Source organism: Phoenix dactylifera, chromosome 6 (genome assembly GCF_051530095.1).
Source record: "Phoenix dactylifera cultivar Ajwa chromosome 6, Ajwa_hap1_PhDact_Kaust_v1.1, whole genome shotgun sequence".
Lineage (NCBI taxonomy): Eukaryota > Viridiplantae > Streptophyta > Magnoliopsida > Arecales > Arecaceae > Phoenix > Phoenix dactylifera.
In genome coordinates this window covers 22,995,701-23,284,058 of record NC_143195.1, presented here as the reverse complement: position 1 = coordinate 23,284,058, position 288,358 = coordinate 22,995,701, and the positions used below count along the sequence as shown (strand labels likewise).

Genomic DNA, 288,358 nt, shown 5'->3' with positions numbered 1-288,358 from the left:
GGTGAGTATACATCTAATGAGTTTGAGAATTACTGCTCAGAGCATGGTATTAGATATGAGAAGACAGTTTCTGGTACCCTACAGTATAATGGTGTTGCAAAGAGGATGAATCGCATCATTATAGAAAAGGTTAGATATATGTTGAGGATGGCTAAATTGCCTAAGTCATTTTGGGGTGAAGCTGTACTTACTGCATGCTACTTAATCATCCGGTCCTCATCAATTTCTTTAGGTTTTGATAATCCTGAAAAAGTATGGACAGGGAAGGATATTTTCTACTCTCATTAGAAGGTATTTGGGTGCAAGGCATTTGCACATATGCCTAAGGAACAGCGGGCAAAGCTTGATGACAAGGCCATTTCCTGCATATTTGTTGGCTATGGAGATGCGGAATTTGGCTACATACTATGAGATCCAAAGAAGAAGAAGATCATCAGAAGTAGAGATGTGGTTTTTCATGAAGACTAGACCTTGGCAAACTTTGAAAAAGTAGAGAAGCCTAGTCAAGCAGTTGAAGGTGTTCCTGACCTTACATCATCTGTTTGCCTCCAGAAAGTGCCATTGATGGAGAAGAGATGCAAGTAGAAGATCAAGGTGATGAGCCAGTTGTTGATGAGGACGATTTGTTTGAGCAGGGAGAGCAGTCTACTCTGCTAGAGAGAGTTGAGCATGAGGAGCAGCCTACGGCGATAGAGTCTCAGGTTAGGAGGTCTACCAGGGAGCATCGTCCATTAACTAGATACTCTGAATCAGAGTTTGTTTTGCTTACTGAAGAGGGGGAGCCAGAGAGATTTCAGAAAGTGCAGACTCACAAGGACAAGCAGAGCTGGGTAAAAGCTATGCAGCAAAAGATGAGTTCTCTACAGAAGAATGACACTTATGAGTTTGTAAAGCTTTCTAAAGGTAAAAGAACTCCAGAAAACAAATGAGTGTTCAAGCTAAAGATGGATGGTGAAAAGCTAGTAAAGTACATAGCTCGATTGGTGATAAAAGGCTTCAAGCAGAAGAAAGATATTGACTTTGATGAGATATTCTCTCCAGTTGTCAAGATGCGTTACATTCGAGTTGTTCTAGATTTGGCAGCTAGTTTGGATCTTGAGCTTGAGCAGTTTGATCTGAAGATTGCTTTTCTCCATGGTGATTTAGAGGAAGAGATCTACATGGTTTAGCCAGAAGGATTTGAAGTAAAGGAAAATAAACACATGGTTTGTAGGTTGAAGAAGAGTCTGTATGGGTTAAAGTAGACTCCAAGGTAATGGTATAAGAAGTTTGATTACTTCTATAAGAAGTTTGATTCATTCATGGTGGGTCATGGCTATACCAAGACAAAGGCAAATCATTGTGCATATGTCAGAAAATTCTCTGATAGTAAATTCATTATTCATCTATTATATGTAGATACCATGCTGATAGTAGGACAAGATGTTCAACTGATTTGCAGTTTGAAGGTAGAGTTGTCCAAGTCCTTTGACATGAAAGACCTTGGTGCAGCACAACAAATTTTGGGTATGCAGATTTTTTCGTGATAGGAAAGTCAAGAAGCTGTGGTTATCACAGGAGAAGTATATTGAGCCAGTACCTAAAAGGTTTAACATGAAGCCGGCTAAACCCGTCAGTACACTTCTTGGTGGTCACTTCAGACTGAGTAAGAAGACTTATCCTTTTTTTTAAGAAAGAGAAAGATAGCATGGCAGTAATTCCTTACTCCTCTGCAGTCAGAAGTTTGAAGTATGCTATGGTTTGCACATGCCCAGACATTGCTCATGTTGTTGGAGTTGTTAGCAGGTTTCTAGTTAATCCTGGCAAAGATCACTGGCAAGCAGTGAAGTGAATCTTCAGATACTTGAGAGGTAGCTCCAAGATGTGCTTGACTTTTAGGGGCTCAAAACCAATTTTGGAGGGCTATACAAATGTAGATATGGCAGGTGACCTTGATGGAAGGAAATCAACTTCAGGATATTTGTTTACTTTTGCAGAGAGAGCCGTATCTTGACAGTCGAAATTGCAGAAGTGTGTTACCTTATCTACCACTGAGGCTGAGTATATTGCAGCTACTAAAACAGGAAAAGAGATGCTTTGGATTAGATAGTTTCTCCAAGATTTGGGTTTGAAGCAGCATAAGTATATAGTTCATTGTGATAGTCAAAGTGCATTAGACTTGAGTAAGAATGCTACATATCATGTACGCATGAAGCATATAGATGTGAGATTTCATTAGCTACGCCAGGCAGTTGCAGAACAATTAGTACTACAACAGAAGATTCACACTGATAAGAATCCAACTGACATCATGATGAAAGTTGTGACCATAGAGAAGCTGAAACTTTATGCCGGAATGGCCGGCATGGATTTTAACTAGCAAGTTATAGTACAGTTTCTTTCCTTTGTGGGCTGGAGGGGGAGATTGTAAGTGGGTCCAGCCCACTTAGGGAGGCCCAATCGCCCACTAGGGCTTTGCCTCTTTTGTTTTTCCTTGCAGAATCGCAAGAGGTGAGTGTGGCACAAAAGGAGGCGCGTGAACATCAAGAGGGGTGGCGCACATCAAAAGAAAACTGAGAAAAACAAAGTAAAAAGGGGAGAATGACGGAACAGCAAGGGGAGCGCGTGAGTGCTTGAGCCCGCAGAACTCCAGGCGAAGAGCACAACTCACGGCAGCACGACAGACAAGAAAAAAAGGGGAAAGGTGCATGAACCAGGAGGTGAGCGCGCACGGCAACGGAAGAAAATTAGGTTTTTTTTCTTTATCCTTTTTGGGTGTGGTTTTTCACACGGAGATTTAACAAATTGGATTTCTATCTAAAAGTTATATTGGATGCTATAGGGAGTTGTAGTATTCATTGTTAAAAATCTCATTACATTCTTGGGTTCATCACATTGTAGTGATTTGGGTGAGATCATTGTTACTCTTAGGAAGGTGATATTAGAGTTTTTCTAATTTGTTGTGAACTTAAGTTTTGAGCATAAACTTGAGTATTGTAAACTCTATATTATAGTGGATTGATCGGATAGTTTTTTTCTCTCTACACTGGAGGGTTTTCCATGTAAATTTGGTGTGCTCTTTTTTTGCTCTTCAAATATTTGATATATTGCCTATGATAATATTGCTTCTAGTTAGTTTTGGTTTTGGCTTAGTTTATTCCGGAATATCACTGTTTTGGCTCCAATAAAAATTAATACATCAGTGGGTTGTTGGAGAAAAACTCCCACCAAAATGAGAGAGATAGGAGCTCTAGTTTGCAACAGAAAGAGAAAAGAATAAGAGAATGGAGCTTTGTTCGAGAGACAATAGAGGAGAAAAAAATAAGAGAGAGAGAGAGAGAGAGAGAGAGAGAGAGAGAGAGCTTATCTGGTTTGCAAAAATCGATGCTTTAAACGTGTTGTCTCCTTGTTGGGGTTTGAACTGGCTTCTATGTGTATTATGTGGTCTATCTTCCTATTTGCCTAGCTGGAACACAAAAATGCAATGCGCTTGATGGTAATAAGCACCATTGGAGGTCTGCAGCTTGTGCCTTTTTTGTATGGTTTAAGTTCTTGTAGGTAACTTGCAATGTTTATGATGGAGAGGGTTACCTTTACGTGTGGATCAGTTAGGCTAATATAGATTATGGTTCCATGTAATGAAATGCTAATTTTATATTTTTGAGTAGTAAAATATCTTGTTCAATCTCTTTCCCGCAATGTATATCATTGAGCATGGAGTATAATATGATAATAAGCTAAACACAGGCACAAGATGAAAAATTGAACTCTCGTATAGCCAATTATTGGAGCACAACTACTACTAAAAACTATGATTCTCATTCATTTCTACGAGAAAATTATGGTACACAAGAAATTTGATAGTTCAGTATCAACTTTTACAGTTCGATACTAATCTTTATACAATAGAGCTGATCACGGGCTTGACCTTAGGCGCCTGAACTTTATTCATTTTTAATCGGGCTTTGGACCAGGCCTATTTAAAATTCAATATTATCTATGCCCAAGCCCGGCTCATGATCAGCTCTAATCAATAAATAACATCTGCCCATATCAACAAATAAATATCCAAAATAACTACATTGCCGTTAACAAGGAACTTTTTCCACAGTACAAAAGAGTATATCCCAAAATTCAAAAAAAAAAAAACTCTCAGCACTCATATATTCTCCGACATTGCTGCATTAGTGACAGACTGGAAGCTTTTGGAATTTGTCACTGACTTTCCTCTATGAACATTTGCTTGCAATGCGGTGCATTCAGTTGGCACTGGATATGCTGCCATTGACTCTTTATGGCTTTACTGTGTTCTTGGGATTATTGTAGGTTGAGCTAGAGTTGATGTAAATAGACTTGGTGCTAGGTATGATGCCACTATATTAGGTATAGTAGATAGTGTAGCTTTGTTTGACTGTGATATTTGATATTGGCTAGAACCCGGAAATGAAAAATGACAATAATTAAATTTACAAATATGCAGACATAAAATCACATATGAAAGATAAAAGAAAGGAACATTAATAGTGGCATGTGTCCATCTGATATTTCATCCATAGGTATCCATCAGGTATCCATCCGACAGTGATTGTTGATGAGATCCCTCCAATATATGATGAATTCCATCCGTAGGTAATCTTTTTTATAACCTTCATTTAAAAAATTCAGTGTGTAAATTGAACTTATAAATGATATTCAACTAAGAAATAAAAAATCCTATTTGATTATCTTCATTTATAAACTGCTATAGGTGCATTTCCGCTTATTTATCCACTTGGTTGACTACTTGCTGGTGGACATAAGCTACTTCCACAAGTCCTTTTACCCTTCAATTCAAGAAATAAGTCATGTGTCAACATATATAAACATTGGACTTAAGAAAGACCCTCATATAAAAAATAGTGTTAAAAATATGAATTACTTTCACAGTTGGATTATTTCCTCCTGAGCCACTTGGTTGATTAGCTGATGGTGGTTCTAAGTTCCTACCACCGCCTCTTCTGCATGCCCTCTTGTTATGCCCTTCTCCACTATATTGTCCACAACATAGCTTGAAGCTCCTTTTGAGTTTAGTTGGCTTTTGTGGCTCATCTGGCTCCTTCCTCCTTGCTAGTTCGCGCCGGCGAGGCATCTTCTTAGGAATCTCGGGAGGTTGTATTTCCCCTAGGCCATACTAGTCTTTAGCCACAGCTAAGGCCCATTAATCGGTTTAACAATTGGAGGCGACTTCTTGAAGTAGTCATGGATCCCATTCAAGTCCCACTTCCTATAAGTTGAAGTGTGCTCTCTCAAATCAACTGCAAAACTATCCAGGTTATCTAGATAGCTTATCCCTACTTTGGGACCCCCTGAGGACCTAGGCTAACACCCGGCAGATTGGTCCTTAATCTTCTCCAACTTTTTTTGGAATTTGGGGCACATTTATCCTTTGAATCTCATTATCTTGCTCCTCTTGTTCATGATCCTATTTATTATTTTTTATAAGCTCTAACATTGTTAAAATGGACTTCTCCCTTGCATCCAAAATAAACCTGCTGAAGGCTTCACAAAGATTGTTTAGTAACATGTCGCACTTGGGATATGTGCTAGAGCGTGATCTTGACCTATGGAAAAGTGATTTGTCTTGAAGTGTCTTATAAACATTCTCAAACAGCTTCTTGGGTTTGCCCATCTTCTTCTCGAAGTCCTCTGCATATGTTCCCTAGCATAGTTGTCACGCCCTAAACCAGAAGCGCAACAGACGCCGCACACCTATATAGCAGATGCCATACACTTATATGGCGGGCCATATAGGCGTACAAGGCTACACATTATATCAAAACAAATTCTTAAAATTTATTTAATTAATAATTTATTCAAATCATTCTAATAATAGTTTCAATGTAACATGTGCTAACATAAATCAAATATTCTAACTAGTCTAACTAAAATGCTAATAACTGAAAGAATCTTCAGAAAATCTAGTGCACTCCCCAAGTTCCGAGCGATCATGCATCTATGCCTCTGGATCTAAAAAATAGAGAAATATAATAATAAGCTACACTAGACCAGTAAGCAACATAACAACCCAAAGTGGGGTCAAAGAATGTCATATATTTAACCAAAATACAAAATTATAACTGAAAAATATATCATCAATAATACATTTTTTTTTGAAATTTATTATCATTTTCATAAACTAATACTAGAATCCCAACATTAATAGGCTATGGACACGTAACCCAGTGGTATAGGTCTCACAAAGTGCAAAAAACTACTATTATTAATCACTGGTGGCAATAGTGTCCAAATACCACTATTCTAATCACCGGTGCTTTAGAAGTTAAAGTATGGATGTCTCACAAAGAATCTATGTTGAGTATCTGGGAATAGCTCTTCAAGTGTTGGCACCAATCCCTAGCATATGCTACATAAACATTAGATGATAAGTAAACATAGCTAATGATAAGAGACAAATTAAAAAAAAGAAAGTTAATAAATAGTACACTCTGTTGATCAGAAATCCAAGTCCAATGATATTGATTTTCCGTTGTCAAGTTTTTTGCCAATAGCTTCAAAAACCGAGTCCAAGTTTCACAGATGCATTAATGCTTCATTTCAGAAGTTGTATCCTCAATCGAGATGCCGATATGATTTCCATCACCCGAATTAAGATACAGCTCGGCCTCGAAAGTAGGGGCAATGATGGAGGAAATATTGGACATCTCAATCTTGAATCAGACCCATCTCTTTGTGTCACGCCCCGAGCCCGAGGCGTGGCAGACGCCGCACGCCCGTGCGGCGGGCCGCCCAGGCGTGCAAGGCAGCTGATCATATCAAAGCAATCACATATGTTTAAAGATGACATAATTATTCAAAAAGCAGTCTTACAAAATTTCAGAATAGCATATTTGCCAACATAATTCAAATGTCCAAACTAATCTAACTAAAATGCCAATAACTGAAGAAATCATCAGGAATCTACGCGCTCCCCAATTCCGTGCGATCAAGCCTCTGGATCTGAAAAACAGAAAAAATAAAATAATGAGCTACACTAGCCCAGTAAGCAACAAAATATCCCAAAGTGGGGTCAGAGCATATCAGATCAAAATACAGGATAGTAACTGGAATAATTCATAAATAACATTGTTTTACTGTTCTCAAAACTTATTATCATTTTTCCAAAAACTCTGATATCATAATCTCAACACAAACAGGCTACGGCCACGTACCCCAGTGGCATGGGTTGCACAAAGTGCCAAATCCACTATTATTATCCACCGATGGCAGCCGGTGTTGCACAAAAGTGCCAAATCCACTATATTTACCCACCGATGGCAGCCGGTGTTGCACAATAGTGCCAAATCCACTATATTTATCCATCGATGGCAGCCGGTGTCCAGAAACCACTATTCTAATCACCGGTGGCGCGGTGTCGAAACCGGTTCCTCATAGATTACAAGTCGACAGGTCCAACGTATAATCCCCATTGGCGGGGCCAGAACAGAACAGAACAGATCATAGCCATGCTGAGAATGCATATATATATATATAAACAGATTTCATAAATTGCCCAGTCATAATTTATGGATTTCAGAGCATAATTTTCAAATAAAATTTAACATGCTAGACCCATTTTACTAAATACAAAACATATGTCGAAACTTAATCAGTTTATCAAACAATTTGGAAATCACACTTGAAGTATTAAGTTACTTACATCTTCTCGCTTAATCCCTACTTCAGATAGGCGGATCAGGTTCACCTGTTTAAATTTAATTAATTTCTTTGTTAATTTCAGAGCTAAGCAAAAGTCCAAAAATAATACTACTGGGCACGGCCCAACAGGGCCCAGAGTTGGTCCATAATGAACATGGCCCGATAGGGCCCACATCAGATACGGCCCAATGGGCCCACATAGACTCGGCCCAATAGGGCCCTCCCAAGGTTGGCCTCTAATTTGTTCATTTATGCAATAAAAATTCGTTTCAGGGACCAATGTCTAATTACATAGCACAGTTCTGTAATAAAACTTGGGTAAAAGGACCAAACAAATATAGTTGAGGGACTTTATGTAATAAATCTTTCCTACAGGGATCAAATACAAATTACAGAATACCTTTTTGTGAAATAATATACTGCCAAGGGCTGAACTGAAAAATTCCATTTATTAGCCAAATGGGTTCGGATTTTGGGTTCCGGGTTTCGGGTTCCGGGTTCGGGTTCGGGTTCGGGTTCGGGTTCCGGGTTCGGATCTGAACTGGGCCCAAGTTGGGCCCACAAAGGTACTGCCCAACTGGGCCCAACCGGACTGGACTGGGCCCAAGTTGGGCCTGCAGTGGACTGGGCCCAACGGCCCATCAAAGTGCTCACGGCCCACAATGGGCCTTCTTCCTTCCCGATCTCCCCATGGACAGGGGAGATGGGAAAACGAGGGAGGAAGGAGGGCAGCAGGGTGGCCGGCCTAGGTGGCCGGACGGTGGCCCGGCCGGCGGCTCGCGGGGGACGCGGCTGTCGGTAGGGCGGTCGTGGCCGGCGGCAGATTGCTGCGGCGACCGGCGTCGAGGAAGAACCGAGAAGGATCTCGGTTTGGGGCAAAAACAGGGGAAAATATCACGTTATTTGGCAAAAGACGAAGGCAAGGAGAAGGAGGCTCACCGGCGGTCGACGGAGGTGGCAGATTCCGGCAGCAGGTGGCTCGGTCCGGCAGCTAGCAGCGGCGACGGCAGCGGTGCTTTCCGGAGAGGAAGGAGAGCTCAAAACAGAGGAGGCTCAAGTGGTGATGGTGGTTGGCCGAGGCGGCTCGCCGGCCACTTGGGAAGCGGGAGTAGAGGAAGGAGAGGGAGAGGAGAGGGAGGAGAGGAAGAAGAGGGAGCTCGGCGGTGATCTGGAGGAGGGGGCGGAAAGGCTTTATAGCCCTAGGGCAACGGCTCTCCGCCGCGTGAATCGCGGCGGTCGAGCGAAATCCGTGGCCGGATTGGCCGCGGATTAGCTAGAGGGGGGGGGGGGGGGGGTGCCGCGGATGCCCACGACGCCCTCGCCCCGATCGCCCCCGGAGGGGCCGGAGAGGATCGCGTTCGCGATCCTTTATTCCGGCTCTTCCCCAAAAAGAACGGGGCTGAAGTCGGCTGGGGCTGCCGACTTCAGCCCGTATCTCACACTTTGATCTCGGGATAAACCGAGGTGAACAACTTCGGCAAAATTCGAGGAGCCAATCTAAATGTGTCAGTAAAGACCGGCAGTTATGGCAACACTGATGTCATCGCATAATTAGCGTACTCACTATCATCTGTCGCTCACGTGGAATGTTTTCCACGTTGTAAATATACAACCAACCATTACCTAGCCATTAACATACATCATGTCAAATTAGGTAGCCATACGATTGACTACTCTATATAAAGAGGACGTCGAGGGGCCCTCAAGTAAGCTCATTTATTCAGAGATTCAGAGAACTATAAAGATTTATTCCTTCGATATTATTGTTTTGCTATTCTAACTTAAGTACCGAAAGGTCATTCATTTGAAATCTTTCAGCAGAGGGCTTATTGCAGGTCGCTTTAGGAGGAAATCAATTTTTTCGTACCTCGGCCGAACAGTTCAGTTCGGCTCAAACCAACTTTAGGGGCATTCAACTTGCGCTCCGGCTTCGACTTGGAATTCTGCGGCAACAGATGCTATCCCGAGGTCTGCAAGCAATCTATCTCCGCTTTTGGCTTTCCAAGAGCAAACTCCCTGATCGCACCCAAAAACACATGTAACTGGCTTTGTCACTAATAAATTACATACCGACCTTGTCGTTTCCACTATGGAGCTGTATGCCCCAACGGCACGCCAGCAACAAATGGAACTGCTCAGGGACCGATCTAAATATAAATTTAAAAAGGCTGCAACCTTCGTAACGGAGGTGACCAAGAACTGGCCTCGTCGGATCCGCCTCAAATCCCATTCCCAAAGGCGTCACAAAAGTTCAAAGGAGTCTCCTTCTTAGCAAACTCCTCTCCGTTGAATCTCTTCTCATTGGAGCCTATTAATAGCTCTCACCTTCCCCTTCCCACACCACACATCACAACAGCAACCTGAAGCCCTCGCTGCTCCATCTATCGAAGATTTTGCACCAATGGCTTCCTTTTATAGCTCAAGCACCCTGGTGTGCCTGACTCTTGTTCTTCTCTTCGGTGTTCAGTTCACCCTCGGTACGTTCAGTGAAAGCACAACATATATTACATCCCATCCATCTTTTTGACCTTTCTAAATGGACATGGTTTGATGGCCATTGCAGGAGGCATCACATGCGAGAGCCTGGCAAGAAACACCTGTGCCTTTGCCGTGTCGTCGTCCGGCATGCGTTGCGTGCTCGAGAACCGGGTGCGGAGGGGAGGGCAGGAGGAGTTCTCCTGCCGCACATCCGACATCGAGGCTGAGAACCTCAAGGACTGGGTGGAGACCGACGAGTGCATCAAAGCCTGTGGACTCACCCGGAGCACCGTGGGGATCTCATCGGACTCTCTGTTAGATCCTCGTTTTGCTCAGAAGCTGTGCTCACCTCCATGCTACCAGGAGTGCCCCAACATTGTTGATCTATACTTTAACCTCGCAGCTGGCACTACAAAAAAATATTAATTTGCCGACTCTTCCCCGCCGACGCTATCAAAAAGCGTCGGCGAATTTCGAGCGGGGGTCGAAACTCGACGACGCTTTTTGATAGGGTCGGGTGAAATTTAGAGACGACGACGCTTTAAAGCGTCGTCGGAGGCCAAAAGGGGCCCAACTTCCCCGATCCCTCCTTCACCCAGCGGGTCCCCCGATCTTAGAGACGACGACGCTTTAAAGCGTCGTCGGAGGCCAAAAGGGGCCCAACTCTTCCGATCCCTCCTTCTTCACCCAGCCGCTCCCCCGATCCCTCCTTTTTCTGGCGCTCCATCCGCCCACCCCACCATCCGCCGACGTTCTTCTTTTAATCCCACACCGGAGACCCCACCCGTTCTCCCCTTTTCTTTATCTACTGCACCTTTGGGCTTCTCCGTTCTTCTTTCTGCTACTCTTTGGCGTGGGGTGTTGGGAGAGAGAGGATGGGGATCGATCTGAACACGATCGAGGAGGAGGAGGAGGCGGCGGCGGGCCTGATAAGTGCTGATTAATCTATAATTTAATATTCTTTTTCCAGCACTTATCAATGTTCTTAAACGGATAACTACTTGTTTTACCATGAAATTGAATAAACAATAAAATAAATTTAAAGTAAGAGGTAAATAATACTTTTCTTAAAACAGACTCTGAATTTGTCTCTCTTCTGGTTTAGATCTTTCATAAAAACATATAAGGAGGAGATTGTGTTGACCCGAATTATTAACCTGATGGAGTTGCAATCAAGCTAAAGGTATAATTCAATGGGCTTTGGTCCTGGTTAGATTGAAAGTTATAATTATATAAAAAAATATTTGATTAATCCTTTTATTAAGTCACGGTTTGATCTGGTTGAGTTCAATCTGAAGCGGTGTAGTAAGAATTAAATGTCATTGGGCTCGAGAACAAATTCAAGCAAATCAACAATCATGACCCACCTCAAACCCAAAGTCAATTCCCAACCAATGCCTTGCGTGCCTTCATATAAAATTTATAATTTTAAAACAAAAAAAAAATAATAATAATAAATAATAAAATAATAAAATAAATAAAAATAATTTCGGGAAGAATTACTGGGAAACACTGTTCATATAAACAGTATCCCGTGAAAACACTGTTCATATGAACAGTGTTTTTACAAATATATATATTTATGTATATATATAAATCAAATAATAAATAAATTAATAAAGAATATCCACTGTTTATCTTCTTCTTCTTCCCGATATCCCACTGTTTATCTTCTTTCCCCTCCCCGTTACCTATCCTTTTCAGCTTCCTCCCGCTGCCAAACCTTCCCGTGATCCCGCCTCGCTCACAACAACCCGATCCCCCATCATCCGCGTGCCAAATCCAAGAGGGAGATTAGCCGGGCACCTTCCGCATCCAGCCATGGCGTCGTCTTCATTCCCGGATGCTCCGCCGGCGATCACTCCTCCGCTGCAATCAACGAGCCGCTCCAACCGTCGGGAATCAAATGCTCCGCATCAGCCCGTTCCAGCACGAGTTCCACGGGGTGCAGCCAGCGACCGGATTCCCCGCCTCTCCTTCCGATCGTAACGCTTCCAACTCATCATTCGCACAGACACCTACAACATCTTTCCGTCCGGATTCATCCCTAGCACCAAGCCGTGACCGGCTCCCAACCGCCGGAAACCCAGCTCGGCATTCATCTACAGCTCAGTCCTTGGCTTCTCCGAGATCCAGATACTCCGAATCAGCACCTCCCGTCGATCCAGCGGCCGGCTTCATTTCCGGCCATTACAATCAAACGCTCCATGGATCCCTCCCAAGATCCAGCCACGCCATTGACACCATTCATCCACTATAAAAGGAGGCCATCGTTCGGTGGCAAAGGGGGGCTGGGTTGAGAAGAAAGAAACAGGGGAGAGGCTCTGTTTCGGTGAAGAAGAAGAAGCCACCAGCCGAGAGAAAGAAATAAAAAAAAAAGGAAAAGAGAGAGGGGAGGAAAGAGAAGAGTTGGTGATATTTTGGGAAGAATGAGAGGTGCTCAATTTCATTTGAAGATGGGAGGTCATCCGGAAGCCATGCTCGGCTAAACATCTAATCTAGGGCTGGATGAAGCCCTAGCAATGTATCAGGGCATTGTAGTTCTTATTTTTTTTATTATTTTGGAGCTTGTTTAAATTCTTATCTTCAATGAAATATCTTTTTATGATGTTTAAACTTTGAGCATGCCATTTACTATTCATGTTTGCTAAAGTAGTCTAAGATGATACATGCCTAGGAAGATGAGGTGTGCTGCATCCTAGATTAGCATACTTAGGTAGACACTTCATGCTATACCAAAGATGGATTTTCCTAACACTCTTTATGTTTTTATTTTAAAAGGCTTGTAGCCAAAATTGCATGCCTCTCCAAAAGATAAAAATCAAGAACACAATCCTTGATGCAATGCTATGTGGTGGATTCCAAATCCTAGATCTATTTACTTTGATAAATTCCAATCCGTACTCATAGTTTAATTTAGTTAAATCAAGTTAGCAAATTCTTCTTTTTGAGTTATTTTTAAAAGAAAAATAACCTATTCTTCAATCCCTGTGGACCGACACCCGTAATCACTATCCTACAGGATACGTGCTATTGCGTGGTTTATTTTTGAAATTGAAAAGAACCGATCAATTTTTGGCGCCGTTGCCGGGGATTGCTAGAATAGTTATTTTTCTTAAAAAAAAATTATTTAAAAATTAAAAAAAAATTCTTTAAAAAAATTTCTATTATTGTTACTTTTCTTATCTTCTTTTTCTCCCTTACTAATTTTTATTTATATTATTTGATCAGGAATCGAGGAAAAAAATCTGGGATGATCAAAAGGAGAACTGCCGGAAAAGAAATGCTGTAGAGGTTTGCAAAAAAAAAATTAAATTGCTGGGGAAATTCCCTTTGGTAACCTCTAAACCTTTCTTATTTAAATTAATTATTAGCTTGAAATTTTGTGGTGATTGTTTGATTTCAATTTCATCAAAATTGTGAATGCATGCCTGATACACATACACAAATCAATTTGCACATAGTAAGGGCAATCACCCCAACAAGATAAGAGCCAGATTTCATCACCGGACTCTTGCCCAACTTAGGTGAACTCAATCTCACATAGTGTCATCTTTAATTAAAATCAATTAGACGTTGGCCCCTAGGGACATTCGAGCTCAATAGGACGAAGATCACCGAAAGTTGCACCAATTTCGCTCTGTGGCTTAGTTGATGTCTAGGCAAGCTTTGTTCCTATAAGGGAGACAGTTCATCTGTTCGAGGCAAGTAGGTTTTAAGTGGGACCTTTGCGAACGCATCGTGACCCCTCCACTTACCTGGGAGCTTACCTGGTCAACTCGGTTCATTAGACCGGATTGGAGGCTTAGGTGTCCTCTTCAAACCAGTTAGGAGCTGTCTAGTGATTTTAGGACAAAGACTAGGATTGATATGCTTTTCTCTTTTATTGCATGCTTGATTGATCGAGTACTAGTGTATGCACGGTAGTCGTTCTAGAGTACAAAACCTATTACCTTTTGACCCTGAAATAGAACGAACCCTTAGGAACATTCGAGCTAAGATCAAAATATTAGGATCATCCCCACCTCTTAAGATGGCTGAAGAACAACCCAAACTCCTGAGGGAATACTTTACTCCCACCATTTACACTTCCCCATCTTGCATTCGATTACCTGAAGTAGCAGCTGTACAATATGAAATAAAGTCTAGTGTGATCCAAATGCTCCCATCTTTTTATGGGCTCACCAATGAAGACCCATACAAACATTTAGATGAATTTCTTGAGATTTGCACCACTGTCAAGATTCAAAACTTCACTGATGATGCCCTGAAACTTAGATTATTCCCCTTCTCCCTTAAAGATAGAGCTAATCAATGGCTGAATTCTTTAGAGGCTAACTCAATTCGTTCTTGGGATCAAATGCAACAAGAATTTCTTAAGAAATACTTTCCTATAGGAAGAACAAACCAGTTTAGACGTGTCATTACAAGCTTCTCCCAAACCGAGGGAGAAGAATTTCATGAAACTTGGGCGAAATTTTGGGACCTAATCCGTAAATGCCCTCATCATCAAATACCTAAGTGGCAGCTAGTGCAATGTTTCTATGACGGTTTGACGGAACGAAACCGTCAGATGATCGATGCTGCATGCGGGGGGACTTTCATGCTTCGAAATGAGCAAGAAGCATGGCAACTATTTGAAAATCTTAATGAAAACTCCCTCCACCATGCTTCATGTTCTCGTCAAGCACCCCCGAATTTTCAAAGAAAAGGGGCCATTTGTGAAATAAGTCATTCTATGGACCTGTCTAGCAAGGTAGATGCATTGTCCCATAAGATTGACCAACTAATGATAGGAGGACATGTCGTTAGCTCTTCCCAAGCACAAGTATGTGCTATCTGTTCTAGCCCATCGCATCCTATTCATGAGTGCCCCTCAGCACCCCAATTTCCCGAACTCGTGCAAGAACACATCAATGCTGCCCAAACACAGCCCAGACCGGGTAATGATCCATTTTTCAATACATATAATCCGGGATGGTGGAATCATCCAAATTTTTCTTGGAGGCAGCAAGCTTCTAATACCTCCCAACCCTTCTCCCAAAATTTTCAAAACCCTCAGAATTTTCATCTCTACCGTCCCTCAACTCAATTTCAGCATCCTCCTCCTCCAACCCAAAGAAATACAGCCTTTGAGGAGAAGGTGTTGACTGCCCTTCAAGGTTTGGAGGCAAACACACAACTATTGCACTCTCACACACAATCAATTGCTAAGCTAGAATCCCAAATGGGTCAACTAGCTAATGCATTAAACAAGCGAGAGGAAGGTAAGCTTCCAAGTCAACCAATGAGTAATCCTAGGGGACAATACGTGGCTCAAGAAACTCGACTAAATCATGAGCAAGCCAATGCTTTGACTACCCTAAGGAGTGGACGTATAATAGATAATAAGGTTGGGGAGGGTAACAATAAGGAAGGTGAAGAAGAGGAACAGACCATATCACATGAAAATCCAAAACCTTCTTCAACTAGTTCACCATCTGCTACAACCCACATTCCAAAGGCTCCATTCCCTGAAGCACTTAATGCACCCTCTCCATTTGGCAAAAAGGAAACTTCACTAGAAGAGATGATGGAGGTCTTCAAACAAGTTAAAATCAACCTCCCACTCCTTGATGCCATCAAACAAGTTCCCTCCTATGCCAAATTTCTCAAAGACCTTTGCACCCAAAAGCGGAAATCTAGGACACATGTGCCTAAAAAGGTCCTACTTACTGAACAGGTAAATTCAATTCTCCAACACAACACCCCTCCAAAATTTAAAGATCCTGGCGCTCCCACTATTTCCTGTGTCATAGGAGATAACTCCATTGATCGAGCACTTTTAGATCTAGGGGCAAGTGTGAATCTTCTACCCTATTCAGTCTATGAAAAATTTGGGTTAGGTGAATTAAAACCTACCTCGGTGTCCTTACAATTGGCTGATCGATCTGTGAAGATACCACGGGGGATGATTGAAGATGTTCTTGTCAAGGTAGACAAATTCTATTTTTCAGTAGATTTTATCGTCCTTGACATGGAACATGTGCCCAACCTAAAAAACAAATTCCTGTGATTCTTGGTCGTCCCTTTTTAGCGACAGCCAATGCATGCATCAACTGTAGAACTGGGGCAATGGATATATCATTTGGGAACATGAAAATTAAATTGAATGTGTTTCATGCCGCTGACCAACATGTGAGGGAAGACGAGTGTTGCCTAATTGACGAAATGGATGATCTTGTAGAGGAAGCCCTTCCCTATATCTTAGCCGATGACCCCTTAGAGGCATGTCTGGCCCATTTTGACATTGACAACTTTGATATAGACAAGGCCATAGAAGAAGTTAACATCTTACTTGACAATCAATCTCCTGTGAGTTCCCTTCCTTGGAAGAGCCGACCTGAACCTCTTCCTCCCATTGCTAGCGCGCCACTTTGTCCTTCCATTGATTCACCACCTAAACTTGAGTTAAAGCCACTTCCAACAAATCTTAAGTATGCCTTTCTAGGACCAGAAGATAGCCTCCCTGTAATTATCGCAGCCAACTTATCTACTGAACAGGAGGGTAAACTTTTGAGGGTGTTAGAAGAAAATAAACATGCCATAGGATGGTCTGTAGCCGATTTGAAAGGGGTTGACCCCTCTGTTTGCATGCATCGAATTCATCTCGAAAATGATGCAAAGCCCACCCGAGAAATGCAAAGAAGACTCAATCCTAACATGAAGGAGGTAGTCAAGAAAGAAGTGGTGAAGTTATTAGATGCCGGAATCATTTATCCAATTTCTGATAGTAAGTGGGTGAGTCCGACACAAGTGGTACCCAAGAAATCAGGTATCACTGTGGTTGAAAATACGGAAGGAGAATTGATACAAACACGCACAACCACGGGTTGGCGCGTGTGCATTGACTATAGGAAACTTAATTCAATGACTAGGAAGGACCATTTTCCTCTACCTTTCATAGATCAAATTTTGGAACGGTTGGCTGGTCAAGGTTTCTACTGTTTCTTAGATGGTTATTCTGGATATAATCAAGTACCTGTTTATCCGGACGATCAAGAGAAAACCACCTTTACTTGCCCATTTGGGACATTTGCATATAGGAGGATGCCTTTTGGACTATGTAATGCACCCGCAACTTTTCAACGATGCATGATGGCCATCTTTTCAGATATGGTGGAAAACTTTCTAGAAGTGTTCATTGATGATTTCTCAGTTTTTGGCCTATCTTTTGATGATTGTCTAGACAATTTGACCTTAGTTTTGAAAAGATGTAAGGAGACCAACCTAGTACTAAGTTGGGAAAAGAGCCATTTTATGGTTCAAGAAGGCATAGTTTTAGGACACGTCGTGTCCAAGAGGGGCATTGAAGTAGATAAAGCCAAAGTCGATCTTATTTCCAATCTTCCTCCACCAAAAACTGTGAAACAAATTCGATCATTCCTTGGCCATGCTGGTTTCTACCGTCGCTTTATTCAGGATTTCAGTAAGATTTCCAAACCCTTGTGCAATCTTCTTGCCAAGGACACTCCCTTTGTCTTTGATAAAACATGCGAGGAGGCATTTGAAAATCTTCGCTCGAAATTGACCACTGCACCTATCATACGACCCCCTAATTGGACCTTTCCATTTGAACTAATGTGTGATGCATCCGACTATGCTATTGGGGCAGTCTTAGGGCAATGGCTAGATAAAGTACCTCATGTCATTTACTATGCTAGTAAAGCACTCTCAGATGCACAATTAAACTACATCACCACTGAGAAAGAATTGCTAGCGGTAGTATTCGCACTAGACAAGTTTCGATCTTACTTATTAGGATCCAAGGTTACCATATTCACTGATCATGCTGCCCTTCGACACCTTCTTGCAAAGAAGGATACCAAACCCCGTCTGATTCGATGGATTCTTTTACTACAAGAATTTGACCTAGAAATTCGTGACAAGAAAGGAACTGCAAATGTCGTAGCGGACCACTTATCTAGGATTCTTCTTGAGCCCTCTTGTAAAAATACCTCACCCTTACACGATTCTTTTCCAGATGAATAATTATTTGAGGTACAAAGAATAAAAACGCCATGGTTTGCAAACATAGTGAATTACCTTGCCATAGGACGAATTCCTGATGATTGGTCAACTCAAGATAAGAACCGATTCTTTTCACAAGTAAAGTTCTATTATTGGGATGATCCTGATTTATTCAAGTATTGTCCCGATCAAGTCATCCGTCGATGTGTCCCTGAATGTGAATTTCAAAGTATTCTTTCATTCTGCCATTCACAAGCTTGTGGGGGACATTTTGGGGGTAGAAAAACTGCAGCAAAAGTTTTACAAAGTGGATTTTATTGGCCCACACTTTTCAAAGATGCCCATAACTTTTGCCAAACTTGTGAACGGTGCCAACGGATGGGTACCATCTCCCGTAGAGATATGATGCCTCTCAATCCTATTTTAATTGTAGAAATATTTGATGTCTGGGGTATTGACTTTATGGGCCCTTTCCCACAATCCTTTGGTTTCGAATATATTCTTGTAGGGGTTGATTATGTTTTAAAATGGGTAGAAGCTGTCGCCACTAAAACTAATGACCACAAGGTTGTGATTAAATTTTTACATGAAAACATCTTTTGTCGTTTTGGCACACCCCGAGCCATCATCAGTGATGGGGGATCTCATTTTTGCAACCGGTCTTTCGAGGCTTTGGCTCGCAAATATAACATCACCCACAAAGTTGCTACCCCATATCATCCCCAAACGAGTGGACAAGTCGAGGTGTCCAATAGGGAGTTAAAACACATCTTAGAGAAAACGGTACGTCCCGATAGGAAAGATTGGTCTCAAAGGATAAATGATGCACTCTGGGCCTATCGTACTGCCTACAAAACTCCTATTGGCATGTCTCCCTACCGATTAGTTTTTGGAAAAGCTTGTCACTTACCGGTAGAACTTGAACATAGAGCTTTCTGGGCTATCAAAAAGTTTAACTTAGATATGGCAGTAGCTGGTCCTCACCGAAAACTCCAACTAAGTGAACTTGAAGAATTGCGCAATGAGGCTTATGAAAATGCTAAAATTTATAAAGCAAGGACTAAGACTTTTCATGATAAAAATATTAACCGTAAGTCCTTTGAACCTGGTCAAAAGGTTTGGCTATTCAATTCAAAGTTGCGACTCTTCCCGGATAAACTTCACTCTAGGTGGGATGGACCATTCGTAGTGAAAAAGGTTTCTCCTTATGGTGCAGTAGAGATTCAACACCTCAATGGTGGACATGTTTTAAAAGTCAATGGTCAAAGGTTAAAACCTTATGTAGACTGTGTTGCCGACGGGCAATTGATCGAATCCCTTAATTTAACGAACCCTGTTTATCAAAATAATTAAGGACCCACTGTGTCTGGCTGAAGACAATAAACTTAGCGCTTGTTGGGAGGCAACCCAATTCTCTTAGATTATTTCTTAACATTGAGGACAATGTTAGGTTTAGGTTTGGGGGTATTCATCTTGATTTTCATCAAAAAAAAAAGTTAAAAAAAATAAAAAAAAATCATTTTTTTTAAAAAAAATAAAAAATTAAAAATATTTTTTTTAAAAAAATGTGTTTATTTTCATAAAATAATAATAAAAAAAATTATTAAAAAAAAGTTTTGTTAAAAAAAAAAACCTAATTTATATACATTTATGCGAGAATGATAAACACACAAGGTATATAAAATCTAAAAGCCCAATGACTAGTGGGAAGTAATACAAATTTAAGTTCTTTTTATTAAAGTCTCTCTTAGGGAGTTGTAAGCTAATTAATACTTTGGAATTTTACTACACACTGGCCGACCCTTCTAAGGTCTAGGCTCGACATTATGTTGATAGTATAGTAGCAACCTTGGACCCTGATGAATCATACTTATCTAATCCAATAAAAAAAAAATCAATAAAAATGGATTTAGTCAGGAACATCGAAAAGGGCTACCTATTGTCAAAGGTCAAGTGGGCTTGTGATGAGGACTCCGAGCATAAGTCCGTAGGGGAGTCTTGATGCCCGACACCTTATGCCAACTGGTGTGAGAGTTGTCGACTGATTGCTCGTTACACGGAGAAATCACCACAAGATTAAAAGTGCACAATTTATATATCTTTCTGAAAAAAAAGGGAAAAAAAATGGTGTATTGACCGAAAAGACAATAGCGTGAAAGCCGTCGTTGTAAAAATTCGAGTAAACTGGAATATTACAGATAAAGCCCGTGAGGTACTAAAGTAAACATCCACAACTCTCGAAATCCTGCAGATAAGATGATTTTGAATCAGTGAGTAGGTTCCTTCGACCAATTCTTGGAAACTACTGGTATTAGCAATATTTTGGAGATCCGAACTCTTAGCTTGGGTACGGTCCAGATTTTACCGAGCACTCCAGTATAAATAAGTCTTACAACTTCCTAAAAGGAAACTTAATGACTTTAACTTAGATTGCATACTAACCTAGAATTTGGGCTGACTTAGTAAATAAAACCGTGTGTGCTTTGAAATTCTTATCATTTATGTATCTTAGATAATAATAATAATAATAAAAGAGAGTTTTTGAAAATCTTAGCTAGTATGCATTTGGAATTCGATTTTTACTTCATAGATCAATCGATCTAATAAAAAAATAAATAATAAAAAAAATAATAAAAAATAAAAATAATAATAATAATAAATAATAATAAAAAAATAATTTATTGAAGTTTGTGAGTATCTTCACTGTAAACTCTCACGAGACTATAACTCGTCCACTAGGGTAACCTAGGGGTTTAAAGCCATGTTGCATATGGTAAATGCAATCGCGATGCCTGCGAAAGTGAGTTAGAGTTGTTCTTTTCTAATTTTATTTTGCTCGAAGACTAGCAAAACATAGGTTTGGGGGTGTGATAAGTGCTGATTAATCTATAATTTAATATTCTTTTTCCAGCACTTATCAATGTTCTTAAACGGATAACTACTTGTTTTACCATGAAATTGAATAAACAATGAAATAAATTTAAAGTAAGAGGTAAATAATACTTTTCTTAAAACAGACTCTGAATTTGTCTCTCTTCTGGTTGAGATCTTTCATAAAAACATATAAGGAGGAGATTGTGTTGACCCGAATTATTAACCTGATGGAGTTGCAATCAAGCTAAGGGTATAATTCAATGGGCTTTGGTCCTGGTTAGATTGAAAGTTATAATTATATGAAAAAATATTTGATTAATCCTTTTATTAAGTCACGGTCTGATCTGGTTGAGTTCAATCTGAAGCGGTGTAGTAAGAATTAAATGTCATTGGGCTCGAGAACAAATTCAAGCAAATCAACAATCATGACCCACCTCAAACCCAAAGTCAATTTCCAACCAATGCCTTGCGTGCCTTCATATAAAATTTATAATTTTAAAACAAAAAAATAATAATAATAAATAATAAAATAATAAAATAAATAAAAATAATTTCGGGAAGAATTACTGGGAAACACTGTTCATATAAACAGTATCCCGTGAAAACACTGTTCATATGAACAGTGTTTTTACAAATATATATATATATATATTTATGTATATATATAAATCAAATAATAAATAAGTTAATAAAGAATATCCACTGTTTATCTTCTTCTTCTTCCCGATATCCCACTGTTTATCTTCTTTCCCCTCCCCGTTACCTATCCTTTTCAGCTTCCTCCCGCTGCCAAACCTTCCCGTGATCCCGCCTCGCTCACAACAACCCGATCCCCCATCATCCGCGTGCCAAATCCAAGAGGGAGATCAGCCGGGCACCTTCCGCATCCAGCCATGGCGTCGTCTTCATTCCCGGATGCTCCGCCGGCGATCACTCCTCCGCTGCAATCAACAAGCCGCTCCAACCGTCGAGAATCAAATGCTCCGCATCAGCCCGTTCCAGCACGAGTTCCACGGGGTGCAGCCAGCGACCGGATTCCCCGCCTCTCCTTTCGATCGTAACGCTTCCAACTCATCATTCGCACAGACACCTACAACATCTTTCCGTCCGGATTCGTCCCTAGCACCAAGCCGTGATTGGCTCCCAACCGCCGGAAACCCAGCTCGGCATTCATCTACAGCTCAGTCCTTGGCTTCTCCGAGATCCAGATACTCCGAATCAGCACCTCCCGTCGATCCAGCGGCCGGCTTCATTTCCGGCCATTACAATCAAACGCTCCATGGATCCCTCCCAAGATCCAGCCACGCCATTGACACCATTCATCCACTATAAAAGGAGGCCATCGTTCGGTGGCAAAGGGGGGTTGGGTTGAGAAGAAAGAAACAGGGGAGAGGCTCTGTTTCGGTGAAGAAGAAGAAGCCACCAGCCGAGAGAAAGAAATAAAAAAAAAAAGGAAAAGAGAGAGGGGAGGAAAGAGAAGAGTTGGTGATATTTTGGGAAGAATGAGAGGTGCTCAATTTCATTTGAAGATGGGAGGTCATCCGGAAGCCATGCTCGGCTAAACATCTAATCTAGGGCTGGATGAAGCCCTAGCAATGTATCAGGGCATTGTAGTTCTTATTTTCTTTATTATTTTGGAGCTTGTTTAAATTCTTATCTTCAATGAAATATCTTTTTATGATGTTTAAACTTTGAGCATGCCATTTACTATTCATGTTTGCTAAAATAGTCTAAGATGATCCATGCCTAGGAAGATGAGGTGTGCTGCATCCTAGATTAGCATACTTAGGTAGACACTTCATGCTATACCAAAGATGGATTTTCCTAACACTCTTTATGTTTTTATTTTAAAAGGCTTGTAGCCAAAATTGCATGCCTCTCCAAAAGATAAAAATCAAGAACACAATCCTTGATGCAATGCTATGTGGTGGATTCCAAACCCTAGATCTATTTACTTTGATAAATTCCAATCCGTACTCATTGTTTAATTTAGTTAAATCAAGTTAGCAAATTCTTCTTTTTGAGTTATTTTTAAAAGAAAAATAACCTATTCTTCAATCTCTGTGGACCGACACCCGTAATCACTATCCTACAGGATACGTGCTATTGCGTCGTTTATTTTTGAAATTGAAAAGAACCGATCAGGGCCCGCGTCGCCGAGCACAACCCCGACCTCCGCCACTCCGCCTTCAAGCCCACCTCGCCTGCCGCCAAGGCGGTCGTCGACCAGCTCCTCCGGATCGCCTGGGCTTCGAAGCAAGGGCACTTGGTGCAGGACTCCAGGGTGGACTCCTCCTTGCCGGAGGCCAGAGGTCGGATGGAGCTCTACCAGTCAAGAGGATCTCGATGATCGACGACATTGAGATCATCCTCCTCCTCCATCAGCTCTCCTTCCAGGCCGGCAAGCCCCTGGTTCCCCTTTTTCTTTTTTAATTTTTTTTTTGAAAAACAGGTTGCTAACACCGACGCTTATAAGCGTCGGCGTTGAGTACTTTCGCGACGCTTTCATTAGCGTCGGGAAAGTCCTGTTTTTGCCGACGCTTTCTCTTAGCGTCGGCAAAAACCGGACCCACGCCCACCTGCCCGAAGTCTGACCCACGCTTTGTGGTGCGTGGGCTGGAAATCCGCCGACGCTTAAAAGCGTCGGTAGAGACCAAAAAAACCGTCGGGAGATATCCTTTCTTATGTAGTGTGGTGAAGGTAAGAACTACATCTTGGCTACGCACATGTAAGTGATCTTTGATATCGAATTGAGATATTATCTTCGTTGATGCTGTTTTGCAGGTATGTTCCTTCCAAAGTTATGTCAGGCATAATCGAATGCTCGCCGAGGCATGGAAGAGATCAAGAGCTCCAGTGCAGCAGCGGCAGGGCCTGCATCAGGGTCGGCAGCGGTGGCCTGTGCCCCAGGGCAGTCTGAGATGGGTTTCGTTTCCGGCGCAGCCATGGCGCCTCTCTGATGTGCTCGATATGAGAGCAATTGGATTGTTTCTCATGTATTCTGTGGCCACAAGCCAGTGCAAGGAAGGTTGCTATGAGAGTATGAAAGCATGTATTTGAACGACCATGTTGCATGGCAACTGATATGTAATACCTGTTACAACGTTGGTAACAATAGTAATATTTGGTTATTTACTGTTCCATTTCAGGATGCTGAATTCTGATGGCTTATTCCTTGCCCTCAAGGAATCATGGTGGCAAATTCTTTCCATCCGATTAAATTGCAAGGTAATTGAAGAGAAGATCACATAGGGAATAACCTCACATGCTATTAAATTATCTTAATACTACAAGAAAATCTGGCATTGCCGACGCTTTTTATTGCCTATACCAATGCTTATATGCATCGTTAGTTTTATTACCGACATTTTATAAAGCATCGCAAAAATGTGGGTGTTGGAAAATCCGATTTGGTCCACCCATGATGGTTCAACCAAACCGGTAACCAAAAAACATGATCTCATGTCCAAAAGAAATGTCTTTCCATAGACATCTCTCCAACCCTGAAACTGTCTATTGACAGTTATGCATAAGGCTTCATTTAAAAGGTGTGGGTAGTTAATGAGATTCTCAGCAAGAGACTTGGGCATTTAGGTTGTGGAAAACAGTAGATTTTTATTGGTAAAATCCATTCCTCGATCAGTGAATCGAATTAAAGAGAAAAATCTGTAAGCATTACAAGAATAATGGTCATTAGCGACGCATTTTTTGGCCTTTAACGACGCTTTTAAGCGTCGCTAAAAAACATCCCGACGCTTTCCAAAGCGTCGGCAAAGCGTCGCCTATGCTACAGTGGAGAAAATATTTTCCGACGCGTCGAAAAGCGTCGGAAAACATTAGCAACGCTTTACCGACGCGTTTTAGCGTCGGCAATTGCAAACTTAGCGACGCTTTAAAGCGTCGCTAATTGCAATTTACCGACGCTTTAAAGCGTCGGTAAATCGAACATTTACCGACGCTTTAAAGCATTGTTAATTCAAACCTACTGACGCTTTAAAGCGTCGTTAATTGATTTCTGGTCGAAATTTTAACGACGCTTTAAAGCGTCGTTAGAATATTAATTTTTTTAAAAAAAATTTGAAAAATTTTTAAACCCTGTTTACAATATCAAAGCCACACACACTAAGCGAGATATACACAAAATCAAACATATTTATCTAAACATTCATATTGTCAAATTACATTCATACTATCAATTTACGTTTACAATGTACTTCAAAAAGCATAAAAAAATACATATAAACTCCAAAATAAATGCTTCAGGGGTCGCTAGCATCACCATCTCTACGTGCAGATGAAGTATCAGGAACCTGTAATAAAAAAACTTAAGCAGTTAAGAATACGAAAATTATTAAGCTCTTTAAGAAAAATATGATACTTATGCAAAATGTTCAAGTAGATGTAGTAATTTACCTAAGGAGGGACAAACTGATGCAACAAAGATGTAATCTGATTAATCTGAGCCCTCAAAGATTGCATCTCTGTCTGGTGGCTCTGCTTCAACTCTTTTATCTCTGCCTTCAGATCATTAACCTCTGCAGTACTACTACTCTGTCTAACATCTTGAGTATATCTACCCACTGCAGACAACTGAGTGGGGGTAACTCCAACGCCATAACCCCTCACTCGACCATAACGCTTCGAGCCCATCAATTCGGTAAACACCTGAGCTTCGACACCTCTGGTGTTGCCGATTGAAGATGACTCTCCGATACGCTCTGAAATAAGGGATGTAGCTCTGTCCTATATCTCTCAAAAACAATCAAATTAATTTTTGAAAAATTAAAATATATAAAAAATCATTGCAGAAATTATTAATAAGTACATACAACTATATCTCTCGACTCCTCTCGGACAAAGTTGCCATCTCGATGGATGTGAGTCATCTTATAGAACTCCACCTCACCAGGTTTCCTCCCATGGTCTTCCATCTACAACAAAAAGTATATTGGAAGAGTTTTATCTTATAGAACTATATCATGATACATGCTATATGATACAAGAGTTTCAAAAAGTTTCAAAAAAAACTTACGAATTCAGCTCTGAGCCTCGCATAACTCTTCGAGCCTGAAGTGTGAGGAATTGTCTGAGATGCTCGTGCGGCTCGACCAATGTCAGAATATGTCTACCACGAAAAAGTAAACATTGTAATATATTAAATATATTAAACATTATATAAGGTATTGAGAGAGAATACACAACCTGTCCTCTCTCGGAAAACCAATAGTGAACAAGCTCCCTCCACTGATGATGGTATACATCAGGAGGACAAACACGAGCAACCTCCTCCTCTGTCATACCCTCGCGCTTCCGGTCGGCCTTCAACTTCGACTTATATTCTTTCCATTTGCGGTTGAGGAACTTTAGTACCCAATCATGGCTCTCTGGAGGGAGTACAAACTTTTTCTACACCAAAATAAAGAATGTTATAATAATATTAAATCGAAAAATTAAATTTATAATAGTAAGCAAATTAACATACAGTAGCTATCAAATTAACAATATTAAATTCAATTCTTTACCTGTACAAATTTAAGAAGCTCAACTTTATAAGAAGTGTAATAACCCCAAAAATTTTTTTTTATATATAAAAAGGGATAGAATAGTTCTTTAAAATTGATATAAGGGGTAAAATTGGAAGGAATCAAAAGATAATGGCATAGTTGTAGATATGTTGAAGTGTTAGGGGCAAAATGGGAATTTAATAATATTAAACAAAGGTGAATAGTGCTTTGATGTGATTTAAATGGGGTGGTTGGTGGCTCACGGGAATGAAGCAGAGAGAAGAAAGGGAGGGGTTCTCAGGCGATAGAGAGGAAGAAAAAGAAGAAGAGGAAAGGAAAGGAAGAAAGGAAGAGGAAGAAGAAGAAGAAGAAGAAAAAGAAAGGGAAAGGAATTTCGGGTGCACTTCCAGCTGAAGGGAAAAATGTAGATTTCCTTCTCCTCTACGCAAGGACCTCGATTTCCAAAAAGAAAAAGGTAAATATCCATCCCTATCTAGTCTTTTGATGACATTAGGCTATACAAAGGGTGGATATAGTCTAGAGGGGTCGGATAAGGGTTGTAGAGGCGGTTAAAAGAGGAAGAATCGGATTTTGACAAATTTTTCCGGCACTACGGAAAAACTGTGTCGAAATTCCAACTTTGGCGAATTATTTAGGGGGTCAAACAACCTCCGATAGCAATGCATGTTACCTCTTTGGAATTCCCTATGAGTGTAGAATGTTAGGTAAAAATTTCATCAAATTTGGAGTCTGGAAAGTGGATCAAACCTGGGATGAAGTAACTGGCCGTCGGTCCGGATTACTGTTCATCCGGGTGGAAAATAAGGGATTTCATGCTATAATAGAGTATTAAGCCTAGATCAAGCTAAAAGGGACCTTGTACTCATGCAAGGGAATCCCTGGTATACATAAATGATGAGTTAATTAATTGAAAAAGAAAAAAAGAAAGAAAAGAAAAGATTTAGGGAACGGGAGAGTTGAATCAATTAAAGTTTCCTATATTATAATTGGCACGTAGATTATAGCCCTTGATACAGGACTAAATGTATTGTAAATGCATGTCACAGTTGGGCAAGAAGCTAGGGAACAAGAGGAAGAAGTTCTCCACTGCCAGCTGTAGATTTTTGGAGGCGTATCAGGGCTGTGCCAGATTGACAGGTGAGTGGGAGTCATGTACTTTGCACCATGAGCATCCTTAATTCATTTTCATGAATGTCGCCAAGTGTGAATTGATTCCACTTGAGCTTATTGATTGATATTGTAGTAGATTCCTCTATAATCTTGATTCTCCATGCTTGATTATTCTGTACATGCATTTGAGGGAACATTGAGAGGAATTACGAGGGGTTGATGAGTAATCAAATTGATTCCGAATTGTGAAATGATTTCTTTTGTAAATTGATTTTATTTCCTCTATTTTAAAGACTTGTGAGTCGTAGCTTGATTATACTCTTTTATGAGTAATTAAATTGGTTCCAAATTGTGAAATAACTTCTTTTGTAAATTGATTTCATTTCCTCCATTTCAAAGATTTGTAGAGCCTTTTTAGTGGTATATTAAGTTGTATTGCACTTCCTTGACCCTCACTCCTAACCCTGATGTTAGTTTATGATTGGGTCATGATCGAGTGAGTGGTAATCTTGATTATACTCCTTTTTAGTAGAGTATTGGGAGGGTGCATTATGACATTTATGCATGGCTTGGCAGTATCTGCAGGACACCTACAGTCGATGGGGTTGAACATCGGCTTTTGTGCACATAGTAGCCTTCTGGGTGGGCGGAGCCCAGTCCCTTCCTAAGGGGGACACGGTCCTAGGCGTAGGATCGGCCGGTCCTACGACTTATATTCTGCTTGCCGCCGGGCATAGTAAGACCCCGCGAGGTGCAGTATGGCTTTCCGCGGATGTAGAATTCCCGCGAGGTACCGTTTAGTATATAGATGTGAGATGGATTTCTGTTCTGGATACTAGCCGGCATTTACATGATTAGTGTGGTGTCTTATCCTGCATATGCATGTGACAGTAGGGAGTTGTTGCTGGTTCGCCTGGGGCGTAAAACCCACCTTCCGACAGCTGTCTAGCATTTCCATTATCGATATGGTGTATTATCCTGCATATGCATGTGACAGTAAGGAGTTGTTGCTGGTTCGCCTGGGGCGTAAAACCCACCTCCCGACAGCTGTCTAGTGATGATTTCAGCATATTGACACCTGATTTGTATGTTCCAGCATTATGATCTGTTGAGCATATTCATGAGTAGCATATATGTTTACTTGATTATTCCATATATGCTTCAGATGAGTTGATATTGATTGTGGTGATATTGATGATTTACTCTATATTCTCTATGTTGAGTTCATGTTCATGTTGTTATTGATCTTGAGATTTCATCTCGAGCCATGATTATATTCTGTCTCATGTGCATAGTACTCTCTACTCCACTCACTGAGTATTCATATACTCACTCCCCAGTTTGGTGTTTTTGATTGCAGGGCAGGTATTGTATAGAGAGGAGCAGGGTTAGAGATTGTCTGCTTGCTGTGCCGCTCCATAGTATAGTATAGTATAATCTAGATAGAGGTTTATACCTTTTGGTGTATTATAAACCTTCTGTTGTATATAGTGTATAGTTATAGTCATAGATCCTGTTGTGGATATGGGTTTGACCATGGATGGATTGGAGAGCAGGTATATATATATGTGCAGATCAGTTGTATGCCTGTGATGATACATGTGTTGTCCAGGTTATATTGTGACAGATTATGTGATTGCTGCTCTGACAGGTAGTGTGTTGTATGTATTGAGATAATCCTGACAGGTCACTATAGGAAAGGTGATCATTTTGTGCATGCATCATGCCAAAATTTTCAGAATTTAATAATGATTGATAGGTAATAGGGTTCTACGTGGTGGCTGGTGGCCTTATGCCTACCCGCACCCTAGGACCGTCGCGACGGCCCGCCGGGAACGGGGCGGGGGTCGTGACAAAGCTTGGTATCAGAGCAAAGATTAAGAAGAGTCTTGTCAGAGTAATAGGATGAGTCAGGATTAAGTATAGGATTATACTATGGAGCATAGGATTTTTCTATATGTTAATTTATGAGTCATTTACAATTCAGTAAAATATATTATGACTCAGTTTGTAACGACTGCCCTCTCTTTTTAACTCTTTTAGAGACATATAAAGAATACTTCCAAGGAGAATGGAGCCAGATATAGCATTGGATGCGGGTTCCGCACATGTCGAGCCCCAAAGAGAAAAATCTCCTCCTGCTGATAGACGGAGGGTTGATGATCAAGGAGAGGTAGGAAGTAGAGATGCATTAATGGAACAGTTACTGACGGAGAATCAGGCTCTGAGGGAGCAGATTGCTCGGGGGAAATCTCCTGCCCCGTCAGTAGTATCCATCCCACCTCCTGTAGTTGTGCCAAGAAGTTTGGCAGGCGGGCTCTAGATGATGAGGGGATTACTGTACAGGAATTTCTGAGGCTCAGAACCCCAGAGTTTAAGGGGGAAGAAGGTGAAGATCCTCAGAGATTCCTGGAGGAGACTGAAAAGATGATACGGAGACTGCCCTGTTCTGATGCAAGGGCAATAGAACTTGTTGGGCTCACAATGAAAGAAGATGCCTGGGGCTGGTACCAGAGGCACGTGGAGGACAGATTGTACAGTAGGAATCCTCCAACCTGGGAAGAGTTCAGGCAAGCAGTGATGGATGAGTTTTTGTCTCCGGCTGAGAGGCAGAATCGGGCTCTTCAGTTTGAGAGGCTGAAGCAGATGCCCGAAATGAGCGTATCTGAGTACGCTCGTGAGTTCACTAGATTGGGGAAGTATGCTCCTTACATCATCCCCACTGAAGCTGCCAGGATAGAAAGATTCAGGCGGGGTCTGATTTCTCCGCTTTATAATGCAGTACTGGCAGTAGAGGTCCCCACCTTGTCTAGGCTGATTGATAAAGCAAAACAGTGGGAGATCAGAAACAAAGAGGAAAGGGCTGAAAGAGAACAGAGGAAAATGAGTAAGGGGAAAGGGCAAAGCAGCCGAGGTAGATCTGAGGGAGCAAGTCTCCCGGAGGGCCCGACGGAGCAGTCTGTACGCTCAGCTCCACCTGCCCCACGTAAGAGGAAGTGGAGGAGAAGAGGTCAGTCACAGGATGCTTCTCTACCATTAGCACCTCGTCCTCCGGTCACTATGGCCAGAACTGAATCCAAGTTCCAATCATGGCCAGTGTGTGGCATATGTGGGAAGCAGCACCCTGGCAGATGCAGAATGGGTCAGGGAGTGTGCTACAGATGTGGACAGTCGGATCATTTTGTCAGAGAATGCCCGCAGGGTGCCACCCAGCAGTTTATGCCTTTAACATCCTACCCTTCTATGCAGATAGACAGGCCTAGTAGTAGGGGGCCTGTAGGCAGAGGCAGAGGTCAGACACCAGCGTCACAGCAGAGTGTTGGACCATCTCAGCTGTTAGCTCCAGCAGGCAGAGGGCAAGGAAGGGTGTTCACGGTAAATCCACAGGAGGCACAGGCATCAAATGCAGCTGTGACAGGTATGCTCCTCATTGATAAGATTAAAGCTAGAGTGTTATTTGATTCTGGAGCTACCCATTCATTTGTGTCCCCTTATTTTGCTAAAAAGTTAGCTAAGGATAAGATATTGATGCATATTCCCTTAGTTATTAGCACACCTGTAGGGGATAGTATAGAAGTGAGATATGTGTATCCTACCTGTGTGGTAGAGGTAGAAGGTAAGACACTCCCAGTCGATTTGATTGAGTTGGCAGTGTTAGACTTTGATGTCATACTGGGCATGGATTGGTTATCAGACAATCGTGCCACCATTAACTGCCAAGAAAAGAGTGTTATCTTCAGACCTTTAGATAAGGAAAAATTTACATATCAAGGGGACAGGAATGAGATCCCAATGAATTTGGTGTCTGCAGTAAAAGCAAAGAGGCTGTTGAGAAAGGGGTGTCAAAGCTATCTAGCTTATGTGATGGACACCCAGGTAGAGTCTGTGGATCTGCAGCAGATTCCAGTTGTTAGGGAGTATCCTGATGTATTTCCAGGGGAATTACCAGGATTGCCACTTGATAAAGAAATTGAGTTCAGTATTGAACTTCTTCCTGGTACAAACCCTATATCGATTGCTCCCTATCGTATGGCACCTACAGAGCTGAGGGAGTTGAAGGTGCAGTTGCAGGATCTGCTAGACAAGGGGTTTGTTAGGCCCAGTACATCACCATGGGGTGCCCCAGTTCTGTTTGTGAAGAAGAAGGATGGGTCGCTGAGATTATGTATAGATTATAGACAGCTGAATAAAGTGACCATCAAAAATAGATACCCACTCCCCAGGATAGATGACCTGTTTGATCAATTACAAGGGGCTGAGTACTTCTCGAAGATTGATCTGCAGTCTGGGTATCATCAGTTAAAAATCAGAAAGGAAGATATATTGAAGACTGCATTCAGAACGAGATATGGGCACTATGAGTTTCTAGTGCTTCCATTTGGGCTGACAAATGCCCCAGCAGCATTCATGGATTTGATGAATAGGGTCTTTAAACCCTATCTTGACAGATTTGTGATAGTCTTTATAGATGATATCCTCATATATTCTAAGAGTCAGGCTGATCATGAAGAGCATTTGAGGATAGCACTACAAACCTTGAGAGAACATGAACTGTATGCCAAACTTACTAAATGTGAGTTCTGGCTACAAGAAGTTGGATTCTTGGGACACATAATATGTAAGGAAGGAATCAGGGTGGATCCCAAGAAGATTGAGGCAGTTATGGATTGGCCGAGACCAACAAATGTAACAGAAATCAGGAGTTTTCTGGGTCTGGCTGGGTACTATAGGAAGTTTGTAAAGGACTTTTCAAAAATAGCTACCCCATTAACAAAGCTGACTCGGAAGCAGGTTAAGTTCACTTGGACAGATTCTTGTGAACAGAGCTTCCAGAAGCTGAAAGATTGTCTCACATCAGCTCCAGTTTTGACTCTACCCACAGATACAGGCGGGTTTGTAGTCTACTGTGATGCTTCTAAAGTGGGATTGGGATGTGTGTTGATGCAGAATGGCAAGGTGATTGCATATGCATCCAGACAGCTAAGAAAGCATGAAGTAAACTATCCCACTCATGACTTGGAAATGGCTGCTGTCATATTTGCATTAAAGATATGGAGGCATTATTTATATGGTGAGAAATGTGAAATATATACTGATCATAAAAGCCTCCAGTACATTCAGCAGCAAAGAGATTTGAATCTCAGACAGAGGAGATGGATAGAGCTGTTGAAGGATTATGACTGCCAAATCCTGTATCATCCGGGCAAGGCTAATGTAGTAGCAGATGCATTAAGCCGGAAGTCAATGGGCAGTTTATCTCACATCTCCATCCAGAGGAGAGAGATAGTCAGAGATCTGGCAGATTTATTTGCTCAGGGACTATCTTTTGAGTTATTAGAGGTTCGTCCTTTGATTGCATAGTTTCAGGTGAAACCGAGGTTGATAGATGAAATCAAAGTTTCACAGGATTTAGATCCAATCCTTGTGAAACTGAAAGGAGAAGTGCAATCAGGACAGTCAGAAAGGTTTCAGATTGTAGATGGAATGTTGAGGTGTGGCAGTAGGCTATGTGTGCCAAATGTGGAAAATCTGAGACAGAGGATTATGCAAGAAGCACACAACACTCCCTATAGCATTCATCCTGGTTCCACCAAAATGTATCATGATATCAAAGGCATATATTGGTGGAACGGATTAAAAAGGGATGTAGCCAAATATGTGGCTTCTTGTTTGACTTGTCAACAAGTGAAATTTGAACATCAGAAGCCAACAGGGCTTTTGCAAGAGTTACCTTTGCCCGAGTGGAAATGGGAAAGGATAACTATGGATTTTGTGGTCGGGCTGCCCAGAACACAAAAAGGATATGATTCCATCTGGGTGATTGTGGATAGATTGACAAAATCAGCCCATTTTCTACCGGTGAAAACCACATATTCAGTAGCTCAGTATGCTGAAATATATGTGAATAAAATAGTATCCCTGCTTGGAGTGCCAGTTTCTATTATATCAGATAGAGGTTCATAGTTTATCTCTAGATTTTGGCAGAAACTCCATGAGGCATTAGGAACTCAGCTTGATTTCAGTACAGCATTTCACCCTCAAACAGATGGGCAATCGGAGAGGACCATTCAGACCCTCGAGGATATGCTTAGAATGTGTGTACTGGATTTCAGAGGTAGCTGGGACAGATACTTACCTTTAGTGGAGTTTGCATATAATAACAGTTATCACTCCACTATTGGTATGGCACCTTATGAGGCACTTTATGGGAGGAAATGTAGATCTCCCTTGTGCTGGTCTGAGATTGGAGAGAAGCACCTAGAAGGACCAGATTTGATCAGAGAGACATCAGAAAAAGTGCCAATGATACAGGAAAGGTTGAGGACAGTGTTCAGTAGGCAGAAAAGCTACTCAGATGTCAGAAGGAGAGATGTGCAGTTTGGCACGGGGGATCACGTGTTCCTAAAGATCTCTCCTATGAAAGGGGTAATGAGGTTTGGAAAGAGGGGCAAGCTTAGTCCCAGATACATTGGCCCCTTTGAAATATTAGATAAAGTTGGCAATGTATCTTACAGATTAGCACTGCCTCCAAACCTCAGCCATGTGCATCCAGTATTCCACATATCTATGCTCCGGAAGTATGTGCCGGATCCATCTCATGTGCTATCAGTGCAGGAAGTTACACTAGAAGAAGATCTTTCTTATGAAGAACTTCCTGTCGCTATTCTTGATACTCAGATCAGAAAGCTGAGAAATAAGGAAATATGTATGGTAAAGGTCCAATGGCACCGGCACAATGTTGAAGAATGCACTTGGGAGTCGGAGCAAAGTATGAAGAGCAAATACCCTCACCTCTTTGAGTAATCAGGTAATTTACTCTTTTAAATTCGAGGACGAATTTTATATAAGGAGGGGAGGATGTAATAACCCCAAAAATTTTTTTTTATATATAAAAAGGGATAGAATAGTCCTTTAAAATTGATATAAGGGGTAAAATTGGAAGGAATCCAAAGATAATGGCATAGTTGTAGATATGTTGAAGTATTAGGGGCAAAATAGGAATTTAATAATATTAAACAAAGGTGAATAGTGCTTTGATGTGATTTAAATAGGGTGGTTGGTGGCTCACGGGAATGAAGCAGAGAGAAGAAAGGGAGGGGTTCTCAGGCGATAGAGAGGAAGAAAAAGAAGAAGAGGAAAGGAAAGGAAGAAAAGAAGAGGAAGAAGAAGAAGAAAAAGAAAGGGAAAGGAATCCCGGGTGCACTTTCAGCTGAAGGGAAAAATGTAGATCTCCTTCTCCTCTACGCAAGGACCTCGATTTCCAAAAAGAAAAAGGTAAATATCCGTCCCTATCTAGTCTTTTGATGACATTAGGCTATACAAAGGGTGGATATAGTCTAGAGGGGTCGGATAAGGGTTGTAGAGGCGGTTAAAAGAGGAAGAATCAGATTTTGACAAATTTTTCCGGCACTACGGAAAAACTGTATCGAAGTTCCAACTTCGGCGAATTATTTAGGAGGTCAAACGACCTCCGATAGCAATGCATGTTACCTCTTTGGAATTCTCTATGAGTGTAGAATGTTAGATAAAAATTTCATCAAATTTGGATTCTGGAAAGTGGATCAAACCCGGGATGAAGTAACCGGCTGTCGGTCCGGATTACTGTTCATCCAGGTGGAAAATAAGGGATTTCATGCTATAATAGAGTATTAAGCCTAGATCAAGCTAAAAGGAACCTTGTACTCATGCAAGGGAATCCCTGGTATACATAAATGATGAGTTAATTAATAGAAAAATAAAAAAAAAAGAAAAGAAAAGATTTAGGGAACGGGAGAGTTGAATCAATTAAAGTTCCCTATATTATAATTGACACGTAGATTATAGCCCTTGATACAAGACTAAATGTATTGTAAATGCATGTCACAGTTAGGCAAGAAGCTAGGGAACAAGAGGAAGAAGTTCCCCACTGCCAGCTGTAGATTTTTGGAGGCGTATCAGGGCTGTGCCAGATTGACAGGTGAGTGGGAGTCATGTACTTTGCACCATGAGCATCCTTAATTCATTTTCATGAATGTCGCCAAGTGTGAATTGATTCCACTTGAGCATATTGATTGATATTGTAGTAGATTCCTCTATAATCTTGATTCTCCATGCTTGATTATTCTGTACATGCATTTGAGGGAACATTGAGAGGAATTACGAGGGGTTGATGAGTAATCAAATTGATTCCGAATTGTGAAATGATTTCTTTTGTAAATTGATTTCATTTCCTCTATTTTAAAGATTGTGAGTCGTAGCTTGATTATACTCTTTTATGAGTAATTAAATTGGTTCCAAATTATGAAATAACTTCTTTTGTAAATTGATTTCATTTCCTCCATTTCAAAGATTTGTAGAGCCTTTTTAGTGGTATATTGAGTTGTATTGCACTTTCTTGACCCTCACTCCTAACCCTGATGTTAGTTTATGATTGGGTCATGATCGAGTGAGTGGTAATCTTGATTATACTCCTTTTTAGTAGAGTATTGGGAGGGTGCATTATGGCATTTATGCATGGCTTGGCAGTATCTGCAGGACACCTATAGTCGATGGGGTTGAACATCGGCCTTTGTGCACATAGTAGCCTTCTAGGTGGGCGGAGCCCAGTCCCTTCCTAGGGGGGACACGGCCCTAGGCGTAGGATCGGCCGGTCCTACGACTTATATTCTGCTTGCCGCCGGGCATAGTAAGACCCCGTGAGGTGCAGTATGGCTTTCCGCGGATGTAGAATTCCCGCGAGGTGCCGTTTAGTATGTAGATGTGAGATGGATTTCTGTTCTGGATACTAGCCGGCATTTACATGATTAGTGTGGTGTCTTATCCTGCATATGCATGTGACAGTAGGGAGTTGTTGCTGGTTCGCCTGGGGCGTAAAACCCACCTTCCGACAGCTGTCTAGCATTTCCATTATCGATATGGTGTACTATCCTGCATATGCATGTGACAGTAAGGAGTTGTTGCTGGTTCGCCTGGGGCGTAAAATCCACCTCGCGACAGCTGTCTAGTGATGATTTCAGCATATTGACACATGATTTGTATGTTCCAGCATTATGATCTGTTGAGCATATTCATGAGTAGCATATATGTTTACTTGATTATTCCATATATGCTTCAGATGAGTTGATATTGATTGTGGTGATATTGATGATTTACTCTATATTCTCTATGTTGAGTTCATGTTCATGTTGTTATTGATCTTGAGATTTCATCTCGAGCCATGATTATATTCTGTCTCATGTGCATAGTACTCTCTACTCCACTCACTGAGTATTCATATACTCACTCCCCAGTTTGGTGTTTTTGATTGCAGGGCAGGCATTGTATAGAGAGGAGCAGGGTTAGAGATTGTCTGCTTGCTGTGCCGCTCCATAGTATAATATAGTATAATCTAGATAGAGGTTTATACCTTTTGGTGTATTATAAACCTTCTGTTGTATATAGTGTATAGTTATAGTCATAGATCCTGTTGTGGATATGGGTTTGACCATGGATGGATTGGAGAGTAGGTATATATATATATGTGCAGATCAGTTGTATGCCTGTGATGATACATGTGTTGTCCAGGTTATATTGTGACAGATTATGTGATTGCTGCTCTTACAGGTAGTGTGTTGTATGTATTGAGATAATCCTGACAGGTCACTATAGGAAAGGTGATCATTTTGTGCATGCATCATGCCAAAATTTTCAGAATTTAATAATGATTGATAGGTAATAGGGTTCTACGTGGTGGCTGGTGGCCTTATGCCTACCCGCACCCTAGGACCGTCGCGACGGCCCGCCGGGAACGGGGCGGGGGTCGTGACAAGAAGGAAGTATATCATTCCACTTATGATAGTTGAGCGGACACAACTGACCCCTACGCGCAACTGATCCTAAGAAACTTGATAAAAGGCTTCCAGCCCTCTTGATGGGCTGCCCTAGTTCGTTGCATTCGACGACCATCTTCTCATCCTCACGAAGCTGCCACACATCCCGTGCTCGAGAGGAACCCCGTGTCAACCTCACTCTCCCTTGTTCATCTATAAAAAATAATAATTAAAACATTGGAGGCAAATTAATTAAAATAATTAGATTGTAAATGAACTTAATATATGCACTTTAAATCAAATTACCTTGGATATGCAAGTCATCCATAACCTCCTGGCCTGGATGTTGCTGAGACTGGAACTCATGCTGAGACTCGGACTCGTGCTGCTGGGGCTGCTGGGATCGCATGGACTGAGCAGAAGAAGATCCCACCTGAGACTGCTGGAACTCCACATCTCTGAATCGTTTTCCTCGGTGCATTTTGTTACCAAGCAAGTACTTAAGCAATTGAAATCTGTTTAAAAATGCAAGAGTAACTAATGCAAGAGTAAAAAATGCAATTAATAAATAGGGCATTTTTTTCTTACTTCTGAATCAACAACAATAATTGTGAAATGTGATTGCGGATAACTTCACGGCTCTTTCTTACTGCAGATTCTTTGTACAAAAGAACAAGCTCATCTACCAATCTGAGCACAAGAATAACAAGTCAGCAGGAGCTTCTATTCAACAGAATCCACAACTAAATAATTAGCAGACTATCTAAATTATAAACGAGATTAAAATACAAAATATTTTCACCCAAGATTCAATCAAGAGTTCAAGATTTCCATCTTGTTTCCTGATGGGAAGGATGGGCTGCCAAAAAGGAACTAATACAGATAGAGACAATTAACACCAAGTAAATTCATCCAAACGTAATTATATACCATTCGCTTCTTCCATGATAGATAATATTAGATACATTTATATGTGCTTCTAAACTTGTGATAAACCTAATAAGCAGAATAAACTTTGGGAGAACAAAAGGAATGCTTATATACAATTAGATGGACACCGGCTGAATTTTTGAGCAATCTTAATTTTCATCTGAATAGAGTTGTACAAGACAAAATCATATCAACATGAACAGTTAAGCATACCTTTCAATATATGGTGATCTCCTGATCCATGTTAATTTAATAATTGTATGTAGCCGTTCAAGAACCTGCAAAATGATGGGATTGGTTCAAAATATTCAACCATCCAAATCCACCACTAAACTCCATATTGTTTACAAACACCAACAAGTACTGATCAATTTATATCCTTGTGCCGCAAAAATTGGAAAATAGAGGAGCAAGTACCTGTCTAGCACTGCACCATTGCTTGGGAACTAACAGTACATAATAAAAGGCAAATGATAACAAGAACACAGTACGTAATAAAAGGCAAATGATAACAAGAACACAGTACATAATAAAAGCCAAATGATAACAACAACTTATAACCCCAAACAATTGGTCAAGGCATGTCAGTTATGGTATGATCATACTCCAGGTCCAGCTGCCTAATGCTTAATGGTTTTCTGTTTGCCCCAAAATGCTCGCATGCAAAGCCTATGCCACTTTACTAGTATAGATAAAAGAAAGTTGTTTTAGTGCATGGTACCTCTATATGCTTATTTGAGAGCATCCATGTGAGTTTATGAACATAAATGCATGCATACATTATGGCATAACAAAGTATATAATGCCACTTTACTGGTATAGATAAAAGAAAATTGTTTTAACGCATGGCACCTCTATATGCTTATCTGAGAGCATCCATGTGAGTTATGAACATAAATGCATGCATACATTTTGGCGAAACAAAGTATACACCGTGTCATTTTTATTAGACAGACCAATTTATTGATATAATATATGCCAAACAGCAGATTAGTACTTTGTTGTTCTTTATAATCCACAAACATCAAGTTTCTAATATGTTTTTATCTGTAAATAAATTGAGCATATCTTAATTATGTATTTATGCGTCCACCACTCACAAAAACCACCATATACATGTAAATACAAACAAATAGACATATACATACACTTTGAGAGAAAGATTGGACATCGTCCAGTCCTACATAAATGCATACAAACATACTACATTCATACATATATTTGAAGAAGCCGATGATTAGTATTTTGAAGCACGTCATGACATCAGCAGAGCCATAGTGCAGCAGGGACCATGCACCAGTGTTACTACAATTAAATGATTCATATTCTAAAATGATCTGAGCATTAGAAATTTCCAAGTAGCATTACTTGAAAAATTAAGCATGGGTTTCAAAACATGGACCAAAAATTGTTTTGCTGAAGTCTGGCTGGTTTCTAATAAAGAAAACAGATGTGTGAGAGCAAAGTGTCATGAAGGAAATATATGGTACCAACTATTAACAAGGATGTGGTAATTCTTCTTGCACAGTGAATGGAATATCTAGTAATGTTTTCCACTAAAAAGGAAGAGTCATACAACAATTACCTCACCCTTCGTACGCATGCAGAGCACCGGAAAAGAATGACTTAGAAATAAAGCAAACTGGTACAATATGCAAAGAGAAATTCTGAATCAAGGTTTGACTCACTTTTTTTAGCGAGCTTTAAATAAAGTTCTGTCTAGCAACCTATTGCATGTGAAAATAACACTGGATCATTCATTACACATGACAACATAATATTCTTGTAATTATGAAAGGAGAGAATCCAAAATAACATATTGCAAAGCTAAGGGAATGATGATTACAATCAGTTTCTTCTTGCTCCACGAGATGCATGAGATGTTGCTTAATAGACTATTCCTAAGCCCCCTGGTAGCACTGAAGTATATTCCAAATATTTTACATTATTGGTTAAACAATTTGCAGTACCAAAAGTAGCAATAAAACAAATTCATACGCTACTAGTAGAAAAGTCAGTATCGGTAACATAGAAACAGACTAGAAAATTTTTCTTACCATTATGAAACTATACTCTTTCATTGTCTATCAGTCGGCATAATATTAAAAGACATACACTGAGTATAAGTCTCATTATCCTCCTCTTCCAACCCTTTTTCTATATCATACAAGTCCCTAGGTTTAGTCTTAATGACAACAGGCCAATCTTTATCTTTTGAGTCTTGTACAAAAAATACTTGTCGAGCTTGAGATGAAAAAATGAATGGGTCATCTTTCAATAGCACACCGGTATGCATCAACTTTGAAAAATTTACAAGTGTGAAACCATTTATGTCTTGTCTCAAACCTCTAGATGAGTTTATATCCACCCAATCACAACGAAATAGTACTACCTTAAAGTTTCCATAATAATCCAGCTCATAAATATCCTTCAGTGCACCGTAATAAGATTTTCCCTCCGCATCAACCATAACCCCACTGTTTTGGGTTTTTCTAAATTTCTCACGTTCTTTAGTATGAAATTTGAAACCATTTATAATTAACCCATCATATCTGTTGATAATATTATTCGGACCTCGAGCAATGACTATTAATTCATTGGAACAATTTTCCTCCATCATCGTGGGCACCTAAAAAATTATAGAAGCAATGATTAATTATTCAATGACAATGTATTAAAAAATTGTGAAAATACCTAATGTATTAAATGTCTAACCTGTTTGAATAGCCATTCAGGAAATAACTCAACCAACCATCTTTGCTCAATCCTTGGGGTAGGACGAATGTTATTGTTGATGCTTCGCTGAGTTACTAAAAATTCTCTGCACGATCAGAAACTCTTTAGCTAAGCATTTATATCTGATATGACAGATAAGAAGATTACAATCATACTAACCTGCGATACTCGGATATTATATCACTATGAAGTAACACATAGCGATGTGCTTGTGCTAATGATTTTTGGTCAAGAACAACACTTTTAACTGTCCCCAAAACTCTTCCCGCAGATGAGAACTTGTAAATTTCTGCATTCTCTACAATATCAAAATTTCTTGGAGGTCGATTGAGAGCAGTTTCAACACCTTCGAGATATCTCGAGCAAAATGTCAAACACTCCTCAGCAATATATCCTTCAGCAATCGAGCCCTCGGGATAGGCTCGATTGCGTACATAATCCTTTAAGCGCATCAGAAACCTTCAACGAGAAATTTTTAAGATTAATATCAACACCGATATGATTTATAAATATAGACATTAGAGTTTAGCAAAATCACCTCTCAATAGGATACATCCATCGGTATTGAACCGGTCCACCAAGTTTAGCTTCCGCCGCTAAGTGAATGAGTAGATGAACCATAATAGTAAAAAATCCAGGAGGAAAGATCTTTTCCATATGGCATAATGTAAGGGCAACATTAGACTCCAATTGATCAAGCACCCTAGGATCAAGAACTTTTGAACACAATGCTTTAAAAAATGATGACAACTGAGAAACAATTACAAGAACTTGTTTCGGCGTTGACGATCTTAAAGCCAATGGAAGTATATCTTGCATCAAAATATGACAATCGTGACTTTTAAGATTTGAAAGTCTTCGCTCTTTAAGATTTACGCACCGTGAAATATTCGATGCATACCCATCAGGAACCTTCATATTTTTCAGAACCATTAGAAAAAGATCCTTATTTTGAGTAGACATTGTGTAACATGCAGGAGGTATAAAAAATTTATCATTAGAAAGCTCTTTCGAATGAAGCTCTTGTCGTATGCCCATATCTTTCAAATCAAGACGCGCTTTCAAGTTGTCTTTGGTCTTTCCATCAAGATTTAACAATGTTCCAATCAAGTTATCACAAACATTCTTTTCTATGTGCATGACATCAAGATTATATCGAAGAAGATTATACTTCCAATAAGGTAAATCAAAAAAAATACTCCTTTTTTTCCATAACTGTTTCTGTGTAGAAGCAACCAATGTGTCATCATCATTTTTCTGTCCATATGCATTGTCATCATTCTCAAAAAAGTTAGCATCCTCTAAAATCTCTGATATTAACCCTTCATTTAATGAGCTACCAACATCCTCCCTTCCCCTCTTCTTTAAACATTTGGAGACCTTACCAGGTATGTAATTTGTGCCATGCATTTGTCTAAGAACTTCGGTACCAGTTGGTGGAATAGGGGTAGAACGCAACTCTGTGGTACTATCAAACAGATCATTCTGAAATCGAAATGGATGGTTTGGTTCTAACCATCGACGATGGCCCATATAACAGAACTTTCCTCCATTTTTTAACCAATATGAATGGGTTGAATCTCCACAAGAAGGACATGCAATACGCCCCTTAGTGCTCCAACCGGATAAATTAGCATATGCAGAAAAATCATTAATAGTCCATATAAGAGCTGCACGCAATTTGAATGTTTGACCAGTAAAAGCATCAAATGCATCAATACCCTCCCATAACTGTTTCAATTCCTCTATTAAAGGCTGCAAAAAAACATCAATATCATTACCTGGGCCCTTATCACCTGGAATAACCATTGACAAAATGAGTGAAGACTGTTTCATACACATCCATGGTGGTAAATTATATGGAACCAAAACAACCGGCCAAGTGCTGTATGTAGAACTCATAGTTCGAAAGGGATTAAACCCATCAGTAGCCAAACCCAGTCTGACACTGCGAGCATCAGAAGCAAATTCGTGATGCCTATCATCAAATGCTTTCCATGCTAAACTATCTGCTGGGTGTCGTAACATTCCATCTTTTGTACGGCCTTCGTCATGCCATCTCATAGAGGAAGCCGTCTTTGATGATGCATACATTCTTTTCAATCTAGGTATGAGAGAAAAATATCTCAACACTTTAGCCGGTCTTTTCTTAGTCTATGCAGCATCCACTTCATTCAAAAAATCATGCTCATCTTTAGATTTCTCCCATCGTGAAGATCCACATATTTGGCACGACTCTTCGTTAATATTTCCACCACGAAATAAAATACAGTCATTCGGACAACTGTGTATCTTCTCGTATCCAAAATCTAATTCTTTTACTAATTTTTTGGCTTTATAAGAAGATGATGGCAAAGTAACGCCTTCCGGAAATGCATCATTTAATAATTGGAGAAGCATAGTAAAAGACTTGCTAGACCACCCATTCAAATACTTCAAATGGAATAAATGCACAAGAAAAGAAATCTTTGTAAAATTCTTACAACCCGGATATAGTTCTTCATCACAAGATTTCAGCAAGTTATGATACCGAGCTGTGTCATCATCAGAGTGTATATGTTCTTCAACATGCATAAAATCAGTTGCTGTACGCTCATCACCTATTTCAGTTGCTTCTTGTCCTCCACTAATATCTGTTAAATTTCTAATACTATGTCCAAGAGCATCTCTGAGTAAGCCCCTTATATCATCTTCTCCTACAGATTTTTTTTCTATATTACTGGATGCAAAACTAGAGGTGTCTTCTATATACGAGGGTTAGTTACATGGAGATGACAATATCAACTCTCCATGAAATACCCATTCAGTATAACCTCTTGTAAAACCATTCCACACTAAATATTCTTCAACAGTTTTTGGAGCAAGAGAAGAAGCATTTACACATTTTCGACATGGACATAAAATCTTTCCATTCATATTAGATTTCTGAAAAGCAAATTTAACGAAATTCTGAACTCCATTCAAATATTCGTCACTGTATCTCGGCTTATTCATCCAACTTTTGTCCATTCTAAGAAAAAACAAGGTAAATGATACAGTCAAAAATATGCATGCGTACACTGACTCAAGCAAAATTAAGTTAAACAAATAGCACTTAATCAATTAATTCAATGATTGCATAGCCTACATTAACTGACATGGTCTGAAATCCCTTGCCAGAAGTAAATGAATGCTTCAATTGAAATCCCTTGCCAATTAAAAAAAACCCAAATATTTAACTTTTCCATCAAGCATCAATTACATACAGCAATTAAAAAAAACTTGATCACCAATATACATACAGCAAGCCCAAGACTATAGGATGTAATTATAATTAGTATCTATGAATAATACTTTCTGCACTTTGCTTTTATATTCATATTTAAGGACTCTACGATGACTTAATGATAATATATGACATGGAAAAAATAAACGTACTGATCCATATCTTCAAGCATTTCATTGTAGCATTTCCATATATGACATGGAAAAAATAAATGTACCGCTCACCTCATGTGAGCTTAATTACCTCCTTTAAGCTAAAAAACGTAGAATGGAGAAGGCTATATACGATCCAAAGAATGGCGATGTTTCACTTTATTCTCGCTAGATGGCACACATATTCCAGCTAATGTTGGATCATTTGATGTGTGTCAATTTATGTAAACCATAAACCAGGCAGTGAAAGGAGTATTTGAAGGCTCTGACCTCAATGCATCAGGACTGTTTTGAAGACTATGCCCAGAACATACGATTGTTGCAACTAATTCAAATGGAGGAAAGGTTAGGTGGATGGTTGTGCATGGAATGATAAATTGACAAATCGGTACAATATTTTATTTCTCCTTTTTCATAAAAAAAACAGGGTATTGGATCAAAACTAGTTTTTCTCAAAAATAAAAGCAGAAGCTGTATGATGGCTTTTGTGAATCAAAAGTATGTGAAGACAATCTTCTAGAATAGTGGGTTGTTTTATTTACCATCTCTCTCTCAACAGCACCCCCCATCCCCCCAACACACACACACATCAAATGATTAATGCAAATGAAAGGCTAGTTAATGTTACAAAGAACAAAAGTTCTTGACTTTTACATTAATATGTATGGTGTCAATGCCTTTTATGTACTCAACTATCAGCATGTTAATATTGGCAAGCAACAAACACACATGTTGCTGTATTATAGCTACATATATAATTTATTATGTTCTACATTTAAGAGCTATTCTAATTAGAATTATCACTGTTATAATAGATGGTTATATCAAGGATGACTAGAATTGCAGTTTGAGCCGAAGATTAATGCTAAAAATAACATCTAACAATAAGAACATTTTGGTAATTAGATGTAGGGGCTGGAAATTGATAGTCTACAGTGGTGATTCTTTCATTTGAAATTTGTTTGAAAGAAGTATAGCATAATGAATATATTCACAAGAGAATTTTAACTAGGTGATGTAGAGGTATTGTTCTGAATATTTTGTATCATTGTTGGAGGTCCTTGAGACTTGAAAAGTTTTACGAAGTTCATTGTGTACTGAAAAATAAGTATATCAATGCAAAAGCAGCAGGTCTAGATTACACACAGAGAAATGAACAATATGGTAGCAAACTCTAATAAGAGGAGCTTGTATTTGTGTCCAGCAACCAGAAGATGCTAATGGAAAACCGAGAAAGAGAAAAAGAGTGAAATTTAAATAAGAAGATTAACAAAGGATTTTTTTTTCTAATGGTAGGAGAAAAATTCCCAAACTCAACCTAGCTTGACAATCATTGTTAGAGGTCCTTGAGACTTGAAGAAAAGTTTTACAAAGTTAACTGTGTACTAAAAAATAAGTATATCAATGCAAAAGTAGCATTACTAGATTATACACATAGAGAAATGAACAGGATAGTGAGCTTATATTTGTCTCTAGCCCAAGCCAAACCTCAGACATCTGTAAGGAATTCCAAAATAGGTATTCCAAAATCTGTAAGCTAAAACTTGCAAAAAGATAAACTTGCTAATTTACAGGTCATATATGGAAATGCTAAATGCAAAACAAATGCATAATCTAATCGGACAAACTCAGTGAAATAAAAGTAAGAGAGCAAACGAAACCATATATTTCCAAGACTACCACCTCAAAACTTAGAAAATAAGCTAACAAAGCAAAGGAAACGCCAGAATCTGTACATTTACAGAGAATTCTAAAGCATAAACCTGAGATTAAAAAAAGGACAGAGGGAAACGAGTTCTCAAGTACCTGATAAGAGAGCAAGTCTTCCTTTGATAACTTTCCCAAATTTCTAAGCCAACGAAGAGATCTGAAGAGCAGTAGATCTAGATCGCATGCAATCGCTCCAATCCACTGAAATGAAAAATATTAATACAGTAATGAATGAACATTCCTAAAATAAGGAGACAGAAAGAGAAAGATATATAAATATCTCCAGGCAGAGCTCTCTTTTTCTGAAAGAGAAGAAGATAATCCTATGATCCTTGATCGAAGCAAGAGAAGAAGATAATCCTTGCCGGCTCCAAACTTCAAACGCCGTGTGAGTGCTCTGTGGCGGAGGAGGAGGAAGTCGTCCACGAAGAGGAGGCCAACGAAGAGGGGAGGAGGGGAAGGAGATGCGGCGGAGATCGGTGAAAAGGGCTGAGGACGGAAGGGGTCGGTCGCCGGAAGGGGACGGAAGGGCTGAGGATTTAGGGCTGTGGGCTGTGGGGGGAGGGGATCGATTAGGTTTTGTGGTGGGAGGAGTGAAGTCCGACGATGCTTATAAGCGTCATCGTATTTTTACATATGCCGACGCTTATAAGCGTCGGTAATGGTTTTTTTTCCGACCCTCTTTACAAGCGTCGGCGGTTACTGTCGGGGGAAAAAAAAATGCCGACGCTTTTATTTAGCGTCGGCAATATAGAGTCGCGATAGGCCTTTATTGTTGTAGTGAAGTGATCCGAAATCCTTGCTTATGTTAATGTGTTTATCTTTCATTGGTATCAGAGCATGTTTGTTCGATTTCTGAAATGTTTTGAAGTGAATATTACATGTTTTTAACATCTTAAATCCATTGCTCTCGCACTCACCACCTTGAATGGCCATTAATGGCGGTTTTGTTTACACATAGAGTTAGGCCGTGATTTTTTGCATGAAGATACTATATGATATGTAGATGATATCTGGAAAGTTCGGTGATGTTTAGTGCACTGGTTTGAGATATATAAATTCATAAAGATCAAAAACCCGGAATTTTGAACCTTGATAACTTTCTCCACAATTTGTTTTGGGAAACGAAATTTATATCAATGGAAAGCCCTTGAAACAACCTTTCTATCCATATATAATACACTCAATTTCGTTCACTATGGAGGGAGAAACAAGGCCCGAAAATTTCAAGCTTGTTTCTGCAAAATTTTTTTTTCATGTGAAGAAGACCTCCCCTTTTTCTCCCACGCGGCCACCTCATGAAAAAGGGAAGCCCAACTGTCCCAAACCCTTTTTTTCTCCCCTCCTCATCTTCTTCTTACTGTTTTTTTCATCCGAACATCTTGAAGAAGAGAAAGGAGGAGAGATGGGTTACGTTGGGAAGAATATAATATTTAAACAAAGAAGGTTGAGCTCTGTAGCCGGAATTTGTAATCCAAGTGGGAGCGCATTTGGGGGTTTGAACGCTTGGTCACGCCTCTGAGTCTGGGTTTGGTGGTGTAAGAGGCTGGCTCGCTCGCTCCAAGTTGAGTAGCGAGATGTGTAGCTTGAGCGAAGGTTTGGGCCGCGCATCTTCTGAAGCGGAGGGGACCGCGTGAGGCTGGTTTCACAGAGCAACGTACACCTCCCGCTCTCAACGGTGGAAGTTTAACGGGCAGGCCACCAATTTTCTGGAGAGAAAATTTCCAAACATGGTTTGGAGAAGTATATTGAGACGTAGTTTGTACCATTGAATTCAAAATAATAATAATTAATTTTCTAATTTTCTGTATTTTTTTTTAAAATATTTTTTCGAATATAAAATAATTTTTTTATTATTTTTATATTCGAAAATGAGTTAAAATTATAGAAAAATATTTTTTTGAGAAAAAAATAATAAATAAATAAATAAATTCTGAAATTTTTCCAATCATACCGTGATTGTATGTGTGACATTTGGAAATTTTGAAATTGAATGTTCCTGTATCCTTTAATTGTGTGTTATTATATTTCAGTGTTATGCCTAAGCATTTTTTCCATATTTGTTGTAGGAAATAATGCCACGAGTACCACTCTTAGTGAGGGTTCCGAGGGCAGCAAGGACTCCGGAACAAAGGGCGAGGCTTAGAGATTTGTTGCACACATTACGAGTTATAAGGATGGATCCTAATGATGACATGATTTTACATATACAAACTATTCATTATATGATGGAAGAAATCATTCATCTAGGACATGCGTTATGTCAACATCAACGGTACCAAGTATTGTATGATTCTCTATTTGGATCATGGCAACAAGTTCTAAGAGATATTTGGAATTCCTTAGTAGTGAGAGATTATGCTCAATTGGTGAGAGCATTTATAAAAGAGTATTTAATGCATGAGATTAGTGGAATTTTAGCAGTAGCTGGAGGTCATACCATTAGTAGAATAATGGTTCCTTGGATCGAACAAATAGTATCAACTATGATTCAAAAAGAAATTGAGGATACTATTCCAAGGAGGGTTCGGGTTCTTAGATGGCAAAATCACTAGTTGAAAATAGTCGATGCTAGAATGACTTATATTCTTTACTTGTGTATTAATTATTTAAATTTTTTTATGATAATAAATGTCTCCATGTTTATATAATTTTTAATGTTTTAGTATACATGTTTAAAGTGGGAGTTCTAAGACTTACTATATAATTTGTCTTAAGAACTAGAACTTTGTCTGCTAAGAATCAAAATTAATGTTTATAGTGAATTTTCAATTCCATGCCATTATGTGAATTAGCATTAATTTTATTTGTGTTTAGTGGCAAAGAAAAATATGTGTTGTGTTTGGCATTAATTGTGTGCATGTTTGTCTTTATGTAGAAATTTAGTTTTCTGCAATGGCTTCAGCATCTTAGAATATAGTAGTTGAACTTAATAAGGGTGAGAAATTGAATGGTGAAAATTATAAAATATGGCAAATGAAAATCCAATATGTATTGGAGGAACAAGAGGTGCTGGAAGCCTTAAACCATACCATGAATGAGCCTGAGGATGGAATAACGGTTCAACACATAAGGGATAAGGAGGCTTATATTGCCTGAAAAAAGAAGAACTCAATTGCTCGGATTACATTGCTGAGTAGCATGGAAAATGATATCATGCGAGAGTTCAGGCCTTTTGAGATGGCAAAGGAAATATGGGAAGCATTAAAAGAAAAGTTTGGTGGAACTTCTGTCACCAAACTTAGGCAGCTGACCATCAAGTTCGACACATATAAGAAACGCACTAATAATAATATGAAGCAGCATTTAAGGAAAATGTCGAACATGATAAGTGAACTGCGAGATGCTGGACATGTGCTAACTGATGAACAACAAGTTCAAGCTATAATTCGATCTTTGCCTCATAGTTGGGAGCACATGAAAGTTCACTTAACCCATAATAAAAGCATTAGAACTTTCACTAATGCTGGTCGTCATCTGGAATTGGAGGAATGTCTTGAGGCAAATAAAACCACTAATGAAGTGTATACGGCTAACACTAGTTCGCAAGGAGCTTCGGGCTTCAAGCGAAATCATTTTAGTGGTCATTTTAAGAAAGACAATGGTAATGGCAAGTCCTCTAAGAAGCTCAAGCATAGCCAGCCGGGCAAAAGAAAGCGTCCTTTTAAGAGGAACAAAGCAAAATTGAGATGTTACAACTGTGGCAAGAAGGGTCACTTTGCTCGTGAATGCTCCGAGGCAAAGAAGGTAAAAATCCTTAGCACAAATATAAATATGTCTTATGTTTCAAGTTCTGTGTTCTTAGCTGAATCTCATCTTTTGTGGACTGTAGACTCAGGGACCACAGACCATGTAGCAAGAGATCGAGACGCTTTCGTGGAATATCGTCGAATTCCACAAGGAGCAAGATGGATATATGTGGGAAATAATTCAAGAGTTGAAGTAAAGGGGATTGGCACCTGCAAATTAAATATGCGAGGTGGTCAACCCTTAATTCTACATGATGTATTATATGCTCCAGATATTCGGCGAAACTTAATTTCTGTTGTTATGTTACTTAAGTTTGGCTACATCTTAAATTTTCATGGTAATGGTGTAGACATATTGCTAGGGACAACTTATTATGGATCTGGTTATGTACTAAATGGTTTTATTATACTTGATACTGATTATAGTATGTGTAATGTAATAAGTACTGTTTTTTCCTTTGTTACATCTACTAGTAATCCAAACATGGATGAAAATATTTGGCATGCTAGGTTAGGTCACATTGGGCAACAACGAATGAATAGATTAGCCAAAGAGGGATTATTAGGCCCTGTTGAAAAGGTTAATCTAGCTATATGTGAATATTGCTTAGCAGGAAAAACAGCAAGAAAACCATTTGGTAAAGGAACTAGAGCCAATTTTCCATTGCAATTAATTCATTCTGACATTTGTGGGCCGATGAATGTAAGGGCAAGACATGGAGCTTCTTATTTCATCACATTTATTGACGATTATATACGTTTCAGTTATGTCTATTTGATATCTCATAAATCTGATGCATTAGATTGCTTTATAAGATATTTAAACTTTGTTGAAAATCAATTAGACCAGAAAATCAAAGTGTTAAGAACTGACCGTGGATGTGAGTATTTGTCTGATCAGTTCAAACAAATTTGTGATGAAAAAGAAATAGGTAGACAGTTAACTATTCCTAGTACTCCACAACAAAATGGTGTTGCGGAAAGAAGAAATAGAACCCTATTGGAAATAGTTAGGTCTATGATGGCACAAGCTAATTTGCCGATCACCTATTGGGGTGATGCATTATTAACAGCTGCATATGTACTTAACCTAGTGCCCTCAAAAATCAGTAACTTCCACCCCTTATGAATTATGGACCGGTCGCAAGCCTGACCTAAGTAATTTAAGACCTTGGGGATGCGTTGCATATATTCATGATTCTTCTCATAAATATGGAAAATTGGGTCCAAGGGGCAAAAAGAGTATTTTTATTCAATATTCTGAAAATTCCAAAGGATATGTGTTTGTTGGTAACACTGACAATGGAAGTATTACTGAGTTTGAATCTCGTAATGCCACATTTTTGGAAAATAATTTTCCAAATCAGGATGAAATAAATAAAGGTTTATCTTTATTTGAGATAGAAGACCATGATAATTTGTTTAATCAATCTCAATTGGTAAAAAATCTTGAAAATCCATCAACAACATCTGGTTCAAGTGGGAGAAATTCAAGAAATGATGAATTTATTTCACAACAATCTCAATTACGAAAAAGTAACCGTGGATTAGTTCCCCATCGACAATTTGAGATTGAAGCAGAAGCATTTCTTGTTACACCTCAAGAGGAAGGTGAACCGAGAAATATTGATGAAGCTCTTAAATATCCTACAAAAGAGCAATGGATGAAAGCAATGGAAGAAGAAATGGAGTCAATGAGATCAAACCAAGTTTGAAAATTGGTTGATCTTCCGAAAGGTCGGAAAGCAATTGGGAACAAATGGGTTCTCAAAATAAAGTGCAAGGCAGATGGCACAATAGAAAGATATAAAGCACGCCTTGTAGCAAAAGGCTATACACAACAAGAGGGGATTGACTATGACGAGACATTTTCTCCTGTTATGAGATTCACCTCAATTCGCATAATTTTAGCCATAGTAGCTAGTTTGGATCTTGAATTACATCAAATGGATGTAAAAATAGCTTTTCTCAATGGAGAATTGGAAGAAGAAATTTATATGGAACAACCTATCGATTTTATTAAAGAAGGCTAAGAGCACAAAGTGTGTAGACTTTTGAAGTCGATTTATGGCCTTAAACAATCTTCTAGACAGTGGAATATAAAATTTCATCAGGCTGTCATATCATATGATTTTGCCATGATTGATGAAGACCACTGTGTCTATATTAAAAGATCCAAAGACAAATTTGTGATTTTATCACTTTATGTGGATGATATACTAATGGCTGCTAATGATAAAGAATTCTTAGCATCAGTTAAGAATTGGTTGTTCACTAATTTTGAAATAAAGGACATGGAAGAAGCTAACTATATTCTTGGAGTTAAAATTGAAAGAGATCGTTCAAAAAAGTTATTATCTCTTTCACAGGAGCCTTATATAAAGAAAATTCTTGAACAGTTTCATATGCAAGATTGTAAACCCATTGATACTCCCATTGCAAAAGCTGAAGCGTTAAGCCAAAGAATGTGCCCGAAGACTCCACAAGAAGAAGAGCAAATGAAAAGAGTTCCCTATTCCAGTGCAGTTGGAAATCTTATGTATGCAATGATGTGTACAAGACCAGATATCTGCTTTGCAGTTGGTATGGTAAGTAGATATCAATCACACCCTAGCCATGACCATTGGAAAGCGGTCAAAAGGATATTAAGATATCTAAAAGGTATTGCGGATTATTCATTATGTTATCAAGGAAATGATTGGGGAGGTGATTTGGATGAAAGAAAATCAACCTCTGGTTATGTTTTCTTACTAAGTAATGGGGCAATTTCATGGAGTAGTAAGAAACAAACTTGTATAGCTTTGTCCACGATGGAAGCTGAATTTGTAGCTTCTTCAGCGGCAGTACAAGAAGCAATTTGGTTAAAGAGATTTCTTAATCATTTGGGGGTTATGAAAAATGCTGCATATCCAGTACTAGTACATTGTGATAGCCAAGCATCGATAGCTTATACAAAAGATCCCAAATATCACTCAAAGACTAAGCATATTGATACAAAGTATAACTTTGTGAGAGACATGGTTGCACAAAAGAAAGTGAACATACAGTACATATCTACGAATCAAATGATCGCAGATCCGTTTAATAAATCTATTCCTAGAGATGTATTTATGAGACATGTGAAATCTTTAGGTCTTTATAGACTTTGATGTACTTAATGGTTTGAATAATGAGATATTTTAATTTCTAATTTGGGATTCACATGTATGTATTTATATTAATGCTAAGTTCTTATTTATTTTTTTTAAGCACACACATATGCATATATATATGCGTTAATGCTTAGTGCATATGATTAGTTCATTTAAAGAAACGTATATTGGGCAGAAATTAGATTGGCCTTCTCACATGGGCAATCGCCTCTATAACTTGTGGTTGATAGAGATGAGACAATTTTAAGCATAACGTATTTATGAGCTCAAGCTTAAAATTAGTGTCGCCTTGATAGTAAATCAAGATGAGGTTACTATATAATATTTTGTGACCGAAGGTGAGTAAACCCACAAATCACCTTATCTGTTTTAAATACTAAATGTGAGTTCCGTAGTAATAATGAGAAAGAAAGTAGAGTGGTGAACTCAAGTTGGACACTAAGTGTGTCTGAACTATCATTTGTATGGTATTTCATATAATGAGAATCAACATACGCTCCATGGAAAAGGAGAAAAATACCATAACATGCGCTTCATACCACATGTGCGTAATTCGACCAATAAGGGTAACGAGAGAATTGATCTCTTCTCTCTCGTTGTGTGAGCCCTGAGGCTATAATTACCTCTGTTAGTATCCTTATTACTTTTACTGTTTCTTAAGATTTAGTTCAGTGTATGCTATCTTGGAATGTTACCTGCAATCATGCTTGATTCGATTTATTGGGACATATCTGGAAAAGCAACTAAACTATAATTAAGAGATTCGAGATAGAAAGGAAGATCATTTTGTGTCTCATTTCTTTGTTGTATTTACTGGTCGACCAATCATCTTAACTTCGTGTTAAAGCATGATTGTGAATACAAAACAGAAAACAAGTAATGTGATAAGTTAAAGTGAGATCATGAGGTATTTGAAATGTGACTTAATTGTTCTGGGGTACTGCATACTTACTCTACTGAACTACTATATATTCCTAATAGATGTATGATAGTGTGAGCTCGTTATCATTTCTTTATTGGTATGCTGGTCGCACGATCTACTTGCCTGTATGAAAGTCGCAGAGAAAAGACTTGTTCGTAATGGTTAAAACTCACACTGTTGAACCCATCATGTGTGAGTGGGAGATGTTGGAAAATCTGGTTTGGTCCACCCATGATGGTTCAACCAAACCGGTAACCAAAAGACATGATCTCATGTCCAAAAGAGATGTCTTTTCATAGACATCTCTCCAACCCTGAAACTGTCTATTGACAGTTATGCATAAGGCTTCATTTAAAAGGTGTGGGTAGTTAATGAGATTCTCAACAAGAGACTTGGGCATTTAGGTTGTGGAAAACAGTAGATTTTCATTGGTAAAATCCACTCCTCGATCAGTGAATCGAATTAAAGAGAAAAATCTGTAAGTGATCCGAAATCCTTGCTTATGTTAATGTGTTTATCTTTCAGTGGGCAATGTGAGCGTTGAAAAAAAATCTACTGACGCTGGTAGAAAGCGTCGGAAATTCAAGTATATTATTTTTTCAAGAATTGGGAGTCTATTTTAGGCTTCGGTCGATGAAGAAGCATAATCAAGCTCAGAAAATTCAAGTCCAAAAATATGCTTTCTATTATTTGAGTAGCATCACCAAACTCCATCAATGAGATGCTACAACAAAAGAACATATAATCTTATTTAGGTGCTACCATCCAGAAGCTAGGTAACAATTATTGTAAAGAAACAGGCAAGAAGGCTGTTGAAAAACAGGGGAAGCTTGAATGAAGAACTCAAGACTTTATTGATTAATTCTTTCTTACATGATACGTCCTATTTATAACATTATATTGATAGAGTAACCGACTAACTAACATGATAACAAATTAACTAAAAATAGGTAGAGACATTAAAGTAGTTAGTCACAGTTCTTGAAGTTCTTCATGGAGTGACTGAAGTATATCCAGAATGCAGGGAGTGAAGCAGAGTTGAGAGTGCTGTTCCTCAATACTCCCCCTCAAGATGGAGTGTATAGATTGTGTATACCCATCTTGCATAGTAGAGTATGAAACCGGTTTGTTCCGAGTGCTTTGGTCAACAAATCAGCAAGCTGTAAGTTTCCGGATACATGAAGGGTTCGGATGATGCCCAGTTGAAGCTTTTCTCTCACAATATGGCAATCAATCTCGATATGTTTTGTTCTCTCATGGAACACTGGATTGGCAGCAATGTGCAATGCTGCTTGATTATCACAGAATACTAATGCCGGTTTGGTATGTTGTACATCAAGATCCTTGAGGAGATGATTAACCATTGTAGTTCACAGCATGTGGAGGCCATGGAACGGTATTCTGCTTCAGCAGAAGATCGGAAAATGGTGTGTTGCTTCTTTGATTTCTACAAAATGAGAGATCGCCCAAGAAATATACAGAAACCGGTGACTGATCGACGCGTATCTAAGCAAGATGCCCAATCTGCGTCACAAAAAGCCTTTAAATGAAGCTCAGAATCTAATGGGAAAAATAAACCTTGCCTTGGTGTAGCCTTCAAGTATCTCAAGACTCGATATGCAGCATCCAAGTGCGGTTGTCGTGGTGATCCGAGAAACTGACTCAAAACCTGCACAGAGAAGTTCAAATCGAGCCTCGTTATAGTAAGATATAACAATCTTCCTACTAATCGCCTATAGACTGTGGGATCTTCAAGCAATGTTCCTTCAAGGCTGCTGAGTTTTAAGTTTTGGATCATAGGACTTCTCACTGGTTTGGAACCGAGATAACCAACATCTTGTAGAATTTCCAAGGCATACTTTCTTTGACACACTGAGATCCCTTTAGAGCTTCTTGCTATCTCAAGGCCAAGAAAGAACTTTAAGGTTCTTAGATCCTTGAGTTTGAATTGTGCATCAAGGTTTTTCTTGAGAGCATCTATATATAGAATGTCATTCCCTGCAATGATTATATCATCAACATATACAAGGATTGCAGTGTAAGAACTTTCATCCTTTCGTGTGAATAAAGAATAATCAACCTTCGACTGAATGAAGCCTTGGGAGATAATGAAAGAAGATAGCTTGGCGAACCACTGTCTTAAAGCTTGTTTCAGCCCGTACAGAGATTTATGTAGATGACAGACCATCTTCTTCCCCTTCTCCCCTTGAAGTTCATATCCTGGAGGCAAATTCATGTATACTTCTTCGATCAAATCTCCATGTAAGAATGCATTATTTACATCAAGTTGAGATAAATGCGAATTTCTAATTGCAGCAATTGCTAGTAATGTTTTGACCGTGACCATTTTAGCAACTGGGGAGAATGTGTCATGATGTTGCCCAGTAGATACAAGCCAAGAGGGGGGGTGAATTGGGTCTTTTAAAACTTTTATGCTACTTCTAAAACTTTTTGATTAACTATGCTAAGTTGTATAGATGCACAGTGAAAGTTAAACTTAGCAAGGGTTTGATGTATAGACTTCGACTTGATTAAATATGCTTGCAACTAAAGGATGTGCGGATAAGAATTAAGCAAGCAATTTATCTAAGTAAGTAAGTGTGTTAGTTAGACAATAACTAGAGGCATTACAAACACAAAGGACATATAGTGGTTCGGTGCACCCCAGCACCTACATCCACTCCCCAAGACCTCTTGGGAATTTCACTATAATCCTACCGATTACAGCCGGTTGTTTTACAAGCTCACAACCCAACTTGTTGTTTTACGAGCGCACAACGAACTCGGTCGGTTTTCCCAGGCTCACCGACTAGAACCTCCCCGATTGTTTTCTCGGGATCACAATCAAACCCTTACACGTTGGTTTTACCCTCGGCTCACCAACAAACCTATCACCGTTGGTTTTCCCTTTGGCTCACCAACAAACCTTAACACCGTTGGTTTTTCTTTGGCTCACCAACAAACCTTAACACCGTTGGTTTTTCTTTGGCTCACCAACAAACCTTAACCCCTTGATTCAATCCCTTGATTGAATCAAGTTACAAGATATTAAAACAAAGTATAAAACAAGACAAAGCTTCTTAAACAAGCAAATATGACAATATAAACAAATAGAGTAAAGAGAAGCCCTCAAACGAGTTTTGAAGATGGAGGAGCTCGACTTCTTCTTTACTTGACCCTCTTCTGATTTGGCACGAAGTAGAGGATCACCGCGGCAGCACACGGATGGAGAGGAAGCTTTGGGATACACTTGGAAGCTCTTCTTCTCTCTATTTCACTTTGAATGGCCCTTATTGTGCTTATGGGAGATTTTCCTTGGAATCTCTTCCCTAAATGTTTTCTCCCACTTCCCTTCCATCTCCCCTAGCTCTCTTCTTGTTTTTATAGCTTTAGATGGCGTGGAAACAAGAATATAGCCGTTAGAGACAAAAATAGAGCTGTTGGACACAGTCTGCACCTCCTGACAATATTACCGTTGGGATCGGAGTCGACTCGCGCGATCAGGAGTCGACTCGCCTGTTGCAGGAGTCGGCTCGTGCTTTACTGGAGACGACTCGGCCACTGTTCCAAATTTGAATTAAAGTGCATGCCTTGACTGGGAGTCGACTCGACTTAACCCGGAGTCGACTCGCCAACATCTGGAGCTGACTTGGCATTTTCGGAGTCGGCTCATCCCATGAATTCAGAGGACTTTCTTTCTGATTTTCTTCCTCGAGTCGACTCGGATTCTCTTGGAGTCGACTCGGCTCTCAGAGCCCGAAAACTGGACCTCTGTATTTTTGGCTTGTCTGGTCTTGGAGTCGACTCAAATTGTTTCGGAGTCGACTCGGCTCTCAGTTTTCGAAACACAGCCTTCTGCCATCTTGGTGTAGCGCTGCCTTGGAGTCGACTCGAGCTGTCTGGGAGTCGACTCGAATCTCAGAGACGAAAATACAGTCTTCTGTCTTTGGGGATGCGCTATCTTGGAGTCGACTCGGACTTTGTGGGAGTCGACTCGAATCTCAGTGTCCGAAAAACTACTCTCTGTCTTTTCGTCCTGTGACTCCTAGGAGTCGACTCATACTTCCCCGGAGTCGACTCGGTAAACATTGGAGTCGACTCGAATTCCTCAGGAGTCGACTCGAAGACTATTCTTTTGAATTTTTCCTTTGATTTTACTCCTCCAATTTGAATCCTTTGAACATTAAGCTTGGGCCAATAAATTGTAGCTTTCTTCCAACTTGAGAGCTTTGGAGGCCTTCTTGTGTTCTCCCAACTTGCTATGTTCCTTGCAAAATAAATATCTTTCTCCTTGCAACATAAGCATTAGTATCTATACTTCAAGGTTTTGTGATCATCAAAATCAATCTATGAATCAATCTTTGGGTCATCAATCTCCCCCTTTTTGATGATGACAAAACTTGGAGTATATGCAATATAAAAGATATTGTTTTCTAGAAGTAATACATAGCTAAGTTGCATGAAGTAGAAAACATATATATTTAAAAAACATACTTCATGATAATGCTTTAGATTTAATCAGCTTAACGCAATCAACATATTTCAATTTAAGCTGATTTGTATTCAATTCAAAGCATAAAGGCATTATGAGCATATACTTAGATATTTCTCCCCCTTTTTGACAACATCAAAAAGATAGTGAAACATTAAGCACAAAGATCAGAATGCTCATATATTTCTTTTCCTTATTGTACTCTGATTTGCAAGTCAAATTATTGCAAGGATATGAATCATATAACTCAAGGCAATAATATTAGAATCAGATTAATGAGCATAGATCAGAGCCAATTAAGATAATTTCAGAGCAGAACACATCGAATGTGATACCACAGATAGTTTTCTAAGCAAGTGTAGGTGGAATCTTTCTTAAGTTAATTCAAGAAGTACCACACGAATGGAAATCTAACCTCTCTTCAATAATAAGTATGAAAGCTTGTTCATTTAGGACCTTTTGCCCAATCTATTAAGTATTTTATCAACCATGAGAGCAAATTAATTAATTCTCTTAATGACTTCAAAGTTCTTTTATGATAATAGGAGCATTGGGGCACAAATATCAAAATATACATTCATGCAATTTTTGATACATCTTAGAGCTCTTTTAAAGACTTTCTTTTATTTCTTTAGAAAATAAGCACAATTTGATACATAAAATAATGAATTTGCACAAAATTGAAGTTCCAAAAAGCAAGCCAATTAGAGCTCATTAGTGAAGTTTAAAAAAAAATAGATTTTCTAAGAGATACTCAAGAAAATTTAACACATTATTCTCCTCCTTTTTCATTAAATTAGAGGCTCTTAAGATTTGCAATTTGGTTCAAGAGTGATGCATGAGATATACTAACCAAATAACACGCCTCAAGGTGTATCATAAAGATTTTCAGATTTAAATTTCAGATGATACATATTGGAGAGTATTAGAATCACTTTTCATTTAGTATTCTTTCTCTCTCCTTTAGTTATAGATTTATGCGATTAAGTTCCATAAGACCTCTCCTTCTGAAATTTTCTTTCTCCCCCTCAATTGATCATTCCATTTAAGAGTTTAGAATCATAAGATAATGTTCAATAAAATTGTCAATCTCAAAAATATATTTTCTATAAGTTTCAGCTTATTTTCATAAGACTCAAGGTTTGAGATAAGACAACCTTTATAGAACTCATCTCAAGGTAATTTAAAGCATGTCTTGCAATATAAGGAAGTTCATAAAAATCAATCCATAAGATTTAAGGTATACATCAAATTGAAGTAACTTTAGGATAAGATACTGAATATCTAAAGCTCCCCCTCAAAAGATGCATACTTCTTTAATCATTCTTTTCTTTTGTTGAATTTCAGATTTTAATGACAAACGTGAATAGAACTGAAATTCTATGATATCGAGAATGGAGAGTGATCAAGAATTATTCAAAATTTATAGCAATCACCCTTTTTAATCTATCAAGAACAAGTTATGCTTCCTCTTAATCTTTGAGAAAATGTACTGAAATATTAATCAGAAAATGATTCATTTGACGCTCAGTTTCTTTCAACAGCATTTACATTTTCTTTCTTTTAGAGTCATTTGAGTGAGGTGAAATATTTCCAGCTTTTAGATCATTCACTCTATATATATTCTGATGGAAATCTTTAAGAATGTAGGCGAGAAAAAAATATATAGATGATCATTGAGGTATATATATTTTTAGAACTCAATTTCTTAATCATAGTTTTTCAGCGATGTATACATGAAGCTCAATAAATTTTTAAATATTAAAATAAAGTCATATATTTTAAAAATATTTACTTGCAATCAAGATCATCGTAAGACACATCATTTGAATCAAAATTAGTATACTTTGAAGATAAGAAATGATATGTTTCGGATGCGTATTGGAGCAATCAAAATAAATTCTGTTTTTCTTATATTAACATTTTATTTAGTAATCATATGGAGTTTAAACTTTTATACAAAATCGGATTCTGAATTACATAGAATTTTTAATAGAAGCTTTCTAAGTCATAATATGAGATATGTATCTTTCACAATGTAGCTCATCTTAAATTGTTACGATTGAAAAATACATATTTCAATAACATTAAAGCACTTTCAGAATCTTTGTGTTTAATTTTGAGTTTCGATACAAAATAAAGGATATTTTAACAAGTATTAGGACATTATGTATCAAAGTTAGGCAAGTAGAAAGATAGATCAATATCAATTTATTTTCCCTAAATAGAGATGTTCTTCTCTTCTCCTTTCTACAATTTTATTTAGCTTTCAGATTTTAACAATGATTGTGAATGACAAATCTGAAATTTCTTTTCAATAAAACTAAATAAAAGATGTTATGTAGCAATTCAAACATTCAATCAAATTGTCCAAGTATGAAACATTACAAAATATTGAGAACCCATAAATCAAGACATCATACCATATGCAAAATATACCATGTGTTAAGTCATGCATTAAAATACTAAGAACAAGAATGTCAAGGATCAAAATCAATTCTTTTCAAATAAACCCCCCTATTTAAATATAATCTTGCAATGATTTCATCCTTAGAGTGTGTTTTCAAGTGATTAAAAATTTGACTTAATTCTACTTTCATTTACTTTGTTTTTCATTTATAACTTTCTTATGCTCTATACTCTATTTGCTCCCTATCCGGTGGAGTTGGAAAGGGGCACGAGGTACTACCACTAGCCTCCCTCTTGTGCCGTCCCTAATATGCCCTACACCGAATAGTTGGGTCAAATAGTGCCGGGTACTACCACTAGCCTCCCCATTGGCACCATCCCTATGATGAGCAATATAAAGGTTAAAATGTTTACTTCAAAACCTCCCTGTTTAAGTGTAATTAATTATGGATTTTATCCCTTCCAAAAGAATGCTCACACAAGTCTCACAAATGTGTCGAATATATTAAGTTTGTTTTGCTTTTCCTTAAGGTTGAAGTGTTTGCCTCTACTTGGATTTTACTTCTCTTGAATAATATCCATTTTCTTTTCTTTATCTCTCTCTCTTTTTGTTATTCTCAAGTAATTTTCATGAGAGAGCAGAATAGAGAATTAATCTTACGTATCATATATATGTATATCATGCAAACAACATTTTCATTATGCTCAAGGATTCATAACTTCTCATGAGTTATTTTACATCAACATTTTAAGCATGTACTTGTGTATTTCATGGTTATGACATAGGCAAAGATATATTTTAGTTTGGGCAAACCATGAAATAATTTCTAAAAGTATAAGTCAGTCAATACACATATAGACATGATATCAAAAATTAATAATTAAAGAATTTAATCATGCCATAATAAGATTTAAGTTACTGACTTTGCTCAACTAATTTGTGAGAAAGGTATCTAAATTACCTATTCATTATATGTTCTTCAAGCCAAACTAGATTTCTTATGTGTGAACTTTTGGCTGAAGAAGATCCTCTCTCTTGTTTGCATGTGAATGTTTAGTGTATCTTACATGAAGATATCCTTCAAGTTGAAATTTCTCATTTTTCTTTCTTGAAGGAAGGTCATTAGTTTCTTTAAGATACAAAGCATTCATCCAACATATATATTTTTTAACTAGATGACTCAATATAAGATATAACAATAGTTGCATGTTGAGTCACTTTACTCAAGAGATTGCCTAAATATAAGCAAGCACATATCATTTGAACTAAAGAGATAGATTCATTAACCAAGATAGTTCAAGTCAATTTAGTTTAGATTCTATTTGCTTAAGATAATTATCAATAAGATATGTTAACTATGTTTTAATCAATTTATCTTAAACATTTGTTTCTATCAAAATTCAGATTATGATTTATTTGTTATCAATAAAATATGATTAATTAAAGTTAGATTGAAGTCTTGCACAAGGTCACATAATGAGCATACAATCTGGTCTACTAGCTGTATGATAAAATAATTATTCTATCATGCTTCAATACAGCTTTAACACAATAGATCTACTTTGCTCATCCTTTTCAAATTCTACAAGATGGGGTCATAGATATACCTTCTTCATGCCAATCTTCTATAAGAGTTTTCTTGTGGACTAACGTTGGTCAATGAAGATCCCCTTTCCTGTTTGTCTTAATTTGGAGTTTGAGAGAAGATGTTAATTCATTCATCATATTTCAAACTCACTTTGCAATATAACTCTTCATTAGTAGAACCAAAAATGATGTCATCAATGCATACTTTGAGTAAATAAGATATCACAAATTCATCTTTTTGATGCATAGATTTATCACTATTACTTTCTATCAAAAAGGTTACTTAAGCTTTTATGTATCATGCTTTTGATGCTTGTTTGAAATCATATATTGCTTTATCATATTTGTAATGAGTGTTTTCAAATATGGTGGTTATTTAACATATATCTTCTTTAATAAAGTAAGCACATAGGAGTCCATTCTACACACTCATTTGATGGACTATAAAGCTCATAAAGCAAGCAAATGATGATGGTGATCTTTACTTCTAATCATGCAAAAATTTCATCAAGATCTATTTCATCTTTTCTTGATTTAGTCTTTTAGTAGTCATCAATTTTTCTTCATTAAGTGCATTTCTGAAAAACTCAATTTGGTTCTAAATTATTAACATATTTTTAGATTGTTATATGTAAAAGATTAACCATATACATATATAATTTGATCTTAGTATCTTGATAATAAATCATTAGTCTCATAAAGAATAAAATGACTTGATATTTCTGCAACTAAAATCTTTTCATTGAATATTCTATATGCATTGCTTGATGAATGATATTCAAGGATAGACATATCTCTATCAGATTTGGCATTATTTTCATAATACCATGTACGACTGAAAAATATGAAAGATATGCAATGGTTCATTTTTCATTTTTCAGAAGATCAAAATTTTCATCAAAAATAGAAATCATATGTATGACAAGCAGTGATGATAGTCTTTTAAAAATTATTTAAGTAGATGACTATCATACATAATTGTCTTTTTCATTTCTTCAAGAATTCTATTAATCCTATTTTGCTTATGGTGTCCTTGGTGCTGAAATCATTGGATTTAATATTATTTTCTGTATAACCTTTATCAGGATTTTGGTTTTCAACACTGTGCCATGATACTCTTTATCTTCACAGTTTGGAAACCTTTATCATTTGAACCACTTTTACAAGATTTAGTAAATACAGAAAAATACTTCAGTTTTATTTTTCAAGAATAAATCCAATGTAGGCTTTTGAAAAACTTGGAGATGGAAACAACATCTTTAGATTTAGAAATGATTTTTGTTTGTTTTCTTAGTTAGCATGCATAGCAAAACTTTGACCTTTAAGTAGATAATCTAAGTAAGCCTATGGCAAGGTCTTTTGAGATTAAGTACATACTAGCATGAGTTGATTTTATATGCCAAGGATGGTTTCTTGGTATTCATAGTGCATATATTCAAAAGCATACCAAGTACACATTATCATATCTATGATCAATAAACAATAATGCCATGGATAATAACTCTCAATCAAGCATATAGAGAATTCATAGAGTTATTCTTAATAAATTGACTAATCATTTAGCAACTTATCCAATAGTGAGTAAAGTATACTAAAAAAAATGAAGAGATTTGATTATATTTCCAAAAGTATTTTCTATATCACAAAATTGATCACTACTAGCAAATCATATCAAATACTAAAGCACAAATAATGATGAGATGCAAGAATTACTGATTTCATTATTATTTTTTTTGTTAATAACTTTTTAAGTTTCTTTATGTTCCATAGGTACCTTGGTACACCTATGTGTACATCCTCATTTTCTCATTTTGGGTACCCAAGCTTGCTTGAGTCCTTGAGAGTTAGGACATATGGTTCCTTTTGGAACCCATATCTGTTTAATAGTAATAACTTTACCATTTGATTTAATTATACTAGAACGATAGGTAAAGTTGTTATTCCCATCCTTTTCATTTTTGAAATAAGTTATCTTATTTAATGGTTTGCTTGGTAAATTGATAACCTTTTTCTCTAGAGATTTATGGCTAAGTGAAGGAGTCAAGCTAAATTTTGATTTATCAAAATCAGCATGTTGGCTTTCAAACATTAATCTTTCTGAACTTACAGTGAATTTGTTAATAAAACATCTTAATTGGTTAATTTCTTTACTTAAGTTTTGATTTTCTTTAATTAAGCTATGATTTTTCTGAATCAATTCTTCTGAAAATGACCTTAAGCTTTCATTTTCAGAATTTAGTTTCTTAAGATTTTTATTCTTTACAGTTAATTTTCTACATTCACTATACAACTCATGAAAAGCATTTAATAATTCATCATAAGAGAATTCTTCTTGAAAATCATTTGAGGTAAGAGTAGATTCAGATTTTACCTTGTCTTCTTGTGCCATAAAGCACAAGTCAGTTACCTCTTGTAGTTTCTTGGAGCTAATATCATCATTGTTGCTCCTAACCTTTATTTTTTGGCTTGACTCTTTCTTGGTCAAGGCTTTCTTCCTTTTTATCTCTTTCTTCCTTTCTTCTTGCTTCCTCTTTTTCTTTGTCTTTAGGAAGCTGATTTGCCTCGGAGTCGACTCGGACCTTATTGGAGTCGACTCGACTAACTTGGGAGTCGACTCTGAGCTACTTGGAGTCGACTCGACTGAGGGAGATTCATCACCCTTTTCTGCAGTCTCATTGTTAGTATATAATTGAAGCATATGAGAGCTAATCTGAGATTTATCATAAATATTTTCTAAAGTATCCCAGATCTCCTTAGCAGATAAGCATGCAGAAATTTCATTAAACTTTGTTTCTTGAATAGCACAATATAATATGTTCATAGCATTAGCATTTAATTGTGCTAAGTCCTTCTCATTAATATGAGAGAGTGTGTGAAGGTCATTTATTATGATTTTCCATAGATAATAGTTTTGTGATTGAATGAAAATGCGCATGCGTATTTTCCAATGTGGGTAGTTTATACCATTAAACAGTGGAGGTGTATCAATTGATTGTCCTTCTCCTAGAAAACTATCTATTTGAGTTGTCATGATCTTTGGCTCTAGTCGGTTAAGACTACAAATAATATTTGAGCACCTGCTCTGATACCACTTGTTGCCCAGTAGATACAACCCAAGAGAGGGGGTGAATTGGGTCTTTTAAAACTTTTATGCTACTTCTAAAACTTTTTGATTAACTATGCTAAGTTGTATAGATGCACAGTGAAAGTTAAACTTAGCAAGGGTTTGATGTATAGACTTCGACTTGATTAAATATGCTTGCAACTAAAGGATGTGCGGATAAGAATTAAGCAAGCAATTTATCTAAGTAAGTAAGTGTGTTAGTTAGACAATAACTAGAGGCATTACAAACACAAAGGACATATAGTGGTTCGGTGCACCCCAGCACCTACATCCACTCCCCAAGACCTCTTGGGAATTTCACTATAATCCTACCGATTACAGCCGGTTGTTTTATAAGCTCACAACCCAACTTGTTGTTTTACGAGCGCACAACGAACTCGGTCGGTTTTCCCAGGCTCACCGACTAGAACCTCCCCGATTGTTTTTCCGGGATCACAATCAAACCCTTACACGTTGGTTTTACCCTCGGCTCACCAACAAACCTATCACTGTTGGTTTTCCCTTTGGCTCACCAACAAACCTTAACACCGTTGGTTTTTCTTTGGCTCACCAACAAACCTTAACACCGTTGGTTTTTCTTTGGCTCACCAACAAACCTTAATCCCTTGATTCAATCCCTTGATTGAATCAAGTTACAAGATATTAAAACAAAGTATAAAACAAGACAAAGCTTCTTAAACAAGCAAATATGACAATATAAACAAATAGAGTAAAGAGAAGCCCTCAAACGAGTTTTGAAGATGGAGGAGCTCGACTTCTTCTTTACTTGACCCTCTTCTGATTTGGCACGAAGTAGAGGATCACCGCGGCAGCACACGGATGGAGAGGAAGCTTTGGGATACACTTGGAAGCTCTTCTTCTCTCTATTTCACTTTGAATGGCCCTTATTGTGCTTATGGGAGATTTCCCTTGAAATCTCTTCCCTAAATGTTTTCTCCCACTTCCCTTCCATCTCCCCTAGCTCTCTTCTTGTTTTTATAGCTTTAGATGGCGTGGAAACAAGAATATAGCCGTTAGAGACAAAAATAGAGCTGTTGGACACAGTCTGCACCTCCTGACAATATTACCATTGGGATCGGAGTCGACTCGCGCGATCAGGAGTCGACTCGCCTGTTGCAGGAGTCGGCTCGTGCTTTACTGGAGACGACTCGGCCACTGTTCCAAATTTGAATTAAAGTGCATACCTTGACTGGGAGTCGACTCGACTTAACCCGGAGTCGACTCGCCAACATCTGGAGCTGACTTGGCATTTTCGGAGTCGGCTCATCCCATGAATTCAGAGGACTTTCTTTCTGATTTTCTTCCTCGAGTCGACTCGGATTCTCTTGGAGTCGACTCAGCTCTCAGAGCCCGAAAACTGATCCTCTGTATTTTTGGCTTGTCTGGTCTTGGAGTCGACTCAAATTGTTCCGGAGTCGACTCGGCTCTCAGTTTTCGAAACACAGCCTTCTGCCATCTTGGTGTAGCGCTGCCTTGGAGTCGACTCGAGCTGTCTGGGAGTCGACTCGAATCTCAGAGACGAAAATACAGTCTTCTGTCTTTGGGGATGCGCTATCTTGGAGTCGACTCGGACTTTGTGGGAGTCGACTCGAATCTCAGTGTCCGAAAAACTACTCTCTGTCTTTTCGTCCTGTGACTCCTAGGAGTCGACTCATACTTCCCCGGAGTCGACTCGGTAAACATTGGAGTCGACTCGAATTCCTCAGGAGTCGACTCGAAGACTATTCTTTTGAATTTTTTCTTTGATTTTACTCCTCCAATTTGAATCCTTTGAACTTTAAGCTTGGGCCAATAAATTGTAGCTTTCTTCCAACTTGAGAGCTTTGGAGGCCTTCTTGTGTTCTCCCAACTTGCTATGTTCCTTGCAAAATAAATATCTTTCTCCTTGCAACATAAGCATTAGTATCTATACTTCAAGGTTTTGTGATCATCAAAATCAATCTATGAATCAATCTTTGGGTCATCACATGATAATCCAGACTGGCTTGTTGAGTGTAACCCTTTGCAACTAGCCTCGCTTTCTTCCTTTCCTCAGTTCCATCTGCCTTAAACTTTGTTTTGTAGACCCATTTGCAATCTACTGCTTTCTTCCCTTCAGGCAATGGAGTTATAGTCCAAGTGTGATTATCATGAAGTGCCTGTAGCTCGGCTTCATCGCATCACACCATGCAGAAGATTTGAAAGCTTCAAAATGGTTCTTCGGATCAGTTGCAGAAGAAATGGACAGGCTGAAAGCTCGATGTGATGAAGAAAATCTGTTGTAGTCCAGAAAGGCTGAAATATTATATGGTTGTCCTGACAGTACATGGGAGTCTTGTTTACTGTGGTTTGCAGATGCCAAACCACAGTGATAATCCTTCAAATATGCAGGAGGTTGTTTGACTCGAAGATATCGTCTAAGTTGTTGGGTAGATGAAAAAAGAGGTAATGGTGTTGTTTCTGAAATGAGGTCGGGATTGAGCGTATAGGACCTCCTAAGATGATGATTTTGAGAAGAAACAATTGGCAGCTTTGATATGAAAGGAGGTGAAGAAGGAGGAGTGAAATGGACTTGATTGTCAAGCGTGCCATTGGGCGTGCCATGGGTCGTGCTGGTTGAAGTAATGACTTCAGCATTGGGTACAGAAAAAGTGTCTTGTGGCTTAGTTCGATGTAACTGATCATAAGTGATGACAGATGGGGAAAATATTAAGTCACAGGATTCAGAAGTAGAGTCTAAGGCAGGAGTAATGAGATGAGAAGCATCATGTTGAAAAGGAAATATAAACTCATGGAATACAACATCCCTTGAAATGAAGACCTTTTTGGAGTGAGTATCATAAAGTTTGTAGCCTTTTATGCCATGAGGATAACCAATGAAGACACATTGTATGGCCCTTGGATCAAACTTGGACCTAAATGTTTTTAGGGTTGAGGCATAACATAAACATCCAAACACCCTTAAATGATCATAGGAGGGTTTTGAACCAAATAGGACCTCATAGGGTGATAGACCAGAGAGTTTTGGAGTCGGCAACCTATTGATGAGGTACACTGCGGTTAGGATGCATTCTCCCCAGAAATTCAAAGGCAGGTTTGCTTGAAACCTTAGTGCCCTTGCTACATTGAGAATATGTTGGTGTTTTCTCTCTACCACCCCATTCTGTTGAGGGGTGTCTACACAGCTGAGTTGATGAATAATTTCCTTTGAAGCATAGAAATCTTTCATACTGAATTCTCCACCATTATCTGATCTAAGTACCTTTATCTTAGCTGAAAATTGAGTCTCAATTAAAGTGTAAAAGGACTGAATAATGTCCTTAGTTTGGGACTTGAATTGCATGAGATAAACCCAAGTGCTTCTGCTATAGTCATCAACAATTGTAAGGAAGTATCTTGAACCATCTAGTGAAGCTGTGGAGAATGGACCCCATATATCACAGTGAATTAACTCAAAAACTGAACTTGAGACATGGGTACTGTGAGCAAAACTCAACCTTCTTTGTTTGGCAATCGGGCAAACTTCACAATGATTATTCAGACTAATGTCCATTTCAGATACAGATTTGTTTAAAAGACAAAGACGAGGGAAAGACAAATGGCCTAGTCTACGATGCCAAAGATCAAACTCATGAGCATTATCAGTTGATTTTGCAGAGGAACACAATGAGGAAGACAATGGAGGATTTATAATACCAGCTGCAGCCTGTGTGTTGTTTACTTGAAGATGATATAAACCATCTTCAAGCCTCCCCATTCCAATCGTCCTCCAGTTCAACAGGTCCTGTATGACACAATATTTTGGCAGGAATATCAAGCAACAGTTATAGGAGTTTATGAGCTTGCTGGCAGAAATAAGGTTGAAGGAAAAATTCGGAATGCAGAGAACATTTCTTAAGGTGAGCAACTTCGATATCTTTACTGTTCCCACATGTGTTGCATCTGTTCGTTCACCAGTAGGGAGTCTGACAGTGGTGTTTATTTTTTCCGTAATTATTGATAGGTAAGAAATGGAACACACCATATGATCTGTGGCTCCGGTGTCTATAATCCAAGGAACATGGGATTGATTTTGAGCAATAGCAGTCATTGGGCAAATAGTATTACCTGAAAAACTTGGAATGGATGGTGTTCGGGTCCTACTTGTTGCCGGTTGCAGATGTCCAACCTGATGCACCGGAGGGTCTGGGATTTCCTTTGTGATAGAGGTCATCCCATGAGATTGCAGTTGAGGCTGTAGAATCAAAAGAATCCTCTGGCACTGATCCGGAGTGATGGTTAGTTTAGAGTAATCACATGGAGAATCTGGAATTACAGCACAACTGGAAGCTTGATTTGCTGCAGAGACTTTGCCTTTTGTGAAATTAAAACTGGGTGGAAACCCATGAAGCTTGTAACATTTATCCTTTGTATGACCTGGTTTTCCACAATGACTGCAGATAGGTCTATCCTTCTTGCGATGTTGACCCATAGTGTTTTGTTTTTGAGGATGCTTTTGATTGAAAGATGAGTTGACCGACCTGTCATTTGAGTGGCTAACAAATGCAGCAGCTTCAGAATTCTGAATCATGGCAGCCTCACGTTGTCTTTCTTCTTGGAGTATAAGAGCAAATACTCTGTTAACTGGTGGCAGAGGGTCCATTAAGAGGATTTGTCCACGAACATTTGAGTAAGATTCATCCAATCCCATCAAGAACTGGATAACCTGTTCTTCGGATTGATATTCATTTTGCTATCTGGGTCTATAATTTGCTAATTCTTCCCAAAGTCCCTTCAAGCGGGTGAAGTAGAAGATCACACTTCCATGGTTCTGAGAAAGAGAGGAGATTGTCTTCTGCAACTGATAAATTCTTGGTCCATTACTTTGGCTAAACCTTTCTTTCAAGTCTAGCCAGATTTTCCTGGCTGTCTCCAAGTAGATTACACTAGTGCTCATCTCCTTTGGGATGGAATTCAAAATCCATGCAGAAACCACTATATTACACCTCCTCCAAGCTGCATGATGTGGGTGATTTTGTGGAGGTTGAGAGATGCTTCCATCGACAAACTCTTCTTTGTTCTTCACACTTAAAGCCATGATCATTGACCTGCTCCAAGTTGAGTAATTCTCCTCATTCAAGATCAAGGAGGTGAGTTGCAAACCTGTACTGTCACCGTAATGCAAATAGTACGGGCTTGCCGGATCCTCGATCACGCTCAAGGCTGGCGAAGGAACTGAACCAGCATCACTGCGAGTAGAAGTGGCCATGGAGGAATGATCTCAATGGCTCTGATACCATGTAAAGAAACAGGCAAGAAGGCTGTTGAAAAACAGGGGAAGCTTGAATGAAGAACTCAAGACTTTGTTGATTAATTCTTCCTTACATGATACGTCCTATTTATAACATTATATTGACAGAGTAACCGACTAACTAACATGATAACAGATTAACTAAAAACAGGTAGAGACGTTAAAGTAGTTAGTCACAGTTCTTGAAGTTCTTCATGGAGTGACTGAAGTATATCCAGAATGCAGGGAGTGAAGCAGAGTTGAGATTATTGTTCCTCAATAATTATAACCATAAAAGCTATGATCTTGTCTCACTTCATCTTTAACCGGTACCTTTAACCGGAAACAGACCATCCAGGATTTTCCATGCCCATCTATAGAGAGGAAGACATGGATACATACAAAGGATGAGGGAAGATGGTTGTCCAATGTGGCAAACAAGCGAGTGATTCACAATAGAAAGACAGAGACATGGCTATAGAGAAGGAAAACAAGAAGAGATGAGAGACAGTTGAAGAGAGGGCCTCTCACCTGCTAATATCCAAACAAACACACACATACACGGAGGGAGAAAGATAGAAGAGAAAGAAGCAAACATCATGATCTTCAGTCATCAATAAATAGAAGAACAAGAAAGAGCAAGAGGGAGAGAGAGATGGCAAGAGAGAGACAGAAGAGAAGCAGAGGAAAGAAGGGTGCGGTGCCTGTGAAATAGGAGAGCGCATGGGAGAGCGACGAAGATGGTGAAGCAGCTGGAGTGCGGTGGAAGGAAAGAGGCCAGCGGAAGACATACACCATGCAAAACAAGAGGAAAGAGAGAGAGAAAAAAATGAGGCAATAGTGGCATACCGGAGGAAAGTAAGATAGAAAAGGTAAGAGAGATAGTGGAGGGGCACTAGGGCATGGTTGTGCGCGCGTGAGGAGGAAATAGGGTAGGCGCTGCTCTCTTTTAACAAAGCGTGCCCCCTTTTGCTTCATGCTTATCCAACCTTACCCCTCATATGGGTCAGGCCTAGGATATCAAATCCTCCCCCATTTTAAAATTTCATCCTCGAAGTTTACATATCCAAACTTTCAAAACTTTGAGGGTACTTACTCTCATATTTTAATCGAAATAGTCTCTCTTTCAGAGCGATTGCTCTTCAAAACTTTATATAATAAATTGTGATATTAAAACTTAATTCTTTCTATCCATAATATATATCCGATTCTCTTGATCTCTTTACAAAGAAACACTAACATCCTAACTTCGGATTAAAATACTACAATTCTCTGCCCTTGACATTAATTGTTCTTGATTAATTGATCCATCATAATTGGCCCTAATTAATCCAGGTAGAAGAAAAATAATTCATGAACATAAATCACCCTCCAAATCATAAATCCTTTTTCCAAGATGCTTACTTTTCTATGACTCAACTCTTTTATAAACCATGTTACAAGCCTAAATCAATGGTTCTAACTTGTCTTTAATAACTCAATATGCTTTTATTGCGTAACTCTAATTCTAGTAAAAATTAAAACAAGCATCATAAATAATATTTAGATAAAATAACACAAAGTTATTAACAAGATAGCAAACAAAGACATCCCATAGACTAATTTCTATCCAATTCTCAACCTTTCCAATAAGTCTTAGGTTCCTTAGTTAAATGTAAATTATCATAATCCCTAATGATCTTACACCTATACTCTAATTCCACTTAATTTGTCACAATCTATCTAATGATCTTAAATCTAAGTTTTGATGCAATTATTTCTTTTCTTTTTCTTGCCAGCAAGACAAATTGAACTAACTTTTTTATCTTCCCTTTTCTTTTGCTACCTCCTCCCTTCTTTCATCATGTGCCTGACAGTCAACAAGGCCATGTGAACCATGCATCCTTCTCTCCTCCTTTCATTCTATTTTTATAAGAAATTTTATCTTATACTAAGTATACCATGCCAGCAGTGCACAATGTCAATCAAATTTCTCGTTCTTGTGGGCCCCATTCATCATGTGGTTCATCTTGGATTGTTGCTCCCCTCAACTCATCTTGGATTATTCCTGTGGTGCACCGCTGACATGGTGCACCTGGTGTAGGGTATAATTTCTTCTATTTTCACCCCCTCTCTTGCGTGGACACAATGTCCCCTATGATTTTTTCCTTGCATGAACGATCCCTCTCTCTCTCCACGATATCTCTCCCTCTTTCTTTTCAATTATCTACCTTGCATAGATGCTATATTTCCCTCCTGATCACCTTCTCTCTCAACTCCTCTCCCACACCAGCACCTCCCTCCTTCTCTTCCTTTCCTCCTTCCCCTGCATGACCCTAGACTTCCTTCCTTCTTCCTATTCTTTCTTTCCCGTGCTATATCTCTCTCGCTCTTTCTTTTTGTTGTGTATTAGCATCCTAGAGCACCAGCCTACAATGTGTCTAGACTCTCATCTTGTATAATTAGCTACCACTAATCTGTAGTACTCTCTCAATCTCTATATCTCTATCATTGTGCCATCTGTCTATTTACATACATGATTTAACCATTCTCTCTCTCTCTCTAATTAGTGGGGCAGGGTCCTCATTCTTCGAGGAGCATCCATCTTGCAGGTCTAATCCTATGCTCTAGGTAATCATTTTGACACACTATTTATTTTATAGAATAGATTATTGATCAATATTTAGATTAGGGATTCTTGCATGTTAGGGGATAGTTTAATTGATTAGGGATCTTAGCATGTAGTTTAAGGGATCATGTGCATACTAGGGTTAGGGCTCTATTGTCTAGAGGTAGAGTTTCTAGTATGCAAATCTATGGTTACCATTTCCATATTGGAAGAATCCTAGGTTATGGAGCTTTGAGAGGGTCTAGGAACCTAGTAGGACTTTTTCTATGTCTAAAAGTTAAAAAAAAAAAAAAAAGAAAGGTTGTGTTGTGGTTCAAATTAGGCCCAAGGGTGACCACGCCGGAGGAGTTGGGGGAGCCGCCGGTGATTGGAAGAAGAAGAAGGGGGCCACCTCCTGCACGACGGCTGAGGACCTGCACAAAGCCTCGCCGGTATTTTCGATGAGGGCCCTCCGATGATCAAGTTAGAGTAGGATAAATTTTTTCAGCCAAAAAGTTTCTTAAAAGTTACCTGACCGAACTATTTATAGTCCCGGTGGAGAGGCCCAGGTGGCAGAGGCACTGTCAGCCCTCATCATGAAGAGGCGTGGCTCTGAACCGAATGGCGTGCAGCTTAGACTGGTTGGTGGCATGTGGTCCTGTCCGTTCTCGAGAACGGTAAGGTATTGACAGACACGGCAGGATATGGCCGGAGTAGTTTTGGTGTCGTCCTTTAACTGTTGAGAGCCAGCTATCGAAGCATGGAACGGTGGTGTTGTAATGTACGGCCATGTAGAAAGGCGTAGGCATGCACATAGGTGCGATTGTTGGTGAGGCCGAGCCCGTTGAGAGGTCGCATCATGCGTTTGACGAGGTTGGCTAGACGGGTGCTGGGGGTAGCTCGGCTCTCCGGGTTCCGATGTGTGCTCGGTGGAGCTCCCTGAGCTTAAGGATCGGGGCGCACTACTGAAGTAGGCGCTCCGAGCTTGGTCAGGGCGGATCGGCGAATATTGAAGGCACCCCAAACTTAGTCGGGGGAGTCGGCGAATATATGAAGCCGATGAAGCTTTCGGCGGAGTTTGAAGCCCAGCTGGCTCTGGGCCAGACTGAGGATCCAACCGGACGGTGATTGAGGTGTACTACTGAAGTAGGCGCCTCGAGCTTGGTCAGGGCGGGTTGGCGAATATTGAAGGCACCCCGAACTTGGTCGGAGGAGTCGGCGAATATCTGAAGCTGATGAAGCTTTTGGCATAGTCCGAAGCCGAGCTGGTTCTAGGCCGGACTGAGGATTCAACCGGACGATGTTGGCTTTTATTGGGCCAAAACTGGGCAGCCTTTTAGCTGTGGGTTGGACGATCCATTTCGCCCCCCATCAGGTTGGGTTGTCCCATGGTAGGGATTTGCTTTAGGCCGATGTTTACTTTCAAAATTTTTGAAGGAAACTAACACTACAGGAAATGTGAATTTTGCCGACTATGTTTTTCCGACGCTAGGGGAAAGCGTTGGAAAAGTTTGGCTCAGCGCCAACCTTTGCCGACGCTTTGATCTAGCGTCGGTAAATCTGCAACAACAACGACGCTTTAGAGCGTCGTTACAACTTTGAGAAACAACGACGCTTTTAAGCATCGTTATAAAACATAAAACCCCAACCGTCGCCAGGCCCCCTCTCCTCATTTTCTATCAGTCGATGCCCTAGCTACGCGCCGTCGACCTCCTCTTCCTCCTCCTCTTTGTTTTTAATGCTCGCTCGGCCCCCTCTCCTCATACTCTCTCGGTTGAGCCCATCCCTAGCCCCGATCGGCGATCGAAGATTCGCTTCTCCGCCGCCGTCGACCTCGCCGCCGTCTGAGGTAAGCCTCCCCTTCTCCTTCTCTTTCTCCTCCTCCTCCTCCTCCTCCTCTTTGTTTTCTTCTTGTTTTTAACGCTCGCCCGGCCCCCTCTCCTCATCCTCTCTCGGTCGATGCCCTAGCTGCGTGCCAACATTTGACCTCCATCCCGAGACCTAGCTACTCCGCCGCCGTCGACCTCGCCGTCGTCTGAGGTAAGTGATCCTTTTCCTTCAAAAATTAATGACACTCGACAACATTTTCTTTCAACAAATTAGAAATTACCAACCTGCAATAACCCATTCATTTTTGTACATTTGGTGTCTGCAGCCAGTAACAGGCCTCCGCAAAGCTTTCCTGCATTATTTCATTTCTTATTCATTTTTATACGTCTCACAACTTTATGATAGCCTAATTTTGTATTGGTATGAACAAGAAAGATCCGGTTTCTTCTTATTTAAATTTCTGGTTGTTTCTTCTTTTCCTTTTAAGGGTTGCTTTTTTATGTCATGTGCAAGATGATTCTTCTTCTTGTTCATGAGTCCATTTGACATGCCACAAATCTGATGGCAGACTCTGTCTAATTTTTGGTTTTAAAGAATTTGTCTAGATCTTAAGATTAGGTCATGTCTATAGTATGGTTAGCTAGTTCCTTTGCTTCTTTTCTTTTTATGCATAGTTTCTTTTTCCTTGCGTGCTGTCTGTCTTCAGAGCACTGGTGGGCTTTAGAAAATGTTTGAAGTTAATAATATACCAATGGTGTAGCTCTGTCTTTAAAAGTTAGGAGGTGGAAGTATTGATCTCCAACTAGTTTCTGAAATTGTCTCTTTTTTTTGTGTGTGAGAACTGGTTTGAAGGGGCCTATGACTGTGTGTATAGCTGAAAAAGCTCCATTGCATGGATTTCTATAGGAGGGATTGAGAGGACCAGGGGATAATTGATGGTGCTGGATTTTTAATGATTAAGAAGGGGTTGGTGTAATGGTTGTGGATCTTGGAATGCATCATTGCATGTGCCTCCACATGCCTTCCAATTCTAGCAGTGGTGGCAGATTTTTGAAACTTGGGATCATGATGGAGAATAACACTTATTGTCAAGAATTCCAGCCACTTTCTGATTTTTTTTTTAATTTTTTCTTTTGTTTTCTTGAAGGGTGGAAACCTGGAACTGCCCTAAACTGTTGGCTTTGAGAAGGGGTGGTAGGGTACTATAGCTTTGACCCCAAACAAAAGCACAAACTTTTGACCCACAAACTGGTCTCTCTATTTAAACACAACTTAAAGCTGTAGGGCTTTATCTTAGCATGCTGTGGGATGGCTGAAACTGGTCTTTGCACTTTGTTCAGAAATGGTTTGATCTATGTTCCATTTTTCCAGCCAAAGTCTTTCATAAGCAAGAAAAGTCTCACTCCTTGTAGCCCCAGCTGAAGGAAACAAGTAGTGCCAATTCACTGGCAAAACAAGATTAGACGCTTTCTAACAAAAGCAATATGGTGCTTTGCCTAATCACAGATGCATTGATCAAAGATATTAATTACTATAATATTAATTATTATAATTTTTATAATATTGATATAATATATTAATGGTATATTAGTATACCCATTTTTCACTGAATTAAGAGATTCTTATTCATAAATTTCAACTTAAGATCATGCCTGTGATCTTAGATACCCAATCCCAAGGATGGATATTCCATCGCTAGATTGGGCGATAATTTGAAAAATAGAGATAATTTGAAATCACTGCCATGTGAGATCATCATAGTGTAATCAAACGAGGTGATCTCATCATATCCATCTATATTATTTTTAATCTTGGGATGTTTATCCCATACCAAACGCCCCCAAAAGGTAAAGTAGATGAAATTTTTGTAACTATAGGCATGTATTAACAATGGTGTTAAGAATATTTTTTCCAGTAATTAGTATTGCAGACTTTGACTCAAGTATCTTTTCCTTCTGGAGGCTGTCAAGCAAATGTGCAAACTGGTGCTCCACCTCCCTAGTTTGAAACAAGTGGAGAACATGAAAAAAGTCTCACATACAAAGGGTTACACATGGATAAGAAGTTAGGGAAGTCACGAAAATTGAATCCTAAATGTGTGGGAGCAGCATGGGCAGAAAAAAGAAGAATTGAACTTGAGATGGAGAAGCGAGGGGAAGTTGTTGCAAAAAGTTATGCCAATTGATTTATAGCAGTAGAACTGGAATGGTTGCTCCATGTGTTGGAATTTGTATCCTAAATGTCAATCGTCAGCATATTGATGATTGAATTTTGTAAATGAATTGACAAATTAATAAAGTGTTATTTGGCATTATTCATCATTTCATCTTCAAATGAACTCTTATATGATGAAGTCCTTAGGACTTATGTTATGATAAAGGAGGATTTATCTTTGAGTCCTTAAACTTGTTTGCGACGAAATGATATGTTGTTACTAGGACGACAACATTATCGAGATTAGGTCGTTGTGTGACATATACGTTGGTTGTCCTCTTAACCAAGGAGTGTGGAGACACTGGTATGCCACACAAGTGAAGTGTAGAAGTACATTTCACTAAACGTGACCAATTCCGGAACGCTCTACTGTCGAGAGATGTTCCGAGTGGATATGGGTATAAGTTTGGCCCTCTGACCTGAGACCGCAACCTGTGACTAGCAAGCAACTCACTGTACTTTGGTACCGGACTACCTGAATTTCTAATTCAGTGACGGAAGGTCACTGGGTGCAGTTAAGTACTTGCGTAGCCAGTTGTGAGTCAAGATGGAATTGACCCCTCCTGAAAATAGGAGATAATGTCTTGTGATTAATTTAGCAAAACCTTGGCCAGGATAATCCCAGTGAGGAGTCACGGGATATCTAAAGTTAATCACATAATGGATGTACTAATTATAGGGTTGACAGTGAGCTCTAAGTCATCCTGGCATTAGGAGTCAAAGGGATTGAATTATACAGTAACCATAGTTCAGGATTCCAGAATATTTGCTTCGCATATATTCGACCTATCCGGACGTCGGGTACCATTGCTAGATGGTCACATCGATTAGTGTAGAAAATTGTTCCTATACTACCGGCTTAGGTTCGAACCTATGAGGTCACACGCATAGAAGATTCCTGATTGATCAAGAAAGCTGATGAATGATTAAGAATCATTCAGGAATAATTTGGTCAATTTGATTGGCAAATTATCTTATAAAATAATTAAAGTAATTATTGAAAAATTAATTAGTAATTAAATTACTAATAAACTCAATTTGATTGAGTAATTGTGCTAAGGATGAGCCAAATTGAATTGGATTCAAGTTTGGGCTCAATCAGGGTTTTGACCTGATTGGATTAGGTCAGAACCAAAAAGGACTTAAGCTGATCAAATTAATTTTAAATTAATTTGTTCTTAATTGGGGATTGACCTAATTGAATTAGGTCCAACACAAAGTAATAATTCAATTTGATTGAGTTTGCATGAGCCAAAATTGAATTGGATTCAATTTGAGCTCAATCAGGGTCTGACCTGATTAGATTGGGTTCAACCAAATTGCTTTGTTTTAATTCGGGTTTGACCAAATTTGATTAGGTGCAACCCAAGGGGATTAGGCTCAGATGATGTGGCAATTATTGGTGACATGGAATTGGATTTCATGAATTTTAAATAAAACAAAATTATTGCATGGCACATGGACCCATTGCTTGACACATGGCGACATTGTTTGTTATTTGAATTTAAATTCAAACATTAAGCAATGTGTTAAATGATTTTAATCACTCAAACCATCAGCCAAGGTGGCGTCTGAGTTTTTGAATGGATTAAATTCGAATTTCAAGAGGTGATTTCGAAATTATGAAGTGTTTTACCTTGCCGCATGGATTTCAAATTCCTTCCCTCTTGCACATGTGTTTAAAATTTGAATTTAAATCAGATTTGGTTGAGATCTGATTTGGGTTGTTCCTATTCCTTTGCATGTGCCAACTAAAAGAGGTTTTCTGAAAATAAATTTCGAATTTTGAATGAAAATTCGGAGGCCATTAAAAGGGGTCAAACATGGGCACCAAAAACACATTCATTGCAGCCTTCTTCCTCACCCGCCTCCTCCTCCTCTTCTTCTCCATTTTAGATAGGGTTTTCAGGGTGAATATCTAGAAGATTCAAGATCAGATCTGAGTCCTCTACTTTCCTTACAAACCTCATCTCTATCTGCTTCAAGACGATTGATCAAGAGTTGATTGAATCCCGGCGGGCAGATTTCAGCTTTCAAGTGTTCTGCAGCTGCTAGCACTGTTGCGGAAGAAGATCCTTCAGGACTTCGCGTGTACTTCTCGTAGAGGCTATTCGTATGCATGGCTGCGAAGTCAAGAATCAGATTCATAACTTTCATCCATCATAAAAGATATTAATCTAGCATTAATCATTTATTATAGTGTCAAGGTCTAGGTCCAATTCTCCGAGGTTTTACCCTCTTTTGGAGCTCCTCACGGAGATATCTCCAGAATCCATTCGATGGATATTCGGAGATTAATTGGAATAGAGTTCTTAAGTTTCAGATCTGATAGTTAATCATGCATAAAAGTTTTAGCATAATTATTTAAACGATTCCGGCATAATCCTATATGTTCTTAAGGTGCTGATTTCTAGATTTGATCTTGTAAGCATGCATGAATTAAATTGTTTGATTCGGTTTTTCCGCTGCGTTTTAAAACTTAAAAAGAACTACGTATAGCTTGATCCCCCTTATGAAGGGGTACGTAGGCAACCCGATCAGGTTCAGCCATGGTTTTCAAAAAAAAAAAAAATTCAGCATGCTAAACACCGAAGAACCTAGGATTCACTTTCAGTGGTATCAGAGCCAGGTTATGTTTAAACTTTTATATTTTAATTCTTGCAATTAAATCTGAAATCATTAACATATTTAGATTAGATCTAAAGTGCTTTTTATGATTGATTTAATTGCTGATTATGCATGATTAAGTAGATCTGAAATTTTGGATGCATATGATGCATGTTTGTGTTAGGATTAGTAACATGAATAAATCTGAAATCATAATATTGTTTAGATTAGATCTAAATAAAGTTTATGATTTATATGATCTCTGATTTTAATGAACAAATCAGATCTGAAAATAAAAGTGAAAAAACAAATACATAAGATGTATGTTGTTTGTATTAATTCATGTTGTTATGTATATGTGATGCATGAACATAAAACATAATGACTTAAACATGAATTAAATCTGATTACATGTGATTAATTACAAAAACTCAGATCTAAAAATGTGTTTTAAGAACTGAAAGATTGTAATTAATATGTAATTAAAAAGAAATATGCAATGATCAAAACTTTCATAAGTCTAAACTTAATTGAGAATTAAGTATTATGAAATAGAATTGTAACTCAATTAATTGACATTGCATAATTCTTTGGGCATATGGGTTAGCTTGAATCAAGTTCTTAGGATTGGGTTAGACCTAAGGGTAGAATCAAATATGGTCTAATTAGAGTTAATTGATCAAATCTAATTAAGTAGTAACTAGATTAGGTCAAGGAAACTCTAGGTTAAATACAATAGTTGTAGATTGATCAATTCCATGTCTTTGATTAGACCAAGATGGAACTTGATTTAGGCTCAGAGGTGTAGCCCGAGTCATTTGAGTAATCAAATCGAAATTGATTAACCAGTCGGTGTCTAAGGTAAGTTTGGCAGTTTTGACCGGTGGTTTTTAATTGGGAGCTACTCGCACTGATTCGTCTTTGTCGAGTTAATGGCATATTCCTTCCACCGATCTCACTTACCTGGCCGACATGGTCAATCACATTTTGATTGGATCACTTAATGATTCGAGTTAGCCCATGCCTTAAGAAAAATCAGTATGACTGATTTAGGTGTCTCCTTAACCGGTTTGAGTCTAATCTGATTTGGTGAAGTCAGTGGGAGAAATTAGACTAACCGGATCTTCTCATCTATCCTAATTATGAAATCCTCTAAAATTATTAGGTCCTTAAAATGAAATGGTTATGGAGATAACTAGGTCATAGCCTCCCATTAAGTTGGGTGATAATGGGTCCAATGTTTTGATAATTATTGGAGGCGCCACACGCCTGGTACTTATCAAGCATTGGAATTGTCATTCAATATATGATGAGTTAAGTGTACCTTCAATAGGCGGTCAGGTGAGCCGAGCCACACTCGGGCTTGGTCGTCTATTAGTTGATTAGACTTAACCCTATCATTTAATGGTTGGATCTGACTAGGGTATTCGGTGGAGGCGCTACACGCCTGCCGGAAAACCTAGGGCAAAATCATCACTAGAAGTTGCTTGGTGAAGCAATTGGTTAAGAACCTACCAATAGGTGCATATGGGTTGGCCGAGCCACACTCGGGCCTATATGGGATCTATTGGGTTCTAGTGCCCACTAAAGAATTAGGAGTAATTTTTCGAATTAGAGGTAGAGGCTACCAATTTGTATAAAATAGTGGAAATATCTTTAGACTAAAGTCCAAGTCTACTGTGTTTAGTCAATTCATATACTAATAGCCAAATTTTCTTTTTATGCAGAAATGGCCACTAATTTATCACTTCGCTCATTGTTGGACAATGACAAGTTGACTGGTCCAAATTTCAATAATTGGCATAGGAAACTGAAAATAGTGCTAGAGCATGAGAGGATCCTTTATGTGATAACGGATCAAGCACCTGAGCAGCCCGCTGCTAATGCATCAAGATCGGCCAGAGACACTTATTAGAAGTGGCTCAGTGACCGGAACACTGTTCGATGCATCATGTTGGCAGCAATGAGTGATGAGTTTAGTAGGCATTTTGAGAATACGCAGCTGGAAAATATCATTCAAGTGTTGAATGAATCATTTGGGGTTCCTGACGACGTTGAGAGGCACAAAACTAGTTGTGCCATCTTCAGCGCCCGAATGAAAGATGGGACCTCGGTAACTGATCATGTACTGTACATGATTGAGTTGATCGAGCGTCTAAGCTCTCTTGGCTTTCCCCTTCATGATCAATTGGGGAAGGATGCCATACTAAACTCATTGCCTGGATCATACCGTCCTTTTCTCACTCATTTTCGTATGACGAAACCTGTAGTGAATTATCACCAATTGTTGGGGTTACTACAGACGTTTGAGAATGATCACCAACTTCTTAAGAAGACGGTGAATTTAGTGGGAGGTTCATCCAAGGGTCGCTCCTTTAAGAAAGGGAAAAAGAAAAATAAAATCTAAAAGAAACAGGTGCACCATGCTCAGCCTAGTCAGAAAAAGAATAAAAAGGCTGATCAGAGCAAGGCGGAGTGCTTCTTCTGCAAGAAGCAAGGACATTGGAAGAGGAACTATCCTCTTTACATTGCATCCCTCGATCCGAACCGGCCTAAGAAAAGTGGGCAATCAGTTGCCAATCAAGGTACTTATATGATAACACCTTGCAATTTTTCTATTTGTGATAATTCGACCTGGGTATTGGATACCGGTAGTCCTTTTAATATTTGCAATTCGTTGCAGGGGCTACAAGTCAGTAAGAGGTTTGAAGAAGGAGAAAGGTTCCTGAATGTTGGAGATGGAAGACCAGTTCCAGTTCTAGCTTTAGGAATTCTTAAACTTGAATTCAGCTCTCATGTAAATGTCCTTAGTGATTGTCACTATTGTCCAAGTTTTCTATTGAATATCATTTCTGTAGGCCTTTTGGCCAAAAATAGTTATGAAATATCAATAAAAAAGGATTATTGCAATGTCATTTGGAATGGAGTTGTTGTAATGAATGGAATTCTGAGTAATGGCATTTACATTTTGTCACAGCCTGTTCATGTAATGTATAAATCCAATAAGCGCCCTAGAATAGATAATGTCACGGATGTCTACCTTTGGCATCATAGGCTAGGTCATATTAACAAGAATAGGATGAACAGGTTAAGTAAAGAGGGAATCCTTGATGTTAATGATTGTGAATCATTGACAACCTGTGAATCATGTCTTCTTGGTAAAATGACCAAATTCACCATTTATCGAAAAAGGTAAACGAGCCAGTGATTTATTGACCCTTGTACATTCTGATGTATGTGGGCCAATGAGCACAGATGCTAGAGGTGGGTATTCATATTTCATTACGTTTACAGACGACCTTTCTAGGTATGGTTATGTCTATTTAATGAGACATAAATCTGAATCATTTGAAATGTTCAAATTATATCGTAATGAAGTAGAAAAATAAACTGGAAAGAGTATTAAAACTCTTCGATCAGATCGAGGAGGTGAATACCTCTCCAGTGAATTTTTGACATATCTAGGAGAAAATGGGATTCTCTCCCAATGGACTCCTCCTGGTACACCACAATATAATGGTGTGTCAGAAAGGAAAAATCGAACTCTGTTAGACATGGTTCGATCCATGATGGGGTTTGCTAATCTGCCTATATCCTTTTGGGGATATGCTCTTGAGTCAGCCTGCTATATTCTAAATAAGGTTCCAAGTAAGTCTGTAAATAAAACACCACATGAGATGTGGACTGGACGTAAGCCGATGCTCTCTCATCTTAGGATTTGGGGGTGTCCGGCGTACGTCAAACATTTGAAAACAGACAAACTTGAACCCAAGTCTGACAAATGTTTCTTTGTTGGTTACCCTAAAGAAACTAAAGGATATTACTTCTACTTTGCTGAAGAACAAAAGTTGTTCGTAAGCAATAGAGCAATTTTCTTAGAAAAGGAATTCCTTGGTGAAGGAACAAATAGCTCTAATGTTGAGCTTAGAGAAGTTCAACATGTAGAAGATCCGACACCATCTACTGAACCAGTTGAGTCGGATTTGATTAGATTAGATCCAGAACCCATATTAGATGCACCATTAAGGCGATCGGGTAGAGTACCACGTCAGCCGGACAGATACTACGATTTCTTGGTCCGGGATGGGGATCCTATCGAACTTGATGAAAACGATGAGGATCCGATCACATATATGGATGCAATGCAGAGGTATGACTCTGATAAATGGCTTGGAGCCATGCAATCCGAAATGGAATCCATGAAGGTCAATGATGTTTGGACATTAGTTGACCCACCCGAAGGAATTAAATCCATAGGGTGTAAGTGGATATTCAAAAGGAAACGAGGCGCAGACGGAAAGGTAGAGACCTATAAAGCCCGTTTGGTTGCCAAGGGTTATCGTCAACGTTATGGTATTGACTATGACGAGACGTTTTCTCCTGTGGCAATGCTCAAGTCCATTCGGATTGTGCTTGCGATAGCAGCACATTTAGACTATGAAATCTGGCAAATGGATGTAAAGACCGCATTTCTAAATGGAGATTTAGAAGAGAAAGTGTATATGATACAACCTGAAGGTTTTACATCTGCAGATGAGTCTAAAGTGTGCAAGCTTCAAAAATCCATTTATGGATTAAAGCAAGCTTCACGGAGTTGGAATATACGTTTTGATAAGGTAATCAAAACATATGGCTTCATTAAGAATGAAGAGGAACCTTGCATTTATAAATGGGCAAATGGTTCAGTTATTATATTCCTTATTTTGTATGTGGATGACATTCTTTTAATCGGGAATGACATTCCTGCATTACAAGGAATAAAGGTTTGGCTATCATCTCAATTTGCCATGAAGGATTTGGGAGAAGCATCTTACATCCTAGGGATGAAGATCTATAGAGATAGATCTAGAAGATTGCTTGGATTATCCCAATCCACATACATTGATACTATACTGAAGAGGTTCAGTATGATTAATTCCAAGAAAGGCTATCTACCGATGGGCCATGGAATTAACCTCTCTAAAAGAGATTGTCCGACAACCCCTCAAGAAAGAGAGAGTATGGATAGAATTCCATATGCTTCGGCAGTGGGATCTATAATGTATGCCATGACATGTACTAGACCAGATGTGGCATACTCACTAGGAGTAGTGAGCAGATACCAGTCTGATCCAGGTAGCAACCACTGGAAGGTTGTAAAAACCATCCTTAAGTATTTGAGAAATACTAAAGATCAGTGGCTTGTCTATGATGATTCTGACTTAAAACTTGAGGGATATACTGATTCAAGTTTTCAGTCAGATCAAGATGATAGCAAGAGCGTGTCAGGATATATCTTCACTCTTAAGGGTGGGGCCATCTGCTGGAAGAGTTCCAAGCAGCATACAGTGGCAGATTCTACATGTGAAGCAGAATATATCGCAGCATCTGATGCCGCCAAGGAAGCTGTATGGTTGCGGAAGTTCATCACCGAGCTTGGAGTGACACCCTCCATTGATGGTCCAGTGCCTGTATTTTGTGACAATACTGGGGCCATAGCTCAAGCAAGAGAACCCAAAGCACATCAGCGGACCAAGCATATTCTACGTCGCTACCACCTGGTTCGAGAGATCATCGATCGAGGTGATATTGATCTTCAGAAGATTGACACAAAAGAAAATCTGGCTGACCCATTTACCAAAGTCCTCAGCATCAAAGAGTTCGACGAACACAAGTCGAAGATGGGTATTAGATACTGTGCCGATTGGCATTAGGCTAAGTGGGAGTTGTTGGAATTTGTATCCTAAATGTCAATCGTCAGCATATTGATGATTGAATTTTGTAAATGAATTGACAAATTAATAAAGTGTTATTTGGCATTATTCATCATTTCATCTTCAAATGAACTCTTATATGATGAAGTCCTTAGGACTTATGTTATGATAAAGGAGGATTTATCTTTGAGTCCTTAAACTTGTTTGCGACGAAATGATATGTTGTTACTAGGACGACAACATTATCGAGATTAGGTCGTTGTGTGACATATACGTTGGTTGTCCTCTTAACCAAGGAGTGTGGAGACACTGGTATGCCACACAAGTGAAGTGTAGAAGTACATTTCATTAAACGTGACCAATTCCGAAACGCTCTACTATCGAGAGATGTTCCGAGTGGATATGGGTATAAGTTTGGCCCTCTGACCTGAGACCGCAACCTGTGACTAGCAAGCAACTCACTGTACTTTGGTACCGGACTACCTGAATTTCTAATTCAATGACGGAAGGTCACTGGGTGCAGTCAAGTACTTACGTAGTCAGTTGTGAGTCAAGATGGAATTGACCCCTCCTGAAAACAGGAGATAATGTCTTGTGATTAATTTAGCAAAACCTTGGCCAGGGTAATCCCAGTGAGGAGTCACGGGATATCTAAAGTTAATCACATAATGGATGTACTAATTATAGGGTTGACAGTGAGCTCTAAGTCATCCTGGCATTAGGAGTCAAAGGGATTGAATTATACAGTAACCATAGTTCAGGGTTCCAGAATATTTGCTTCGCATATATTCGACCTATCCGGACGTCGGGTACCATTGCTAGATGGTCACATCGATTAGTGTAGAAAATTGTTCCTATACTACTGGCTTAGGTTCGAACCTATGAGGTCACACGCATAGAAGATTCCTGATTGATCAAGAAAGCTGATGAATGATTAAGAATCATTCAGGGGTAATTTGGTCAATTTGATTGGCAAATTATCTTATAAAATAATTAAAGTAATTATTGAAAAATTAATTAGTAATTAAATTACTAATAAACTCAATTTGATTGAGTAATTGTGCTAAGGATGAGCCAAATTGAATTGGATTCAAGTTTGGGCTCAATCAGGGTTTTGACCTGATTGGATTAGGTCAGAACCAAAAAGGACTTAAGCTGATCAAATTAATTTTAAATTAATTTGTTCTTAATTGGGGATTGACCTAATTGAATTAGGTCCAACACAAAGTAATAATTCAATTTGATTGAGTTTGCATGAGCCAAAATTGAATTGGATTCAATTTGAGCTCAATCAGGGTCTGACCTGATTAGATTGGGTTCAACCAAATTGCTTTGTTTTAATTTGGGTTTGACCAAATTTGATTAGGTGCAACCCAAGGGGATTAGGCTAAGATGATGTGGCAATTATTGGTGACATGGAATTGGATTTCATGAATTTTAAATAAAACAAAATTATTGCATGGCACATGGACCCATTGCTTGACACATGGCGACATTGTTTGTTATTTGAATTTAAATTCAAACATAAAGCAATGTGTTAAATGATTTTAATCACTCAAACCATCAGCCAAGGTGGCGTCTGAGTTTTTGAATGGATTAAATTCGAATTTCAAGAGGTGATTTCGAAATTATGAAGTGTTTTACCTTGCCGCATGGATTTCAAATTCCTTCCCTCTTGCACATGTGTTTAAAATTTGAATTTAAATCAGATTTGGTTGAGATCTGATTTGGGTTGTTCCTATTCCTTTGCATGTGCCAACTAAAAGAGGTTTTCTGAAAATAAATTTCGAATTTTGAATGAAAATTCGGAGGCCATTAAAAGGGGTCAAACATGGGCACCAAAAACACATCCATTGCAGCCTTCTTCCTCACCCGCCTCCTCCTCCTCTTCTTCTCCATTTTAGATAGGGTTTTCAGGGTGAATATCTAGAAGATTCAAGATCAGATCTGAGTCCTCTACTTTTCTTACAAACCTCATCTCTATCTGCTTCAAGACGATTGATCAAGAGTTGATTGAATCCCGGCGGGCAGATTTCAGCTTTCAAGTGTTCTGCAGCTGCTAGCACTGTTGCGGAAGCAGATCCTTCAGGACTTCGCGTGTACTTCTCGTAGAGGCTATTCGTGTGCGTGGCTGCGAAGTCAAGAATTAGATTCATAACTTTCATCCATCATAAAAGGTTTTAATCTAGCATTAATCATTTATTATAGTGTCAAGGTCTAGGTCCAATTCTCCGAGGTTTTACCCTCTTTTGGAGCTCCTCACGGAGATATCTCCAGAATCCATTCGATGGATATTCGGAGATTAATTGGAATAGAGTTCTTAAGTTTCAGATTTGATAGTTAATCATGCATAAAAGTTTTAGCATAATTGTTTAAACGATTCCGGCATAATCCTATATGTTCTTAAGGTGCTGATTTCTAGATTTGATCTTGTAAGCATGCATGAATTAAATTGTTTGATTCGGTTTTTCCGCTGCGTTTTAAAACTTAAAAAGAACTACGTATGGCTTGATCCCCCTTATGAAGGGGTACGTAGGCAACCCGATCAGGTTCAGCCATGGTTTTCAAAAAAAAAAAAATTCAGCATGCTAAACACCGAAGAACCTAGGATTCACTTTCAGTGGTATCAGAGCCAGGTTATGTTTAAACTTTTATGTTTTAATTCTTGCAATTAAATCTGAAATCATTAACATGTTTAGATTAGATCTAAAGTGCTTTTTATGATTGATTTAATTGCTGATTATGCATGATTAAGTAGATCTGAAATTTTGGATGCATATGATGCATGTTTGTGTTAGGATTAGTAACATGAATAAATCTGAAATCATAATATTGTTTAGATTAGATCTAAATAAAGTTTATGATTCATATGATCTCTGATTTTAATGAACAAATCAGATCTGAAAATAAAAGTGAAAAAATAAATACATAAGATGTATTTGTTTGTATTAATTCATGCTGTTATGTATATGTGATGCATGAACATAAAACATAATGACTTAAACATGAATTAAATCTGATTACATGTGATTAATTACAAAAACTCAGATCTGAAAATGTGTTTTAAGAACTGAAAGATTGTAATTAATATGTAATTAAAAAGAAATATGCAATGATCAAAACTTTCATAAGTCTAAACTTAATTGAGAATTAAGTATTATGAAATAGAATTGTAACTCAATTAATTGACATTGCATAATTCTTTGGGCATATGGGTTAGCTTGAATCAAATTCTTAGGATTGGGTTAGACCTAAGGTTAGAATCAAATATGGTCTAATTAGAGTTAATTGATCAAATCTAATTAAGTAGTAACTAGATTAGGTCAAGGAAACTCTAGGTTAAATACAATAGTTGTAGATTGATCAATTCCATGTCTTTGATTAGACCAAGATGGAACTTGATTTAGGCTCAGAGGTGTAGCCCGAGTCATTTGAGTAATCAAATCGAAATTGATTAACCAGTCGGTGTCTAAGGTAAGTTTGGCAGTTTTGACCGGTGGTTTTTAATTGGGAGCTACTCGCACTGATTCCTCTTTGTCGAGTTAATGGCATATCCCTTCCACCGATCTCACTTACCTGGCCGACATGGTCAATCACATTTTGATTGGATCACTTAATGATTCGAGTTAGCCCATGCCTTAAGAAAAATCAGTATGACTGATTTAGGTGTCTCCTTAACCGGTTTGAGTCTAATCTGATTTGGTGAAGTCAGTGGGAGAAATTAGACTAACCGGATCTTCTCATCTATCCTAATTATGAAATCCTCTAAAATTATTAGGTCCTTAAAATGAAATGGTTATGGAGATAACTAGGTCATAGCCTCCCATTAAGTTGGGTGATAATGGGTCCAATGTTTTGATAATTATTGGAGGCGCCACACGCCTGGTACTTATCAAGCATTGGAATTGTCATTCAATATATGATGAGTTAAGTGTACCTTCAATAGGCGGTCAGGTGAGCCGAGCCACACTCGGGCTTGGTCGTCTATTAGTTGATTAGACTTAACCCTATCATTTAATGGTTGGATCTGACTAGGGTATTCGGTGGAGGCGCCACACGCCTGCCGGAAAACCTAGGGCAAAATCATCACTAGAAGTTGTTTGGTGAAGCAATTGGTTAAGAACCTACCAATAGGTGCATATGGGTTGGCCGAGCCACACTCGGGCCTATATGGGATCTATTGGGTTCTAGTGCCCACTAAAGAATTAGGAGTAATTTTTCGAATTAGAGGTAGAGGCTACCAATTTGTATAAAATAGTGGGAATATCTTTAGACTAAAGTCCAAGTCTACTGTGTTTAGTCAATTCATATACTAATAGCCAAATTTTCTTTTTATGCAGAAATGGCCACTAATTTATCACTTCGCTCATTGTTGGACAATGACAAGTTGACTGGTCCAAATTTCAATAATTGGCATAGGAAACTGAAAATAGTGCTAGAGCATGAGAGGATCCTTTATGTGATAACGGATCAAGCACCTGAGCAGCCCGCTGCTAATGCATCAAGATCGGCCAGAGACACTTATTAGAAGTGGCTCAGTGACCGGATCACTGTTCGATGCATCATGTTGGCAGCAATGAGTGATGAGTTTAGTAGGCATTTTGAGAATACGCAGCTGGAAGATATCATTCAAGTGTTGAATGAATCATTCGGGGTTCCTGACGACGTTGAGAGGCACAAAACTAGTTGTGCCATCTTCAGCGCCCGAATGAAAGATGGGACCTCGGTAACTGATCATGTACTGTACATGATTGAGTTGATCGAGCGTCTAAGCTCTCTTGGCTTTCCCCTTCATGATCAATTGGGAAAGGATGCCATACTAAACTCATTGCCTGGATCATACCGTCCTTTTCTCACTCATTTTCGTATGACGAAACCTGTAGTGAATTATCACCAATTGTTGGGGTTACTACAGACGTTTGAGAATGATCACCAACTTCTTAAGAAGACGGTGAATTTAGTGGGAGGTTCATCCAAGGGTCGCTCCTTTAAGAAAGGAAAAAAGAAAAATAAAATCTAAAAGAAACAGGTGCACCATGCTCAGCCTAGTCAGAAAAAGAATAAAAAGGCTCATCAGAGCAAGGCGGAGTGCTTCTTTTGCAAGAAGCAAGGACATTGGAAGAGGAACTATCCTCTTTACATTGCATCCCTCGATCCGAACCGGCCTAAGAAAAGTGGGCAATCAGTTGCCAATCAAGGTACTTATATGATAACACCTTGCAATTTTTCTATTTGTGATAATTCGACCTGGGTATTGGATACCGGTAGTCCTTTTAATATTTGCAATTCGTTGCAGGGGCTACAAGTCAGTAAGAGGTTTGAAGAAGGAGAAAGGTTCCTGAATGTTGGAGATGGAAGACCAGTTCCAGTTCTAGCTTTAGGAATTCTTAAACTTGAATTCAGCTCTCATGTAAATGTCCTTAGTGATTGTCACTATTGTCCAAGTTTTCTATTGAATATCATTTCTGTAGGCCTTTTGGCCAAAAATGGTTATGAAATATCAATAAAAAAAGATTATTGCAATGTCATTTGGAATGGTGTTGTTGTAATGAATGGAATTCTGAGTAATGGCATTTACATTTTGTCACAGCTTGTTCATGTAATGTATAAATCCAATAAGCGCCCTAGAATAGATAATGTCACGGATGTCTACCTTTGGCATCATAGGCTAGGTCATATTAACAAGAATAGGATGAACAGGTTAAGTAAAGAGGGAATCCTTGATGTTAATGATTGTGAATCATTGACAACCTGTGAATCATGTCTTCTTGGTAAAATGACCAAATTCACCTTTTACCGGAAAAGGTGAACGAGCCAGTGATTTATTGACCCTTGTACATTCTGATGTATGTGGGCCAATGAGCACAGATGCTAGAGGTGGGTATTCATATTTCATTACGTTTACAGATGACCTTTCTAGGTATGGTTATGTCTATTTAATGAGACATAAATCTGAATCATTTGAAATGTTCAAATTATATCGTAATGAAGTAGAAAAACAAACTGGAAAGAGTATTAAAACTCTTCGATCAGATCGAGGAGGTGAATACCTCTCCAGTGAATTTTTGACATATCTAGGAGAAAATGGGATTCTCTCCCAATAGACTCCTCCTGGTACACCACAATATAATGGTGTGTCAGAAAGGAGAAATCGAACTCTGTTAGACATGGTTCGATCCATGATGGGGTTTGCTAATCTATCCATATCCTTTTGGGGATATGCTCTTGAGTCAGCCTGCTATATTCTAAATAAGGTTCCAAGTAAGTCTGTAAATAAAACACCACATGAGATGTGGACTGGACGTAAGCCGATGCTCTCTCATCTTAGGATTTGGGGGTGTCCGGCGTACGTCAAACATTTGAAGACAGACAAACTTGAACCCAAGTCTGACAAATGTTTCTTTGTTGGTTACCCTAAAGAAACTAAAGGATATTACTTCTACTTTGCTGAAGAACAAAAGTTGTTCGTAAGCAATAGAGCAATTTTCTTAGAAAAGGAATTTCTTGGTGAAGGAACAAATAGCTCTAATGTTGAGCTTAGAGAAGTTCAACATGTAGAAGATCCGACACCATCTACTGAACCAGTTGAGTCGGATTTGATTAGATTAGATCCAGAATCCATATTAGATGCACCATTAAGGCGATCGGGTAGAGTACCACGTCAGCCGGACAGATACTACGGTTTCTTGGTCCGAGATGGGGATCCTATCGAACTTGATGAAAACGATGAGGATCCGATCACATATATGGATGCAATGCAGAGGTATGACTCTGATAAATGGCTTGGAGCCATGCAATCCGAAATGGAATCCATGAAGGTCAATGATGTTTGGACATTAGTTGACCCACCCGAAGGAATTAAATTCATAGGGTGTAAGTGGATATTCAAAAGGAAACGGGGCGCAGACAGAAAGGTAGAGACCTATAAAGCCCGTTTGTTTGCCAAGGGTTATCGTCAACGTTATGGTATTGACTATGACGAGACGTTTTCTCCTGTGGCAATGCTCAAGTCCATTCGGATTGTGCTTGCGATAGCAGCACATTTAGACTATGAAATCTGGCAAATGGATGTAAAGACCGCATTTCTAAATGGGGATTTAGAAGAGAAAGTGTATATGATACAACCTGAAGGTTTTACATCTGCAGATGAGTCTAAAGTGTGCAAGCTTCAAAAATCCATTTATGGATTAAAGCAAGCTTCACGGAGTTGGAATATACGTTTTGATAAGGTAATCAAAACATATGGCTTCATTAAGAATGAAGAGGAACCTTGCATTTATAAATGGGCAAATGGTTCAGTTATTATATTCCTTATTTTGTATGTGGATGACATTCTTTTAATCGGGAATGACATTCCTGCATTACAAGGAATAAAGGTTTGGCTATCATCTCAATTTGCCATGAAGGATTTGGAAGAAGCATCTTACATCCTAGGGATGAAGATCTATAGAGATAGATCTAGAAGATTGCTTGGATTATCCCAATCCACATACATTGATACTATACTGAAGAGGTTCAGTATGATTAATTCCAAGAAAGGCTATCTACCGATGGGCCATGGAATTAACCTCTCTAAAAGGGATTGTCCGACAACTCCTCAAGAAAGAGAGAGTATGGATAGAATTCCATATGCTTCGGCAGTGGGATCTATAATGTATGCCATGACATGTACTAGACCAGACGTGGCATACTCACTAGGAGTAGTGAGCAGATACCAGTCTGATCCAGGTAGCAACCACTAGAAGGTTGTAAAAACCATCCTTAAGTATTTGAGAAATACTAAAGATCAGTGGCTTGTCTATGGTGATTCTGACTTAAAACTTGAGGGATATACTGATTCAAGTTTTCAGTCAGATCAAGATGATAGCAAGAGCGTGTCAGGATATATCTTCACTCTTAAGGGTGGGGCCATCTGCTGGAAGAGTTCCAAGCAGCATACAGTGGCAGATTCTACATGTGAAGCAGAATATATCGCAGCATCTGATGCCGCCAAGGAAGCTGTATGGTTGCGGAAGTTCATCACCGAGCTTGGAGTGACACCCTCCATTGATGGTCCAGTGCCTGTATTTTGTGACAATACTGGGGCCATAGCTCAAGCAAGAGAACCCAAAGCACATCAGCGGACCAAGCATATTCTACGTCGCTACCACCTGGTTCGAGAGATCATCGATCGAGGTGATATTGATCTTCAGAAGATTGACACAAAAGAAAATCTGGCTGACCCATTTACCAAAGTCCTCGGCATCAAAGAGTTCGACGAACACAAGTCGAAGATGGGTATTAGATACTGTGCCGATTGGCATTAGGCTAAGTGGGAGTTGTTGGAATTTGTATCCTAAATGTCAATCGTCAGCATATTGATGATTGAATTTTGTAAATGAATTGACAAATTAATAAAGTGTTATTTGGCATTATTCATCATTTCATCTTCAAATGAACTCTTATATGATGAAGTCCTTAGGACTTATGTTATGATAAAGGAGGATTTATCTTTGAGTCCTTAAACTTGTTTGCGACGAAATGATATGTTGTTACTAGGACGACAACATTATCGAGATTAGGTCGTTGTGTGACATATACGTTGGTTGTCCTCTTAACCAAGGAGTGTGGAGACACTGGTATGCCACACAAGTGAAGTGTAGAAGTACATTTCACTAAACGTGACCAATTCCGGAATGCTCTACTGTCGAGAGATGTTCCGAGTGGATATGGGTATAAGTTTGGCCCTCTGACCTGAGACCGCAACCTGTGACTAGCAAGCAACTCACTGTACTTTGGTACCGGACTACCTGAATTTCTAATTCAGTGACGGAAGGTCACTGGGTGCAGTCAAGTACTTGCGTAGTCAGTTGTGAGTCAAGATGGAATTGACCCCTCCTGAAAACAGGAGATAATGTCTTGTGATTAATTTAGCAAAACCTTGGCCAGGATAATCCCAGTGAGGAGTCACGGGATATCTAAAGTTAATCACATAATGGATGTACTAATTATAGGGTTGACAGTGAGCTCTAAGTCATCCTGGCATTAGGAGTCAAAGGGATTGAATTATACAGTAACCATAGTTCAGGGTTCCAGAATATTTGCTTCGCATATATTCGACCTATCCGGACGTCGGGTACCATTGCTAGATGGTCACATCGATTAGTGTAGAAAATTGTTCCTCTACTACCGGCTTAGGTTCGAACCTATGAGGTCACACGCATAGAAGATTCCTGATTGATCAAGAAAGCTGATGAATGATTAAGAATCATTCAGGGGTAATTTGGTCAATTTGATTGGCAAATTATCTTATAAAATAATTAAAGTAATTATTGAAGGATTAATTAGTAATTAAATTACTAATAAACTCAATTTGATTGAGTAATTGTGCTAAGGATGAGCCAAATTGAATTGGATTCAAGTTTGGGCTCAATCAGGGTTTTGACCTGATTGGATTAGGTCAGAACCAAAAAGGACTTAAGCTGATCAAATTAATTTTAAATTAATTTGTTCTTAATTGGGGATTGACCTAATTGAATTAGGTCCAACACAAAGTAATAATTCAATTTGATTGAGTTTGCATGAGCCAAAATTGAATTGGATTCAATTTGAGCTCAATCAGGGTCTGACCTGATTAGATTGGGTTCAACCAAATTGCTTTGTTTTAATTCGGGTTTGACCAAATTTGATTAGGTGCAACCCAAGGGGATTAGGCTCAGATGATGTGGCAATTATTGGTGACATGGAATTGGATTTCATGAATTTTAAATAAACCAAAATTATTGCATGGCACATGGACCCATTGCTTGACACATGGCGACATTGTTTGTTATTTGAATTTAAATTCAAACATTAAGCAATGTGTTAAATGATTTTAATCACTCAAACCATCAGCCAAGGTGGCGTCTGAGTTTTTGAATGGATTAAATTCGAATTTTAAGAGGTGATTTCGAAATTATGAAGTGTTTTACCTTGCCGCATGGATTTCAAATTCCTTCCCTCTTGCACATGTGTTTAAAATTTGAATTTAAATCAGATTTGGTTGAGATCTGATTTGGGTTGTTCCTATTCCTTTGCATGTGCCAACTAAAAGAGGTTTTCTAAAAATAAATTTCAAATTTTGAATGAAAATTCGGAGGCCATTAAAAGGGGTCAAACATGGGCACCAAAAACACATCCATTGCAGCCTTCTTCCTCACCCGCCTCCTCCTCCTCTTCTTCTCCATTTTAGATAGGGTTTTCAGGGTGAATATCTAGAAGATTCAAGATCAGATCTGAGTCCTCTACTTTCCTTACAAACCTCATCTCTATCTGCTTCAAGACGATTGATCAAGAGTTGATTGAATCCCGGCGGGCAGATTTCAGCTTTCAAGTGTTCTGCAGCTGCTAGCACTGTTGCGGAAGAAGATCCTTCAGGACTTCGCGTGTACTTCTCGTAGAGGCTATTCGTGTGCGTGGCTGCAAAGTCAAGAATCAGATTCATAACTTTCATCCATCATAAAAGGTATTAATCTAGCATTAATCATTTATTATAGTGTCAAGGTGTAGGTCCAATTTCCCGAGGTTTTACCCTCTTTTGGAGCTCCTCACGGAGATATCTCCAGAATCCATTCGATGGATATTCGGAGATTAATTGGAATAGAGTTCTTAAGTTTCAGATCTGATAGTTAATCATGCATAAAAGTTTTAGCATAATTGTTTAAACGATTCCGGCATAATCCTATATGTTCTTAAGGTGCTGATTTCTAGATTTGATCTTGTAAGCATGCATGAATTAAATTGTTTGATTCGGTTTTTCCGCTGCGTTTTAAAACTTAAAAAGAACTACGTATGGCTTGATCCCCCTTATGAAGGGGTACGTAGGCAACCCGATCAGGTTCAGCCATGGTTTTCAAAAAAAAAAAAAATTCAGCATGCTAAACACCGAAGAACCTAGGATTCACTTTCACCATGCTCATAAACGTATTATGTGGAATCTTTGTATGCTGATACTCGTTTAATTCTCAAAGTAACCTTTTCTCAACTTGCTTAGCATATACGTGCCATCAGAAATTTATGGATGCTGCTTCTTTTCATTTATTTGACCGGACAGATGCACACAACTTGTATGTTGGATTTGAATTCTCATTATAGAGCTTCTCTCTCTTGTTACATTTATTGTCCTGTTTAGTTGTTACTTCTTAAATTGTTGTAGGATATCTGACATATGCTAATGCAATATAAATTTTCAGAATTATGTTTAGACATGAGATTATGTTATGGTTGTGTATTCATTAGGCACATTTGCTTGACAGCCTCCAGAAGGAAAAGATACTTGAGTCAAAGTCTGCAATACTAATCACATCTTTTATTATATTCTACGATCGGAATATTGATACTTTTATAAATTACTTTGCATTAAATTACTTTTATAAATTATTTCTATACTTTTAATTAACTAATATTGATTTTTTTTTATGCATACTAGATTACAACATGCCGCGAGGAAAACGTTTCAGAGATATTGAGTTTCAGCACACATCCGTGGGATCTACTTCTGATCGTTCCCAGCAGCCCGATGAGCCTCATACTCAGTCCGGGTCCTAGTCTGCGCACGCGCCACCTGCAGATTGTCCAGACACGGATGACATGGATGTCCTGGGTATTTTGATTTACAGTTTTTATATTAATTTCTCTTACAATCTAACTATTTTAAATCATTTGCCTTTAATGGACTTCTTATTTTATAGATGGACTTGGGAGAGTGAGGAGAACACGAGGGCCCACTCGAGCACGGGACGTATGGACCCTACCTGAGGATGAGAAGATTGTCGTCCATTGCAATGAACTGGGGCAGCCCATCAAGAATGCTGCAAGCATTTTATCCACGTTTTTAGGATCGGTTGCACGAAAGGGACAATTGTGTCCGCTCAACTATACGAAATGGAATGAAATGCTTCCTTCGTATAAGGTTGAGCTTCTTAGAGTTGTTGAGGTAAAGAATTGAAGCTGCTTACTATCTTCAATTATTTTTTGGTTTAACATTGATATAACATTTTTGATTTTGATGTAGAAAAAATTTGTCCTTCCTGCAAATAGCCATGATTGGGTGCTGAAGTCCGTCAACCGCAAATGGAAAGAATATAAGGCGAAGCTAAAGGCGGATTGGAAGCACGAGGGCATGACTGAAGAGGAGGTGGCCCGTGTTTGTCCTCCAGATGTAATTTCTCATCAGTGGAGGGAGCTTGTCCACTACTGGTTTTCTGAGTGAGCTCAGGTTGTATATATTTTTTCAATACCTTATATTGTATTTACTATTATTATAGATTAGAAATTTATACATTGTATTAATTACATTGTTTATTGTTTTTCGAGGAAGACATATTCCAATATTGGTAGAGCTGCTCGAGCATCACAGACTGTTCCTCATACTTCAGGCTCCATGAGTTATGCGAGGCGTAGAGCCGAATTCGTAAGTTTTTTTGAAACTCTTTAAATTTATCTTAAATTATTCTATCATATAGCATGTATACTCTTGAAATATACTTTTTGTTGTAGATGGATGATAATGGGAGGGAGCCTGGTAGGGTGGAGTTTTATAAGATGACTCACACCCACCGAGATGGCAGCTTTATCCAGGAGGAGTCCAGAGATATAGTTGTATGTATTCATCTTTGACTTGTGCTGTATTTTTTTTTTGGTTCTAATATTGGCATACATTAATTTGAATTTTTTTTGAGAGATGTAGGATAGGGCAACAAATCTTATTTCAGAGCGCGTCAGAGGGTCATCATCATCCGACGCGACTAATCATATTGAAGCTCAAGTGCTAGCTGAATTGATGGGCCCAGAGCGTTATGGGCGAGTGAGGGGTTACGGCGTTAGAGTTACCTCCACTCAGTTATCTTCAGTGGGCACATATACAAGAAATGCCAGAGAATCTAGTAACACTGCAGAAGTTCGTCATCTTCAAGCAACTATTGAAGAGTTGAAGCAAAACCAAGCAAATTTGCAAGCTCAGCTTACGAATATTTCATCAATGTTACAACGATTTCTCCCTTCTCAGGTAAATAACTATATATATTTGAATACTTTACATATTATCAATTATGATATATGAGTTAATGTATCACATTATTCCAAACTTCTAAGGTTTCTCTTTTTTTTTTTGTAGATTTCTGATACTTCAAACGCTTGTAGAGATGATGATGGAGCTGAATCCCGTCCCTGATGCATTCTAGATTATCTTTTATGAGTTTGATATGTATATGTTTTTTATTTTTCAGAGTACATTGTAATTTGAAACTTTGTAAGCAAATTTTTAATCAGATATTACAATATTCACAATTCGAATGATCTGAGTGTTTGTATTAATGTATCAATGCAATACAGATTCATATTGTTATAATGTATGTATCAATGTAATACAGGTTCATATTGTTATAATTTATGTTTTGTAATTTGTGTTTTATAATATGAATTGGTTTTTTATTTTTTTTCAAAAAAAGCAATTCCCGACGCTTTTAAGCGTCGGCAAAGGACACAGTGCCCGCACCCACAAGCTTATGCCGATGCTTCAAACAATTATGTTAGCGTCGGCAAATGAGGATATGCCGACGCAAAGCGTTGCAAATTGGCGACGCTATAAAGCGTCGGAAAAAACCAGGAGCTAACCCGTAGGGAACTTTTTCGACGGGCTATCACCGACGCTAATAAGCGTCGGTAAATCCTGGTTTTTGCCGACGCTTTCTTCCTGCGTCGGCAAAAACTATTTCCACTCTGGTATGTCCGACGCTTTGGCGACGAGGGGCATTGCGTCGATGGTACTTTAGCCGACACTAAAAAGCGTCGCTAAAGGTCCAACAAAGCGCCGGGATAGCTACTTTTTCCTGTAGTGTAAAGATATTAATGTACTTATTTTATATTTTAGGTAATCTTTTTATCGTGGAAAACTATTGGATTTTGTTGCTCTCAATCTATAAGTGCCTCTACTACCCTAGTATTTTATCATCCATATAATGTAAAACTATTAGAAAATTTATTTCGAAACATCTTGAGTCAATGAAATCATCATGCTTACATCTCTAGTCTAAAATATATATTTGTAAATAGAAAAGACAATAGTTCTTTAAAACTGAATTTTATATAATTGTTTATAAAAAATTCCCTTGATTGAAGATAAAAATTATGCTTTGATTTTGACACAAAATTTATTTTATAGAATAGATTATTGATCAATATTTAGATTAGGGATTCTTGCATGTTAGGGGATAGTTTAATTGATTATGGATCTTAGCATGTAGTTTAAGGGATCATGTGCGTACTAGGGTTAGGGCTCTATTGTCTAGAGGTAGAGTTTCTAGTATGCAAATCTATGGTTACCATTTCCATATTGGAAGAATCCTAGGTTATGGAGCCTTTAGAGAGTCTAGGAACCCAGTAGGACTTTTTCTATGTCTAAAAGTTTTTTTTAAAAAAAAGGTTGTTGTGGTTCAAATTGGGCCCGAGGGTGACCACGCCAGAGGAGTCGGAGGAGCCGCCGGTGGTTGGAAGAAGAAGACGGGGGCCACCTCCTACACGACGGTTGCGGACCTGCATAAAGCCTCACCGGTATTTCCAGTGAGGACCCTCCGACGATCAAGTTAGAGTAGGATAAATTGGTCCAGCCAAAAAGTTCCTTAGAAGTTACCTAACCAAGCTATTTATAGTTCCGGTGGAGAGGCCCAGGTGGCAGAGGCACTGTCAACCCTCATCATGATGGGGCGTGACTCTGAACCGAATGGCGCGCAGCTTAGACTGGTTGGTAGTATGTGGTGTTGTCCATTCTCGAGAACAGTAAGGTATTGACAGACACAGTAAGGCATGGCCGGAGTAGTCTTGGTTGCCGTCCTTTGACTATTGAGGGCCAGCTATCGAAGCGTGGGACGGTGGTGTTGTAATGTATGGCTATGTAGAAGGGCATAGGCGCGTCCATGGGTGCGGTTGTTGGCGAGGCCGAGCCCGTTGAGAGATCGCATCATGCGTTTGACGAGGTCGGCTAGACGGATGCTGGGGATAGCTCGGCTCTTCGGGTTCCGAGGTGTGCTCGGTAGAGCGGCCCAAGCTTAAGGATCGGGGCGCACTACTGAAGTAGGCGCCCTGAGCTTGGTCGGAGCGGATCGGCGAATATTGAAGGCACCCCGAACTTGGTCCGGGGGAGTCGGCGAATATCTGAAGCCGATAAAACTTTTGGTGGAGTCCGAAGCCGAGCTGGTTCTAGGCCGGACTGAGGATTCAACCGAACGGTGTTGGCGTTTATTGGGCCAAAACTGGGCAGCCTTTTAGCTGTGGGCTGGACGATCCATTTCGCCCCCCATCAGGTTGGGTTGTCCCATAGTAGGGATTTTGCTTTAGGCCGATGTTTACTTTCAAAATTTTTGAAGGAAACTGAAGATATTGATGTACTTATTTTATATTTTAAGTAATCTTTTTATCATAGAAAACTATTGGATTTTGTTGCTTTCAATCTATAAGTGCCTCTACTACCCTAGTATTTTATCATCCATATAATGTAAAACTATTAGAAAATTTATTTCGAAACATCTTGAGTCAATGAAATCATCATGCTTACACCTCTAGTCTAAAATATGTATTTGTAAATAGAAATGACAATAGTTCTTAAAAACTGAATTTTATATAATTGTTTATAAAAAATTCCCTTGATTGAAGATAAAAATTATGCTTTGATTTACCCTACATAAGAAATTAATTTTAAATTATGGATCAAGATTGAAGTATGCTATTGAGTATGTTAGTTGAATTTTTCATGATGTAGAAGTGCTAAAAAGTGGCATGTTATATTGATGTATCATGGTGAATCAAACCATGGAATATTATATTATCTTAAACGTGATACATCTAAAAAGCTTATGAGCATTTCAAAACTCAAAATTATGGTTAACAATTGGTTTGGAATTGAAGTAAAAAAATTTTGATTACTTTGTAGTCTGACTATGATTCGAGTTATTTTAGTAGTACCAATCGCTTGCAAATGTGTATTCAAAAACTAGTTCCATTTTAGTAGTACCAATCGCTCGCAAATGTGTATTCAAAAACTAGTTCCCTCCCCCCCCCCCCCCCCCCCCCCCCCCCCCCGCCGGGCAAGAGAGATGATTTTGTGCCTACACCAACAGGCCAAATATCGTTTCAAGCCTTGTCATAGGGACAATCTTGGTTATAGTTACAGAAACTAAAAAAGGGTTGTACATGTAAATATTTGTTTGATGGTTTCATAGAGTTGTTGGTTTTCTCGGCAGTTACACCAAAACCTAGCTATTTTACTCTTATTTTCAAAAGGTTGATTGCTTCAAATGTTTGAATTATTCATAAACCAAATATGAAATTCTTATATCTTATTTTGTGAATTATTTCCTTTGATCATAGTTATATCTACATTTATCAAGTAAAATTTTATTATATGCTTCATATAGCTAGAACTGTTACGGGTATCTTAATTACTAGGTCATTAGCTCATTTCTTTATTTTAATAACATTTTTTAGATGCCGACGAGTAGTGTGAACTAGTTTATGGATTGTGTATTGGACAACTCAGGGATTAGTTTTGGTTTCCTTAATAATGAACTGGAAAAAATTTGTGTATTGTCTAGTGGTAATTTGGAGATAATATTAATGGCTGATCTTAACTTGATAATTATGAAATTATTAAATGTCATTGTTTTAATTATTATGTTGAAGTTTTAGATTCGTACAGGTGCCTGCTATAATTATAGTAATTCTTTATGGAAGAACTATTATTGGTCTTGAGAGTTGCACACAGGTGTTACATGTCTTGCGAGGTTAAGCCTTTTGGAATGTGCGGTCGTTTGTCATGTGCATAGTATTGGTTGAATCTTCATTCATTTCCAATGAATTAAAGGTTCCACCTTCCTTCAATCAAGAAGAAGAAGAGGTGTTTGGTCTTAATTCTGAAATCATGTCCCAAGTTGACAGGATCATACCCTTTGGACCTCATGGAGGCAAGAAAATCCAATCGTCACTAATGAGAGCTTGGTAGCAACTCCTAATAGTACTTGATTGGCAAATATGGCATGAAGGGAATTCATTAATTTTTCTTCACAAAACCCTCCATAGCTTCCAATTCTGGGGTAATTTATCCTTAGAAAAATTGTTTAGACTGTCGTAGAAACCTCTTGAGTTCCATGTTCCCCCGGATGCAGGTAGGTCTTCGCTGGGACCATTGACTTGACCCCTTCTGCTTCTCATCTTTCCTCCTACCCCAATAACTATTCTCCTTTCATAATGACTTCTTTCATTAATTAATAAAGCTGGGGGAGATGTCTCAATTCCTCCATTACTCCTTTAAAAAACACTCCCACTCCAATAATATGGCATGGCTCTCGAAGGTCGAGTGTCATCCAAGAGCTCAGAATTTCCTGCAGAGGTGGGCCATGGCCTAAATAGCTATTGCAGATGTGCTTCACCATTGTCAACCATGGACATCTACATCCGGGTTGCTGCCGATATCATAATGATTTTGAAACAATTAATGATTGTTTCTTCTGCTGCCTTTGGTTATTCTAGCTTGGAAATTCCTTGCTGGCCAGCATCAATGGATTTCTTCCATCACTGATCAAGCCATGTCTCTGGACTTCTTTAGACAACCTTCCGTTGTTGATGAAAATTGATGTAGGAAATATTTACTCACCTACTTCATCCAGCAACCTTAGAACCAATGTAATGTTGAATTATTTAGAGTTGAAATCATTCAAACGCAAAGCATGGCTAGCTCCTCCACAACTGGTGGTTTGCAAGATAAACTTTGATGGATCTTTACAGACCAAAGGTCGAGTAGGAGCGAGCTATGTTATTCACGACTATACTAGAAACTATCCTTTTACAATCGAAATCGGTCCCATTGATTGAACTTCGTTTGGCATGGGAAGGTATCAATGCTACAATCTCTACATCTCAGCAAGCTGTGGATGCAAGGAAATTCTGACCCAGTAATCAAATGGATAGATGGGCAAGTTGACGTTGCTCATGGATACCTTTGTCGGATCAAGCAACTAATAAACAATTTTGATGTGTTTTTGGGTAACCATGTCTCTAGGGAAGAGTCAAGTTGTAAACTTGATTCTTAATATGGCCTCCAAACTCACATTGTTGATCTGATTAGGAAGAAGAAAAGAATTCCTTCAATTTGCGCAACTCGATTCTCTTTAAAAAATTTAGAAAATAAAAAGTAGATTGTGAAAGTAAGGGCTAGGTCCCTTTTTTTTGTTATTGAATAACAAATTTAGGTTACAATATCTCTATTTATATTACTGAGTTCCGCCCTTGCATAATTTAGGCCAGATTTCTCTTCTAGTTCAAAAAAAATGATTTTCTCAAAATAGATATAATTATTAAAAATATGATGAAAAATCTAAAATCCTACTAGAGATAGATTTCAATTTCTATACTAAATTTGTCACAATCATTTCACCTCATTCTTTCCAAATTAGGAGATGTGCCTAGTCAAAGCTTTTCCATCAAGAAATTTTTTCTGCATTGACCGACACATCTTAGAACTTATCTTTTTTTATATTAAAAAGAATACCTCAACTGGCTGTTATATAGGTAAGTTAGAGTTTTTAAAAGTTCGGCAGATGATTTAAATTTCCAATGTAGCAGATTTCACTCATGAACCTATCCAGTCCTCCTCGATAGTGGCCAGAGTTGTTCACATCAAATCTGGTGTTTTTTGTGGATTAGCTGCGGTGCATAAGGCACATGATTCTTCTTCTAATGTTGTACACTGTACTCTAAAAGGTACCCTTTTTAACCACTATGAGCGGGGTTGGATAAGGTTTAAGAGCGAGATCCACCACATCGAAAAACCGAGTCGCAGCTAAACTTTCGGAAGCAATAACTTAGTCATATTTGCCCGATTAAGATGATCTTTTTTTAAATTGGATATCTTTTCGAGATTTACAATTAAGAGGTTGAATTAGGATAAAATTCCATCATGAGACCCAAAAACAGGTTGGTTAAACTGAAAGTTTTCTTTTCGGATAAGATTTTGATCGGGCCTAACTCTTTATCTGAGAAAAATTAGGCAAAGTGATAGAAGGCAAAATTGATGTAGAAGTTGAGATTTACTTTTTTTTAAAAAAATTTAGCTTTTTTTACTAGAGATATTTATTTAAGAAAAAAGAGTACTATTAGGATTAGAAAGAGAAATCCAACCTAAATTATATTAAAAGGAACAAGACTTAAAGCCCTACTTTTTTGAGATTCTTCCATCTTCTTCTAGTTTTCTTTTAAGAGATTCAAGTTGAGTGGATTAAAAAAAAAAAAATTCAATCGGAATAAGTTGATTTCAGAGCTTTGGTCCTCTATATGTGTGTGAGCAATACAAGTAATCGGAAAAACGGCTATCTGCACTTCAAGTACATCGAAGGACAAAGATGAGTATGGCTGCTAGTTCTTCCTTAAGGGTGACGATGAGATGAAAGGACGTCTCATACAATTAGAGGAGAAGATTGCCTAACTCACTGAGATCGTTTCGAGATTGACAATACCTTTAGCACAAACACCAACAACTTCTATTGCGAAGTTGTCTCCTACGGTTCGAGATGAAGAACGACCATCCAGCGAGGAGGATAAGGATGAGCAATCTATGGGTATGAAAAATCTCTCTTCAACCGTTTAAAGTTGAGGCTCAAATTGAGATTCTTGTATATGATAGGGTTGTGCTACAGAAAAGTTAGTAACTCACTAGACCAGTTAGAGACATATTTTACTATCTATGGATACTCCAATATCTAGAATGTAGCTTTTACCCATCTTAAGTTTTCTAGCCATGCTCTTACCTGTTGATATTCGTACATGAGGAACAATGATATTTTGAATCTAACATAAAACAAACTCAAGAGCCTAATTAAGAAGCAATTCTACTCAATCGGCCATAAGGAGAATCAGTGGATCAAGTGGTCAAAGACTATACCACCAAGTTTTACAAGAAAGCAATCTCTTTCGGAATCTCCATCGATGATCATATAGTCTTTATGAAGTATGTCGAAGATGACAGCATCCAGAAGGAGCTAAAACTCTTTAAAATTGAAGACATCAGCAAAGCCAGCGTGAAAACTATAGGGATTGAGGAGAAAAATCAGCCTAGGGACAACAAGAAGGGATACAAATTCAGAAACAATGGCACAAATCCATGTCAAGAGAGGGAGCAAGGAAAGAAGCATGCCAACGTGATTCATAAAATTTATTATAATCATTATAACCTCTATGGACACACTAAGAAGAAGTATTGGAAACATCACCCCGAATTGTGACTAAAGAGGAAGATGGGAAGAAGAGGATTCCAAAAAGAAGGAAAAGATAGTTCTCAATACTATGGAAGTTGAGGAGCTGCCCAAGCTTTAGCAAGTAGACTCCAAATTGAGCCTGATGGAAAAAAAAAAACCTAAGAGAGCAAGTGAAGCAGATTTAGAGGTGTGAGAGGAACTCTTTCGCTTGAAGATCCAGATAAAACAAAGTATCATTGAGGCTATTGTAAATCTTGGAAGCCAGTCTGAAAATCTAGTTCATAAGCTAGGGTTGCAGACTACGCCTCATCCACATTTCTACCCTCTTGGTTAGATCCAGAAGAACGTCAAATTGAAGATCACGAAATAGTGTACCTTCAAATTTGCTATAACTGAGAGGTATATCGACGAGGCAACTTGTAAAATTCTTTCTTTGGATATTTGCTAGGTTATCCTTGGGAGCCCATACCTTTAGAATCGAGATGCAATCTTCTACTAGTGTCTAAAGAAGTATCGGTTCGTGAAGGACAGAAAAGAGTTTATGATTAATGCCTCTAAAACATAAAAAAATGTAGATCTTGCAATTGTTGCCCAAGCAAAGCGACTCGTTAATGCCTACAACAAGTTTGCGATGATGGTACAAAAATTTGATATTACTTATGAGAGGCCAAGCTCTCATTCTTTGGTTTCATTAATCAATCTACCAAGACCAAGGTTGAGGAGTCACTGTAGTCATCGTCAATGAGGAAGGATGGCAAAGAGCGTTGCTACCACGAAGTCCAGATGCAGGAGCAAAATAAGTGGTTCACTAAGACTCAAGAGTAAAGAAGAACCTAGCCAGAAACCATCTCAAGCCGAGCCAGATGGTTCAACCACAAGACAGAAAGCAAGCATTTTTCTACCTCCAGTTCTGATTTAGCAGTAGCTAAATCTCTTGAATATAGAGAGTCTTGAACTAGGAAGATCTTCAAACTCGATGTGGACCACTTTGGCCACTACAAGCGAGGCTGGATATGTTTAAGAGCGAGATCCGCTACATTGGAAAGCCAAGTTGCAGCCAAACTTCTAGAGGCCATAACTTGGTCATACGATGTCCAATTGAGATGATCCTTTTTTAAAAAATTAGGTATCTTTTCAAGATCTACAATTAGAAGATTGAGTTGGGATAAAATTCTACCATTAAATTCTAAAATGGGCTGGTCAAACTAAAAATTTTCTTTTGAGGCAAGACTTTGACCAGGCGTAGATCTCTATCCGAGAAGAATCAGATGGAGCGACAGAAGGCAAAGTCAATGTAGCAATCAAAATCTACTTCTTCGAGACTTTTAGCTTTTTTTTTTCTAAAGATGTCTATTTTAAAAAAAAAGAGTTTTAGGTTTAGAAAGAGGAATCCAACCCAAATTTTGTTAGGACGAACCTCATATTATAAATAAAGGCTATGTACCTCTTTTTTTTAATCATTAATGAAAAAAAAGAAGACTTAAAGTCCTACTTTCAAGATTCCTCTATTTTTTTTAATTTTCTTTTGAGAGATTCGAGTTAAGCGGATTGAAGAAAATCTTCCTTCTCTCTGATCGGATCGATTATGAATGCTAAACTAGGATCATGAGCTAATGGGTAATCATGTTGTCATGGATTATAAGCTAAATAACAACTTCATCGTTTCCTACAAAAGTGAACAAGAAACAAAAAGCCTTGAATAAGGTGGCTTGAAATGCAGGGGACAAGAAATTTTGTTTATATACTATATGTAACTGGTTTTAATTGCATTATGAATGCTAAACTAGGATCATGAGCTAATGGGTAATCTTGTTGTCATGAATGAGAAGCTAAATAACTATCTTGCCACTAGCAATGACAGAATTAAGGGTTCATTTATCCCTGATCAAGCATTTTGGTAAGGGTGAGTGATAGATGGAGAAGCTCCAAAGTGACACGAGATACATGCCAAAACAAATTTATAGTTGGACCCTTATGGGCACGCATTTTGTCCCTTGAATCAAGAGTGCTATGAGCTTTATTGCTGGCAATGGGTGGATGGTGACAGATAAGGTTAAAGCGCAGGTGGTGACCGATGTATGAACAGTGAGGTCCACAGAAATTTAAGGTCGAAGAAGCAGGGACAAGGTGGAAGAGGTTCTTATCCATTGTGCGCTGGATATTTTTGTTAACAAGTCAGTGGCAGTGAGTTCTATTTTCCTCGTACTGCTCACAGCTCCACATCAATGCATATGGTCTGCTCTCGGGGATGGAAATATTTCCTTTTCGTTGGAAGGTTTAGATGGTTTGTTAGTTGTCTAAATGAAAAGTTAGTGAAAGGACTGAGACATTTACACAAACAATTAATGGTTCTATACTCTTCCTTGTGAAATGACATTTCTTGTCACTCTGACTGCGTATTAATGAAGCATCAGAAAGATATCATGATTCTTGAGGTTTTTGAGGGAGAGTACGTACACAAACTTGATTCCCTTCCCCGTAGGCATGGGTTGCGGAGAACGCATAAGACAGCTTCTCAGTTGCTTGATCTGACGGAGGCACCCATAAGCAGCGTCACCTGGCCATATATCCATCAGATTATTGTACGGGTATCTCCTTCAATCGACAACCTGGTGGGATGTAGAGTAGAAATTATAATACCTTCCTATGCCACGCCAAATTCAATCGGAGGGACTAAGTTCAACTTTATATGCTTAGCTGGAGCAACCAAGATGTTTTTAATATAGTCGTGGATAGCATAGCCAGCTCTAGGATATTGGTCTTTAAACATGTAAGAATTCATGAAGATATATATTTAGTCTCATATTAGTTATTCACTGAGTAGATCTTGAATACTTATACATAATCAAATAATATTTTTCGGATAGCCATTTTGGATGATGACCTGAATTATTATAAATGGTACTAGAGCAGATCCGACCCATAATTTGTGGACTAGGAGACACTGCAGTACGGTTTTATTGATGCTGACTACGGGCTGATCGTGGTGTTTATTACTAAATTTAAATAAATTTAAATCTTTAGTCTGACGAAAACGTTAAGACTTAAATAGGAGAAGTATGTGAGAATCCGAGCGGGTGTGTGTTTAGTCTTATATTAGTTATTCGTTAGGTAGATTTTGGATATTTATATAGGATCAATGAACTCAAATAATACCTTCTGGCTAGTCATTTTGGGTGAGATCCTGAACTGTTACAAAACGCCTATCAAAACTTACCATAAAATAATAATAATGATGATGGTGATTATAAAAATAATGATAACAATAACAACAACAACAACAACAACAATAATAATAATAACAACAATAATAATAACCATAATAATAACAACAATAACGATAATAATAACAACAACAATAATAATAATAATAACGATAATAACAATAATAACAACGATAATTATAATAATAATAATAACAACGATAATAACAATAATAACAACGATAATAATAATAACAATAACAATAATAATAATAATCATCATCATCATCATCATAATAACAACAACGACAATAATAATAATAGTAATAATAATCATCATCATCATCATCATCATCATCAATCATCTAGTTCTATTGAATCGCACCAAACTTTTTTTTTTTGTGTGTCATTCTCTAATTTGAGCAATGCATACTCCCACATGTATTGCACATTACCGTAACACAATAAGCTAGAAGACATAAGGTCAGCATCTTGAAACTTTTGCTTAGAAAATGCCTGACACCCCTGCTACCTTTTGAACAGGAGCTAACCTCCATACCTCAAGATTATTCAACTCCTTTCGTGTTGGTTTAACAATTTTTTCACACCTAAGTAGCATAACTAGTTTCTTACTCAGCACAATGATGCTTTTGGCTTTTACTTTTTGGTTCCAATGTCTAAATTCAACAACCATGAGCCGCCACGTAGATTGAAGCTACCCGTTACTGCATCTGGGTTACCGTGTCCTTCATTTCCACAATCATACTTATCGAAAATGGGTGGTGCCCGGCTCCACCACTCTTAGGTACACCATATCCGACAGGGCGTCAGAAGGACACCACGATGTTTGACCTCAAACATATCCGCAGATTCTGTTGATATGTTGACTTTTATTTGTAATATTTTTATATGATGCGATTTGTTGTCGTATATACAAGTTAAGTAAATACAGATAAAGACGAGTGTTTGAGTAAATCATATATCTCACGCAGAGAAGTTACAAAGATTAGATGCAATGTCATAACACCTTACGGCCTATTAGCAAGTGCCATGAGATTTTTTCTGTTGCCATGCAATTGCTTTAAAAGAAGAGTGAGTCAAAGGGCCTCTATATATGGAGGTTATTTATATTTAAATAAAATCTGACAGCAACTAATTGGAATAGCATTGGCCCAGTCCTTGTAAAACGGTTAATGTAGCATCTAGAGGTCAATCGATTGTATGTATTGGCCGTCTTATCTGGGACGGTGGATGCATTCCTTGGCCCATGTTGTATGCATGACTTCTGAATGCGATTGTGGCAAATCATTTCCCTTCAGCGTTTCGGCGGCATTCTGCGTCTTTACCACCTTCCCTCTAGGTGTGTTCGTCGATCTCCAATGCAACAGATAGAGTATGGTCCGTGTTGGCAAGCTAGGAGCCAATCCAGCACTGAAACAACTTTAGTTGTCTCTGAAGTTTTGAAAGAAAAACTAGATCAATCAATAGGGAACTACATTCAACAAATCCAATTAACATTAGGATGGTTCGGATTGGTATTCGGATATGTATTTATTCTATTAATAAAACAAGAACCAGCAGTGATCAACAGCCTAAACTGACAAGCAATATACTAAAAAACATCGTACAGCACCAAAAATTGAAACCTAAACTATAAAACTTGGATATATAATGTTACAACAACAACAACATAATTTTATGCTCAATTCAGCAACAAAAAAACTTGCATAAATTATGAATCTACAATATATATCATGTTTAAATTTTATATGTACTCAGGATTGGTTTAGGTCCAACTTAGATTGAGTTATATTGGTTAAACCCTAGACCTAGAGTCAAATCGGTCCCATCAGCTTTAAAAAAATGAGAATTAAAGCTAGAGCAATCGATGCTCCAACCCTAGCCAGACTTACCCAATCAGATTGGTTTACTTCAATGCTCTTGTTGAAGTATAACCATGTGCACCCTTGGCGATTAGATGTATCTCAGCAAGGTCTACTCCTTCATTCACTTGTGTAATGGCAATTAATAACCGGCATGACATGGCCCATAAAGATTCGTTCGGTGCATGCCCCATGCTTTTATCGCCACACGTTTGAGGTTCCTCTGAGGGATCTTGGCCCAGTCTCCTCAGTTGAGCATGAAGAGGAAACCTAATAAAACAGAAGTGTTCAACCCTTGAGGGTAATCTCCTTTGTGCTCGGTTTTGCAACCTCAACCTTGAATTATGCAGGGCAACTCTTTCCCACAGAAGGAGCAGCTTGGCTTTCACTGCCTTGAAGATGTGCCTAGTCCTGCCACATGCTAGGTTAATGAGTCATGTCCCCAGAATAGCTATGCCACGTTAGCAATCCATTGAGGCATGACCTCGAGTTTGTTAAGACGCAGTTCTGAAAGATTTGGATTCCAGCTATAAATAGATCTAAATAGTTCTCTAGAAAAGATGATGAAAAATCAACATCGCTAAGGGAGACTATGTATCTCTTAGTTCTCTATTTCTTTCTTCGTCTTTCATTTTCCATCCAAAAATCTTTACTCACTTGAGCATCAGAGGACCCGCTGGAGCCAATTTAGCGAGCTTTCATCCTTTGTCTGTTTGAATACCTATCCAGAAAAGATAATGAAAAATCAACTTCACAAATGGAGACTCTATCTCTCTCAGTTCTCTATTTTTTTCTCCTTCATTTTCTATCCAAAAAACCTTTGCACAGTTAAGAATCAGAGGGCCCGACTGGAGCCAATTCAGCAAGCTTTCATCCTTTATCTATTGTTTTGCATGTCCACAGAGGTGATCTACATCAATGTCTTGAGACCGATCGCAACAAATTAGCATCGTCTATGGGAAAAGAAGGGAGAAAAGCTATGAAGCTTCGAAGAAGCCATCACCACATGCCCATCCGATCCACTCCAGATAGTTTCCTACATAGTCCTTTGAGGTCCTAATCTTCTCAACCCGTTGCAACCCACTGCAGGAGTTATTGATGTGGGATGGTTTCATTTTCCTGCTCAACAAGTGCAAGCCTTGACGGCAGTAGTGCGAGATATACAGCAACAAGTCGGTAATCCGTCAGCCGGTCAACCAAATCACCAAAGGGTTTTAGTGCAGAATGGTGACCGTCATCATTCTAAAGCCCAACATAGGGCTAGAAGCATGACATTTTCTTTCCCGATATGAGCTCTAGCTCTGAAAAATCTTTCCCAAGTCGGTCATCTCTAACCGGAAGGCCAACGACGTGAGATCAAAGAGGTGCGCTGTCAGATCGAGGTCCTATGGGAGCAAAGGGTTGTTGTAGAAGATGTCCTGAAAGTGATTAGTGATCCCCCTTTCATCAACGAGATCTTGGTCGAAGCTCTTATCAAAGAGGTTCAAGATGCCCCAGATTGAACATTATGACAATACTGTTAATCCAATGAATTATCTAGCAAGCTTTAGGGCTCTCATGCTAATCAAGGGAGCCAATGATGATGTGATGGGCTACACCTTTCTGGCTACCCTCAACAAGGCTACACTACTTTGGTTCTCTAGTCTACAACCAGAATCTGTTGGCTCCTTCAACCATCTCAGTCATCGGTTTATTGGCTACTTTTCCAGCAACAAAAGGCAAAAGAAAATCTCCATCGACCTTTTCACCCTCAAGCAAAGGGAGGATGAGAAGCTTTGAGATTACGTCAGCAGATTCAACATTGAAACGCTAAAAGTGCATAAGCTAGAGCAGTCCGTTGCTAGGGCTGCAGCGATGAACAGACTGAAGTTTTCACGTTTTAGCTTCTTACTAGACAAGAAGTTGCCGAGAGACTTGGCTGAGTTCCTCTTCTAGGTTGATAAGTAGATAAGAGCCAAAGAGGCAGAGTTGCTCGGAAGGAAGTGACAAAAAAAGAGAGCAACAAAAAGTATCATATTGCAGAGAGAAAATCGAGCCCAAAAGTAAGCATTGCCGAGATGAGAGGGTCATTGTACAATCAGGTGATTGATGCAAAAATAAAATTGTTCTCCCAAGTGCAGGAGAATTGCATAAGTAATATAACTCGGGAGTCCGAGGTCGATTCCTCAGGGAACGATCTATAGATTATTAGCGTAATAATTTTTAGATGTAATTTTCAGTTGATTTTCAAAAATTAAAAGCAGAGAATTAATAGGTAACTAAACAAAGTTCAAGAATATAGAGAAGGCTAGGGATCTGGATTCTTCCTTGACAATGTTACTTTCAACAATTAAATTTTGCGATTCTTAATTAAGGATTAATTAAATAGAATGATTCTAATCATGAAATATATTCTTTGAAAACATGAATTCAACATTCAAGTATTTATCGTGCCGGTTACGTCTACGACAAATCAAAAATCAAAATAATCCATGCATCAATAAATATAAACCATACAAGATCTATCTAATAAATAAATATGCAAGAACCCAAAACATACCAATGGATATAAAATAATTAGAATTAAAGTTTAGAGTGTACTTGATGAAAGCAACATGACAAGGGTTCATCCATCACCCTTTGCCAAAGGAATTAGCAAACCATTACAAACATCAACATCTCTCCCTTTCTCACTCTTTTTTTTTTCTTTTTCTTTTCGGAAACAGGGCATCCCCTGTTTCCCTTTCTCTTTTTTTTTTCGTTTGAAACCAAGAGGCCGGCTGCTCTGTTCTTCCTTTCTTGGATGCCCCCCCCTCCCACCGAGAGAGGAGCTTCTTATAGTCGAGCTCTAGGGTCAGCAATGTTCCCTGATTTCTTACGGTGGAGATCAACGGATGGATGCTAATCCGGAAGGAAATGAATTCGGATGCATCGTGGATGGCTGGAATTTTGCTGGAAGATCGTGACCGGATGATGCGCTGGTGGGGAGGAAGATCCGGAAGCGCGTGAGAGCTGAAGATGAAGCTTGGACTGCTGGCGCTTGGGATTCGGGTGACTCGCCACAGATGCTGGATCACGGACGCTCGGGCTCGGACGGAAGCTGTGGAGGAGTACGATCTCTTCCAGACGGCCGGATGCTAGGAGACGATCACGGGCATGGGAGCGTTGATCGGGTGCGACGCTGTGGAAGAGGAGAACGCGGACGAGACGGATGCCGGATGAATCGCGAAGGCTGGGATCATGGAAGACGTTGACTGCGGAAGCTTTGAAACGGGGAAAGAAAACGATGCGGGATGCTGGGCGACTTCACAGGCTCGGGTGGACGCTAGGATATGGGGTTGCACGCTGAAGAACGAAGATGGAGGAAGCTGGGAGACGATCACGGGCATGGGAGCGTTGCGAGAATGGATCACGAAGGCTGATTCGGGGGAAAGATCACAGTACTTTGGGTGCGGGAGAATCGCGCGCGGACGCTGGCCCGCACGCGGAGATGCTTGCGAGATGATGGGCTGCACACGGACGGCTGGGGAGCTCTGTTCATGGGACAATGCAGTTCACGGATCCGTTGCGCATTCCATGTGGATGGTTGCCAAGTGTCACTCTAATATGGTCAAGCTTGGCTGCTGCCCATATTGGAGCTTGATAAATGATGGGTTCGACTAGGCCATGGCGAGATCGGGTGCGCATAGCTTGGGCTATGCATCTTCCAGAACCAAATCTGTATCAAATATGCATTTTATCTCTGATTTACGATAACCTATACGAAACAAAAGTATAGTATTAACTCGACGAAATTATCATCATCTGTTAACAATAAGACTAATTTAAGTGGTATGTAGATCGCACTTTTGTGCTCTCATCACACCCCCCAACTAGCTTATTGCTAGTCTCTAGCAATTCAGAGTAAACAATAACATGAGAGTACACAAAGTGTTGGTCAATCCTTTGACTTTTTATTAAAGCTAAAGACATAAAACTAAGATATGTACCCACTTTTGTAGGGCATCACGATTGCACTTAGCATGTGCAATAAGCCGTTAAACCCCTAGGTTACCCTAGTAGACGAGTGTTGTCTCGTGAGGGTTTTCAGAGATATTACCCACAAACATCTTGAATGATATGACATGAGATTCTAATAAAAATAAATCCTCAGTTAATACACATGTAATTAATTGATATATATTTTCAAGCATGGCAACTATCAAAGCAAGGAAAATATGATTATGTAGTGTGCATAAAGTTGTATGACTTTCTCAGAGTACTAATACCTCCACCACAACAGGGTACCGCCTGAGTTTTAGGTGCACTACTCAAGTTCACAAATGTTTTCTACAAGTTATTAGAACCTGATCCATCACATTTTCAGAATATCACATGTTGTCTAAATTTGTCAAGGATGGTTCGCATGTAAAGAAAAAGCTATCAATCCTAACTAAACAACTCGGGTACACAGAGGTCCAACACAATGGAGTCAAACCAGTCATTACCACATGTCACTAGGTTCAGTCCGACCAACCCTATTCATGCTTATTTTTATTTTTAAATACATATGACGATTACAATAGTCCAACCCCATTAGGCTCTAGTACGGTCCATGTAGCGAGCTTTCAGCCAATGACCCCCGATCCAGTTGGCTCAAGATATTAGGTGAAACATCCCTCGGACTTAATTGCTCGAACCAGACTACACCACGAGGCCAGACTTGTCATCATAAGGATTTTTTTTTTTTGGTTATCATGCAAGAAAAGAGATGGTAGACTAAACCATATAGATATTTTTATTATATATGTGACTGCATTGTGACTATAGGTCAACTAAGGTCGGATCATAAGGCACCTAAGTAATTTAACTGGGATATTCAACCTCTATCTTTATGTGAAAACCAAATCATGAACCTTATGGTACGAACAAGGATACTCATACTTCTTTTACGGATAAAGCTAACAAAAAATGCAGTTAACAAATGTGAACTCCTGAGGCTTTCCTATCGTCATTAAGTATATGTGTGGAGATCTAATAATAGGTCTTTGATCAGTCATAGTATGCATGTGTTCCTTGCCTTAATAGTTGCACAAGCTTAATATGAAAATATACGTGCATTTGCTTAGAAAAGAAAGTAATAGAATAAATCAAAAGCAAAAACAAGTTTTTTTTTTAAATCAAAAATTTTCCTCTCCCCAACTTAAACATTGCATTGTCCTCAATGTAAAAGATGCAAGAAAACTATATATGAGAGACAATAGAGAAAATAATATTGGAGAGAAGAAGAATACCTTGAGCTGTTGATTTCCAGAAAAGAAGACCTACAAAATAAGAAGAAAACTAGAAGTAAAAGAAAAATATAATTCTAACTAATATACACATACCTTTGTCGTCAAGCTCAGTCATAAGAGGGCTCCCCCAAAGAAAAGGAGTCCTCTTCATCTGCAAAATTCTCAAGAAAAGGTTTTAACCTGTGTCCATTTACCTTAAAAATTTTACCATCTTGTGGATTCTCAATCTCAACCGCTCCATGTGGAAAAACAGTTTTTATAATATAAGGACCTGTCCATCTCGATCGCAACTTGCCAGGAAACAGATGTAAGCGAGAGTCATAACAAAGAACTTTTTGTGAAGGTTTAAAAGATTTTCTTAAAATTGATCTATCGTGCCTAATTTTCATTCGTTCTTTACAAAGTCTAGCATTGTCATAAGCATCTCTGTGAATCTCATTAAGCTCGTTCAATTGCAGTTTTCTAGCTAGACCGGCATCTTGTAAATCAAAATTCAATTTTCTAATTGCCCAATATGATTTATGTTCTATTTCTACAGGTAGATGACACGCTTTTCCGCAGACTAGCCGGTAGGGAGACATGCCAAGAATGGTTTTGTATGCAGTACGATAGACCCATAATGCATCTGATAGTTTCAAGGACCAATCTTTTCGTGATGGGTTCACCGTTTTCTCTAAAATACGCTTGATCTCCCTATTGGCTAACTCTACCTGGCCACTAATTTGCGGATGATATGGGGTAGCAACTCTATGGGTGACACCATACTTTTTCAATAAGGTCTCGAAAGGCTTATTACAAAAGTGTTTTCCACCGTCACTAATTATGATCTTAGGCATCCCAAATCGTGAAAAAATATTTTCTTTTAAAAACTTCAGGATATGTTTGTGATCATTGGTCCTACAAGCGACAGCTTCTACCCATTTGGATACATACTCGACACCGACTAAAATATACTCATATCCAAAAGATGGTGGGAATGGGCCCATAAAATCGATGCCCCAACAATCGAAAATTTCGATAATAGTAATGGATTGAAGAGGCATCATTTGCCTACGAGTTAGACTTCCAATACGTTGATATGGATCACATGTCCTGCAGAACTCGTGGGCATCTTTGAACATAGTAGGCCAATAGAAACCACATTGCAAGACCTTTGCAACAGTTTTCTTAGAGGCAAAGTGTCCACCACAAGCATTAGTATGGCAGAAAGAGAGTACGCTTTGTATATCATGATCCGGTATGCATCGTCTAAAGATTTGATCATTGCAATATTTAAATAAATAGGGTTCATCATAGTAATAATTCTTTACTTCGCGCAAGAAAATTTTTCTATCTGTCGACCCCCAATGCTCCGAAATTCGGTTCGTAACAAGAAAATTTACAATGTCAGCGTACCATGGCACAATAGAGAGTGCAAACAACTGCTCTTCAGGGAATGAGTCCTTAATGGAAAACTGTGGCACCGAATCATTAAAAACTAATCGTGATAAATGGTCAGCAATCACATTCTCTACTCCTTTTTTATCTTTGATAGTGATGTCAAATTCTTGGAGTAGAAGTATCCATCGTATTAAGCGTGGTTTGGCCTCTTTCTTATCCAACAAATATTTTAGTGCCGCATGGTCCGTGAAGATAATAATAGGAGCACTAAGGATATAAGAGCGAAATTTATCTAAGGCAAATACTACTGCAAGCAATTCCTTCTCGGTGGTAATGTAATTCATTTGAGCATCATTTAAGGTTTTGCTTGCATAGTAAATGACATATAGCTTATTATCCTTGCGTTGTCCTAGGACAGCTCCTATCGCATAGTCGCTAGCGTCGCACATAATCTCAAAAGGTAATGACCAATCAGGTGGTCGCACGATGGGTGCAGTGCTAAGCATAGACTTCAACTTTTCGAATGCCTCCTGATAGGTTTCAGTCCAATTGAACGGTGTATCAAGGGATAGGAGGTTACATAATGGTCGAGCTATGACACTAAAGTCCTTGATAAACCTCCTATAAAATCCGGCGTGACCCAAAAATGATCTAACATCTTTAACCGTCTTGGGTGCAGGTAGCTTAGCAATTAAATCTATCTTAGCTCTATCTACTTCCGTGCCCTTCGATGAAACAATATGTCCTAGGACAATTCCCTTTGGTACCATGAAGTGGCATTTTTTCCAATTCAATATCAAATTCTTTTCTATACATCGAGCTAAAACTGCTTGTAAATGTGACAAGCAATCATCAAATGAGTCACCAAAAATGGAGAAGTCATCCATGAACACTTCCAAAAACTTCTCGTTCATGTCTTCAAAGATGCTGAGCATGCATCTTTGGAATGTTGCAGGTGCATTACACAACCCGAATGGCATTCGTCGAAAAGCAAATGTGCCAAAAGGATAAGTGAAAGTAGTCTTCTCTTGATCTTCTGATAAAATTTCAATTTGATAATATCCCGAATAGCCATCGAGAAAACAATAGAAATCATGCCCTGCAACTCTCTCCAACACTTGATCTAGGAAGGGTAGAGGAAAGTGATCCTTTCGTGTGACCAAATTCAGCTTTCGGTAGTCAACACACATGCGCCAACTCGTCGGAACACGAGTTGAAACTAGTTCACCTTGTTCATTTTCTACTACCGTCAAACCCGACTTCTTAGGAACGACTTGAGTAGGGCTTACCCACTTGCTGTCGGAAATTGGATAAATAATACCCACGTCAAGCAACTTGAGGACTTCTGCCTTAACCACATCTCTCATCGTAGGATTTAACCTTCGTTGCATTTGCCTTGTGGTTTTGGCATTGTCCTTCAAATATATCCGGTGCGTGCAAACTAAGGGGCTAATCCCCTTCAAGTCGGCAATAGACCACCCTAATGCTCCCTTATGATTTTTTAGAACACCAAGTAATTTTTTTTCTTGGATATGATCAAGTACAGACGAGATGATTACAGGAAAAGTGTCTTCGGATCCAAGAAAGGCATACTTAAGTTCCTTTGGTAAGGGTTTCAATTCGAGCTTGGGTGCTTGCTCATGGGATGGTATTATTTTCGCCTCTCGAGGCGACAACTGTTCAAATTTTTCTACTTTTGGTCTCCACCCATTGATCATCATGGTGTTCGAAAAATTCATACTAGGTTTGACCAACAAATCATCTTCATCGGTGCCATTAGAACACCAATCAATTAAACCATCGCCGGATGGATCGTTAAATGCTTCAGCTAACAAATATTCCTCCGCGATGGTTTCAACCCAATCAACCTCCTTATTCTCTTCGTGATCATTGGGTTGCTTGCAAACATTAAAAATGTTCAGTTCTATGGTCATGTTACCAAAAGAAAGCTTCATGACGCCATTCCTACAATTAATCAATGCATTAGAAGTTGCAAGAAATGGACGTCCTAAAATGACCGGAATCTGAGACTGTGAGTTCGAAGCCGGATGTGTGTCCAATACGATAAAATCGACAGGAAAGTAGAACTTATCCACTTGGACCAATACATCCTCGATAATCCCCCTTGGAATTTTAACTAACCTGTCAGCTAATTGCAAAGTGACGGAGGTTGGCTTCAACTCACCTAAACCAAGTTGCTCATATACAGAATATGGCAACAAATTCACACTTGCCCCTAAATCTAACAATGCTCGCTCTATCCTAAAGTTGCCTATGATGCATGAGATGGTTGGGCAACCTGGATCCTTAAATTTAGGAAGAATGTTGTGCTGCAAAATAGCACTCACATTTTCAGTTAAAAATGCCTTCTTCTTAACATTTAATCGGCGCTTGACAGTACACAAGTCCTTCAAAAATTTGGCATATGAGGGTACTTGTTTGATTGCATCAAGAAGAGGTATGTTGATCTTTACTTGCTTAAAAAGCTCAAGAATTTCAGAATTAGGTTCGAGCTTTTGCAACGGCTTTAACCGTTGTGGAAAAGGTGGAGGAAAAGGACATTCAACTTTCTCGGTAGAAGTTAGGTCCTCAACTTCTTCTTTGTCCCTTTCATCGACTTTGGGAGCATTAGAATTAGAAGTGACCTGCGGTCTCAATGGGACGGTCTGATCAATGACTTTCCCATTACGCAAAGTCATGATGCTCTTTGCATGTTCTGTATGCGAACTAGAAGGAGCCGTATTATTACTACTGTGCACTTGTGGATTAGGTTGGGGTTGAGCTGGAAGCTTACCCTTCTCTTGGGTACTTAGGACGGTAGTCAACATTGACAATTGGTTTCTTATATCTTCAAAATTTCGAGTATTTTGAGCATTGATATTAGCTTGACCTTGTAGAAAAGTTTGTATAGATTGCAAGGTATCCTCGATATTCGGCTTTTGGGAGGGTGGTGATGCAAAAGTAGGATGTGCAGGTGGAGGAGCTGAATGGTGTGACTGTTGAGGATGATCATTTCTCCACCTAAAATTTGGATGATTCTTCCAACCAGGGTTATAGGTATTCGAGTATGGATCGTTATAAGACTTTTGGTAGGAGTTCATAGCATTTGCTTGATCGTGCAAGACTTCTTTGAATACCGGTATGGTGGGGCAATCTGTAGTGGTATGACCCGACATATCGCAGATACCACAACACTCGTTTCTAAGCTCTATAGTCTTGACAGGCTCAACCTTTCTAAGCTCAATTTCTTCTACCTTCCTAGTGAGGGCTGCCATTTTAGCGTGAAGATCATACTCAGTTCTGAGGTTGTAAAGGCCTCCCTGTACAGAGCTAGTAGGCTTAGGCAAAGACTTGTTGTTTCTATCCCCGTTATCCCAAAGTTGGGCAGTCTGAGCAAGGGAATCCAAATACTCCCATGCCTCATCAAGTTGTTTTTCTAAGAATCTACCATTGCACATGGTCTCTACAAATTGTTTCAACTGTGGAGATAAACCTTCATAAAAGAAGCTAATGGTTCTCCAAGTTTCGAACCCGTGATGAGGGCATGAGAGAAGAAGGTCTTTAAATCTTTTCCAACATTCATAAAATGTTTCATTATCTTTTTGTTGGAAATTGCTGATATGTCTTTTCAAAAAGTTGGTCCTTTGTGTCGGGAAGAACTTCTTTAAAAATTCTCTCTGCATATCTTGCCAAGTTCTTATTGATCTAGGTCGCAAAGAGTTTAGCCATGTTTTGGCCTTATCCTTTAGAGAGAAAGGAAACAATGTCAGCTTGAGGATATCCTCGGTGACATTTGGCACTCTAAATGTAATGCTCAATTCTTCAAAATTCTTTAAATGAAGATACGGACTCTCGGACTCTAATCCGTGAAACTTGGGCAGCAATTGAATTACCCCGGGTTTGATGTCAAAATGTCCTACATTATCAGGAAAAATTATGCATGAAGGCTGACTAGTCCTAGCCGGTTGTAGGTATTGTCTTAGGGTCATAACATGGGGTTCACGTTCTCAATTGTGGTGGCTCCCACATCTTCATTTAAATTAGCCATCTCACAAGGTGTGAGATACTGCGAAGGAATTTCAAGGATGTGTCCTAAGGGATGATCTAAAGTTGTACGACTTAATCAACCGGTGTCGTCCCTATTCCACTTTAGCATGCAAAAATATTTCCCTCTCTTTTTTTAAAAAAATAAAAAAATAAAAATATATAAGTACTAACTAAAGATACCCTAAAACGACATCCTAAAACAAAAATCTATTCACAATCAAACATGCAACAAAACATTACACCTCAATTTCTAATGGTTTTCTTAAATTTCTAGACAGCTCCTAACTGGTTTGAAGAGGACACCTAAGCCTCCAATCCGGTCTAATGAACCGAGTTGACCAGGTAAGCTCCCAGGTAAGTGAAGGGGTCACGATGCGTTCGCAAAGGTCCCACTTAAAACCCACTTGCCTCGAACAGATGAACTGTCTCCCTTATAGGGACAAAGCTTGCCTAGACATCAACTAAGCCACAGAACGAAATTGGTGCAACTTTCGGTGGTCTTCGTCCTATTGAGCTCGAATGTCCTTAGGGGCCAACGTCTATTTGATTTTAGTTTAGCTTAGGATATTTATGCACTGGGGTGATTTTTGGGCTAAGGACGAGTGATGAAATTCCGACCTTATCTTTTTAAATGGGTTCAGCCCTTAGAATATTTTATGCTGATGCCTTATACTATATGCAACAATCAAGAGATTTTTTTTTAATGTTTTATGACATGATATTAAATTTCATTGAATATGTGATCAAGCAAATTATTTATTTATTTTTTAAAAAAATTTTATGAGTTGAAGTTTGAAATTTGAATTCTGAAATTTGAAATTTGAAATTTTAGGTTTTCCTCTTTTCTCTTTTTTTTTTGAATAATCACCCTTGTTCTTCTCTTAAAGTTTTATTATTATTATTATTATTATTATTTATTGATTTTCAATTAGCAACAAGGGTTAATGAGATATAATAACAATAAAATTCTGATTCTAAAAAAAATAAATGCAGAAAATTTAAAATAGAAAATAGCAAGGTTTTGTATTAATCTAATGGTCTTAAAAGTCTCAGAATGTCAATCAGACCGTTCAGATTATTGAACAATGTGTCATGCACTAGCTGACCAAATTGGAGTCAAATCAGACGGCTAATTTCTATTATATCAGAGTTTGATGCAAACTGTATAGGGAATTAAAAATAGTAGTAAAGATTTTTTTTTTTTCAAAAGAAAAATACTAATTACTAAGGTAAAAATTAAATCTAAAATTATACTAATAACTCAGATTCTCCCCGGCAACTGCGCCAAAAACTTGATGCAAAATAAAATTGTTCTCCCAAGTGCAGGAGAATTGCACAAGTAATATAACTCGGGAGTCCGAGGTCGATTCCTCAGGGAACGATCTATAGATTATTAGCGTAATTTTTAGATGTAATTTTCAGTTAATTTTTAAAAATTAAAAATAGAGAATTAATAGGTAACTAAACAAAGTTCAAGAATATAGAGAAGGCTAGGGATCTGGATTCTTCCTTGACAATGTTACATTCAACAATTAAATTTTGCGATTCTTAATTAAGGATTAATTAGATAGAATGGTTCTAATCATGGAATATATTCTTTGAAAACATGAATTCAATATTCAAGTATTTATCGTGCCGGTTACGTCTACGACAAATCAAAAATCGAAACAATCCATGCATCAATAAATATAAACCATACAAGATCTATCTAATAAATAAATATGCAAGAACCCAAAACATACCAATGGATATAAAACAATTAGAATTAAAGTTTAGAGTGTACTTGATAAAAGCAACATGACAAGGGTTCATCCATCACCCTTTGCCAAAGGAATTAGCAAACCATTACAAACATCAACATCTCTCTCTTTCTCACTCTTTTTTTTTTCTTTTTCTTTTTCCTTTCGGAAACAGGGCATCCCCTGTTTCCCTTTCTCTTTTTTTTCGTTTGAAACCAAGAGGCCGGCTGCTCTGTTCTTCCTTTCTTGGATGCCCCCCCTCCCACCGAGAGAGGAGCTTCTTATAGTCGAGCTCTAGGGTCAGCAATGTTCCCTGATTTCTTGCGGTGGAGATCAACGGATGGATGCTAATCCGGAAGGAAATGAATTCGGATGCATCGTGGATGGCTAGAATTTTGCTGGAAGATCGCGACCGGATGATGCGCTGGTGGGGAGGAAGATCCGGAAGCGCGTGAGAGCTGAAGATGAAGCTTGGACTGCTGGCGCTTGGGATTCGGGTGACTCGCCATAGATGCTGGATCACGGACGCTCGGGCTCGGACGGAAGCTGTGGAGGAGCGCAATCTCTTCCGGACGGCCGGATGCTGGGAGACGATCACGGGCATGGGAGCGTTGATCGGGTGCGACGCTGTGGAAGAGGAGAACGCGGACGAGACGGATGCCGGATGAATCGCGAAGGCTGGGATCATGGAAGACGTTGACTGCGGAAGCTTTGAAACGGGGAAAGGAAACGATGCGGGATGCTGGGCGGCTTCACAGGCTCGGGTGGACGCTAGGATATGGGGTTGCACGCTGAAGAACGAAGATGGAGGAAGCTGGGAGACGATCACGAGCATGGGAGCGTTGCGAGAATGGATCACGGAGGCTGATTCGGAGGAAAGATCACAGTACTTTGGGTGCGGGAGAATCGCGCGCAGACGCTGGCCCGCACGCGGAGATGCTTGCAAGATGATGGGCTGCACAGGGACGGCTGGAGAGCTCTGTTCATGGGACAATGCAAATCACGGATCCGTTGCGCATTCCATGTGGATGGTTGCCAAGTGTCGCTCTAATATGGTCAAGCTTGGCTGTTGCCCATATTGGAGCTTGATAAATGATGGGTTCGACTAGGCCATGGCGAGATCGGGTGCGCATAGCTTGGGCTATGCATCTTCCTGAACCAAATCTGTATCAAATATGCATTTTATCTCTGATTTACAATAACCTATATGAAACAAAAGTATAGTATTAACTCGACGAAATTATCATCATCTGTTAACAATAAGACTAATTTAAGTGGTATGTAGATCGCACTTTTGTGCTCTCATCAGTGATCTACCTTGGAAGTTCAAAAGGCACTCCCTCTCAATGCTCCATGGGCCTAGATTACCTCAGTCAATCTTAGAGAATGAAGACTCTAGCAAATAAAATTGACCCAAACAAGTTCTATTGGTTCCACGAGAATGATGGGCATGACACTAAAGAGTGTCTTTAGCTAAAGGGCAAGATCGAAGCCCTCATCTAGCATGGGTACCTTCATCATTATATATTGAGACCCAGCGAGAAGATGTTGAGCGAGACAATCAGCCCCCAAACAAGCTAGATAACAACAAACCACTCATTGGAGCAATCACCTTAATCCATAAACAATTGGTGGCAAAGGAAAGACCATGACTCAAAAGTTCAGGAAATAGGGACGAACTCTTGACAAAGTTGGGACCACCAAGTGAGGAGAGTACCAAGCAACCGAGCATTAACACATCAAAGATGATGCAATAAGACTTGTGAAATTCATTCTTATATTTTTGTTGCTAATGAAGTTGTATTTTAGCTCCTCTCCAGTACAGGACCTGGCACCGATACAACCAACCCATGGAGATACCTTAAGAGTGATGGGACCTCCATTCTGTAAGCCTACACAGCTAGGGAGCTAAACTCGGAAAGTTGAACTAGGGCATTCGTTCTGTAAGCCAACGTGGTTAGGGAGCTAAACCTGGAGAGTCAAAATCTAGATACTCCCATAGAGACATCCTATGAGTAATTGGGACCTCCATTCTGTGAACCTACATGGCTAGAGAGCTAAATACAAAGAGTCAAACTCCAATACTCCTAACAGGAGACACCTAGGAGTGACTGAAACTTTCATTCTATGAGCCCATATGGCTAGGGAGCTAAATTTGGAGCCGAACTCCAGGTCCAGGTACTTTGGCGGAGATACCTCAAAAGTTACTGGGACGTCCAAAAATCCTAGTCTCAACTAGGCCTGGATGGGAGGAAGCACACTCGATTCGATCACCCGAATGTTGCTCATCTAGGCTTAGATAGGATGAAGCACGCTCGGTTCAATCATCCGAGCATCGCTGACTAGAAAAACCCAACCGATCTTCAGTTCTAGTCTCAACTATACTCGGATGGAAGAAAATATGTTCAATTTGATCATCCAAGCATCAATAGCCAGAAGAATCTAATCAATATTAAGTCCTAGTCTCAACTAGGCTCAGATGGGAGAAAGCATGCTCAGTTTGATCACTCGAGCATCGCCGGCTAGAAGAATCCAACCAGATGCCAACTTAAAAGCCCACAATAGGCTATACCATGAGGCAACTATCTTGATGCATTTTTTGGTCAGTAGTGCTACTATTAACTTTGGTTGTTATGAGATTCTCTTCATGACTCGGTCTATTTCCAAGAAACATTACCTCTGAAATATTCATGTCTATCTTTTCTTCTCGACTGGCCCATGCATCTGCTCAGCTCATCCTGTTGAGGTCTTATCATATTATGGTGTTTGAGATTATCTTTCTTTTAATGTTCAAGAGCATTATGGTATTGTGGATGATTGTATTCCATCTATTACAACTCTATCCCAACTATCCATCCCAATTTAGTCATCCTAACTTCTTATGGATAGTCTGACACAAGCAATCTAGACAATAGAGGTAAACATAAGAACTCCTTTCTTCATTTCATATATAATATTTAATTACATGCTAGGTCTAGGATCAAGCCAGACTAAGAAAAATATAGAGAGAAGAAAAAGAAAAGAAGAAGAAGGAGGAGGGGCAAGTTGATCCATCTAAAGGTTTACTTGTCATTCCCCATAGTAAAGCGCTCATCCGATGAGTCCCGGCTACTATTAGGATGACTCCTGCTAGGGGAAAAGCAAATGAGGTCTGACTGAAGTCTAGCAGCCTCCTTTTGACATTCCTAGAAATTCTGTCGGAAGGAATTGGTGATCTTCCATTGCAAGTCGACTGAGGACTGGTATTCTTTAACTGCATGGAGGGTTTTCCTCTCGACCTCGCCAACTTGTTGCCTAACTTTAATGGTTTTCTTCTAATTTCAGAAGCTTGGATCTTGGCTACCTCAGCCCTATCCTTCCCAATACTTAGTTGGACCTCCATTTTAGCAACTCTTTGCGGAGATTCGGTCCCCGTAGCAGCCAATTTATCTACTAATTTTGTTTGAAGGGACTTTAGCTCAGATTTTACTTTGGCCACCTTCTCCATGACCCATCGTAGAGCTAGTTGGAGCATCTCAATCTGCTAATGAAGATCTCCTCCCTACGAAGGATCCCTAACAATGCTATGCTACATAGAAATGAAAGGAAGAAGATCAAAAAAGGATAAAACCCTCTAGGAAGAAAAGAAAAGAGAGGTCACAAAAAAATCTCTGCAGTTGGTTTCAAAAGAATCTATTCCCCCTCTTTTTATAGGCAACTAAATAGACTATATTAATTTGTGTGAGCGAATTGACAGATGCGTGTCATGCCCTCCTTGTTTCTGACAACTGGCATCCTTTCAGAAGAACAATGAATAGAATTCAACCATCCGAAAGAAGGAGAAGTTGAGGCCAGTGAACCTGCATCTTTTCTAAAGTAGTACGAAATTCAATGGCAATTACTTCCTTCACCCAAACCAAGGCGATACTTGGGACTCAAAAGTGGAGGGGGTTGTATTTTACCAATTAATAACTTGTATAATGTGGCGCATAAAGATTCATCCAGGGCATGCCTCATGCTACTATCCCACAGTTCCAACATTCCTCTAGGGGATCTCGGCCTGGTCTTCTCAATTGAGATCGGAGAGTAGACCTAGCAAAGCAGAAGCATTCAACCCTAGAGACCAATCTCCTCCTTGATCTGCTTTGCAACCTCAACCTCTGAACCATGCTAAGTAGATTTTTCCCACAGAAGAAGCCACTCGACTTTCATCGCCTCAAAGACATGCCTGGTCTCGCCACATGCTAGGTTGTTCTAGCACATCCCTAGGATTGTTATACCATACTAACAGTCTGTTGCTATACAACCTCGAGTTTGCTAGGATGTGATCCTGAAAGATTTAGACCCTATCTATAAAAATGTCCGAATGACTCTCTAGAGAAGATAGCAAAAAGTCAACATGACTAAAGGAGACTCTATTTCTCAGTTCTCTATTTCTTCCTTTCTCCTTTATTTTCTATCCAATTTTTTTTTATTGACTTAAGCATCAAAAGACCTAGTCAGAGCTAATTCAGCAAGCTTTCATCCTCGTCTATTATTTTGCAGGCCCACAGAAGCGATATACATCGATATCCTAGGATTGGCTGCAACAATTTGTATCATATATGTGCAATGCAAATGAAATAAAACCATAATCTAGCTAAGATTTCCTTGGCAACTCACATGCTTAGTGATCCTATTAGATCTATATTCAAGAACAAATCCCAATTTTTACTTCTCTCAAGATGCTTTCTTTGTTTTGGAAGATTTAGTTAGAAAATCATAGAGACAGAGAGAGAGGTGTGTGAGAACATTTTCTTTATATAGTACAACAGATATATGCTTTTATTCTCAAAGATATTTGCTTTTAATTTTTTATAATTAGTGCATCCTCTTAGACTTTTCAAGAATTTCTAATAGTCCAAAAGAATAAAAATATGTTACCTCTATTCATCTCCTCATAGAATTGTTCTCCCCAAATAACCCAAATAACCCCGTATCTAGGCGTTTGCTTCCAATCAAGTGGTTTCAGGTTCGAAATGCGCGGGCGTCGATTAAATTTGGGGACCGGATGTCCCACGCCTGGACACGGGGTCTGGAAGCGCTACTGGTCGGCTGGTAGCCTAGGTGGTGCCAGGTGTGACGTACTCACACGGAGGGTCGGGTCGAGTAACCGAGCCGGCCCATGGGTGGGAAGGGTACGAGTAAAATAGGTCGGGGTGCCCAACACACGATTCGGTCTACCCGCATCGAACATTCTCTTAGCGGGGTGGGGGCCCAGTGGTCGGGGCTACTACGTGGGGGTGGGCTTGTCCCTTCCTCCCCCCTTCCCCTTTTTTTCAGCAAAACAATAATAATAATAATAACCCAAATACCCCCTTGTAACTTATTTCTTATCTAATTGGTTGTAACATGTTTTAGGGAATTCATGCTTTGTAGTTTCGCCACTTGTTGCCATTCTCCCTATCTTGACTTATGAGATTGTCAAAGCAAAAAGTGAATAAAGAAATAATAACAATAATAATAATAGTAATAAAATTATGCATACCAAATTTACATAGAAAACTATAACAAAGAAAAAAATGCAATGCAATAGAAAACAATTCTACTAAGAAAGAAATGGGCTTACAACATTTTAACTCTTAGGGTAACAAATCCTACCCTCAAGATTCCCTCTTGTTTACATAGCCCGTGCATCGAAACCAATACTAAAAAGAGTACACTGAGCAATACTAAGAGAAAATTTAGAAGATGGAAGAGGATGACAATGCTAATATATATGCAATCATGTATCATCAAAAATATCAACAGAAAGAAGATACACAGGCCATAAAACTAATACAAAAGACGACTACAATACTATGACACAAATTCGAGGCCAAGAAAAAAAAATCCTAAAAGAATCATTCTCTCCTTCTCTTTCTTTCCTTCCTTCCTTTCTCTTTTCTCTCTCATTTTTCTTCTCTTTCACCCAATCTATGTCTCTCATATGCCTTGGTAAGACCAAACCAACAACCCTAAAAAGGCTTATATAATAGAGACACCCGCCTCTCTCTCCAACTTAGACTATTTAAGTAGTGCAAGTTTGGATTGGTATAAGGAATGGGAATTGCTTGAGCTAGACTCTACTTAAAGCATTAATGATATTGTGTTTGGCCTAACTCATGGGTATCTCATTTTCTGGTGGAATGTCATCTTTGTCACCTCGGTCTTTAGACTATGAGGATTTTCCAACACAAAATTCAGCCTTTTCCTTTCATAGGTCATATATTTTTGAAGATCAAGCTTCTCCAATATCCTAATATCTCCATAATATATATAATGGTTGGGAAATTTACATGCTACACAAGGCTATTATTAGCTACATCTACCATAAGGATAACTAATGTATACTATAGTATCTCATGTTAATTATAGAGTATAGAGACAAGGCTCTCGACTTGTTTTACAATCAAGGTCAAGAAAGACTCTTGTTGCTTTACAAATAGCCTTAGCAAACTAGCCACTTGACTTCTCACGGCTTCCAATGAATCTTGTTGGGTCTCATTCATATAAAATCTGAACTGTAAGAAAATATAATGCCAAGGACTGATTAACATGTGCACTAACCCCACTTAAGAGATTTTGATTCTGGAGGATTACCAAACTCGATGTGGACCACTTTGGCCATTATAGGTATGGTTGGACAATACCCATGGACTAGATCTATATCGAAAAGTCAAGTTGTATGCCAAACTTTTGAAGGTCATAACTTTGTCCTATGATGCTCGATTGAGATAATCTTTAATTTCAACTTGAATAAATTTTGGAGCTTTACTATACAGTCTCATCCCTTAATAGGCGGTTGCAATGCATCGAGCAATTAAGCCTAAATTTTATCATTTTGGTTCCAAAATAAGCTGACCAAATTTAAAATTTTCTTGTCTGGAAAGATTTTGACCTGATGTATCTTCCAATCCAGAAAAATTAAATGGAGCAACAGAAAGCAAAGTTAATATAAGAGTCAAGATCTATCTTCTATAGAATTTTAGTTTTTTAATGATTATTTTTACTGATCATGTTTATTTTGGAAAAGCTAGTCCTGTTGAACTAGGAGAGATTCGAATCGAATTGTGGAAGAAAGACCTCATTGTTATAAATGCAGGCCTTGTATATCTCAGTTTATTATCATCAATGTATCTGAATCAAGGTTGTGCTCTCGTAGAAGGCTAGAGCCACTCATTGAGAACCTCAACCTCGAATAGCCCAATTTGGGGTATATGGTGTTCATCAATGTCATTGTGGATTAGATTTCTGACCAAGTCTAATGGCTAAGCATCACTCCTCTTCCTAGATAACATTGTAGTAACTACCCGTGTGATCAGGCATGCTAGAGAATTATTCCTACTTTTTTTCTCTAAATGAGATGGAATAAAGAATTGATCTAATCGATGCACAAGCATGCAACCAATGTCTGGATCGGAAAGAATAGTTGGTAGTAGGTTCTGCCGCCTTGACCTTCAAGGACCTTTTCTATTGGGGAGCTACTTCTTCATGAATGGGAGTGGTAACTACAATAATATGTTAAGAACTATCAACTAAAAAATAAAAAAGTAAAGAAAAATAATTAAAAAATAAAAAAGAAATAATAACTAAAAAATAAAAGAGAAATATTGATCATTGATTCGACGAAGGTCTTTTCTTAGAATTACAATTTAGCATTTATACATCTCCTTATCAATTGCCAAATAATTATCCATCTCCAGTATTGACCCTATCATTTTTCGTTCCTATCACCTCTTCCACTTTCTCTTGATGGTTTCCATAGCCATTTTCTAACAAATTCCCACTTTTTACATTCTAGTTTTTCGGTAACCATCCCCAGTCACCTTGTATCAAGCTGATATTTTACCACAGAACGTGATCGGTCTTTAAATCAATACTTAGCCTCTCATATAAGATACACTCAAAATCGACCTATATTTAAAACCTCAACTCAATCTGTGCATCGAATATCCACTCAGCCTAGTTCGACCAATTTGCTTTAAATATCACTCTATTTGTATTACATGGTGCATTACGATAACTTGGTCGACTTACAAATTTTTTGGTCTATCCTTTAACGATCTTTCATCCTTCATCAAGTCTGATTATATTTTATCATTTTGCTAATTTTTAAGTCCTTATAGGAATGCAATATAAGCAATCCTATCTAGCACTTAATTTTAGTTAGTGGCTTCCGCAATTATCCTATTAAATCAGTCATGAATACTCAACTAATTATCATTACCGAGGTAACAATCTTTTATTATTACTCATGCTTGGAACCACAACGTGGTCTCTATCTAACCATCCTTTAATCTTTCACTATAGATTAGAGTATAGTGTAAACGGATCAATAGGTGAAAAATTCTTTAGATACAAATTTCACTACTATTCAACTTTATATGACAACACGTCACTATCACCCGACAAGTTTGTTATAAAGAGTACTATCTTGAAAGTCCATCGAGAAAGATATTTTGGGATCATTCCACAATTTGTATTTTTTACTCCGACCATGATTCTTTTCTATAGTAATGATAGCTATAAATGTTACAATCATCACTGTAACAATGTAGAAGAATGTTTGTTATATTATATTTTTATTTTGAGAAATATGTAATCTCTTATCAAATTCACCAAAAGAATAGATCAAACAATATATATATATAAATATTAGCGTTGCTATAGATTTTCAGACCGAAGTCAGAGCACTACTTAACTAACCTTAAGGTCGGCAAGAACCGAGCTGAACGAGACGGTCGAGATATGGGGGAGCTGGTTTCCTCTAAGGATGGCCCACAAGAAGTTCGCTTGCTAGAGAGTTTTCGACGGAGATTCTTCGATGTTTAAGTCAAAATACATAGGGAAAAGTGTGTAAGGAAGAATTTTTAGTAGAGTATAGTTCTCTGAATGACCATACGTGTGGACCCTCGAACTACCCCTTTATAGAAGGTAGTCTACTTTATCATTACCTAATTTTATGCGACGTGTGTTAATGGCCAATAGTATATTTACAGTGTGGGCATCATTTCGCTTGGGTAGCATACGACGATGATTGTGCATTGAAAGTAGTGCTCCATAACTACTTATTGCCAGAATTGTCAGTCCTTATCGGCACGTATCGCTTGGCTCCTCAGCTATCACCGAAGTTGTTCACCTCGATTTATACAGAGGTCAAGAAGGCCGGCTTTATCTGAGGTCAAGATGTCCAACATTTTTTCATCACTTGTCTCCCACTTTTAAGGCTGAGCTGCATTTTAGTTTAGATGATGGAAGTCATATCATCATCTTGATCGAGGATAAGGCTTCTAGAAGGGAGCATTAATGCGCCGATTGATCTCTCGAAGCATCAACATATCTTGGCTATCTCGAGGTGCCATTGTTGCAGTAATCTTGGAGAATCGTTCATGTCATATCTCGAGTTAACACGTAATTGAATCTACTTGGGTAGTCAAACCATTGCTTTGATCAGGGTCGTCCATGGCTCTGTATAAGGGCAACCCCCTTCACTCAGTTTGCACTCTTGCTCTATTTGCTTCGTTTGCAAATCTTCTCGAGTGCCCGTGTTCTCAAGCTCCTTGGTGGTGCTCTGACGAGGCTTCTCTTCTTCGTCTTCAGCGTCATTCCTCCATTTTTCAATGGGTACCTGCTCTTGGCTGCTTATATCCCTTATCTTATTTTCTTTCTCGTCCTTTTTCATTTTATCTACCACCATGAGTGATGCCAAGGTCAATGCTTCGACAGGGAGCTGGTCATCCGACCCTTCTCCTCGAGCTTGGCAGCCTTAACCTCCAAGCTCGGCAGTCTGAGGTCCACTCTGAGTTGAACTGAGGTGTTTGTCTTTACTCAAAAGAAAATGGACCTCATCCGAGCTCAATACTTTATACATCCCAAATTTACCTTTGAGCTCGCCGGTCTCGATGATCGGGTAACCAATCCTCCAATGTCTTGGCTCGACTAATACGAGAAAACTCTCAGGGTCGGGTTGAGATTACCTTTTCATTCTTTCTTTGTTCAGTTGATAAGGGTTTACAGCCTCGTTTTGACCCATCTAGTTCCGAACTCCTGGGGGGTCATCGTAGGTTTTCTTTCTCTTTGTGTTCTCTTGAACATTTGGGTCTCGGTTTTTCTTTTTTGGGATGCTTCACTTTGAAGTGGCATCCTCAAGAAAGCAACTGGTGGTACTTTTCTTTTTAGAAAGACTGCTACTCTTCCATTCATGGATGGAAAGGAAGTCTCTTCTTTATCTCTTCTTTTTCTCCTATGAGCAGCCATGGTGGTTTGAAATCCTATGGAGGATACCTTAGAGATCCTTGAATTGGACCCCAAGGTTGTCTGTCAACGATCAAGGGCTCTTGGACACTCTTCTTAAATCTCAATTCAAGATTCTTGCTTTGCAAGAATTATTGTTCGAGGTGATGTTGATCAACATCGGTTTGAGCCCAGCCGCCTCTTAGGATAAACTTTTTTAGATTTTTTTCTATTTTTTCTCTTTGTCATATTCTTTTCTGACCTTGTCTTCAGCCTTGCAGCTATTGCAGTAGTGAAGACCGACTTGGTATTGAACCGTAAGAAGCTGCATAAGAGGTTGGCTGTGGCGTTCGGGGGTAAAATCCCTCCCCAAAGAAAAGAAGTCTAGGCCACCAAGGTGGTAGCCCAGTTGGAACAGGGCGTTTGCTTCCAACCAAGTGGTTCCAGGTTCGAAACGCGCGGGCGTCGATTAAATTCGGGGACCAGATGCCCCACGCCTGGACACGGGGTCTGAAAGCGCTACTGGTCGGCTGGTAGCCTGGAGCCTGGGTGGTGCCAGGTGTGACGTACTCACACGGAGGGTCGGATCGGATAACCGAGCCAGCCTACGGGTGGGGAGGGTATGAGTAAAATAGGTCGGGGTGCCCAACACACGACTCGGTCTACCCGTATCGAACATTCTTCTGGCGGGGTGGGGGCCCAGTGGTCGGGGCTGCTACGCGGGGGTGGGCTTGTCCCTTCCTCCTCTCTTCCTCTTTTTTTCAACAAAAAAAAAAAGAAAAGAAAAAAAGTCTAGGAGAGAGTCTTCCTCGACCCCGACTGCCGAAGCTGCCGCCAAGTTCTTAGTTCCCGAGGTCTCCCTCGAGGGGACGCTACCTCGGGCAAAGAACATGGATCTCGACCTCGACCCCGAGATCGAGATTGTATAAAAAGAAAATTAATATATGAGAAGAAAAATTATAAATAAGAAAGAGTGGAGGAAGAAGAATTCGAGACATATATTACCAGCAACTTAAACCTCCCAATACTCTGATAATTCCCACCTTTTTCAGCTTGGTGCGCGAAAGATAAAAATTCTAATAATAACTAATTCTTTGAAAAGATAAAATTTTATTAATACGTATATTTTAGCTCCACTTGTTAACTTTAGCAGCCCCACATCGCAATCATTTAACAAGCGCCCAGAAAACTGTTCATATTTATTTTAAAAAACAAACTAGAGAAATCTTTTTTTGCTAGCAGTAGCTTTAACTTACAGTATTAATTACAACGACAAATAAGATAACGGTTATTCTAACGACTTCGGAAAGAGGTCTTTATATTGTACATTTCTTTCAATAAACAAATAATTTATTATTAAAAAAATAAAAAAGTATGGTTGAATAAATAATATTTGAATATTTGAATTTTACCTTATAAAATAGTATTATAATATAAATGTAAATTGAATGTATTTGGTTTATTTAATAAATAATGACTTAAATAAATAATATTATCATTGCGATTGTTATAAATTGTTCTTTTCAATTATAACAATCAGAATATTATTATTTTTTGGGACGAAGGCAGGTATCCGGCCGCCTTTCAATGGACCGTTCACTACAGGCAGTTTGAGGCCTTATTGTTTACAAGGACGGTGTCTTATATAAGTACTCGTAATTATACTAATATATAAATATTTGTTGTCAAAACTCAAAATTATATTATATTTACTTAAGTTTGGATGTTGGTGTCCGTGACGCGAAGACCGAAGTATGACATCCTTCTGCCCCAAAGCTGCTCTGCACCGCTGCGCCGGTCGCAGCAGTCTCCACTCTCCAGGCTCCAGAGAGCAGTCCTCGAATCGAATCGTCCTCACGAGAGTTCCTATGCGGACTCGTAACCCGCTTCACACATTAAAAGTTCGACGTATGACATGATGATAGGCTAGAGATCTAGAATATGCTGTTTGGGCCTCTGCAGCGGATCCTGCCACCTCCGTTGAAACCGTAAACAAAGGGAGGGGAACGCTGTAGCACGCGGAGACGCTAAAGTCCTGGATTGTCCTCACCTTAACCTTTCTCCCCAGCCGTCCATTTTAATCTCAACGGATGCGATCATCCTAACCCACTGGCCGCGTGATACCGAGCTGAGAAAATCTCCGCGGGGCCCACCTAGCTCCAGCTGTGCTCCACCTTTCGAGTGCCTCCGAGGCACGGTCACGTGATGACGCCCGTCGACCTAGCCTCACGTGGGCCCACCAATAAAATAAAGCTGGCGCGCATAATAATTGCTGTGCGGTCTTTTCATTTAAAATCTAGTCACGTGCCTGATGTTCCGGCGGATCGTGGCCGTTCGTGGTCGCGCCGAGGAATTCTCGGCGTCGGCCGCGGATATTCAGTGCGGGAAGTCGGTGGGCGGCGTGCTGTTTGGAACGGAACGGCTAATGAGGTTAAGCCACTTAATTATTTATTAAATTATCTTCTACACTTTTTATTCTAATTTTTTTTCAAATAGAGTTTTGGAAATACCCAATCATCACCGCATCCACCGTACTCCCGCTTCGATGCTGTTCCTCCTCTCCTCCTCCTCTCTTCTCTTCGACCCCACGCTCTCTGCCGTCAGAATCGAGCTCTCTCTCTCGCTCTGTTTCCTGTTCTTCTCCGAGAGCAACCATCAACACTTGCCCCTGTGCTCCCGCTGGCAGCATTTACAGGGACAGCTAGGGTTTCTCGGGAAGCGTCCGGGCTTAACTCCACGTTACTGACCCGGCGTTCGGCCTCAGAAGTTAAGGTTTCTGCTTCTTTTGTCTCATTATAGGAAGCTTTGGAAGCAGGAGCGCTTTCTCTCTTCTCTCGCTGGCTATCTTTCTTTGTCTTCTTGGAGGGAGGGAACTCATCAGTGGAGTGTGATAGGTTTTCTTTCGTTCAGCCACTTGTTCTGGCGTTCTGCTCCCTTTCCAGGATGAGGTTTGGCGTTTCCCGGTGCATTAAAAAGAGGAGGTAGGGAAAAAGCTGGACTTTTTCTTGCTTTCCCAGAAGCGGATGGGGAGGAAATGACCTTTGGGTCCGGTTTTTCCCTCTGAAGCTCAGCTTTTCCGTAACTCGTACCCAATCCCACGCCAGCATCCCTTTCCTTGGCTTTTGTTGGTTCCTTGAAGAAGCCCTTCGAGTCTAGAAGAGCACAGGGGTTTCTCTCGGAGCTCTCTTGATCCATGCTTCTCCTTCTCCCTGCTTTACTCTTTTCTTGAGCCCGGAAAGTTTAAATTTTTATAGCGTTTGAGGAAGAGAAGACCGAAAAGTTTGGATTTTTATAGTATTTTCGCGTAGTAGTTTCTTTGTGGTTTAGGGTTTGGGAGTGAAGCGGAGGTCTGCAGTCATTTGCATGGATGGGAGAGAAGGGATGGCAATGTCCGGGCCGGCGTCCTATTACATTCATAGGGGAATAGGCGGTCCAGCCGCCGTCTCGCAGCAGCCCGGTCTTCACGGGCCGCCGCCGGGGATCCGGTCGATGCCAAACCCCGGCTCAACCCTGGCCGCGCAGTCCTCCGGCATGGGGGTCGGTGCTGGGCCTGTCGGTCCGGCGGCGTTTCAGGTGGAGCCCTCGCCAGTGATCTCTCCCCTCGGCGGTGGTGGCGTGGGCGGCGGGGGGCATGTGGGAGTGGGATCCGGGGAGCCCGTGAAGAGGAAGAGGGGGAGGCCTAGGAAGTATGGGCTGGACGGGACCATGGCGCTGGCTCTGTCGCCTATCTCCTCTGCGACGCCGCCGGGGTCGGGGATGGGCTCGGGCTCGGGCTCAGTCGCTCCTACTCCGAAGCGAGGTAGAGGGCGGCCCCCGGGCACTGGGAGGAAGCAGCAGCTGGCTTTGCTCGGTGAGTTCATACAAATTCCTCTCTTCGGGTTTTTAGAAGAGAAACATATTTCATTTTTATCATTTTTCTTGATGTTTCATGCTTGTTTGTTTCGATTTTTTTTTTTTTTTTTTTTTTTTGCATGGTAAGTCTATAGCTTTTATGCTTTTCTGGGATACGTGTTAAAAAGAATACGGATGTGATATTCAATAATTAAATAGATTCTGTAAACAAAGAATCCTACCTTTCGAGGAAAAAGGAAGTCTGGATACGATACTCAGAGTGTCCGATATCTTGATCTTGTTGCATAAATTTCTTGTGCAAATCCTAGATACTTCCTTTCTGTTGTTTAGAACTTTTTTCTTTTTGCTAAAAGTTTGGAGTTTTTAATTGTAATAATGCTGTCTTGATGGATCCGTAACTTTGATCTTGGTATACGTTACTTATATTTTTTTTGGGGGTCGTTCTCAGAGGTTTAAGACATGCTGGGATACGTGTTAAAATAATACGGATAGGATACAAACATCAATAATTTAAAATTTGTCGGATTCCTGGCTTCCTAGGAAAAAAACATTCTAAATACGACAATTAGAGTATCCAGTAACTTTCTTTTCTCGCATGAATTTGCTGCCTCCACCCCTCTTAGCATGCATAAATGTGCGAGGGGAAGAAATGAAGTATAAATTTGTCAGATGCCTTTGACTTCGATCCTGTGTATAACTTTTTATTTTTTTAATAATAAACAAACTGCTTTTAGTGGACACTGTCCCATATGAATATATTCTGATGAATTGTTTTCAGAAGCACGTGTGTTTCGTGTTGCCTTTTGTACTGTTACATTTCTGTTAAAAGATATATTTTATTTAAATAAAATAGTTAACATTTCTCCTGAATCATATATTTATTTTTTTGAGTTTAAAATGTCCTGAAATCCTTTATTAGTGTTCAGTATCAACATTCATATCACCATCAAAGCAATGCAAATTTTAGCCCATCTGTGGCTCCCTATAGAGACCTTGCAAAATGTCGAGCAGGAGCCAGCATCAGTAATTTTTTTTACCTTATCTAAAATCCTAATTGATTAAAAACTTCTGATGGTGGAAGTGAGGTGTCAGATGTATTAAAATAGGGGATGAATACCCTTTTGGATTATTTCTGGCTGCTGCCAAGGTGGATTTTTTCTTTGCTGACAAAACAAGTAGATTGATTTTCTTGACCTCTTTCTTTGCTCAAATTTTCTTAGAGGAAACTATCATGAAATCCTAGCATATGATATTTTGTGTCAGTGAGGGAACTTTTTTCTATCAATCAGCTACCTTCCTGGCCCTACTGGAAACTGAATTTCATATTACTATTTTAGAGAGGATCCTAGTGCAACTTCATTTTAGTGAGACTGGACACTCCTTATATTACTGGCCTCTGGTGATGTTGTTTTTCTTTTTCTTTTTCTTTTTTTTTTAATGCTTAGAATCTGCTAAACTGAGAAAGAAGTTAAGCAGCTTAGCTCAATGTTTAATTATTTTTCTTCTTTGTCACCTTTTTTTATAATTTTTTTAGTTATGTCTATCATAGGCCTTGTTTCATTGTCTATACAACTGATTTATGGGGATGTCATACATAGAATAACTCTATTGATTTATCGTGATGTGAGTATCTTAGAATGCTGGATGCCAATATCATTTTCCAGGAAGAACTTGTTGAGCTAAGAGATCAGATGGCACTGACTCGCTATTTGAGTGGTTCAGATGTCTTCTGGTGCTAATGCAGTGGAAGGTCTGTACATCCATTAAAAGTGCAGTCCAACATCCGACCTTGTTGCGTTATGATTACTATTTATTGTATCATCCCATTACTTGGGCCTAGAATTATTTTTTCCTCCAAAGGGCAAAGGGAAATATGCCTCCAAATTTTAAATCCTATCTGGTACACTGTTTCTTTGCTCTAGCAACTTTTTTTTTTTAACAAATTCATGGGTTTCATGGACATGTCTCTTCTTGAAATTTAATAACATTAGTTTATCATATTGGAGTCTGAGACCTATTTGCCTGCTGTGTTGTATAGGGGAATGGGTAGCTGGCTCAGCTGGAATGGGTTTCACGCCACATATCATAACAATTGCTGTAGGGGAGGTATGAGTTGCATCCTTCATCTTCTTGTTCAGCTGATTGCAACTACTATTTTAAAATTTTCTTGCTACTCCATAGAATTAGTTTTCGTTCACTAAACATTTTTGTGACGTTGAGTCTCTTTTACAGATGCTAAACTGATTGAGGATAGGAAACCATTATGGAACTGCTTTTTTGCATATATAGTTCTCCAATAACCAGGGGGTGGCATTTATCTATTTTTCAAACAGGAAAGAACATCCAGTAGAGGTCATCTTGTGGAACTTATTATTCATTGATTTATATGTGAACAGATCATTATGTATTTGGATGTCTTAATGCAACTTGATGACGTTCAAATGTCCTCTACCAGGAGCGTGCTAAAATCAATCTCGTTATAATTATTATTAGCATGGGCTATTATATGGAAGTCCGACATCTAGGTATAAAAACTTTGCTTTATCATATGTATAGAGGGCTCTGTCCATAGTTACAGAGACAACCAATCGTAAAAGCTGATATAGTTTCAACCAAAGTGAAGGAAAGCTGTTTGCATTGCTAATTGACCTTTTATGTTTTAGCTATTTAAATATGGTCAGTTTTTGTAGTTTTATTATGGCTTTTCCACTCCATTTGATAAAACATTACCCAATATTCTTTTGATAAGTAAATATGTTATCCAACCTGGTAGCCATAATTAAGAAGAAGAAAAATGATTTTACTATGTTACGTGAAAAGCAGGGCATGTGAAGAACGGCACTGCACATGGTTATGCAAAAATCTACAATAAGCAGATATATTGCACCTTCGACCTTTGTGTTGGCTTCTTATCCTATTCATAATTCATTAGGTTATTATTATTACTCTCACTGTTGGCATGTAATGGCATGGCAATTATTAAGTCTCATTGATTCTCTTTTTGCAGAGATAATTTGTCTGTCCTGAATGTCCCATGCTGTTTTGTTATTTAGTTATACTTCTGTGAACTTCACAGATTGCATTGGTTGAATTAATTTAGACGCATAATCTAAAATAACGATTCCAATACTCGGTCATTCTTGTGCAGGACATTGCTTCAAAGATTATGTCATTTTCCCAACTGGGACCACGGGCTGTCTGTATCCTCTCAGCAAATGGTGCTGTCTCGACGGTGACGCTTCGCCAACCAGCAACTTCTGGTGGCACAGTCACGTATGAGGTTAGAGATTTTTCACTTATTTTCTATGATGAAGCATGTTGATTCATATATAAACATTTTGATTTGTCTTATTATCACTTCAAGGTGTGGTGATAACTGATAGAGAAATGGAAGACGAGATTTAGCTTATCTGTCTTATATGTGTCATGAATGTGCTACAAAATAAATCAATACAAACTAGGAATTAAACTATGGCATGCTTGCACTGTTTGATTGTGGATGCTATTGGAACAGCAGGGACAATGTGATTGGATGCATGTGAAATAAGTTTAATTTGTTAAGAAGCATAAATGACCTGATTTAGATACTGTATAGTTGGAAAATACAGGTAATGGTTTCCATAGGGACCCTTGCTATTGTGTATTAGCTGAATATAAAGTTGCAATCTGTTGGCTAAGGAAAATCAAGAGACTTTATTGGACTTTCAATGCTTGGTGCAGCTATACTAGACTAGCTTGTGTCATGTGGAACATGGAAGAATGGAATGATGCAAGGTTGAGAACATGATCTTGCAATGCCATTGGGTGCCTAATTGGCCTGCCATTAGAGGTAGGGAACTTACTAAGTCCAATCTTTTGGATGATTTTGTGGTGACAAATCTTGGAAGATTTCCAATTCCATACAATCATTCTCCTATTTGCGTTGATTCAGGAGGTGAGGTTATATGAACAAGGACTTTCAGCTTTGGAAACCTTATAGATGGGAAGAAAAGTGATGATATGGTCCAATAATGGCAGCCATACCTAGAATGCTAGAACATCAATTATTGAGGATCCCAGAGACATTGATAATGCGAGTTAAAAGAAAGAATAGCTATGCTAAACATGAAAATAGCAAAGCTGACTTGCAGAAAACATTTAGGTTATGAAGAAATTATATGGCATTTGAGGTCTGACGCCCTTGGAGATTACAAAAACATTTACGCCAAAGACAAAAAACTAATGCCAAGTTGCAAACAATATTTAGGTTTTCAGGAAATTTCGTGGCATTTGTGGTGCAGGGTCGTATGGCTAAAAGAAAATAATTCTGCTTATGTCTTTCCAATGCAAATGCTAGGAGAATGAACTCTAGTCTCTACCAGAGTACATGAAAATATGGTGATGGAAAGGCAAGAATGAAACCGATCCTCAATTCATACTTGAACAGATACATAGTTAATTGGGAAATAAATTAAAGAAATTAAAGAACTTAGCAATATGTGGAGAGAGTGGATGCCTCTCAGAGTAGCACTTGTTTTGTTAAAAATTAAGCTTAGGTTTTTCTAGTTTCTAATCTGAAATAGAGAAGTTTTTGAAGGCATTGTGCTTTCCCTGTTACTTTTTAAGAGGTATTTATCCCCTTTCTAGTTGGATCATGGCTACATTTCAAGAGTTGTTTGATGGGGAAGAAGGCTAAGAATTGCCCAATCATTCATTGATAATAGCGCTGCATCTAAAAAAGAGTGGTACGAAAAGAAGGGTCACAATAAACCCTTTCTTTTAAGTTAACATATGTTTTTCTTACCAAGCTGACCTCATAATTATGGGATATAGCTATAGCCTTTTGCTTCTAGGTTAAGGGCTTAAGATATAAATTTGTAGTTTAACTATAAAGTGAAAATATAATATCCCTTAAGCTTTTTACAATAATAGGCAATATAGCCTTCTCTTTTTGGTAGTAGAAATTAGAGAAGACAACATTGTGGTTTTAAGTTTCATGTTAATGCTTATATTGATTTCCATGAACACGAGTATGGATTCCTCGAACATTAAGCTAGCTATACCATTTGGACCAGGACACTATGTATGGCCATCCGTAAAGTTCAATCTGTTGATTAAACATCATGTCATATCTTTCTTTGGTTCACGTGCATTGCATGTGCCAATCCAGTTTTTCAAAGGCAAAGTAGCTATTACCTTGTTTCCTATATAAGATTTGATAATATAGAATCACTGAAAATATTGAAAAGAAAAATTTTAAAATCCTGATCGGTGGCACTAGTAAGAGAAAATGAACCAACAAAAACCTGAGCTCTAATACTATAAGTGTACCGTCAATAGCGAGGCTTTAATGATCGAAAGGAAATGTTGATTAGAAAACACAGAAGTTATCTAAAGCTATAGGTCGTGAACACAATTCTTTATAATTCTATTTTATGTTCGCATGATCTCTGCTGAAAATACTTCTAATATGCGCATAAAGGACAAAAAAAATTATGATAAAATCATTACATAAACAATTCATTAAAAATTCAAGTGTACTGTCCTAATCTTTTTATTAGATGCTAACATGATGGTTCACCACAATAGCTTCACACAGCCCTGGTCTAAGCTTAATATCCAATCCATCTTGGGGGCCAAGCCTAAATGCCCATTTAGTTTGTGAAGTCCCATGCAGGCTTGTGTTTAGTCCCACATCGGTTATGCATTGGGTAGATCTTTGGAGAGTCAAGAAACTCAAATAATATCTTCTGGCTAGCCTTTTAGGTGAGGTTCTAAGTTTTGACAAATGGTATTAGAGCAAACCCGGCCTATGGCTTATGTAAAATAGGGATGCTGCAGTATGGGGGCCTATTTGGACTAATTGCGAGTTGATCGTAGTATTTGTGATTGGATTGTGGTACTTGTGATTGGATTTGAATAGATTTGGACTCTTAGTCTAGAGAGAATGCTAAGGTTTAAATGGGGCAGCATGTGAGGATCCATGTGAGCGTGTGTTTAGTCTTCCATCGGCTATGCATCAGATAGATCTTGGTTACTTATTCAGGGTCAGGGAACTCAAATAATACCTTTTTGCTAGCTTTTTTGGGTGAGGTCCTAGGTCGTTACATAGTTTCAATTTAGTTTGGATATGAACTAAGTAAAAAATAAGACATTGTGATAACTAAGCATCTACTTCAATATTTTGTCATGCCTACACATATTTGAGCTTGGATAAGACATCGAATTGCTTAAATGGAAACAAAACCCAGTCTTTTTATTCTAGTTTGAGGAAAACCATCTTGAGAAAAGTTACTAACATCATAAAAGAAGCATTTTGCAGCATTCCATTAATTGAAAGGTTAGATTTCTATTGTGTATTCACTAGTCAATGAGCAAGTGTTCAACTCAACTTCCTCCTCTTCATCCAAACAACCTTCTCGGTCCTTCCCATTTTGTACCCATTCACTGACCATCGCCAATCCCTCATATGTCAGTTGACCACCACCATTACTTGACTGTTGTTTCCATAACATAGTCTACATGGTTTGTTGAATTTTCCTTTCAGATGTACCTAATCGATCCTCTCCTACTAGTGGAGAAATTATTGGAGATATGAAACAGATATTCTTACCTTCACCTCGACCAAATCAGCGAGTAGCAGTTTCTGAAGTAGGAGCCTAACTTCTAGAAGTAGAAGCCCATTTAAATAAATGGAGGGATGCCAAATTGTTGGAGAGCCAACTGGTTGCTTGCAAATCATTTTTTTTGTATGACCTCAAAAATTGCTGAAAGGAACTTTGAGGCCTTACCTTATCATTGGCTGATAAAAGGATGGCTCAATTTGACAACTTCCATAATCAAAATGCTTAACCAACAAACAAATTGGCTGTAGTATTTCGATCAAATTGGATGAAAAGGTAGATGCTTCTAAGCTGAAAATAAAAAGGCTACAGAAGGGTCATACAAAGGTTCAAAAACTTAGTTTTGATTTTGGCCAAACTAGGTGGGTTCTGTTTGGTGGTTTTAGTTCAACCAGAAATCAGCAATATTTTTTTTCATGATTAAAAAAAAAGAGAAATGCCAATCAAAATTATGAAAATACAAAAAGTGATAAAAACTAACAAAATTCAGGGGAAAAAACTAACTAGACATCATATTGAAGTATATTATATGTTTATATTGTTTAGGGCTTGTGGATGTGCTGATATGTAATTTTATGTAGAAGCAATCATTCCTTTTTTTTTTGGGGAGAGGGCGGGGGGGGGGGGGGGGGGGGGGGGGTGGAGAATATTATCATGTTCACAATGTAATGTATCATTTTACTGATTGAGAACAATCTGTATAACAATCAAAATGTCTAAATCTTTTTTGCAATCTAATGTCGCAAGACTTCCAAATACTCTGGAAACTTCCAAAGTCTAATTTAATCTTGGAGGATATGCTTTGCATCATTTAAAGAATTGAAGGAGTGGGAAATTTGACGACAGTTAGAAATTAGTTTTGGCCAAAATTGAATCATTAATTTTAGTTCTTGAGTTTCATATGGAGCTTAAACAATGGATCATGCTTTCAACATGCGCTATTACCTTTGCATGGAAGAAGACCAATATTTGTGATGTGTTTTGCGGTGTCTTTAGTTTATGCATATCATGATTGGCATCTTTACATAACTCATATGATTTGCGGTGTCTTTTTGCTTGAATTAGTTATGTGTGCACCTATGTCTTTATGAATCATCCTTTTATGCATGCTTTGCAATTATCCTCCACGGACTATAATTAGATTTTCAACCATTTATATGATTTATGGGTTAATTTGCAAACATTGGGTACTTAGATCCTTTCCATGCACAGAAGCATCTGGGTAAAAGCATTTATTTCCCTAAGTCACTATCAAGCCTTGATGGCAATTATTCCATATATTGACCTTCTTAGCTTGAAGCAACCAAAGAGATTTTGGGCAGATATGACTTCACAGCTCTGTTACATGCTTTGCATGTTATGTCAATCAACATGGAGCTTTATAGACTCAACTCATCCATCTTGTATGTTACTATGTCCATTACAAATTTCACCAAGTTTTGCATCCCTGAATTTGAACATATGATCAAGCTCATCCTAATTTGAACCTACCTGGTTGCTTTTGTGGATATGGTGTATTAGCTTGTTCTTTTTCCCTTGAGGGCATCAATGCCTTTGCAGCTTCACTCATGCAGCCACACGTCTTCAGAATTGATTATCTTGGCACCAACATGCTCATCAGCTTGTGAAATCAAGTAATATGGAAAGGATTTGTGGTTGTAACTATTTTTAAGATACTAATCTACTAGGTGCCATATTTTGTTTTAATGACATTACAATAAACCTTAGTTATTGTACTTCAACTTAAAGGTGAGCTTCTAATCTTGGTTTTATGTTGCTCATTTTAAATTGAATTTTTTCTTACTTTGATCTTTTTGATATAAGGGTGAGCCCTGATGCAGTGGTAAGATTGCTCATTGTGACCTGCATGTCATGGGTTTGAAATACTTGGAAACAACCTCTGCACGTTGGGTAAGGTTGTGTACGTCTTACTCCACCCAGTCCCTGTAGTGCTTGGAGCCTCATGCAATAGGTCGCCTTTTTTAGATCTTTTGACATAATTGTCTCAGCACAGCTTTGTGTAAATAAGATCAATTTTTGTAGAGGCATTATGTAAATAAGTTGAGTTGTTTCACAAAATTACATCCATTTGATGTCAAAATTGATCATAGCTCGAATACATCATCCTATACAACACAATATGGACCAATTTTTTTTAGAAATTTGTTGAGTTGTTTTTGATTTCTTGGTGAACTCTTCTTAAATTGATAGTATTTTAGGATTTGAAGTCTTCACTTGATGACCAGTCCTTGGTGTTCATCCTTTGAGTAGTTGTGAAGGGTGGATTGCATGATTATGTGTAATTCTTTGGACAAGTTGGTGCAGCAAAACATTTTGCATTCTACCGTACTCTGAATCTTTTGCCTGTCTGGAAGCATAATGTATTGGCATCTGTCTAAATACTAATCAAGATTGGTCTTCATCTGATGACATATTATTGGTGATTATCCTTTGAGAGTAATGTCCAGTATAGAGTTGTTCATGTTACGATAATTTTAGATATATATGTGATTCTGAGGAACCACTAGATTGTTGCCCTTTTTTAGGACATACTGCTCTGGGATCTGTTTTAGGCATAATTAGAAAAATTACATGTAATTTCCAAATTAAAATCAATTTATTGTAGTGAGATCCTCAACTAGATGAAACTATGAATAAAAACTCACACCATCCAGTGAATAATAAAAAAATCATTTGAATTCGGTCGATTATTAGTAATATATGGCAAATTAGCATGTTTCATGTTCTCTCACATTTTCATACCATCCAATTTTAGGTTAGGAGTTAATCTAAAGTCTTTACTTTTCATTCACTGTTTTTCCCTATATTTGATTGCCTATATCATATTTTACTACATGTTATTCTCACAATATATTGTGTCTTTAATTATACTTCTTTTTTATGCATGACACCCTTTTTTGTTGCTTATTTGCAAATAAAGATATCCATTTTCAATATTTTCAAACCACATGTATATTTCCTCATTAGCTATTTCTTATGGAACTATTTTAGTCTTATTTAAGGCATGTGATCAGTTTGGAACCTACAATGGGTGAAGCACATGGAAAAGATAATATAACCCCATTTGATCAAAAAATTCTTTGCAGCTTGTAGATTAGAATTTTTATGGTTTCACTAGTGTAACACATCCTCATGTGCATGTCCACACACATGGATTTGTATTTATGCACATGAATATCTCGAGTCTATGGTTTCATCCAAACAACTTAATCACAATGCTCGTGCAAAAGACAAGACTGATTTGAGATAAAATTGGTAGCTTGGTCTGCTGTACTGTTCCGTAACTTCTGATACAGGGCGTACTGTATCGTTTTGGGAGGAAACTGGTACAAAACTTAACTTTAAGCCTGTACAAACCTCGTAAGATCTGCTTAATCCTAACATAGATCCTTTAGAAATAAAACTAATGTTCTACAACCTATCTATTATTTGATTTGGGGAAAGCACGGAGCCTTGTATGTTGGTGATGGACAACCACATCAAAGTAACTTTGCCCATGCAAGGAATAGGCCATCTTCATGATTTTGAGATTGAAGAGTTAAGCATACCTTGACTGTAACCATCATGGTTTTTCCCCACTACTTGAACTCAGCCTTACAAGTCCTCATGCACCTCCCATTTTTATGAAGGCCTCTTCTGGTGTTACAGCAGCCTTCTATGAATCCTTCTTACATGAAGTGGTGTTGCGGTTGGCTAATGCACAACTGTGAAAGAGTTACCCCAAGGTTGAAAGTTCAAGCCTGTCGTGACTCATTGCAAGCTGTGAGGAGAAAATTGTGCTTGTTTAGTAGTTTGAAAAATCATGATATTTAGTTGCTTTTCAAATGTTTTTTTCTTCCTGTTGAGGCCAATCCCTCCTTTGACCCTCCAATTTGTTATTTTGTTTTTCCATTGCCTTTCACTTTAAAATGCTTAATTAGTGGGGGGATTTGGTGGCACCTGTGTTTTTATCACCTCTAGTCTGGAGGGCAATGTATTGACAGGTTTCGTAGATAAGACTTGCTCGACTCTTCAAAAACCTTTAGATGCTTCATCGAAGTACTGGTGAATAGGAATTATTATGTTGGGGGTAAACCTCATAGCATTATGATTTTCTGAAGAGAAAAGCACGCTTGATCTGCCATTGTTACCTTCAGATGACCCTCATTCTAGATTTTTGTCCATCAATGTAGAAGTTTAAAAAGAGGTTGTCAAACCTACTTTTTCCCATACAAGGTTCTTGATATCACGGTCCTTGCTTTGAGTTCTTGTTAATAAATCTATGCAGAGGCATTAGTTGGCAATTTGTCTAACACCATGGACAAGTTGATTCAGTCTAGATCTTTTGTGATAACACAAATATCAGTATTTCTTCTAATAACAAGATAAAACTTGCACTTTCTTATTCAGTCTTCTGAAGAATTTGTGAACACTTGTATTCAGTCAGTCACTTGCACTGTTTTGCTCAATCTTCATATAGGTTTCACGTTTTTATTCATGTGATGCATTTTTTTAAAACTTGTTTAGGGCCGTTTTGAAATACTCTGCTTGTCTGGCTCTTATATGTTGACTGATAATGGAGGATCCCGGAGCCGGAGCGGTGGTTTAAGTGTATCTCTTTCTAGTCCTGATGGTCGCGTGATTGGTGGTGGGGTTGGTGGACTGCTTATAGCCGCAACCCCTGTACAGGTAACTAGTTTGCACCTCTTGTTATATTCTATGCATTTGAGTTTGATATACTGGTGCACTTTGGGCATGTATGGTTTTGATGATAATCAAGTCTCATCTTGTTTCAATTTTCCCTTTTTTTTTCATATTTGGACATTCGGGTAGGCATTTAATATTGTTGTTTATATATGTAGGGCATTGTAAGTTATATATATATATATATATCCTTCTTGATTTGATCATTGCGAATATGCTTAAATTCTAAATTCTTTTAGGTGATAGTTGGAAGTTTCATTTATGGAGGATCAAAAATGAAGAGCAAAACCAAGACCATCCAAGAACCAGGTGTTGAATCTGATCATTCAATTGGGGACAGACAGACACCATCCAGTACACTGCCCAATCAAAATCTCACCCCATCTGTCATGGGAGGATGGCCGGGTTCAAGGCAAATTGACATCAGAAATGCTCACATTGATATTGACTTGACCAGGGGCTAGCTCATGCCGGTTTATTTATACCTAGATGGATGGTGTGTGTATATGGCGTTTGTAGTATGATTGAGGAGCCTTAGGTAAAATTAGCAACATTCTGCGAGTCTTACCGAACTCGCATCTTATTCCTGCTTGATCTCATTTTGTTCTAACTTCATTTTGCAGAAGATACCAACCATTTGATGCTTTTTGTGGGAATTTTTTTTTTTCCCCGTTTCCTCCATTGTCATATTTAGCATTAGATGGCATTATGCATTGCCTGTGCGTAGCCGGTATGCTGTCTTCTACTTAGGTTTCATGCTAGAAATTGATCATTGGAAATTTCTTTGCTGTTGTCTCAGACGGCAGGAAATTTTTAAGATTGCCAAAATGTGATGACAAGCCTTTTCATTTTTAGTGCTGCTTGTAATCCATTTGAGTATCTCCAATCAAATTACCGGTCAAAGACTGGCATGTGCAATGTTCAGGGCATATTGCCAATTTACTTTTGATTGTTTTGACTGGATCCAGTTTGGTGTTATTAGTCTCTAAGTTTTGTCATTTTGATGTAGTCAAACTATTTGAATTTGGTCAATAATGTCAGTTTCTTATTGCAAAGGAATCCGCTTTGTTCTGATTTGATTACATTTTGATACACTAAATAAGATAGTCCCAACTTGAGGCTTTGCGTGGGAGGTTACTGTGGGTATGATGGGAATTGAGGCAGATGTGAATTCACTTTGTAAATCAGATTTATATGTCTGGATACTTCAATTGTTCAAGTGGTTTCATCAAAAGCTAGGTTGGTGCATAAGTGATTCTGTAAAAGATGATTAAAAGAGGATATGGAGAGAATAGAGACATGGAAGGAAATTCTCACTGGTGAAAATGCTTTTTCTCCTATCAGGAAAAGTAATATTTTGCGAAATGGTTTGGTTTGGTTGCCTTCAGCATCAAAATTTCATTAACATGTTGGATGATGCAGGTAGCTGCCATCCTAATTTTCCTACATTAACATTGTAATGGTTTGTAGTTTAAGTCGCTAACCCTTCTAAGTATCAGCAGTACTGCATAAAGGTCATTGCTTCTATCAAGTTCATCTCTTCATCCCCTTCCAAGTTTTCACTTCTATTTTCAGCTTCATCTCCTCCGACATTATGATTGAAGAAAATCTTATTTTCTTCGCCAGATGCACTGCTAAATGCGAGTCAGCATTACCAAGGCTGCAGAAATTACCCCACCACCAAAAAGCCCAAAAAATATTTTTTCAGCATTTCAACTGTTTTGAGTAGCTTGATGTTTAAATCCAGTAAAATACTTGGTGTAATGGGAGAGCTTATGGACAACTTAAGTAAAGTTGTGAGATAAAATGACTCGGGTGCAGTTTACCAATGGCTGAACACCATTACAATAGCACCAAGTTAATGATGCGATATATGTGACTTTTAGATGCAGTTTAGCACGGTTTGATGAATTAATAGGTAGTTTGTGACACTGGTAGCTTGCCGGTTTGTAGCACCAGCAGCAGATAGGATGCAACCAGTGTTATCATAAGACAATGGAGTGGAACTCAGCTCCCCATTATCTGTTTGCCCACCAACAATGCCATGGATGTTGTTCCCTGCTAGAATGCAGCAATACAAACGAGGTGTCCCTCAACAGAAGCCGCCCAGAAAAAAAAAAATGGAAACTATACTGCCAACACAAGCGAGATGCAGACGAACAGGGGATGGTTTCCCAACTTAACTGAGCTTTATCCCAGAACACCAATCATAGAAGAAGTCCAGTGCAGATCACCCACCATCCACGTATCCCCTCAAGGGAGTGATTGAACAGGGCGTGTGACATACATGTTCCGGCCCTGTCTGATCGCTTGCCATTTCACAGTTCACAGCAGGTTATTTGTACTGGACCTTCCTAGTTCAAACATGAGAGGCTCGTTTGCTTCGCGGGAAAAGAAGGAGGAAAAGTGTGGTCAACGGAAAAGTAATGAGTTGCCTCTTGTTTGGTTGGAGTTTTCAAAGGAAAGAGACGGAAAAGTTATATTACCATGAAAATATGATTCCCACATTTCATGGAAAAGTCTTTCCCATGAGGCTGAAATCACTCTATTTTTACTTTTTTCCAAAAAGACCCTTCAGCATTAAAGAAGCATTAAAGAGGTATTAAAGACCTAATTTTTATTAAGGGCATAATAGAAATTATACATAACTTTTTCAGGAAAGTGGATAGCCAACTAAACATAAGCACTTTGAAAATTTGTAACTTTCCCATGGCCAATCAAACATGCCAAAAGTACTTTCCTAGGCATTCTCTTCCTGGAAATTTGTTTCCCAGGAATCATATTCCTAGGAGGGAAAATGCTTCCCGCGAACCAAACGAGCCCGAAGGGGAGAAGATCCAGACCCAACTTCAATGTAGCAAAGAATGCTTGCAGATAAGCAGCTACTTAAGAAGCTAGCACATTAAGTTCAACTCGCAAAAACCTCATCTATTTACTAAAAAAAATAGTAAACTGCAGTAATAGATGTATAAATTAAGCATATATTTTGCTCAAAATGATGTATTAAGCATTTAAATTAAAGAATCCAAGCAACACTCTTATGAGACAAATAACAAGACCTACGTGCTCGGCACTTATGAAGGGTAAGAGTGCACAGGCACACGTATTAAACAGTCTTATTGGTACATACTGAAGCATTAAACATGTAATGTTTTAACATTACCCAATGAAGCCTAAAATTGAGCAACATCCTGGAAAATGGTTCCAAACATGTGAAACTTAGACGAGTCCCAGCAGCTTCTTGATTTTCTTCTGCAAATGGATGCAAAATCCACATGTTGGTAGATGATCTTTAAAGGTCGGGCAGTAAATTTACAATTTCATCACAATGACCAGTCGATGAACTTGATGAGATGGAATTGTTTTGGGCCTTACCTCAAAGCTCAGAGGGGATGTAGTTGGGGCATAACGGTCCACCACATGCCCTTCCTTGTCGACCAGGAACTTTGTGAAGTTCCACTTGATGCCACTTCCAAAGAGACTGCCTTTTCTGGATTTCAGGAACTTGTAGATAGGTGCAGCATTGCCCCCATTTACATCAACCTAACACAGAAAGAAGGCCAGATTTCAGAGAATCAGAAAGGACATATTATAAGCACTGGTCATCTACTCCCAAAGGCACTTCAATACTTGCCAAGTCAGCATAACAATTGCATTAGAATTCAATACATGCCAGGAATGTCATCATCAACATTGCCTTTGAGACTAATCATCTCCGTATATGCACAATATCACAACAATTTTTTTTCATTGTACATCATGGAACATTACACCATCTAGTTTGACTAATCTGGTACAATTATGAAACATTTTCATATATAAGAATGGACGTGAAAATCGTGTTGCTGTGCTTCAACGTGCAAACAGATGGTAAAAGTGCAGCTCAAAAATATATCACAAGTCAATTGGAAATTGTATAAAAAAATTCCATCTATTGAAAAATGAAATGCAGAAAATGAGTAAAAGAAAAGCAAATCAAGGAACTAAAAGATTCATGGTACATAGGAGCATGCCTATTTCTAGAATGCATCTTCCCACCAAAGGAAATTATTATTAAAATAAGTGTTATCTATGTTGTGCAGTGCCACATTTTGTATTTTGCAGAACTGGCACAACCATGACGAAAGGAAATTTGACATTTGATTTAGGCTACCTTGTCAAAGATTGGGTACTCAGCTTTGAATCGGGTGCAAGCAAAGTCAAGGATCTGCTCATTGGTTCCTGGTTCCTGTGCCCCGAACTGATTGCATGGAAATGCCAGAATCTCAAGACCTGCATCATGCAAATAATCTACATAACAAGAAGATATGGAAATTTCACAAAAACTCATTATTTATAAATCAAAGTTGATAATGCACCAAATCTGTAAATTTTAGAAAATTTTAATTTTACTGTCTTTATCCCTGGCAGAGCCAAATGGATGTCTGGGGGCACTTGCCCTGCCGGGTTCTCTGAAATCCCATTAGACATGTTGAATTGTTGAACCAGTGCCCTTCCCCCAGTGCCACAGTGCTTGCCCCCCTTTCCCATTTGTAACATAGCCAAAACTCCCTCTCTTGCGCCTGCTTTTGCATTAACTACCCCACATTCAATGGCTCCCACTCCTTACATGTTCTTGAGGTATGCTTCCTAATTCCCGTGGAAGCCTCTATCCAGCGGTTGGAACTCCTCATGGTTTTTTAGGAAACAAAGCATCATTTGAAAATTCTAAAAGAAAATCAACATAACATGTTATTACCAATTACGGAGAGAGATGAGCAGAGAGAGACTTCTGCGCTTTCTAAACTTCCTTTCTGCTTCTCTAAATTCGGAAAAACAGCAAGAGAAACCCCATGATCAATTATAAAGACATTATCATCCTTCACCCACAGCTGCAATGATTTCTTCATCAGCCTCATTTAGAGCCAAATCCTGTTGTCACTTTGCCCCACCATAAATTGATTTCAAGGGAGAAGCTTTTTAGCATGATTTTAAGTGAATGAATCTGTACAGTGTATAAAATTTTTATTGAATTTATTGCTCAAAAAAAATCATCAAACTCAACATGCCTATAAGCACTGCTATATGGCTATATAAATTTTTTATGTTTCATTGTGAGGGATGAGAAATACTATACTTCTACACTTTGTCCCTCTCCAAGAAACATGCACAAATGTTGGCATTGTTCCTGCAAGATCATCTAATAGGTGTGATCATTCAGTAGGAAAATGTTTTTGAGCCCATGAGCTTTAAACAGGTTGTTTTCTGGAATCTAATTATTATGATTATTAAAAATTCGTTGAAACCACATTTACAGAATGACAATGCAAAATCCTACAAGCATTAAATTTGATAATCTTATAGGATCCATTGTTAGTAAATTTTGGTAGATCTTGTTAGCTTCATTTCTCCTTTGAAAAGTTGTGATGCCACACCTCCAAGTTTTCTCCACCTTCGTGCAAGATCTTTTCTCGTACAAAGAAAAAGCTTGACCATACATGGAGTAATGGTGCTCTCCATTTATTTTATTTTTCCTTTTATCGGTAGTCCTCTCCAATGTATTTTTTTTTTTTTTTTACAAACAATTTACAAGAAGCAAATGTCATGGGTCTTCCTCTAATATATGGTAATTGCGTAATTAAAGAAAATTTCAAAGCAATCCACCCAGTTGCTGTACCAGATCAAGGGAACATATTTTTATCTGACTCTCTACTATGTTATATTGGTTAAAAACTCAAAATATAGAATGCTTTAAAGAGCTAAAATAGGATTTGTATCGGTTGCTATCAACTCCATAACCTAATGCAAGACGAGAATGGCAATTCCTACCTTCCTGGGTCTCTAACTATTCTAGAGGCACAAAAGGATAGACATTTGTTTGATGCATGTGACCAATCATGAAAAGGCCCAACACTGATGTCTAAAACCCCACAACTTGCCACTTTTTTCTTCAATTCAACATTTTGTTTTCACAACTAGTTTAAAAACTAAACATAGTAATTATCAAGACATTCTATTCCAACTTGCAAAATTACTGAATTTGAGAGTCCCTTCTATAATATGTAAAGGTTAGAAAAGGTTTCCTTGTCATTACATAAGCTTATGTCTTTTAGTTGGCAAACAAATGCTACTTAAGTTACAATTCTACCTCTTTTTGAAATCAAATGAGTTGCTCTAAGGCTTGTTTTGGTGCTATACTGTACCAGAATCATATTACAAATTACAGTAGTTTGATGAATTAAACTTCATCTGATTTATGTTCATAAAGGCTACTATATTCTATTTCTTTTAATTTGTTACCCTCAAAACAGTACTTCATTTCTGGCCTTTTTTCTGGCCTTATTTTCTATTTTCCTTCATACAACTTCACCACAACTTACAAGCAGTACCCACATATATCATTCTAGGTCAAGGTTACTAGTAAACTATGGTGTTGTTAAAATTGTTATTTAACATAGTTCGAACATATATAAAGTCCATAGGAAGAAAAGTTGATTCATCACTGAATAAAGGTCATTGGCAAGATTACATGTTAATTACAATGGAAAAATAATGCAGCTGCCGTCTGAGTGAATTATTCATTTCATTCAACCATTGTTGTAAATATACCAATAGTCTGAATTTCTTTGATTTTGTTAACTTCACGCATTCAAAAATCTTAGAAATTCAACAAAATCACAATCATAATAAAAGCCTTATTCCTCGTCGATAATTTTATTACATAGACTAGAATACATGTCAAACTTTCTTATGTGATAGTCCAATATAACTATTTCAAAGCTATTGCAATATAGACTAAACCTCGTGAATTATAGATGTCATAAATGCCGAACTAAAAGACAAAATTTCAGCATTCATTGAACAATATCCAGTTGACTTAGAATAGTCGAAAATGACCAATTCAGCCATAACATAAAGAGGGTCGGACACATACCTTTGTCCTTGTACCTCTCGTACAGGGTACTCAGCTCTGTATAATTTGAGTTAGTCAACCCACTGAAACAGATAATACATACCAAAGAAACTAAAACCAAACTGTCAACTGATCAAAACTAACAGGAATTATGACACAGTGATTGATAAGTTTTAATTTATCAGCCAATAATATTACCATTGAGATGCCACATTTACAATAAGCAGGACCTTTCCCTTGTAAATACTAAGGTCAACATCATTTCCCCCAGCATCCTGCACATTATAAAATAGTGCTTTATACTCCAATGCTCTATATGCAACAAATCAACTACAAATTTAACAAAAATCAAGCTTCAAGAAACCAACGAACCATTCGCAGTATATTTTTTTTTGTGTGTGTGTGTGTGAGATTAAATACTCAAAATCTCCAAATTTTTGTCAACAATTAGCCAAAAATCGCAAACTATACCCTACTCATTTTCATAAAGATCACTCCTTTTTCATGAAACGACCAATCTCATGGACCCATTTCCCAAACCACAATATAATCTCCATCTCACACACCAATCCTGTGAGCTTCATTTATTCATAAAGAAAAAGAAAATCAAAAACCAACACAAACCCAGCCAATCATGGAATAGAATTATTTGAATTTCTAGCAAGGAACAAAAAGATAATAAAAGATATAGAAATTAAGAAACCAACCTATCTCAATATTACGAATTTTAAACAAAACAAACAATATGAAAATGATCCGATATTTAGAAAACCCCACCTTCAGACTATCCAAAACCATAGATCAAATCCATGAAACCGGAATCCCGGAGGGGCACCAACCTTCACAGTTAAGTCATGGACGGTTTGGGTGGCCTGGGAGGAGTTGCTGGCCATCTTGGAAGCGAATCCAGAAAACAGGGGAGACGCCGCCAGCGAAGAAGAAACAGAGCACGGAAAGCTGACCCCGCGGAGATCCCGTAAAGGAGAAGAAGCGATCCTCGAAAGGGAGAAGAAGAGCTTTCTCTGAGAGAGAGACTAGAGGGGTTTGCAGAGCCGGAGTGGAGCGGAGCGGATAGGCCGAGATTTCTCAAGAGGGAAGAACCCAGGGGAGAGAATGTATAGGAGCGCCTCTCAATGCGAACATGGAGAGAATATAATATAACGGAGAATTAAATAAGAAAGAAATAATTTGGGGACTTGGTGTTGAAGCTTAGAATGTGACACGTGGATGATTATACGACGTGTATTTTAGATTTGCACCAATGCTGTTCACAAAGGAAGATGGGATCCGATACCAACTCTAGTGAACTGGCTGATAAGACCGCTATATTAGTACCATGAACTTCAAATGGTATCACCCCATGCCACTTCAGGGCGATGGAACCAGCGAGAGAAGCAAGCCGAGTCAAGTCGCGTAACAAAAGGTCGAGCTCGACTCCATTTAAAATATTCAAATTCAAAATATAATTCAAAATAAATCAAATTTTAATATTTTAAAAAATAAATAATATTCAAGATCGTTTTGGCCAGCTCAAATATCAATCAAGTTATACTTGAGCTCGAGATCGAGCTCAAATAAAAAGTTTAGCCATAATTAAAAAATATAACTAAATATAATATAATATAACATTAGATCTTAAAATATTAAATTAATAATATATATTATAAATAAAAATATAATAATATTAAAATATATTTAAGATACTATGCTTGCAATCTTTTGACTCGAGCATTTACTATTTGAGTTTGACTTGAAAAATCTATTTGAGCTCTTCGAGCTCAATTCGAGCTTGGTAATATTCGAATCGGGTTGAGCTCTGACTTAAATTGAGCTCAGACTCAAGTCCAGCTTGGACTCCAGTCGAGCTTGAGCAGCTCATGGTCTACTCGGCTTATTTGCACCCTTAGTGTCGGTTTTTTCTTTTGAGCTCCCATTTTTTAGTACACCAGTTTCGCATATATACTACCGGGAGACCTGGATTTCGGCCCAAGTAGAGAAAGGGTTGGTAGAGTTGGAACTCCTCATCATTGTTTAAAAACAAAAAAAAAATGTTATGTTAGTGTGTGCATGATCTTATGACTCAGGATATGGGTTCATAATCTAATCTCAAAATTGGTTTATGTATATTTTCACTATTGTAATATTCACTACTCTTATGTATATTTTCTTAGTAAATTAGAGGCCACCACCAACATGTTTTTCATTTTTAGGTTAACAAGCTTCCTTGATTCATTTCACAATGCGGACATTTCAAATAAGGCAACTTTATCTGCCTCTTGTAGAGAATGTTTGATATCACAAAGAGGCAGCAAGTTCTGCTCGAATCATGGAATGTCATATCTAGCACTTGACCTGCTAAAAATTTGATGCCGTGACGAGCTCGGAAGGTTGTGTTAATTAGGATTCATACCTTTCCTCTGCTGTCCTGATGTAGTCTAGCTTATAAATTTTTTAGAAGCATAATTTTATGATATTGTACAACCTGATGAATTTCAAGTGATGACACGAAAATATTCGTGCCGAAGTGATTCACAATATTAATGAAAGGCAACTAGGTCATGTGGCCCTTTAGCAAGACATGATTTCTAATATGGCATTCATCAAATTGAGATCTCTCTCTCTCTCTCTCTCTCTCTTTCTTGTTTTTTGATACACCAGTGACTCACACCACTCGGGCATGGGTACACCTAGTACAATCGGACAAGAGGAGATGATGGAGGGAGGAGGAACACCCTCGAGGCATTTTTAAAGAAATTCTTGTGAGTGATCTGTAACAAAAGAAGCAACCCAGTCTGACTACTATTCGCTTTCCGAAGAACATGAATTGCTCGAAAAGCGTCAAACCCTTCGAAAATTGTGCAGATGATCCAAATCAGTGGGTGCTGACCGTCGTTGCCGTGCCGACTTTGAATTTAGATAATTACCGTAGCTGAATTACCTTCTAAGTAGATACTATCTGTGCCCAACACACATATTGCATGCACTATGCTTTTTCATGCAGCTCTAACTCTGCTTTGCTAGTATGCTCAGTACTCGATTGTCGGCCACTACGAGTCTGAAATCGTGGTCCAAAGCCCACTACCCTCTCTAACTCCAATTTGGATCTCTATTTACCGGTGAGAGGCCATTTCTGAGAAAAATTGTAGGAAAGATAAGAAGGTCTTGAAGGTCTTAAACATTTGCATCGGAGATCTCACCATCTGAGATCTGTTCGTCTTGTCTTTCATCGTGTTCTCAAATCAGTGCTCTCTCTCGGTCGAGCGCTAAAAAGGCGGTGTTTGTGGCAATCGAAGAGTCTCCTCGGCCGATGCTGACTGGATACCATTCTTCTGGCACGGTCTCCAAAGCAGTCAAATAAAGTAAAGCATGAGAGAGAAGAGCTCCGATTCTCCCAATATTTGAGCCCCTATTCCTTGTTCATGTTTGTCGTCACGCTGTGAAGGGTTCTCCTAGTTCGAGCAAGCAGGAAGGGATGGAGAAGTGGAACGGAGAAACGGAAGCAAAATGGTAAAAGCCTAGAAAATGAAGTAGATTATCAATTTATTCTTCCGCTGCTTTGCTTTGTGGCTTTGTGCTTTCAAGTTTTCGTCGGATTCATGCCTTTCAATTCGGCATTCTTAATCTTTTTGCATTGTTTAGGTGTATGATCATCGCAAATGCATGTTTCTTTAGCAGTGTGCTAATCTACACCATATTAAAATAAAATCCGGCAATCCTAGTCCTTTACAATCTATTATGCTTTTTCTTTATTTAATGCCTGAGTTATTGCCCGGTGGAAACTGTTTCAAAGTTGTTCATACTGACCCTAGCTAAGGTTTTGTAAGCTTGCATACACGTGCCTATATTTTCTGGATACTTGCACTGAAAAATATTTTAGAAGGGCATTCGGCCATAGCAGGATCCTATTATGATGTTGGTGTGTATGTATCTAATTCAATAGAGTTCATCCATCATCTTGGACTGTGGAGAGGGCTTTATCTTGTAACACTGTAGTTGCATCTAGCAACTCTGTAGTTGCATCTAGCAACAATGGCACATGCAATGAGAAAGGGAAGAGAAGAGAGGAGCTTGAGACTGTGCTGGATTGGATTTGATGGCTTGTGTCTCAGCTGTTCGCATGACAATTTAAGTTTTTACGGCTAAACCAGGGGTAAGGGGGAAAAATCAGCTTTATTTGGTGAGCACATACCAGTTTTTTTTTTTCAAATCATGTAGGTTTTTGACGGCATGCACCTTAATAAAGAACGTCATTTAGTTAGAAAATCTAGCTGAACTTAAAGACTTGTAGTATAGCAAAATATAACCTTGTTGCTTACCCCGTAATGAAGTTAAGACTTGGTCTGCAGTATCATCCAAGTTTTGCACTTTTAGTGGTTAGGATGGGGCTTAACATAAATGTTGGTATTGTTGCTGGACTTAACGTTGACATAAGGACTAAGAAAACTGTTATTATGGGACTTAGCACAAATGATAGCAGTTGGTATGTGCAGCTGAGCACTTAGAACCTAATTCATGCTAATTTTCTGGTATGCTACCTTTTGTTTTGTTTTTTCTTTCCCATTTATCTGAAAAACACAAATAGCAGCCAATACCCTTAATTTACGTTGGACCTTAAAGGTAAATATACAATCATGGTTATGAAGTTGGCATTTGTATCTTGTAATTTTGTGAATATCTTCTATGTTTTTTCTTAAAAACTTTTCTTTTTTCTACTAGCATGAAATGTAATTTATGCATAATTTTTCTTTGGTTACATGTAGGTGCCCACTCATCATGCTTATTGAAATGAAACACAATTATCTGCATCTGATGATGAGATTGGCAATGGTTCCAACGTTGATGACATCTTAAGCATCGTTTGGAATGGAGTGGTATTGGAAATATTATATATTGAAAGGTATTGCTTGGATGATACTAGAACATTTAAACCTCATGTTATTTGTGATATTATTTGTTATTCATTATTTTTTAGGGAGAAATTAATTTCTGGTCCATCCTTGGACTATGTCTTAACTATTGGTCCTTGTGGACTGATTTTATAACAACCGGTCCATAGGTAATTTGAAATTTAGTGATTCATCCCTTCAGACAAGAATGCCCTTCATTTTTCGATAGGTAATTAATTGCTAGTCTTTCTCTAGTCTCTTACCTGTATTCTATCGAACACTCTTTTCGATTTTCCAACTGCCTCCTTTTCGATTTTCCGACTCTCTCTCAGTTGGTCTCCTCACTCATCCAATCTCCGATTCTTTCATTCGGCTTTGCAATTTTGACTCACTTTTCTACGACGTTCCTACAACCGGTCGGTCATAGCTGTTATTCTCAAACCCTCCAGACTTCGGCCCACTCCTACTCAATCGAAGCCTCCTTCATGATTTTCTGACTCCCTCTCACTCCGTCTCCTCACTCATTCAACCTACTACTTTGTCATCCGATTTTTTTGAAGTGTTTTAATAGTTGGGTCATGGAGGCTCATCATCTCCCTGTGCCTCAGATGGTTGACCATATCCGGATCCAAATAATGCAGATGATGCATGAACGGCGTAATCGAGGATATAGCTTTCAATCCCAACTTTGTCCGGATGCTGAGAAAGTGTTGCAAAAAAATGCTGAAGATAGTCGGAGATTAGCTGTGTTTACGTCCAACATAATGCTATATGACGTAAAGGATTCGAACTACTCATGCAAAGTTGATCTGCAGATGTGCAACTGCTCTTGTGGCGAGTAGCGAATCTTCCGCATGCCATGTAAGCATACTTGTGCATGCATCGAGAAGGCCGGCAGATCATTGTACCAATTCAATGACAATTGCTTCCAAGCTGAATTGTATAGAGTAACATATGCCGAAGTAATCAGTCCAATTCCAGATATGGAGAAGCCCCAAAGTGCCTCTGAAGAGATTCACATTCTACCCCCTATCAGAAAGATACGTTCTCGCAGGCCTAAAAAGAAGAGAAGCCTGCTCCTTATGTCGATACTCCCGTCTTCTCCTTCTCCGCTTTCCCCCTTCGCCTTTCAGTATTTCCAGACCTTCGCATGTGGAGTCAGTACGTGATATGAAATGTGGACGATGCGGAAAGCTTGGGCACAACAGAAGGACTTGTAATAAGGTCATCAACTAAAGAATATGGAGATTATTTTGAATGTATCGAGATGTGAAACTTGTATTTTGATCTTAGTCACAACATATTAAGTGGGAATGTCTTGTATTGATGTTAATGAAGTGCAATATGATATTGTATATGTTGATTTTTGGTTAGATTTTGATTTTGGTACTTGAAACCGGCATGCAGTTAAAAAATTGTTGAACATATTTAATGATACACAGTTATTTGGTGAATATATATTGACACCCATTTAATCAATAGTTGGCACACCATGCATCACATTTACAATCCTATGGCATGCAACGCGACATAGTTGTTGTTGCCATGGAAAAATATAGCCGTTAGAGAGGAAAATGAACTAGCCGTTGCCGTGGAAAAATAGCCGTTGTAGCTTCATCCCGTTGCCTCGCTTGCCTGCGACTTTAGCTGCTCTCTGGAATTCTTTGAAACTCTTAAGGGGTCGACTCCCTTAGTATTGGGGTCGACTCGAGCTGTCCAGAGGTCGACTCATGTCTGCATGAGGTCGACACTTAAGCTTGGCTGATTTCGGCTGCTCTTTGTCTTTGCTCTGTGCCACTTACGGGATCGACTCGCCTTTCACTGGGGTCGACTCGAATTGTCCCGAAGTCAACTCGAATCTGCGTGAGGTCGCCACTTAAATAATTGGTTGATTTCGACTGCTCTGTCTTTGCTCGCGTTGCACTAGGGTCGACTCGAACTGTCCAGAGGTTGACTCGAATCTTCGTGAGGTCGACACTTAGGCTTGACTGATTTCGGCTGCTCTCTGTCTTTGCTCTATGCCACTTACAGGGTTGACTCGCCTTTCACTGGGGTCAACTCGAACTGTCCAGAGGTCGGCTCGAATCAACATGGGGCGACTCTAAGGTTCGGCTGTTTTCAACTGCTTTCTGTCTTTGCCCTGAGACGCTCCTGGGGTCGACTCGTGTCTGCATGAGGTCGACTCCTATTTCTCTCGAACACAGTTAAGTTGTCTGCAAATCCAGTTAAGTTGTCTGGAAACACAGTTAAGTTGTATGTGAACACATTTAAGTTGTCCGTGAACTCAATTTAGTGCTATTAAGAAATTTGTTGTAGAAGTGGTTGGGATGAAGCAGTAAACACCTAATTTTGAAGCCGTAAACACCTAATTTTGATGAATAGAAGGTTTGAGAAAGTTGGAACACCGTTATTCGACCCCGAAACATAGTTAGTTCAATTGTGCACACAGATTATAATACTATGCACATAGTTATTTTGTCTGCGAACATAGTTATTTCATCTGAGAACATAGTTAATAGAACTGTGCACACAATTAAGTATTAGAAAAATATTGTACAAGTGCTTGGGATAAGTTACGAAAAGGGAATAAACACTCAATCTACATTGTCACATCCTTAATGAAACCGTGAACACCTATTTATGATGAATAGAAGGTTTGGAAAGGTTGGAACACCATTATTGTTTCCCGGCACATAGTTAGTTCAACTGTGCACACAGTTTATAATACTCTGCACAGTTATTTTATCTGCAAACATAGTTATTTCGTCTGAGAACACAGTTAATAGAATTGTGCACACAGTTAAGTGTTATTAGAAAAATGTTGTAGAAGTGCTTGGGATGAGTTATGAAAAGGGAATAAACACTCAATCTACAATGTCACATCCCTTAATGAAGCCATGAACACTTATTTATGATGAATAGAAGGTTTGGAAAGGTTGGAATACTGTTATTCTATTCCAGAACACAGTTAGTTCAACTGTGCACACAATTTATAATACTCTGCATACAGTTATTTTGTCTGCGAACGTAGTTATTTCGTCTGGAAACACAGTTAATAGAACTGTGCACATAGTTAAGTGTTATTAGAAAAATGTTGTAGAAGTGCTTGGGATGAGTTACGAAAAGAGAATAAACACTCAATCTACAATGTCGCATCCCTTAATGAAGCCGTGAACACCTAATTATGATGAATAGAAGGTTTGGAAAGGTTGGAACACTGTTATTGTTTTTTGGAACACAGTTAGTTCAACTGTGCACATAGTTTATAATACTCTACACACAGTTATTTTGTATGCGAACATAGTCATTTCGTCTGGGAACACAGTTAATAGAACTGTGCACACAATTAATTATTGTTAGAAAATTGTTGTAGAAGTGGTTGGGATGAGTTACAAAAAGGGAATAAACACTCAATCTACATTGTCACATCCCTTAATGAAGCCGTAAAAACCTAATTATGATGAATAGAAGGTTTGGAAAGGTTGGAACACCGTTATTCTACCTCGGAACATGGTTAGTTCAACTGTACACATCGTTTATAATACTCTGCACATGGTTATTTTGTCTGCGAACATAGTTATTTCGTCTGGGAACATAGTTAATAGAACTGTGCACACAGTTAACTGTTGTTAGAAAATTTCGGGCCTTTATTCCCTTTTCGTAACTCATCCCAAGCACTTCTACAATAATTTTCTAACAACAGTTAACTGTGTGCACAGTTCTATTAACTGTGTTCCCAGACGAAATAACTGTGTTCGCGAACAAAATAACTATGTGCAGAGTATTATAAACTGTGTGCACAGTTGAACTAACTGTGTTCCAGGGTAGAATAAGAATGTTCCAACTTTCCCAAACCTTTTATTCATCAAAATTAGGTGTTTACTGCTTCATTAAGGGATGTGACAAAGATGATTGAGTGTTTATTCCCTTTTCGTAACTCATCCCAACCACTTCTACAACAAATTTTCTAAGAATATTTAACTGTGAACACGAGTCAAACCTATGCAGACATGAGTCGACCCTAGAAGCGTCTCAGGGCAAAGACAGAAAGCAGCTAAAAATATCCGAGCCTTAGAGTCGACCCGATGCTGATTCGAGTCGACCTCTGGACTGCTCGAGTCGACTCAATACTAAAGGAGTCGATCCCTTAAGAGTCTCAGAGAATTTCGAGAGCACCTAAAGTCGCAGGCAAGCCAGGAGTCGACCCCGTCTCCCAGGAGTCGACTCGGGTTGAGTTTGAGTCGACCCCTGACTCGAGAGACGGAATAAAATCCCGATTGAATCGACTCCTTCACTTTCCTTTCTTCGAGTTGACAACTCCTTTTTCTCTTCTGTGCTCCAAAGCCCTCCAACTCCCTCCGCTCTACGATTCCTTGCTTCTCTCCTCTATTTCGCTCCTTTTCTTCAAAATGCCGAGGAAGCAACTCGTCCGTTGAGCAGTGAAGAGAATTTTAGCCCCCGAAGCATCTGAGAGACGAACAAAGGCTCGAAATGATGGACCTCCTCCTCCAGCCGCACCGTCTCCTTATAGGCAAGTACCTTTGGTCTCCCAACCTATGTCCCTAGGAAGGAAAATAGATTTTACATTCCTAGAAACCAAAGGGTTCACAATAGGACCTAAGATAAAAGCCATGGGGTGGGAAACCCTATATTCTCTAGACATTCCTACCTACCCGAACCTCGTTCGTGAATTTTGTGGCAATGTGAAGACTGGGATAGGTAGCTTAGAGACCATGGTCAAGGGCACCCATATCATTCTTAACCCGGAAACCCTAGAAACACTTCTAGGTATGCCAACCATTGGTTCTACCCAAGACTTCTTAGAAAATAGAGAAATAGGTATGCAGTGTATCTTAGATAGACAAGACTTATGCCAATTTAAAGATATTTCAGCCAACTTGCTTAGTGTAGAAAATAGATTACTTCACCATATAGTTAGCCAAAATTTGTTTCCTAAGATAGGTAGGTTTGACTTTATTTCTGAAAGGGACATCCTTCTGATGTTTCATATTCTAACCTCAAGTCCCCTAAACCTCCGTTATCTTATGTTTAGACATATGTTAGATTCAGCCAGTAGAGCTAAGGCATCCCTTCCCTATGGAATGCTTTTGACCCTAGTTTTTGAGGAGTTCGGAGTGGATTTAGAGGGAGAATCATCAAAGAGTATATCTCATTGGGACACCTATAATGACCGGTCGCTACAACGAATGGGATTTATAAAGAAAGACGGTCATTGGATCAGAAAAGAAGAAGAAAGATCATCTGTACCGGTAGCTGCAGAACTAGTGAAGTGGAGCCAACTGTGCCAAATGAAGAGTCTCTTGAAGCTCCTACTAAAGGACCTGGCAGATCCTCTCCTCCTCCCCAGACCAAGGAAATTAGATTAAGTGTGGATCAGTTCAAGGCATTAAGAAATGATATCCTTCAAGAACTGAGAAGTTCAATGGCTGCACCCTCTTCTGATTTAGTTCCTTCCAATGCTTCTATCACACAAATGGTAGCAGATATGAGAGCAGAGCTTCTCAGCCTTCGATGTCTTCTTCAAGGTCAATACCACAGATTTATGGACATAGAAGAGGACACAAGAAAGCTTCAAGAATCTGTCAGAAGGGACTTCGAGAAACTGAATGAAAATGCATAGGAAGTAGCCAAGTACCTTGTAGAAGGACTTCATAAAAATAGTTAGAGTGTAACCCAACTGAACGAGTCCTATCTCAAGTCCAATTTTGAAGTCCTTCACTGTCTCGAGAACATTTCTGAGGGAATTCGACTTCTATTGATAAGTCAGCCAGGACCTTCTTCCAATAGGACTGCCCCTTGATTTCTTGTATATTTAGAATCTTAGGATTTTTGTTTTGAAATCGTTTATAGATCTGTAGGACTCTCATTGTAATATCTTTTTGTAATCTTTACAAATGCAATGAAAAATTCTATTTTTCGTCCAACATCTCTTGTCTCACCTCTGAAATGTTTGGCAATACAATTTTAGTATCATAAATGTTTGGTTTTATACACTATGATTCATAAAAATATGATACACTAAAATCACTGAAGGAGTCGACCCCATTAAGGGCCGAGTCGACCCCAAGTGGCACATCTTAAGTGGCACAGAGCAAAGACAGAGAGCAGTCGAAATCAGCCAAGCCTATGTATCGACCTCATGCAGATTCGAGTTGACCTCTGGACAGTTCGAGTCGACCCTAGTGCAATGCGAGTTGACCTCTTAAGTGGCACAGAGCAAAGACAGAGAGCAGTCGAAATCAGCCAAGCCTAAGTGTCGACCTCATGCAGATTCAAGTCGACCTCTGGACAGTTCGAGTCGACCCCTTAAGTCGCACAGAGCAAAGACAGAGAGCAGTCGAAATCAGCCAAGCCTAAGTGTCTACCTCATGCAGATTCGAGTTGACCTCTGGACAATTCGAGTCGACCCCAGTGCAACGCGAGTCGACCCCTTAAGTGGCACAGAGCAAAGACAGAGAGCAGTCGAAATCAGCCAAGTCTAAGTGTCGACCTCACGCAAATTCGAGTCGACTCTAGTACAACGCGGGTCGACCCCTTAGGCTTATTTTTAGAAAATGGACAGTAAGTTATACTCTACACAGTTTTTTTATTTCCGAAACCACAGTTAGGTAACTTGAACATAAGGGATATTGAAACGCCAATACACTTTTAAGAAAAATGGTACACTGCAATTTCTGAAATTGCAAACTATAATTATTGATTTCCAAAATGATAGTGGGACCTAACTGAATTTCTGAAATGGCACGCTACACACCTTCAAGAACTGTGCAACAGTCTTGAAACTGTGATGCCCTGGAAGGTGTAAGTTTATGTTATTTTTTCCTAACTGAAATCCCAAAATGGAGCAAAATGGCTGGCTGAATTTTGTCAAACTCTGATACGCGTTAGTTGCCAGATTTGTTGGTGTTCTTCATCGTTAGTTTAGTGCCTGTTGATAATGTTGCATTTTTGTACCTACAAATGGATTATCATCAGAGTGGAGATTGCATTTGATTTTACACAAATTTCCAAACTGAATGACCAAATTCGAGGAACACACATTCAATTGGCCCATTGAATAGTAAGAAAGTGTGATAGACATTTAAGGCATCCCTGTTTATGTTTTTGTTTACGGCCTCATAACCACATTACAACTGTGAAGGTGTACTGTTGACAGTGTGTGCCGGCACAGATTTTGAAACTCTTTCACAACCTATAATAAGTCATCGTGAACACCTATTTCAGCAATGAGCATGACAAGAAGTAGAAAAGGAAGGCAATCATCCGAACATAACTGAGAATAATGATATTATCTGTTAGAATGTTATATTACACAGAAGATGAAAATACCGTTGGACAATCATCTTTTACAAGACATTTACAATCATATGTTACAACACATTTACAATCATCTTTTACAACACATTTACAATCATCTTTTACAACACGAAGTCTAAGCTCTCTTTTTACTTGACTAGAGTACGTACATTGACCAAAACCTATCAAACGTAATGCAGCCGAAATTTAATAGAATACTTCCTGCAGCCCAGCTCCTGTATAAAGAAGGATCCTTGAATTCTTCCTTAAGGGGTCTCGAGCTGCCTCGTGTAAGTGCCTCTGCAAACATAAGCACGTATGCCCCGCAGTCAACACTATCAACCTTTTGTTGTGCACATTGTCGAATTTCACGATATGCTAATTGAGGGATACGATATCGACTTAGTCATTTAGCCACGTTCGAACAAAAGATGCCGGCAATAATATGAAGAATACATGATTTTTAAAAGGAACCTGTGATAAAAAAGAATATCAATAATATCATATTGTACAAGTGATACCAACATATCTAATAGCGTCGTCCGCAATGTTGAAACTCCACAACGAGTTGCAGCAATCGAAATGCTGCTCTTTCAAGTCTAGAGAAAGTAGATACCAATGTCAACTCGTATTCATTGGAATGAATAGATATCTACACTTTTTAAGATCAGCAAGACTGAATTCCTGTAGCCATATTTGAAGACTAGGCTGCAATGACTCTACGATTTTTTTCGTAACATCAGTGGTTATCCCTGAATCCAATGGTAGATGCTGAACCATAGCAGCCTGCACACAATTTATTTATTTTTGTGGATGGCACGCTGAATTTGAATCAACAAAGTAAAAAAAATTCTTGATGAGCATTAAACACAGACCTGGATCTCGCACCGCAAATATAAACACGGATTGTCAATTATCTCAGTATACGCTCGAGGAAGAAGCTCCAAAATGCGAAAGTAGACATTGATTACCAGTACATAATAAAACAATATAGCAGTGAATAACAAATTATATACCTCCAGTAGAAGTGAGGTAGAAGCATACGTCACTGCGTAGTGGCTTGTCATGTAGGAGCTGCACTAAGGCATAAGGGTTGCATAATGCTTTGGTACTATCTTCGTCTTCCCATATTATATCCCTACATAATTCAAATGTTTAAGCTAGTTTCTAAGTGATAATTGTGAGGTAGTAAAAGTTAATATAATTAGCTTACCCAAGCTGATCTTCTTCAAGGAAGAAATTAATAGCTTCTTCATAGTACATAGGGATTATATCTTCTCCCTTCCCATGATAGCTATGTTTCGGTGCCACTCTCTCAAGATCTCCCACTTTAGTGGAAGGTACAAAATGCTAAGTTGAATAAATGGTGAAGACAACAATTTTTGTTAGGAAAGTTAACTTTATAGACTTAGCAAATTGAATATGGATATATAAACACATAAGGACGAAACGACATTTCTATACTGATCCCGGGAGGGATGTTTCCTCCCTTGCTGGAGCTGACTTCTGGAGCTCGTATAATGCAGTAGTAATTGGCTCGAATAAGTTGGTTGACTGAGCGGGCGAATCCTCGGTTTGAATAGAAATTGCCGTACTAATCTCACCTATTTTGGCAACTTTCACTTTTTTTTTTGGCCCTTATATAAGTCTTCGGAAGCTCTGATATGGCCTTAGCTTTTTCTATTGGCTTCCACTCGTGTGCTCCCAGCTTCACGCGCTAGTATAAGGAGGAAACATATTTGCTCGGCACTCCATGTTCCTTCTTTTTTTCCAGCATCGGTGGACCAAATAACCTGATAGAAAAATGCATTTTATAACAATTTATACTACTGTTGCCCAAGGTGACAATCCAAGAGGGGGGGGGGGGGGGGTGAATTGATTTCTTCTCAATTTTGGTGTTTTAAAAGCTTTCTTAATTAAGTGCGGTGGTTGCTTTCTTAGATTATTTGAATGAGTTAAACTAGAACAAAGATGGAAGATAATGCAAGAATAAATGTAAACACAAGCACAACACAAACACAACAATATATAGTGGTTCGGTGCTCTCCTTAGCACCTACGTCCACTCCCCAAGCGACCCCTTGGGAATTCAATATAATCTCGCGGATTACAGTTGGATTGTTTTCCGGGCTTACAATCCAAAAACCTTTGTTGGTTTTACGGGCTCACCAACGAACCTATACACTTTGGTTTTCCGGGTTCACCAAAAATCTTTGTTGGTTTTGCGGGCTCATCAACGAACCTTTACACTTTGGTTTTCCGGGTTCGCCAAAAACCTTTGTTGGTTTTACGGGTTCACCAACGAACCTTTACAAATAGTTCGACAAACAAAAAGAAAGATTCAAACTCCTAAATGAGCAAATGAAACAATATTAACTACAAAGAAGAGTTAGAAAGTATTTATCGCTTTGAAGTGGCTTTGCTCTTCTTTGTCAAGGATGCTTCACTCTTCAAGGGAGGATGGAGCTCTTGATGACTCTTTGAATCTGCTCAACCCCTTTCTTTGATTCTTGAATGAAGCACTTGAATGAAGAAGATTAGGGCACTTTTGTTTTCTTGTGTACTCTTTGATATCTCTTTCAAAAGTTGTTCTATTTGATGAATAGTGCCCCTTTAAATAGCTTCCCACATCCTTTGGACAAGCTCCAATGGTTAGATTTGAAAAACTAGCCGTTACTGACCTTGGGAAGGACAAAAAGTACATCTGCAGAACTAGCCGTTATGCTTCAGCCCGTGTTTGGGTCGGCTCAACCTGTCCTTGGGTCGACCCAACTTTCACTTGGGTCGACTCAAACATTCCTTGGGTCGACCCTCTCAGAAAACACAGAAACTTGAAATTTCAGCCTTCCTTCCCATGGGTCGACCCAACCATTCTTTGGGTCGACTCAAAGTTCACTTGGGTCGACTCAACTTCTTCTTGGGTCGACCCTCTCAGTAATTCCAGAGAACCATTTTCTGTCTGCCTTTCTGTCTTGCCTTTGGGTCGACCCTCTCAGGGTTTGGATCGACTCAAGCTTGGGTCGACTCAACCACTGTTTGGGTCGACCCTCTCAGTAAATCCAGAGAACATATTTCTTTCATGTTTTGAGGTTCTTGAAGTTTGGGTCGACTCATGCTTACCTTGGGTCGACCCAACTCACTGTTCATCTGTGCCAATTTTGCAGAAGTGTGCCAAATGACTTCTTGATGTGCCGGGGTCGACCCAATCATCCTTTGGGTCGACTCAATCTACACTTTGCTGCATCTCAAGCTTAGATTCATTCAAATGAACAAAGACATGTATCTATATCAATTCATACAAATATACTGAGAGTAATGAACTTATAAATGAAGTATCAATTTAACTTATAATATACTCTAGATAATTGCTTGTTAATCATCAAAATAACACTATCATCCTCAATCTCCCCCTTTTTGATGATTACAAAATAAAGAGTATAAGCCTATTGATACTTGTCTTTAAAAACAGTTTATAAAAGGGTTTAAATTGCTGAATTTCAGCTTTTCATATATAAGAGTGAAATCTCCCCCTATATTATTTAAATGTTGCCAATTTGACTCTTTGAATTGCTCCCCCTTTCATTTATAATTTATTAGCGATGAAACTTCAAAAATTTGAGATAAAATATGAGTTTCAGGTTATGTATCGGGGTGCGAGAGGTGCGTGCCAAATTCTGAATTTATATGTGCCAAATTCTGAAATTTGATAGAAATTTTTGATTTAATCAATTTCATTGTTACAAATTGCTCCCCCTTAGATGTATAAGCTTTCTTATATGATTTTTAATTTGTTTGCCCAATTATTTCTCTTTTTTTGCATAAATTCTTATTTCTTTTTCTCTACTTCTCCTTTCTTTAACTTTCTTTACTTTTGCTCTTATTATTCTTTCTTTACTTACTCTAAAGATATCTTTACTTCTCCCCTTTTTGTTGCTTTATCTAATCTACACAAAATCTTTACTTCTCACCTAAGATCTTTACTTCTCCTCAAATAAATACTCTTTCTTTACTTTCTAAAATAAATAAATACTCTTTCTTTACTTCTCCCCTTTTTGTTATCATCAAAAAGATACATGGGAAAGATGCAATAAACAACAAACTTCAAACTTCATTGATCAAAATAGGAATATTTTCATACATTCATGTCCAAAAACAAAAAAAAAAACAGATACAATGTTCCTTAATCAAGATTTAAAGATACATGATAAAAGCAAGATACATATGAGAACTAGATATCTAGCCTAGGCTCTAAACATAGATGCTAAGATCAGCCTAGGGAGACTCTAACGGCTGGGATCTAGTCCTCATCCTCCTAGTGTACGTGGCGAGGGGAGGTCGAGCCTGGTGAGACTGTGTCTGGCGTGGAGCACGACGAGCTGGATGACTCTGTGACGAAATCTCTGACTCAGCAGCCTGTGGCACAGATGGTCCATGAGTCTCTCTCTCTCTCTCCGGAGTGCTCCTATCTGCTGCCTCAGATCACTGATCTCAGCAGACATGACATCCAACCGGGCGTCCAAGCGGCTCGTCAGCCCGTCAGTGATAGTCCTCGCCTGAGCTGACATGAGCTCAGTCATCCTGCTCCAGAACTCATTCGTATCTGTCGGAGGAACGGATGACGATGGTCCAGCCTCTGAGGGTGCAGTAGGATGATCCATATGCTCCTCATCCTCATCCTCTGGTGCATCTCCCTCTGGTGCCTCACCCTGAATGCCTGCTCCAGTGTGAATCCACTGCCCGTTCACTTTCTCATATCCTATGCGTATAAGTGTCCGTGCAGTGTATGTATCAGTATGATGTAGACTCTTGGATGCCTCCTCCTCGAGAGCTAAACCGTGTTGTCTAAAAATCAAGGTGAGTATCATACCATAAGGTAGTGATACCCTGTTGCTGCACATCACCTTCCTCATCTGTCTCAGTATCATGGCCGGAAGATTTAGGGGAATCCCCTGAATCATACACTCCATCACTGCTAGATCTCGCTCTGTGATGAGATCGAATCTCCCGGTCTTTGGAAATAAAATCCTATTTATCATATTGAGCAGTAATCTCATTTCAGCGAAAAGAGAACTAGCTATTACCTTCGTGGAAAAGTCGAAGTTCTCATTTTCCATGATCAACTGTAGAGCTCTCATTTTGTTTTCTGGCTTTTCCGGAGTGGCTCCTATGCAGGGTAGATGAAGTAGCTCACTCAAGCTCTCCTCGGAAACTCGAATTCGAACCCCTCGAACTTCCGAAACAAGCCCTCCCATACCAGTTTTGAGGAAGGCATAGAACTCCTGAACCAATCCGGGGTAGATCACCACATCTAGGGAGCAAAGATACTCCCAACCTTGCCTTTGGATCCATTCCCACAACCGAAACCCTTCTTGATTGAAGAACTCGGAATGGATCCTTCTTTCCGTAGTAACCGGCCTCCCCGCAAATCTTGCAAGTATCACTGAGGGAGAAGGAGGAGGAGGGGCCTCCGCACGTGCCTCACGTCGTGGAGACACCGTAGATGGCTCGGTAGGTTGCCTTTCCTCCCGTTGGATCCGTGTGACTCTTCCGGATCTCTTGGCTACGGCTCGTTTGGGTCCCATTTCTCCAAGATCTTAAGGAAATCTACTGTTTGGAGGAGTTTAGTGGAGATTGGAGAGTGGGGACTAGGTTTTTCGGAAGAAGACAAAGGGCAAACAGTGCCCTAGAAATGCTCTCGGGTCCCCTTTTAACAGTGGGGTCCCGACGTTGGGTCGATTCAAGATTTTTCTTGGGTCGACTCAACGTTGGGTCGACCCTATTCTGGGTTGGGTCGACCCAAGTGCAGACTTTTTCTTTTCTCTTCCTTTTTGCTTCTAAAAAGTTTTCCTTGCTTCCAATCCTTATAAACTCTTTATGGGACAATGATACATGAGTAAGGAATCTATAGATAACAAATTTGACTCATGTTTCATAGGATTTTTGAAGTTAGAGGAATGTATCATGAGACTACTAGCTCTCTTTTATATTTCTTCAATAAAAAGGATCACATATGCCTAATTCCCTCCTTAGCATGCAGAATCTATCTTCACTCAATGGTTTTGTAAATATGTCGGCTAATTGTTTTTCAGTGCATATATGCTCAATGCATACATTTCCATTTTGCACATGATCCCTAATAAAGTGATACCTTATTTCTATGTGTTTGGCTTTAGAATGCTGAACTGGATTTTTAGTAAGATTGATGGCACTAGTATTATCACATCTAATAGGAATATTGTCTACCTTAACTCCATAGTCCTCTAGTTGTTGTTTAAGCCATAATACTTGAGCACAACAACTGCCAGCAGCTATATATTCAGCTTCAGCTGTGGAGAGTGCCACTGAATTCTGCTTTTTACTAAACCATGATACTAAGTTATTTCCTAAGAATTGACATGTGCCACTTGTGCTCTTTCTATCTAATTTGCATCCGGCAAAATTAGCATCTGAATATGCAAGCAAATCTAGACAGGAGTCTCTCGAGTACCATAATCCTATATTGGTAGTTCCTCTTAAATATCTAAGGATTCTCTTAACAGCACTTAAGTGTGACTCCTTAGGATCGGATTGGTATCTAGCACATATTCCTACACTAAATACAATGTCGGGTCTACTAGCAGTAAGATAGAGCAAGGATCCAATTAGTCCTCTATAGAGCTTAATATCAACACTCTTTCCTTTTTCATCTTTGTCTAGCTTACTAGTAGGATTCATTGGAGTGCCAATTCCCTTATGATTTTCATTCCCAAACTTCTTCAGTATTTCCTTTGTATACTTAGTTTGATGAATGAAAATACCTTCTTTGGTTTGTTTGATTTGTAGTCCTAGAAAGAAGCTTAGTTCTCCCATCAAACTCATTTCAAATTCTTCATGCATTAAATCAGCAAATTCTTTGCACAGAGTATCATTAGTGGCACCAAAGATTATGTCATCTACCTATATTTGTACCACTAATAGATTTTTGTCCTTTCTTTTGAGAAATAAAGTTTTATCTACATTTCCTCTACAAAAATCGTTATTAAGCAGAAATTTGCTTAGTCGATCATACCAAGCCCTAGGTGCTTGCTTTAATCCATATAATGCCTTATGTAATTTAAACACATGATTTGGCAATTCATGATTTTCAAATCCTGGAGGTTGTTCTACATATACCTCCTCCTCAATAATACCATTTAAGAATGCACTCTTCACATCCATTTGATATAATTTGAAATCCATGAAACATGCAAATGCTAGAAGTAATCTAATAGCCTCTAATCTAGCTACAGGAGCAAATGTCTCATCAAAATCTATTCCTTCTTCTTGATTGTATCCCTTAGCTACAAGTCTAGCCTTATTTCTTATAACTAATCCATTTTCATTTAATTTATTTCTAAATACCCATTTTGTTCCAATTACTGAATTATGCTTTGGTCTTTCAGTTAATGTCCATACATTACTTCTTTTGAATTGATTTAATTCTTCTTGCATGTCATTTATCCAGTTAGTATCTTTTTCAGCCTCTTCATAAGTCTTAGGTTCTAATTGTGAAACGAAAGCAAGATAATCATTTAAATTTCTAAGAGATGATCGAGTTCTTACCCCTTGAGATGGATCACCAATGATTAAGTCTTTAGGATGTCCATGTGCATACCTCCATTCTTTTGGCACGTCTTGGGGTTGTGGTGGCACGCAATCATCTTCCTTATCTTGATTTGGCACGTCATCAATTTTCAACTTTTCAAAGTCGATAATTTCTGTATCATCATCAACAGTATTTTCTTTCCTAGCAGACTCACTATCAGACTCATCAAATATAATATTGACTGACTCTTCCACCACTAAGGTTCTTTTATTGAATACTCTGTATGCCCTGCTAGATGTGGAGTATCCTAAGAAGATACCTTCATCTGACTTGGCATCAAATTTGCTTAGATCCTCCTTGCCATTGTTTAAGATGAAACATCTACATCCAAATACTTTAAAATATTTTGCAGTAGGTTTCTTATTTTTCCAAAGTTCATAAGGGGTTTTCTTGGTTATTGGTCGTATTAAAACTCGATTTAGAATATGGCAAGCAGTGTTTATAGCTTCAGCCCAAAAGAAAATTTGACTCACACAACATTGTGCGTGCCATTTCTGTCAATGTCCTGTTTTTCTTTCAACAACCCCATTTTGTTGAGGCGTTCTAGGTGCTGAAAATTGATGTGATATTCCATTTTTAGTGCAAAATTCTTCAAAGTATTGATTTTCAAATTCCGTACCATGATCACTTTGAATTGCTACTAAGGTGAGTTTCTTTTCATTTATGATATTATTATATAGTTTCAAAAATTCTGAAAATGCTTCATTCTTATGTGCCAAAAATGAAACCCATGTATACCTTGAAAAATCATCAACAATGACTAGTCCATACTTCTTCCCTCCTAGACTTGTAGTTCTAGTAGGTCCAAATAAATCCATGTGTATGAGTTCAAATGGTCTAGTTGTTGATACTACATTCTTCGATTTGAAAGATGATCTAGTTTGTTTTCCCAATGAACATGGTCCACATATTTTGTCCTTTTCAAAGATCAGTTTTGGCACATCTTTTATTAATTCCTTCTTAACTAGTTTTGATATTAATTCCATACTAGCATGTTCTAATCTTCGATGCCAAAGCCAACTAGTTTCATTTTTCTTTTCTTCATTAGTAATTAAGCATAAACCATTTTTCTTGCCTAACTCATGAAGATCTACTAAGTAAATATTTCTTTGCCTTTGTCCTACAAGTACAATGCTATTATCTTTAGGATTAGTGATTATGCATACAGATGCTTCAAATATAACTTTAAACCCTTTATCACAAAATTGACTTATGCTAAGAAGGGTATGTTTCAAACCCTTAACTAATAAGACATTTTCTACAAAAATAGATGGAGCAATGAAAATTTTACCCTTTCCAATGATATGCCCTTTACCATTGTCTCCATAGGTTACTACTCCACCCTTCTTTGATTCCAAGGTGACAAATTGATCTTCGTCACCGGTCATGTGTCTTGAACATCCGCTATCTAGATACCATCGTTTTTCCATTTTATCAGCTGCAAGACACACCTGCAATCAAGATCAAGAAGAAACTTTAGGTACCCAAACTAAGTTGGGTCCTTTAGGGTTAGTACTCCATGTTCCTTTTGGAACCCAAACTTTCTTGAATTCAATCTTTTGATTATAACTTAACTTGTTTTGACTGGATTTTCTAAAGTTACATTCATATGCTCTATGTCCTAACTTATTGCAGCAATAGCAAGTAATATTTTCACTTTTAGCTTTTACAAAAATGTTCTTTAAGAATTTTTGTTTCCTATTCGTTCTATATCCTAAACCGGCCTTATCATATACAGCTTTTTGGCTATCAAGAATCATATTTAATTTGGTAGAACTAAGAGTAAATTTATCTACCAAGGATTTATATTTTTCAGCATCTTCTTTTAACTTAATATTTTCAGCAATTAGATTCTTGGTTTCATTTGTAAGTTTCCTACTTAATGTTTCATAGTTATGAGACAATTTTAACTTATCTTTAATGAGAGATTGATTTTCTTCTTTTAGAGCTTTATTTTTATTAATTACTTTCTTATGTTCTTCCATGAGTTCTAAGAATGCATCATGTAATTCATCAACAGTAAAATCACAGTCAAGTTCAGAATCTACCTCATCGTCATTGGCCATATGACACATTTGGGCCGTCTCTTGATGATCTTCCTCCTCCGAACTTGATTCCTCACTTTCACTCCATTCAGCCATGAAATTCTTCTTTTTCAACTTTCTTGCCATCTACTTCAAATCTGGGTAATCTATCTTATAATGCCCGGGTTTGTTACACTCATAGCAAATGGGAGTTTCTTTTTCCTTTTCTTTGTCCTTACCCTTTTTTTTGCTTGAGTTACCTTTAAGGAAGGGTTTCTTTTTATGGAATCTATTCTTACCTCTCATGAATTTTCTGAATTTTCTCCCAAGCACAGCCATCCCTTCTTCATCAATTTCTTCATCATCATCTGAATCTTCCGATTCAGTTAGTTGTTTAGGGGTGGTAGTCTTTAGGACAATGGGCTTTCTTCTCTTGACCTCATCTTCTGAATTTTGTCTCATTGTCAACTCATGGGTCATGAGTGATCCTAGAAGCTCCTCTAACTGCAGTGTGTTGAGGTCCTTTGCTTCCTGAATAGCGGTTACCTTGGCCTCCCAATTCCTTGGTAGAGACCTGAGAATTTTTCGCACCAAATCAGAGTTAGAATAAGACTTTCCTAAACTCTTAAGCCCATTTATAATGTCAGTAAAACGAGTAAACATATCAGTTATGGACTCGGTAGGTTCCATTTTAAACAATTCATACTTGTGTACTAATATGTTTATCTTTGATTTCTTAACTTGATTGGTCCCTTCATGTGTGACCTCAAGTCTGTCCCAAATTTCTTTGGCAGTAGTGCAAGTAGATATTCTATTAAATTCATTAACATCTAATGAGCAGTAAAGCATATTTATAGCTTTTGCATTTAACTGTGCTAGTCTTCTATCACTTTCATTCCAATCCATTTCTGGTTTGGGTATGATAGTGCCCTCTATGTTAAGTGTGGGTGTGTGAGGTCCTCTAGTGATGATTTGCCATAGTTCATAGTCTGAAGCTTGAATGAATATCCTCATTCTAGCTTTCCAATAAGTGTAGTTTGTGCCATTAAATAGAGGTGGTCTATTTGTGGATTGCCCCTCACTCATAGAGCATCCCACTTGGGTTGTCATGATCTTTAACTCTTGATTGTTAGATCAATGAGCACTATTAGAGCACCTCGCTCTGATACCACTTGTTGCCCAAGGTGACAATCCAAGAGGGGGGGGTGAATTGATTTCTTCTCAATTTTGGTGTTTTAAAAGCTTTCTTAATTAAGTGCGGTGGTTGCTTTCTTAGATTATTTGAATGAGTTAAACTAGAACAAAGATGGAAGATAATGCAAGAATAAATGTAAACACAAGCACAACACAAACACAACAATATATAGTGGTTCGGTGCTCTCCTTAGCACCTACGTCCACTCCCCAAGCGACTCCTTGGGAATTCACTATAATCTCGCGGATTACAGTTGGATTGTTTTCCGGGCTCACAATCCAAAAACCTTTGTTGGTTTTACGGGCTCACCAACGAACCTATACACTTTGGTTTTCCGGGTTCACCAAAAATCTTTGTTGGTTTTGCGGGCTCACCAACGAACCTTTACACTTTGGTTTTCCGGGTTCACCAAAAACCTTTGTTGGTTTTACGGGTTTACCAACGAACCTTTACAAATAGTTCGATAAACAAAAAGAAAGATTCAAACTCCTAAATGAGCAAATGAAACAATATTAACTACAAAGAAGAGTTAGAAAGTATTTATCGCTTTGAAGTGGCTTTGCTCTTCTTTGTCCAGGATGCTTCACTCTTCAAGGGAGGATGGAGCTCTTGATGACTCTTTAAATCTGCTCAACCCCTTTCTTTGATTCTTGAATGAAGCACTTGAATGAAGAAGATTAGGGCACTTTTGTTTTCTTGTGTACTCTTTGATATCTCTTTCAAAAGTTGTTCTATCTGATGAATAGTGCCCCTTTAAATAGCTTCCCACATCCTTTGGACAAGCCCCAATGGTTAGATTTGAAAAACTAGCCGTTACTGACCTTGGGAAGGACAAAAAGTACATCTGCAGAACTAGCCGTTATGCTTCAGCCCGTGTTTGGGTCGGCTCAACCTGTCCTTGGGTCGACCCAACTTTCACTTGGGTCGACTCAAACATTCCTTGGGTCGACCCTCTCAGAAAACACAGAAACTTGAAATTTCAGCCTTCCTTCCCATGGGTCGACCCAACCATTCTTTGGGTCGACTCAAAGTTCACTTGGGTCGACTCAACTTCTTCTTGGGTCGACCCTCTCAGTAATTCCAGAGAACCATTTTCTGTCTGCCTTTCTGTCTTGCCTTTGGGTCGACCCTCTCAGGGTTTGGGTCGACTCAAGCTTGGGTCGACTCAACCACTGTTTGGGTCGACCCTCTCAGTAAATCCAGAGAACATATTTCTTTCATGTTTTGAGGTTCTTGAAGTTTGGGTCGACTCATGCTTACCTTGGGTCGACCCAACTCACTGTTCATCTGTGCCAATTTTGCAGAAGTGTGCCAAATGACTTCTTGATGTGCCGGGGTCGACCCAATCATCCTTTGGGTCGACTCAATCTACACTTTGCTGCATCTCAAGGTTAGATTCATTCAAATGAACAAAGACATGTATCTATATCAATTCATACAAATATACTGAGAGTAATGAACTTATAAATGAAGTATCAATTTAACTTATAATATACTCTAGATTATTGCTTGCTAATCATCAAAATAACACTATCATCCTCAACTACCATTCTAAAAGCATATACACTACGAACCAAATAATTATATACCTCCACCGAATCAGTACTATGCTGCATATCATCTTTCTGAACAGCAGCTTTACGAAAAGGTTCAGCAGCTGTAGTATGCTCCTTCACGTAATAATTTGCCATATTTAATTCATACATTACTACATACTTGAACTGATAGTTCATTTAAAAATTTGTAGGAAATTGCTTACCTTGAACTGATAGTTCATTTAAAAATTTGTAGGAAATTGCTTACCTCAGCGGGAACTGTAGCATGCTCCCTAAGTTTGTCATCCACTAGAAGGCCCTTATCTTGTAGGACCTCCATTCTCGACACCCTCTTATCGATCAGTTCTATATGAGTATCGTCCTCCCCTTTGACATCCCCAATAGGATGAGGCTCTGGTAAACTAAAGCCATATTCTACCAAACACGTCTCAAGCACTGTGATACATGTCTGAATGCCCCGCAGTGGATGTCGATCACTATGGCTGGATGACGGTACCTAAAACAACACAATAATAAATGTGGCGTATGTATTTAACTAACTGTAGGCATACTTAACTCTGTGCAGATATGAACTAAATGTGTGTGCTAGCAAGAATTCCAGTAGTGCAGATACATGATATGTGTGCGCCAACTAGATGTAAATGTGTCTTCAAAGCATTCTCTATTGTGTCAACTATGTGCATAGAAGTTTGAAATGTGTGCATTGGATTTATATTGTCTTCGAAGCATACTTAACTATGTGTAGATAAAAACTAAATGCATGCCACAGGGAACAAGTGTGTTCAAAGCATACTTTACTGTGTACAGTCTATAACTAAATATTTGCCAGACTTTAAGAAGTGTGTGCGAAGCATACTCTATTGTGTGAATTGTGTGCATAGAACTCTGAAATATGTGTATTGGATTTATAAAGTATCTTAGTGAACATACTTAACTGTGTGCAGAAATGTTTCAGACTATAATAAATGTCTTCCAAGCATACTTTACTATGTGCAGATAATAACTCAAAGTGTGCCAAACTTTAAGAAGTGTGTTCCAAGCACAACTTATTGTGTGAAAATAACTCTGAAGTGTGTGACAGGATAATACCTAAATGTGTGCCATGATTTAATAACTGTGTACAGACTAGGTAGGAATGTGCCCTATGGAGTTAACTATCTGCCGGCAAGTGAAAGGTGCATGCCAAATCAAAAGTGGTTGTAAGTTTCAGAAATGCTAGGTCACACTATGCGGATACCTAATTTCCGACATGCATAAATTGTCGCAGTTCTTCATCCCTTCGCATCTCTGTCGGGCGAACTAATTGTGGCCTTCCTTGCGAGAGAAGGTGCAACTCCTCCTCTCTAGGTTGTAGCTTCTTGATAACCTAAAACGAGCGAACACATAATTTTAGGAACAAGTTAAAATATTTGTAATGTAAGAAATCAACATTCAAACCTCAAATCGTTTTAAATTCTTCATAACATCGACCATCATGTCCACCCTACGAGGAAATGGGGTATTGTTCCAACGTAGGAGACGTAGATACATGAATGGTGGTCGGTGGCTTCCAACAATGCTGTTCGCATGCTCGATAGCCTGTACCTGGCAAAAACCATTGCAAACATCAAATTACAAGTAAATATATATATCGTAACAATGAAATTTAAAAAAAACATTAAGATGCTTACCACCAGAGCGATCGTGCAGCCGCCCATGTATCTAACAGATCCTTCGCCGATTATGTTTCTTATTTTCACACTATCGGATAGACTAGGTATCTGCTGGCAAAGAAAAGAGAAAACGACAAGACCCCAACTATATGAACCTAAGTGGTCAAAATCATCAATATATGAACATAATGCCTTAGGAACATAGTAGTGTACGGTTGGGAAAAGAATAGTCCTAAAGAGGTATAGAACCCATAATTTTGTGAAATTCTCCACATCTTGTTGTCTGCTCTTACCAACAAGATATTGTAATCTATTTTTAATTGCACCTCTATTAGCTTTTTTGTGGTTGCCCTCAAAATACCCGGTGATAAGGTCAGACATAATCCTTCCCTTTCTATGCAGTTCCATCTCATTACCCGTGGCACTCAAACTAAGGATTAGTGCCAAATCAATCCCTACAAAAGGCACTAGAATCCTGCCAAACCAAAAACCCTCCTCAACATCATCCCAAAAGGAGAGCAATGTGTCTAACACAGGCCTACTCTGTTTTATATATGGTAGATCTAGCATGTGCCCAAAAGGAGTGCCACTCACCCTATCCTTCTGTTCACGAGACATACATAGGTTTAGGATGACCATAAAACTTACAAAGTGGGCGAAGTAACATCTTCCATTCACCATATTACTGGGGCCAATAGCAGGTTTTTTGCCTGTAATTTGCTTTGGGGCCATCTAAGATATCTGCATCACAAATATAGTAAATTTTTTTTTTAATAATATCAACTCAAAAGGAATCATCTTAAAAACTATAACAAAGAACATAATTAGCATGGAATAGTCATATTTTTTCATAACAAATATCTGAAATGTGCTACCATAACCTCTCTATCTATTAATTCGGCAAATTCTAACCATTCCCACAATTTAAAAAGTAATGCCCTCCAATACTGCATATCATGTTAGTATTCAAAAAAATTATTGGAGAAAGCATGCGGCAATGGTTGACAAACCTATTTAAGGAATGCAGAGATGCCTCAAGGAAGGTTGGAGAGAGCAATGTCCACCAAAGCTTCCGCCAAAAACGAACAGGGCGAAGTCAGTTCGAAGGTCGACTCCGAGGCCGGACGAAAAATATCTCCTTGCTTCGAAAAATCAAATCGGAAGGGTTCTCCTTTTCGATGAGGAGAACGGCTTAACAGGAGAAATGAGGAAGATCGAATACCGTTGGGTAGTGGTTTGCAGTTGTAGGGTTTGAAACTGGGGCATAAAAATCAAGCGAAATCGGGCGAGAAGAAGAGGATTTTTTTTCGTTCGAAGAGAGGATTAGGATACGAACTTTGGGGACGAAACCAGGGCTAGAATCGGTGAAGTTTGAATAGGGCTTGTTCCAATGGACAGAGAAGCATACAACGAACGACAGAAGAGGGGAAGGGTTAGGGGTATTTTGGTCTCGTTATGGCATTTCAAATGTCAATGGACCGCTTATTAAAAAAGCAGTCAACAGGAACTATTCGTTATAGCCGAGTCTAACTTTGGACCGCTAAGCAACTTCCCCAATTATATATCTCCCAATCATTTCTGAATGCTAGGTTGTTATGAATCTAAAATATGTTTGGTAATCTCATGGGTTACCTCACTGACGCACAACAGATGTTGAAGCACAACAGCATACACACATAAACAAAAGAGCAGACGACTTACTTATGTCCGAACAACATTAAATGAATTTGGCACATAGTTACAATATCTTGGTACAGAGTTAACTTTACATGATACATAGTTAAAATAACATACTACACTGTAAACTTAAGATAGCACATAGTTAAAATAACATGCTATACAGTAATATAACTAACAGAATGCATGCTTCACAGCAATTCACTACATGTACTCACAATGCAGGAATAAAGCTAGATTCTGAACAGTCTCCCTATACTCTTGATGAAATAGCTCCATGACACTCTCGACTAGACTAGGTATCTACTAGCAAAGAAAAGTGAAAACTGCAAGCCCCAACTATACGATCCTAAGCAGTCTAAATCATCAAGATATGAACATAATACCTTAGGAACATAGTAGTGTATGGGTGGAAAGAGGATAGTCATAAAAAGATACAAAACCTATAATTTTGTAAAATCCTCTACATATTGTCGCCCACTCTTTCCAACAAAATATTTTAATTTATTTTTACTGTATCTTTTGTCAATCGTTTTGTGGTCACCTTCAAAAAATAAGGTGATGAGGTCAGACTTAACCCTTCCCTCCCTCTACAATTCGACCTCATCGCCCGTGGCCTTTAAATCAAGGACAAGTACAGAGTGCAAAATCGGTTCCTACAAAAGGTACCTTATCAAACCAAAAACTCTCCTTCTCATCATTCCAGAAGGAGTATGTAGGACTGGCCTGCTCTGTTTGATATATGGAAGAGGTAGCATATGTCTAAATGGAGTGTTGATCACCCTTTCTTTCTGCTCCTCAGACATGGACTCGACAAGGATGACAGTGAGATATATCAAGTGGCTGAAGGAGCACTTTCCATGGACCATATTCTTTAGGCCAATAGAAGGTCCTTTGCCTCTCCTCAGAATTGAAGCATTCTTCACTTTTTCAAATTTGATGTTGCTCCTTTGTAGCCATCTCATCTTAGATCATTGCATCATAAATGATATTCAAACAATACTTTTTAGTAATATCATTTCTAAATTAGATATACATATTTGAGTAAATCATCATACATTAATAAATGATGTTTATAACTCTAATAAAGAACAGAAATTGTGCTAAATAACTATCAATGAAAGAATGTTTTTTACATGACAAATATATCCAATGTACTAGCTCAAGCTCTCTATCTTTTATTTTTTCAAATTCTGACCATTCTCACTATCAAAAAACTAATGACCTAGTATACTATATAACAATTTGGTGTTTATCTAAATTGAGATTAATTTTGCTTTATTGATTAACCTACCTAGAGACAAGCTGCAGAGATGACTCACATCGGAGGCAAAATGGCAAACACCCATGCATGCAGAAGAGAAAAATATGGAGGAGTGTGGAAGTCGAGAAGCCAGAAAATAGTGCCTCGAAGCCTGAAAGATATGGTTTTCAAGAATTTTGGCTGGGCAGAGGAGTGGGGAAGGCGGAAAGGTTTGGGAAGAAAGTTTCTGACTAGCTAAAGGGAAGTGAGTCGAAAACTGCCACATTCGATGTCATAATGCCCCAGAGTGGACCTGGAAATATTGAATTTGCCCAATGCTCCGGCTTTGCATGTAGGAGAAAGGTGGTAGCACTAGGGGCTTCTGATGTAAGCTTTGCAATTAGCTTTTGAAAAATATTAAGCCTTGGAGTATAGGCAGCAGCATTTAGTAAATCAATCAGCCTCTTTTCTTAGCTGCACGATAATGGACAAGCACCTGCATTGACAATTAAAAATCAGATATACCACATGCTATATTACTTAGATACTTTGTAGATTAAATTATTCATAATATGATGATGCAAATCTGATTCTTGAAGTTTTCTTTCACATGACGGATACAATATGAGTGGTAAGAATCAGAAAAGTACTTCAGCACCGATTTAATAATCTCCTGATATCTATCCGTCATAAATGTAAACTGTTGACTATGATACTCACGACAACTAGGAATAGCTTCTTTCAAAAATCGGCAAAACCATTCCCAATTTTCATCACTTTCTGTATCTACCACACCATAAGCTATAGGAAACATATCATCATTTTCATCTTTGGAAGTGGCTCCAAGCAGTACACCTCGATCCTTATGCTTTATAAATGTGTCATCCATAAAAATTAGAGGACGACATCCTTTTTTGAAACCCATTAGTGAAGCATGAAAACAAATGAATAAACGTCTAAATCGACCTTCAATTGTTTCATACTCTGCAATGCTGTCGGGGTTGGTCTGAAGAATGGCATCACAACACCAGCGAATCCAGTCATAAGTAGCTGTCTATTACCATAAAGATCCATCATAGCCACCTCTTTACCATGCCAAGCTTGATGATACGGCAATTCAATACCATATTCTCGACGAATATCCTTTACAATATCCCTCGGCTATATAATGGCATATCTTGAAGTTGATCTTTAATAATTTTCGAAATCCAACGTTTCAAACTTTGGATGAGACCGCACTTGCAACCCTCCTCCACATGTGTGGTTACAGTGCATTTTTTTAATTGCAAACGTTTCACCATTCTCAAGGCGAGAAGCATGGATGCGCCATTCGCAACCTTCATATACACACTCTATGGTAACTCGCTCATGATCGTTCTTCACGAACACAAAATCTCTGCAATTTGCAATGCAATAGTTGCGAATGGTGTCACGTAGAGTTTTCACATTCATGACTACTAACCAACTTATGTACATATGGCACACACCTCTCATGTCTATACACATTATTAATTCTTGGCAGCACACACTTACAACCATTCGGCACACATCTTTCTTCACTTGGCATGCACCTTTCAATTGCCGGCAAGTTGTTATTTCTATATGGCACACACCATCTATCCTATCTCTAACCATTATTATTTCTTGGTAGCACAAACTTACAACCATTTGGCACACATTTACTTCCATTCGGCATGCACTTTTCACTTGCTGGCACACACTTAGCTCCAATTGGCACACACCTATCATTTCTACGCACATCATTAATTGTTGCTAGCACATACTTACAACCACTTGACACACATTTAATTCCATTTGGCACTTAGTTAAATACATACACTAAGTTGGATAATTCGATTGTTTTAGTTACTTTCATCCAGCTATAGCGAACCACATCCAATGGAAAGCCTAGAGAAACGCATGAGAGTGGTTGAGAGGTTAATGGCATATGGCTTTAGTTTACAAGACCCTCAAACCTTTGGGGATGTTGAAGGCGGGGATGATCAGATGATGGTCCTGATATATAAGAGGCTATCCAGAGTCGAAAAGGTCCTCCACGATAAGGGTCTCCTGGTGAATGACCAACGAAGTAAGCATGCGACAGGTTCTACTGAGGTAAGCAAAGTTTGACGAATTATTAACTCAATCATCTTGTCGAGCATGTATTTTTGTATGAATTAAATACAACACATTATCAGGTGAGGGAAGAGCATATTGCAATTGGTGAAGCAATTGACCAAGCTGCAGTGGACAAAGAGGATATGCACTATAGTGCAGATGTGGTGGAGGTATGTAATTATTTCCTTCTGGCATTCTTTGATTTTGAAATTGTAGTATAATCGTTATTACATAAAATGAATTCCTATCAAGTTATTTAGCCCACTGATGTTCATCGCGAGAAGGTCCTCCGAGATGCCACAGATTTTGCTGAGGTAAGCAAAGTTTCACGAATTGAATCAGTCATCTTGTCGAGCATGGATTTTTGTATGACTTAAATACAACAAATTATTAGGCGAGGAAAGAGCATACTACAGTTGATGAGGCTTTGGACCAAGCTATAGTGGAAAAAGAGGATATGCACCGTAGTTCAGATGAGGTGGAGGTATGTAACTTTTGCATCTGGCAAATTATAATTTTACAATTGTAGTATTAATGGTAATTAGTTAAATTGCATATTCTTATCAGATTATTTGGGCGACTAATGTTGAGGGCGAGAAGAAATGTGGATCCACCACCAAATATATTTCCTCCTTATGCAAGCATGTGAAGTTTGGAGCATGTGAGAGAAAGGCAACGGAGAAAGCAAAGGCCATATCCCAATTTTCGAAGGCTTATAAAAGGGCAAAGAAAAAATAGAAAGTCAACAAAATAGGTGAAGCTAGTATGGCACAAGCAATTCAAAAGGAGGATTTGCCTGATCACTCAAGTAAGTTATTGGAGTCTATCACTACTGCACTTATGGAGCTCCACAAGTTAACTCCAATCGACAAAGAAACATCCCCTTGTGGAGAGGTATAGCAAATTGGTCACTTCCTTAAATATTTTGTATCCATATATAATATGCTGATTCTATATCCCATGACTTTGCTAACTAAAATTGTTGTCTTCACCTTTAACCTTTAATTGCACTTAGCATTTAGTACAATCGACTAAAATAATTGATGTTGAGAGAGCGGCATCGCTAGAGATGCCAATCAAAGTGGCACCAAAATGCACCTATCATGGGAAGGGGGGAGGTATACTCCCTATGTACTATGAAGAAGCTATTGATTTCTTTCTTGAAAAAAATCACTTCTTGTAAGTTTCTTATATTAACTGTGCAATCTCACATTTCTCACAAATAAAGTACCTTAAATATTTGAATAAATTACGTAGGCACAACATTTGGGAGGATGCAAATACTTCGAAACCATCATGCACCGGTGATGCCATAGTCCAACTCCTTCATGATGGGCCACTACGCAGTGATGTATGTAAATTAGAGACATATACCTCACTTAAGTCTATATCATTTGCTATTTTAACATATTTTTTTAAGTACAGGTCATGAATGTGTACTTTTGTGTCATTGAGCTATTCCATGGAGAGTACACTGAGCTCATTGATAATCCAAGTTTATTCTTGCATTGCGAGATACAGGTTCTTTACTTCCACAATTTAAATTTAGTAGCTGCGTTCAAATAGAATTTAATTGTGTGCCATAATAAATTTTGTAGGCTACTGTGGTTCAACATCTATTGTGCGATCTTGAGGTAACTGCTGATATTACCAAATGCATTATAAATTCTTTGCAACCTAGTATTCAGAAGTGGTTAGGGGAAATATAACTTGCCGATCTCGAACGGTGTAGATATTTATTCATTTGATGAATACGAGATGACATTGGTATCTAATTGCTTTAGACTTAAAAGAGCAGCGTTTTGAATGCTACAACTCAATGTGGAGCTTCAATGTAGCAGACGACGCTATTAAATATGTGGGTATCAATTGTACAAGATTTTACATTGTTTTTCTTTTTTTATGGAATCACAAGTGCACCAAAAATAATATATTATGGACATTCATGTAGGTATCATTTTTGAGATATTGGCTAAAAGACTGCGTCGGATACCCTATTCCTAAATGTATCGTTTGTGAAATTCGAGAGTGTGCACAACAGACGCCGATAGTGTGGTCTGCGGAGTGTATGTGCTCATATTTGCAGAGATACTAACACGAGGCACTTGTAGACTATTACAGGAAGAGTTCAAGGATCCCTCTTTATATAGAAGCTTGGTTGCAGGCAATATTTTGTTAAATGACCGCTGCATTACATATGATAGGTTCTAGTCATGGTACGATGAGAAGTTATGTAGGAATAGAGATTAAAGCCTTCAAATGTAAAATAGCCTTATAACATTTTTATTTTTTGTGTAATAAAACATTGAGACAAATATGATGATTACATTGATTTTTTTGGGATGAATGGCCAACCTATCTTTGTTGTCATGCTCTAAACTGGATGCCATGATATTTCAACTGTGTACTTTGCTAAATTTAGTATGTGCCATGTGATCTCTTATAATTACAGTCAGTACAACTTCTGAAAAAGGTATTGTTTGAATGCTGCAAGTGGGAGCTTCTGACTTCTGATTTCTATTTTTCTTACATTGAAAACAATATCAAAAGCAAAAGCAGGATAATTAATAGTGGAAATTAATAAGATTAGCCTTGAATTAGTTTAATGATTATGGAAAGTTTTGAGCAATTTTTATTTTCTTGGGAATTAAACTGTCATGGCGTGCCATGGAATTGTAACTGTGTGCCAAGGTGTGCCATGGTGTGCCAAGGGTTGATTAAATGGGTGTCAATCTATATTCAGTGTGTACCATGTTTTCTTAATATTTTTAAAACTTTTCTAATTGCATGCCAGTTTCACAAAACTGCGAGCCAGTTTCAAATAACTGTGTGCAGGTAACTTAAATGTGTTCCATGCTAAATTATGCACCAGCAAGGCTTCCAAGAACATATGCATGCATCACATACATATGAGACAGATTCATGACATTTGAATTTGTTGAAGTTTGTAGCTTCCTGCCTGCACTTGACTATGTGCCATGATGTGCCATGTTGTGCCAAGGGTTACTTACCTAAAAGCATATCACAGTTGCAGAAACATTTGTGTTTATGCTTAAAACCGTATCACAGTTTTAGAAAATTCAGCGTGCCAATTTAACCATTTTCCTCCATTTTGAGATTTAAGTTAGGGAATTAATTTCAAAGCCAATGCAACCCTCTGAAGTGTACACCAATTATGGAAATATGAACTATGCTAAACTCCATATCACAGTTGCAGATACCTTTGTGTTTATGCTTAAAACCGTATCACAGTTTTAGAAAATTAAGCGTGTCTGTTGAGTGATTGTTGTTCCCTTATGTGATTTTGATGAGCCCAAAATATGTGAGTAGATTTCATATTATACTAATAAATTCAAATGAGTGTTTCAGAAAATATATTGTTAAAATGTGTTTAAATGCCTCAGAAAATAGTTCAGAGATTTTAAGTTTAGTTTCTACAATGTTTGGAACCATTTTAGTCTTTGTCCTGCACTCGAGTCGACTCCGAGGATCCTCGAGTCGACTCTGGCACAAAGGTTGCTATCTGGCACGCCCTCGAGATGACTTCCGGCTTAGGCAAGTCGACTCCTAAAGGATTGGCAGCGAGCAGAATTTCTGAGTGCAGAGTACGAGTCGACTCCGACTGAGACCGAGCCGACTTATAGAGCAAAAACAGAGAAGTATTTTCTGAGGTACAATGCCCAAGTCGACTCCGACTTAGGGCGAGTCGACTCCTGCGAAAAGACAGAATACCTGTTTTCAAGCCAACTGATATTGAGTCGACTCTAGCTATGGACGAGTCGACTCCAACAAGAAAGATAGAGAAATATTTTCTGCGGCACTGAGACCGAGTCGACTCCCGTTGAGACCAAGTCGACTTTGAGGACCATGTCAGAGATTAAGTTTTCAAAGCTTCTGAGGCCGAGTCGACTCCAGCTGTGAGCGAGTTGACTCCGATAAGAAAGACAGAAAGTCAGTTTCTGATACACTGTGGTCGGGTCGACACCTGAAGGACGCGAGCTGTCTCCCACTTTTGGCGAGTCGACTCCGAAATGTCGCAAGCCGTCTCCTAGAAGAGCGCCTGGCCAATACTTTTGAAGATGCCGTGAGCGAGTCGTCTCTCGAAGAACACGAGTCATCTCTAGTTTTAGCTGAGCCGTCTTCTAGTTGCGCGAGTCGACTCCGATCCTAACGGTCACATTGTCAGGCTGCACAGTCATGTCAGAACGGCTCTTTTACTCCTCCCAATGGCTATATTTCGAGGAGTAAAGCTCTAAAAAGTGTATAAAAGTCTAGAAGAGACAAGAAGACATAAGAGGAATTAAGGGCATTCAAGTTTATAACTACCAAAGAAAGATTAGAGCTTTTCAAAAGAGAAAAGAGAAGTAACTGCGCCTACATCGATTTCAAAAGTACTTCTCACATTCAAGGCTCGATCATTTGATCCTCAGCCACCGAGATATTCAAGAGAGGATCCAAAAAAGGAGAAGCCATATTTTTTTTCAGCATAAAATCTTTTTAAGAGCTTCTTCCTTTTCATATTGCTTATATTGTTAAATCTGCCTTTTTAGAAGCTGTAACTCTTAAACACTTATAGTCGGATTTTGTTACTTGATTCATCAGAGGTTTGAATCAAGAGGATTGAGGTTTGTTGTTGAGCCAGTTAGAACCAACGTTGTAAAGTTGTGGTTAATAAGCCGGAAAAAACCAACTGGGTTAGATTGTGAGCCAGAAAAAAAATCAGATAGGTTGTGGTTGGTGAGCCAGAAAAATCAACTGGGTTTAATTGTGAGCCCGTGAAAACAATTAGATTGGTTTTAGTCGGTGAGCCTGTGAAAACCAACCGAGTTCATTGTAATCTCGTAAAAAAAACAAGTTTAGTTGTGAGCTTATAAAACAACCAGGTGTAATCCGAGGGATTATAGTAAACTCCCAAGTGAGGCTTGGAGAGTGGACGTAGGAGCTGGGTTGACTCCAAACCACTATAAAATTTATTGTGTTTGTGTTGTGGTTCTTTGAGCATCTTTTCTTTATTGCTTTCTCTATAGTTTGATTAATTTTTTTAGATTAAAATTAAGAAAGCTTTCATAATCCATACTAGATTATCTGAAAAGAATCTAAGTTTTATTTAGTACTCAATTCACCCCCCCCCCCCCCCCCCCCCCTTCCCCTCTCTCTTGGGTTGTCTACTGGGCAACAGTGTCACTTGAACCATTTTGCTCCATTTTGGGATTTGAGTTAGGGAATTAGTTTCAAAGCCAATGCAACCCTCTGAAGTGTACACCAGTTAGGGAAACATGAACATATGCTAAACTCCATATTATAGTTGCAAATAATTTATGTTTATGCTTAAAAGCATATCACAGTTTTAGAAAATTTAGCGTGCCAGTTGAATCATTTTCCTCCATTTTGGGATTTGAGTTAGGGAATTAGTTTCAAAGCCAATGCAACCCACTGAAGTGCACCCCAGTTAGGGAAACATGAACATATGCTAAACTCCATATTACAGTTGCATATACATTTATGTTTATGCTTAAAAGCGTATCATAGTTTCAGAAAATTCAGCGTGCCAGTTGAACCATTTTCCTCCATTTTGGGATTTGAGTTAGGGAATTAGTTTCAAAGCCAATGCAAGCCACTGAAGTGAACACCAGTTAGGAAAACATGAACATATGCTAAACTCCATATTACAGTTGCAGATACATTTATGTTTATGCTTAAAAGCGTATCACAGTTTTAGAAAATTTAGCGTGGCGGTTGAACCATTTTTCTCCATTTTGGGATTTGAGTTAGGAAATTAGTTTCAAAGCCAATGCAACCCACTGAAGTGTACACCAATTAGAAAAACATGAACGTATGCTAAACTCCATATTAGAGTTGTAGATACATTTATGTTTATGCTTAAAAGCATATCATAGTTTCAGAAAATTCAACGTGCCAGTTGAACCATTTTCCTCTATTTTGGGATTTGAGTTAGGGAATTAGTTTCAAAGCATACTTAAATGTGTTCCAAGCATACTTTATTGTGTGCATAGAAGTCTCAAATGTGTGCCAGAATTTATAAAGTGTCTTCCAAGCATAGTTATCTGTGTGCAGATAAGAACGAAATGTGTGCCAGACTTTAAGAAAGTGTTCCAAGAATACTTAAATGTTGGCATAGAAGACTAAAATGTGTGCTAGGATTTATAGTGTCTTCCTAGCATACGTTACTATGTGCAGAGATTAACTAAATGTATGCCAGGCTTTAAGAAGTGTTTTCCAAACATACTTAAATGTGTTCCAAGCATATTTTATTGTGTGCATAGAAGTCTAAAATGTGTTCCAGGATTTATAAAGTGTCTTCCAATACTTATCTGTGTGAAGACTTTAATGTGTTCCGTGCATACTATACTGTGTGCAGATAAGAACTGAATGTGTGCCAGACTTTATTAAGTGTGTTCGAAGCATACTTAAATGTGGGCATAGAACACTAAAATATGTGCCAGGATTTATAGTGTCTTCCAAGCATACATTATTGTGTGCAGAGATTAACTAAATGTGTGTCAGGCTTTAAAAAGTGTCTTTCACTTATACTTAAATGTGTGCATAGTAGTCTAAAATGTGTGCCAAGCTTAAATAAGTGTGTTCCAAGCGTACTTATTGTGTGTCAAGCTATATTACCTATTTCTAAGCCGACACAATCTTCTGAAGGGTAGACGACCAAGGGAAAGAATAAGACTTAATGATCTCTGAATTTATTGTTAACTGTTTGTGGCTTTAATAAGAACATAATTGAGTGCCAGGGACTGCCATTGGATTTTAACTTAAATACTGTGTTCCAGTATCACTAAACTGTGTGCCAGTATTACTGCATGTCGGGAAGTACTTATGTGTGCCAAGCTAAATAACCTGATATTTAGCCATGGATTTTAATTGTGTGCCATGCTATGCCATGGTGTGCCAAGGGTTGTTTACTAACAATCGGGGTAGAGACAGTGTAACATCTGAATTTCTTGATGTTTGTATCTTCCTTTTCTGCAATAACAACAAGAATAAGAGTGTGCCAGTGTAACCAAAAAACTTCATATATCAATTCATTAACATCAATTGTGTGTACAAAAAACTTCCACATAAAATGAGAAGCACATAACTATGAGAAAATTAAAAAATTCAGATTCCCATACATTCAAACTAATCTCCAAAATATTTAGTTGATAACCTCATTACAAGTCCTATTGTGCCCAAGCTTTCCGCATCGTCCACATTTTATATGACATATTGACTCCCTTGTGAAGGTCTTTTCTTCATTTTAGGCCTGCCTGAATGAGTCTTTGTGATAGGGGGTAGAATATGAATCATATGAGGCATTATAAGGCTCCTCAATATCAGAAATTGGACTAATAGCTTCGGCATATGTTGCTCTGTACAATTCAACTTGAAAATAATTGTCAGTGAAGTGGTATAACAATCTACCAGCCTTCTCAATGCATGCACATGCATGCTTACATGGCATGCAAAAGATTCGCCACTCACCGTAAGAGTAATTGCTATTCTGGAGGTCAACTTTGCATGAGTAGTTTGTATCCTTTACGTCATATATCATTATGTTTGACGTAAATACGGATAATCTCCGATCGTTTTCTGCATATCTTTGCAGTACTTTCTTAGGATAAGGGCATAGATGTGTTTGAATACTGTAGCCTCAATTACGCCGTTCATGCATCAATGTCATTATTTGAAGCCTGATATGGTCAACTATCTGAGGCACGGGTAGATGGCAAGCCTCCATGATCCAACTATTGAAACACTCTGCCACGTTAGATGTCATAATACTCCATCGTGGATCTAGAAATATTGCATTTGCCCAATGCTCCAAATTTGTATGCAGGAGAAAAGTTCTAGTCCCTAGAGCTTCTAATGTGAGTTTGCTAATTAATTTGTGGAAAACATTCGGCCTTTGAGTATAGGCAGCAGCATTTAGTAAATCAAGCAGCCTCTTTCTCTTACTTGCACAATAATGGATAAGCACCTACAATGACAATAATCATAGGATGAGATCTACGACATCCAAAATTAGTTAGATAAATTCTAGGTTGAAAATTTAGAATATGACTATCCAAACCTGATTGTTGAAGTTGTCTTTCACATGACAGAAACAATATGAGTGGTAACTACTAGAAAAGTACTTTGGCACTAATTTAATAATTTTTTGATATCTATCTATCATAAATATGAACTGTTGACCATGGTAGTCATTGCAACTATGAATTGCTTCTTTCAAAATCCGACAAAACCAGTTTCAGTTGTCATCAGTCTCTATGTGGACCACACCATAAGCAATAGAAAACATATCGTCATTCGCATCTTAGAAAGTCGTACCCAGTACTACACCTCCATTCTTATGCTTTATAAATGTTTCATCCATAAAAATCAGAGGTCTACATCCTCTTATGAAACCCGTTATTGAAGAATGAAATGAAATGAATAGGCATATGAATCGACCTTATGGTTTCATACTCCGCTATACTACCAGAGTTGGTCTTAAGAATGGCCTTGCAATACCAGTGTATCCGGTCATAAGATTTTGATTTGTGAGTATAAAGGTCCTTCATAGCCACCTCCTTCCCATGCCAAACTTAATGATACGGCAATTCAACACCATATTCTGGACGAATATCCTTCACGATGTCAGTCGGCCTATATAACGACATATCTTGAAGTTTATCTTTAACAATATTTGAAACCCAACGTTTCATAGCCTTAAGATACGACTGGACTTGCAACCCTCCTCCACATGTATGCTGATTGTTCACTTTTTTTAATAGCAAATCTTTTTTGAACCCAAGTCGGGAAGCATAGATATGCCATTCACATTCTTCGTATGCACATTCCATAGTCACTCGCCAACGATCGTTCTTCACAAACGCAAACTCTCTACAATTTGCAATGCAGAAGTTGCGAATTGTGTCACGAAGAGTTTCCACATCATTGAACTCCTGACTAACAGCCTCTATAGAGGTTTTCCAAACATCCAAAGAATTTTTTTGACTAGATTGCTCTTCGATTGCAACTCTTATTTCTTCAACAACTCGACTGAAATTACTTGAGCTACCCTTTGAAACATTTCTGGATATGCAACTACACTCAACATTTTAGGACGGGCCACTATCCCTACAATAAGTTAAACAATAATTCAGCATACTAACTAAAAAATTTGCACTTAACATGAACAAACTAAGAAGTGAAATATGCAATACAACAAATATTTAAACTAAGAATACCAAAATTGCAATAGATGCAATTATTTTGTGCATTACCTCATATCAATTACCATATCAGTAGCTTTGGTCAAGCATGAAATATGACTAACAACCATCTCAATCACCGATGCATTTAAATTAACATGTATTTGATACATATTCCGAATATTCTTATCACCTAGGAGCATAACAAGCATTCTAGACTTGTTTGGAATATAAATTTAACTTCTATCATTGTAGCAGATAGATGTCTCCACCTTTTCACTATTTTTTTATAAATTTGATCAAGATTTGTATCCTCGGAGATGGAAATAATAAGAGCTTCGTTATCATAAGAACAAATAGCCGTGAAAACAGGGCTACTTGTGTCCTTTGAAGCCATGACAAAGAAAAAGGAAAGAGGGATGAACTGATCAAAATTCAGAATGCTATTTCAACAATGAAGCAAAGGGAATGCTGCCATAGGGACTATTTTCCATACAGGATATCAGTAATGGCAGACACAGAAGAAGTTTTCCAAACAGGATATGAGCAATGGCAGACACACAAAAAGATAATCTAGCTAAAACAGAATTTTCTTTCAATCACAATTGAAAAACAGAGAATAGAGGGATGTCTCAGTGGATTATGGAAAATCTGAATATAATTGCAACCATTTTACTCTTATGCAATCAAACCATTGCCGCTAAAGGGACTCTCTACAAACAAATAAGAAGCTATCTGATTTTTCGGCAACACGAAACAGAGAAGAAGTCAGCGGAGAATTCCAACAATGAAACTCTCCAGCAATCAAAACATTGCCGCATAAGATCAGAACGACTTTTGAAAACTGATAAACGATCTAATTTTTGGACAACACGAAATGGAGAAGAAGACATCGGAGAATTCCAACAGAGATACTATCCCGCAATCAAACAATTGCCGGTTACGATCACAAGGACTCTTTGCAAACAGAGAAGCTATCTGATTTTTAGGCACCGTGAAACAGAGAGGAAGATAGCGGAGAATCCCGATAGAGAAACTCTCCCTGATTCACTGCAAACAAATAAGGTTCTATTTCTATTTTTTTGGCTCCAGAAAAGAGGTAGCGAAATAAAAGAATAGATAGCGGAACATTTTCCAACCGTCTTCGCAAGTTTTGAACCTTAACGCCAATGAAAAGGCATCTTCGGAATTTAGAAAAAAACAAACCTCTACTAAGGAGGAATTAAGATTAGCTCTCATCCTTGGACTAGAAAACTCCGCTTGGGTCAACAAGGACTCTTTGTTACATTGTAGTCACGGGGAGGGTGGGGAATTAATTTCACCTATTATATATGATAGGTTTGGTCATAGTATGACCAAAAGTTATCTAGCATCAGAGATTAGAGCATGTTGTGTAACATAGCCTTGTAACAATTTTTTGTGCGTAATATAACATTGTAACATATTAAGGTACATTTAATATAATATTATTACATTGAAATACTGTATCTTTATCATAGTATTTTTAACTATGTGCTATGTCGAGTTAAATTGTGTACCATGTCGAGTTAACTATATACCAAGTTATATTAACTATGTACCATTTTCAGTTATCTGTGTACCAAGTTATATTAGCGGTGTACCATATTGAGTTAAATGTGTATCAAGCTATATTAACTGTGTACCATATTGAGTTAATTATGTACCAAGCTATATTAATCGTGTACCACAAGCAAAAATATTTTTAATTTTTGATCCCTAAAGGACAATTATATCCTTTGCGATTTCTCAATCCTTAACCCTCTTTCGGACTTTCTCTCTCCTAATTCGTTGAACTCCACCTTTCTCTACACTACACCATGCATCCCTCTCTCTCCGCCACCTCCCTCCATCTTCTCAACCCGCGATTCGTCATCTCTCCAGCATCTGTCAACACGGAGGTCCTCATCCTCTTCACATTTTCGTGGCCAATTTGTATCACTGTCTTCGCCCATATTGGTGTGTTCTCCCTTCAATCTATCACCTCCCTCCACTCTAGTCTGTGAGTGTCGTCTCTCCAGCATGTGTCCCCGGCCAACCATCTTCATCTCACTATATTTGTCTGCAGCAATTGTCGATGCTCGACAAAGAGAAGATAAAAGTCTTGATGAACGCAGAATTTTGGTAGATTTTAGAAATGAAAAGAGGAATACAAACATAATTGTTTAATTAACTTGAGAGCATGAAGTTTGATATAGTATGCTTAGCTTTGGTTTCATGATGTATATTGAATACACAGTATTTGATACATGTTATATATTGAATCATAGATATAGGTTTAAGCCTAGATACCTCAACTTGAAGTTTTAATGAGAAAGAATTTTAAGTAAAAGTAACTTAATTTTCCCTTGTTTTTTCTACCTAAAATTTTCTGTGAGCAATAGAATAGTATGTCAACTTCATCATACAAAACCACATTTGGCATGCTAGAGATTCTCCAATAAGTTTTTGAATAAGATCTATGGTAATATTTCTAACAACATTTTTCTATTTGTTCGAAGTAAATCCTTTATTATATAATAGAGAATAGGTCCAAAACTCCATATATAACTATTCTCTTCATATGGGGCATGATCTCTTGATATGATCTCATTATAGATTTGAACTCTAGAACAGGTCCAGTAGGAGTTAGGTTAAAGACTCTGAAGGAACAATTCATTTATTAGCAAGGGTTAAAATAACAACCCTATCGTCTTCAGATGACCATATTATCGAAGTACTAATATCCATTGTTGTTATTGTTTCACAATCCATAATCTGGATCTTACGATCCAGATCAAAATGGCCCTAAATGATCTAGATCCTATCCTTGGATTAGGATCAGTTTAGGATCATGCATTTCAAACTAGACTTGTTATATGTATGCTTTTTATTCTCTAACCATCATCTTTGTAGTTAATTCTTATTTCTATATATTTTTACAATGATGTTTCTCAAGGTTCAACATGCCGGTACCAGAGCCTATATTGGTTGGCCGACGACACGGTTCGGACGCCCCCATGCCATTCCATGTTGGGCTATTACCGATACAGTAGAGAGGGTGAGAGAGAGAGAATGGGAGAGAGAAAAAGAGAGAGAGGGGAGGAGGGTAAGGGAAGAAGGGAGAGAGAGAAGCCAACTTTATGTTTGTGTTGCGAGATACATGTAGTGAAATGCTGTCAAGCATGCATTTCATTTTAAACAATGCATGATACAACTAACTCATTTTGCTCTCTTCCTTTTGTATGTAGGCTGTTGTGCTTGAACGTCTATCGTGCATCAGTGAGGTGACCCTATGGCTACCAATTAGATTCTAGATGCATCACAACTGAGCATTCAAAAATAGTTGGGGGATATCCAACTAGGTGATCTCGAGTGGTGTAGATATCTATTCATCTCGATGAATACGGGATGGCATTGGTATCTCCTAGTTTTGGATTTGAAGGAGCTGTGTTTTGAGTGCTACAACTCGATGTGGAGCTTTGATGTATTAGAGGATACCAGTAGATATGTGAGTATCACTTATAGTTACTTGTTGATTGCCCTCACCCCCTCCCTCTCTCTCTCTCTCTTGCTTGATGGAAAGCCCTCACCCTTTCTCGTCAGATGCATTTGATGACTCAGACCCAATTTAGTTAGGATAGCTTCTTTGTTCTCAGGCTGCACTATGTTGCCCTCCATGAAGCATAGCAACTGTCCTCATGAAGCTTGAATTAAATTTTGTTGAGGATCATGTATAAAATTTAGAATTTTTTTTGTACATATTTTTCTAAATATTAAAATTTACATGAATACCCTCCTAAAATTGATATTTGCATGTATACCCCTATGAAATACTTATTTTATGTGTATTTTACTTTTTTCTTGCATATGTGCCCACACCATCTAACACCGTCCAAAAATTAACGGTTTTAAATTAAAAATGGCAAAAATATTCTTAATGGGTAGCTATGCAAAAAAAATATTTATAAGGGTATATATACAAATAATACTTTGTGAGGGTATTCATATAATTTTACATTTTTAGGAGGGTTTCCATGCAAAAAAATTAAATTTTATTTTTTTTTTCTATTTCAACCTATTTTAATACTCGGATTTGTCTGGTGCCTAGTCCTCAATATTTATTAAGAAAAAGATTGATTCGACAATTAGATAGCAAAAAGAGTTATGGAAGTTCTTTCACTTATTATGGGATTATTTTACTTTATTTTTATTTTTTTATAACAACCACTATATTTTATTTTATTGAAAAATAGCTTATAATATTTATTGTTATAGATGCATATATGAGGGCATGTATTAGAATATAGAAAAGAATTAGAAACTCTTAAAGGCATATGATAGATTGCAATGATCGAGCTTCCTTGCTACTGCTATGCTCATGAGTAGAAGAACAATATCAATCATCCCCAAACAAAATCATTAAAGGACTTTGAACCCTTCAGATTTATTAACAATTTCCGCGACCATGTGGTAGAAGGTCATCCCTTACGTTGTATACCTTAAGCCACTTTTCTTTGGAGCTTCAATTTTTTAGAAAAAAAAATATAGTATATGGAGTCCATCTTATCATAGTAATTTTAAATCAGCCACTTGTCTATATATGAGAAATTTTCCAACTCTAAAAGATAAACATTGCGAATCTCATATACTAAAAGATAAATATTGCAAATATCTCACAATATTTTTTTTTAAATACTTGATAAAGCTAAAGGCGAGACCAGACCATCTTCAAGTAAAAAAGATATAATGAAGGGCTATATATGGTGGAGAAGGAAGTCAAATAAATGGTTTTGATTTCGGACGGAGAAGTGAAAGAGAGGATCGAGAGACATTGGAAAATTTCTTAAAGAAGGTAGAGATATTAGTTTTCAGTGAGACCTATTAACTTGTTACCCACCTTAGAAATAAAAAGATACTTTCATAATTGTATTTAATTTTTAATTGAAATAAATATGATTTTGGCTAATCATGTTAGCTGAATCGCTATGTCAAAGATGTTCATGCAAAAATAGTTTTTTGTGAGGGCATGCATGTATATACTAATTTAGATGGTGTTCATGCAAATTTCAATATTTAGGAGGATATTTATACAAAAATTCAAGATTTTTTTTTGCATGTATACCCTTCTGAATATATGAAATTTTATGAATACCCTCCAAAATTACTATTTACATATGTACCCTTATAAATATTTCTTTTTGCAGGTTTAACCACTAAGGGTATTTTTATCATTTCAATTTTAAACCACTAACTTTTTAACGATGTTAGATGACATGGATAAATACGTAAAAAAAAAGAAGGGTATACATATAAAACAAGTTTTTGATGAGAATATACATACAAATATCAATTTTAGAAAGATATTAATACAAATTTCAATATTTAGAAAGGTATGTATGCAAAAAAACCCTAAAATTTAATATATATATTCTTTTGGGGTTTCTTAAATTGTCACTTGCATGGCATATGCAAAGACTAGTGAAATAAATAAATGAAGAGAGAAGGATCGATATAAATGACAAAATCCAAAATCAAATAGCATAACCATTTTAGATCTAGTTAGATCCATAATCCTCCCAAAACCATCCCCCGATAAGTGGCATTAAGTAGAATTTAAAATTGTTGATTTGAGAAAATACAGATCAGATCCTCAATGTTAAGACAACATTAGTTACCACCTATCTAAATCTTTTAGATTCAGGAAATAATAGAAAACATGAAGGAAATGAGTAGTTGTTAAGTAATTAGTGAATCTCATAAATTGTGTGGCTGGGCACACAATTCTCTATCTTAACCTTATGCAGTCATGGCCTGTTTAATAACTTTTCCTGGGATTTCTTGCAAATTCCCTACTTAAAACACCTGGGGCATCGGAATGACCGGTAAACATGCTGGGCACCCCTTGCAAATGAGCAATGTAAGCGTAAGTAGAAAAGTTTCCAGCCGCAAGGCAACTTCACTCAAAAACATACCACGAGGCACCCCTTGCAAAAGAGCACCATATTACCAGTAATTATCGGGTTTCACGTTGACCACCGATGCCACTTCACTTGGTTGCTTGTGCACAGGATTCTCTATGGCCCAGAACAATAAACTCGAGCATGCAGGAATGAAAGAATGAGGTACCAAAATTTTTTCCTCATATAAACTAATTACAGAACAAATTCCTTCATAGCAAAAACTGTCCCCCGTTAATTTACACTATTACGTTGCATGGAGAGTGGATAAAACAATAAACTAGAATGCTGCATCATGTATATATTGCCACCAAGCCATTTATTGAAAACATCACATACATATTTATAACCTGCTGATCAAGACTACTAGCAAGACTGCCAATATTTCGTAGCAAACACCATATCATCAGCATTACATTTTAATGATAGCTTACAAAGACTAAATAAGTATCTTTGCTGGGTATTGAATTATTTTCTTAGTATATTGTCCCATTAAAACTCAGCGGCAGCTATGACCTTGTCAAAGCTTTGATGACAACTTGGCTTTCATGCTCTGCTCCATATTATGCCTAGATATGGAAGCCAGCTGGCAATGTAACCTTGGCTTAATTTGGAAGAGAAACGCATGGACTTCATCAAAATGAGGATTAGTAGCACATTTTACATTGTCAATCCATTGTAGAATCTTCTCGTGAGGCCCCAATATTCTCAGGCGGTCTTTCTCATACAAAACCTGAAGCCAAGAGAAAAAGTTGATGAGAGATTAGCACTGTTCAACTCTATACTACAGGCATTCAGTTATATCTGAAGATCAATAGTTGGGCTTAATATACTTAATTATATCCATACAGCACTCACTTAAAATTTCAATTAATTTTTACCATATTTTTCTTCTCAAAACAAATAAGGGTTTACAACCAGAAGATCCATCTAAGTCCATAAATTAATCATTATGCATAATAAAGTATGGACCAGAGTGAAAGCTCATACTGCCAATTAATGGGTACAATGGGGATCAAAAATATTTAGCACTGACAAGCTATGAGCACACTATATGCAATATAAAGGTGAATACCCTTGTATCATCAATGAAAGACTAGCAATCATATACGATTTAGTCAGTGCTCATACCAATACAAAAGATATCACTTTATATTGGATGAAAGACTACAAATCATATACAACTTAGTGATAAGGCCTGAAGCGTCATATGAAATCTTATTAGAATTGGTTAAACAGAAAGGCATGCACCTACAGCTACTTAACTACAATTGCTGCGCTTGGACACCTTTTAAAGCCAACACACCCTCATTCCTCAGCCTACCATTGCTTAGGTAGCTCCAACAAATGCAATAGATTCTCCAACATCTCATAACTGGATCTAGTGATGATCCCTTTTCTATGTTCATTGCCATTTTGGTACATTATTGCCTTACCAGATAGGACAGTGAACTCAATACATGACATTTTATCCTCATATCATACTGCATGCACCCTAATATCAACTAATTGCTTGATTGCAGCACACAAAGATCTTATTTACCCACTATTTTAAAAGGTGCGAATACAATTAGCTTTTTAAATATTCAAGAATATATAAATACATTAAATACAATAAAAACAACAATGATAAAAATAAAAATAATAGCAATTTTTTTGATAAATAACAGCAATATTAATGACGACAACAACAACGAATAATTAGTGTTTACTACTTAGTACTTCATTCCTAATAGCAATAGATATGGTATAATTAGAAATATATTAACATAATTAATATACAGCATCCAACCGATCCAAAATCCACATCTAATCCAACCATCAGCCATAACTTGCACATTTGCATGAGCCCGCATAATAATGGGACACATATGCCACTCCCTCAAATCTCAATTCTAAGCAGGCTGCATAGAGCCACCCAATGCTAGGAAGGTAACCTTTCGGCCAATATGCAGCCTGACCACATATATTAGGTGCTCATTGGAAATGCAATGCAGTTAAGGGACAGCATCTACATAAGCAGATGTATATGTGGTTGCATGAAGAGCATTTTAAACCACAGCATTTACTTGTCTCACCACATCATTTCACCACTTACATTCATATTTAAGGAACTAGTTATCTCCTGAGCTTTATACATTCCTTACCAGCATAATTTTCATGAGTCAACTTACAACTTCAGGTCTTATTCACAAGATATTAGGTCTCGTCAAATACTTTGGTGGCTACAAATTTTGAGCATCTGCAAATTCGTCTTCTCCATGCTCCTTCGTCAATGTTATCTGCCCTCTGTGTCACCATTTTATCTTCCTCTCTTTTGTGGTGTCATCTACAAGGTTATGTATTTACAACTATCATTCAAACTTTTTCAGATAGAATGCATCGCGTGTAGATCCTTTCCAACTTCATCAAATACAAAGTTGCAAAAGCACTTGTCAATCTTCATTGATCCAATGGACTGACCTTATGCAAACTAGTACCTTAATCTAATATCTGGGGTTTCATTGCCTTCTTTCAGTTGTTACTCATTATATGTGCTCTATTAATTGATATTCTAGTTCACTATCGCTATCTTATACATCTGACTTCTAATATTTGTTAACTCTATTAACGTTTGTATTAGATACTACTTAATATGGTCTGGAACTGGATTAAAGCTACGGATTGATAGCATGACACTATCTATCCTCTGAGCTTCATATGTTGTCAGCAATTTGACACTAACAAGCCAACGAAAAATGACATTGTTACAAGAGCACTGACCTCCTAAAGACTAATTGCATATTTCTTATTCTGTTTTCATGCTCCATTAGTTCGTCTTGTGAGGACCATGTGGGCGTGTGTTTAGTCCAATATCAGCTATGCACTGGATAGATTTTAGGCACTTATACAAAACCAATAAATCCAAATAACACCTTTCGGCTACTTTTTTTGGGTCAGATCCTGGGTTACAACAAATAATATCAAAGCGAATCTGATCTATGGCCTATGTGGACTAAAGAATACTGCATTATGGGTCCATTTGGACTAACCACGGGCTAATCATAGTATTTGTCATTGGATTTGAATGGAATTGGACCTTTAGCCTAGCAAAGAGGCCAAGACTTAAATGGGGGGAGTATTTGAGGACCATGCAGGTGTGTGTTTAGACCCATATTGGCTATGTACTGAGTAGATCTTAGGTACTTATACATGATTAAGGAACCCAAATAACACCTTTCAGCTGACTTTTTTGGGTAAGGTCCTGGGCTGTGATATGTCTAGAGCCATCTGTCACACACCTATCCTATCATTTATATTCCCTCTAATAAATACATTGCTAGATAACCTTATTTACTTTTAGTTCTTACAAGTATATTCATATCTTTTAGGCTACATTTTTTCACCCATCATTGCTTTTGTGATCATAAAAAGTTGTCATCACTATAAAATCCCTTGCTTTTAGTGATCCTACATTTGTTTAGTTGGATAAGCATAAGGGTCATCACTATAAGATCCCTCGGTGCTTTCAACTTAGTGGCATGCCACTTCCAAGAAGCCAAAGTTTTGTTTTGGGATTTCCTCTTTGAATTAAGCTAACCCTAAGCCATTATCTACTTTTTCCACTCTTCTAGATCCCTCTCATCACTCTTCTTCCGCCACCATCATTCAGCACTTTCTTTCCAGTGTTCCTCCTTTGGCTCTAAGGGGTTCACGCCTTCTAAATTTCCCACCCTTCTGAGCATATTCCCAACATTTATATTTACTCAGTGAACCAGAGTTAGATGCAAGTCATTATAGATGTTTGTCAAGGAACTTCCAACCATTGATGTATCTATCTCGCCACATGCCACACCTCACCTCAAAGATGGCCTGCTACTTTGTGCTGTTATCTCAAGTTAGTGTGCTATGCTTGAGATATTTTTGGCTTCCTTAGGGTTAACTCCTATTCCGAATAATTTTGATTCTTTCTTGCAATTATTCATGCATATTAAAAGCCACAAACCAACTAAGTATATTCAGCATATACTTGGCAACCATATGGCTTAGATGACTAAAGTGCTGCGCATATCCGGCACATTGTTTCCATTTCACAGATGGATAGTTGATATTATATACAAGTGGTTTAACAAAATCATAATCCCTTCCGATATTCTGGTAAAGCACCAAAAAATCCATCATGTTGCTTTAACTAATTCAAAAGCCAAAACTTTCACAAAATCACACACCCTATGGAGGAAAAGACCATTGTTTACTCTTTTTTTCCATGTTGGCATTTCATTGATCAACTCTATATCATATCGCAAAGAAAGGCTCAGCAAGCTCTTAAAAGAGTCCACATATAGCCTGTCCTCTCTATATGCATGGTATTCTTTATTTGCAGCTCATATGCATTATTTGCAATTCCACCATGCTTTTCCAGCAAAAGCCATTCCAACTGTTATCCATCAAACACATATCGAGAGTATGATGCCGCCATTATTGACCATTTAAAGCAGACCACTTTTTTTTACGTTCTGAGTCACAAGGATGTGCTCTCTTTAAGACTATTAGCTGCGGTGAAAGCATATTTTTGAACTAATCAAGTATAACCTATGGGTGGTGGCTGGCACTGTTTTGATATACTAATGAAGCTTCATCAAGATATTTTCCCATTATCAGCCTACTCATGACCAAGTATAGACATCTATTGGGTTGTCTGAACTTGCCACTTCTCTCCATTTAATAACGTGTCCTCTCACGCAATCTCCGGTATCCCCAAACAATGATTATTCCCCATTTCTTCCATGTTTTGCCTCTTCGTAAGAGCTTAAGGCTTGAGATGATGCCTATTGGGTTTGTCCTACAACCATAATTTTACCATTAATTTATTTGTCTTCCTAACAAATCCTCCTATCTTTGGAAAGAAAAATAAGGATGGTATGCATCTCCCTGTTCAGTACTGAGACCAAGTTCTATGCATTGGCACAGAAAAAATTCGTCTTCATTCTCAAAAACTGGGTGTCACACAACTAAACATTCTTATGAAAAAAAAAAAAATCCAGGAAAAGCATGACAAGAATACTCATCCCTCATTGGACATAATTGTGTCATTACTATTACTCAATCTGTTAAGCTATTCTTGAACTCCACCAAGAAGACTATAACATCATAGCTGCGGGGGAAAAACTGTTCTCACTGGCCCCACTTTTAAGGAGGACACCAGAAATTCCAGAGTATATACTTTTGTATTATGTATGTACATACATTAATCTGTCATGTGTTGCATATTCACATGTTAGCTGAGAATTATAATTGTAGATTGTTCGGCTACCACCCATTATAGTAAGATATTACATCACAGCAGCCCATTCTAATTCTTGTTCCTGTTCTATGAGTTTAAGGTAGAAATTATCACATTAGAGAGTAGAAAATTTGTACCCAAATGTGAGAGAGAGAGAGAGAGAGAGAGAGAGAATTCATCCACTACATAAACAAGATACACAAACGGTCCTTGTAAGGAAAAGGATTAGATCGGGCTAACTCTGAGGAAATTGAAGGTGAAGTTCAAGTCTTGAAGAGAATCTCAATGGAGGTTATGATAAAGAAAAATGCTTGGGAGTTGGGAGAGAAGAAAAACAAGACAAGTTCTACAAATCAGGTTGACAAAAAATGGAGCTCATTAATTTAAATGAATCGAGAGAAAGGAATGAACCTAAAATAAAAAGGATAAAGATTGTCCATAGTGGTTATGCAGACTGGCAACTTTATCCAGTCCATACTCCATATGGTTTAATTATCACCATATTAGATGGCATAAAGAATGATATGCATTACATTAATAATATTATGCCAAGCCCCTCTTCTGTCTTTTATTGTTATAATGCCAACTTATCATCACATAACATGCACAACATTTAATTATCTTACATGATGCTTGCAGATATTAAGTGAATTAACATACCTCCAATTGCATAATCTCACAGACAAGGCTGAGATCTGCAATAGTTGGCTGAGAATTGCCCAATAAGAACTTTGCATTCCCTTTAAGCCATATAGACTCTATCTTTGAAAGAGATGATCTAAGAACTTTCTCAGCTTCATTGGCTGCTTGAGAGTTTAATGGAAGACCAAATACAGGTGCTATTACACTGTTTAGAGCATAGAATGCTGCACAATAAGACAAAGCATCAGTTCGATCCAAAGCTATGAGATCAATTCCCAGGTAAAGGTAGCAATCATAAGTATGCATGAACTAGAACATCAGACATTATGATGGCCCCATCCTAAATGATAATAAAATTCAATAGTATCACTAAATTATAAGCAAGAAGCTACATAACATATTATTCTTCTTTTGGCTTTAGTAGTTTGGTTCAACTGTTCATTTCTTAGGAACATGCTATAATACAATGTAGGAAAATGTCGATAGGTTTCTCTGTACATTTCTTTATTGCGCCTATCATATGATTGCCCCTTAAGTGCCATATTTACATCTTTTTTTCCATTTCCTTATCTAAAGATTTTTTCTTATATAAAGACTCTGGTTTGAATGTATTGTCTAAGGACATCCTATCATAAGCTTTCTTTAAGTCAATAGAGATCATATATAGACACTTTTTCTTTTCCAATATTTGATTTCTATCTGTTGCCTAAATAAGAAGGTAACATCTATTATTGACCTTTCAAGCATAAGTCCAAATTGGTTCTCTAAGACTGTTGTAATTTTTCTTAGTTTTTGTTCAAATACCCTTTCCCATAACTTTCACAGAGTGACTCATAAATTTAGTTCTCCTATTAGAGAAACTATATAAATTACCTATATTTTTATAAAAAAATACCATTATACTTTTCCTTCAATCATCTAGCATTTTTTGTTTCTTCCAAAAACTCATTGAAAAATTTAGTAAGCCAAGATAGCACAATATCTCCCATGAATTTCCAAAATCTCATTGGGTATTTAATATGGCCCTAATGCCTTATCCTTTTACATCCTTTTGAAAACAGCTTCCACCTCAAGTCTTCCAATTCTACAAAGAGATCCTTGACAATTCCCTAATTGTCCATGTTCAATAATAATTTCTCTAGTACAATCCCATTTCTCTCCTTTATTTAGGAATCACATCATATTATTCAGATAAACCCAACTTAATTATGGCATGCATGCCTACGACTCAGAACTTTCATATACTATTTGCTAGCTCATTATTCAAAAAACATTAAATATAATCATCTAATCAAGAACTTGTAGAAAAGAGGTCTTATGAAAAACTAATAGATATGTTCACACTCTTTTGCTTCTTAATATAAAAAAATTTAGTAAAATTTTGTACATTTGAAAAATAGCTCTCATTTTTGTTATTATGCAATTCATTATTTAGCCATCAGTTTTAATACTAGTTAGTCTTTGAGTCTGATCTACCAAGTATTTCTTAAGTTTTCAATTATAGTTCTAAAGGAATTTGTGCCCCTTGATAATAAGTTCCTCCATCAAAACTACCACAAAAAGAAAAAAATAATTTTTTTTGATGTAAGTTGCTGTCATCAGAAATTTGCATCACCTGCACCACGGCGGAGGTTTAAATGATGCCAATCCAAGACAGAGTCAATTTTGGCTCTGTTGAACAAATCAGCGGGGTACCTTAAAAAAAATTAAGGAGAGAGAGGGAGGGTGAGCAATAACTGGAAATAGATAACCCATAAGCATGTTTATTCAAATCACATAATAAATTGGAAGCAATAACCTATTTCCCAGGTTCAAAAGCTATTATTCATAACCACCCATCTATGTCTGCTCATGACTTCTGTCACCTTTATTTGTAACAAATCAAAATAAAGTATTTTCACAATAATAACAATTGATTTTCAGGTGAACTTGTATATCAGAATTAATTAGCTTTCCTTCTCTTGCGCCTGTCTCCTTTCTTTACATGAAGAGTTACTGCTCTGTACTTACCATACCAGCCAGGGATGAGAGAATGGCAGTCCTCAGGACAATTCCACAAGCAAGCGAACCCCATACCACCCTATACAGCTGCAAACTGACCCTCACGGCCCTGTACCAACCATGTACAACTCAGTGCACCTTTATTTCTTTTGGTTCATTTGAAATATCACGGTGCAGGCTACACCGACCCAGTACTGCCTCATACAGCAATAGATACCATACCAGGCTACAGGTCCATATCTCGATTTTCAAATCTCCACTTTGTACATGGTTAGCAGTAAGAAGATGGCTAAAATGGCAGTAAGAAGATGAAAGTTTGCCAATTTTAAATTTTGTTAGACACCAAAATAAGTTCATATTGTCATGAAGGAAACAGTAACATATTCTAGAAGGTTGTTGGTAGTTAGAAATGAACTCCCTTTCCTATACATCTTATCTTCTATTTCAGTCTATAATGATGAAATAAGGTTGCTCATAACCATATCAACCAGCAGAGTGATAAGTGCTGAACTTCACATACCTTTAACAGTCAAATTCCTACACTTACGCATTATAATTCTCAAAGTTAGGTGCCTTGGTGTTTCTTAACAGCACACGAGGCAAATGATTTTGTTAGAGTAATTACAAGTTTTAAAAGAAAAAGGATAAGTCATACAAAAAAAAATGGCATATTTCTAATTACCAGTGGTCTGAAACTCCTGGGAATGCACAAGCAAGATAGCGCAAAATGGCATGACTGTACAAATGATAGAAACAGCGTCAGCAATTTTAGAAGGAATACAGGGTAAAGATAAATATTTCAATAAAACAGCGAGTCAGTTTATAATATCAAAGACTTGAAATTAAAAATGGATCGAACTGCCAAAACAATGTCCCAGGTAATGCAAGGAAAGAAAATATGATGTAAATAGTCAGGTCAACTAAAATCAAAGGGCATACAATAAAGACATGGATATTACTTGATGAGGACTTGATAACTTGGCAGCTTGAGTAACCAAATATCTGAGAATAATTGATTCAACTAAACAAACACAGAGCCTACCTTGTGCTTCACACCTTTCGGAAGAAAAACATAACACTTGAAAATAAGAGAAAGAAAGTTGTTTAATAGCCGGTTCTATATTTGTAATCATATTAAGTCTTTTTTCTGTCAAATCTTTTTCTGTAATTTGAGCCAAATAGTTTTTTAATTTTATGTTATTTTCAGTTTTTTAAGGATACTTAAGTTGGTTTCGGAGTCCTATTTTAAGTAGAACAGATGTTCAGTTTTCAAAATTATAATCATAGATTGGATTGACTGAGTACTGCACATATTAAAATTAAGTCATAGTGTGGTTTTAGTGTCTTCCTAAGCATTAAAATCACTTTTAAAGTTAATTTCTTTCACTTTCATGTTCTGTTCCTCAAGACACAAGAGACCGACATTGTTCCTACCTAGTAGCCACCATCATGTAAACTTAACTCACTGCCTCCAATAAGAGGATTATCTTCTGCTTCCATGGCAATCCATGCATGAAGGGGTAGTAATGACTTTAACTTTTGTGAAAGTTAAAAATGGAATTAAAATAAATTTCTTTTCCCACATCAAAGCTACTTTTTTCCATAGGAAAACCATTTTCCTAATTTACTTCAAACCAAAATTTTGACAAGGTAAATTAGTATCATATCATCCAAAGCTTCCTCAAACCCAAGATTTCCCCCTCTGAATCCATCCAGCAACAATTTAGATTAGATCTTCTAGAAGTCAATTACCCCGCATTAATATCTTGACTACTTGGGATTAAATTATGGGATCCTTTTTCACTGATTAACCTGAACTGTGACCCTTAATGTCTTCTTATAAAATTTTGACTCCAATTGACATGGTTAATTATGAGGCTCAACAGTACCTATACAGCTCATCCATTCAAGTTCCAACACTAAATTAATTGAATAAACCTTCATCTATATCTTCATTCCTGCTAAGATTTATCTCTACCATATTTGACAGCCATCTTCAGTTCTATATACACTGGAATTGCAATTCATATACTTCTTCTAGATTTTAGAGATTATTATACCCTGCATAAATTCAAAAACTAGTATTCAGCCTTATCCTTGTGTCATTAATTAATATTAACTATAGCATATGCACTTATCTTACTCCATTGTACCCTCTCACAAATGTAAATTTAAAGCCTATTTATGATAAGTTTAAAGAGAAACAGGCTCAGTGTTGACCGGTGGTGCAGACCCGCCTCATCAAGAAATTTTCAGTACAGCTACTTCTAATGCTTGTTACACCTAGATATATATCCTTAACAATTTTAATGTCTTTCTTAACACATCTTTCTCTCCTTGATGCCAACCGTGTTACCTCTTGTAACACTATGCAGTCTTTATCCAAATATCGAACTATTCTCTCCAGATCCTTCTATTAATTGCTTAAGCAGGAAAGCAGTCTTATTGCTGTCCAGCCTTGAATAAAGCCAAGTTGCTCTCCAAAATCTGATGGTGTTTAACAGTGCAATTTTTGTGCATCAATTCTATTCTAGTAAATGGGTATGAAAATATTTATCTAATTATTTGGTATTTTCCTTGTTAGCAGATGTCATTCAGCAAACCAATTAATTGAACTTCTTCACATATTTCCGTTTATTCAGTACCTCATCAAGTTCAAATGCCTTGCTTTCATTCTTTATAAAGCTTACACATGCCAACTCCTTAATTATGGTACTTAGTAAATTCCTAATGACGGACCTAATGACAGATCCTCACAAAATATGTTCTATACCTAAGATTCTCAAAATGCCATAATCATACCATCTTCCAGTAAATATATTAAACTAGCTCTTATTGCATCCAACTTGACCTACATCTATAGATTTCCTCTCCAAGAATACTAATAAGCAGATTACTTTCTTCTTATAGGCCCAACATATCATGTGTGTCACTACATGATTGATATTTTGCACCAGTTTTTTTTCCGACCTTCCTAGCTTTTTTCCCTCAAATATCTTCATGAAGATCTTACTTGTCATTTATGCATCGTCAATTTCCTAAGACTGGCGCACTGTGTTGTCTCTGGAAATTTTGGCTGGAAATAGTAATTACATTTTTAGAGAATCACAACATCTCAAGAGAGAAGTTGTTTACGCATTAAGTTATTAGCTGACTTGTGGACCCTAAATCTGCTTAATCTGGATCTCAATTGGTACATTCTTTATGACCTAGACTCTCGTATTTCCAGTTCCCGTATTTAGCTTTTGTTGCTTCTACTTTAGGTGTACGGTGTTAACAATTTCGTTCTTGTGTTTTATAAGTTGCAAAAATTACATTTCACCTGCTTCCTCATAAGAGGAGCTCTTGTGTCAGTTGGTCAGAGATTTCTTTCATCTTTTATGTGGACCAATTTATTTTCTATGAACATCACGTTGTACTCCATCTTTCTCTAACATGAAAAGGCTGAAAACTCTTCCACAGACATAAACCTCAATTTGTCAATCATCAAAGTCCGGGGACATTTTGCTGTCAACAAAATGATATAATTAATTAATACCTTGAGCAGGAATTAGCAATGACCATTAGACCCTTTTTCAAACTAATTAAGGTCAGTTTTGTCAATCTTCATTCACCGAAAAATCTTATTTACAGCTACCTTTGATAAAGCAGCTAACCTCAAAAATTATACTTTTCAAAATAAAACAGGAACTACAAACAGAATAATAAGCAATCCACAACAAGACAAATTTGCTGCCAAAATTAAGCCGACTATTGTAGAAAACATGGTGCTCAATGGAAAGCGTCACTCACCAACATAAAGCTAGCAACATTTCATCCAAAGTTACATCTTTCAATGGGAACAGCATTTCATCAAAATGTGTTACAAAGGATCTAAAAAGAAACTTATAAATTACCTCTCAAACAGCTTAAATCTTCCATCAACAATAGCGGGAACTTGACCCATTGGATTTATTTCTGGAAAAAAGCATCTTAATAAATGCAATTTACAAAAATCAATTTGATTTAAACTGAGACAGCATCCTCAAAGCAGAAAAGGTTAGGGGCAAAGGAACGATGTATAAACCTTATATGTTTTTTTTTGACATTTTCAGTTAAAGAAACAAGCATTACAGCCAATGAGTTCATCATGAAATGAATTGTGATTGGTGCATGTTATTACACTTGGCAGTAGAAGTAATAATGTACAGCAAACTTACTTCTAACATAACAAAGGAGGGCCATCCCTGTAGAGCACAAATCAACATGATACAGCAGGTATTTGTAGTAATAATCATTGTGGGGTATCAATTGTCACAAAATGAGATGCTATGAATTTGCAGATAACGTGATATTCATTACAGAGGATGAAGGCTAAAAGTGCCAAGCAACCCTGGTCATTTTTACATAACTATTACAGGCATGCATGACAATTTCTTTTAACTTATGAATTTATCGTTTTTTGGATTAGATTATCTTCCATCACGAGTAGAACAGGCTGGAGTGTAGCACGAGCCTTGCTTATCAGGATAAATCAGTTAAAGGGGCTGCATGCCCATTAAAAACTCAAATACGGTTACCTCTGGCACATCTTAAAAAAATCTAAGGAGGTCTAACAAGACCAACATATGCAGTAAAAGTTAACAATCAATAGCATGCTGGTTTGCCAAAGAAGCGCCATAGATCCTTCACTGCTTAAGCCTCTAGAAACTAAACCCTTTTTGCTCCAAGAGGTCAAGAGCCTCTAGCAGAACCAATCAACAAAAAGCTTTGACTAGATCTTTGCCAAGCAAACTTGTAAATTGGATGCATGTAAACAGTCTTTTGTTCATTTTTAACAAGATGTCTATAGAATGAACTCCAATGCTGACTCCAAGCAACCAAGATCAGCAAAGCTCCCTTTAAATGCAGTATCTATTGTAAGATTCCCAGGTTGAGGTCTTCGAAACTTTCACCCTTTTTTATCTTTCTTAATATTGGCATTAAATTGCACTTATCAGCTGGAGCAGAACACCTTTTTATTGCATCATTTTTTTTGTTTTTCTTTAGCATGAGTTTCTTCAATTTTTCACGTGAATCTCCTCAGCAATCACATGCAGTTTGTTTTCATATTCCACAGAAATTAATTTATTCCTCTCATCCTACCAAAAACAAATTAAATCAGAAAGAATGGCCATTCTTACATGTAGAAAAAGGTTGTTAAAGAGTACTTTATGGTCTCAACATTTTATCCATATTCACGCTCGAGTTTCCCTGACTATACTTCCTCAACTAATCTGGCTTGCAAAAGCCAATCTCCAAAGGGGCAGTCAGTAGAATTGTCGTCTCCATCATTTTTCTTATGCCCCATCTCCTAGGCACCTGGGCAACTGCCAACTGCTTAAGCAATAGCCAGGCCAGACAAGAAAATACTTGTATTTGTTGGTCGAAAAGGGAAATTACGACCTATGGGTGGTATAATCATCTTATCTACTGCCCCAAACCAACAGGAAGTGATGAATCTTACAATTACATGAGGAATTATGTGAGTTACAGTAACAGGGTCAAAATACAGCAAAGAAAATTAATTCTAAAAAGGAAAACAAGGAAAATTATGTGGAATTAAAAAAGGAGAAAAAAGAAAACGACTACTTTTAAGCATGGGAGTGATAAAAGGAAAAAGAAAAAGAACAGAACGAAGTTTAATCAGGATTCTGAAAAGGGACCCTTGAATTCGGGGGACCGGTGCTGGCGCTTGGTAAGATCTATCGGCACTTCCTCAAAATCTATTCCATTTAGCCTAATTAACAAAAAAAAGCGTAAGCGGGATCCCAAAAAAGAAATACAGGATTCCGAGATAAAACAAGAAAGAGTTCCAAAATTGAACGCTAGGTAGAAATGAAGGAAATCGAGCGAGTAATTACTTGCAGAAAATCACGATCGCACGCGATGGCTGCGACAGCCGATCGGCGTACACCTTAAGCTTCATCTTTCGCTCGCTCTCTCCCAACGTTGACTCAGGCGGGGTCAGGAGCCGTCGTGTAAGGGACTAGATTAAATAGGGGTGTCATGGACCGGATCGTGTCTAGGCTCGAAGGAAGCCCGAGATTAAACCTCAGGCCTAGATTTGGCGGGCCAGAGCCCCCTACTAGTTTATGCTTTCTGGGCTCATCATCTCAGCAGAAAACAAATTAGTAAACTACAAATTATCCCAACTCCTAGATAAAGTAAGAAGATCCAACACCTGCAAATCTTTGAATTGAGCCTCCAAGTTTAAATAAGTTGGCCAACGAATAATAGGTATATTAGAAATCATAGGGTCCTTAAGCACATTAACTTCGTGTCCATTCCCAATCAAACATTGGAATTGGAATTGGACATTCTAACCAAAGGAGTAGTAGATTTTATTCCAAATTAGCGAACAATGTCGGGGTTTGGCATACTTATCCCACGAACTAGTGATATTTAGAATAAACCACTTGAGCCTAAAGAGAAATGGGATGCAAGATGACTAAGGCCCTGTTTGGGGAGCTGTTGGCAGTAGAGCTGTTGGAAGTAGAGCTGTCTGAAGTAGAGCTGTTATAAAAAGTTGTTTGCTGTTTGGTAACTACATTCGTAAAGTGCTGTGGTACTTTGTTTTGTGTTTGATAAACAAACTGAGAAAGTACTTTTATATGACAAAATTATCATAAAGGACATGCATAGTATTATACAACAGAATACAATAAAACATAACATAAATTAATACATAAATATATGATATAGTATAATATTATTGTAATATAAAATAATATTATGTTAATATAGCATAATAGTAATATAATTATTAGAGTAAATTAATATTTGGTAATATAACATGATATTAAATTATTTAACATAACATATTAATGTATTATGATATAATGTAATGTATATTATATTTATAGTATAATACAATAATAAAAGTATAAAATATTATAATTATTAGTATAAATTAATTTCTCATAATATAACAAAATATTAAATTATTTAAAATAACATATTAATGTATTATAATGTAATGTAATATAATACAATATTTATAGTATAATACAATAATAAAGGTATAAAATATTATAATTATTATTATAAATTAATTTTCCATAATATAACATAATATTAAATTATTTAAAATAACATATTAATTTATTATAATGTAATGTAATATAATACAATATTTATAGTATAATACAATAATAAAGGTATAAAATATTATAATTATTAGTATAAATTAATTTTTCATAATATAACATAATATTAAATTATTTAACATAACATATTAATGTATTATGATATAATATAATATGATATTATATTTATAGTATAATACAAAAATAAAGGTATAAAATATTATAATTATTAGTATAAATTAATTTTCCACAATATAACATAATATTAAATTATTTAACATAACATATTAATGTATTATGATATAATATAATATGATATTATATTTATAGTATAATACAAAAATAAAGGTATAAAATATTATAATTATTAGTATAAAATAATTTCTCATAAAATAATTTCCACGGTCCAGGGGCTCTTCTTCGTGGTCCACGCTCGAGGAGGACCTCAGCGTGGGCCGCGAGGTTGATGATAAAAAAAAAACAATAGATTGATTTTGGAAGGTATGGAAAAGGATTAAAATTTTTTTCTTCTAAAATGTGGTTCAAAAGATGCATACAAAAATTGAAAAGAAAAATACATTTTCTTACGGAAGGGAGTCTGACGGCTAGGGTTCTTTGCTCCAGCAGATTTTTAGGTTTATAAAGGGACAAACTATGTAATTATGTTATTTTAATATGGGCATTTTTGTCAAAAATACAGCTTTCCGAAAAAGCTGAAACAGCTTCCTTCCAAAAGCTCCAAATTGGAGCTTCCTCTCAAAAGCTGTTTTCAGCTTCCCGCAAAAGCTGAAACAGCTTTTTGAAAAATTTACCAAACACAGTTTTTTATCTAAAAGTACTTTTGGAGGGCCAGAAAGTACTTTCTGACCCTCCAAAAGCTCTCCCAAACAGGGCCTTTAGGCCTCATTTGGGGGAGCTTTTGGAGGACCCAAAAGTACTTTTGGCCCTCAAAAAGTACTTTTAGATGAAATAGGGGTGTTTAGTAAAAATTTCGAAAAACTGTTTTAGCTTTTTCAAAAAGCTAAAAATAGTGTTTTGAAATGGAGCTTTCCGAAAAAGCACTTTTAGACCTGATCGGAAAGCTATTTTTTTACCAAAATACCTGTAATAAAATATAACAATTACACAAAATATCCCTTTAATAATTGTTTAACCAATTTTATCACTAGCTAGAAAAATTTTTATATCATGAAAAATTAATTTACGCTAATACTTATAATATTTTATATCTTTATTATTGTATTATACTATAAATATAATATTATATTACATTATATCATAATACATTGATATGTTACGTTAAATAATTTAATATTATATTAAAGTATTATGCTATAGTATATAATATAATATTATTATATTATATTATTATATTATATTAATATTATATTACATTATAGTAATATTATACTATATCATATATTTATGTATTAATACATATTATATTTTATTATACTCTGTTATATAATACTATGTAATATCCTTTATGGTCATTTTGTCATACCAAAAGTACTTTCTCAGTTTGTTTACCAAACATATGTTAAAGTGGCACAACACTTTAAAAATATAGTTACCAAATAGCAAACAACTTTTTACAAAAGCTCTATTTTAGAAAGCTCTACTGCCAATAAGTCCCTCAAACGAAGCCTCGGGCAGCTAACTTGCATAGGCAAACTTGATGGTGCACCAATAATGATGAAACTCCGAGTCCCTCTAGCTGTTTGGCCATACACAGTATCCCCAAGAAATCATATGAGGTGCTTTTTGATCAGTAGGGTGTCCCCACGAGAAAGCCCAAAATTTATTTTCTAATTTGGATAAATCATAAATAGGCACTGACACAAATATAGTGGGATCAATGATAACACTGATTGGAGCAAGATTGCACAAATATGATCCAGACGTATATATGATATATGATATATATCATATATGTATGGATATATGTGTGCATGTCACGAATGAAAAAAATACGGATCCAAAGAGGCCAATGAATAATTCTGGAAAAATGTCAATGGGTCCTAGCTTATTTGTCAAAGAAAAATAGAGTCTGTTATAAGAAATTAATGGATCAGTTGAATATTCGGAAGCCACAAACTCATTAATTTAATCTAAATTCAAAGCAATTTCTATTGTATCCTCTTCAAATTTTACTAATTCACCTATCATTATTTCATCAAGACCATGAATACGAGCAATGCCATCGCCCACTTGAATTATAGTACCGGTATTCACAATAGAGCCTTCCATTTCTAGTTCGCAACCTTTGCGGTCACTTTATCCACAAGGAAGTCAAATTCTGTAGCCCGAAGTACCATGCCAGATACAAGAATCCCCAAGTATTTCCAGATTCTTTTGTGGGATATTCAGTAGAGTGCAAATCTGCTTTTGATAACAAACACTGTAGATGGGCTAAAAGTAACGTAGGATTTAGTATACTTTGTTCCTTTGCGGGAAAGAGAACCACAAGCATAAAGAGTAGGTTTCAAAATAATAGCATCCCGTACTGTAGCTCTAGTCACTACAAGTAGTCATCAGCAAAAAAGATGCGTGGCATAGCAGGCCCTCCTGTAGGTTGCTAAGCTCTCAGCAATCTACCGCTGAAGCAAGGCCAAAGCCCAAAAGTTTTTGGTTTTTTGGAAGCAGAGTGATATACGTTGTTTTCTATGAGTTAGGCAAGAAATTATGTCTAAAGAAGTATTTGACTGCATCAATTACCTCCCTTTTGATGATATGCCAAAAGTGCTGAAGACATTTGGAAATCCTTTTGGGCCAGGAGCCTTGTCCAAGTGCATGCTTTTCAGTACATCTTCAATTTCATCTTCCGTGACTTCCTTAATCAATGACTCATTCTAATCGATTGCAACAAAAAAAAACAATAGACCAAGTAGTTCCATATCCTCCATGCACTCCTAAGCTTCCCACCTTTATTGGATATTGGGCACCAATAAGGTACGGATGCCCATAATGTCATCCAATCTAATTCCTTGAGCATTTTGGAGCACATAAATTTTGTTCCGGTTCCTTCTGAGCATAGTGGTTCGATGAAAAAATGCGTTTGCATCATTTTCCCTTGGCCAACAAGCTCGAGACTTTTGTCTCCAATAAATTTCTTGCAGTGAATAGGTTTTTCTGATAATCCTGAAGCAAGGCCAAAAGCTGATTATGTTGTTGTTCCCTTAGACAACCATTTTGTGTTACTAAGGCATGGTAGGCTGCCAGCCAATCCATCCCCAAAATCACATTAAAGTCCTTCATATCCAATATCATTAGATCAGCCAAGATGTCACATCCTCCTATGCCCGCTACGCAAGACTTATAGACCATGCCAACTATAATGACACTCCCATTTGGAGTAGGGTCATGGAGACTCAGATTCTAGAGGTACGTGAACCATACTACTTTTTCTAACAAACTTTGAAAAAGTAAAGAAGTGGGTAGCGCTATGATCAAACAAGGTGTAAGCAAAAGTGGACGGAAGGATACCTTAACAATACCTACCACAATTAATGGGGGTAACTATTATTAATCTATTAAACATGCGTCAAATCAATAAAAGCATGTCATATATGATATAAATATCAATAAATGCAATGATAGATTAGGTTACCTATCACAATCGCATTAGATGCCTACGCATCTAATTGAGTCAAAACAATAGGCGGGCCTAGGTCCTAGGCCCTAGGCCTCTGCCTTTTCTCGTAGTCCTACCCTGAGGGAGTATCCTATCTTAGTCAAGGAGTTTGTCCAATAGAAGGAGCTTGAGAGGGTAGTGGCTTCGAAGCAATCTAGCTCATCTAGCTGTATCACCGACCTCTGCATTAAGGACAATCCATAACTCTATCTCCATTCACTACACTCAAAGCATGCCCTAGAGAACAAACGACAATCCTTCTCCACATGGGCACCTCTGCACCTAGTACATTGATACTCTTTTTCTGGTTGGGGCCTATCAGTTCTTCTGAATGGTGCCTACCTCTTGGGAAGGTCATTTGAGAGTTAGGCCTTCCTGCTTCCCTCCGAGCTTGGGCCTCTTTCTTAGGTTACAATCTCTTGCCCACTCCACGTTTTCTACTTCTTATTCCCCTACTTTTGCCTTGTTGACCATTTTCCTATAAGTGGTCAATCCTGTTGGTTGTACAACAGCCCTAATCTATAGTCTGAGTGTCCTCTCAAATCTCCGAGCATTAGGAGCATTGATATTTACCATGTCAGGAGCGAAGCAAGACAATTTAGTAAATTTGGCTTCATATTGGGCTACCATCATACTGTCCTAGGTCAACTTCTTGAACTCCTCCTCCTTTCAGTATTGGAGGTTCTCAAGATAGTACATATCTAGAAACTCTTGATAAAATATGTCTCGATGGTCGTCTCTGGATTATTTTTTATGCTGCCTTTTTCATAGCTTCCTACCACTCACAAACTTCGCATTGCAATTAACAAAATGCAAAGCAAACCTTCTATTGATCTGTGCAGTCCTTGGTAGCGAAAGCCTTCTCCATCTCATTCAGCCATTTTAGTACCTCTGAAGGTCCAGAAGATTCCTCAAAGATTGATGATGCCATTTTCTTGCACACGATGATGCCTTTCTCCACCCTTGTTTATTTCTCAGCCTCAATCCTTGGTTGCCTTGAATGTTGCATCTACTGTAGAAAACAAGTCAAAGCCTAAACAAAATCGGCCATCTACCCTTGACTTTCCAAAACTTCGCCAACTCCTTGATTATTATTAGCATTGATAGGAGTGTCATCTTGATGGCAAGGGGAGTTAACATTTTGCCTACTCGCCCCTCCTATCGATAGACTATCAACCATCAAAGAGGCAGAAAAGCATGAGATGTGTGTCCCACTTGGGCAACACTTATAGTGTGGCGAGTGTTAGCCACTTAGGATTCCTTAGCAAGGTCGGCCAATTTTTATGTCCTACTTTGGACGGCCATCTCAACCTATATCCACAAGAAAAAATTAGTTTTCAAACTTATAAATGAATTAGACAACCTTTAGCACAAAAGGATTCTTTTTTGAGGTAGAAATATCCTAAGGCATCCCATCATACCCTAAATTGTCTACCCACTTTCAACTAGATAGTCAAAACTCTAAAGATCTAAAGCCTAGACTCTAATACCATAAAATTTGTCACATCCCATCCCTCTAGTACACACGGCCGCATGCCTACAAGATGTGACTTATAGGATATGTGAGGCCCAGAAAAATTATATATAGATATAGATATAGATATAGATATATCAGTGTAGGTAATTTAGATATTAAGCTTTCTTAAAGTGAATAAATATTCATAAAATAAGATGTAACATTATTTTCAAACTTGATCTATGTAGACTATAAAATATTTTATTATAAAAAAAGAGGTTGCCTCTAATCCTAGTCCTTCCGCTCATGACCCATGATTTCATCCGCACTAATCACAGGCATCCGAAAAGGGGAAAAAAACAAAAGTGAGCTAAAAAGCCCAGTAAATCACCTCTATCTCTAGTTCAATTAAGCATAACATATATTATAGAAAATTAAGATATAGAAAATTAATGCTCGAAATATAAGAGTTTTCATTTATAAATAAAAGAATGCTGAAAAATAAGATATATATTCAAAAATATTGAATGCATCTAGTTAAAAGATAAAATTTCAAATCAATGTATTTAATCATTCATATTCTCTCCTAGATTTTAAAACTATGGCCACGATCGGCCTATGACAATCTCTTAAAGAGACTAAATCCTAACTACAATATGCCACCCATTAGTATGTGCTAATAATCGCCCTACTGAAGGCCCAAAAGATAATTAGCACTGAAATTACATAAAAAACATACCCGTGGTAGCGTATACTGGTGATCGTCCTAGTAGAATAGCACAAAAAAAAAACTAGCTCCTAACTACAACATGTTATCAACCAGCATGTGCTAGTGATCTTCCTATTAGAGGTCCAAAAGGAGACTATATCCTAAAACATGTGATCATAGTCAGACTAAAAAGGATATAATACAACCAATAAAATTGATAGTGTTCCAATGCAGCTTATGCCCATAAAATTTTTTTTATTGTTAATCTAGTAATTCAAGATTTACTTGCATAGGGCGTACATAACATCAATTATAAATATGCATGAATATTATTCATAATTAAAATTTAAAACTTAGATTAATATTAATATGTTTAGTTATGAGTTATAATATAATTCGTCGGCATGATGGGATACTAGAATAGACATATGTACTAGTAGGTCGTATGACACAAAAATTCCTTCCATGATGCTACATACAACCTAGACAAACACAATCTACGATTAGCTTTTCCTCTAAAGCAACACATATATTTTTTAAATTCTCTGGCATATGAAAGGTTCCTAGAGTCATGGGGTGCACTCGAGGTTCAATAATACAAAACTCTTCGAAATCAGGGGTCATGATCCTAGATCTACTGACCAGCGGCCAAGATTCTAGTGCATACCCCAAATTTGGTTTTAGCTCTTAAGGTGCCATACATGCCCTACTACAAGGATAATGAAAACAGGGGAGGATGCAATTATCTCAATGATGGATCTATCTTCAAAACCTGATGTGCCTCCAAGATCAAATGCTCCATGCTCTCCTACCAAAATAAGTAAATCCCACTTGGAGAAAGAAGAGAACGATAAAGAGATAGAGAGGGAAAAGTAAAGGGTCATAAGTGGAGATGTAGAGAGGGAGATGATGGGGGTCGGCCTTATGCTGATCACCTGGGTGAGGGAGAACCCAAGGTGTGAGAGAGAGAACAATAGAGAGTGCGCAGGAGAGGCAAGGGAAAAGGGTGAGAATGACTAGCAGCTTGATCGTGGGCAATGCACAGCGAAGATGGGTCAAATGTAGAAGAAATGTGGCGGAGTAGTGCATTCGGGCTCAACTGAAAATCAGAGGAGGGTGATGGAGGGGCTCATCGATGTCGTGGCTCCCCGAATGTGCACATGGCGGCATTCTCAACCGTATTTCAAGGAGAAGAAGGAAAATAGGAGAAAGGGGCAATGCGGGAGGTGAAAAATAGAGAAAAGAGGTCAATAGATTAAAAATAGTGGAGAGCTTGATTTTAAGGCCATCATAGTCGCCCGCACGTGGAGGAATGCATGATCCGCTCCTCCTAGGCTAGCTCCAACAACCTCCTTGCCTATCAGCTGGGGAAAAAAGCAAAAGAAAAAGGCAGGTTTTCAATTGGATTTGGCTGGATTCAAATGGATCTACAGGTCGATTTAGAAGGCGGTCGTGGCCTCTAGAATTCTTCTTTGCTAGCTGCCCAAGATGGAAAGATGGGGAGGAGGGGGGGGGGGGGGGGGGGGGGGGGGGTGGGGGAGGAATGACAACAAGGAGGAAACCTAGCCCTCCCCTATTTTAGGTTGTTACAATTTGACAAGATTTTTAATGTGCCATTTAATTTGAAGCTACTCTCTAGAGTTTGAACAATTAGAAGCCTCTGTGCATGAAGATTTGATTTCGTATGTAGGAGCCAACTATATAAAAATATACAGAGTTGCTTAACTAGAAGCAAACAGATATGGCTAAAATTTTGTTTCTGATTTTACTTATTTACAAGTAATAATCGATGCTTACAATGATTATAACTAACAACTTGATGTTTGTTGAAATAAGATGGATGTTCAATGGAATCTCAGCATAATGGCCATAGAGTCAATGATGAGGAGAAGTGCCAGTGGACACTACTGATTTCAATATATATGTCGAAGGGAACAAGCTGGTAAAACTGCATTATTTAATTGTTGATTCGACAAATCATTACATATTGAAGTTACTGCGGTAATATCAGTAATAGTTGTTGTGGCATTTCACAATATAGACAAGTTCAATGTTGTAGGCATGAACTGTGCAATAAGAAGGAGTGTTGGAGGTTCATTGCTTGTCATACTTGTACGAAGATTTTATTCCTAGTTTATCCTTATATATTATTCCAATTTTAGCTAGAATAGTTTATTTTCTAGTGTCAGTTCAAGTTAAGTTAAATTGAGTTTTAGACTCAATGTACAAGTTAAGTTAAATTGAGTTTTAGACTCAATGTACAAGAGTTTATCCTTTAGTGAGAGATACAAATAGTTTTGTCTTGTAGTGGGAAAGAATATAAAGTTTTATTAAAAGGATGAGAAAATTACCTGAAGAGAGGTAGAGGGAGATCTTTGTGAGGCGTGTTTGAGAGAGGGAGGGAGGCATCCTGGGGAGCCTTAAAGTTTTCTTTATAAGAGAAGCCAAACTTATTGCTTTGTTCTTTATTTTTTTAAAAAATAATATGTTTTTCACTTTCTAAATTTTTTCTTCCACCATTGTTGCTTATCAAATTGGTGTTTATTCTAGATCCTAGGATGGGACATAGATCTACACCAAATAGCGTGCCGTTCTACACTTTAGGAGTCACTTACGAAATGGCAGTTGAAGTTTTTTCAATCGACCTAGTGTGTAACAAGCACAGAGAAATAACTTCATTTAAAAATATACTATAAAATTATAACCTAATTCAATTATCTGAGCTGAAGTCTTCCTCCTCAGCTTTTCATGGTTGATGCCTTACTCCTTAATGAGTTGTATATAGACATTGCACTACAATCACCCAAAAGTTTGAGCTCCAAAGGCTAATTATCTTACTGCAAGCTGTTGGAATAATTTTTCTGTATTGGCTAAACCAGAAAGAAGTCCAAACTATCTCTAGATGCCTGGCTATTGTTGATTTTTCTTTTCGCTTTTCTTAAATGGACTGGAACATGGTCAAAAATTGTTCTTAGTTACATAATTCTCTAGGTTAGAGCCCCAGAGGTATCAAAATACAACAATTGTTGCAACTAAGTGGGATTAGATTCTTCGTGTACACTAGCGTTCACGAGACAAAATATAACTTAATTTAGTTAGGCCCGAGCTGATCCAACTCGGCCTTCAGGCCTAGTTTCTAGCCTGAAGCCCACTACTATTTGAGTTTGAGGCTTTAAGCTAGCCCTTGATATTGTTGATTTATTTTTTTCAGTTTAAAAAGTATAAAATATATTTACAAAAATTAAATATTTACCATGAGTTTATGTCTTTATGATGGTTCCGGAACTATCGTCTGGGGAACAAGGGTTGGGCTCGAGCTGTAGCACCTATAGTATGAGCTGGGCTATGGTATGTATCAAAACATCTTTCTTAATTACATGTGTTTTCTAGCACGTATGCAATTAAGGAGCGTATGAGTAATAGCTTTGTCTAGATAAAAGGCAAAGTCTCTCATTTTTAATGTATTTAATTGCTTCTCTGATAGAAAAAGAAACATCCCAGCCGCTCAGGGAAGTAATTCTTCCATTTCAGCAATAGAGGGAAATTCTTTAAGAAGACCACAAGAACATCCAAGCTTGTAACATCTATTCCATGGGACAAGAAATATAAGGAATGGCACGTAAGCAAAGTTCTGATTTCCTACGAGCTGCCACTCCAGAGGATTCAGCCATGTCCATGTCACCGGGCAGCATTCCATCAGCGAGTTCCCAGTTGTAGTAGTAGAGGAGGCAAGCAAGGGCAAGCTCCATATTTGCAAGTCCAAATGTGATCCCTGGGCACATCCTTCTACCAGCACCAAATGGTAGGTACTCAAAGTTGGTTCCCTTGAAATCAATCTTGCTTCCATCAAATCTCTCCGGCTTGAACTCCTCTGCATCGTCCCAAATTTTTGGATCCCTCCCCAATGCCCAAACATTCACAATTACCCTCGTCTTCTCTGGAATCTCATAACCTAGTACCTCAACCTTCTCCCGGCACTCTCGAGGGACTAGCAAGGGAATTGGTGGGTGCAACCTTAGTGTCTCCTTGAGGACTAGCTTCAAGTAATTCAATTCAGTAATCTCTCCTTCAGTCACCTTCACTTCTCTGCCGAGAACCTCCCTCACCTCCGATTGCGCCTTCTTCATTACTTCTGGATTCCTCATTAGCTCTGCCATGGCCCAATCCAAGGTGCTGAATGCGCTCTCGCTTCCCCCAGCAAGCATGTCCTTTAAAAAGCAAGCGAATTTGGAGCTCAAAATACACTTTAATTGTACTAGTTCTTATGGAATGAAGATTTAGTCGGACTGAGAACTCACCAAAGTGACAGCCTTGACTGCATCCATGGTGAGAGCAAATGGAAGACCACCTTCCTCATGAACTCTCAGGAGGACATCTAGCAAATCCTCCTCTACCAAACTGGCCTTCTTCCTTTCTAGGTGATCGCGAATGATGTCATCCAAGATCCGGTCTACCTTCTCGTGGTACATCTTCATCTTGGGTGCCACCCTGCTAATGAGACTTGCAAGAAATGATGATGGAAATAGGTCTGCCAAATCAAATCCCCCAGATAGATGTGCCATTTCTGTCAATGCAACTAGTAATGCATTCTGATCCTTGCACTTGTTTCCAATGGCGGCCCTCATAATTATGTCATTGGTCAGCATAAACAGCTTCTTGGTAAGGTTTACGAGTGACGATCCATTATTGTTCATCGATGAAATGGATCGAATGAGATTGAACACCTCCTCTTCGCGAATTGACCGGAAAGATTGCACGCGCTTGAAGCTTAGTAACTCCAAGACACACATCTTACGCAACTCCCTCCAGTAGTCGCCATAGGGGGCGAAGACGAGGTCCTTGCCACCGTATGTCGAGATCTTGATGCCGACGAGCATCGGTCTATTCGCAAACGTGATGTCATGAGTCTTCATGATCTCTCTGGCTCCTTCAGGGGAGGAGACGACGAGGGTGTTGACTTCGCCGAGCTTTAGAAGCATGAGGGGGCCATGTTTGGTTGACAAATCTCTCAGGGACCGATGCGGCAGCGAGCCAACAAGGTGATGGATGCTTCCGATGATGGGGAGCTTCCATGGACCACGAGGCAATTTGGGATCAGCTCTGCGGGCAAAGCGCTTGACGTTTAAGAAGAGGAGGAGAAGGAAGGAGATCAAGAACATGGAGACGTTAAAGATCTCCATAGGTGGGAATGGAGAGGTATTGAGAAAGTTCAGCTCTTCTTATGATGAAGAACGTTGCGCTGTGGTATAATCATTGTCAAAGATGCCTTTTTTCAAGAAAGGATCACACAAAAGAGGCCATAGATATGGAACAAATGTTTCTCATTGGGATTTGTTTTCCTATTAATAAATGGGAGGAAGGTGGCCGTTCAATAGATTCGTTCCACTGAAGGAGAAAATAAATTTTTAGTTCTGCTATTCACTTCACAAAATTTAAAGATAACAACAAAGATTCTAATCGATCTTGTTCTAGTCCGTGTCACCGGTAATGTTCTTGAAAGACTTACAAGGTTGAAGAAACGATAAAGATGATGATGATGATGAAAGAGAGACGGAAAATTTGGAACAAAAAGAACAACAACAAAATGCTAAGAGTGATGATGATGAAAGAGAGAGGTAAACTTTGTAGAAAAAGAACAAGAAGAAGAACAATGGAGAGATTCCATCACTGGAAGGTAGCATAGCTCCACATAATAAAAACGACAGTTTTGACCATATCACATATCTTGTGATTATTTTACTTTTGAGAATTATGAGAGAGAGAGAGTGATACCCATCTTAAAATTTCATTAAGATCATAAAATGTTAAAAGATTCAAGGATATTCAGGAAAAAATCATAAGAGAAAGTATGGAAGATCTTGTGGACTGGCTTGGTCTACTTCCACTTAACCGGCCCAGCCCTTTTTGGCCCCTCCCAAAAAAAAAGGCACGTGCCACGCACTTGCCTTGAGGGAAGAGACTCTCAATTGGAGTCTTCTTCCTCTCCAAGAAGGTTGGAGCGAATCCGACTCTATGCTGGAATTCGGTCGCAGTAGAGCTCTATTTAAAGCTCCTCTCCATCTTCTTTTCCACCCCATCAAAGAAATGGCCCCAATCGAAGCTCATCATCGGAGTAATTCCTCAGTCTTTCTCTCCGAACGTCGGCCATTATCGATGACCTTGCTAGGCCAAACATTGTCGGAAGTCAGGTAAAAACCTGGCAATCTTTGATTAACTTCTTTCTCCCTCTTCTATGAAGTTTGGAAGCTCGTTTTTAGCTAGCAACCACCAAATTTTTGACGGAAAAGGGTGATGCCCTGTTTTCTTTGTTTTGATCGACCAATCTTATTTTCTTCAGATTCTGGCTGCCTCCCGTGCCAGTGCTTATTGTCGAAGAATTTTCTTAATCCCTCATGGTGGCAAAAGGCTGTGGCCAGAGCTCAAGCCATCGGAATATGTTGGTTTCATGGTTTGAGAGGTTGGAACCCATATATTTTGTTGGTTTTGGCGCTACCGGTCTCCAATCGCTGCCGGCCGTCGGCCACCTGCTGGTCGGCCATGGGTCCCTCACCCCAGGCATTACCTGCAACCACCTCTTTCTTGGTTAGAGCGAGAGAATCTTCCTTTCTCTCTCTTCCCTACTTTCTCTCTTATATCTCTCTGCAAAGTTTCTCTCTCTTAACTCATGGGCCAGACATATTGATTGATCTAGATTGACACGTACCATTGACAACAAATCCAAACCCTTGATTGAACCCGGATCGAGATTCTTTCTCTTCTCTTCCTTTCTCTCTCTTATTTCTCTCTTATAAACTTTCTCTCTTTAGAGATATTAGATCTAAATATGGCACCTCTCTTCATGATTCTGAATCAACCTTGGTGAAGGACTCTAATCCATGTTCAATGGGTGGCATGCCATTCCCATTCTGGCCCTTGCTAAACACTGTAAGATTTGATCACATCTAATATCTATTGAACCATCTATATCCTAGCTCGAGCATAATTCGATTAAATCTCCTTGATCGGGCCGACTGGGATGTGAGGCACTCTTGCTTGGTCTGTCCTGTGAGGATGATGAAATTTAATGTTTTTATTTTTAAAAAAATATGATGAAATTTTAATAAAAAATATAACTTTTGGAATATTCGGCTCCGAGAAAAAATTTTAGAATTAATTAGATTTATTAGTTGGATTGCATTTACAAGGTAAGTAATGTAACTCTTTTTTGTAGATCTATCGACAAATTATAGATATTTTTTAATCGAATTATTCTTGATTTATGAAGTTGATACATAGTATTTTATTATTATATGTGCATCTTTATGAAATATTGTATGATTCTTAATTGAACATATTAATTTCGATATAGATTATATTTGATTGATTTTGATATGGATTATGTTCAATTAATTTCGATGTCGTATAAATTTATTTATTTTCTGATATGGAACACTGAATATGAGAAAATAAGTTTTTGCTTCGAAATGGATTTGGACTCACAGCGAGAGTATGTATCAACACCTTGCTAGTGGGGTTATTCATTGGTATATCGACATCCTGCTAGTAGAGGTTATTCGCTGGTATATCGACACCCTGCTAGTAGAGGTTATACGATGGCATATCGTCACCCTGCTAGTGGAGTCATTCGCTGGCATATCGACACTCTGTCAGTGGAGATTATATATTGTGTGGAGTGATTGATTAAAACCCCGTTTGATTTTGATGAGCTCAAAGCATTTGAGTATATCGTGTGATTACTAATGAATTCAATTGAGTGTTTCAGTGAAAATCCTGCTCAAGTGTTTCTAGACATGGTTTACAGTATTTTGGATAAGTTAAGAAGTCTGCTGAACCAATGTCTGAGACTCGAGTCGACTCCCGAGTTTCACGAGTCGACTCCAAGCGTATCAAGGTCACTGGCACGAGCTCGAGTCGACTCCTAATCAGTATGAGTCGACTCCGACTGAAAACAGACAGAAGGATAGAAGAGCAGTCTTTCAGATCTGAGATTCGAGTCGACTCCAGTGGAACGCGAGTCGACTCCCAGCGGTGCACAAAGAAAAAGTCAGAGAGTGTTTTATGGACTCTGAGATTCGAGTCGACTCCCGCATTACGCGAGTCGACTCCAAGATTGTGCGACCATCAACAGAGAAAACCATGTTACTGCCACTGAGATTCGAGTCGACTCCCAGACAGCTCGAGTCGACACCAAGACAAGCTTCACGTCAAAAGGCAGAAGACCAACTTTCGGAAACTGAGAGCCGAGTCGACTCCAAGGAAGTTCGAGTCGACTCCAAGACTGGATGAGCCAAAAGACAGAGAATCGGGAGTTCGGGCTCTGAGATTCGAGTCGACTCCCAGGACAGTCGAGTCGACTCGAGAGGGCAAAATTCAAATTTGTATCCACGGTCTACAGAGGAAAAGCCGACTCCAAAATTGCCAGGTCAGCGCCAGAAGTTGGCGAGTCGACTCCGGGCCAAGACGAGTCGACTCCCAGTCGTGACGGCAACTTTAATTCAAACTTGGAACAGTTGCCGAGTCGACTCCTGAAAAGCTTGAGTCGACTCCCGCTACAGCCGAGTCGACTCCTGATCGCGCGAGTCGACTCCAACCCACCAACGGTCACATTGTCAGGCTGCGCAGAGTGTGCAGAACGGCCAGAAAAAGTGGAGTAACGGCTAGTTTCCGTGGGGGTTGGCTTAAATAGCCACAGAAGACTGTAGCAAAATAGAGAACATACATTCCACTCCAAGCATTCAAGTCTTCAAGCTTTGCAAGTGCTCTTCAACGAGAAAAAGGGGAGATCAGCATTTACTGCGCCACCAACTTCTCCCCAGCATTCAAAGCTTCCTCCTCCTACATTCAAGTCGATCACTCATCCAAGAGGAGACCAGAGTCAAGAAGCCATTCCTCTACTTAAGCTTAAAAGCGTTTGAGGGCTTCTAAACTCATCCTTGAATATATTGTTTCATACCTGCTTTTGAGAAGCTTATTTTCTGTTTTCTTTCTACTACGTGTATTTACTTGGTTCAATCGGGGGATTGAATCAAGGGGATAAAGGTTAGTTGGTGAGCCAGTTTTAAAACCAACGTGTGAAAGGGTTTGATTGTGAGCCCGGGAAAACAATCGGGGTTGGTTCTAGTCGGTGAGCCTGGGAAAACCGACCGAGTTCGTTGTTAGCTCGTAAAACAACAAGTTTGGTTGTGAGCTTGCAAAACAACCGGCTGTAATCCAAGGGGGTTATAGTGTATTCCCAAGAGAAACTTGGGGAGTGGACGTAGGAGCAAGGGATAGCTCCGAACCACTATAAAACTTGTGTTTGTGATTGATTGTCTCTTCCTCTTCTCATTTCATATTGCTCACAGCACATAGTAATTAATTAAATAACTTGGCATAGTTTTTAATTAATCATCCATAACGTTTTAAATTATCCAAATTGTTTTAAAACCCAATTCACCCCCCCCTCTTGGGTTGTCTATCTGGGCAACAGGTGGTATCAGAGCCAAAAACTCTTCCACTCAAGAGTTAAAAGATCAAAATGACAACCCCATTTGGATCTTCTCACATTGAGGGTCAGTCCACCCAAAGACCCCCTTTCTTCAATGGATCCGACTACTCATACTGGAAGGCTAGGATGAAAATATTCATCCAAGCCCAAGACTATGAGATGTGGACCATTGTTGTAAATGGCCCATACATCCCATCCATATATATAGATGGTGTCAAGGTACCCAAACTAGAAACGGATTGGGATGAACATGACATGAGGAAGGCACAATTAAACTCTAAAGCAATGAATGTCTTCTATTGTGCCTTAGACCGTAATGAATTCAATAGGATTTCAACTTGTAATTCAGCAAAAGAAATTTGGGACAGACTTGAAGTGACCCATGAGGGCACGAATCAAGTCAAGGAATCCAAAATAAACATCTTGGTTCATAAATATGAACTATTTAAAATGGATTCAAATGAAACTATCACATCCATGTTCACTAGGTTTACTGATATTGTCAATGGCCTAAAAAGCCTTGGCAAGAACTATACTAACAGTGAGCTTGTCAGGAAAATCCTTCGATGTCTACCGAGGTTGTGGGAAGCTAAAGTGACAGCGATCCAAGAAGCTAAAGACTTGAACAAGCTTCCACTTGAGGAGCTCCTTGGATCCCTGATGACTCACGAACTCACCATGAAACAACACGAGGAAGAGTCTTCCCATAAGAAAAAGGTAATAGCTTTAAAATCTACTTCTTCTAACAAGGACTTATCTTGCAGCAGCAGCAGTGAAGAAGAAGAAGATGAGGAAGATGGTGGTGAGGCTCTTCTTGTGCGCAAATTCAAGAAATTCATCAACCACAAGAAGTCCTATCATCAAAGGAGAGGGCCCTCAAATTTCTACCGGAAGGACAAAGGTAAGGAAAGAGAAAACGAGGGGATTGGATGTTACGAGTGCAAGAAGCCGGGTCACATAAGAGCTGAATGCCCCTTACTGAAGAAGGGGAGTAAGTACAAGAAGAAGAAAGCTCTTGTCACTACACTATCCGACTCCGACTCATCATCCTCCTCTTCTGACGAGGAACAAGAAGAAAAGGCCAATTTCTGCTTCATGGCCAACGAAGACGAGGTAACTTCCGATACGCATCCTGATTTTTCTTTTGATGAACTTTATGATGCGTTCAATGAATTAATGATTGAGTATAAGAATATAAATGTTAAAAACAGAGAACTAAAAGTAACTAATCAAACTTATATTCATAAGCATGATTCATTAATTAAGGATAAAGATAATCTTACCAAAGAAAATCTAGAACTTAAGACAAGCAATCAACTTTTAATTAAGAAGACTAACACCTTAACTAAAGATAATGAAAAACTAACTAAGGAACTTTCAAACCATAAACAAGTCTTAAACAAGGATCTAACAAAAGAACTAAATGATTTAAAAACAGAAAATCAAACATTAACTAAAGAACTTAACAAATACAAACCCTTAGTTGAAAAATTTACATATAGTTCAGAAAAGTTAAACATGATACTAAATAGTCAACGTGCAGTATTTAATAAAGCAGGCTTAGGGTACAAACCAAGGAATAAGCAAAAACTTCTTAGTAATTTCTTTGTTAAAGCTGGGGAAACAAAAACTAAGAAAATCACCTGTTTCTGTTGTGGAAATATAGGACATAAAGCAAATACATGTGACTATAGGAAAAGGAAAACTAAAAGAAAAATTAAAAGGGTATGGGTTCCAAAAGGAACCAACTTGACTAACCATGAAGGACCCAAGAAAACTTGGGTACCTAAGATGACATGATTTGCTTGTGTAGGAGTGTCTTGCAGCCAAGGTCAACAAAAATTGCTGGTATTTGGATAGTGGCTGCTCAAGGCACATGACGGGTGATAAAGACCAATTTTTCACCCTTGAAGCTAAGAAGGGAGGTGTTGTGACGTTTGGAGACAACAACCAAGGTCACATCATTGGCATTGGTAAAGTTCAAATCACCCCTTCTACTTTTATAGATAATGTTAGATATGTTGATGGTCTTAAACATAACTTGTTAAGCATTAGTCAATTATGTGATAAAGGATATGATGTTATGTTTAAACCATCACTATGTATTGTAACAAATCCTAATGATAATAGTTTGGTCTTTAAAGGGATTAGACGTGGAAATGTATATGTTGTAGACCTAGAAGATCTTGCAAAACATAACCAATGTCTAGTTGTAAATGAAACCAAAGAAAATGATGCTAGTTGGTTATGGCACCGTAAGTTAGGTCATGCAAGCATGGACACAATAACTAAACTAGTTAAAAGAGACTCCGTGATAGGTTTGCCAAAATTAAAATTTGAAAAGAACAAAATCTGTGAAGCATGTCAATTTGGCAAACAATCTAGGAATTCTTTTAAATCCATAAAATGTGTCTCTACCTCTAGGCCTCTAGAATTATTACATATGGACTTATTTGGTCCTACTAGAACAACAAGCCTAGGTGGAAATAAATATGGTCTAGTTATAGTAGATGATTACTCTAGGTACACATGGGTCATGTTTCTAGCGCATAAGGATCAAGCATTTTCTATGTTTAAGAAGTTCCACAAGGAAGTAACAAATGCTAGAGAATCCTCAGTTATAGCTATTAGAAGTGACCATGGTACCGAATTCGAAAATCAATTATTTGATGAATTTTGTAGCAAAAAGGGGATAACCCATAATTTCTCAGCACCTAGGACACCACAGCAAAATGGAGTTGTTGAAAGGAAAAATAGAACACTAGAGGAAATGGCTAGAACGATGTTATGTGAAAGTAACCTCCCTAAGTATTTTTGGGGAGAAGCCATTAATACTTCTTGCCATATATTAAATAGAGTTCTATTAAGACCCATCATAAAGAAAACACCATATGAACTGTGGAAAAACAGAAAACCAAAGGTTAACTATTTTCATGTTTTTGGATGTAGGTGTTTTGTACATAATAATGGGAAAGATAATCTAGGGAAATTTGACCCTAAATCTGATGAAGGAATATTCCTAGGTTATTCTACAACTAGTAAAGCCTATAGAATCTTTAATAAAAGAACTCTAGTTATAGAAGAATCCATACATGTTGTTTTTGATGACTCTAGTGACATCTCATCTAGTAAGAAGGTTAATTTTGATGATGATATTGAAATACTTGAAGAAAAGATAGATGAGATGGGATTACGAGATGATAATCAAAAGTTGATTGAAGGAGAATCATCAAACCAAGAGCCTATAGTGGATCATGGGCTAACTAAAGCTTGGAGGTATGCTCACGGGCATCCTAAGGAACTAATTCTAGATGATCCATCACAACCGGTTAGGACTAGAGCATCCCTTAGGAATATGAATAATCATCTAGCCTTTGTTTCACACTTTGAGCCCAAACATATAGAAGAAGCCGAAAATGATGTAAATTGGATAAATGCAATGCAAGAAGAACTAAACCAATTTACTAGAAACAAAGTGTGGGATCTAGTAGAGAGACCTTCTGAATATCCAATTATTGGTACAAAATGGATATATAAAAATAAGCTAGATGAAAATGGAATTGTTATACGGAATAAGGCTAGACTAGTAGCAAAGGGTTATAATCAAGAAGAAGGTATAGACTTTGATGAAACCTTTGCTCCCGTAGCTAGACTTGAGGCTATTAGACTATTATTAGCATATGCATGCTCTAAAGATTTCAAACTATTTCAAATGGATGTAAAGAGTGCATTTTTAAATGGGTATATTAATGAGGAGGTGTATGTAGAACAACCTCCTGGTTTCGAAAATCATCAATACCCTAATCATGTGTATAAACTAAACAAAGCACTTTATGGGTTAAAACAAGCACCTAGAGCATGGTATGAGAGACTTAGTAAATTCCTATTAGAACATGAATTCTCTAGGGGAAATGTAGACACAACATTATTTCTGAAAAGACAAAATAAGGATATGTTGTTAGTACAGATTTATGTTGATGATATCATTTTCGGTGCCACTAACAATCGCCTCTGCGAAGAATTTGCTGATTTGATGCAGAGTGAGTTTGAAATGAGCATGATGGGAGAACTGAACTACTTCCTCGGGCTTCAAATCAAACAATCTGAAGAAGGCATCTTCATCAATCAAGTAAAATATATCAAGGAGATGCTCAAGAAGTTTGATATGGAGGGAAACAAATCAATCAGCACCCCCATGAGCTCATCATGTAAGTTAGACCAAGATGAATCAGGTAAATCCGTCGATCAAAAACTTTATAGAGGTATGATAGGTTCTTTACTGTATCTTACTGCAAGTAGACCTGATATTATGTTTAGTGTGTGCATGTGTGCTAGATATCAGGCTAATCCTAAAGAATCACACCTAGCTGCAGTTAAAAGAATCTTTAAATACTTAATAGGAACTAAGAACATAGGACTGTGGTACTCTAAAGAATCTAGCCTAAACTTAATAGGGTACACAGATTCAGACTTCGCTGGATGTAAACTTGATAGAAAAAGTACCAGCGGGTCTTGTCAATTTCTAGGAGAAAACCTAATCTCATGGTTTAGCAAGAAACAAAACTCGGTTGCATTATCCACTGCAGAAGCTGAATATGTTGCAGCCGGGAGTTGTTGTGCTCAAATCTTATGGATTAAACAACAATTAGAAGATTATGGCATTAAACAAGATGAAATCCCCATTAATTGTGATAACACAAGTGCCATAAATCTAACTAAAAATCCAATTCAACACTCAAGAACTAAACACATTGAGATAAGACATCACTTCATAAGAGATCATGTATTGAATGGTGATGTGTCACTCCACTTTGTGTGTACTGATAATCAATTAGCAGATATTTTCACAAAACCCCTAAGTGAAGAGAGATTTAGTGTGCTTAGAAGGGGATTAGGAGTGATTGATCCATCCTAGTGGGAGTTACCACTAGATTAATTGATTTTGATGATGAGAATGAGGTTAAAAGAGAGTTTCTATTCAATGATCATCATATCAGTCCTTAATTAGGTGATTTTCCCTCATTTGGCGCGATTATAGCAAGAGTTTTAAGTGCGTGCCAAGGTTAGAGACGACTCGAGTAAGTTTCAGAGCCGGCTCCTAAGGGGGAGTCGACTCGCGCATTTGCGGGAGTCGACTCGCAAAGCTGGCAGCAAAAGGGGAGTCGACTCGCGCATATTCTGGAGTCGACTCGAGGTCGAGTCGACTCGCGACTCAGGGGAGTCGACTCGCAGTCGGGATCCGACTTTTTAACCCTAGGTTTGTCGTTTCGCAAACACTTTTCCTCAAGCCGCCACTGTTCACAAAGCCCTAGAGCCGACTCCTAGGTCATCCCCGATCGTCTCCAAGCCTTTTTCCCGTCGATTCTTCGCCGGACATTGAGTTTCCATCCGTTCCTAGGTCATTTCCGGTCCGTCCCGAGCTTCCTCTGTCCGTCCTTCATCGTCCTCAAGGTATTTTTATTCCCGTTTAGGTCAAGATGCCTCGTAAGGCCGTCGTTAGGAAGAGGTCCCGTCCCGCGGCCGTTCCCGAGCGGCGCTCCAAGGCGCGGCATGATCCCGCGAGGCAACCACCTCCGGATCGTTCCCCGCCTAGGGAGGTTCATGTTAGGCCATTGGCCGGGAAGGCCGTCTCCACCGGGAGGTATGTCGATTTTGACTTCCTCTCCCGGGAAGGGTTCACCATAGGCGATAGGCTTAGAGCCCAGGGTCTAGAGTACTTCCTCACCTTGGACCTTCCCACCTATCCTGGCCTAGTTCAAGAGTTCTATAGTACCGTCCATCGGGGAGATGGAGGTATTGAGGGCACGGTATTAGGTGTCCCATTACGTGTCACGGAGGATCTCGTTGCCCATATCCTCCACCTCCCACTGGTAGGGGTAGCTCCTGCACATCCTGAGGATAGATTTGAGGCCCTTACGATCGTCTTAGGGCAGCCACCTCAGTCCCCCCTAGATGAGGTATCTGCTAGCTCACTTCCTATTGAAGTGAGAATCCTCTTGAGCATTCTATCCAGGTCCATCTTCCCTAAGACAGGAAGATTTGATTTTGTGAATGAGAGGGACCTAGCTATTATGTCTTACATTCTTCAGGACACCCCGGTCAACTTCCCCAAGCTGATTTATAGGTATATGTGTGAGCCTTTAGATAGACCTAGGCTCTCCCTCCCATACGGGATGATATTCACTCTCCTGTTTAGGCAGTACGAAATTTCCATTCCTGAGAGGGAACCCTCTCGTGCCTTGCGATGGACTGATCGCTTGGGTACGGGGACCATGCACAGGATGGAATTTCGGAAGAAAGACGGGATCTGGGTCAGGAAGTCCACTCTCACTGCTCAGACCACCAGACCATCACCCAGTCCTGAGCCAGACTCTGATTACCCAGACTCTCCACATCATCCAGACCTTCCATCCACTCCTCCTGCTCCTACCACCTCTGCCGGACCTTCCTCCTCAGCTCCACCATCTATGGAGGTCCGTATTGATCCAGAGCAGCTCCGAGAGCTGCGGCAGGAGATCGTCCGAGATTTGAGGGACGAGCTGCTCCGGGAGCTCCGAGGTTCCGTGCCAGCTGCCACTCCTGCACCCACTCCTGCACCCACTCCATCCTCCGCATTGGTGCCATCCTTGACAGCCGTGACAGACATGACGGCTAAAGTGCGGGAAGAGATATATAATATCAGGGATTTGATGCAGGCCCAGTTCCGCAACATGAGGGAGATCAAGAGCACCACTCGACAGTTTCGAGAGGAGATAGGCCGTGACATGCACACCACTACCGAGGGGGCCGAGCGCTTGTCGAATGTGATTGTCGGCAAGCTGGACGCACTTCAGACCTCAGTGACTGGGCTTCAGACGTCGGTGACTGAGCTCTCCACTATGCACAGCAGAGCCACCTCGTCTATCATCACACAGCTTAGCCATGTCACAGAGGCAGTCGCCCTCCTCATGGAGCGGAGCAGATTGGGAGGAGGAGCCACATCCTCCAGAGGAGGAGACGCATCCTCGAGAGGGGGAGCTACATCCTCGAGGAGGACATAGATGATTTTGAGTTGTGTTTTATCTTCTTTTGTATTGTTTTTGCCTTACTTATAGTATGCTCAAATGTATTCACCTTCATATCAATACAATGAGTAGACATCTTATCTTTATTTCTGTGCCAATTGACTGTGCCATTTGATGTTTGATTGTGCCATTTGTGCCATTGATTGTGTGTGTGATTACCTCCTTTTTGATATGATGACAAAAAGGGGGAGAAATATGTATAAAATATGTAATAAGGGGAGAAATATGGTTAAAATATGTAAAAGAACTCTTAAAAACACACACAAATTTGTTCTAAGTGGATTCGGTACCTCGAGGCTCATTATCTCTCTTTTGGGGCTCCTAATGGAGTAATCTCCAGAATCTATTCAAGGGATATTCGGAGATTAGCTTAATCGTACTCAAGAACAAATTGACAGATTTTCCCTCTAAAAACAAAAAATTCAGTTCAAAAATTTCAAAGCATTAAAAGGAAATTCAGAAAACTAAAACTAGTTGAATGCATATGTTGAGGGGGAGAATCTGAATTTTAATCAAGATAAATCATTGATAACATATAAGCCAAACAATTGATTGCATAATATGGAGGCTTATATAATTCCAAATGAAAGGGGGAGCTTTAACTCCGAAATTTAAATGTTTCACACCTTTCAAACTTGGATAAATTAAATTTTCAGACATTTGAATTCACTTGTGAATTTTATTTCATTATTTATTGAGCAATTCATTTTACGTATACTCAAAGTTTTGTCATCATCAAAAAGGGGGAGATTGTGGAGTGATTGATTAAAACCCCGTTTGATTTTGATGAGCTCAAAGCATTTGAGTATATCGTGTGATTACTAATGAATTCAATTGAGTGTTTCAGTGAAAATCCTGCTCAAGTGTTTCTAGACATGGTTTACAGTATTTTGGATAAGTTAAGAAGTCTGCTGAACCAATGTCTGAGACTCGAGTCGACTCCCGAGTTTCACGAGTCGACTCCAAGCGTATCAAGGTCACTGGCACGAGCTCGAGTCGACTCCTAATCAGTATGAGTCGACTCCGACTGAAAACAGACAGAAGGATAGAAGAGCAGTCTTTCAGATCTGAGATTCGAGTCGACTCCAGTGGAACGCGAGTCGACTCCCAGCGGTGCACAAAGAAAAAGTCAGAGAGTGTTTTATGGACTCTGAGATTCGAGTCGACTCCCGCATTACGCGAGTCGACTCCAAGATTGTGCGACCATCAACAGAGAAAACCATGTTACTGCCACTGAGATTCGAGTCGACTCCCAGACAGCTCGAGTCGACACCAAGACAAGCTTCACGTCAAAAGGCAGAAGACCAACTTTCGGAAACTGAGAGCCGAGTCGACTCCAAGGAAGTTCGAGTCGACTCCAAGACTGGATGAGCCAAAAGACAGAGAATCGGGAGTTCGGGCTCTGAGATTCGAGTCGACTCCCAGGACAGTCGAGTCGACTCGAGAGGGCAAAATTCAAATTTGTATCCACGGTCTACAGAGGAAAAGCCGACTCCAAAATTGCCAGGTCAGCGCCAGAAGTTGGCGAGTCGACTCCGGGCCAAGACGAGTCGACTCCCAGTCGTGACGGCAACTTTAATTCAAACTTGGAACAGTTGCCGAGTCGACTCCTGAAAAGCTTGAGTCGACTCCCGCTACAGCCGAGTCGACTCCTGATCGCGCGAGTCGACTCCAACCCACCAACGGTCACATTGTCAGGCTGCGCAGAGTGTGCAGAACGGCCAGAAAAAGTGGAGTAACGGCTAGTTTCCGTGGGGGTTGGCTTAAATAGCCACAGAAGACTGTAGCAAAATAGAGAACATACATTCCACTCCAAGCATTCAAGTCTTCAAGCTTTGCAAGTGCTCTTCAACGAGAAAAAGGGGAGATCAGCATTTACTGCGCCACCAACTTCTCCCCAGCATTCAAAGCTTCCTCCTCCTACATTCAAGTCGATCACTCATCCAAGAGGAGACCAGAGTCAAGAAGCCATTCCTCTACTTAAGCTTAAAAGCGTTTGAGGGCTTCTAAACTCATCCTTGAATATATTGTTTCATACCTGCTTTTGAGAAGCTTATTTTCTGTTTTCTTTCTACTACGTGTATTTACTTGGTTCAATCGGGGGATTGAATCAAGGGGATAAAGGTTAGTTGGTGAGCCAGTTTTAAAACCAACGTGTGAAAGGGTTTGATTGTGAGCCCGGGAAAACAATCGGGGTTGGTTCTAGTCGGTGAGCCTGGGAAAACCGACCGAGTTCGTTGTTAGCTCGTAAAACAACAAGTTTGGTTGTGAGCTTGCAAAACAACCGGCTGTAATCCAAGGGGGTTATAGTGTATTCCCAAGAGAAACTTGGGGAGTGGACGTAGGAGCAAGGGATAGCTCCGAACCACTATAAAACTTGTGTTTGTGATTGATTGTCTCTTCCTCTTCTCATTTCATATTGCTCACAGCACATAGTAATTAATTAAATAACTTGGCATAGTTTTTAATTAATCATCCATAACGTTTTAAATTATCCAAATTGTTTTAAAACCCAATTCACCCCCCCCTCTTGGGTTGTCTATCTGGGCAACATATTGGCATATTGAATCCTATCAATGAGGGTTATATGTTGGCATATCGATACCTTGCCAGTGGGGGTTATATGTTAGCATATCGACACCCTACCAATGGGGATTATACGTTGGCATTTTGATGAGCTCATAGTCTGGCCTAGCCAGAGCGTATAAATGTGGTCATAGTTAATGACTATCAAGATGAACTTGATGATTTAAAATATAATTAATTTATAAAACAAGAATCAACGGCTGGATAGCGTATCAATTTGATCTTGAATCAATGTATTTTGTATGCTTAATTTTAGTATATTATTATTATTATTATTATTATATTTTATTTTTTGATTGGTCTAGCTAAAGTGTTCATTGCTTACTGAGTTGTCTAGCTCATTATATAATTTTTACTATTTTTACAGATCGGAGGCGTAACAATTAATATGATATTAGAGCATAAGTAGATAAATTATAAGTTATAAAATCAGACATAATATGTGTGTAGGTGGGTAGACACTAGGGATATTGGGATGTTAGATTATGATGATTGTGACAAATTATTATAAATAATTTGAAATTAACTAATAAGCTTATTTGGGTATGCTACTATCTGATGGACAAAGGTTAGGAAGCCTCCATGTCGGATGAGAAAAACTATTAGTGGTGCTACTGGTAAGGCACCAAACTAGCAAGATGGCAGCACTCCTCAACAGGTCGATGGCACCCATCAGCAGGAGGGAGTCATCGATCTTGCCAGGGATACTCAGAGAGGACAACAAGATCCGGGCTTAGGTTAGGTTATGCAGACCTTAGTTGGTGTGATACAGATGCAACATCAGGTGCAGCTGCAATTGCTCCAATAGCAATAGGTTCAACAACAGAAAATGTAGTTGCACCATGCATAGCAGCAGCAAGGACGAGGGGAGCAGTACGAGGAGCATAGTAATACAGCTAAGTTTAAAAAGCTAGCCCCTCCCGCTTTCAAGGAAACTACGGAACAATTGGAAGCTGAAAATTGGCTTACGAAGATGGAGAAAACATTCGCCATTTCGAGATAACATGATGATGAGAAGATTCTTAATGCATCATACATATTGCAAGGTGAGGCATTCAACTGGTGGCAGATGCTGGAATATAAATATGAGCAAGATAAGGAGCACTCACTTAAGAAAGATTCTAAGGAGCATTCTATGATAAGTATTTCCCTCGAAGTGTAAGGACACAGAAAGAGCAAAAATTTATTCATCTTAAATAAAGGAATATGGTTGTTGTAGAATATGAAGTTAAATTTACTGAGGTAGCCAATTTATACCAAGGTTAGTCGAGAATGAGTTAGATCGAGTGCATAAATTTGAGATGGGCCTAAGGACCGAAATAAGGAAACAAGTAGTGCCATACAAATTGACTACCTATGCAGTTTTGGTAAACAAGGCTCTGATAATTGAAAGGGAAGTTAATGAAGAATGGGAAGAAAGATAAAGGAATCAAAAGAAGAGGAATAGGTCAAATGAATCTAAGGGATAGAGCAATAGAAACACCAACAGTTGAAACAAGAGATCAACGAGTGACAACCCTGAGCAAATGAATAGCAATAAATATTCTAAATGTGGTGAAAATCATGCTCTAAATGATTATCATTGGAAAACCAATGCATGCTTTGGTTGTAGATAGAAGGGTCATAAAATAGCTGAATGCCCTCAAAGGAAGGAGAATCAATATATGCAGACAACTGAACAAATTAAGGGGGGAAGCTAGAAGCTCCAAACCCAAGGAAAGGTTTATGCTCTCATGCAGCAAGATGCATAGGCTTCTGATGCGTTAGCGACAAGTATTAATCTAGTTCCAGTATTTATTGTTTAGTCATGCCCACTACTTTTTGTTAGACGACTTATTATGTTGCTCGAAAAAGATTAAGTGGCTCTATAACATTCTTTGATTAATTGTCAAAAGAAGAATATAAACTTTTAAATTTCGAAAGTGTTCACAAGGAATAACATATAGCAATACATGTACTAATAATTAGGTAATTTTACAAAACCCTAGACTTGACACGAGTATGTTGTGGTTTAAATTATGTTGTGTAGCAAAAAAGTAGTGAATTGAATTATTTTGATACTGGTCAGATAACATGACTTTAGTTTGAGAAGTTTTATGACTTAACTTGGAAGAAGTATCATCTATTCTTTGAACTATAGGTACAAAAATTTCATAGATAATTTTTTTTTTTAGGAGGGGAAGAATGTAAGACCCAGTGCACTGGCCTGGTCCACTTGACCATCCCAACCTTTTTTGGCCCCAAAAAAAAAGAATTTTGGCACGTGCCATGCACGTGCCTGGAGGGAAGAGACTGCCGATTGGAGTCTTCTTCCCCTCCGAGAAGGTTGGATGGAATCCAACTCTAAACCGAATTCTAGTTGCAGCCAAGCTCTATTTAGAGCTCCTTCCCATCTTCTCTTTCACCCCACCAAAGCAACAACCCCAATCGGAGCTCATCGCCAGAGAAAGTCCTAAGCCTTTCTCTCTTCCCCACTTTCTTTCTCTTATTCTTTCTCTTATTTCTCTCTTTGTAAAATTTCTCTTTTGACTCATGGGCCAGACATATTGATTTATCTCGGTTGACCCGTGCCATTGACAACCAAACCCAGACCCCTAATTAAACCCGAACTGAGATTCTCTCTTCTCCATTATTTCTCTCTTATTTCTCTCTCTAATGAACTTTCTTTCTCTACTTTCTCTCTTTCAAGATATTGAATCTAAATATGGCATTCTCTTCATAATTCTGGATCAACCTTAGTGAAGGGCCTTGATCCATGTTCGGCGAGTGGCACGCCGGCCCCACCCTAGCTCTTGCCAAATACTATTAGATTTGATCACCTTCGATCTCTATTGAACCATCTATGCCCTAGTCCGAATATGATTCAATAAAATCATCTTGATTGGGCCGACCGAGATGCTAGACACTCTTATTTAGTCAGCTCTATGAGGATGTTGAAATTTAGAATTTTTATTTTTAAAATAATTATGGTGAAATTTTAATGAAAAATATAACTTTTGGAATATTAGGCTCTAAAAAAAAGTTTTGGGATTAATTGAATCCATTAATTGCATTGCATTCGCAAGGTAAGCAATGTATCTCTTTTTCAGATGATTAGCTATTGTTATTGTTTGGTCTTAATGGATTGGAGCATGGTCAAAAATTAACCTTGGTCCAGACAGATCAAAATACAATAATTGTGATAGCTAAGTGGTATAGGAACCCTTCCTATACACATATATTTACTACAGTGCAGTTTATATCTTTGGCAAAAGAGAACGATTGATCTTTTCTTGCAGCATTGACCGTTAGATTGCACCCCAAACAAATCTCAATCACTCCATTTATCTGCCTGCGTAGATTTTGAAGTGACCATTGCACAATCCAAGGGTGGATTTGCACAAAGAGAGGTGAATCCTTCTTTCATATGAAAGATAAATTCCCATTCTATATTTACCAATGGGCCTTGCCTTGTTCGCTGCCTAATCTGACACTCTAGTAGCTTCCCTAAAATGTGTCGAAAGGGATTGTGTTAATATTTAGGAACCGAGGAGTTATAATATTATATGATAGTCATTAGATATCAAAAGCCTCCCTTGATCTATTAAGCAGCTAGATCTATAACAACCCAGGACCTCATACAAAATGGCTAGTCATAAGGTATTATTTGGATTCTTTGATCCTGTATAAGTATCCAAGATCTATCTAACGAATAACCGATGTGGGACTAAACACACGCTCGCACGAGTCCTCGCATACTCTCTTTGTTTAAGCCCTAATATCCCTCATTAGGCTAAGGATTCAAATCCATTCATATCTAATCACAAACACCAAGATCGGCTCGTGGTCAACCCCAAAGGATATGTACTACAGTGTCCCCTAGTCCATATAGGTTATGGATCGGGTCCGCTCTGATACTATTTGTAATAATTTAGTATCTCACCCAAAAGAGTTTTCTGATATATAAGTACCCAAAATCTACCTAGCGAATAACTAATGTGACACTAAACACATTCAGCTTATACGGTGCATCCAGGAGGCACTAAGATGCATCGAAATTTAAAGAAACATTTTTAGTGAAGTAGTATGAAAAAGGATATTGCTCGATTTGTAGCTCAGTGTCTCGTATGTTAACAGGTAAAAGTAGAGTATTCGAGACCCGCTAGACCATTGCAGTCTCTTCTTATTTCTCAATGGAAGTAGGATCATCTCTCTATAGATTTGTGTTTGGCTTGCCAAAAACCTCATTGGGTAATGATGTAGTGTGAGTAATTGATGATCGGCTAACTAAATCAGCACACTTCTTACCATTTAGAGTCAGTTTCTCTTTAAAGAACTTGGCAGGTTTATATATAGAACAAATTGTGAGGCTGCATGAGGTTTCAGTTTCTACTATGTCAGATAGAGACAATAGATTTGTATCACAGTTTTGGAGGAGTCTTTATAAAGCCCTTGGAACCAAATTGAGCTTTAGCACAACCTTCCACCCCTAAACCAATGGACAGTTAGAAAGGTCCATCCAGATTTTAGAAGATATGCTGAGAGCTTATGTCATAAATTTAGGAGATGCATGGGATAGTCACTTGTTACTAATAGAGTTTGCCTACAATAGTAGTTATCAAGCAGGCATACAAATGGCTTCTTTTGAGGTGTTGTATGATAGGAAGTGCCAATCTCCTTTTTGTTGGGATGATGTGGGCAAAAAAAAATTATTAGGCCCGGAGATAGTGCAACAAACTATAGCTAAGGTGCACGTGATCAGAGAATGACTTCGTACAGCCCAGAGCCGACAAAAGAGTTATGTTGATAATAGAAGGATGGAGCTGGAATTTCAAATTGGAGATAATGTTTTCTCGAGAGTGTCACCCACTAAAGGTGTGATGAGATTTAGGATTCATGATAAATTGAGCCCAAGGTTTGTTGGTCCATTTGAGATTTTGGATAAGGTTGGAGAGGTGGCATACTAACTGGCTTTACCAACAGCTTTAGCCAGTGTGCACAACATATTGTTGAGTTACGCCCCACGCGATGCGACGATCGCAGTGGAACACTACAAGAAAATGGGGTTTTATCGACCCTTTTTTGCCGACGCTTTTTACAAGCATCGGCAATTTTCCGTTCAGCCCCAACATATGCCGACGCTTTGTAAAAGCGTCGGCCATAGACGACGCTAATTAGCATCGGGCCCTTCCCCTCCTCCTTCCTCCTTTCCAACGATGAACCGTACATATTAATAATTAGTACCTCTTCCCTCCTCGTGCTCGCCTCCATCTTCTTCTTCTACTCCTTCGTCGCCTCTCTCGAGAAGTTCCTCACCTCCCGACGCCCTATCTCCGCCGGATCTTCCTCCGTCGCGGCCGACGCGGGCGGAGCCGCGGTAAAAGCGCTCGATGACAAGATCTGGGGGAAGGAAACAGGGAGGCTTTATGGGGATCCGGCGGATCCGTGGTCGGGGCTGTCGGTGGTTAGGGTTTATGTGTACGAGATGCCGGCCAAGTTCACCTACGATCTATTGAAAAAAAAAACCTTAAATGCGCATGCGGCCAAAATCTCGGGCCGCGTGCGCGTTTGAGAAAAAGGTAACGCCCAGCGGGCGTTACGAAAACGGACGCGTTTGAAAACGCGTCCGCAAAAGACCAAATTGCCCATGTAAAAATCCCTATTTAAACCCTTTGATTTCATCTCTTTGGAAGCACGAAAAATTTCAGAAAAATAGTGAAAAAATTCTGAAAAAATTCTTCTCCCTCTTAGCCACTTCCAAATTTTATTTTTATATTTTTATTCAGTTTATTTAGTTCTTTTCATTTCATTCTTTGCTGGATCTGCAAGTCCGATCGGGTTCGCTTTGACTTCTTCCGAGACGTGCCGAAGAAGAAGTTGTAGGGTCGTCGTATCTCCGAGAAGGATTGCCGGGTGACCCGTACGTGGGGGCAAATACTTCTTTGGGACAGCATCTACGCGCTTCGACCTGCCTTCAATCAGGCTACTTTCTTCTACTTTTATTTTTAATTTAATATTAGTAGATTTGTAGGATTTGAATTTCTATAATATAAATTTATTAAATGCATAGATTTATTTTGTGCTAAAATAGATTTATTTTGCATTAAAATAGAATTATTTGGATGCCGAATAATATGCATGTATATTATTCCCTTTAAGATTTTCCATTAATTGAATTAATAGATTTATTGTTTATTTATATGATATATTGCTAACAATCCAAAGAAGTATTTATTTTTGTTAGTAATATATAATTAATTAAATTCTTTATTATAATTGTGGCATATTAGATTTTAATTGCAATAATTATTTTTGCTAGCACATCATTAATAATAAATTATTCTAAAGAGGTAATAATTTGGTTAACCTCCAAGAGGTTTATTATACCTCCATTTGGACTCCTCAAGGAGTAATTTCCAGATCCCATTCAAACGGAAAATTCGGAAATTGGTTGATACATAATAATTAATCTATTGAATTGACCTATTAGATCTCAATCAATTATTTTAATAAAGAAATAAATCTTTTAATTCATTGAATTGACTTATTAGATCTCAATCAATTATTCTAATAAAGAAATAAATCTTTTAATTCATTGAATTGACATCTTAATTACAATAATTGATTTGCTACAAAATTAGTAATTAATTATTCTAATAAGAAAATAAATCAATTCTAATATATATAATTTATTGAATTGATAAATTAGATTTCAATTACAATAATTATTTTGCTAGAATTAAATTTAGTAATCAATTGTTACTAATTCGGAAAGATCAAATGGAAAAATTCAAAAATTAGTTAATCCATTTAAATTTGTATTTAGGTTATTTTAAATATTGAATTTGTGTGATTTCTAGTGGTTATATCCACTAACTAATAGTGTCTAAGAAAAGCTTGTCAAAAAGGCATACGTGCCTAAGAAAGGCTGGTACTTAAGTGAGCCTAGTGCTCCACCACCGATCTGAAGCTGATCTGGCTATTAGTTTTTTGGATATATCAATTAGACATCCAAAGTTCAATATAAATATTAGTGCAATCTTTTGACATAGATTTTTTGCCTTTAATCAGGTTTCTGTCTCTATTCTGTAACCCTGATCCTATGGCCTCAAACACTAGTGACCACCTTAGTGCCAAACCTGAAAAATTTGATGGCCATAACTTTAGGAGGTGGTAGAACCAAATGCGGTTCTGGCTCACCACATTAGGGTTAATCTCAGCCATAGGTGAAAGTACTACCGAAGTTGATAATGGGTCAAACCCAACTACCTCTTCCAACACTGAACATTCTGCCTCCACTGGCACACCCTCTAGGACACCTGATGAGATAGATTATCATTGTACCCATAGAATCCTAGGTGCTCTTTCTGAGAGGCTGTATGATATCTATTACACAGCCAAGAGTGCCAAAGAACTCTGGGACACCCTAGATAGCAAATATGGTCTTGACGATGCTGGGGTAAAGAGGTTCAAGGCCTCCGACTTCAATAAGTTTAGGATGGTGGACTCAAAGCCTATGAATGACCAAATTCATGAATTTGAAACCCTGATCCACCAGCTTAGGGCTAATGGAACCAATTTGGATGAATCATTCCAGGTAGCCTGTCTGATAGATAAACTACCTACTTTCTGGTCTGATTTTGCTAAGACCCTGAGCCATACCCAAGGAGTTCTCACCCTAACCCAAGTCTTAAACTCCATTAGGATTGAAGAGCAGCATAGGCTCAGAAATAATACCTCTACTGGACCCAAAAATAATGCATATAATGTAGAGGCTCCTCCTAAGAAAAATCAGAACCGACCCTTCCGTAAGAATTTCAAGAAGAAACCCTACAACCCTAGAAACTCTAACCACCACTACAATGGGAAGCCTATTCAATCCCAGGAGCAGAAGAAGAAGAAAGAGGAAGGTGGCGCTCGTTTCTGTTATGTGTGTGGTCGGACCAACCATTTGTCTCCACAGTGCTTCTATAAGAAGACTGCACCTATTCAATCTAAGAAGAAGGGTCCACACACATCCAGTGCTCAAGTCAACATGGTGACTTCCGGCGCTGGCTCCTCTGAGACAGCTTTCAGGTCTGTTTCCTTCACTCCTGAAGTTAACATGACTTTACAATCACTAGATTGGTGGATTGATACCGGAGCTGGTATTCATATTTGTTCGGATCGTTCCTGGTTTTCTTCTTACCAGATCTCAAGTGGAGGAGCTGTGATCATGGCAAACAGCTCGGAGGCGCGTGTGTTAGGAGTAGGACGTGTGGACTTAAAGCTTACATCTGGAAAAGTCCTGTCCCTGCACGGCGTCCAACATGTTCCAGTTGTTAGGAGAAATCTCATTAGTGGTTCCTTGCTTGTCCAGCAAGGCTTTCGTCTTGTTTTTGAGTCCAATAATGTTGTAATTTCTCATGGTGTAATGTTTATTGGAAAAGGATTCCTTAGTGAAGGATTGTTCAAGTTGAATGTAATAGCTCCTTTAATAAATAAAAATCATTTGATTATGAATATAGAATCCCCTTCTATTTGGCATGGTAGATTAGGTCATGTAAATTATAATTCAATTAAGCAACTTATGAACCTAAATCTAATACCAAAAAGTGATCTTAAGAACCATGAGAAATGTCAAATTTGTGTAGAAGCTAAACTCCCCAGGAAGCCTTTTAAATCCGTTAATAGGGATTCAGATCTATTAGAGTTGATCCATAGTGATGTTTGTGACTCTGGTAGAACTTCTAGAGGAGGTAACAAATATTTTGTGATCTTCATAGATGATCTATTCAAATTCTGTTTTATCTATCTAATTAAAACCAAGGATGAGGTGCTCAGCAAATTTAAAATATTTAAGATCGAAGCTGAGAACCAACAAGAAAAGAAAATTAAAATTCTGAGATCAGATCGGGGAGGTGAATATACATCCAATAATATAACTCAATTTTGTGAAGATCATGGAATCATTCATGAAGTAACTGCTCCCTATTCTCCCCAATCAAATGGAGTAGCAGAAAGAAAGAATAGGACCTTTAATGGATATGGTTAACTCCATGCTTATAAGCTCAGGAGTACCAGAGAATTTGTGGGGGGAAGCTTTAGTTTCAGCTTGTTATATCCTTAATAGGATTCCCTCTAAAAATAATGATCTAACACCATATGAAGTTTGGAAACATAGAAAACCTAATCTTAGCTATTTAAAAGTGTGGGGGTGCTTGGCAAAAGTAAAAATACCTGATTTTAAGAGAAAGAAAATAGGGCCTAAAACAGTGGATGCCATATTCATAGGTTATGCAGCCAATAGTAATGCCAATAGATTTCTGGTGATAAGTTCAGAAGTAAATGATATTAGTAACAACACTATCATAGAAGCTAGAGATGCAACATATTTTGAAGACACCTTTCCACTTAAGACTAGAGTAAATAGCGGTATAGCTAGTAGCTCTAGTAGAATAAGGACAAGAGAAATAGAAGTAGAAGCAGAACCTAGGAGGAGTAAAAGATCCAGGGTAGAGAAAATATTTGGAGATGATTTTTATACCTTCCTAATAGAAGACTCTCCAACTACCTTTGAGGACGCAATGAAATCTTTGGATTCACCTTTTTGGAGAGAAGCTGTGGACAATGAGATGCAATCAATTATCCAAAACCATACTTGGGAATTGACTGATCTTCCTCCTGGTTGTAAAACAATAGGATGCAAATGGATCTTTAAGAAGAAACTTAGGCCTGATGGCTCTGTAGATAAATTTAAGGCTAGATTAGTTGCCAAGGGTTTTACTCAGAGACCTGGTATAGATTTCTTTGATGTTTATGCACCTGTAGCTAGGATTACTACTATTAGGGTCCTTATAGCATTAGCCTCCATTCATAAATTAGTGATGCATCAGATGGATGTTAAGACAGCTTTTCTAAATGGAGACTTAAATGAAGAAATTTATATAGACCAGCCAGAGGGATTTAAAATCTCAGGCCAAGAAAATAAAGTTTGCAGACTAGTCAGATCTCTTTATGGTCTTAAACAAGCACCCAAGCAATGGCACTTGAAATTTGATGAAACCATAATGACATTTGGATTTGAAATCAATAGCACAGACGAATGTGTATATCATAAGAGAGTTGGACACAAATTTGTGATCTTGTGCCTTTATGTAGATGATATACTGATCTTTGGGACAGATCTTCAGATAAGTGATGAAGTAAAACAATTTTTAAGTCATAAATTTGATATGAAAGACTTGGGACAAGCTGACTTAATTTTAAATACCAAAATAATTAGAAGTGCAAAAAGTATTGAGTTATCCCAAAGTCATTATGTTGACAAGATACTTAATAAATTTAATTATTCCGATTGTCAGCCTGTCTCTACTCCATTTGATCCCTCTACTCATCTTAAGAAGAACTTAGGAACTCCTGTCCTTCAAAGCCTATATGCTCAAATCATAGGCTCACTAGGATTCCTAACAAACTACACCAGGCCAGACATAGCATATGCTGTAAATAGACTTAGTAGATATACTATTAATCCAAATAGAGATCACTGGACAGCATTAGAGAGAATTCTTAGGTATCTTAAGGGTACCAAGTCCTATAGTTTGCACTTTAGTGGGTTTCCTGCTGTTCTAGAAGGCTATAGTGATGCCAACTGGATCAGCGATACCTTAGATGTTAAATCCACCACAGAATACGTCTTTCTCCTAGGAGGTGCTGCTGTGTCTTGGAAATCCACCAAACAAACCTTAATATCTAGGAGTACCATGGAGTCTGAACTGATAGCTTTAGACACTACTAGCACTGAGGCTGAGTGGCTCAGAGATCTACTAATAGACCTTCCTGTAGATGAGTCACCTTTACCACCTGTCTCCTTACATTGTGACTGTAAATCTGCAATAGATAAGTGCAACCAAGAAAATGCCAATGTAAAAATGAACAGGCACTTAAAAGTGCGTCATAAATCATTAAGATATAAATTGAAAAATAATGTTATTGCCTTAAATTTTGTTAAATCAGAAAAAACTTGGCTGATCAGCTTACTAAAAGCTTGTCTAGAACAGTAGTTCTAGAGTCGTCGAGGGGGATGGGGCTTAGCCCATAAAGATAGATCACCACGGTGGGAACCCAACCTTAAAAGGTTCAATGGGTAGAAACAAACCGGAGTGTGACTAAGAGGAGCACTATTTCATGTTTTCCTCATCCCTATGGCGCTAGTGCTCATAAAAGCAAGCGGTAAGATGAGTTCGTTTGTATAACTCTTAATGAGTCCGAGACCCAAGTGGCAGGAGCTTCCTTGCTTGCTTCCTTATTAGGACTCACCTATATGTGCAGTCGTGAGGCCGCGATTATGGGAAATGGGCGATTCCCTAAAAAGCACATGATAGATATCTGCGCATGGCCATAACAGCGCAACCCGCTTAGAACCCAGATCGGGCTATATTATGTATGCTGTTGATTTAATCTGAGCCATGGACCGAGGTTCAAGGTTAAGACCACCTTGGCTCCACAGATGTAATCAATTGTCACTAAGTGAAGGTTCAAACCGAAAGGTACCTACACCTATTACATAATATAAGATATCCAGCATTTTATTTTGATTTTAAAATTATTTAAGTTTTTTTTTTGTGGGGGATTGTTGGAAAAAAAAACCTTAAATGCGCACGCGGCCAAAATCTCGGGCCGCGTGCGCGTTTGAGAAAAAGGTAACGCCCAGCGGGCGTTACGCATTTGAAAACGGACGCGTTTGAAAACCCTTTAAAATCCCTATTTAAACCCTTTGATTTCATCTCTTTGGAAGCACGAAAAATTTCAGAAAAATAGTGAAAAAATTCTGAAAAAAATACTTCTCCCTCTTAGCCACTTCCAAATTTTATTTTTATATTTTTATTCAGTTTATTTAGTTCTTTTCATTTCATTCTTTGCTGGATCTGCAAGTCCGATCGGGTTCGCTTTGATTTCTTCCGAGACGTGCCGAAGAAGAAGTTGTAGGGTCGTCGTATCTCCGAGAAGGATTGCCGGGTGAGCCGTACGTGGGGGCAAATACTTCTTTGGGACAGCGTCGACGCGCTTCGACCTGCCTTCAATCAGGTTACTTTCTTCTACTTTTATTTTTAATTTAATATTAGTAGATTTGTAGGATTTGAATTTCTATAATATAAATTTATTAAATGCATAGATTTATTTTGTGCTAAAATAGATTTATTTTGCATTAAAATAGAATTATTTGGATGCCGAATAATATGCATGTATATTATTCCCTTTAAGATTTTTCATTAATTAAATTAATAGATTTATTGTTTATTTATATGATATATTGCTAACACGATCTTCTCTGGCTCTTCAGGAATACCTATAAGGAGACGATGAATTTGACGTCCAACGGAAGCCCCGTTCATCGCCTCATCGAACAGGTTTTTTGCTCTGCCTCTCTTTTTCTTTATCTTGATGCTCCAAGAACCCTAGTTCTCAGCTTCTTTTCGGGTTTCTTGTCTTTGCGACGTACGACAAACCCTTGTTTGAGGTTATTGCTTGGTTGTCTTTGTGAAATTGCAGTTGTTGGTATGTGCTGCTTGTGAGGCCGCAATCAGAGCGGAAAAGAATGAATACTTCAGTCCATACAAGATGAAATGAAAAATCTGCATAGATAGAGAGGTGCAGAGAAAGGAGGAAAAGAGAAGGAGAAATGGTAGGGATCGTAGCACGCTTCCAAGGCTATATGACGAGACCCCAACCCTCTCTTCTGGTACCACTTCTTTCCCTTTTGCTCTCCTTCCTGCATAAAAACAAAAAGCTTTCCTCTGTTCTCTATTCCTCCTTTGTTGAGTCATAAGCAATTAGGAAGTAAGGTATTACTTCATTCTCTCTCATTCTCAGCTCCAAAACCTTGTGCTCTGGGCAACTTACTGTAATCACTGCCACACTTTCTAGGGATTTATCCATACATTTATTGGGGAATAAGCACTGTAAAGATTAGCTGCCTTAAGTAATCTTTTCTCAAATTTGGATACTATTACTTTTGTTTATGTCGGAAATTGCATTGAAAAATCTTATGAAAATATGCATGCATTTAATGATCTGCACACTTCTGTACATGGTTGTGTATCCATCTGCCATTTATGCTTCCTATTGGTGCTGGATCGCATATTAATTTCTCAAATGGAATTTTGCCTGTATCTAGTCCTGTTACACACTCCAGTTGACAAATTGTAGTTAATTGTGAGCTTTTTCAAATCCATCGATGCCATAAAGTACAAATTTGATTGGCACAGGTAGTATCACTGTCTGCTGCATAAAGACACTAACCATGCTATAAATATTATCTGGGTATTCTGAAAGGTTAAAATGTTTTGTCGAGTGAGGAACTTACAAGACGTCTTTCTGCAGGTACTTAATTGACAAGTGGTGAAATCTGATTCTGCAACTATTAAGGTACATTTTTGACACTTAGTCACCATACTGAAGCTGGTCCAGTGGATTAAGTTAGGAGACTACTGAAATGGCTCTGGTTGCAATTTGTATGTTTCACTGTTCTTACAAATTTTGTGCTTCTTGTAACTGAGGGTTGACATTGTAATGGAACAAAGTTTTTGATTGTACCTTAAACCTGTGTTTAGTACTCGAGGAATTATGGGATTCCATTACGTAGTTAGCAGATCCTTTGTTATTCAGTGATCGCTATGGTGTTGTGTCTTGTTGTCATGCTCTTTGGAACTAGAATGTTTGGTCTTTATATGGTTTGGAACTTCAAAAATCAAAATCTTCAATTGTTATTTGATTGAAGAATTAATTATCTTCAACCATTGCTTTTCTTTGGTTTTTTCCTTTTCATTTCTAGGTTTGAGTTTGTTCTTTCCTGGATCTCTGTTTCTTCACTATTGTAATCCTCAGACAGGATTACATCATTTTGCATCATTTTCTAATTAAGTATTTTGCATCATTTTGGTTTTGACATTTAGGGTTATGCTTGTTCTTGTTTCCTACATGCATATGCAGGATTAAAAGACGTAAAGTGGAGAGCTTGGAGGGCATAAAAGAGCTTCAGGGATCAGTGATGATCGAGACAAATCAAGAAAATATTGGTATTATTGGTTAGTATCTTGATTGTGAAGCAAAAAAAAAATTCTGTTTTCCAAATATAGGAATCTTTACTTACCAAACACAAAAAGGAAACTCTAAAAATACTGTTTTCAGAAATGAAATCTAGGTTGAGACAATACGTTCATTCAAAAAATACACATTTGAAGAAATGGAAAAATACCAGAGCAAAATTTGTTAGCCTATGCTAGGATGTTTTTATATTATAGATTGCTTGTTATGATCAAAGATACAATAATTTTAGTCAAGAATTGAGTTTAATCATGGAAGGAGAATCAACTTATTGATTAGAATAGAAATATAAAGTACATGTTGCAGCTATTTCAGCTACATATAGTAATGTTGAGAATGCTAATTATAAAGATAGGAATGGGATCTTTGCAATTAATAATTTTCATTTTGCATATACTGCTTAAGCCTCTTGGAAGTCGTGCTTTTCAATTCCCTGTCTACTTTTCCTGCTCGTCCTATACTTATCTTTCCTTACCTGGCCGACCATAATAAGGCCATAGCGAAATGACCGGTAGCCGAAGGTGTTTACTATTCATATTTGTAATTGATGCGGAGATTTGCAAAAAATTGAGAATGTGGGTTTATAACTTCGTGACATGTCAAACTCTCAAAGAAGAATACTGCCTTTACTGAAAAATTGGAAGTACTTTTGTAATAAGGAAGTAGATGACAGGGAAGTAATAGCATGTAAATCCATCCCAAATAGTTGGAGGAAACTTATTTATGGTTGTGGTTTTGTGGAAATATAGGCAGGGAAGTGGACATCCGCACACACATATACACAGAAACACACACCCAAAAAAAAAAACAAAAAGCAAAAAGAGGTACTAAGCTAGCAGGTGTGGAAATGGTTTTTGCAGAGATTTCAAAGTGGTTGCAGGACCCTAGATAGAGTTTTCAAGTTCTAGGTTCTATAGGTCCACGCATGGTGCCCAAATCCAAAAGACCAGTAGATGTAGTTGAAATAGTTGACATGATGGATCAATTTTTGTGTAACACCTTATTAGAATAACCAGATAAATTGTTTCTTTTGATTTTTTATCATATTGTATGCAGCATATGGATCCTGTCGTGTTGGAAGTAATGCAGATCCAACTTGTTTGTAGAACAAAAATTATCCCACTTTCCTGTTTGTGAATGAGCTTCCTCAAAACCATGATTACTTCAAGCTCCTTCAAATTTAATCATAATATTTAAATATTTAGGAGCCCGATAAGAACCAATCTCTTTCACATTGTTAGACTTTGCGGAGGCTATAATCCTTAGCTTTATGAAGGCTGAAGGTTTGCTCAAGAATTTGGCAGAGGATGGTCAAACAATTACTAACTAATATTTTGTGTTTTGACAATGTCCTATAATCCATTCTACTTTGTGTGCCACTCTTAAGTGCAGAATCTTGGGAAGTACAAAAACATCTATTGTCTGAAAGTGCATAACTAAGTTCATTGTAGAACACTAAATTGTCCAACCAAAAAAGTGAAAGTTAAAAATTTTGCAGTAAACAAACTTATCTTTCAACATTTGTTTAGTAACTGTTCCGTGACTTTTTCAGTTATTGGGTTTCAGAGTTCAGATATGATGGTGGTCAAAGACACTTCACCACAGGCTTCCAGACTTAGTCACCTGATTAAGAAATCAGAACAGGTCAAAGCTATATGTGATTTGAAAACGAGCCGCTCAAAACAGTCATTGTATGTAACGTAGGAATCATAAAAAGATTTGAAAAATATTTGAGTCAGAAGGGAAACGGTACTCAGCACTGTTTGATATTCTTATAGCCATGGCCTGCTGAGCATTCCCAAAGCATGTCCCAGGTGTTCCATGATTTGGGGAACTAGATTGAGTCATTTTCCAAGATGCATTTCTTAGCATGTAAGGTTTCTGGTAAATATGTTTTTGAATAGTTTTCGAGTTCTATAATATCACTATCATGGTGCTGGCTATTTCTAAGGATACTTCATCTTCAAGAAAGCAATTTTTGTCAAAAGAACTTCGACACTATCTTGGTTACGTCCTTTTTTTGATTCTTATGGTATAGCATTTGAGCATGCCAAGAATAGATAAATTTCTTAATTTAGTAACAACTTGTCAGTGTACAGCATCAGAAAGGCACTTTGGCATTGTGCTTTATTTTACCGCCTCAAAATTGATTACTTTTATATGATCTTTTACATTTTAGTTTTTTACTATAAATTCTACTTTTAGTGCTTTAGGAACCTTCAACTATTATTTTGCTGCTGTAATGCTGTAATTAAACTTTGGGTCATCTATGCTTCTACATCTTAGTAATTGTTAAAGTTTTTACATAGTGATGAGCAAGACTTACACTTTATAGTCAACTAAAGCTTACGCAAGCAAACTGAATATTCTACTACAGGTACATCTAAGAAACTGGCAGATGAGGATTCATGCCCTCCACATCCTGGATTTTATAAAGGCTTGTGCTTGAGATGTGGTCAGCTAGTGGAGGATGATGGGCCTATGCTTTCACTTGACTACATTACTAAGGTGCAATGCTCAAAATTATACTACAGAGCTGTAATATAATCATGATATAGTAACTTTATGTTTCTTATATAATGCAAATGGTAGTGAGGCGGACTGGGTTAGCAGCTTAATGATGCTTACCTAGGTGTATAAGCGATGTTTGTCCTCGAAATGGTCTGGAATGTGGATAACTTATTTTCATTTTAGGCTCACATCCTGCTTCCACATATTTAATTCTAAATAAAATGGTCACATCTTGCATACTGGTGCCAAGAAGTGCCCATTTTTCACAAATTCAGCCTGGTTAGCAGCATGGAGTCGTTGTCAAATTTGAACAGGTTGCATCAGAAACCATATGCAGCTGACAATCTGTCATTCTTATTATTCTGAACTCAATCACCACAGGGTCCTGCATCCTGTCAATTTTCTCCTGCATTGTTTTGGGTTGTGGTGTAATTCTGTGTGCACCATACTTTCATATTCAACCTGTTTGGATGTGATCAGTGTTCAGAAACATGAACCCCAACTCAATTGTACCTAACCCCTTCTCATGCAAATCCTACTTCGTTCAGATTTTTTTTTAATGTTAGTAATGGTTAAGGGTTCTATGATATGAACCCTTAATTTTTTATAATTTACATTCGTATTTTTATTTTTTTTAAAAAAATAGCAATCCCGACACTTTAAAGCGTTGGTAAATAAAAACTGTGGGACGCCCTACGCCGACGCTTTAAAGCGTCGGTAAACTTGAAGCCTACGCCGACGCGTTGGTAAACTTTTGCCGACGCTTAAAAGCGTCGGCAATTCTGTTTTTGCCAACGCTTTTATGAGCGTCGAAAAATCCCTGTTTTTGCCGACGCTTTGTGTTAGCGTCGGCAAAAACTTTTGCCACTCCGATATCGCCAACGCTTTTGCGACGCTTCTATTTGCGTGGCGGGAACTTTAGCCGACGCTTATAAGCGTCGGTAAAGATTATAAAAAGCGTCGGGAAAGATGAATTTTCTTGTAGTGGAATATCGCACGGGACGTCGTTCATCATATGAACACGCCACGGATCGTAGAGTTCAAAATTTTTTCTAGATCCAAATCCAGAAGACCATTGAACTCATGAGAGAGGGAAGATTAGGATCTGAAAAAGGTTGATTAAATATCATAAAAAACTGAAATAAAAATCAAAAATAAGATTTGAAGATCCTATTTTCAAACTTTGTGCGGGTGAAAAACACCGCAGCCTGATGATCTTAGGAGGTTCCTGTTGGAGCCGCACATAGGTATCTACACGAGGACTCGACTATCTGAGATCAAATCTCACCAGATTGCTAGCTCCTTACAGAGTACTCTCATGACTATCAATAAAGATTAGAAGAAGATCAGCAATATACCTTCTTGAAGAAGAACTCTTTCTTCTTCAACCTTGCTCGTGATGGAGGAGGAGAAAGGAGAAAGCTTGCACCGTGGATCTTCCTTTCCTTGCTGTCATGGAAGAAGAGGAAGAAGAAGCCCTCTTACTGTCGTGGAGGAGGAAGAAGCTTGGGCATGGGAGGAAAGAACACTTCTTTCCTTGGGCATGTGGGCTCTCCCCTTGGGTTCTCTTCTCATCCTTCCAATGCGACCTTGAAAGAGGAAGAAGGCTTGCACCTTGCTGCCGTGGGAGAAGACGAGGAGAGGGAGAGGGAGGAGGCATGGAGAAGAAGAGAAGAAACTCAATTCCATTCATCTCACGCACCCCAATGCTTATAAAATCAGCCCAATTGCAATCCAATTGTAATTAATTCCACTTAATTCTTCTTCCATTAACTCAGTAACACTTAGTGGGTTAATTTAATCACCAATCATATTGATAATTGATATCAATTGTGATTCTAAATCACAATTATGATAGTCTGACTAATCAAATTCTCTATATGTGTGATCCCGTAGGTTCTATGCTGTCTGGTAATGAGACATATTGAGATGCCCATCTCAATATCACTGAAACTCCTTTCAGTAGACTGAAACAATTTCAGTTCTACTCTTAGGATTTACTGATCACCAAGTGAATGCCTTTGAGTCTCATAATCCACTAGTGACACCTAGCAGTATGTGGTGGCAATCCAGCAAAATGTAATGTCTGAACATCTAGGTGCAGTTAGCATATGATTTACGGAGATTATGGATAACTCATCAAACCCCATCGTCCGTCATATGTCAAATTTATTTGACTTCCAGTTTGACATATGGAAAATTCTTTTTCCAAAATACCTAGCCAGAAATTTATCGAACTTAGTCTCATAAACCACATAGGATCACTCCTAATCTATCAAGGTCGATAGATCCCATCTAGATGTAACCCTATTCCAAAATGAACCTACTGCAGCCAATCCGCACCACAAGGATCCAAATGTCTAGGATCCAAATATACATGCTTGTCAAACTATAGCAACCTCATAGTGAATAGCTGAGGCATCGCAGATCAAAGAACTAGTCATACAACTGCAGCATAAGTAGTCACTGACGAGTGGATAGACATCCATGTGACTACTTTCTTTGGTCACTCTCAGTACACTTGTTCTTTAACAAGTACTTGCACAATCACTTCAGTGTCTCTACACTGTGGACTCAAGACTCATCCATCTGACTAAGTAATATGTGCACTAATCGCAGCGGATCGATCACCGTCCCTCGTGATGGATTCATCGATCATGAGCATTTAAAAATTAATTGCTAATGACACATGCCTCAAATTCTCAACTTCTTGAGAATATGTGTCATCATCTTATTAATTTTTTGGATGATTCATGGACACATACAAACATAAATAAATAATAAATTACCCAATCTTACTAATCAATAAGAGTCAAATTACAAATTTATGCCCCAGATTACAAATATGCGTCAGCCACATTAGCTTCTAGGGCATACTTCTAACACATATTTCATATGTCAATATTGAAGAAATATGTTTCAGACCTATGTCACGCGGTAGCATATAAGTCGTTGCATCTTGATGAGGATTGACCTATGAGGAGATTCGGATATGGATTGTGGATAGAAAAGATTATGTATTACAGCATCGAATGGAACAATCATTCGAAAGGAGAGCCCACTTGAAAACTCGAAGAAGAGATGAAGGACAAGCATTCACAATTTTTTGAAACTTTAAGTATGTTAATTTCGAGGACAAAATTTTTTTTAAGGGATGGCGAATGTAAGGACCCATATTTTTATGTGAGGATCCATGCAGACGTGTGATTAATCCTACATTAGTTATTTGTTAGGTAGATTTTGGGTACTTATACAAGATTAAGAAATCCAAATAATATATTCTGCCTAACTATTTTAGGAGAGGTCATAGGTTGTTGCAAATGTCATTAGAGCGAACTCGGCCCATACTTATGTGGATTAGAGGATACTAAAGCATGAGTTCATGGAGACTAACTATGAGCCGATCGTGGTGCTTGTGATTAGATTTGAAGGAATTTGAACCCTTAGTCTGACGAGAACTCTTAGGGCTTAAACGAGAAAAGTATGTAACGACCAGTGTGGAAATGTGTTCCTACATTGGTTATTTACTGGAGAAATTCTGAGTACTGATACAGGACCAAGAAACTCAAAAAATATCTTCTGACTAGTCTTTTTGGGTGAGATACTAGGTTGTTACAATATCAGAGCCTTGCAATCACTCTTCACTATCTTCCATGGTACACATTTTAATATCGCATATTTACATAGTTGTTTTATGTAGATAATGACAATTATAATAATTATTATGTATCATAATTTATTTTTCTTAGAAGCTATTTTTCATCGGTTGTATTATTATTTTTGAAATTAAGAAATCCAAAATGTATGCTTGAGCAAAATTTTAAAATGAAAATGATGTATTTTCAACAACCAGATCAGATCATAGTCATGATAACCATTAGGCTCTAAATTTATAATATGAAAATGATTATTGTTGCCATCCAAAACTAGATTGGATAATCAAGGGGGAATTTGGAGGAACAGTGAAGAGACAAGATTAGAGAAACTAACAAATAATTGAAAATGAAATTGAATAACTTCTTTGGTGTTGGGCCTTCTTTTATAGATGAAGAATCCTTATTCCAATGAATTCAGGCTATGATTTAATAGGAAGAGATCTAGACTTTCCTTATCTGGACCAGCCCAAAATTTTGAATTCAAATAAAATTAGATCCCTTTGTATCCCGTGTCACCTCCCAATTAGTTGACATATTTTAGTCGCATCATCTCTGCACCCCCCTCCCCTCACTTTTGAAGCCGAGCTAATTGCCTTATTTATTGCACTTTAAATGAGCTCGGATGAAGAAAGTAGCTGGTTGCACATGTCAATTATTCTCGGATTTGGATCACACCTGCGTAGAAATTGACGTCGATTGATAGGTTATCCTTCCTGATAAGTTCTTCAAATAAGTTGTTCAAAGACTAAGGGTTGCTCCATTAGTGTAAGTCCTCTTCTATCGAACCAGAAAGCGACATGCATTGCACCATGAGGCTTGTAAACCAATCAAACGCAACACCCTAGGTAGATCTACACCATGAGAGCCACTATATAATGGAGTGGGCACCCCGCGCCTGCCCCACTTTTCAATTTATCATCTTTCTTTCCCACTTGTTCTTGAGACTCTCACATTCGTCTCTCATTCATCTGCTTTTCCTCTTCTACCCGACAATAGTAGGTACTCCCTTAATCTTTATCTCTTCCTTTTAGAAGGCCTCCGAGCAGCCCACATGCCCTAGTGCCAAGCTGTATATCTTAGGTGCGGAGGACGTTACGGTTTTTCCAAAAATCTATTTTATTTCTCCTAGCTTTCCTGTTAATTTGCCTCAAGTTAACAAGAGTGATAATACCTTTCTACCCGAACATATCTATACGTACGAAGAGTACATTCGAACAGGCCTCAGATTTCCCTTCCATGCTTTTGTCTGCATTTTTTTTATATTATTACGGCTTAGTTTCTGCTCAGCTAGTCCCCAATTCTTGGAGGACCTTTATGTATTTCTATTGTACACCCTTCTACACAACATACAAGCTTCTCTTGGGCTCCTCAGAACTTCATTTATCATCAAAGAGCACCACTCCAAGCATGGATGGTGGTATGTCTTAGCTCGGAAAGGGTTGCAGCTCATCAAAGGCCACCTTTTAGCCATTCATAGCTAGAAAGGCCGTTTCTTCTTCTTCGTGTCAACCGACCAGCCATGGTTGTTTAGCATAATTTGGAGGATGCTTAAGAAAGACGTAAACATATCATAAAATTTCATTAAGATTATAAAATATTAAATCCTTCAAAAAATATATAAAATGTTGAAAGAATTCAAGGATATCCAAAAAGATAAATCATAGGACAAAATATATGGACAACAAAGAGTAAAGATCAAAAGGTTTGAATGCACTTCTCAGATGCTCGACTTCTAATCAAAAGCACTAAAGTTTTGGCTGGAAAATTAAAGATTCTAACATCACGAGCTTCCCATGCTTTCCAACAAACTGCAGCTAATCTCAACCCTCATGGTAAGAATCATATGAACACAACGATGCAATCTATGGCTCTCATTTTGAAACCATTAGCTGTTAGTGTAAGATGTTGCAAATCTTTTTATATTTTAACATTTCTTAGCATCGGGCCCATTACATGCAGTACAATCTTGTTAATATTTTATACGTCAAGGGTTGTCTTAGTGCAAGTTGTTCGAATAATTTTTTTCCATGTCGGGTAAACCATAAAGGAGCCCGAACATGTCTCCAAATGCCTGGCTATTGTTGTTTGTCCTTAATGATTTGGAGCGTGGTTGAAAACTGACCTCGGTCCAGAGGTATCAAAAGACAATAATTGCGACAGCTAAGTGGGATAGGAACCCTTCTTATACATATGTGCTTACTAGGATTCGAGTTGTATCATTAGCACTAGAAAATGATTGATCTCCTTTTGCGACATTGACCATTAGATTGCACCCGAACAAACACTCTTTTTGTCCGCCTCTACCGATCTTTAAGCAACCATTGCAAGATCAAAGGGTGGATTTGCACAGAGAAAGGTGAATCCTTCTTTCGCAAAAGATACAATCCCTCTCACACATTTACCAATGGGCCTAGCCTTGTTGGCTGCCTAAATCTGCCACTCTAGTAGCTTCCCCAAAACATGTCAAAAGAGATCGTGGTAAAACATTGATTATTTTTGCTTTCCACTTCATTTGACCCTCGTTCGTCTCCTTCGCCCTCGTTCCACTTCACTTTGCCATGTACGTACCCTTGTTCCTCTCCTCCGCCCCAGACTCTTCGTCCAACCGACTTCACTTTGCCTTCATTTGACCCTCGTTCGTCTCCTTTGCCTCGTTCGTCTCCTTCGCCCTCGTTCCACTTCACTATGACCCCTCCCTTCAAACAAGCCTCCAAAACCTCCAAGTTCTCTCGAACCACCATGTCCCACTGCACAGGAAGTGTGGACGACTGTGTCTAGCCATCACTCTCGTCATAGAACCACATCTACCACAACGGGAGGAAATATACCAAAGGGTGGGGGCGTGTCAAACCCCAGTCCGGTTTCCATAGGAAAACCTATGCTGAAGTTCTGAAGGAAGGGCTCCCTAAACCATCTCTGATCACATCCAAAAGCCATACCAAGCATCATCACCTAGGGAATCTAAGCGGCGACCATATGTGGTAGTTAGGTGGCGGGAAGAAGGGGCCATACAGGAGACCATCCCTCCCATACCTTCTCATCCCACCGCTTCCCTGTTGAAGTAGAGGAAGAGGAGAGAGACGTAGAAGGGAAGATTAGGATCTTTGTTCCATATTTCAAACAGTGTCGTAGCCCATCTTTTATAGATGAAGGTGGCTATGTACAGCTAATATACAGCTCATATGTATAGCAAATATACAGCTCATATACAGCTACTAAGATAATTTATATATAGCTAACATTCCCCATGGCATCTATCTTTAAAAGCTGTGCTCGTTGCAAATGTAAGGTGCCTTGGCCACCTCAAAGCGAACTATCGAAACCTAACTCGCTGCCTTTAGTGTTTCAAATTTGGGAACTACTTGAAAATCTGCAGAGCCCTTCATGCTTCAACTCCACAAAACCAAGCACACAGAAGCTGGAAAATGCATGGTCCCCGACAGAACCAACGGCGCCCTACACAGAGCGTCCCAAACCCCATGCCGCGCGCAGACCCCCGTCCAAAATCGACATGCTACAATGAAAAATTTTCTTCCATTCACGGCTGAAATGGCCGGCATCCAAACTACCTAAACCGAGCTGCATTTTGTAGAGTTGTTTGGATGGGCCATTAGGCAAAGTGAGTTGGATCTTGGACAACACGTCAAATAGCCCAAAACTGATTCTCCTGATCGACAAACAGTCCATGATTTAATGGCGGAGGGTCATATAAGGGGAGACAGGTTCACTCTTATTGTCAATCATTGGAACTAGCTCAATGGAAGGATTCATCACAATCTAAACTTCAAAGTTTATGCAACTCTGCATAATCTACCCCTTATACGAAGGGTAGCTGATGCCGTGGCAGCCATACTCTCTGGTTTCGGTGTCCCTCACCAAGCTAGCCACTCGAGTCTTCGATGGGAGGACCTTACAGGCCTCGATGTGGTATTCGACTACGAAGACCTGGAGAACATTCCAGAAGATATAGAGGCAACAATCGGTCCATCTACCTACTTTGTTTCAAGCACGATTAAGTATGATCGACCAATCTTTTGAAGACACATCACCCCCAAGGCTAGCAACCAGGCATGGAAACCAGACTGAGCACTACCTAAAACCCATGATAACCGCCCTTCAAGCAACACAAGTTTCTCATTCGACACCACAAGAACTTTAGGGAACCAACGGGAGGTGCTCAGATTAGAGCAAAGAAAGTCAAGTTGCTGGGGATAGAGGAACTAGATCTTCGGCCGAAGACGTACTATTTACAAATTCATTAACCAACAAGGAGGTGAAGGCCCTACGCAAAAGATGTGGTATACTATTTGTCACGCCCCCGACCCAAGATCGTGAGATGGGGGTTGCGTCAACCGCCGCACACTCATAGGAAGCTTTCTCTACAAGCATGCAAGACATCTCAACGTGATATCATTAATATGCAGTTGAATAATTTAAACTAATAATATGCAATCTTTATTTCATTAACTAACTCAACTTACAATGTCTCACTATTCTAACATTAGTCTAAGGTAACACATTAATTTAAATAAACTCTAATCTAAAATAATTTGTGCCATTGTTTTTCTAGTCGCTCTTCCAAATTGGAAAACCCCAGTAAGCTAGTTCTCTGAATCTGTAAAAAAACAAGAAATCATATAATGAGCTAAACAATCCAGTAAACAATGATCATTTTTGCTAAATCAGGCTATCAAATAAATAATAATTTGTAGGAAATAAGCATATATACAATACTATTATACAAATCAAATCTTTTTTAAAATTCTGTTCGTGGATTCAAATTCATTCAAATATTCATTCATTTTATCGATTCTGAGCTATGACCACATCATCTTATGGCAGAGTCATAACACTGACTAATTAATCATCTTACCGTGGCCTGCGCATCATTTTGCAGCAAAGTCCTTCAGGACTGATGGTCTGCTAGCGGTATGTCAATAATCATCTTGGATACGATCTTTAGCATAAATCATGTACCAACGTATTAGCCTTCCTTGGCAGAGTACTCAACATAGCGAGGTCGAAATTCAATTAGTTCTCAATTTCATATTTCAGTTCTCAAATCATGCGGTGTCAAAATCAATCAATCATATCTATAATAAGATCATATATCATCATATTATTTCAAAAAAATATTTTTCATAATAATATACTATCCATCAAATTCATGCATCATGAATAATACCACTTAAAGGTTATGAATATAATATTTTAATAATTGTTGATATTGTTAATAAATTAATTTTTTTCAAATCATCAAATTCAACTCAATAGCTAAGAACTACGACCACATCATTCTGTGACAGGGTCATAACACCAACTAATCATCTTGCGGTGAGCTGTACATCAACATGCAGCAATATCCTTCATGACTATTGGTCTACTGGCGATATGTTACTAATCATCTTGGACACAACCTTGAGGACAAACGCCAATGTATTAGCCCCCATTGGCAAGATCCTCAACATAGCCCGACTGTAAGTTCAAATCTATTTCGATTCAAAACTCCTTTTCTCAAAACATGTACAGTATTCCCAATCGAAAGATGCAATCAAGAGTCATACAATATTCTAGGACAAGGCATATATCACCATGCATCAAATTCATAAATTAAAAATAATTTGATTCAAATTTTTTTTTATAATTTGCTGATAAATCTAGAAAAAATTTATATTATTTACCTCGAACACAATCCAACTAACAAATCCAATAAATCTCGAAAGTTCTTCTTAGATTCCGATATTTAAAAATTATATTTTCAATTAGAATTTATTATGATTATTCCAAGAATAGAACCCTAATTCTAATACCCTCATAGGCTAATTAGGAGGAAATGCCCGACACCCTAGTCGATTCGATCAAAGTAAAATTTATTGAATCATACTCGGACTAGGGCATAAAAGGTTCAACAAAATTTGGGCGATCAAAACTAACATTGTTTGGCGAAGACTATGACGAGCTGACGCGCCGCCCGATGACCCTAGATGAGGACCTTTTACGAGGGTCAATTTAAAATCGCTATGAAGAGTCCCTACGGAATCCAACTACTCTAGATAGAGTAGAGAGAGAAAGTTTAGGTAGAGAGAGAAAGTCTGGTGGGGATAGAATCTTAGATCGAGTTCAAATAGGAGTCTATGTTTGGTTCTCAATGGCATGATCAACCTAGTCAATTAACATTTCTAACCATGAATCAAGAGAGAGAAATTTTGTAGAGAGAGAAAGCTTGGGGAAGAGAAAGAAGAGAGCGAAGAGAGAGGAAGAGAAAATAAGGTCTCTCTCTAGCCAAGGAAAGAAGAAGGGAGAGGAAGAGAGTGGCTGCAGGTGGTGCCCGAGGTCAGAGACCCACGGCCGCCACTGTGGAAGGAAGCCGATGGCAACTGGTCGCCGACGGCGAGGAAAAAATCCTCCTAAAATAGGAATCGCCCCCCTAACCAATTAAACCGAGACATTCCAGCAATGGGAGCCTCAACCATAGCTGCAAATCATCGTGAGGCACTGACAGAGACCTCGGCAACAAGATCCGTTGATGCTACCGGCCGGAAAGAATAAACAAAATCAAAAAAATCAAAGAAAATCGAGGAAACAGGGCATCCGATATTTCTTCACAAAAATCCGGCGATCGTCGGCCGGATTCAAGGCTTTAAAAGTACAGAAGAAGGAGGAGAAGATAGATTAAGGCTAGCTAGGATCTTACTTGGTTCTTGGTGGTGAATGGAAGTGACAACGGCGTTGGTAGCGGCCGGCGTTGGTAGCGGCCGGCGTTCAGAGAGAGAAACCAAGAAAATCTCCGGCAAAAAACTCCGTTCAAGCTTAGATCTCCGGCGAGGAAGGATGGGGAGACCAACATAGCCTCGATCACGATCGGAATCTGACCATCGGATTCCTTCCGATGAGCACGGGAAGAAGAAGAAGACTCCATCTCTTCCCAGCTCGCATGTGAAGCATTATATTTTTATATTTCTTTTCTTTTGGGCCAAAGCGATTGGGCCAGTCAAATGGACCGGGCCCAGTTTGCCAGGTTTTACACTATTCCCACATGCTGATGACTACGTGGTGGACAAGATCAAAAGTCTGGAAGCTCTAAGGTGTGGCATACCAACACCCCCAGTAGAAACCTAGACCAAGTACACCACTTGAGAGGAAGAAGGAAGACATTTACAAGCAATCAATGGAATGCATCATGATAGCTCGTCAATGTGGGACTCGCATCGTTTGGAAAGTTCTGACCTTTTATGTTTGGTTGTGGGATCATATGACAGATAAAGGCCACACCTCTAGCCTTATGGTGCTGTATCAAGAAGGTGTTGTTTTGAAAGATTTGTAATCTTGAATGGTCGGGTACTTCTACTTATTACAGTCCTATTCAGTGACCAGACTTTCTTCTTTATATGTGATTATGGCCATTCTAGTTTGGAACGTTAGATGTCTCAGATGGAAATTAGAGAAAACAGTAGTTCAAGACATTGTGCTGCAATCTAAATGTATGATCGCATGTTTTCAGGAAACTAAATTAAGCACTGTCATAGATGAGTACCGCTGACTTCTATGGAAATAGGGAGTCAGGGTTTTGAACTAAGATCCCTAAGTTTGACTTAGAGAGAGAAAGAAGCTTAAGAGGGAATCTCAATCCAAGTCTTGGTCAGATCCTAATCACAACCCCGGTTCGAGTGGTTCAAGCCGATCATTAGGGGAAGTCTAAGTCTACTCAATTAAAGGAGAGTCCAGGATTAGTTAGTTTTTTTTCCTCTTGGCCCAAAATGAACACAACCTACAATAGATGAATAAGGCCCAAAATGAATGATCATGACCCACGAAGAATGGACAAAGCCCAAAATGAATGGACGTGACCCAAAATGAACATGGCCCACAATGGATAAACAGAGCCCAAAATGAATATGACCCACAATGATCATAGCCCACAACGGATGAAAAGAGCCCAAAATGAATAAACCGATCCCACAATAGATGAACAGAGCCCAACATGGCCCAAAATAAACACAACCCCAAAATGAACAGGGCCCGAATGCCCAAAATGAGCAAGGTCCACAATAGATGGACATGGCCCAAAATGAATGATCACAGCCCAACGTAGCCCAAAATGGATGAACAAGGCTCAAATAGATAAACACGGCCTAAATGGATGCAGCCCCAAAATGTGCAGAGCCCAAAAGCCCAAAATGAGCAAAGCCCACGATGGATGACAAGGTCCAAAATGAATGATCACGGCCCAAAACGACCCAAATGGATGAACCCGGCCCAAGTAGATGAAGCGGCCCAAGACGGCCCAAATGGATAAACTGGAAGTTTTTCATCCCGCTAAGAAAACAAGTAGGAAGGAGGAAAAGAATGAAGAGGGAAGAGGGAAGAGGGAAGACGGAAGGTCCGGCGGTGGCCGAGCCTGGATGGCCGGAGGTCGATGTCCGGTCGACGGCCAGCCGATAGTAGTGGTGGCCGCTGTAACGGCCGGCATGGATGAAAAACTGAGAACATCCTCGGTTTGGGTCTGGCTTGGATTATCTAGAAATAAAAAAACAAGAAGGAAGGGAGCTCACCGGTGAGTGGCAGAGAGGATGGATCTCAATCGAGGGTAGTTGGTCCGGCGGGTTAGCGGCGGTGGCAATGGCGCTTTCAACGAAAAATGAGCAGCAATGCTCGACCCGAAAAAACAGGGCAATAGAACAAGAAGATTTTCAAGGGATAGCACTCGACCAGGGTGGCGCGCTGGCCACCAAAAGAGGAGAAGGAGGGAAGAGAAAGGTCGGTGGTGGATCAATGGCAGAAGGCAGAGAGATTTATAGAGAGGGTCGTAGCTCGTTCACCGCCGCGATTCTCATGGCGATTGAGCGAGATCGGTGACCGTTCAAGGCAGCCACAAAGCTGTCGCAGAGCCGCCGCGGGGCTGCTGTAGATCCCACCTCCATTACCCTGAGGAAGGAGGAGCAGAGGATCGCGATCCTCTATTTCGGTTTCTCCTTCGGCCATGGGCTGAAGCTAGTTGGGTCTGTCAGCTTCATCCCAAACAGCCCATTCTGCGCCGGATCTCACAGAATGGAACTTCTAAAAGTCTCTTTCCAATCCTATGCACCCTTGCAATGTATCAAGAAATAGCATCAGCTGATTTTCTAAACAGCGAAGATCATATAACACAGTTTCACAACCCATTATCGGCAAGAGATCTGGAGGAATTTGAGATATTGAGGGCTCGTTTGGTTCGCAGGAAGCATTTTTTTTCTAGAAATATGATTCCTGAGAAACAAATTCTTAGGAAGAGAATTCTTAGGAAAGTACTTTTGGCATATTTGGTTGACCATAAGAAAGTGACAAATTTCCAAAGTGCTTATGTTTGGTTGGCCATCCACTTTCCTGAGAAAGTTATGTATAATTTCTATTATGCCCTTAATAAAAATTAGGTCTTTAATGCCTCTTTAATACTTCTTCAATGTTGAAGAGCCTTTTTGGGAAAAAGTAAAAATGGAGTGATTCCCGCCTCATGAAAAAGTAACTTTCCCATGTTTCTCATGAGAAAGTCTTTTCCATGAAATGTGGGAATCATATTTCCATAGGAATACAACTTTTGTCTCTCTCCTTTGAAAACTTCAACTAAATAAGTAGCATCTCATTACTTTTTCGTTGACCATATTTTTCTCCCTTCTTTTCTGGCGATCCAAACGAGCCCTGAGAGGGTACTCAGCAACGTTATTACTAGAAACGCAATGGATAAGTAATGTTGCAGATTCTTCTGCCATGGGGGTGCAACATTGGGATTCGCGTCTATTAATGGGAAGCTGCCACTTCCAGAAAGGGTAAAAATATTTAATTGGCTAGCCTTCAATAATAGAATCCTACTGGAAGATAATATGAAAAAGCGTAGATGGAATGGACCCATACACTGTCTACTATTTGGAAAGGACGATGAAATAATCGACCATCTCTTTGTAAAATGTGAGTTCATTCAATCCATATGGGGAAACTTTCAAAAATAAATATCCATGCAGCCGACACCCAACACATTCGAGGAGATGTGGACTAACTGGAGACAAATGATGCAGGAAAAGATTCAAAAGATGGGTGGGCCTGCCTGCTGACCACGACATGCTGGAGAGTGTGGAGGAAAAGGAATAACAAAGCATACAGGTTTAAAGCTAAAGCTGCTAGTGAGATGCGGAAGCATTGCCTCTTCCTTATGCGAAGTTGGATGTCATGCCATGAATGAAAATATCAAAGACTTGTTCAACAGATGCTACTGGAAGGACATGGACGAACCTAACAATCAACTCACCTTTAGATACCAGCAGCCAATCGCAAGTTAAGCATTGTCTTGTTATTAGCCTCCGATAATGCTTATTTCAATCTGTCTAATTGTTTGCTCCTAACGATGCCTGTAAAAAAGCATCAGTAAATCATCCACAACGCTTATATGAGTCGTCTAACTATTAGCTTCTGACTATGCTTACCAAAAAGCGTCGGAAGAGCCCTTTCCTCCACTTCCGAAGTTTTTAAGCGTCGTAATATACGAACGATAATAAAAAGCGTCGGCAAATTTTGGCGCAGTAACCAAATTACCAAGTCTTCTTTCTAGTGTCGGCAGATCACAGTCGGAAATTTCTATTTTTTCTATGGTGTCGAGACTGTACATATAATCTCTTATGGAAGAAAATTTGGTCAATCGGTAGAAATGAATAAAGTAAATTACCAAAACTCTCTTGAGGTTTACGTTTATTATACTTACACTCAATAGTTTGTAAAACCTACACTTACATCAAGTTAGATTGACGGTGTTAGTGAATTCAGTTATCTTATATGAAAAGTCAAATTATCCCTGAGTGATGAGTAAATTACAAAAAGCTCTCTGAAATTAGGGATAAATTATGCTTACATATAATTATTTAAAAAAACCTACGCTTATCCCCGGAGTTTTATTTTTATCCAATATTTTAATCTATAACTTAATAAAATGTTAGCCAATTTTTTAATTTAAATGGAACCTAAATGTCACATTAGAAAAAAAATAAAAAAATGATCAAACTAGCCTTAGGTGATATAACATCCACCCAAGGAGGAAAACAATCATGAGATGCCATAAGTCTGGAGCTCGATCTTGATGAATCATTAGAAAAAAGCTATTTGCCAAGGAAAAAATAATCTAAATCTCTCATACAAAATGCCTCTAAAATTTTCTGCTACTGAGAACAAGTATCAAGAGTTTTGTCGCTTGAGCCAGCCTGTTCATGGTCCTAGTTAAGCCATGGAACTGCCACTGATGCACTCTCCAAAAAGAGAAGTTCTCATACATGTACTGATTTGAATCCATTTGATGATAGGCTGCTAAAGCTATCAAAATTCTATATGTAGACAGAGGAATCCTCATCCACAGTGACAATGCTAAGAAATCATGTCTACAGTATTGGACAAGTGGAACTTAGAATCAATAAATAATACAACGACATCTCTGATCTCTGTAGCGTGGTAGATAGGAAAGAAAGAAAAAAGTCTGATTAGGAAAGATGCTCATTGCTAGATGCTGGTCGAAAATTAAAGATGCTCATTGCCGGATGCCGGATGAGAAGGAAGCTTCTTATCGGTCGCTCATAATGGGGTGGCGAAGTAAGAAAGAAATCCTAACCACTCAATTTTAATGAGAAAAAGACTCTTAAAGATGTAAGACTTCAAAAAAATTGGAGAATCAAAAAAGTGAAAAAAGCCTTTTATTTTCTTATAGAGATAATTTTGATTTCTTACAATAAATAAATGGATTCACCAATACTGCCAATTGAACTGGGTGTAACTATAGGTTTTAATTACAAAATATTGAGTCTAAGTGCAACAAATAGAAACCTTAGAAAAGATTCTATAAGATTATTTTGGTTATTTTAAAAAAATTTAATATAATATTTGGCTCTCATTAAATGTTAATAGTTTGACTAATACTCTACTAACATTCTATTGTGCTATGGATTAAAGTATTGGAAAAATAAACCTCTGGAGGGTAAATGTATATTTTTAATACTATTGAGTATAAATATAATTTACCTCTAATCTCAGAAAAGTTTTTGTAATTTACTCAAATAAATATTACCATTATAATTTGGTACTTTTATATTGCCAAAATAATCTAATAGAATGGCCATATTCTTTATATCCTTTTTCTCGTTTGTTTTATAAACATAACATAACGGAGGACGCAGAAACCGTGATAGCAGCCGTTATTTTAGACATCGTCGATATGTTGTCCCTATCTAACATTAATGCTTGGAATGGTTTGGTAGCAGTCACCGATCTCCTGCTTAGAAAGGGAAAAAATTTAAAAAGAAAATGGTTCAGCTCGAAAGCCAAGTGGTTACATTCCTCAGCAGTGTAGTGCACGCCCCCATGCGCACCACCTACCAAATTCTTTCATCCAAGTCATTCACAAGATTTCGGCTTTGCAACAATGACAACTTGTACTTCTAACAGCGTTCTAAAAGACTCGACTCCCCTCCTCTCTCTCTCTCTCTCTCTCTCTCTCTCAAGCCTGTTTCTGTTGTTTTTCCCATCAAATTAAGAACAGAGGAGGGAAGGAATGGCCACAGAGGAGGCTCAGCTACGGATTCCGAGAGTAGACCTCACAGGGCTGAGACTGGAGCACGTCGGAACGGCCCGCTGGGACGCGGCGAGAGAGGAGGTTGCGCGAGCGCTCGAGAGCTATGGGTGCTTTGATGCCGTGTACGATGGCGTCGGCCCGGAGCTTCTCCGGACGCTGTTTGGGAAGGGAGCCAAGGAGCTGTTTGGGCTTCCACTGGAAACTAAGAGGAAGAACTCTGCGGGGACGCCATACCATGGATATATAGGTCAGTTGCCGGGCTTGGACTACGAGAGCTTGGCTTTGGAGGATGCAGAGGTTATGCGAGGTGCTGAGCGCTTTACTCGGCTCATGTGGCCCGACGGGAATCCCGAATTTCGGTATTAATGCTTTGAATTCTCTCAATCTCTCTTTTTTTTAATTATGGTTCAGTCTGCTTTTTATTTTTTTTTCTTATTTTTTTTCTTGCGAACGACTGGCTTGGGCTTTCAAAATTGTTTTTCTTGAAATAAATTAAATTAAGCATGTGTTTTGGGAAGTTGAAACGGGCTAGTGTTTGGGAACATGCAGAGCATGTAATTTGCTTCAGTAACATCAAGTGAATATGGTCACATTTTTTTTCTAAGATTTTTGTACTATATTGGCTAGTAACCTGTGTATTATACCGACTTGATACGATACTAATATGGTATAGAGATCAACATGGTATTGGACTGACAAATGATATGTTTGTTTTCTCATCTTTGATAGTGTACCGTATATCAGCGTGAGAATGTACCATACCAACTCCACTTGTAGCTATAAGATATAGCTAGAATACTAAGGTGGAAGACTTAGTTTCCCCCTAACAAACATATATTGAAATGTGATCCGATCGGCGCTCAACTAAAATCTCTCAAAACAAAACTAAAAAAAATAGAAAAATCTCAATAGTAAGGCTTTGAATTCCTTTTTCTTTCATTGATCCTTCAAAAAAATAAAGTATATGGCTTCTATTTATAATGTGAAGTCCGCTCTAACACAAGTTGGGTCGAATTTCTCATTCCAATTCAACCTCCTCGTTATAAATCTCAAAAAGATATCTAATTTAAAAATAAAAGATAATATCAATCAGGCATCATAAAACCAAGTTATGGCTTCCAAAAGTTTGGCTGCAACTCGGCTTTCCGATGTGGCGAATCTCGCTCTTAAACCCTGTCCAGTCTCGCTCGTCGTGGTCAAAGTGGTTCACATCAAGTCTGAAGATCCTTCTGGATTAGGACTCCTCCTATTTAGAAAATTTAGCTCCCGCTAAATCAGAACTGAAGGCGAAAAAATATGTGCTTCCCCGTCTCGCAATTGAACCATCTAACTTTGCTTGGAGATGGTTTCTGGTCTAGCTCTTCTTCCAAATTGAGTCTCAGCAAACTACTTGCTCTACTCTACATCTGTACTTTGTTGTAGGGACTCTCCTTATTGTCCTTCCTCGTCGATGATTACTACGATGACTCCTCGATCTTGATCTCAGTAGATTGGTCAATGGAACCAAAGAACAAGAGCTTAGCATCTTATAAGTAGTATCAAATATTTGTACCATCGTCACAAACTTGTTGCAGGCATTAATAAGTCGGTTCGCTTGGGCAGCAATTGTAAGATCTATATTTTCTTGTATTTTGGAGGTATTGATCATAAACTCCTTTCCGTCCTTCATGAATCGATACTTCTTCAGATGTCGGTAGAAGACTACATCTCAATCACAAAGGTATAGGCTCCCAAGGATAATTTGGAAAACATCTAAAAGAATAAATTCACAAGTTACCTCATCGATATACCTCTCAGTTATAGTGAATTTGAAGGTACATTCTTAGTAATCTTCAATTCAACGTCCTTTTAAATCCAGCCAAGAAAGTAGGGACATGGATGAGGCTTAGTCTGCAATGTATGACCCAACCTTTTAGCCTGGCCCATGACAGAAATAGGCCCAAAGAAAAAAAAAAGAGGAAGGAAATGAAGTTCCCCTATTTGAGTCAAAAGAGGAGACTGACTTCAGCTCCTCTTCGACTCTGTCGGAGGCTAGGAAACGCTAGGCTCCATGTCTATCTAAGGGACCTCAACCTCCTCCTTCGAGCCTCACCATTAATCACTGAATTCGCCATCGATTTGAGGGGATCTTTGAGTTTATTACCGCGGGTGATTGCTTAAGCTTTTCACCATCTATCCGGCCACCATCAATCTAGCCGGAAGAGCTCATTAGAGGTAAGTCCTTGCTGCTGACTCCACTCTTCTCCTCTTCTAGTTTTAGACCACCATTCCACCTTGAATCCAGCTGATGAATCACTATATTGATCACGGACAAGCCTCCCCTATTTTTGTGTTTGGCCGACCACCACCCGATGTGGCTCACAAGCGTCAGCCTACCGCTAGAGGCCACTAAGGGACATGGCTCACCGATGTCAACCTACTGCCAGATGCCACCGAGGGACGTGGCACACCGGCGACCGTCGCCACTTGAGGCGGCTTTCCTCCATTCGGAAAGAAGAAATCGAGAGAGAGCCTCACAGTTCTCTCTTCTCCTTGCTTATTTTCTCTCTCCTCTATCTAGTTCTTCACTCTACTTTTCTTTCTCATCTACTTGTTTCTCTCTCCAAATAGATCTATGAACCCGAGGGAACCTTGCAAAGGGCCCTAATCTGCCGCGGTGCCCAGGCAGCCCACAAGATTGATCACCCCGGCCCTGTTAAGTGTTCCTGAAACCTACTGATGATGAATCCTATTGAATGGCCTTGACCCTTATCGAGTCTGTGCCCTATGATTCATTGATCGAGTTGCTTAGACCTGACCTAATTGGGCCACTGTCATCCGGCCAACCATTTTCTTTGTCTTGTTATTTCAATACTCTTAAAGTTATCGAATGAAAATTAATCTTCCTCTTAAAATCTTCAAATAGGTTTAGCAGGTTTATCTAGTTATATTTGAAAGTCTAAAATGGAAGAGGTAAGTAACTGTAACACTCCTTATTAGATTTCAAATTTTTATATATTTTCTATGCTTATAATTTGTATGAAAATATGAAGATAGTATGAAATATTGATGATAACATATTTTCTTAAAATTAAGGATCAAACATATGATATTATGAAACTTATGATTTATTATGAAATAATGATTCCATGAATATTTTAATATTAATGATTCTCCATATTTATGAAAATTGTATTTTTGTTATAAAAAAATTCATGATTATTCATTTTACTGTTAAACGCTTATTTATGAACTATGAACTCTATATAGCTATTTAGTGTTTTATTCATGTATAATTCAAAAAAATATAATTTAATATATGGCTTAAAAAATTATTTTAAGAATTATAACAAAAAGCTCTTAAATGACTACGTATGACCTCTATAAGTGGGGTAGATCGACATCCAGAGCAGTTCCATATGACTATGTCAGCAGATAATAGTAGTTCATATACGACGCTATTAGAAGATAATAGTAGCTGGCATACAACCCTACCAACAAATAATCGTACTTGGCTTACGATCCTGCCAATGAATATAATAGTTGGTGTATGACCCTACCAATGGGGTAATAGTAATTTGTGTTTGTCGATTACGACCATATTATGGGTATAGTAGTAACCTTAGCATTTAGTCTAAGAGAAGTAACTTGATCAATAATATGGTTAAATGGTAAATAATTTATAATTTTATTTATGCTATACACATGGAACCATGTTTATGACATATTGATGATATTGCATGCATAAATAATTTTATGACTTACTTTATCATATGTTACTATGAGATATTCTATCTTGCAATAATTGTTGTTTTCACTTTATGATGCATCGATTCTAGCAAAAAAAACATATGCTTGATCCAGTAAGTTAGTGAAAGGCTTACTTATTGAGCCGTGTCTTTCTATTTTAATTTTTCTCTCTCCAAGCAAATAGGATCAGTAGGATCAATGGATGGGCCAGACTTAGAGTTTGTTCCAGCAAGCTTGGCAGTCTATATAGCAGAACTTTAGTTCTTCAACTGATTATGAATTTGTAGCTCAGTAATTTTCTAAATTTTAAAGATTATAGGTTTGGTATTTATATTTTGATTTAGAAGCTCTGAACAAATAATGGTTGCATTTAATAGATAATAAAAGTAGATTTCTATTTATTCTATTTTGTTTGAGATAAATTTGGATGCTAAATGAAATATTTGCCTTTCTGTTATGGTGGGTTGTATCCCTTGATAGCATAGCCATGATATGCTCCGGATCTAGGGCATGACATGCAACCCCAACTTATGAACCAAATTTTCAGAGATGGGGTTCTTCTGGCTTCTAGGACCTATAATAGCCTCAATGATACTCTACTTTACTTGGATTTTTAAGTGCAAGAGTTCCTCTCGCACCACTAAATCTGCTTCAATGTTGTCTCGGGTTTCCTCGCCATCAAGCTCAACTTCTACAGCATTAAGAACCGCCTTCCCCTTCTTTTTAGAATCCTTATCCCTTTGCATCTTCTTCTTCGGCCACAGATAGGGGTAAAATTTCTAATACTTCTCCTTGATGTGTCCACATAGGTCATAATGATCACAGTAATTTCTTTGAGTTATATTGGCTTGCTTCTTGCCCTACTCCCTGTTATCCTAGATGCACAAATATAATTGATAAATTAAATATTTCTAATATTCAAAAACAATAAATAAGAAGAATAAACTAGCAAATAATTAACTTGACAATATAATAATAAAATGAAGAAAGAGAAAGAAGATGGCCTGTGGATCGAAGCACGCTGATGCGCTGTCCCAGAAAAGTTTATGCCCCCTACGCACGGGTCTGCTGGCACAGATCTCCTAGTGATACGACGACCCAATACAGAACCACGTCTTCCCCGTCAGTGCGCCTCTAGGAAAGAAAGAAGAGCACGTTCACGCTTACAGATAGCTCAAAAGAAACTTAGAAAAATTATGAGGAGAAGAAAAATTTTCTTTATTTCTTTTCTCCCCAATGATCCCTAGAGCCCTTTTTATCTAGACTCTTGGAATAGGAAGAAGAGAAAATTTTGATTGTTATTTGAAATGATCCCTAGAGCCCTTTATATAGGTTCAGGCACGTCAAAAGAAGAAGATTCCCCTCCCGCGGATTGATGATGTGTCTTTTTGTGCTCCTTTGATTCTTCGGCTTATTGCATCTTGGCCGTTCATGCTTCCTTCCTTCTTTGAGGGGCCTTTCCATGCTTGCTCTTGCGCTAGATGCATGACACTTGTCATGGTTTACTTTCTTTGGAAATTTTTTCATATTTGCTCTTACGCTGGATGCATGACACTTGTCATGGTTTGCTTTCTTTAGAAATTTTTCCATATTTGCTCCCTTGCTTGTGCACGGATGCTTGCCACTTGGCCGTTAACCAATTTGGTTTTCAAATTTTTAAAATATTTGATTTAATTCAACAATCCCCCACATAAATTAAATATTTAAAAAATTTAAAATCAAAATAAAATTAAAAAATAAAATGCTGAGTATATTATATTATGTAATAGGTGTAGGTACCTTTCGGTTTGAACCTTCACTTAGTGATAACTGATTACTTCTGTGGAGCCAAGGTGGACTATACCTTGAACCTTAGTCCATGGCTCAGATTTCATCAACAGCACACATAATATAGCGTGAACATGCTCGAAGCGGGTTTGCGCTTTACGGCCATGCACAGGTATCTCTTCATGTGTGTTATTAGGGAACAGCCCACTTTCCACAGTCGCGGCCTCACGACTACACGCATATAGGTGAATTCTAAAAAGGGTACGAGCAAATAGGTACCCTGCCTCATGGGTCTCGGATCCATTAAGAGTAAAAACTCAACCTAACCCTTGCTTTTTATGAGCACTGTTGCCATAGGGATGGAAAAAATAAATAGTGCTCCTCATTAGTCACCTATCTAGCTTGTTTCTACCTATTGAACCTTTTCAGGTTGGGTTACCACCATGGTGACTTTACTTATGGGCTTAGCCCCATTTCCCTCGACAACTCTAGAACCACTGTTCTAGATAATTCTTAGGTAAGCTGATCAGCTAGATTCCTTTCGGATCTTACAAAATTTAGTGCAATCAAGTTATTCTTTAATTTGTATCTCAATGATTTATGGCACACTTTCAAGTGCCTATTCATTTTCACATTTGCATTTTCTTGATTGCATTTATCTATAGCAGATCTGCAGTCACAATGAATAGATATAGAAAGTAATGGTGAAGTCAGAAGAGGTAAATCTATCAGTAGATTTCTAAGCCACTTGGCCTCAATGCTAGTGGTATTTAGGGCAATCATTTCAGATTCCATGGTACTCCTAGCTACTACAGTTTGTTTGGTAGACTTCCATGATACAACTGCACCTCTTAAAAGGAAGATGAAACTAGTGGTGGATTTGGTGTCAACTGTATCACTGATTTAGTTGGCATCACTATAGCCTTCCAGAACAGCAGGATAACCACAATAGTGTAATCCCAGAGATATGATATTCTTAAGGTATCTGAGAATTTTTTCTAGAGCAGTCCAATGATCATTATTAGGATTGTGAGTATATCTACTCAGTCGGTTCACAGAGTATGCGATATCAGGTCTGGTATAATTTGCAAGAAATTCTAAAGAACCAATGATCTGGGCATACGAGCTTTGATTGATTGGATCACCTAAGTTCTTCTTTAGATGAAGAGATGGATTATAGGAAGTAGATATAGGATGATCAGAGTAGTGAAACTTTTTAAGAATCTTCTCCACATAGTGGCTTTGGGACAAAGTTATTCCATCTTCATTCCTCATGATTTTAGTATTAAGGATTAGGTCTGCTTCTCCTAAATCTTTCATGTCAAATTTTAGAGATAAAAATTGTTATACTTCATTAATAATTTCTAAGTCTGTTCCAAAAATTAGGATATCATCTATATATAGACATAAGATTATAATTTTATTGTTCTTCTTTCTATAATATACACATTCATCTGTGTTATTAATTTTAAATCCATTAGTTAGGATTATTTCATCAAATTTAAGGTCCCATTGTTTGGGGGCTTGTTTTAGACCATAAAGAGATCTAATCAACCTACATACCTTTTTCTCTTGACCTGGGACAATGAAACCTTCGGGTTGGTTCATGTAGATCTCTTCATCTAGGTCCCCATTCAAGAAAGCAGCTTTAACATCCATTTGATGTATAACGAGCTTATGAATGGAAGCCAAGGCAACAAGAATCCTAATGGTAGTGATTCTAACTACAGGGGCATAAACATCAAAGAAGTCAATTCCAGATTTTTGAGTAAAACTTTTGGTTACTAACCTAGCTTTATATTTGTCTACAATTCCATCTGGCCTAAGTTTCTTCTTAAAGATCCATTTACACCCTATGGGTTTACTTCCTGGGGGTAGGTCTGCCAATTTTCAAGTGTGGTTTTGAATTATGGATTGCATTTTATTATTTATTGCTTCTTTTCAGAAGGGGGCATCTAGAGATTTCAAGGCATCCTCTAAAGAAGTAGGAGAGTCTTCTATTAGGAATGTGTAGTAGTCTTCTCCAAAGTTCTTTTCAACTCTAGTTCTTTTACTTCTTCTAGGTTCAGTTTTTTCTTCTTCTTCTCTAAATCTGGTTCTGCTAGAACTAGTCCCTAAATTATTATTGGTATTTATTTGATCATTTATCCTTGTTTTAAAGGAAAATATACTTTCAAAGTAGATTGCATCTCTTGCTTCCATTATGGTGTTGTTATTAATTTCATTTATTTGAGAGTTAAACACTAAAAATTTATTGGCATTACTCTCAATTGCATATCCTATAACTATTGCATCTACTGTTTTGGGGCCAATTTTCTTTCTTTTATTTTCTAGAATTTTTACTTTAGCTAAACACCCCCACACTTTTAAGTATTTTAAGTTAAGTTTTCTATGTTTCCAGATTTCATAAGGAGTTTTATCATTATATTTGAATGAAATTCTGTTCAAGATATAAAATGTAGTTACTAGTGTCTCCCCCAAAGATTTTTTGGTGCACCTGAACTAATTAGCATAGAGTTAACCATATTCATTGTGGTTCTATTCTTTCTCTCGGCTCCTCCATTAGATTGGGGTGAATAAGGAGTTGTCACTTCATAAATTATCCCATGTTCTTCACAGAACTGGGTCAGCTCAAATGAGGTATATTCACCTACTCTATCAGACATTAAGATTTTAATCTTTTTATCTAGTTGGTTTCCAGCCTCTGCTTTATAGTCTTTGAATTTTTATTTAGGACCTCATTTTTAGTTTCAATAAGATAGAGGTGACAGTATCTAAAAAAGTCATCTATGAAAGTTACAAAATATTTGTTTCTATTCCTTGATGTTCTTCCTAAGTCACATACATCACTATGTATGAGTTTAAGGAGATCAAAATCTCTACTTACAGAATGAAAGGATCTTTTAGGTAATTTGGCCTCTACATATATCTCATATTTGTCATTATTCTTAGGTTCTGATTTTAGGATTAAGTTCAAGTGCATTAAAAATCAAATATAATTATCAATGATATTTTTTTTTTCACAAAAGGTCTATGACTCTCTTATATAGACCTAAGACTTATGTGCCATACATTGCTTGTTGGCGGGATAATTGAAACTACTTCCTAATCAGCCACATGGGGTGAAATTTAAATTCAAAGTCAATCTTCTCCCATGCAGGGCACATGCTGAAAATCAAATGGGGAAGGTAAGCAAATGGGTTAGACCCATTATTGACTTTAGTAGTACTCTCACCAATGGCTGAAATCAAGTCTTGGGTGGTTAGCCAGAACTGCATTTGATTCCGCCACCTTCTAAAGTTTTGACCATCAAATTTTTTAGGTTTAGCACTAAGGTTTTCAGATGTGTGGGAAGCTATTGATTAGGAGAGAAGAAAGAGATTGATTTGTAGCTTAACAAAGTTTTGACACATATGAAATTGAAAAGGTTTATGTCAAATTATTGCACTGATATCTAATTTGAACTTTAGATGTCTAGTTGAAAAATCCAAAGAATAACAGCCAGATCCGCTCCAGATCGGTGGTGGAGCACTTGGCTCACTTAAATACTAGCCTTTCTTAGGCACGTATGCTGTTTTGACAAGCTTTTCTTAGACACCGTTATTCAATAGATAATTTCACTAGATATCGTTCAATTTCATCCTACGTGCAATATTAAGCTAGCTCCTATGAATTAACCAATTTCCAAATTTCCATTTGAATGGAATCTGAAAATTACTCTGTGAGGAGTCCAAATGGAGGTATTAATAAACCTCTTGGAGGTTAGGCAATCCAATATTTTGCTGAAAAAATTAAGTACTAAAGTAAAGCTAGCATAAATGTATAACAACTAAAATATAACAATTTACAATTATGCAGTAAAAAATATATAATAAATATTGCAATCTAAAATCTAGTGCTAACAAATATAATTAATAAATTAAATATTTCTAATATTCAAAAATAATAAATAAGAGGAATAAACTAGCAAATAATTAACTTGACAATATAATAATAAAATGAAGAAAGAGAAAGAAGATGGCCTGTGGATCGAAGCACGCTGATGCGCTGTCCTAGAAAAGTTTATGCCCCCCACGCACGGATCTGCTGGCACAGATCTCCTAGAGATATGACAACCCAATACAGAACCACGTCTTCCCCATCAGTGCGCCTCCAGGGAAGAAAGAAGAGCACGTTCACGCTTACAGATAGCTCAAAAGAAACTTAGAAAAATTATGAGGAGAAGAAAAAAAAATTTTATTTCTATTCTCCCCAATAATTCCTAGAGCCCTTTTTATCTAGACTCTTGGAATAGGAAGAAAAGAAAATTTTGATTGTTATTTGAAATGATCCCTAGAGCCCTTTATATAGGTTCAGGCACGTCAAAAGAAGAAGATTCCTCTCTCGCGGATTGATGACGTGTCTTCTTGTGCTCTTTTGATTCTTCGGCTTATTGCATCTTGGTCGTTCATGCTTCCTTCCTTCTTCGAGGGGCATTTCCATGCTTGCTCTTGTGCTGGATGCATGTCACTTGTCATGGTTTACTTTCTTTGGAAATTTTTCCATGTTTGCTCCTACGCTGGATGCATGACACTTGTCATGGTTTGCTTGCTTTATAAATTTTTCCATGTTTGCTCCCTTGCTTGTGCACGAATGCTTGCCACTTGGCCGTTAACCAATTTGGTTTTCAAATTTTTAGAATATTTGATTTAATTCAACACTCCCCCTGTTGGCTTGATTCTTTGCCCCCTTTTTCTAAACTTGTCGCCCTTTTTACCTTTCTTAGGCCGATTCTTCTCCTCAATCTCTATGGCCTTCATGCTGGCTTCACTAATATCTTCAACTTTGAAGAGTTTCAGCTCCTTTTGGATGCTCTTGTGGAGACCTTCAATGTATTTCATGAAAGATGCATGATCGTTGATGGAGATTCTATGGGAGATTGCTTGCTTATAAAACTTGGTGATGGATAGATTGATCATACTCCTACCGTACGTACTTCCACTTGATCAACCAATCCTCCTCATAGCCGATTGGGTAGAACTACTTCTTGATTAGGCTCTTGAATTTGTTCCATATCAAATTCGAAACATTGTTATTTCTTATGTACGAATTCTACCAGATAAGAGTATGGATAAAAAGCATAAGATAGGTGAAAGCTACCTTCTGGATACGAAAGTATCCATAAATAATAAAATATATCACTAATTGGTCTAGCCAGTTATCTAGCTTTTTCGCATCAATAACCCCATCATATACAGGGATCTCAATTCAAGCCTTAACTTTAAACCGTTGAAGAGAGAGAGATTTTTCATACCCATAAGTCGCTCATCCGTATCCTCCTCGTTGGATGGTGGATCTTCATCTCGAGTCGTAGGACAACATTGCAACAAGAGCTGATGGTGCTTGTGCTGAAGGTATCGCCAGTCTTCTCCTCTAGTTGTATAAGACGTTCCTTCATCTCATCATCACCTATTGAAGAAGAACTAGCAGCCATACTCACCTTTATCCTTCGACGTACTTGAAGCATTGATAGACCTTCTCCTAATTGCTTGTATTGCTCAGATGTCTGGAGCATGAACAAAGGCTCCCACAAATATAGAGGATCGAAGCTCTGATATCAACTTGATCCAATCGAGAAGAAGGAAGAATTTCTTCACCTGCTCAACTCGAATATCTCAAATGAAAAGTAGAAGAAGATGGAGGAATCTTAAAATAAAAGTAGGACTTTAAGTTCCCTTCTCTTTTCATTGATTCTTCACAAAAATGAAGTATATAATCTCCATTTATAATGTGAGGTCTGCCCTAATATAATTTGGATCGGATTCCTCTTCGTAATCCTATTAGAACTCTTTTTTCTAAAATAGACATCTCTAGTAAAAAAATCTAAAAATATCGAGGAGGTATATTTCAACTTCTACATTAACTCTTTCTTCTATCGCTCTACCTGATTCTTCTTAGATAGAGAGCTACCTGATTCTTTTTTAAAAACTTTCAGTTTGTCCGGTCTGTTTCGGGGTTTAACATTGAATATTTGTCCCAATTCAATATCCTAGTTGTAGATCTCAAAAAGATATCCAATTTTTTTTAAAAAAAATCATCTCAATTGGACATCGTATGACCAAGTTATGGCCTTCGAAAGTTTGGTTGCGACTCGGCTTTCTGATGTGGCAGATCTTGTTCTTAAACCTTGTCCAGCTTTACTCGTAGTGGTTAAAGTAGTCTACATCAAGTCTGAAGATCCTTCTGGATCAAAATGTTACATGCTTTAAGATTAAAACTTTAGAAAATTTGCCTTGTTACACTGAATATAGTTTTTCTTTTTTAAGAATAAGATGGATTTCCCCTTTGATTTATTTTATCAAGAATTTGAAATGAAAAATTCCAAACTACAAGGGATAATGACAACTTAATCTAGAATACACTTGTCCAAAAAGAGTTTATGCCATTAGAGATCTTATTTGAAGCCGTACTGCTTTGATGACAATATTCTGAGTTACAATTTATTTTTTGCAAGACTCTCTTTTAAGATTAAGATAATCTTCATTGGTCATAACATATGTCCTTTGCATTGGCTAGTGATACATTATGCTCCTTCGCAAAGAAATTGGTAGAGTTAGATCGTCTTGTTCAGAAGATGATCTTGGAAAGCTTGGGCGCTGACAAATACTTTGATTCTCACATTGATACCACTAAGTACTTGCTTCGACTAGCAGAGTATAGGGCTCCACAAACTTCGGAAACCATAGTGTGCATGCCTGAGCATACTGACCATAGCTTCGTGACTATAATTTGCCAAGATCAAGTTAGCGGCCTTGAGATACTGACTAAGAACAGAGATTGGATTACAGTTCGCCCATCACCCGATTCCTTCACCATCATGACTGGTGATGCATTTGAGGTATGATCACTTATATTTCTGTTCAATTCAAATGATATATGGCATGAAAAATACAAACTATTGATAATTAAGAAGATTATTGGTCAAGTTAAGTTATGATATCCGAGTTAAAAAACTCTGCAATTCATAGGCATGGAGCAATGGAAGACTGGTTCCCCCACGCCATAGGGTCGTTTTAAATGGTGGCAATACAAGATACTCTTCCATCTTATGTTCGTTTAGGAAGGACGGTCACCTGGTGCAAGCCCCAAATGAGCTAGTGGATAAAGAACATCCGATGCTCTTCAAGCCATACCTTCACGGTGACTACCTCAATTTCTGCATCACAGAGGCTGGCTATAATGCACAACATCGCCTCAGGGCTTTCTGCGGGTTGGGAGAAAAGGGAGAAGAAGTATAAACTTCTCATCAGACATCTATTACATTTTATTCCAGGTGCCAGCTCAAACCTAGCCCAAGGATGGTTAATATGGAAGAATGTATCTTTAAGAGAGTGGTTAATACTTAAACATGAGTTATATTAGAAGATTCTCACATCATGCTATGGAGTTGAATAATGCTATATAAGAAAGAACGATCTGCCGAGTAAAGTTTGATATTTAATAACAATCTATTTTTAAAATAATTAGAAAACAAGAATTTCTAAAGCCTACCTCAAATAGTTCAAACATGGTTGCTTAGGTTTTGGCAGGGAAGGTTCCAAGCAAGTGCACATTGATAATTTAGATTAAGGAGCCATCGGATTTTATTTATCTTTTAATTTTACAATTATTCTTTATTATAGAAGGATATAATCGCCCATTTTTAATGAATTTAATCACCTATATTTTACAAAAATAAATTACCAGCCATTCATATAACTAC

The 288,358-nt window shown here is 38.3% G+C and overlaps 11 protein-coding genes, 1 long non-coding RNA gene, 1 other non-coding gene and 1 pseudogene across 21 annotated transcripts; 7 read left to right on the top strand and 7 right to left on the bottom strand.

Moving 5' to 3' along the window:
* Positions 1 to 25,295: 25,295 nt before the first annotated feature.
* On the bottom strand, positions 25,296 to 26,348 carry LOC149753359 (uncharacterized). The gene is made up of 5 exons (XM_089923730.1): positions 26,239 to 26,348; positions 26,069 to 26,161; positions 25,866 to 25,967; positions 25,462 to 25,779; positions 25,296 to 25,346 (listed from the first exon to the last, which is right to left on the bottom strand). Exons 1-5 carry the CDS (start codon positions 26,332 to 26,334, stop codon positions 25,296 to 25,298), a joined length of 660 nt encoding a protein of 219 aa, XP_089779856.1. The 5' UTR covers positions 26,335 to 26,348.
* Positions 26,349 to 40,466: 14,118 nt separating this feature from the next.
* On the bottom strand, positions 40,467 to 41,012 carry LOC149753358 (uncharacterized). The gene has a single exon (XM_089923729.1). It carries the CDS (start codon positions 41,007 to 41,009, stop codon positions 40,467 to 40,469), a length of 543 nt encoding a protein of 180 aa, XP_089779855.1. The 5' UTR covers positions 41,010 to 41,012.
* A 3-nt stretch (positions 41,013 to 41,015) lies between these two features.
* LOC149753357 (uncharacterized) lies at positions 41,016 to 43,193 on the bottom strand. Its single transcript, XM_089923902.1, has 2 exons — positions 41,664 to 43,193; positions 41,016 to 41,584 (listed from the first exon to the last, which is right to left on the bottom strand). Exons 1-2 carry the CDS (start codon positions 43,187 to 43,189, stop codon positions 41,275 to 41,277), a joined length of 1,836 nt encoding a protein of 611 aa, XP_089780028.1. The 5' UTR covers positions 43,190 to 43,193; the 3' UTR covers positions 41,016 to 41,274.
* A 4,505-nt stretch (positions 43,194 to 47,698) lies between these two features.
* LOC148703168 (signal recognition particle RNA) lies at positions 47,699 to 47,981 on the top strand (annotated as a pseudogene).
* A 22,418-nt stretch (positions 47,982 to 70,399) lies between these two features.
* On the bottom strand, positions 70,400 to 70,915 carry LOC149753356 (uncharacterized). Its single transcript, XM_089923728.1, has one exon. The coding sequence runs from the start codon at positions 70,913 to 70,915 to the stop codon at positions 70,400 to 70,402; it is 516 nt and encodes a 171-aa protein (XP_089779854.1).
* A 50,456-nt stretch (positions 70,916 to 121,371) lies between these two features.
* LOC120109091 (small nucleolar RNA R71) lies at positions 121,372 to 121,480 on the top strand. Its single transcript, XR_005510124.1, has one exon. It is a non-coding gene; the product is annotated as a small nucleolar RNA R71 (small nucleolar RNA).
* A 12,826-nt stretch (positions 121,481 to 134,306) lies between these two features.
* LOC149753355 (uncharacterized) lies at positions 134,307 to 234,460 on the top strand. The gene is made up of 2 exons (XM_089923901.1): positions 134,307 to 134,530; positions 230,829 to 234,460. Exon 2 carries the CDS (start codon positions 232,691 to 232,693, stop codon positions 234,458 to 234,460), a length of 1,770 nt encoding a protein of 589 aa, XP_089780027.1. The 5' UTR covers positions 134,307 to 134,530; positions 230,829 to 232,690.
* On the top strand, positions 136,365 to 150,075 carry LOC103710312 (AT-hook motif nuclear-localized protein 9-like). Its single transcript, XM_008795980.6, has 5 exons — positions 136,365 to 137,712; positions 139,753 to 139,820; positions 140,863 to 140,994; positions 148,844 to 149,005; positions 149,260 to 150,075. The coding sequence occupies exons 1-5, from the start codon at positions 137,226 to 137,228 to the stop codon at positions 149,482 to 149,484; spliced, it is 1,074 nt and encodes a 357-aa protein (XP_008794202.3). The 5' UTR covers positions 136,365 to 137,225; the 3' UTR covers positions 149,485 to 150,075.
* Positions 151,986 to 157,059, bottom strand: LOC103710311 (putative phospholipid hydroperoxide glutathione peroxidase). Of its 4 annotated transcripts, none has more exons than XM_008795978.6 (6): positions 156,752 to 157,059; positions 156,111 to 156,187; positions 155,934 to 155,995; positions 153,174 to 153,292; positions 152,396 to 152,563; positions 151,986 to 152,272 (listed from the first exon to the last, which is right to left on the bottom strand). In XM_008795978.6, the coding sequence occupies exons 1-6, from the start codon at positions 156,803 to 156,805 to the stop codon at positions 152,240 to 152,242; spliced, it is 513 nt and encodes a 170-aa protein (XP_008794200.1). In that variant the 5' UTR covers positions 156,806 to 157,059; the 3' UTR covers positions 151,986 to 152,239. The 4 variants fall into 4 exon arrangements, with proteins under 4 accessions (XP_008794200.1, XP_088579528.1, XP_088579529.1 ...); XM_088723402.2 differs by lacking the exon at positions 156,752 to 157,059 and adding an exon at positions 153,759 to 154,004 and having other exon boundaries at positions 155,934 to 155,969; positions 156,111 to 156,193; XM_088723403.2 differs by lacking the exon at positions 156,752 to 157,059 and adding an exon at positions 153,759 to 153,931 and having other exon boundaries at positions 155,934 to 155,969; positions 156,111 to 156,179.
* On the top strand, positions 159,031 to 189,545 carry LOC103710310 (uncharacterized). Of its 5 annotated transcripts, none has more exons than XM_088723399.2 (13): positions 159,031 to 159,419; positions 160,673 to 160,809; positions 186,951 to 187,199; positions 187,283 to 187,372; positions 187,487 to 187,516; positions 187,597 to 187,686; positions 187,770 to 188,096; positions 188,218 to 188,381; positions 188,460 to 188,553; positions 188,628 to 188,723; positions 188,801 to 188,836; positions 188,987 to 189,060; positions 189,154 to 189,545. In XM_088723399.2, the coding sequence occupies exons 3-7, from the start codon at positions 186,984 to 186,986 to the stop codon at positions 187,938 to 187,940; spliced, it is 597 nt and encodes a 198-aa protein (XP_088579525.2). In that variant the 5' UTR covers positions 159,031 to 159,419; positions 160,673 to 160,809; positions 186,951 to 186,983; the 3' UTR covers positions 187,941 to 188,096; positions 188,218 to 188,381; positions 188,460 to 188,553; positions 188,628 to 188,723; positions 188,801 to 188,836; positions 188,987 to 189,060; positions 189,154 to 189,545. The 5 variants fall into 5 exon arrangements, with proteins under 5 accessions (XP_088579525.2, XP_088579526.2, XP_089780024.1 ...); XM_089923897.1 differs by having other exon boundaries at positions 159,055 to 159,419; positions 186,965 to 187,199; XM_088723400.2 differs by lacking the exon at positions 188,218 to 188,381.
* GSTT1 (glutathione S-transferase THETA 1) lies at positions 202,639 to 216,309 on the bottom strand. Of its 2 annotated transcripts, XM_008795975.6 has the most exons (7): positions 216,151 to 216,309; positions 215,953 to 216,026; positions 214,165 to 214,225; positions 210,951 to 211,004; positions 209,883 to 209,962; positions 208,286 to 208,491; positions 202,639 to 203,095 (listed from the first exon to the last, which is right to left on the bottom strand). In XM_008795975.6, exons 1-7 carry the CDS (start codon positions 216,213 to 216,215, stop codon positions 202,883 to 202,885), a joined length of 753 nt encoding a protein of 250 aa, XP_008794197.2. In that variant the 5' UTR covers positions 216,216 to 216,309; the 3' UTR covers positions 202,639 to 202,882. The 2 variants fall into 2 exon arrangements, with proteins under 2 accessions (XP_008794197.2, XP_026661695.2); XM_026805894.4 differs by lacking the exon at positions 215,953 to 216,026 and having other exon boundaries at positions 216,151 to 216,269.
* LOC103710325 (desmethyl-deoxy-podophyllotoxin synthase-like) lies at positions 226,587 to 228,888 on the bottom strand. The gene is made up of 2 exons (XM_089923750.1): positions 227,472 to 228,888; positions 226,587 to 227,381 (listed from the first exon to the last, which is right to left on the bottom strand). Exons 1-2 carry the CDS (start codon positions 228,351 to 228,353, stop codon positions 226,758 to 226,760), a joined length of 1,506 nt encoding a protein of 501 aa, XP_089779876.1. The 5' UTR covers positions 228,354 to 228,888; the 3' UTR covers positions 226,587 to 226,757.
* Positions 234,461 to 254,560: 20,100 nt separating the features above from the next.
* LOC149753354 (uncharacterized) lies at positions 254,561 to 259,214 on the top strand. Its single transcript, XR_016395734.1, has 5 exons — positions 254,561 to 254,678; positions 254,821 to 255,010; positions 255,652 to 255,696; positions 256,261 to 256,355; positions 258,752 to 259,214. It is a non-coding gene; the product is annotated as an uncharacterized LOC149753354 (long non-coding RNA).
* A 15,528-nt stretch (positions 259,215 to 274,742) lies between these two features.
* Positions 274,743 to 288,070, top strand: LOC103710324 (putative 2-oxoglutarate-dependent dioxygenase AOP1). The gene is made up of 3 exons (XM_008795996.6): positions 274,743 to 275,480; positions 287,173 to 287,494; positions 287,625 to 288,070. Exons 1-3 carry the CDS (start codon positions 275,101 to 275,103, stop codon positions 287,892 to 287,894), a joined length of 972 nt encoding a protein of 323 aa, XP_008794218.3. The 5' UTR covers positions 274,743 to 275,100; the 3' UTR covers positions 287,895 to 288,070.
* Positions 288,071 to 288,358: the final 288 nt, after the last annotated feature.

What these genes read in the sequence shown, in the direction of transcription:
- LOC149753355 (XM_089923901.1), top strand. Translation starts at nt 232,691, where the DNA reads ATGACAACCCCATTTGGATCTTCTCACATTGAGGGTCAGTCCACCCAA.
- LOC103710312 (XM_008795980.6), top strand. Translation starts at nt 137,226, where the DNA reads ATGGATGGGAGAGAAGGGATGGCAATGTCCGGGCCGGCGTCCTATTAC. An exon ending in TAACAATTGCTGTAGGGGAG is followed by an intron (nt 139,821 to 140,862) that starts GTATGAGTTGCA and finishes ATTCTTGTGCAG; the next exon opens with GACATTGCTTCAAAGATTAT. An exon ending in GTGGCACAGTCACGTATGAG is followed by an intron (nt 140,995 to 148,843) that starts GTTAGAGATTTT and finishes AAACTTGTTTAG; the next exon opens with GGCCGTTTTGAAATACTCTG.
- LOC103710325 (XM_089923750.1), bottom strand. Translation starts at nt 228,353, where the DNA reads ATGGAGATCTTTAACGTCTCCATGTTCTTGATCTCCTTCCTTCTCCTC. An exon ending in CAGTCAAGGCTGTCACTTTG is followed by an intron (nt 227,382 to 227,471) that starts GTGAGTTCTCAG and finishes TGCTTTTTAAAG; the next exon opens with GACATGCTTGCTGGGGGAAG.
- LOC103710311 (XM_008795978.6), bottom strand. Translation starts at nt 156,805, where the DNA reads ATGGCCAGCAACTCCTCCCAGGCCACCCAAACCGTCCATGACTTAACT. An exon ending in TCCATGACTTAACTGTGAAG is followed by an intron (nt 156,188 to 156,751) that starts GTTGGTGCCCCT and finishes TATAATGTGCAG; the next exon opens with GATGCTGGGGGAAATGATGT. An exon ending in GTAAATGTGGCATCTCAATG is followed by an intron (nt 155,996 to 156,110) that starts GTAATATTATTG and finishes TATCTGTTTCAG; the next exon opens with TGGGTTGACTAACTCAAATT.
- LOC149753356 (XM_089923728.1), bottom strand. Translation starts at nt 70,915, where the DNA reads ATGGCCACTTCTACTCGCAGTGATGCTGGTTCAGTTCCTTCGCCAGCC.
- LOC149753357 (XM_089923902.1), bottom strand. Translation starts at nt 43,189, where the DNA reads ATGAGATGGCATGACGAAGGCCGTACAAAAGATGGAATGTTACGACAC. An exon ending in TGGATGTATCCTATTGAGAG is followed by an intron (nt 41,585 to 41,663) that starts GTGATTTTGCTA and finishes TTCTCGTTGAAG; the next exon opens with GTTTCTGATGCGCTTAAAGG.
- LOC149753359 (XM_089923730.1), bottom strand. Translation starts at nt 26,334, where the DNA reads ATGACAGAGGAGGAGGTTGCTCGTGTTTGTCCTCCTGATGTATACCAT. An exon ending in GGTTTTCCGAGAGAGGACAG is followed by an intron (nt 26,162 to 26,238) that starts GTTGTGTATTCT and finishes TTTTCGTGGTAG; the next exon opens with ACATATTCTGACATTGGTCG. An exon ending in CGAGGCTCAGAGCTGAATTC is followed by an intron (nt 25,968 to 26,068) that starts GTAAGTTTTTTT and finishes TTTTTGTTGTAG; the next exon opens with ATGGAAGACCATGGGAGGAA.
- LOC149753358 (XM_089923729.1), bottom strand. Translation starts at nt 41,009, where the DNA reads ATGATGGAGGAAAATTGTTCCAATGAATTAATAGTCATTGCTCGAGGT.
- LOC103710310 (XM_088723400.2), top strand. Translation starts at nt 186,984, where the DNA reads ATGGAAAGCCTAGAGAAACGCATGAGAGTGGTTGAGAGGTTAATGGCA. An exon ending in ATAGTGCAGATGTGGTGGAG is followed by an intron (nt 187,373 to 187,486) that starts GTATGTAATTAT and finishes CATCGCGAGAAG; the next exon opens with GTCCTCCGAGATGCCACAGA. An exon ending in GTAGTTCAGATGAGGTGGAG is followed by an intron (nt 187,687 to 187,769) that starts GTATGTAACTTT and finishes TATTCTTATCAG; the next exon opens with ATTATTTGGGCGACTAATGT.
- LOC103710324 (XM_008795996.6), top strand. Translation starts at nt 275,101, where the DNA reads ATGGCCACAGAGGAGGCTCAGCTACGGATTCCGAGAGTAGACCTCACA. An exon ending in GACGGGAATCCCGAATTTCG is followed by an intron (nt 275,481 to 287,172) that starts GTATTAATGCTT and finishes TGCATTGGCTAG; the next exon opens with TGATACATTATGCTCCTTCG. An exon ending in TGACTGGTGATGCATTTGAG is followed by an intron (nt 287,495 to 287,624) that starts GTATGATCACTT and finishes TGCAATTCATAG; the next exon opens with GCATGGAGCAATGGAAGACT.
- GSTT1 (XM_008795975.6), bottom strand. Translation starts at nt 216,215, where the DNA reads ATGAAGCTTAAGGTGTACGCCGATCGGCTGTCGCAGCCATCGCGTGCG. An exon ending in CCGGTCCCCCGAATTCAAGG is followed by an intron (nt 214,226 to 215,952) that starts GTCCCTTTTCAG and finishes GCTTTTTTCCAG; the next exon opens with AAATAAATCCAATGGGTCAA. An exon ending in AGATTTAAGCTGTTTGAGAG is followed by an intron (nt 211,005 to 214,164) that starts GTAATTTATAAG and finishes TCATTTGTACAG; the next exon opens with TCATGCCATTTTGCGCTATC.